The sequence below is a fragment of the Polyodon spathula genome, chromosome 18, assembly GCF_017654505.1.
Source record: "Polyodon spathula isolate WHYD16114869_AA chromosome 18, ASM1765450v1, whole genome shotgun sequence".
Classification (NCBI taxonomy): domain Eukaryota; kingdom Metazoa; phylum Chordata; class Actinopteri; order Acipenseriformes; family Polyodontidae; genus Polyodon; species Polyodon spathula.
This window is the reverse complement of record NC_054551.1, coordinates 25,934,906-26,187,785: the sequence shown is the minus strand read 5'-3', so window position 1 is coordinate 26,187,785 and position 252,880 is coordinate 25,934,906. Positions and strand designations below refer to the sequence as shown.

The 252,880-nt window shown below is 36.0% G+C and overlaps 1 protein-coding gene across 2 annotated transcripts; it reads right to left on the bottom strand.

Moving 5' to 3' along the window:
• Positions 1-30,680: 30,680 nt before the first annotated feature.
• Positions 30,681-201,667, bottom strand: LOC121330800 (dihydropyrimidine dehydrogenase [NADP(+)]-like). Of its 2 annotated transcripts, XM_041277594.1 has the most exons (23): positions 201,430-201,656; positions 184,020-184,130; positions 169,498-169,580; positions 148,767-148,854; positions 147,061-147,222; positions 144,990-145,186; positions 144,164-144,245; positions 142,086-142,173; positions 132,453-132,560; positions 131,288-131,457; positions 128,604-128,814; positions 122,232-122,416; positions 115,956-116,171; positions 95,626-95,790; positions 87,771-87,839; positions 83,723-83,806; positions 79,263-79,383; positions 78,825-78,944; positions 59,668-59,810; positions 48,756-48,935; positions 33,510-33,659; positions 32,943-33,083; positions 30,681-31,223 (listed from the first exon to the last, which is right to left on the bottom strand). In XM_041277594.1, exons 1-23 carry the CDS (start codon positions 201,466-201,468, stop codon positions 31,053-31,055), a joined length of 3,084 nt encoding a protein of 1,027 aa, XP_041133528.1. In that variant the 5' UTR covers positions 201,469-201,656; the 3' UTR covers positions 30,681-31,052. The 2 variants fall into 2 exon arrangements, with proteins under 2 accessions (XP_041133528.1, XP_041133529.1); XM_041277595.1 differs by lacking the exons at positions 30,681-31,223; positions 32,943-33,083; positions 33,510-33,659; ... (6 more) ...; positions 95,626-95,790; positions 122,232-122,416 and having other exon boundaries at positions 116,023-116,171; positions 201,430-201,667.
• Positions 201,668-252,880: the final 51,213 nt, after the last annotated feature.

The window sequence follows — 252,880 nt, the reverse complement described above, 5'->3', positions numbered from 1 at the left end:
TCGACTGCTAAGAAATAAATTATTATTATTATTATTATTATTATTATTATTATTATTATTATTATTATTATTAATATTAATAATAATAATAATAATAATAATAATAATAATAATAATGTAAAAAAAAAAAAAAAAGATTCAAACCCGATTTGGCACTAATCCTGTTATTCCTTGTAAAAAAATTATACGTTCAAATCCACAGGTCCGCTTACGTCTTCCTTAATGTTTATAACTTGTTTGAAAATATGACTTTTATCTGCATATTTTTATTAGTGTCCTTTCAGTGAGAGCTATTCCATTGCTGTTTTCTTGCTTTCAAATCTTTAGCCCTGATTTGATTCATTAAAAGCAAATGTATTATTTTCAAGTTGCACACCTGCTAATACCTTGTCTTTGCATTCATTTGCGGTACCTTGATGTTTGGATCCAGTTACAACATTGCGTTTAGAAGTCACGCTTATGAGAGCAGAAGTTACTAAAGATAATTAAGGTGTTTTTCTTTTTTTCTTTTTTTTTTTTAAGTGATTGATTTAATGAGTACATTATTGGCAGAATTACATAGAGAAATGGCTTTCATCTCTCAGAGGCCTCTGCTGTATGAGATGACATCAACACATGGGTGAAGTAACTGCCAGTAATCTAATCTCCCAGAAGGATGTATTAAGCTTTGAATTGAACGTACTGCTGCCAACCCTGGTCAGTACTTGGCCTGCTCTAAATCATGTTTTTTTCTAATCGTATATGAGCAAGACCTCTAGTGGCGCAGAGGCCTACCTTCACAGTGTGTAACTGCAATGGATTCAATGTATTTAAAAAAAAAAAAAAAAAAATCACCATTAATCAATTGTAAAAGCTCATGTGAATTAAAATGTCAAAATATCACAATTATGTCATTTGTGATGAAATGCTATGAGAGAACAAAGGCTAAATTATAAGTGGTGTACTGCAGGTTCTGGACACGGTTTAAGTGATGTTATCTTCTAGATTCACTCCCTAATAGGTAACAGGTTAGTTTAAGGAAGAAAACAAAAAGAAGTAAATCTCTACCCACCCATTTAATGTTTATTTTGGGCAATGAAAGCACTTAAATGTACAGTAATATGGGTGGATTGTGGTACAGGTATTCTAAGGAAAGAATGGTGCAAACAATGGAAAAAATTTGCCTTTTGCAGAGAAGGAAGACTAACAAAAAAGAAAAGCATTAAGAAATTTTTACAAAAGCCCGGCTGTATGTTTGGTAAGACAACCTAGCAAAAAACAGTAAGTGTAATTTTGAAAGAACAGCAAGTTAGACATTGCACAAAACCAAAAAACGTGGACAAAAATAGCTGAAATGGTTAATGCTCTACATAAATGTAATGATCGTAAAGCACTTGAAACTGTTAAAATGAATTAATTTATATACAAATTACTGATACAAAAATATACGCGTACAGCAATATGACACAAGCATCTACATTATTATTATTATTATTATTATTATTATTATTATTATTATTATTATTATTATTGACACACCCAAAAAGATAAATCTAATAGCATTAGGGCCTACCATACTGGAAACTCCAAAAAGCAAAAAAGATAAATTATTACGTTTACACTTAAAAAGAAGCCAAGCGTCTCAGAGCTCTCTTATAGACCAATAAGGCCAAAACAAAATAAGCTAAAACATTGGTATAAATTATGTATTCTGCATTACAGATCATTTGCACATTAATGGAATGAAACTTTTTTCCTATTTCAATACAGAACATTACCTTGGCCAAAAGTCCAGCTACTTGGAAAATAATGACCTAGATTTGTTGCTGTTCTTCTTTGGTGGTTGGTAAATAAATAAAATCTGAGGCTTGTTTGAAGAAAAGACAATGCCACCATCTTTGTTCTCGAAGCACACATAATAATACAGCCGTGCTTTACCCAAACAAAGAATCAGATTCATTGTAATAAGCAAAATGATCTTGATATATTCCCTAATTATTTGCACCTTCATATTAGATGGTGTACAGTGACTTGAAAGAATAAATTACTTGAGAAAAGACTTGGAAGTAACAATTCTTTATGTAATCACGTCTAACATAGCATATATTTATACAGTACTCTCTACAATGTACTCTTTCAAAAATAGAAAAGATACTGTACTAATTATTCAAAAGCTATTTTAAGCACCATTACATTCCTTTGAAAATAACTCCATTAAAGTTCATATTACCCTAAATATTATTCTGAAAATGTCTGCAGCAGTATTATTATACTACCATTAAATATCAAACAATATACCAATTTAACAAACTATTCAGTATGCATAGTTTACATTATTTAATTGAGTTGCTTAATTTGCATAAGCATTAATGACTGAGCATATTTGCAGCAACCTGTATAAACTGTACCCTTAACTTGCTTTTCTTTTTATGTATGGATACTTGACAAGTTTTCAATGTTTCCTTTTTTAGCAAATGTATTACATTTAACACATCTGGAAATACAATACATGTGTAGGGCTCAATTACAAAATCAAGTTAATAGTCTAAAAATTAGAACCATTTGGAGTGTAAGTCAATAGGTAAAGAAGTATAAAAAAAGATTGGGGGTGGGGAGTCTCCTTGTAGCCATGGAAACACTGAAATGCAGGGATTTTTAATGTAATGCATTGTACATGTTTTAAGAAAACCAGAGCAGCTGAATAATTGCAGTCTGAAAAATTACTGATTTGATTTTCCGAACCACACTAAATCTAAGGCATAATGAAAACAGTACATCATCAGTTACCAGAAATAAAGTAAAAACGCATTCTAAAATACATTGTGCGTGGCTTGATTTGATCATTAAGTTATAGTACTATAATAATATTTTTAATTCCTTCTATCTGGGTAATTAGTCCACAATAAAAAATCTGAATTCCACACACTAAACATTACACCTTAAAAGTCAATTAGCCTACTTTCATAAAAGCTATTTTATAATCTTGCTTCACCTGTGTTCAGGCGAGCACAGCCAAACAAACAGCCAGGCTTTGTCATTACGTTTGTCATAAATAAAAATTTTTAAAAAAGCAATGCGACTTCAGCATTTTATCTTGTGTGCCGAAGCAGGATGAACATTATTCAATTTAACAAAGTTCTCTGCTTTCGGTGAGAGAATTAAGCTTCAAGAAAAACAATAAAGAGAATGTCATATGAAAGAAAATCAGCCACAATGGTTGTGATTTTCCTGTCAGTTTCTTTAAACATGCACCTCCTGGCACTTCCTTTGTAGCCAGGTTGGCTACGTCGAGTATGAGATACAAACCTGACCAGACAGCAGTGTTTAGCTGCTCGGGTGAGCCGTGGAAACACCAGCTTTGTTGCCTTGGGCAGCCATAGTCAGGAATGACAGACAGTGGAAACAGGGCAGAGGTCACTGTCAGGAGGGGATGAATGGTTCATTTTGTAAGTGCATAACCAAGGGACCCTAACCAACGGGCTACATTTGGTCATCCATATCTTACGTATGACAGCAAACCCTATTTGAGTTATTATTGTTTGATACTCTGTTTCACAGGAGACTCCAGTGGAGGTAAAATGTCTAATTGCTACATACCCCTAAATAGCAGAGGGATTGGTACTTTGTTTCCTTAGTTACTTGAAAGGCTATGATATGACCAAGTCAGAGAAGCACAGCATGGAACTGCAATGTGTCTGATCACCTGACTTCACAAAGGCAGCCTGACTCAATGATAGGTCTGAGCCAAGCTCGAGTCATTAGCAACAAAGACAAATGCCAAGCTGAATGTTCATAAGACATTTTATAGCACTTTACATTGATACATTCTCGTTAGAGAGTCACCTTACAAAACATACCATGGCTTTATTCTGACCTTAATAAAGAGAAAAAGAAAAAGATCAGATTTGAAAAAGTCTCATGAGCTAGAGACAATAATTTTTTTGTTTGTTTTAATACTGGTTGCTAAGCAGTCATTTGTCAAAAATGCCAGCAATCAATGTCATTTGTTTTTAACAGATGAGGAGCTATTTAACATTTCAATGCCATGTGTAACAGCTGGGTGTCTGGCACCTATCCAGTATCCATTAACTTTTATTAATTAGAGTCAACATAGATTGTGTTTCTGTGGTTTAAGAAGTGCATGCTGACCATTAGCCAGACGGCAGACAGCCTCACCTTATTAAACCATAGATCAAGTACTGTAAAATGCGCCATTTGTGTAGTAATTTTGTGACCTTATGACTAAGCTAAATATTTATGGAAAAAATGTCATAGAAGACAGGGTGACGAGATTAAAAAGGCAGGGAGCTATTCAGTACCAAGAAATTTGTTAATATTTCAACTGTGTTGCAGTATACAGTCAAACCTGTTTCTATGACCACTCATGGGACCATCTAACAGTCATTTATTATCTTAATAGTAATTTTACATGGGAGATATATAGTAGTGTGCAATGGAGCACACCCCCTATTATTTTTTACAGTTAAACAGACAGGGCAGACACATAGTCTGACCACAACAGTATTATATAAACCTGTATTAATCAAAGTGGTCACAAGACATATGTTATGTATAATCAGTTGGTTTTTAATGAAGGTAACACAACTGGAATCTCTCTACCATTTGCTATCATTGAGATTCCTGCAACCATGGCAACAGCAGTGATCGAGCCTATTGACTGATTCTAAAAAAATATTACCTGTGTTATTTTTCTTTTTTATGGTGCTAGTCAATCAAAACTTTGGTTTCTCAATTCTTTTTTACTGTCAATAAATAAATAATGTAGCAACATTGGATTTCAGTTTAACAGTTGTCATGGTCTAATTAGCATTATTGAATGTTCCATACAATTGCCACAATATTTTATGCTAAATAACCTGTGCAAAGTATTTGTTTTGACTTGTATTTACATGTTATTATAATTCCTGCATACATTCTCTAAATGGATGCATACGTACAGTACAGAGGGAAGATCTTTGGCCTTGAAATCCATATCAGTTTCAGGTCTAGATGCTAAAACCATTTCTGAGGCAAATATTATAGATTTTGGTTTTTAAAATGGTCTTTAAAATGTATATCTTTGTTGCTTACATGTGCAAGTAAACAGTGAAACAAAACATTGTAAGTAAGTAATGTGAAAACTAAATTGAGCACCCATCCAACCCCCATTTTACATGTGCAGTGTTGTTAATATAACTGTATGTGATACTACAGCAACAACAACAACAACAATATTTTCTCTCTGTACATTGTAACGACTGACACTTAAAAGGAGTATTAAACATATCACAGTAAACCAAATTCTTTCATCTCTGTCTTTAAAGATCAATGAAAACACAATTACTGCATCTTTCTTATTGATTCAGCCTCCCACTGCTGCAGGGCTGCTATCAGCAGTGGCTTTAAAGTGTATGAGTTACTTTGACAATGTTAACAGCAAACAGTAAAAAGAATTAACACAGGAGTCATTAGACTGCAAAACATATAAATTGAATTGGGAATACAATAAAAAAAAAAATGTATTTCATTCTAGTATTTTCTAAAAATTCCACCATTCTTCAGTCATCATCACAGGCAATATGCTTTGTATTATATATATATATATATAATATATATAGATTCTATATATATATATATATATATATATATATATATATTATCTTTATTCTTTTAATTGGATCATCACTGCTACATTCATTTTTGGGATTCTAGAAATTAACTTAAACATTTGGCAGTATAAATATGTTCTTGCTGTATGTGGTTCTTTTTCCACAACTGTAGCATTCTGCACATATAAAATGCTGTTAATGTGATTTATACCTTTTAAACCTGCATTTAAAAAACATACAACATGAAAGCTACTTAAGGGACAGCAGACTTAAAAGGTTTTTGTCATATAAAATAGACCAGACTAATGTTATTCCTAAAATAAGTCAGACAGCTGTGGGTTGCTTTTTGTTCAATTTAAATTTGGAGTATAATAGAAGATTCTGTGAAAATTGCTGAGCAAAACTTTCTATTGGTGGAAAAGATTGAAGGTCTATTCTCACCAGGATTTAGATTAAATCACACTTTCAGTAGTTGACACACATAAAAAGAACCTTAGCTTCTACATGCTGAATTTCAAAAATGAAGTCAATCTGCATTGACTAAAGGGTACTGTATAGGGGTCCTATTTTGAAAAAAATGCAAAAATACAATAACATTCATTTGATCAAACTGGCAAAAACAACATAAATTGCAGGTAGGAAATATTATTTAAATCCAGCTGTCTGCTTTCACAAACACATGAAAACACTACAGCATTCAATAGAATGAAATATATACTATTATTTGGATTATTTTGAGACTGCAGGAACTGTATAATAAAGAAAAGCATGTAATGTAGAATAATTAACATAAAAACTTCCTTGTGAAAAAGTGATGAAATTAAGAATGCTACATTTTCAGCATTAACAGAGTAATGTGAAATAATAGTATCTGCTTGAAATAATCGCAGTTGTTTGAAAGCTAGACATTAATTTATTTTCCCTCTGGCTCTGCTGCCCACAGTGTTCTCAAGAGACCTGCATATTTGCTGTGTCTAATTGTGTGTGTTTTACTTCACAAACAGGAAGGGGTTTCATTTTTTATTTGTTTTGGAGAACATGAGATTTAAAAATAAATCTAAACCTATGTATGCCAATGTACTAATATGTACCTTGGGAACTCTAATTAGGAAGAAAGGCTATTCTTAAATAAGTAGAGATTACACTTGACACACACATGGTGCCAATTCACCTATACATCTGAACTCTACTCACAATGGCATGGTTGGTGTTTGTCAGCTCATATTATTATCCATTCATTTTCATCAAGCACATCCATCATAAGATGTGCTATGTAAAATGCAAGACTTTTTTCTGTTTTTGGTGGATAGTCTTCACTGTGACATACTATGCAATGCATTATAATTGAAATATTTAACTGAGTACTTTTGACAAGACTCATTCATTGATCCTACAAGGTCTGGATATTTCAGTATAAAAAAAGTTAGGACCATGCCACATCTCATCCATAGTTTGAAGCTTAGGTTTTACATCCTCCATTCTGCTGTATTGCTGGTAGTCTTTGGAATACTACTGAACTGTTTAAAATCCATAGGGGGAACTCCATAAGCGTTCAGAGAGAACATACGTTATAAAGAACATATGTTATTACACATATTAGGATGGCTGAATAACCAACAGGCCCCAAAGGGGGTTGAAGCTATTCCAATGGATTATCCCATTCCACTTTCATGGATTATTCCATTTAGCCTATAAGAAGATTGTTTCATTAAATACAATTTAAAATCTTTTCTTTCCTTGGATTGTGTTATCTACGGAATGTCATTTGGGACATTGCGATTCGTCCGGTCATTCTGACGTGGGACTTGAATGCAATCTGTTATATTCAGACAATTATTGTTTTGAGAGTCATATTTTATTAGAAAGCTCTTGTTTAGGAAGATACAATGCTGGTGACAGAGTAGCCGTGTAGGTCCGTGCATTTGCTGCTGACAGACAGGCAGGAGATTGAGACAGAGGTTGAAGTTGATACACCCCACTGGCAAATAGGACTCGTTTCAGTATCGACACACTGACCAGCTCACGTGCCACCAGTGGTGTAAGTTAAGCCCCGCAGACCTCGCACTGCAGGGCAGGCCCCGTGTTACAAGGGGCCCAGCCTCCACGTCTGTAACAGGAGGCCTCAGATTGGAAGACATTCTGTCAATCTTAAAATGTTGTGGTGTATATATTTTTTTCCACCCCAGCAATTTTCCTGGTCCTGCGACCAATCAACATCAGGGGGCGGGTCAAAGCTTTGTGCATGTCGTTGCCCAGTAGGATTCATTCTGCAGAACCAATGAGTGTTAACAGGCATTTTGTTCAGTTCACATTTTTCAGTTTAGGTTGTGAGTTACTTAATTATGAGGTATGAAGCGTTCTAGTGCCACAAGAAAGTATTTGAGTGGAGCTCAAAAGCGCCAGAATAAAGAGAGAAAGCAGATACTTAAAAGCAAGTTGCTGAAAATAACAACTCTATTTAGGCTTGCTACCCATGATTCGGAATCAGCATTGTCGTCATCACAGCCAGAGCCAGAGTTACACCTTGACCAACCGTCGTTATCCTGCTCCAGTCAAAACACAGACAACCCTGATGATATGCCTCTAGCGACTAATGATGAGGCAAATACTGCAAATAATGAAACTTTGATTGAAAACAAACAAGACAAAACGGAAGCTGAAATTAGCAATTGTTGTCCAGACAACCAGTTCCCAACTGATAGAGCAAATTATCCGGTAAATATCAATGATGTAAATGTAAAAAAGTTAACTATTAAAAACGGGTCTTGCAAGCCCAAAGAACCATTCCATTGAGATAACAAAACCAGATTTTTTCAAGTGAATATTATTACAAAGTGAATTTAAAACTAGATGGTGCATACTGTGAACCGTGTTGGCTGTTTGGAGATCGCAAACATGCTTCTCAACAACAAGCATGGGCAGTTGGAATAAAAAGTTGGCAGGGCATTTCACAAAAAATTAAAGAACATGAAATGGCACGTTCACATTTAGCAGCCTGTGTTATCTACGACACATGGAGAAATGACGAGACTATCGGCCTGAAATTAGAAGCTGAATATAGAGACCAGGTGACCAAGTTATACAGTCATTGACATTAACCTTACATTGGCTACTTGTAATCTAGCTTTCCGAGGACACAGAGAAAAGTTAGGAGAGAAAAATAGTGGAAACTTTTTGTCAGTCATAGAACTCTTAAAAGTAAATATGACCCAGTTTTAAAACAGTTAATTGAAAAAGACACCAAAGTAAAATATCTTAGCACACAAATACAAAACAAGCTCATTGATTTGCTGTCAAAAAAATACAAAATGAAATAGTTACTGAGATAAAAGAGGCTCAATTTTATTTTGATATTATGGACACAACACAAGATATAAAAAAGGAAGACCAACTTAGTCAAGTTTTTCAATATGTGACAATATCCCATGATATGATGTTAATGAAATTTCAATCTAAGTAAAAATCAATGAGAGCTTTTTGGGTTTCCATAACATTACAGATCAAAATGCTCAGGGGTTTAGGACCGAAATAGTGAAAATGATCAAAGACAAAGGCATGTCAGTTAAAAAATGTAGAGGAGAGGGGTACGATGGAGCGAACACAATGAGTGGAATTTACTCTAGTGTCCAGAAACGAATATGTAAAAAAGAACTCAACAGTGTCTATGTGCACTGTGCTGCTTATAATTTAAATTTGGTACTGAATGACGTTTTTAGTCTAAGCATTAAACGATGACTGGAGTTTCAACAGAGCAACACAGGCTCTGCAAGCAATTGCAAAGCTCTAATCTTTTATGTCTATCTTCCCCTTATATAGGCAGTTGTTCTGAGTGTACGTGACTTTTGTCACATATCAGCTAGTTAATTGTATGCAAACATTTTGTTCAACCCCTGCAGACAGCCAAAAAAGACTTACGGTTTATCTTGTGTCCTGTTTACCAACTTCATCTATTGGTGCCTGATTTGTTAAGTCAGTTGCTATGGGAAGTTGGTCCTTTAGCTCCCCACAAGTCTTGTCTGCTGAAACCAGAAAGCAGATATTACCATTTGATAGTACCTGTGGCAGAGTAAGAACTCTGCCTGTAAATATCATGGTGGTTGGCAGGGATGGAGTTAATTACTGTCCCTGCCAAAAACATCTGTGTGGCTGCTCCTAAATGGAATAATTGTTGCTAATTGGGAGCAGCCACATCTTATAAAAGGAGAGCCAGGCTCCATTTTGAGAGGAAGGTGTTTTTTCTTTCTTTCTATATATATATATATATATATATATATATATATATATATATATATATATATATATATATATATATATATATATATATATATCTGTGTCTGTGTTGTTGCTGTGTTTGTATATTCTGTCTGTGTTCAGTGAAGGCGAATGCCCAGCCTGACATCGTGTTTTGTTAAACCTTTATTTTGGCCGTTGTGCCCTTTTGTTTGTGTTATTTTTGGTTTATTACAATGTGCTTTAGCTCTTAAACTGCAGCTTCCTTGCCTCTGTCCTGCCGCTATCCTGCTGCAGTACCATTTTCTGCAAGGTCAGATTCAGTTCCTGATTTGCATAACCTTCAATCTCTTATCAAAGCCAGGTCAGGAAGGGCTTTCTCATAATGGTTGTATCCCCAATGCTAACAAGGCTAAATGTATGCTAATTTCATCTTTTTCCTTTTGCTTCCTCTTCACTTTTGTATTAGCTGGAATTCAATTTGAGTCTTTTACTACATAGAACTTGGATTCATTCCAAGGTTCTCTGGGCTTTTTGTGTGAGCTATGTAAGCAGCCAACCCACAAATATAGGGCAATTTACTACATATGGAAAGTTTTATGCAGTAATGAAATGCATTATAGCACAGCACCCCTGCACCCCCCTTGTAAACAATACATACATGTTTATTTTATTTTATTTTTTTTGTGGGGAGGTTTGATAGGTTGACCTGAAACTTTCACCCCAAGATCTAGTATTGATCTAGCAGACACAGCAGATGTAATGCTGTCGACAGTAGATTCATTGTGTTTTGTTAAATTTGATGAGTTGGATGTAAATTTGTGTTGTATTTTGTAATCTAAAAAATCCATGTAGAAATGGAAATAGATTTTCACTTACAATGTTGCCTTTTTTAAAAGGCATTACATGTATCCAGAATAAATTATTTTATGGGCTTTCTGTTTATAAGCTTTTTTTTTTTGTTTTTTTTGTTTGCTTGTTACTTTTTTGTTGCCAAATAAAGATCTTGTTTTTAACAGAAGTTTCATACATTTTGACTATTTGGTTTCAATAGCGACTTCAAGGTAAATATAAAAATACATTAACAAAACCAGAGCATGTGAGCGCAGTGGAGCTCACAGCTCTTTCTTTTTGAATCTGCAAAGGAACTTGTTATAAATGTGTTAATTGCATGATGACATTTCTAGACAATGTGCCCCCCCCCCCATAGAGTCAACATAGTGCTTCTTTTGAAGGCCCTTATCTGTGTTACAATTCCAAAGCTGTTTTTTCTGTATCGAGTTCTGTTTAGTTAAGCTGACCAGATGTTTAAGCCCTTAAACTGGCACACTATGGAAATATCGTGAATCACTTCCAACATCCAAGCTACAGGGAAGCTCTAGGGCGTTTTATTGTTAGTTTTCATGATGACATTTCCTGCCTATTCAATTTTTCGGTACCAATCAATGAGCATGAGAAAGCGTCTTATGACAATCTAAATTATATAACTATGCATTTTATGAAAGCTAATTTCTTTGCTAATCTTGGCTGTTTTTTTTTTTTTTTTTTTAAGTCAACAGTATAGGCTGAGACATGGATCGAGGTGTAATAAGATTAAATCGTATTCCTTTTCTGATCAAATGAAATGTTGCCACGTATTTCCTTATGAAATACATACTATTTCATCTTCCTTAATATAAGCGTTAGCCAATGTAAAATGTGCAGAGAAGCTTTCAGATTATCAGGAGACACTTTCTCATTATCATTGATTGGTACTGAAAAACTTCATAGACAAGGCAGGACATGTCATCATGCAATTCGTTTTTAACAGGGTCCTTTCTGTTTTAAGTGATACCTGTCAGCTTAAAACATGTTAAAGGACATGGAAACAAAACTACTTGGAGAAACTTAACGGGATCAACGCCCCTAGTAATTCCAGCCCTGACATTTGCCTCTTTAGCTGAAGGAACATATGTTTTTATCAATGTGTTGTTTTCCTTCAATTAATAGCTGTGATAAACTAAAACTTATAAAATACATTATATAGCTATCACATGCAACAGATAATAGATAACATTAATCTTAAATTGCAGACAAAAATATATTTCTATAATACATTTAACATAGAAATAAAAGGATGTGGTTCTTTTTTGTAATTGTTTTAAACTAGTTGTATCATACAGCACTCGATCAATGTAAATAATGTTTTTAAAGAAATTAAATGGGCACCTGCAGACCTGAAACTATTGTATTTCATAATTGCTAAAGACAACATAAAATGAATACTGGTAGTTACAAAATGTTCTGAAACTTGTAAAATATTTTTTTTACAACATGAATTTTCCAAATGTGAAAATAACTAGGACTGTTTTGTATTGTAACAGCAGGTCCCGAGGCGGGCTAATGAGATGGTCGGGGCCTACGCGCTGACTGCTTGTTAACAACCTGGAGGAGCGCACCCCGCAGGAGAGCTCAGCCTGTACTTTTCCATCCAGCGAGGTTACCCGTGGTCAGACTGGGGCCTCGCCCCCTTTCATCTAGAGTGTTCTGATCCCCTGACTGAGGCACCTGGGCTGGGGGAATTCTATACAGCTGTCATTCTGGAACCTTCCAGCAGGGTGAGGTGTCCATTCTGGATTGGTTGGAACAGGCACCGCCTCCCTCCAGCTCTCCTATAAAAGGAGCTGAGCGCTGGATCCTAGGGTCTGAATGAGAAATGGAGAACAGAACTAGAGAGAGAAAGAGCTAAAGAGACAAAGAGCTAGAGAGAAAGGGCTAAAGAGAAGAGAAAGCTGACTTGTAGATGTGTGAGCTGTAGCTGACAGCATGTTTGTTAAAGTGATTATTAAGGCTAAAACAAATAAAGTTTAGCCTTGAAACCTTGTCTTGCTTCTTTCTTGACACTGCCACACTGGTGTCAGAAGTGGACGCAGGTACCCCGGCACGCAGTATTCGGGCTGTAGCCTGGTTAGCAAGTCCGGGGCGGACTTGAGGCTAACAGGGGAGAGTGTAGTGTGCAGAGGGGAAGGCAGCAGCAGGGCTGGTAGGTGACGTAATAACACACAAAGACATAAGCCCAATATATGGTCGTTGCAAAGGAGCTGGCTCTTTTGTATAGCGGTATCAGCACTGTGCTTCAGGACGGGAGATCTCGGGTTCGCATCTCAGCTTCGTCTGAGAGAAGCTCCTGTCTGCGAGAACCACAGTTCATTACAGTAATATTCACTAACATGCATTTCTTAGATGGTACCTGTGTTGAACTGAAAGGAAATATAGACCTATTTCAATAGAAAATGTTTCCATATATTTGTGTCATATTTTACAGCCCTTCCTATTGTTGTGATGGGCTATTTTGATGCACAAAGGGTTCAAACCATTAAAGCTTCAGTGCAGTGCATTGTAAACATGCACGGTGATGTGACAAGACAGCGTTGATTTCCGCAATTGTTGCTTATAGCTACACATGAAACAATGTTGTTTGCACACAGATATAGATACACTGTATCATGGATGAAGAGAATAATTCCAACACAATACAAATGGTATGTTATTGTTAGACTACCCTAGTCCAACCTCTTTGGGCAGCGAGAGTGACGATTCAGATGAGGATAGCCGCCAGTTCGTTTTAGCAGCAGTCAGTGGATAAAGCCACCCGCAATTCTCTGTGACTGGTTGACTTCAGTGATTCTCCAGATTTGTACAGCACTGTACAGCCGCTTTTTAATTCTACTGGTCGTTCAGCCTTCCCTTTAGTCATAAGAAATGTCATTGTACTGTAATAAGGCTCTGGGGACACCAGGACAAGTGTTCCAAAAGTGTGACTGTCACCTTCTGTATAGTTGCATTTCCTTTCTTGCTGAAATGTCTGTTGCTTAAGAGTAACTCTTAACCTTTAAGAGCTGATTTCTTGTAAGAAATCTTGTCATATTTTACTGGTGTTGAAATTATTTTAATTGATTTTCAAAAGCTGGGACATGCTTCAATTTTCCTTCTTTTTCTTGGTAACAAATCTGCAAAAAAAAGTACCCAATTAAATCCTTAGTTTCCTATTATTTTTATGGTTTATACAAATAAACTTTGATCCATCATGAAACTAATGAAAATCTGGGTGCTAGAGGCTGTTCTATACTCCCTCATTATTTGATAACTGTGGGTAGTAGAGAAAAATAAATAAACAATGTTTGTGAACCAGTTTAATAACTTTAATTAATGTTGTAAATAACTCTCCAAAGTTCTTATAAAGTTTTTAAGCAAATTGTCAAATTTAACGCACTACTACATGTTTATAAACTCTTTTCAGCATGTTATATTTTACTTCAGAGGAAACTAGTTCTGTTATTCATGACCGTCTATATTCAGGCTGCTTACATTAAAAGCCCATATACATTTTTTTTTTTTTTAAACACCAATAAATCACAGCTTAAAATTGCAAACTTGGTGTAACTCATGCAGATGGTTACTGTGTGAAGCAATGTAGATTTTCAAATAAATTGCAGTATATCTAGTTTTAATTTGTCTTATTGTTAATTGAGATTTACATTTTTTTTTTTTTGTGAATATGTTTTTAGGAGGAGATAGCATGTTTCAAATTGACCCGCTGAATATTATCCATTCAAGTTGTGAGTTACTGGGTCTGATCTCACTGCTTAGATTAGGGAATATAAGACTGATGGCAGTAATAATTATGTATTTTCTGTATACTGCACATTTAGCTTCCCTGAAAATATGACACACTGGCATGGTGTAGGCATATTTCAGAAAAAGGCCTTTGTTTTTTTATTTCTTTTTTAACACACATGAACTATATTGTCTTGGATAGCGTCTTTTAATGAACCAGAGTCCTGGAGATGTAACGACGAGTGGAAAAGCTCACTTAAGCCTCAAATATTTCCAATTTCAGCTTATTTTGTCCTCACAATGCTAACAAAATCTGTCAAACTTTTTAGTTTGCACAAGGGAAACTAATGGAATTTATTTATTTTTGTGAACTTCACAACCCGACTGATTTGAAGTGGCTATTTCAAAAGGAACGCCACGGTTCACAACTTGAATACATAATGGATTTTTGAGGAAGTCCTTAAAAGGCTTTTGCTTTCAGTATTAAAGTGTGTTCATTCAGTTAATGTTCACTCCTTTATTTTCTCACTAATGTCAGTTAGAATCTTTGAACCTAAAATCAAGATCTACTGTATGTGCAACAAAAAAGAAAAAAGGAAACTACTTTCACCACCTTTTCCTACCTTGATGTACTGTTTATAACTCCCTTCCTGGCTTGTATGCATGCCCAAACCAAGGCAATTATCACCTGGTTGCTAGAGGGATCGGTAAAAATAAATAGCACTGAAAATATTTTTGCATGTCTCTCCATGCTGTAAATTTGTTGTCACAGGTCATCATAAAACCTCCAAGGTATGTATAACAAAGTCTCTAGTTTTATATATTACTTATACATGTACCTTATACATGTCACAAATGTGTACTCATTTACATAAACTGGAAAGCAATGTGGAGCTAATGTAGTATTAATTAGAAACATCCTTGTGACAACAATAAATTTCATCCTATCCTAATTTCACAAACAGATGCTGCTGGGCAGCTGAGACTCCTGAACAAAATACATACCTTCCAGGTTTTTATTTCAGCCCTATACTAAGTCAGTTAAAAGCAGTGCAGATTTAAAATATTAGTTTTGGCCCTGGTTAAAATGAACACCTGGACAAATTAGTTTTCCCTGAAGACTGGAGGGAGCCACTGCCCCGGACAGCTCTTCTCCTCTCACAACACCTCCCAACACACAGCTCAGTGTGAGTGTACTGTATGGCTTCTGCTCCTCTCAGCAGGCATTTGGCAGTGGTTTGAATAGCACTAGCGCTTTCCATGTCTTTAGGTTCTTTAGCTGTTGGTCATTGGCTATGCAGTGGAATTTATCCATCATCTTGAATATCATTACATAGAACACTGCACTGCTCAAGTGAGCTTGAGTGAGGCTTCCTAACACAATTTGTGAAGGCACCCACTAGAGGGAAGGTATGCCTTGATTTAGTCTTTTCAAATAACGAAGATAGAATAACTAAAACAGAGGTCAGAGAACCACTGACAAACTCAGACCACAACATGGTCTCATTTGAAGTGTTTTTTAAATCCCCAAAAGAAATGACTAAAGCTAAGGTTTACAATTTTAGAAAAGCAAACTATGAAGGTATGAAACAGAGACTAACAGAAGTAGATTGGAGTAAAATAGAGAAAACACCCACAGAAGAAGGATGGTTGTTCTTCAAAAATGTAGTACTAGAGGCGCAAAACAATTATATCCCTAAAGTAGACAAATCTAAATGTAAAACTAAATTGCCAAAATGGTTTAATAGATCAATTAAAAAAAATATTCACCGAAAAAAGGCACTTTACAGAGCATTAAAAAAGGACCAAAAAGAAAGTACGCAGAAAGAGTACACAGAACTGCAAACGCAAGTCAAAAAGGAAGTTAGAAAGGCCAAGAGAGAAATAGAAATAAACATTGCTAAGGGAGCTAAAACCAATTCCAAAATGTTTTTCCAATATTACAACAGCAAGAGAACATTCAAAGAGGAGATTAAATGTTTAAGAGATACAAATGGCAAAATCGTAGATGAAGAAAAAAAAATAGCAAATATGTTAAATGATTACTTTTCACAAGTTTTTACAAAGGAAGATACTGACAACATGCCCCACATGTCATCCAGTTCCTGTCCAGTTTTAAATAACTTTAGCATAACTGAGGCAGAAGTGTTAAAGGGACTAGGAGCTCTTAAAATAAACAAATCCCCTGGGCCGGATGAGATCCTCCCAGTAGTACTCAAAGAAATGAAAGAAGTAATTTACAAACCGCTAACCAAGATCATGCAGCAGTCTCTTGACACAGGGGTGGTACCGACAGACTGGAAAATTGCAAACGTAATACCGATCCACAAAAAGGGAAACAAAACTGAACCAGGTAACTACAGACCAGTAAGCCTGACTTCTATTATATGCAAACTTATGGAAACTATAATAAGATCCAAAATGGAAAATTACCTATATGGTAACAGGGTCCTGGGAGACAGTCAGCATGGTTTTAGGAAAGGGAGATCGTGTCTAACTAACTTGCTTGATTTTTTTGAGGATGCAACATCAATAATGGATAATTGCAAAGCATATGACATGGTTTATTTAGATTTCCAGAAAGCTTTTGACAAAGTCCCGCACAAAAGATTAATTCTCAAACTGAACGCAGTAGGGATTCAAGGAAACACATGTACATGGATTAGGGAGTGGTTAACATGTAGAAAACAGAAAGTACTGATTAGAGGAAAAACCTCAGAATGGAGTGTGGTAACCAGCGGTGTACCACAGGGATCAGTATTAGGTCCTCTGCTATTCCTAATCTACATTAATGATTTAGATTCTGGTATAGTAAGCAAACTTGTTAAATTTGCAGACGACACAAAAGTAGGAGGAGTGGCAAACACTGTTGCAGCAGCAAAGGTCATTCAAAATGATCTAGACAAGATTCAGAACTGGGCAGACACATGGCAAATGACATTTAATAGAGAAAAGTGTAAGGTACTGCACACAGGAAATAAAAATGTACATTATAAATATCATATGGGAGATATTGAAATTGGAGAAGGAATCTATGAAAAAGACCTAGGAGTTTTTGTTGACTCAGAAATGTCTTCATCTAGACAATGTGGGGAAGCTATAAAAAAGGCTAACAAGATGCTCGGATACATTGTGAAAAGTGTTGAATTTAAATCAAGGGAAGTAATGTTAAAACTGTACAATGCACTAGTAAGACCTCATCTTGAATATTGTGTGCAGTTCTGGTCACCTCGCTATAAAAAAGATATTGCTGCTCTAGAAAGAGTGCAAAGAAGAGCAACCATAATTATTCCGGGCTTAAAAGGCATGTCATATGCAGACAGGCTAAAAGAATTGAATTTGTTCAGTCTTGAACAAAGAAGACTACGTGGCGACCTAATTCAAGCATTCAAAATTCTAAAAGGTATTGACAGTGTCGACCCAAGGGACTTTTTCAGCCTGAAAAAAGAAACAAGGACCAGGGGTCACAAATGGAGTTTAGAAAAAGGGGCATTCAGAACAGAAAATAGGAGACACTTTTTTACACAGAGAATTGTGAGGGTCTGGAATCAACTCCCCAGTAATGTTGTTGAAGCTGACACCCTGGGATCCTTCAAGAAGCTGCTTGATGAGATTTTGGGATCAATAAGCTACTAACAACCAAACGAGCAAGATGGGCCGAATGGCCTCCTCTCGTTTGTAAACTTTCTTATGTTCTTATGTACATAGGCTAATAATTGTTCACTGGCATCTAAAAAAAAACAAAAAAACAAAAATAAAATGATTTTTCTGTTATGCATATTTTCAGTGCTTCAATTTTGCAGTAGCCATAGTATAATTCCAGCAGAGATTTAAAAACAGAATGGATTAGTTCACAACACCCCAGACCCAAATGAACACTGGCTCTCTTCAAATGAGGTACTGTTAAACTGAACAACACATCATCTGATGCAATTACCACTATTATGAATTAACTGTTCCAGGCATGTTTACTGTCTTTAGTTTAGCAACAATATATCTTTTCTTCTTTTCTTATGAAAAAGTCTAAGGGCATTAGAGTCTAAGAAGTTCATAAGATAACCCAAACGGTCTACATTACGTAGGCAGTATATACAGTACATATTATATTTAGATGGTCAAGTGCACTAATGTGAATGGAGGGCTCTGATTCGATAAACTTCCTGTTTTTATTTTTGTTGTTGTGTTGCTCAGTCCCTGTAAGCCATACCGGTATCTTTCAGCAACGAGGTTAGTTGCCTTTTAAGGTAATCAGTTCCATTAACATTTACTGGTGCATTTATCAAGGGACCACTTTCAAAACATCTGTTTTATCTTGTGCTCTAAAAGGGAAAGTGGTCCATTTTGCAAGGCCAAAACTGTAAAGTGTTGTGCATGTGAAGCCAGCTGGAGATGCATTATTAATTGATGACTGGAGACATGCTGTGATATAAGTGGCTAAAATGGTTACCTCCAATCTGAGTAAACTGTGACTCAGGTATTTAGTCTGACGTGGCAGTCAAAACTAGGCACTGGTTAAGTGACAAGGCTGCAAGAAAAATACAGCAAGATCTGCGTAAATGAAAACATGCTTTGACATTTACTGTTCTGAGATACAGTGCTGTGAACCTGGTGACATTTTACTAAATGAAGAGGCAAGCTCAGATGCATGGGACCTTTATAGTGTGAATTATGGATCACACTTTACAAAAGGCTTGGGTCTCTACAAGCATTGTTTCCGAATGTGAATTGTATTGAACGGATGAACATTTATCAACAGAAACAAATGAACCTAAAAAAAAGTATATTTGCTGAGGCAGATCATGTATCACTCTGTGGTTCAGTTCACGTGTACAGTGTCACAGAGTAATAATCTTTAAAAGGTCCAAGGAATCTGCTGCAATGATGTATCTACATTTTAGTATTATTTATTTATTTTTTAAATTCAATTTAATGTAGTCATATTCAAGTATTTCCTGGATACTGCTGACTGTTGCAGAGACGTCTTCCACTCTGTAGTAAAAGCTGTCCTGCTTATTAACACATTATCCCATAAATGAGGCACGAGAGCTCAATTTAAACATCAACAAACTACTAAAAGCCATCAGTATGAAAACAGAACAGCTACAAGGTACAGGGTCTATTATAGAGACACAGAAATTCCATCATCTGCTATAAGCAACTTTGTCAAGACAATTAGGACTGTTGTGAAGTTATGAGCAGACAACCAGTAAGAGAGGACAATACAGCGGATGACTGTTTGGAAAGACATCAACGAAAATGTTGCAGCAGATTTAAAAAGATGTTACACAAGACGTGATCAAAGCTTCCCCTCAGAGAATATGAAACAGGTTGAGTGAAGATCATTTTAGCCAACACGATTGCTAAGAAATGTTTAGTCTTTGTAAAAGAACATTGGGATCAACCTCTTTCACTACTGACAATAACTTCTCATATTTCAAACAATTAAACCGGTTGAGATACACACGAGGATACCCAGGGTTTTGAAAGATACTGAACTTGCACTGACATTTAGTGGAGTTCAACATCAGCAAGTGAATTTTGGTGTCTGTCTATTAAAACAGTGTTTTTAGTATGGGTCTGGTAAAATGTGACCCAACAAAGAATATAGTATTTGTAAAGCTATGGACAGAGGTTTTGTATCACCCTATAAAATTAACAAATTTTACTTCATAAAGTCGAAACCAGCTGTTACATTAACATATTGAATTACATACCGCTTCATAGTTTTCCATATACTTAGTGAAAAAAGTGCCATTACAAAATCTGACATGAGATACTGTAATATTATTATGCCTTCCGGTAGACTTTTGCAATATCATTTTGTAGTTCCTTTAGATTACTGATACATGAGGTTAAATAAAAGATCAAAATTATGTTCATATAGATTTAAAAAAAAAAAAAAAAAAAATTAATTTCTAGGTGATACAAAACTTTTGTCCATAGCTGTAATATATATATATATATATATATAATATATATATATATATATATATATATTATATATATAATTTTTATTTTTTATTTTAAATGCTGTTTATCAATTACAGAATAGCCTACATTTTAAACTTCTGGTTTACTTCATTGCACAACCCTTCACTATCACAGAAATACATGTATACTGAATATTTTCTAAATGCTACTTTTCTCCAGAACAGATGTTTAATAAGGATTGGTCAAAGGGTGACCAATCTCAACTTGAAGGTTTCATTTACTCTACTTACAAGGCTGGTTTGTTTTTACAAAGCTAAAAATGTTTTCTACCAATTATCTTTAAATTAATCCACATCTGATTTCACATTCAATGCTGTTTTTTTATTTCAATTCTTTAATATCTGAACAGTATAGCAGTGTTTTAATGAGAAGTGTAGTTCATAATATAAACTATTGAACTTTTGTTTTCTGTAAGATATCAGAACTGAATTCCTCATGCTTGTTCTCATTGTGTTTGTCTCCTTCCTAAGCAGTTAGCAGCATTTGATTCCAGAACATGCTTTCCAGCAGCAATTAGTTGATTGTTTTGGATAGCTAATCTGTGTATTTAAGCAATAACTACAGGGCAAATCAAGTGTACAAGGAGACAATACCATTCATATTTGCAAGGGAGATGTCCTGTAGTTACAGCTTTTACACTGTATGACAAATTCTTTGGTATGCTACACTGTCATTGGGAGCATTTGTGACTTCTCTGTATGTCAAAAGTGAACAGTGATCTGAATACTGGAAGATATACGCATTTTGGAATCCTATTGACCCTCACCACAGTATTTTTGCAGTTTTACAATGCTTTTCCTGTGGTTACACTATGAATTTTCCAACGTTTACCTTGATTTGCCAAGTTTTAAAATATTCTTTACCATATCTGGTTGATTTTTACAATGTTTACATGTGTTTTACCATTCCTTCACTATGCTCTATTAATCTTCACTGGCTGCTGAAAAAAAAGCACCTTATTCCATTCCACTTCTTTCACTTCAAAACTCCACAACCCTAGTCATGTGACTGTTTAGAATGCTCACCCAAAGGTCAGTATTGTCCGGTCAAAAGCAAGTTGTTGTTTTATATTGCTATTGGTAGAATTGAAAAAAAAAGGCTCTTGGGCTCAACCTTTCCATAACTTCAGGAACTGTGTATTCCTTGGATGCATACGCTGCACAGCATGTCAACAGCAATACTGTACACAATATCATATTTGCGCCTCAAGCTAATATTTTGTGCTTGCCCTTTTTGTGTGGCTGTTTTATTTATGGCACAATATACACGTGGTGAAGTGACAGCATTGATATTTCAGCAGCTTGGTATATAGCCAATTGGATTGTAGCGAATTAATTTACATACCTGCAGGACATTGTGCAACCAAAGAAAACAATATGTAGATTGCTTGATTATATGCCATAGAGCTTTATTACTGAATGTGTATTAGGTTTCTTATAGAAACAACATGCACACTAAAATTAATTTGTCACTCTAACCAAGTTAATATTCTATAAAAAAAAATAATACATCTCATAAATATAATACAAATAATATTAAGACTGTTGCTCTGGGGATACAATATATAATTAATACAACAATTACACACAAAGAAAGCAGGGTAAATATAAAGGAACAGTGCAGCATTTGATGTAATAGCCTATTGGTTAGCAAATGTTTCAATAAAAAACTATCATGACATTCTTCAAGCATGATCTTATACAGGGCTTACTAGTTATGGGTGGAGCCTTATTTAATTGTATAGCGAACATTATACTAAAGAATTACGGTAACATTGCAGTAGAAGCAAATGCTGTTTATGTAAACTATGTGCCGGTTTACATAACTGCTAAATAATGACTTAGCTTTCAATACTATACATTTGGGACAACACACCTGGAGGCTTCTAGAAAACAGGCAATAGTTTTCATGTATCTTACTATTGCAGATATCTCAACTTATTCCTATTATTAGCCCCCACTGGGAATGAAATCCCCCGCGAAAGGGATATACAGTAGTGGAGGCAGTCGTATGTAAGTACATGTGTATGTATGTGAGACTTCACAGATATCTGGACCAATTGCCTTGAAACTTGGTATTACTATTTAGCATAATCAGATATTGGTGATGTGGTTGCATACAGTGCCTATAGGAAGTATTCACCCCCCTTGGACGTTTTCAGTTTGTTGTGTTACAGCCTGAAATCTTGATGCATTTAAACAGGATTTTTTTTCCCTTTGATTTACACAGCCTACTCAACACGTTCAATGTGTAAAAAAATGGGGGAGGAGTGTGTGAAAAAACAAATCAATTAAAAATAAAAACCTGCAAAGTCTTCATTAGATAAGTATTCACCTCATTTGCTATGACACTACTAAATAAGATCAGGTGCAACCAATTGCCTTCAGAATTCACAGAAATGGAGTCCATCTATGTGCAATAGAAGTGGTTCACAAGATTTTATGATACACCTGTCTCTATAAGGACCCACAGTTGGGTAGTGCATTCAAAGCAAAGACACTACCATGAAGACTAAGGGGCTTCCAAAACAACTCTGGGATAAAGTTGTGGAAAGGCACAGATCAGGGGAGGGGTATAAAAAGATTTCAAAGGCATTGAATATCCCTTGAAGCACAGCCAAGTCGATCTTTAAGAAGTGGAAGGTATACGGCACCACCCAGAATCTTCTTAGAGCAGGCCGTCCTCCAAACTGAGCAGCCGGGTGAGAAGGGCATTGGTCAGAAAAGCCACCAAGAGGACAATGACAAATCTGAAAGACCTACAGCATTCCATGGCTGAGATGGGAGAAACTGTCCATGTGTCAACAATAGCTGAGGTACTCCACAAATCTGGCCTGTTTGGAAGAGTGGAAAAAAGGAATTCATTTCTGAAAAAAGCCCATGTAACTCCCTGCTTGGAATTTGCAAAAAGGCATGTGGGAGACTCTGAAAAGATTTGGCAAAAGATTCAGTGGTTCAATGAAACAAAAATGTAACTATTTGGCCTAAATGCAAAGCGTTATGTCTGGCGCAAACCCAACACAGCACATCACCCAGGTAACACCATCCCTACTGTGAAGCATGGTGGTGGCAGCATCATGTTATGGGGATGTTTTTCATCGGCAGCGACTGGGAAGCTTGTCAGGGTAGAGGACAAAATGGATGGAGCTAAATACAGGCAAATCCTTTGAGGAAAACCTGCTTCAGTCTGCAAAAGGCCTAAGATTGAGACAGAGATTCATCTTTCAGCAGGACAATGATCCCAAGCACACAGCTAAAGCGACACTGGAGTGGCTTAAAAACAAGAAATTGAATGTCCTAGAGTGGCCCAGTCAAAGCCCAGGCTTGAATCGGATTGAAAATCTGTGGCAAGACTTGAAGATTGCTGTCCACTAATGATCCACATCAAACTTGACAGAGCTTGAACAATTTTGCCAAAAAGAATGGGCGAATATTGCACGATTCAGATGTGCACATCTGGTAGAGACTTACCCCAAAAGACTCATTTTGTAATTGCTGCCAAAGGTGGTTCTACCACGTATTGACTAAAAATTATCTTGCCTCTTCAAAATGTTGAGTAGGTTGTGTAAATCAAAGGGGGGGGGGGGGGGGGGTATCAATTTAATGCAATTACGTTCACGATTTCAGGTTGAAACACAACAAACTGAAAACGACCGGGGAGGAAGGTGGGGGGGGGGGTGGGTAATACTTACTATAGGCACTGCATATTTGGAGAACTGCTTATCCAGTTGTTATGAACCTTGGCATTAACATTTAGAATGTAGTTGAGACTATCACATTTTGGGGATATAGGGGTTTGCCTGTCTGTCACACTTACATTTTTTCATCTACCGAGAGAACTGTTTATCCAATTGCAATGAGACTTGGTATTAACATTATATAGTTCAAGTCAATGATAGTATCAGATTCTGGAGAGATGGACATAAAAACATATTTCTAGACAACAGCTTATCAGATTGCCCTGAAACTGTAATTCTATACTGTTGAACACACTGATAGCTCTAATTTTAAATGTACAGTCGTGATGAGGGATGCATGTTACAGATATACTCAGCTGTACTTGTTTGTAAGGTGCTCTTCAAGTCCGTAATCACAAGTCACACAATTCGGTGTAATTACCAGGAACCAAATCATTTGCAGACTTCCTGGATCAATCTGGATAGTGAGTTCTCGTTATCAGTAGCTGCTGACTGGCTGTGTGAAACACCGAAGCGTTATAATGTGCAATGTGTTCTACTGCCCAATTTGCATGGATATATTTATACAAAGTACATGGTGCCTTCTTTAAGGATGTTTAATAAATGATAGCTGTTGTGTTTTTCCTTCTGTATATGCACTTTGATTGCATTGCTGTCTCTCTCTGCTGGACAGCAACTATTATCTCTTATTAAAATACTTTACCATGGACAAGAAGGTAAGTACACACAATAGTATAATAAATATGAATATAGATATGTGTCTGGAAGATCATCCATGGCTTGTGCATGCATATTACTATATATTAATTTGCATAACATTGCATACCATTGCCTCAATTAAAATTGACAGAAAAAATAGATTAATTAAAGAATCCTGACCCCAGCCATCAGCATGTATATGTATGAACAGTATGTATCTATGTACTGTATGAATTAATGGTAATTATTGTTTACACAATATACTACATATGTTAAATATACATTAGTATAAGCAGTTCCCCATATATAAGTAAACACAGAAGTGTGCCATATGTACATAAATAGGATTCTTTGAATATGTCCAGATTCAGATACTCTCAATAACTTATTAAGAGTCGCAATTAGGTTTTATCAAGTTTACATATATCTACATAGATGTAGAACTCTAAATTGTTACAGAATACTGTGTATGTACAGGTGATTCCACTGTATCGTAATCGATTATAATATCACTGCCGTTCTATTATAAATCACGTGTTAAATATTTACTGCTACCCCTAGTCCTGCAGAGTACTACCAGCCAATGTTCAAACAAGTGAATGAATTTCCCATATGACCAGGGAACAATCTAACCTGTTGTCAACATTAACCCCAGTCACCTTTCTAGAAACAGCATTTTATCATTTTGTAAGGTATACTGCACTTGCACATAGCTACAGTATGACAGCCTAGGTTCCCTATGGACAGTGACTGTAAAAGAGAGATGTGAGAGGTGTTTAAGGGGCCATTATACGCCAGGTTCTGATCCAGCTAGCTATATACAAATTAGTTAATTCAGTTTGCAGTATTGGAAGAGAAACACACTGGATCTATCAGGAATGGACAGATTAAAAGGAGAAGCCAAGGGGTTAATAAACCTTTTTGTAACAGGCTACTTCATTGGAAACCCTGGCTTTCCTATGACTTTTATTAGAGCTGCACGAGAAATCATTACTCATTGGAACACATTGGATTGCTGGTAAATGGCTGAAAGCAAGGTAACAGTTTACAGCATGTATTAAATTACTTGTGATTGCAACAATTAGAGAATCTCAGTAATTAATGTGAGGCTGAGCAGTGTTTCACGATGAAGTGATCTATCCATTTGCTTGCAGTTGCCTGGGACTTGATAGAGCAGTGCCCTCTAAAGGAAGTTACTGAGAGACCTGCTCCAAATGGGTTGTCATTTCCCCAAATATTCAATACAGAGACCACTCAGCTGTACTGGATCTTGCATTTGAAGAAAAGGAAATATGTACAATATTTTGTATACACTTGTTTTTTAATGGGAAATCTGGACTTGGCTATCCCAGAGGACTGGAGGTCACTGCTTTTCATATATAAATCTAATTGGAACAAGCCAGTGCCAAGTCCCATTGACTGAGACAGAAGCCCACACAGCACTATATGAATCTCTCTTAAGATGCAGGAGCTCTGATATTACTGTCAATGTGCAAGGTGCCCTGGCTTTGCTGAGGCCTGCTGAGCTGTGTTACAGACTGCCCAGGATGAGACTGTCAGTCAGGAAGTGTTGTTCACAGCTGGAAACAGACCAAGACCCACACATGTTATCTTAAGAAAGTTGTTTTCTTTCTTTTATTAAATGACCATCATTATCAATCTATCCAGACCGATAGCAAGAAATATCCTTAACTTGTTAAGCAGAAATGCATTGTATTTGGCTTGGTACATTTTTAAAGAATGCCCACGCTCAAGCTATAGAGACCAAAAAAGCACAACGCAACGAAAAATAAAAATAAACTTGACAAATTGACAAATTTTCCAGGGCAGTTTTTCTTCTATCTTTCTTGGTCAGGACCCATAACCTCTATCTCTATAGTACAATACACATACTGTCTTTGAAGACAAGGTAGGGTTGCAACCTAACATAGAATTTCACTTCTGGACTGGGTTCAAATTCAGAATGGGTCTCGTGAAAGTCTGAGGTTTCAATGTAGCCCTCAGTGTACAGTTAATTCAATATACAATTCAGCGCCAGTTTGCTCTAGTGACTGTGAACCCGGGCTGAATAGCCGTGGTTCTGCTAGCATTAAAAAGTTGCATTGGCAGAGTTTTGTGGATTAAACTATTAACCATGCATGCAATATGCCCAACTGTAGCTTTTCCTTCATGCATTCTTCAGCTAAGGGTTGTTTGACAGTTGATATGTAGTAATTTAAAAGTTAAACAGTATAAAAACATCCCTTGTCCAAGCATTAATACCCGCCGTATTGCTTCCTTGGGCAGACAAGTCATGTTATAAATAGTGTAACAAGTTTAAGTCTCCAAGTGTAAGACATCCTTTCATTCATCTATCACTCAGGCCTGGAAGTTGAATTTGTCAGAACACCGTCATTTGTCAGAAGCATCAATCAATCACCAACATAAAATGAAAAAGCCAGTTTGCTGCAAAATTCTTCAGAGGAAATGTACACCATTGAAATGTGCTAATCTCTTTGTCAATTACTGTTTCCCAAATCAAGTGTCGTCTTCTATTAAAAAAAAAAAAGGTGATATTATCATTGACATATTCCAGCAAATGTAGAGATGCGGAGTAGTTTTTGGATTTTATTCTAAAATGCCTGCACTGAAATGGTTACGTTTTTTTTTTTGCTATGGTAACTAAGCAACAGCTGTGATAAAAAGCTGAAGGTCTGCACATAAAATCCACCAAGGTCTGTGCAATTTTACAAGCAGATGTTTTATGTTGCATACAATAAAATGCATCTGCATTTTCAGTGTCTCTCAGTTCATAACTTGTCAGTCCTGATCAAATCTAAAAAAACAAAAAGGTATGTAACATTCTAGATTTAACGCACTGAAACATAATTCAGGTAACTATGAACAGTCAAGAAGTAGAGCAAAAGTTGCTTTTTCCCTGTACATGTCAATTGTTCAGTAGCAATCTATTGCATACTGTATCAAGCCAATAAAATGCATCCATACCATAAGGCAGCACCAGGTGTCTCCAAAAGAAGAGACTGAACAACAAACCAAATTAAGACAGACAAGTGTCATAATGCATGAAGCTTGTTGTTTTAGGGGTTGTCCTTATTGAATGTTTAGCATCTTTTATATTATATTTTTGAAATGATAACACTGTAGCAAATTTGAATGCCCACCATATACTGGAAGCATAGGCTTTAGCAAACACCACTTTTAAAAGTAGTATTTAATTTAAATATTACTTCTGCTGTTCACAGCAGAACATGGTTAATAATTCCTAATAGTTTGGACTGTAGCAAGATGAAGATAATGTGGTAACATGTTGAAGATAACGGGGCAGAGGTGTGTTCTGCAATATGTTAACAGAATTCTAATATGCTGTGATCCATAGTTTCCTTTGAACAAAGGAATGTTGTTGTTGTTTTTTTTTTTTTTTTTTTTTTTTTTTTTTACAAGAATATTACTGACACTGCAATTTCCTTTCTGTTCCACTAACTTTAGCTCTCGAATTACAATGGTCAGGCTCTTTTGAGGCCTAGAACAATAAACAATAAAAAATACAAAATATTTTATTGTTGTTAAAACACCAAACACCCTTACATGACAATTTATATTCCAAGCAAAATTGATGAAAAAAGCAACCTGATTATTTTTTAATTGGGTTTGTGAGTTCTAGGCAATATCCCAAATACAGCGTAATAGATCAATATCCACTCTGACTTTAATGAGAAGAGATAACACCACCACCGCCTTAACATTGTATTTTATGCTTGGTCATCTTTGCTTGAGGTCTTTGCCATTTTAACTGGAAAAAGCAATTTACATAATGTCCTGCTCAGTGTTGGACCTGTGTATGGAATTAATTCAAATGCAATGCAAAACTAAGGTTTATATCAAGTGTCATCCCGTCCCCTGTCCCCCTTATTCTGATACTGTTGGGCTGTATACAAGTGAGTTTCTAAATCTGCACAGCTTCCCAATCACATGAAATGCAGATTACCAACACTAGGCTCCATATTTAAGGACTAACATCCATTTAACAAGTCTAAAACTAGTACTAATCAAGTAAACCATGTTTTTTAATTGCAAAACAAATGAGAAAAATACATTTACTGCAACACTGATTTTGTTACTACAGTATGAACAAACACCAAGACTGAATGACTGCTAGCTATACTGTTTAAAAATGAATAAATAAATAAATAAAACATGAGAAATAAATTGTATTTCTAACAGTGAGGAATGTCTATCATAATACTTTGTCTTTCTAGAAAAACAAACAAACAAAAAAAGTCTGGTTTTGAAATATGCTCGGCCATAACCATAAAGGCACCAAATTATTGCCAAAGTGATTCTCAGACTACCTCCAGTGGTCTTAAAGAGCTGTGTATCTAACATCTACTAATGTTAATTGCATGAACTGATTAATACAATTGCAACTGGAGGAAGCGCTCCACTTTCAAGCTATCCTATAATTTGTGTTTGCCTGTCTAAATAGTTTAATTGAAAATGTTCAATGCATCTGAAAAGCCAATTCGCATAAATTATATCCAGTTTCTTTGCATAACAGTTTACTCTGAAAGATGGATCTAAACTGACAGAAATGGGGAGTGAATTCAGAGCCTTTACTATGTCTATGTTAACATTATGTAAGGAAATGGATTAACTTCATGCATCATAAATTATGATGATGACAGAACTGGCTTGACCATATATTTCTTCTGTGTAAACGACTTTCAGCGAATGATACATTTACATAGGCAGACACCTACTGTGAATGTGAAGCAAGATTTATGTTAAAACTCATTTTAACAGAGATTCCATATAACTTCTAAAGTACAGAAAAAAAAATAAAACATTCTTGATTTATTCTTACAAAATAATGCTATTAATCTAGAAGTTGGTTTGCTTCGTGTTTGGTAGATTTGTAACGCAACAGTTCAAATGATATTGGCATAGACAGCTATGGCCAAAACTTTAAATTTTTTTATCTAGAATTTTAGGATTGAGACATTTAAAAAAAAAACTCTATGATCATAATTTTGATCTTTTATTTATCATGTAATCAAAAACTACAAAATGATATCTCAGAAGTCTACCGGAAGCCATAATAGTGTTATAGTTATTTCAGGTTAGATTTCTGAAGGTCACATTTTTCATTTTCATTAAGTAAATGGAAAACTACAAAGCGATACGCAATTCAATATGTTAACGTAACATTATTCAGCAGGTCTCATTTGACTTTATGAAGCAAAATGAGTTAATGAGTTTGAGAAGGTAATGCAAAAATTTTGGCCATAGCAAATTGGAGATTATCTAGACGATGCAAAACCTGTAAGAATTTTTTTGTTCTTAATCTCTAATTGTAATAAATGTATTAATTTGCCCCTTTGTTTGCAAACCCAAAGTGACATATTTCAAACATACAGATATTGAGGAAATAATGCACAGGGAAACGGTCAGGGCAGATGTCATGAATTGTGTTTTTTGTGATTGTATACAGCAGGTGAAGCGTAAAATCGTGTTAGTAACTTCTAATCACCTCCAAGGTAAAGGCACACTGTTCTGTATCACAAGTTTGCAGGCATACATTATATCTGGTGTATATATGCCACTCATTTAGTAAACCACATACTTTTAAATTAAATTAGGAAATAAAATATATATATATATATATATATATATATATATATATATATATATATATATATATATATATATATATATATATATAAACATCTTAAAAGATTTCTAAACAATGTAAACAACAAAAATGTTGTATGTTGTTTTTTTTTTTGAGCAACTAAAAAAATCACATGTGACATAATACAGGTCTTTTGCAACAAATAAATGCATGGGTGTAGATATAAAATAAATTTACAATTGTATCTTGATAGTAAAGAACTTGCTTTATTAAAATCTTTGATTACAAAAGCTGCATTGCAAGTGTTTTTTTTTGTTTTGTTTTTTTAATGCTGAACAGCACAGAGAAACTGCCAGCACTTCCATTATTTGGAAATGTTATATTGGTTAAGGTACGAGCTTCATCCCTCTTGTTTCAATATCATAGCCTTGCCTTTGTGCTATTGTTTAAAACTACTTGTGCTCACACAATTATTTCTACATAATTGGCTTGGGAATATAAGGCAATTTGTCTGACTAATTATTCATTTTTTATAATAAAGGTAATTTTTCACACAACAATTATAACACTAATCAATGCTGTGCATGTTAGGTCCTTCCTCAATGGGTGAACCTGGGCTTCTTCAGCACAACGGCTCAACAGCAAGAGGCACACCTCTCTTTGGCTCATAAAGCGTTGTCCTGGTAACCATTGTGATGCAGTCGATTATGGGGCACACACTGAGGCACAAGTTGCACCCTGTGCAGCTGTCAGTAACCGTAGGCAGGTGGGTTTCAGGGTCAAACTTAATAGCCTGAAAAAGGAAACAAAGGGCTATTTAATTAGTATTATTATTAGGTGCCAGTCAGAAGCAGTTCTTTGAGCAGTTTTTTTTAATATATATATATATAGGAAATAATAAATCAAAGCTCTCCAGCTGTTCACCACACATGCTGTACTTGTTATAAAGCCACACTTCAGAAATGTGAAAAAAGGTCACAGTGTGACTGACCTATTTGAACCCCCCCCCCCCCATGTCTTACTGGAACACATGTTTTATATAACTACAATAGCTTGTTAGTAACTAAGGGAATTCATATTAAATTATGCATTTTGCTTCCTTACATTTTTTATTGTTTCAGTAACAATGTCTCATTTATATGTGTATGTGTATGCATGTATGTACAGTATGTATGTATGTATGTATGTATACACACACACACAAGAATACAACAAAATCCACTTTATTTAAGAGGCATAATTTATAATTAATTGAAAAAGACATAACAGCAACATTATTATTATTATTTTCAGGTCATGTGTCAGTTATTTTAGAATCCAATCAATGATTCATGTTTCCTATAATTGCAAGCCATTAATAATAGGTAAGCACACTAAAGGATCTTTTCTCCAAAGATTATACCTCACAATGGATAATTCCCTAATTTTTTCAATACGAACACTGTAGGGTAAAACCATTACGCTCTGTCTTATGCAGCATTGGTGGCATTTATAAACCACCAGACTATATTGTGATTTAAAGACCACTATCAAAAATGCCACTGCATCGATTCCTTCTCCAATCAGAACTACACATACAACACTATTGTGGACTATTTATATAATAGGTTTATTGGTCTATAAGGGTATATAGTTTAAATGTTAAAATTAAAAAATAAAAAAATTGAAGAGACGCTGTGTAAGGGGGGTAGTACGCGTTCCTCTCAATGTGCGGTCTCAACAGCACGAGAAAACAGAAATGGGAAAGTGCATTGGCTGCAAGGGCTCTGAACATTTAAAAATAAATAGCTTTCTATAAATTACTGTATATACGGTCTTTTACATCTGCTTTTCTACTCTCCTTAAATGCAATCGATACCTGTTAATCCATTTGTATATCTCAATCACGACTGAGAAACGCGTTAATAGTAAAATTTACTAATGGCAATCTTCTGTTAAACGATTACGCAAAATTAAAAATGTTTGACACTTTACTAACGTTTAAACTCAAAACCATTTACACCCCTATTGGTCTAAACTTTTGTTGTCAATTAACAACAAACTATATCAAGGTATTTGTAGGACTAAAGCCTATAAGAGGTTGGAGATATCAGCATTAGAAAATATTAAGGCAAGTTCATCTGACATGCTATGCCAAACCAGCATTCTGTACAGGGTTTACAATGTCACCGGTACTTACTAGACACTGAGAACAAGAAACGTCTTATTAATGAAACATTTCAGATATCTGAAAATATATGGTATACAATAGATTCACTCAGATGGCATATTTTGTTTTACTAAGACGTAGCTAAACTGGACTCTGGAGTATAGAAAATGCCCAAAACCCAGTTCATTTTTTGTATAATTAACTCACTCTACAGCCGGAGAAGAATGTTGTCGAAACAACTGCAGTCGCTATTCTGAATTGCAAGCCATAATTATTCCCGATGGTAGCCTGGTGCTTTCTGACACAGTGGCGGTTTAAGGAAAACTCAAGGTGGCATTTGGCTAATTACAACTGCCTTCGTACCTGGTAGCCAGAGTCATTACAGGTCATGTAACATTTGCCACAGTTAATGCACATCTCCTCGTCAATCAAGGCCACCACTTGCTCCCTGTTGTCCAGCAGTCCATATGCCCCAATGTGTTTCAGAGCTCTGGCAATCACATCCTAAACAGTAAATAAAATTACTTAAAGGCTAATTTAAAAACACAGAATTTTCATATAAAAATGCTGATGACCTTGATATACATCAACAGTATGCACAAAATGTATCTTTTCATTTCTAAGGGATAACAAAATGACATTTAAATATCTCATACAAGTTTGGAAGTGTGTGGACACTCATGGTCTTATTGCTTTATGTGAGGCCCCAACAAGAGCTCATATAGGATTAAGGGTTGTACTTGGATAATATGTTCCCTACAAATGAACATTAATGCAAGAATAAATGGATCCTCAATATTTTCCCAAAGGTATTTCATGAATTTTCTAGATGTTGAATAAAACATGACAGCAGGCTTCATGTTTCACATCCACAATAATTCATATAGAATATTGTTATGGTTAATAGAGCTTTACATATTTGGCACCTACCTGAACAGTGGGAATGGGCTTTTTTGCCATATATGTTTTTTCTTCATTAGGCTCAATCACAATGGAGTCATTGGTACTCTTTAATTTCAGTTTATACTCGGCTAAAATCTTCTTTCTTTCCTCAAGGTACGGGCCAAAACTGGGCAACTTCTGTAAAAAGAAAACAGATTGAAACGTGAACACCGCTCAGGACTAGATTTATTCTAATTCTAAAAAGGCTGATGTCTTACTTTCACAAGTCACACTCTAACATGATGACTTTTCTTTCATTGTTAATTGCTTTGTTTTTTTCTGCCGCTGTCCTAAGGCTGTAACCTGTGATTTTTGAGAACGTAAAAAGCTGAATTAACATTACAAAAGTGCTTTCTGTTAAAATACCTTATGTCAACTGCCAGCCAGAACAATGGTTAATCTAACAAGATCTTGATGAAAAGCTCAAGGTCTAGTGACCTCTGATAAAAATGAACATTTCAATAATGAGGGTTTAGCAGTAAGCATGTTGTTGGAGTTGCTATTTCACAAATCAGAAAACAGCTTCTAAAGCAGTGTTACTTTTATTGCGTCTGCTACTAACTATAGTGGCTGCTTTTGTTTTTTCTTTTCTTCTGAGAGCCTTGAACTGGAAGCAGGATCGTTGCCATTCTGCATTTTATTAGCAAACCCAATTCCCAGATATTGCTGATGCCACTTTACTGGACATACTGTAGACAGTTCCTTAGAACCCTCTGCTAATCAATCACAGTGCATTACACAGGGCTTAGCATTTGAGGCAAGCCTTCACTCATATAAATTCACGAATAGACATGCACTTTTCTCATTATTAAATACATAGATGACCTGACTTTTTTGTATTGTGTTAGAACCATTATTGTATTAATCAAATGTGCTTAAAAATACAACATGCAAGTGCAAATACTGTATATTAAATTGCTGTATCCCTTACCAATGTCAGTTCCTGTTTAGTATTAAAAGTATGCAAGCTTGGAATACATGGATCATTCTGCTTAAGCAAGCAGTTCCTGTCCAATGTAGTAATCCACGATGTTGGCAAATGAATATATTTGCAAATATATTGGATGATTTTACAGTACAAAGGCTACAATAAATGCAAACCATAAAAACCTAAAAGACAATAAGCCCTGGAAAGCACCTAACAAAACAAAACACTAATATAAATGTCGTTATTTTACATCCACAAATCCTGTTTTAATTTTAATTAAAAACACAAATCTATTACATTTCTAATAACTAATTGTTAAATGCCCACTTGCTCTCGAACAAAACAAATACGCATTGAATTATTTTTTGGTTCACTACAGAATTCACATCCTGACAATCCAACTGTTCATTCTCAGTGCCTGCCTCTGGCTCAGGGCACTTAAAGTGGCTGTAGCGAATACAATCATTTCACAAGTCATATATGCCATTCACCACGTACTGTTGTTCTTAAACGTGCAGTTTTGAAAGAAACATATTTTTACCAAACATGTAATTTTCATTTTAAAATGAGATATCTGGTATTTGCAGAGGTTAAGAAAGTTTGCCCGCTTGCCTTTGGTTGGTTACTGACAGGAGAGATGGTCCTGAAGGGGTAGATACAATTTCCCTCTTCAGGTGAACCAGTCAAGGAAGCGCAAACAGTTTTCTTTGCTAAAACAGGTTTTTATTATTCTGAATGTACATGCATGGTGTAGCCCATTTATGGAATTACTGTTAACTACAATCACTTTATGAAGCTGAAAAGCCTACTGCGTTGAATGCTAATGCTTCTATAACATACAACTGAACATCCCTAGAATACAGATACTCGACTGAAATAAATATGGATTTGGGGGAAGAAGGAACGTTTTTCTTTTTTTTTTTTTATGTACATCAATGTTGGAATTGACTTTAGTCCTATATTTGACCAAAGAAAACAAAATAAATAAATACATTAAAATGTTGTTTTCAGTCAGGAACATCAGCAGTATCTTGATGAGACATGGGCACATCTTTGACAATGGTGGTTAGTTTTTTTCTAATGGTTTACCCTGGGACACATCATTGATGTATTTGTTCCCAGTGGAGGTGCTAAATCCAACCCATCTCAAGATAGCATGCATCTTTCACTAAAACCCCTCTCCGTCTTGAGCCATGCACTGGCAGGCTGAGGCTGATAGCATAATAAATCAAGTTATAGCCTTTAAACAAAAAGTCTTGTGAAAGTATTTAAAAAAAAAAGTAATTTATTATACTTTGCTAGCTCAAAGATAATTGAGTGGTTAGGAATAAGTAAAATATGCAGTGCGAATTATATTATACTATCTTGATTTTATTACAATTATAGTTTTAAATATGACATATTTAACATCGATTTTCTAGCACTGTAATGGAACATCTTAGGAAAATTTTACATCCCAATCAAGAATAATGTTCAGGAGTGAAGACAGCCTTTAGTTATTTAAAAGAATACTTCCCAGTGTTCAATTTTCAGTGTTGAGTGAAACTGATATAACACAAAAACCACCAACCTTGACTGATCTGCCAGTTTGATTAACTTTTTTTAAAAAAACTGTAATGATTTCACAACTGAGGTATTCCACAACAGCCACGTGTGGGTGTTTTTAATTAGCTGGTACATGAATATAAAGGACATACATGTTTTAATAATATAATTGCCAGTAGCTTGCATTTTGTAGTTTTACTGTATAGCTTGGAAAAACTACAGTCCATTTATTGGCTTAGTTGTCTGGTATGTAAACATGATATCAACCCACTTCACAGTAGCGCTCGAAGGTTGGAATGAGGCTTCTCTTTGGAGTAAAGTGCGGTATTTATCTCACATGACTTCCACTATACTTATTTAGTGTATATGTCATCGCATTTCAGCTCCAGCCGCTTGTGATGTGATGTACTGTACAGGCTTGTCCAGTGATTTTAGAAGTAACAGCCCTTTGATAGTATAGCCCTTCACAGGGGAACACAAGCAGTAAGAATCACACTGACGCAGTAGATTAGATGGCTGTAAACCCATGCATGCAAATATATGTAATGTTAACAACAGGTACTTCAATTTAGGAAATTCAAAATGTCCTGTACATGCAAATGTAAACACAACACCTGCACAATAATATATGTGTAGATGTGACTGCCATCATAATGTATGTTATCACATACATCTGAGTAGCTAGGCAATTAACATCTCTACTGTAGATGTGACCTTTCTCTCAGAAAAGTGGTACAATAAAGTGTTCACCATCAGTGCATTATCTTCATGCACAGCTGGAGTCCTGCAAGGTACTGGACAGCAGCGCATTCCCCAATAAAAACAGACTCCAATAAAAGAAAAGATTAATTTCCATAGCATGTGCTTAACTGGAGTAACTGCTTGCAGTGATTTCAAGAGATTACCATATTCACGACAGTTTATAGAGTGAAAGTTTTCTACTCACTCTGTTTCCCTGATCACGAAAAAGGAATTAAAATAAATAAATAAATAAATAAAGAGACTGGCAGGCAGTTTGTCTTCAGTTTGGTGGACAAATGAAAAAAGGACAACCCTCCTGTTTATGCAAATAGGAGTCGGCCAGGTTAACATCATTTACCAGAGATGACGAAGTGCTTTAAATTAAGATATACAGTACAGTGCAGAGAAGAAACCCAGTCTACTACTAGTGCTCTGTTATTGGAGGTGAACTGCATGCCCAAAAACCAGCAATGTATTGGAAAGCTTTACGCAAGTTAGTGCTCAGTTCTCTTTGCATTACAATGATGGAAAGTCACATTTTGCTGAAGTTATTGTCCCATTTATATTATCAGTGAATGCTTTTATTTGTTATATTCCTCTCTGTTCTACAGCAAACAAATTATTTATGAGTATACACAAAGCTCAGCTTGAAATCCTGATTCTGCCAAACATCTTTTAATTCTACCATTAAATACACACAGGTACATACGCCATGTGTTCTGGGCTTTACTAGTCCTGTATAATTTTTCTTAAAAAGCATATAAAATTTTATAGCCTCGCCGTCATGGCAGACAGTACGTGAGGAGAAGCGAAACGTGTCTATTTGCTATGAGCTGGAAAGGAAATGTGAAGTACCCTGAGGGTAATGAGTAAAATCTATCAGATGAGAGCGAGTCGGACATGAGGCATGCTGAGGATGTGCTGTATCAGTCACAGTTGCTGCTTGATTCTTGCCTTTCCACTTCATCTCGCCACTGCAAGCTGATAGCAATCCGGAAGATAGACAATGCATTGTATCGCCTCATAAGCCTAGCTGAGATCTTTCAAGCTAATGCATTACGGGAAGTGTGGCAATACAAATTAAAACTATGCTATGCAACATAAAATACCTCTAGATAGAAGGAGCTCAATGGTCTCTGATTTACAGTACTGGTAAGATAAATAAGGCTTTCTGTGCTTTTGGCAAGAAGGAATGTTTGTTTGTATGAACACAGGAGAGTACCAAGATATAAGCATGTGTTACGTAAATCTAGACTTTATTTTAAAGGTGGCGGACTTTTAAACCCATATAACCCATATTTAAAAAAAACGCACTACTACAGGCAGGCATTTTCCCCTAGTACTAGCATCCCACTTTTATTTTGTTTCCACAGAAATTTACAACCTCCAGTCACTACAAGAAGCAGCAGTATAACTGTATGTCTTAAATAAAAGGTACGAAAAAAATAAGGAGGGAGGAATCTGCTGTCCCAACAGCCAAAACTTTGGGGAATGTAAAGGCAAATGCACAGAAGATTGTACACAGACACCAGTTAATTATATTTCACTATTTGAAAAAATTGCCGGATACCAGTTTATTTTATTTTTTGCAACACTTCTCTTTCTAGTAACGTTTATTGACATCTAAAACACACATTGCCAATTAAAAAAAAATAAAACAAAAGGTCAGGCTATGAGCCAAAAAAGATAAATAAAAATGGTGCAATTTATTCTTTCTAAAGTAATGCAGTGTGCCATAATTAATTACTTATGAAAACCCAGATTTATCTCCATGTTCAGCTGTCATTAATTTAACAGGGAAAGCACATGTTCTAATCTAAATGTTGATTTTTTTTTTTTTTTTTTTTTTATATTTTTCATTACAATACATTACAATGTGCATTAGCCTCAGAGGTGCATAAACATACAATTATAGAACCAAAGATTTGGCCTGTTGAGGGAAAAAAAAAAAGAAAAAAAAAAAAAAGGCCGTCATGTGGCCATGGTGCTGGGGAGACACTCACTTAGCCTCATTAAGCCTAAGCTGCCTTTTGCTTGTCTTATGTTCTGCATGATAGCAGCCTATTTGTTGTATAATAATACATTCCGAGTTCATTTGAAGCTCCCGAAACTGGTGAACTGTGGCCATTTTAATGAAGGTATTGGGTGTTATGCATAATCTACTAAGCACGTGTCCCAAGCAATCAGGGAGCACCACTGCTAGCGAAATGAAATACTGTCCAAATCACAAATATGTCAAGAGCTTTTTTTTTCTCTAAATCTGGGTGCTATAATAAATACCAAAAAAAAATGCATTGAATTACTTCACACCTGCCTGTCAAAAGTACCACTACCACTGTAAAACAGAAGCGATTTAAAATTCATACAACATCCACAGCAAGTACAGTAACATCTGCCATTTCAACAGTCATTTCTTCTGTATACATAAATAACCCCCTGTGATTTTATATATTGCATATTTGGCTCAAAAGATGAGCCTGCCTTTGAAATAATGAAGGTTGATTATTATTGAGAAGACATAATAGTTAATGAACACAGTGGTTTGTGTTCATTTAAATAATATAATCCCTTGTTTACAGTAGAAGCACATGTTGTACACAAAGCAAATACTTTAGTATGTATTGTATATGCAGTAAGTATACAATGTATAATTGTGTTATATAATAATATACCACATACGTAAAAATGTGAGTTAATAAAGACTTAAAATATAAAATACTACCATTTGTATACAGTAAAACAGCCACACTAAAATGGATCTCTTTCTCATGTGATACCCACAACCAAACTTGATCTAGAGGATAATAGGATGCAGAGTATGCTGCCCATATCTCAAATTCACATGACCGCAATGTGGCTGCCATGTTCAATGTGAATGGCATCATTATATTTTATAAAATACAATTGTTATTTGAGTTACAAGAGATTCATATTAAAAAAAAGTATATGAAACTTGTCAGCTTAGTATACCTCTCAGCACAGTGTTGTGTTGGTCTCTCTTGACATTTTAACAGTAGAACCTCCGCGGTTCTAGAATCGCTGCCGGCAGTCAATACGACGGTTACATTTTAAACAACCTCAATATTTAAATGAAAGACAGACCATCGGATACAACTCAAAAGTTTTATTCAAGCACATCATATCAAACATTTGCACAGCCGAAACACTGTATTTAAAAGAACAATTAAACATAAAAGGGTTTACTTTCTAACTTACCACATATAAAGGAGTACTTAAAAAAACCCAAAATAAAAATATAGCTGCAAGCAGCAATGACCGGGTCCAAGCACCAGACCATGCGTCCTATGACCGTACTTCACATGTGGCATAGTAGCCCATAGGCCTCTACTAATCTGTGTAGCATATTTTACCATATGAGCATATATGGATTGCTAGATTTGCTTCATAGTAACCATTACCCTATCTGCACTCTAAAAAGGAGTTATAAGGTAGTTTTGCACTTGACCTAAAGGAGAGGTCAAAGTTCACGGTCATGGCAATTTTTGAATAAAGCATATATGGGTTCAGATGTGTGTTCCATATTAACTATATGTGTGTTAGGTATTATATATATATATCTATATATATATATATATATATATATATATATATATATTCAAGGTAATATATCCAAATATGTGCAAATTGACAATAGCTCAAATTTGATTGGCTTGCAGCAGACATGTTTTTTTATGTAGTGACTTGAATAAACTTGACAGAAAACCTTGGCAAGGCTGTGCATGCAAAGTTTCGCTTAAATCTGCATAACTGTTTCATAGAAAAAGACATTCGAATATTTTTTGACAAACCCAATATGGCCGCCAAAATGTGCTGTATAAGTCTAAATATAGGGCTGAAGGGTAGTATGTGCCCCAAGTTTCACATCTATACCAAGTGGTTTTGGACAAGAAGATTTTTTTAAATTGGCCAAAATTCTATGACCTTCCATTTTGTTCTGACAACTTCCCATAGGCCTCTACCACCCTACCAAGTTTCGTGACTTTTCGTGCAACAGTGTTAATTTGTGCACGAAAAATTGGCTCAAAAAATCCAATATGGCTGCCAAACAATATGACCAACCAACTTCATACTTTCGTTGAAATTAATTCCCCATAGGCCTCTACTACTGTATGAAGTTTCATCAGTCTACCGCAGTCTACCACAGAGAAACACTGCAATATATGTAAATTGACCATATCTGAAATTTGATTGGCTCACGGCGGCCATGTTTTTTTATGTAGCGACTTTCTTTTAACAAACTAGACAACCTTGCCATCGGCATAACCGTTTCAGAGAAGATGATGTTTGAATATTTTTGACAAATTCAATATGGCCACCAAACTACGCTACAGATTTTCTTTCCATGTACAAATCTGAATGTTGTCCATGACAGGAGTATGTGCACCAAGTTTCAGATCTCGGCTGCAACATAGGGTGAACTTGATCACTCAGTATCATTAAGTACAGATTAGCATTGACCTTGCCTTCTAAAGGACTGAGTGCACCCAAACCATGCCAGGAAAATGCGCCCCACAACATTACGGAACCATCAGAACCTTTCATTGTTGGAACCAAGCACTCAGGGCTGTAGAGTTCTTTAGGTTGGCGCCACACATGCACGCATCCATTTGTCAAGAACATCGTGAAGGATGATTCATCTGACCATATCACATTTCTCCACTATCCGGTAGACCATTGCCTGTGCTCTTTGCACCACTGGACTCGTAAACGTGCATTGCCAGATGTGATGAGCGGTTTGTGTACTGCAACCCGACTATGGTATCCAGCTCTGTGGAGTTCTTGGCGGACTGTTTTTGATGAAACTGGCTGTTCGCGCCCCAGGTTGAAATTTGCAGTCAATTGATCTGCAGTTGCTCGTCTGTTGTGCCTTGCACTGAGAAATAATACACGGATATCACAATCTTGGAGCATGTGCTTCCGCCCACAGTTGCCCTTTGCTGATGATGTCTTTTACCGACATCACCGTAGACACCGTTGCTTTTGAAACTTCAGCAAGTTGATCTGTCTTGGTCACTGAAGCTCCTGCCAAATGCGCCCCAACAATCACTCCTCTTTCAAAGTCACTGAGGTCTCCTCTTGCAGCTATGCTAGCCATAATTGAAGGCAACCAGGCCTGTCCAGCATTTTTATACATGACCCTAAGCATGCTGGGATGTTATCTGCTTAATTAATGCATGACCCACAACTGTGTGGAAGCCCTTGCTTTCAATACACTTGGTGTCCCTCATTTAACCAGGTGTTTCCATATTTTTGTCCACTACCTGTAAATAAATGGATTTTTTTTTTTAAAATATAAAATGAACATAAAAAAATAAAATATCTCAATTCCCATAATGTAAACGCGCTTTCAGGGAAACAGACTTAGCACAATCCACACGCTTCTCAACTTTTTCTGTGCATTTACCACATACTGCTATTTCACATTGGGCACAGATATCAGAAGTTTTATTTTTTATTGCATTTAGCTATCTGGCATTGTTTTCTCTTGCGTGTGTCACTGGGTGCAGCATTGAATCCAGGTCGAGCTGCAGCCTGCTGCTTTGCGGTTTTATGATTAAAAATAATTCTGCCAAAGCTCTGTGGCTAGCTTCAAGATGAAATCTCCTCTACTGATATTTCCCCTGGTGCATTCCTTGTACAAAACAAAGCAATTGATGGCTGTCAATTCCAGTACATTGTAAAATACAGCAACTGACCACCAGTGAGAACCAGCTTTCACCGAGTACTGATGTCCCATCTGGTCTAAAATGTCCACTCTGTACTTTTTGTCATTGTAGAAATCCACACAGTCTCGATGGCAATGACGTATGAAGGAAGCTAAGAATAATTACATTCTTTCTCGGCTTGCACTTGTAAACAGTTAGCGTAGCACAGACATTGTGTTTCAAAATTGCACTGGAGTACAGCTGTGGTTGCAAGTTTTGCACTTTTGTTCACCAGGCTTTTTTTTCTTCTTTTTTTCTTTAACTTTTGCCAATCATCATTTTGTATCCGATGCGCCTCTGCTACAATACAGCGTTGAATGTGATGTAGCATTCGCATAACGATCAACAAATGAAATGCACCGAGATTGCTTTTGCGTATGGCATGGGACCTGAGGTTTCAGTCAAAACATTTTGTGCATCCCATCTCCCCATAGCGTCACACCAGGATTTATACATTTCCAAACAGTACCATCCTTCCCACTCTCCTGAATGCCTGTTCATGCTGGCGATGCAGCTGGAGTCGCTGTCCTTGGTACTGTTGCGGGTGAAGTAGTTGGCATGGTTGGCACGCCACCAACTGCTGCAGGAGACAATACAGGCAAAGCAGCTGGCACTGCTGAGGTAAGCTCAGTGGAGGTAGAGATAACAACAGACTTGTATATTAAAAAAATAGAATACTGTATGTTATATTCAAAATCAAAACATGTATTGTAAAAGCCACTCAAAATGACTGCTTTGGCGGGCCTATGTAGGCGGGATTATAACTTCCTTATTTTCACGATCCTGCCTATCAATCGCTGTCAGAGTATTTAATACATGCATTTAGGAAAAGTCACAAACAGACAACTGCATAAATTTAAGACAAGCAGAGTAATTTAGGTTTGAAAATCTTCATACCCACTTGGAGAATGAAGAGCAAACCTTTCCCAGATTAACAGATACATGTCTGTCAAAATGACAGTTCTACTAGACAAAGGCAACTTTCTTTACACTTTTATTTTATTTTTTTAAATCAAAAATATTGCACCCCCCCCCCCCCCCCCCCCAAAAAAAAGCAGAATCAATATTTTCTGTGTAAATGTGGGCTAACGAGTCAGTGTGGTCTATTCAATATGTCCAAACACTTTCATAGTTTTAGATACATTATGTAGGACCTTTTGTGTAACAAGGTTATGGAAATTAAACACGTAACAGTACACGCAAGTCTCTATAGGCTCTAATTTTAAAGATTTAAAGAGATTGATTTTGCTTGTTTATGAGGGATTACCCTACATGTATCTGAACACAGTCTCATTTATATAAATCTTTTTTTTTTTTTTTTTCCCAAATAGAAGAGTATCCGTTAATGTTCAATTTCGTACAGAATGAGCTAAAATGGATCTGGCTTGATTTTATAGGGTACACATTAGCTTTTATAGTTTCAAAAACACTTGCAGTTTTGATAGAGCTGCTCAGTTGTATGGTCTAATTTCCATTTATCCAGAGCCCCCACAGAAAATAGAATGATAGTCCCCTGTATGCGTTTTTAGATCAGACCATCCCCTTAAAAACAAACATACACAGCAGTGCACTACAAATAAACAACAAGAGCACAAGTCAGAGGTATAATTGCATGGCATCACTAGAGTGACATCAAGGAGCTGCTAATGAAAGGTTCCAGAAAGAAGCAGACAAGAGGAACCAATGACTTCAAATTTGAGCTCTCTTAGTGCTTATGGGTGAAGCCAAGCTCACACCCTCAATCCAACAGATTCCAGAATACTGCTGTCTTCTCCAAAACATTGCTTTTAAACCCCTGCCTGTCATCAGGAAGGACAAACATTATTGTAATTGGTATGCTTGTCTAACTGCCATAAATAAATAAATAGAAAAAAAAAAATGTAATGAGGTTTTCACATACTGTGACAAAACAACAGGTGGGTGTTCTTGAATTAAAGCTTCATACAGACATGGCAACTCTCAAAGCGTTATTTTTCAAAACATTAAAATTCAAATGCCTTACTATAAAATGACTGCACATCATACTAAAAAGCACACCTTTTCAATGCTTCAATTAGTTTCATAGCTTAAATACAGTAGGCAGACGGAGGGTATTTGTCGTTTTGGTTGCTTAGCTACCGACTGACCACATTCTGACAGATACTAGAAATCTGTAATAAAAACAATTTACTATACACACATATAGACAAAAAATAAAGAACTTCAGTTATTTAGTATAATTACTGAATTACTGAAAATGACCTCACCTCTCCTAAGGTGTGGGTATTTAGCATTGGTTGCAATAAGGTTTGTACTCAGCCATCTGCATACAGAATTGTAATGTTTCTATTAAAAAAGGATGATAACCAAGGTTTTAAAAAAAATGTTTCACCACTTATTAGCACAAGAAATATTACCCATTTTTCTTCTGTTGCAGACATGTTGGTGTTTTTAATTGTATATTGTACTTACATTTGGTATATGCAGTATTTGAAAGAGAACGCTATAGATTTAAAAAAAGTTACTGTATCTTCATAGTCCTTCATGAGTTCTAACTCACACATAACGGTCTAGCTGCTATCCGATCACGTGGTCTGTAGAAAAGATACCACACAAAGTTTTTAAAAATTAAAAAAAAAAAAAAAATTGTATACCGTTACTAATAAACCCCACGTGAATGGTAAGACTATTCATTTAGCATTGTACTGCACTACTTTAAGGGAAATTAACTGTTCAGCTCAGCCCTGGAGTGTATAAACATATGCCGCCACAAAACAACCCGAAAAAGTTTATAAAAAGGTATGAAAAAAAGGAGTAAAAGGCTGATTTAGTTTATTCTACATGTTGTCAGATCATTTGAAAGGTACCACATATGAACAGCTACAGCATGACTGAAATTGACCTAGTATGAGGTTGAACCCAGTTTGAAATAACTAGCTGCATTCATGTTGCACGTGCATTCATGCATTTAACTGCATATCCATTACATAGGAGCGGGTTCGTTCACAGATCTGAATGTTACATTTAGATGTTCTATTAAATATTGACTGGAACTTGATAACTGTCATTAAAAAAAAAAAAAAAAAGATTGTTTTTGTTAAATATCAACAGAAATATGGTGCATATAAAAACCATTATACTGCCTAGCACCAGTACAAGTAGACGAAGGTCAAGGCGATATTTCAATATTGTTACATGCTTATCCTGCCCCTGGTGTTCTGAGTGAACTACTCAATCATATATTTGCAGTGGCGGGTATGAAAAGGGTACAATACATCTGCAACAAGCTGCTTCAGCAGATAAAGTGTTAACAGAAATGCTTACAGAATATTACAGATAGCCACACTGAAAGCCTTTTAGTACAGTTCTTGTGCCCATGTCCCCACTTCCTGACTCTAATCACCGCTCAGTCAGTCCTAGCATTTCAGCTGAGACAGGCAGGCTTGTACAGATGAAGGCTTCATTAGAGCAACAGTCCTGCCAAGCTTCATATTTGTTCAACAGTGAGCCAAAGAGCTATTTAAGACCTGAATTCCAGTCCAGCCTGCCACCTGGGGCAACCGCTCTCCTTCGTGTTAGGCAAGACCATGAGCTGAAATTAGCAATGAGGAAAGAGAGGCGCTTAATATCACAGTATCAGTGCTTCTTCATTCCCTTACAAACATACACTGCCGTATTTAGACAATATTCCTACAACAGAAGTGTTTTTAAGCAACCAAGCTATTCCAGGTAAGTAGTAGTTTCAGGTAACAGTGTGACATATTGTACTGTACAGTACAGTAATGCTGACCTTCCATGTTGATCTTCACTCTTATGTTACATACTGTATATTATTATACTATTATATACTTATATTATGATATAATATATATTATATTATACTATTATATTATATACATGTCTTGAAACAACAGTGGCCACCTTGTCATCTACTGCCCATCTCTTGGTTAAAAAAACCTCTCTCAAGTGTCTTTCAGATGTCTGTATAGAGAACTCCGGTACTGTATATAGTCTCTATTTTAAATGTGTATATTCTTAAAAGATAACTTTTGAAAAACAACGATCCATTAAATTATTTAATTCAGTAAAATCTATTACATGCCTTGCCGTCATAAACAAATTGAGTTACCTGTATTCAATCAATCTATTAGGAAGGCTGCAGTTTTTGGAAATTGATTATATATTTATAATTAAAATGTTAATCTAATTTACATGGGGGGGAAAAAAGATTTAAGATTTATGTTAAGCGTAGCTGGTCAATTATGTTAATATAATAAAGCTGTCAAATACCATGTCTGTGCATTAGTGATGCAATTCAAGGTATAATAAATTAGGGCTTCAATGAAATGTACATTTTGACCTTTGAAGGTTCGAAACATTACCTAAGGAAGGTACTCACTTACATAATGTATTAGTGATGTCACCATAGCTACTTGTTTATATTTGACTGGAAATCCTATTATTTTTACAGGTAATCCATATAAATGGAATAAAACATTCACATGTAGTTTAAAAATATGTTTTATAGAACAGTAATCATGTTTTTATAATTTAAATTAAAAAAATGTTTATTTTACACAGAATTGATGCTGCTTGCGATCTATACAGTAAGCTTGCATTGCACCAGCACTAACTGCAGCGGACACAGTTTTATTTAACAGTCACCATTCCAAGTAGCTTATCAGTCACATTTTACCACTACTAAAAATATTAATAATACTACTAATAATAATATGAACTTACACTGATGATGATACTAATCGCTTGCACAGTTTGCATTTAACTTTTTTTTTTTTTTGGGTCGTCTGTACATTTAACAAAAAAATCCTAAACAGCAGAGGGGTTTTGAGACATTTCTCTCAGTACAGCCTACGCTATACAACGCTTTGCTGTCGAGATGGCGAATGAAGAAATTTGCTTCTGGAGTGGCTTTTCAAAATTAAAATTATTAGTGTTAGCGTATATTTTGTATGTTTCAAACACATTCTACCATAGCACTCTCTAGGTATTCAGTACATGTTTTACTGAAGCAATACAGCCACTAGAGGTACGAGCCCACTGCTTTGGATACTATTCCCTGCTCCATACATGGCAGCGGCACCATGTAGTGTTGTATGTAATGTATAATGATTTGGTAGTGGATTTTAATAACAACTTTTGGTTCACATAATATTCATTATACAAATAAATAGATTGTATTTTGCATGTGAGTGACATTTCATGTGTGATTTACAGTATTCACACATTGTCAAACAGTTTCTGTTGACAGGAAGGAAAAAAAATAAATACAGAGCCTTTAGATGAAAGCTAAGTGTACTGTTTGCATGTGAGAATGAATGTATGTTGTTTTACTTTTGTTTTATAAACAATTACAGTATATCCAATGAGATTTTTCCTATTTTAAAGTCACTTTAATTTCAAACACATGTCAACCATTTTTAAAACACAAATAAAATCATAACCAGGTATGGCACTTGCTGGCACTTGATCAGTGATGGTTTCCAAATACAATAAAGGGACTGGCTTTGTCATACACTTTCAAGGCCTTTCAATTTCTGTTTAATGTGGTCCAGCAGATCTAACTCTGCAACATGTTAACATACCGTACTGTATATTAATACGAGCCTTAACACACCCCCTTCCAGTTACATGATGCAATTTGGGCAAACATGGTACTGCACAGCATATATATGAACACATACACCATTGCAGGTTTGTTTTAAAGGTAAAAGTAGATTTGTAGTTTTCTAAAAATAGAATCAAATGAAATAAATGAACTGAAAGTAATTTCTCGGAAGCATGACTCGTGCAGCTGTGAAAGATTAAGCAGTGTAATGCTGCCCTGTGTCACAACTGATCTTCCACAGGTTTCACCAAATAGCAAAGGAAATTAGTGGACTAGAAACTCCCAAAGGACACATTCAGAGAAACACACTTCTTATAGCAAACATATTTACAGAATGTTTAGTGGGACAATACAGTATTTGGGTTTATTTCACTTTTTTTTTTTTTTTTTTTTTTTTTTTTTTTTTTTACAATTGTTACAGATATAAATTCATGTCCCCATGACTCTTATGAAACACAGCTATTCGCCATATGTACTTCGTAAATTAACAATTGGGGATGTTGCTAGTACTTAATTTCATTAAACATATGCTTTAATATTTTCTATAAAGCAATTACATTTTGACAGATTGGAAAGGGTAGTTCAGACATTACTTAGAACTAAACACTAAACACATGCTTAAAAATGGCAAAAGGCACATTCTAAATCGAACACAGTGGATACTACTAGTCTGTTTAACCCAAGTTTACCTTTCCCACAAGGTCTCCTATCTTGGGCAAGGGTTTTCCACGCTGGTGGCACGGGGTGGGTGGGCTCTGTCCATCCCAGTCCTGGAGCTGCTCCAGGCTCTGCAGGTAGAGCAGGGCTTTTAGTCCTGTACAGTAATCCTGGATCAGTGTGAAGTCCTGGTTCTGAACAGCGCTGCACACCTGTCAACACAGAAGCAACTTATTTCGATGCAAAAGACATGAAATGAATGTACTCCTGACAGATATTACTGTATGCTGTTCTAAGAGAGGAGTTAGTCATTCAACTTGGATTCCTCTAGTAGTACACACTGTAACCACTACCAGTCCTGATCTAGACAAGGTGAGTGCGGAGTGGTTAAGACACTTCAACTGTGTTGAACAATCAACTCTATTTGCAAGCTTCAGAAGAACAAACTCAACAGCTGCTAACTGACGCATGACTTAACAAATTTAACATACAGAGATTATTGCAGTTGGGAGGCATCACAAGAACATGGCAATAGAGACTAATACAGTCCCAGGCTTTACACAAGATACCACTGTGTCAAGTATTACTGAAATACATATGTTAAATGCAGAATACCAGCCATGACTACTGTCTGGCTTCCTGTTGTGTAGATATCTGAGTTTAGACAGATGCATTGAATAGGAAGTAAGAAGCTGTTGGCATTTCTGTTGCAGACTATTCTTTGTTTGTTTGGATTGCTTCTTTCTGTAGGACCAGCTGTGTAAACAGTTCAGATTGATTCCTCTCCTTACTGTCTGGTTGGTATATGAGTGGGTGCTCAGTATTGTGTTGAAGTTGAGCTACTCATCAGTCTGTGGCAGGCTCTCAGTCACATAGTTTTATAATAATCACTGAGGTTTAGGATGGCAGGGCAGGAGCATTGCAGTGCTGAACTAATTCTGAAAGAATTTGCTTTTCAATTTTTTTGAACTGTCAAACTATGCTGTGTAATGCCTTTACTGGCAATCTCTTTGCTATATTCTTTCATAATGTATTGCAAATTCATACACTGTTGACCATCCAGTTCCTGTTGGTCAACACTTTTAACAGATTAATATGTAAACATTTAATATCAGACCGAAAATCGTTGCTGATATACTGATATATAGTACTGTGTTTCTTGAGCTTGTGGTTTTAATTACACTGTGTAACAATTTTTTTATTTATTTTTTGTTCCTGGGTAGTAAGTGTTATTTCCTAATTGCTTATGCCTCAGAAGTATAGAAAATGGCTATTATTCCCCACAAACTTTGCTTTTGTGACCAGGACAGTGATATTTCAAAATATCACTATTTCCAATGGGAAAACGGGCAAATGTGTGTCTTTTCGTTCACATAAAGTCAGAAAAAAACCAACATATGAATCCAAATTAACATGTATTTATACTAAAGTAATACAAAAATGACTACAAAAGATTTAGAAGTGAGTAGTTTTTCGAGATTTACGATTATACTGTAAATATTCTATACTTCTGAGGCATAAGCAATTAGGAAATAACATTTACTACCCAGGAACAAAAATTGTGTTACATAGTGTTATTGTTTCTAATTACAGTTAGTTGTGAAGCAATGCCACTGTGTTACTAAGGTGTTATTGTTATGTGTCTGATGGTGGTCAGTAACTCATTTCTAGAGTATGTTTTCGGTTAGGTTTCCCTTGTGAAAGACTTTTCGTTAGAAAGTTGAGAGTATGATGTGAACTGGAAGCACCATAAGAAGGCTGATCAGTTAGTAACATTCCATTAATCTCCTTAGTCTAACGTCAAGACTGGAGTCCTGTATTGTAAGACAAAATCAAAACTTTGTGCTGTTTTCTGAATATTTCCTTCAACTAAAATGTAAGTGTCCGTTTGTTTTTTCACTAAGCTTTAGTTCCATTCATATTAATAAAAAATGAACTAGGTAGGACATTTGCTCTTTAGCCTCCAAAAAGGTGTTTATACAATATTGACTAAGAAGACTGGTGCGACATTCAATCTGGAGCCAGTCTTGGGAGATTGTCTGAGGTAAAAATAAATAAATGAAATATCACCAGTTGTGGAAAAGATTATCTACTGAGGTATACCAAGATGTCAAGTAAGAAAGGGGTCTTAGCATGACACAATGGGAACCCCTCCCACCAAACCCATTGTACATATTTATTTCCTTACATGAAAAAAGAAAATCAGCAGGAAAGAACCCTTTAGATTAGTGATCCATGCACAACACTCAGATGTAAACATTACTGTTGGTCAAAATGACAAGAGGGAAGTGTTTTTCACATTCAATTTTAGCTATGAAGACTGATCATTAAAATAAAAGCCCTTCTCCAGAATTGTATACTAAAACAGAGCAGCATATCTGCAAGCGATGTGTGTGTGTGTGTGTGTGTGTGTGTGTGTAAGTGGCAGAACTGTAAAATGTCCTCAAGAGCAATTCTCCATGAAGCTCATTTATATTAGGCAAATTCTATTTCTCCAGAGAAATACAGTATGCATTAATTATGCTTTTTATGCCTCCCACTGAGTAAGAATTTTTTCCAGCAATTATAGGGAACATCTGAAGAAATTCATCCATTCAAGGATACACTATCGGTCAAAAGTTTTAGAACACCCCCATTTTTCCAGTTTTTCTTGAAATTTAAGCAGTTCAAGTCCAGTAAATAACCTGAAATGGTACAAAGGTAAGCGGTAAACTGCCAGAGGTTAAAAAAAAAAAAAAAAAAAAGTTTAGGTTACCAAAAACTGAAAAATAATGTACACTTATACAAAAGTTGTACAAAAAGGCCTTTTTCAGGGAACAAGTAATGGGTTAACAACTTACAGCTGTTCTGCAGCAATGGAAGTAAATTAAGCCTTGAAAGTTGATGCTAACAATTCCTACAGGTGTCCTAACTTTTGTTGATTACTTACAAACCCTCTGTCTGTATAAAAGCAGTGTTGGAACAGACTGTGTTAAAAAGGATGATTCCTCAGTGTGTGACACCAACTGTCAAACATGGAGGAGGAAGCGTGATGGTCTGGGGCTTTTTTGCTGGATCCAGAGTCAGCGACTTGCACAGAGTGAGTGGCACCCTAAACCAAAACGGCTACCACAGCATTTTGCAGCGCATGCAATACCCTCTTGTATACACCTAGTTGGTTAGGGGTTCATCCTACAGCAAGATAATAACCCAAAACATACCTCCAGGCTATGTCAGAACTACCTTAGAAGAAAAGAACAAGACAGTAGGCTTCAAATCATGGAATGGCCAGCACAATCTCCAGACTTAAACCCCATCGAGCTGGTTTGGGATGAACTGGACAGAAGGGTGAAAGCAAAGCAACCTGCAACACGTTTGTGGGAACTTCTGCAACGGTGTTGATAAGAACTTTCCGAACAATATTTGATTTCCATTGTAGAAAGAATGCCACGAGTGTGTTCGGCTGTTATATTTGCAAAGGTAGCTACTTTGATGAGTCAAAAATTTAGATTAAATTTTGTTAAACAAAGTGATTCCATGATTTATTTTTTTTATCTCCAATTGTTTATTTGTTCTATGCTTTAATTTCAGAGTACATTGAGACATGAAACTTTGTAAATTTCAATAAAAACTGGGAAAATGGAGGTGTTCTAAAACTTTTGACTGGTAGTGTATCTATGTGTGTATATATATATATATATATATATATATATATATATATATATATATATATATATATATATATATAATAAATGCTTAAAACCTCGCGATATGGAGAGCAGTGATGGCTGAGCGTGTTTCTGAAGAGGTATGGCTCTTCCCCATGGCTTACTGTGAGGTTTCAAAATCTTCAACTTATAAATTTACTTGTTACCACTTCTAATTGTTATCTTTTGATTTCTCCTAATTGAGTAACACATACCAAGATTTGTGCAGTCTTTTTGGAAATTATGTTTTCATGTTTAATTCCGAAGTGTCAATTTTTTTTAATTTATGTCAGTCTTTCATCATGTATATGGAAAACTACAAAGCGGCATGTAATTTAACATGTTAACGTAACTTTATAATGCAAAATTAGATCATTCTAGGGTGGCCATAGCTGAAGATCAATACTCTGTAGTTAATGCATTACAAACAGAACATTCATTTGCAAATAAACCAGGAAGTTGGACCCACCGTGGTTTGGCTATTGAATTCAACTGATTTCCTGATAGCAGATAATTTCTTACAGAAAATACAAATGAAATGAAACTTCAACAAAATGTTTAGTGGTTGGTAGTCCTCCCAAGGCAAGTTCACATAACACAGCCATCTCTGGTCCTTAAAAATCTCCTGGTCCTGACAGAAGGTGCATTCCGTATTCCATTAAAAATAATAATACATTAGACCAGTTACCATATGTATTTTTTAAATTGAGAATGTTAGCATTTTTTCAGTTTAGACATCATAAAAACTGCTTATGCATTTCTGTGGTACCACTTTGAAGTACAGCAAAATGAAACTTGTATTATTTTGGGGAAGCAAAATGGTGTTCTGCTAAATGCTAGAATTTCATCACTTGAAATAAAAAAAGCTGCCAAGAGACCAGAGAATATAAAAGCATTTGACATCCCAGAAGGAGTTTAAATCAATGCACAGCCACAGTTAAAGAGCAGATGAAAGAGCCTGCTGTCTCAATTTCTTGGAAACCTCTTAGAAATTTTCACTTCGATAGTAGTAAATGCAGCATCTGAGGACATTACATCTTTGATATTCCGAAAACCTGGCAAATGAAAACTAGTAATGGAGTAGCTGCTATGTCTATAGGAGTTAGATGCATGTCTTAATGCACCATCAATTTTCAAGAGCTTTATTAAAAAGGCAGAATGCAAATAAGTAGTACTCCCTCCTCAAGAGATTACTGGTATAGAGCCTTGGTGATCTGTGGGTTATTTTCAATTAAAGAGCACTGCCTGTCCAGGCCTTATTCTCAAACCCCATTTTATCTGAATTGCAGTGATAGAAATAGTTTGCTTAATCTGGTGTACAGAACTATAGTAGTGTAACATTGTTAAACTGTTTAATAGTGTACACGGTTTCTATTTATGTATGTGTTTATTTATTTGTTTTTGTAAAGGTTACCTGGAGTATAGAACAGCACTCCCAGAATGTACAAGCTTTCCTCAACAGATTGTATAAGTCAAGAAGATCTTGTTGTTTCTTTGTATTGATTCCATTCAAGATTGTTCAGATTTGCCCTACCTTTTCACAGAACTTGGAATCACAGCTTCAAAACAGAACTCGTGCTTTTCTGTGATAGATTGATGAATATCTGTAAATCCATCTGGGTCTTTCTTTACCTAGGTATTGTAAAACAATGAAATAAGCCATGTACAGACTAAACCAAAACACAAGATACACAGTATAGATCTGTTTATGTCTTTCCGACCTGGGATTTGTTTGGTTTGAAATTTCCCACCTGATTCCTTTTTGTCCAATCTTCCATTTTACACTGGCACTGGGTCTCCTGTTACTGTACAAAGACGTCTCCATTGCATAGCATCATTTATTATTATTATTATTATTATTATTATTATTATTAATAAAAAGAATGGTAGATTTCATTCTTATTTAGTCCCAAGTAAAATAAAAAACAGTTGCTTTAACAGCATGAAGTAGGCATTGTCAGGTGGTAAAGACTGCTTCCATAGATATTAATATACACATTGCATTTACTAAGTTTTCGATCATGCATATTTAACTAGTATTATATTTATATTCAAATGTAACCCATCAGACAGTGATGCTGTTGGCAAGCTGGGTTAGAATGAAAGTGTTTATAGTTAAATACACTACCAGTCAAAAGTTTTAGAACACCTCATATTTCCAGTTTTTACTGAAATTTACGCAGTTTAATGTCTCAATGTACTCTGAAATTAAAGCACAGAACAAATAAACCATTAGAGATAAAAAAGAAATCATGGAATCGTTTTGTTTAACAAAATTTAATCTAAATTTCTTACTCATCAAAGTAGCCACCTTTTGCAGATATAACAGCTGAACACACTCGTGGCATTCTTTCTACAATGGAAATTAAATATTGTTTGGAAAGTTCTTCCCAACACTGTTGCAGAAGTTCCCACAAATGTGTTGCACTTGTAGGTGGCTTTGCTTTCACCCTTCTGTCCAGTTCATCCCAAACCAGCTCGATGGGGTTTAAGTCTGGAGTCTGTGCTGGCCATTCCATGATTTGAAGTCTACTGTCTTGTTCTTTTCTTCTTAGGTAGTTCTGACATAGCTTGGAGGTATGCTTTGGGTCATTATCTTGCTGTAGGATGAACCCCTGACCAACTAGGCGTATACCAGAGGGTATTGCATGGTGCTGCAAAATGCTGTGGTAGCTGTTTTAGTTCAGGGTGCCACTCACTCTGTGCAAGTCTGTGCAAGTTTCTCTTCACAGTTGAAACTGAGACTTGCTTACTTCGACAAGTGTTAAGCTGTGCTTGAAGCTGTTGTCCTGTGAGCTGCCTATCATGCAAGCTGTTGACTCTCAGAAATTTGTCTTCTGATTCTGTTGTGGTTTTGGGTCTGCCTGACCTCTTCCTGTCACAGTTTCCTCCAGTTTCCAAGTGCCTTTTGATGGTGTAGGAAACTGTACTCACTGACACCTTGGCTTTCTTTGCAATTTCTCTAAAGGAAAGACCTACACTTTTAAGGGTTATAATGGTCTGTCTTTCTTCCTTTGTTAATTGCCTTTGATATGCCATTATGATAGCAATATACTACTTCTTGCAGTACAACACGGCCCAAATAATGCTTAAGAGGGTGTAGTAACACAGTCTGTTCCAACACTGCTTTTATACAGACAGAGGGTTTGAAAGTAATCAACAAACGTTGGGACACCTGCAGGAATTGTTAGCATCAACTTTCAAGGCTTAATTTACTTCCATTGCTGCAGAACAGCTGTAAGTTGTTAACCCATTACCTGTTCCTTGAAAAAGGCCTTTTTGTATAACTCTGAAATGTACATTACTTTTCAGTTTTTGGTAACCTAAACCTTTTTTTTTAAATCTCTGGCAGTTTACCGCTTACCTTTGTAACATTTCAGGTTATTCACTGGACTTGAACTGTGTAAATTTCAATAAAAACTAGAAAAAGAAGGGTGTTCTAAAACTTTTGACCAGTAGTGTATATATTGTATTTATGAGAATGAGATTCAGGGGAGGGGTGTGGGGTTTGCTTCTCCTGTCGAGTACTCTACTATAGCTAATCTAAACGTTATCCTCCACCTCCCCAGCCCATACTTTATTGTATAGGGAAAGTGCATGGCTTCATCATGGACCACCCTGTTGACCTGGCAGTATGTTCCAGCATACATTCCTATATATTTCAGCATCCTTTTACAATATTCATCAATATATCATATAGACATTTTGAAACAAGTGTCTCTGCCTCCTATACTTCACAGATCTGGGGTAACCCTTCACTGCCTCAGCTGTGTTCTCAGAGCGCTCTCATGTCTCTCTGTCCAGGTGACGTCACGGCTATCATTTCCAGCTCACCTTTCTACACAGTCCGTTGTGTCTTCATCACCTGCTACCTGCTAGTAATGAGCACCGCTGTAATTATTGAAAGAGGTAACTGCACAAGTGCTCACATATTAATAATCAGCTCGTAACCTCTCCCTTTGATGGAACCTTTTATAGGTCTGACTTTCCAATGAGAACTCTAAAGACTGTAATGCAGAGTTACATTACAGTCAAGAGGTGGGATTACAATAAACTACGATTAAACTGCCATTATACTGTCAATGGCGTGTACACCATGGGACTGATTCACCTGCTATAGCACTGTCAATAGCACAGCATGGGACTGATTCACCTGCTATAGCACTGTCAATAGCACAGCATGGGACTGATTCACCTGCTATAGCACTGTCAATAGCACAGCATGGGACTGATTCACCTGCTATAGCACTGTCAATAGCACACCATGGGACTGATTCACCTGCAATAGCACTGTCAGTAGCACAGCATGGGGCTTATTCACCTGCAATAGCACTGTCAATAGCACACCATGGGACTGATTCACCTGCTATAGCACTGTCAATAGCACAGCACGGGAATGATTCACCTGCTATAGCACTGTCAATAGCACAGCATGGGACTGATTCACCTGCTATAGCACTGTCAATAGCACAGCATGGGACTGATTCACCTGCTATAGCACTGTCAATAGCACAGCATGGGACTGATTCACCTGCTATAGCACTGTCAATAGCACAGCATGGGACTGATTCACCTGCAATAGCACTGTCAATAGCACAGCATGGGACTGATTCACCTGATATAGCACTGTCAGTAGCACAGCATGGGACTGATTCACCTGCTATAGCACTGTCAATAGCACACCATCGGTCTGATTCACCTGCCATAGCACTGTCAATAGGGTGCACACGATGGGATTGATAGTTACCAGTTCTACATTGAAGTCTCCATAATGTATAATTATGACCACCACTGCGCACATGAGCATACCTGCCTCTCTAACCCACTTTCATTTCCTCCACAGTTTACTCCCGGATCAGAAAAGCAGAGGATTTGAATCCTGCTCAAATCAATCACTTTTGCTAAATGCCATGGTGCAACAGAAAGCTTTTAGTTACAGAGCTCATCTTGCTTCGCTATTATGTAGATGTTTGTTAACTAGAATTTCATTGTTAGGTAATTAGTCTAGCATTATCCCTGTTGCAGTCGGCATTGTCTGTGTTTGATTCCCTGTGTAACTGTGATGCATCTAGAGATTGATCTATCACTTCATTCTTGAATAGATGTTTCAATGAGTGTGAACAGGCTATGCTAGAAGGGATGCTTCATGATAGCTAACACACAGACACCAGCAATGCTATTTATCTTATTTTAATGTGTTTAACCCCTTCACTGATCAAACTTTTGGAACCCTCAGTGCAAGAGGTTTTTCCTGAATTTAGGTGGTGTGTTTCTGCCATGGCAGCTTACACATTTTTTATTAAAAATAAGCATTAGAAAATAGAACATTGCTGGGTCAAATGACCTTTGTGTTTTTCATAGTGTGAACTTTAGGGGCATACTGTGTATGTATGTATGTATGTATGTATATATATATATATATATATATATATATATATATATATATATATATTTATATGGTAAAAACGTTGACATCATACCGTCCTGTAAATTAGTCTTATGTATTAAAATGGTCACTGAAACTTTTTCGGGTGTTGCAATCACAATTTCTTACACAGAAGTGTACTGTTCAAATTCCTAACACTAAAGGATATGAAATTTCTATTCTAAAGATAAGATTTATATAAAAGTCAATGACTTTTTGATTTCCTTAATGCCATTAGTACATGTAAAGCACATTAATGTACAATGTTTCATTCTTCCACAGATAAAACGTGCCTTGAAAAAAAAAAAAAAAAAAACACACACAACATGTCTAATATTTGGCATCAAGCTTTAAAGCGTTTTTGTTTCGTTCCGGCATTACCCCAAAAACAATAAACAAAAACTGTTCTTTAAGGAAATTCTGCCTAATTAGTTTAAAAAAAAATAAAATGCTTGACTAATTATAAAATAATGAATTGGAGATTCCTTTCTCTCCTCCCACTGTCCCGAGTGTCTAAATAATGGAGTTACTACGAGATGCTGATTTACTCTTATTGTTTCATTTACAATGGGAAAGGGAAAGAGTAAGAGTGAGGACACTTTTCTCATCTCTTTGTGTATGAATGACAAACAGTACAGCAATTATTTAAAATGAATTATTTTAACTCCTTTTTTGTGACCAAGTTTAATCCAATGTTGAAGGTATATTATACTGTTTTAAAAAGTGAAAAACTTGCAAGCCACTTGTGGCAGTGTGAAAGCCCTGCCGATGCATGGATATGTGTTGTGTGGGGAATATTAGGTTGGCAGGGAGGGAGTTAAATTTCCCCCTGTCAAAACACGAGCAAATATGGATAAACACGAGCTGACAATTGAATAAATACTTAAATGATCAATTAGGCTCCACCCACAGGTGTATAAAAAAGGTGTTCATGGGTGTTAGGGGAGGATTATAATTCATGTTAGCGATAGAGGTGGAGGTCTGTGTTTCATGTACCGTATTGTGCTGTCTGTTTGTTTATTTTCGTGAGTTTTTGTGAAACCTTTTGTTTTGGCCCTTCTGCCTTTTATTTTGACAAGTGGATTTTTGTAAATGTTTTGTCCATTTTATTTTTGTTTATTTGTTACTTAAAACTGTGCATTAGTACATTTAGACCTGTAGCTTTCTGTGTCTGAGTCTCTCCCTACCAAAACCATCTGGGTTGTGATGCTACCGTGCCACACCACTATATAAAAAACTTAAATCATGTTTCTCTCTGTACTGGGAAAAGTACAGGTCCTGGCAGGGATAACTTTTAAAGCAAATCCAGATTTGTTTAGATGAGATATGCATATTGTGATATTTGAAGGGTACCCCTTAACTGCAATGCTGGATCTCTTCAGAACATTTTTTTTTTTTTTTTACGGCACACAGAATACTAAAGGAGTGAGGTTCAATATTTTCGAGAGACACACACTTCCTTTTTTTTTGGCCCCTCAATGCACTCTACTAAATTTTCCAACCTTTAAGATCTGTCAATCATAAAAGAGGGCACACACCCAGAAAACTGAATTTATGAGCACACATTACATGGTCTAAGTGATGACTTACTCATTCTTCAGTTATCGAAGCAGTGAACTGGGCATGGGAGTAACATTTTCTTTTCTGCGCTATACTTACATTGCCTGAAGCCAAATACAATAAAATGATCATGTAGTACTCATTTTTCAGCCTATGAAGCAGTGGACTGGGCATGGAAGTCACACTGTGTAACACTTCAGAACAGTACATTTGGGAATAACACTATTAATTTCACTCTATATTAATATACTGTTAATAAGGAGAAACAGTTACCTGCAGAACAGAAGCACCAGCATGTAGAAACTGCAGGCCGGACTCAGCCGAATCAATCCCACCAGTAGCTAAAATAGGAAATCCTGGTAAAGCCCTGGCAATGGCAGAGACAGCTCGCAGTGCTATGGGTCTGATGGCATTCCCTACAGAGTGGGGAGAAAAGAAAACAGTAGGTTATGGATGTAACCCTGGTTCCCTGAAAGAGAAGACAACCACCAACAATACTTTTGGGCTATGCCTGCCACAGGTCATGTATTCACTGAGCATTTTATGTTAGAGCTGCCGGTAGGCTCCTGGGGACTCGGGAGTGACATCCCCAGTCTCACCTCCCGAGGAATCAAATAGTCACTCCACAAAGCTCACTTCCTCTTTTGCATTGAACCAGCAAAGGCGACAGATGCCACATCGCAGGTTGGTGAGCTATGTTTACAACCATAACCTAACATTCTCTTTGAATTTGAAGACGACTACCAACAATACTTTAGGGAAAAATATCAAAGTTTTGTGAGGGAGCATGAGCGGAGACAGCAGACGAAGGACATCTTGAGACAGCAAAACCATGGTTAGCAGTGCGAGCATGAACCCTCAAGGACCCTTGTGCCTAATGAAGGCATAGAAGGATCTACCACATAAAGTCAGTAGAACCTGGTGAGGCTCCTGTAATGAGGGCCTGTGGTGTAGCCACTTCTCTGGCAGAGTGAGCGGCCATCCTCCCAGGTGGGCGGTATATGCAGTCGAAACGGTGTCCACAATCCAGTGAGACAGTCGCTGCTTTGAGAGGGACTAACTAGCTCAGTTCACAGAAGAGGAGTTACTGATTCCAGCTATATTTTTTTTTTAAATAAAGCGAGGGATCTCCCGTAAACTCAAGTGACAGCTCTTTCATAGACTGCAACTGGACAGATTAGTACCTTACCTTACAATGGTGAGAAGCAAAAGAGAATGTGAGCTCCATGGAATGACTATTTGTTCCCGCAGGAGGCAGGACCGAGGATGTCACTCCCCAGAGGGGCCTATCGGCAGCCCCATATAAAATGCTGAGTGAATACCTGACCTGTGTTAAGCATATCCCAAAAGTAATGTTAGTGGTCGTTTTTGAATTGAAAGTGAAGCTGGAATTATTTTTTGCGATACAACAGCACTTGTATTACATAAACAGTATTATTAAGTAGTGAAGCAGCCTTTTTGGTATTTTATTATTATTTCTTTTTTTTTTTACATTTTACTACCTGTTCTAGCAAAAGCTAAAAGTCCTGTTTAACTTTTCATGACAGACAGAAGATGGCATATAAACCAACATTAAAATAATTGTTAAATTTTAAAGCAGAAAGAAATGCTGTCTGTTAGATTCTGGCAGCTCTGGCTTGTCGAGTTCTTTCTCCTAATGTTACATCATTTATTTACCTGTGTTTCAATTTCCCTAATGAATTAAGACCTCTTCTCCAATCATGCTGACAGATGGAAGTCTTTATCACATTAGATGTAACATTGTTAAGCAAACAGGTCTCCTTTCATCGATCACAGCAACACGTTGTCGGCACTAATTTTGTTTCCCTACCTCAAAAAGCTTGTTGTGGTCATACGAGGGAGAGAGCTATCTTGCATGCTAAATCATTTTGTTAGCAGTGCAATACTCGGCATATGGATAATAATATACTGGTATTTTCCTTTACACACTGTGTTTTTTTGTTTTTTCCTCAACTCAATTACTGCTTCAGTTCAATCATACATTACTAACCAACTAATGCATTTAAAATAATTTCAAAACATCACAGCATAAACAGCATTATGAGGGAGACATTACACTGAAAGCATACTCCTATCGAACCTACATAACATCAGAATACATTTCAAAATATGCTCACTTTAACTGGACAGTACTTACACTTTTATGATTGAGAAAAAAACATGTTGTCAATATTACAGCGTGACAAGGTGTAGTTTAAGTACCTGTATTTTAAACTCTAACCCTAGATGAAGATTTAGAATGCTCTGTTTTATTACATGATGTGGCTCAGAGGTGGGATGCAGGATATTGAGGATTAGTGCTTTGGATATCAGGAGTTTGAAGTGGGTGTGACTCAAGAGTCTTACCCAGAATGATATGCAGCATCAGTCACTTGTACTCACCTCCACCTAACCAAATACTGCAATGTTTATGTCAACATAAACACTACAAGAAGCCAAAAAGTCATGAACATTGCATTTAAGAAGTCTTGCATATACTGCCAGGACCTAATCTGTAGTCAATGACTTATTTAGTACACATGTACGCTGCAGTGACATCCCGTATTAAAGCCTTACATTGACTTCAAAGGAATATTTCAAAGCTAAATTGCTAAACAACCATCCCGAATCCATCTTTCTTTCTGTAAATTTTTTCCCCTTTCTGCTGCTTTCATGACATAGAAAGAAAAAAAAGCCACATGTCACTTGCTTAACTTACAATTGCTGTATGTTTTTCAGCTATCATGACCGTAGGTGGCCACAAGAAGCCGCATTTCAATACTGACATCCTCAGATAATTAGCAACTTATTTAAATGACCAATTTCAGTGGAAATAATTGTCATGGTATGCCCTGAATAACACACACACATATACATACATACATATATACAGGCAAACCTCGACTTACGACGCACGGCACTTATGACTCTTTTGCATTATTACCCTGCTTCGACTATACGACATAGCCAGACCTGAGCCATGTGTCATGTGCGCATGCTTGGTGTCCGAACCGCAGTACCCGTCGTGGTCGCCCTGACTCAGTCTAGCGTGTTTTCTTTTTTATATGCATGTAACTTTTATTTATTTATTTTAAATTTATTTGCCTTTAACAATGTCTGATAAGAGCAATTGAATCAAAACAAAACCTAAGCTGTGAACTCTGTCACATGGTGAGGGGCTTAACTTCAGGCGATCGTATTTCCTGCTAGGAGTATCACATACACACATTGAATACATCATTGCAAAGCCACTAATCTGTACTTTTAAACAAGCCAGGTAGGTGTCTCAGTAATATGCGTGTAACCACTGGGCTGAGTGTAAAGAGTTAAATAAATATTTGCATGAGTACAATATAACAGGTAATTTTTGTAAAACTATATCATTTGGCTGAAGAGTCAGGAACGTAACCCCAATTTATAACATTGTTCCTATGGGAAAATGTGCTTCAACTTACGATGCTTCGACTTACAACGCGACTTTCAGGAACCAATTGTGTCGTAAGTGCAAGGACTGCTTGTATATGTATATATGTATGTATATATATATGATATATATATATATATATATATATATATATATATATATATATATATATATATATATATATATATATAATATATATATATATATAATGCTGCATAATAAAAGCCTTAAGATAATCCTGACATTTACAAATGTCAGACGCTCACCTTTTGCTCTGATAGCGCAATGACATTACGTTTAAACAATTACCTGATAAAGATGCTGTTTAATAGAATTGAGCAGTAACCACTGCCTTGGGGGGAGGGAGGCCATGTGCACACTTTTGCATGCAGAAACCTGAAACGGCTTCAAGAGGGATGTTATTTACCAACAGAAAATCATGAGCTGTGCTGAATTGTAATAGGGTTATCCAAATACAATTAGCAGGTTTAAATTCATCAAAGCCTATTTGCACCACAGGCAGGCACAACTATAAACCTATAGCAGAGCTCCCGAGGGATGAGCAGTGAATGCTTTCAGTTAGATAACTTTAAACTATCCTTTATGAATAAAGGAACAGGGGTCCAAGAAAATCCATTGGGAATAACAGGATTTTGTTTACACACTTTGATTTACTTTTGTTCTTTTTTTTTTTAAGCACATACTGTATGGCAAGGCACACTTGACAGCAAAATACATTATTTGCATACTGTTTCCAATAACCTAGGTTTTAAAAAAATGATTGTATTGTAAATTGAGTAGATAAAATGTGGCTTTAGCGCTTGAACTATCGGAGTGGTGTTTTTGACCGATCGCCATTTTTCAATGCATTTTTCTCCACTGATTTGGCAGCTAGGCATCTGCGCTTTTTTGACTTTTGATAAATATATGTATTAAACATCTCAAAGCATCAGCAGACCCAGGGTTGCAGAAACTTATGGAGATACATTATACCTAGAACTAACGCAGCTGTCATTTTGACCGTCATAGTAAAAATGGTGGGTTTGGATTGGTGCGCGTGATTGAGCTGCTGCACTTGAAAGCTTCACGTTTATTTTGAATAGAGGAAACTTTTTCAGACAAATGACTTTTTTATCAACAGCTGCAGAAATACTTATTGTCTAGTAAAAATGAATAAAACACAATGTAGGACTGCACAGCAAGTCTTGCAGTACTTTCAAGAGTTATTGGAAGACAAATCTGTACATGAAAAGGTCAAGAGACAGTGATGAAACTTATTGTGATCACAATGAGGTTACTGACAGTGATAGTGAAAGTAATAAGAAATTTGCAGAAATTTTGGGGCAGGGGCAGAGAGACAAACAGCCACAGCTGCATACTCAAGTTAGATTTTTATTAGCACCTAGGAGGCAGCAATTACCTGCCTTAGATAAAAGTCGATCGATAGGCTGTGTATCAACTTGTGGACGCAAAAGGGCTGCACTCTAACAGTAAAACTGCAAACCAAGAAAAAAAATGTACTTTTGCTGAGCAGGCTTCATCTTTCTGTTGCCATCAGGAATGATGCAAAGATCCCAGAGACTGTATAGTTTTATCATTCCACAAAATTTGGAGTTCATATAGTAGACACATAAAAGCTGGGCCATGTGTGATAAGGCAGTGTGTGGCAAGAGCACTGCAACATGTCTGTGTTGATTGCACAAACTCCACAAGGTACTTTTTTTTTTTGTTTTTTACATTCTACATTTTTAACAGTTATACGTTTTCTTCTTTTTAACAGTTGTACGTTCCATCTTTTGAATATTTGAACAATCCACATTTTGAAGAGGTGTAAGTTCCATTCTTTGAAGAGGTGTAAGTTCCATCCTTTGAGCTTTTGAACACTTTTTTAAATGCAGTCCTGATGTGCATGATTATATTATAAACCAAAAATAAAGTTATGGAACAATAGTGTAGCAAACCAGCTATTGCAAGACTGGAGGCTGGAATTACCGTTGAATAGCTAACAGTCGAACTCAGGCACAAAATAAGGAAAGGTAAAAACAAAGATTGTACAAAATAAAACACTGAAACAAATGTGGGCCCTGTAGTTCTCTACCACTACCAATCAAAAATTGTCTTTAAGCTGCTAAAACCACCCCATTTTATAGCCAAGCATTTGCATACATGTGTAACACTTTACACAATGCAACCAATCATAATTCCCCTTCCAACACCACCCCAAGCCTGGTGTCCATCACAAGTACCAAGCAGGCCGCAAAAACAGTGTCACAAACAATCCTGGTGGAAAACAACCAATAATGTCAAACAAAGTTTTTTGTAACCCTGTGGTCTTCGTGTTCATTTGCAGTCGAAATATCATAGGCAAGATGGAGTAAGGTCTGATTATAGCAGTGCAGCAACAGTGTGTTCTTTATAATAAGCAGTATAAGAAATAGCTTGATAAAGAATACAAAGAAATTATGGGAAAATGAAAGCGAGGAAATCAGAATTCCAGGTAAGCACTGTTTGGTATGCTAAAATAAACACAATGTTTTGAATATAATGTAAAACTGTCTGACGTTTTATCTGTGTGTACTGTATTGTGTGGCAAGCTGGCTTAAACAGTTGAACAAAGCACTGCACACAAAACAAAACGGCACGTTGGCCAAAAGAAACAGACAAAGAAGCAAACAAACACTGTAACAAGTCACGGGCCGGTGGTGGCAGGCGCAGTAGGTAGTCTCCCTCTAGGAGTGGAGGCAGGGGTAGCAGACAGTCTCCTTCTATCTATGGAGACTGGTGCGGCTCTCCCTCGGTTACTGGAGACTTGGGCTTCCCTTTCTTGGTCTCTGGATGCTCGGCCTCCCCCGTCTTGGGTGCTGGAGATATGGGCTTACCCCTCTTGGGCGCTGGACACTTGGGACCACTCTGTTGGGCACTGGACACAATGGCACTTCTTTCTCCTCCTCCTCCTGGAGGTGGTAGCAGTTGGCCACAAAGTGCCTACCCCTGCAGATGGGGCACAACTGTGGTGGTGTATAAGCTAGCACTGATTTCCTGACTTGACTGCTAACAGCTAACAGCTGCTCCTCCCCTTCTTCCTTCTCTGGGCTGGTCCCGGGGCCTTCAGACAGAGCCACTCCTCCACGGTCTCCACCTCTCCTGATTGAAGGCCTTCATAAAGTGGGGGTCTTCGGAACAACAAACTCCTTTTAAACAAAACAAAAACTGGCTTGCGTCTTGAAGGTGCCGTTTCCCACTTGTCCGACACCACATGGGGCAAGATAGCTTGTGCAGGGATGTCAGACCCGGAAGAAACACACAGCACTGCGAGTGAAACTAATGCGTTGCTTGCGTGTTTTAATAAATAAACAAATAAAACAGTTGAACAAAACAAAACATTGCGCATAAAACAAAAACGGCACGTTGGTCAAAATAAATAGACAGACAAACATTATAAGTAGTGGGCTGGCGTAGAACCAGCACACGTAGCAATTGTTAATTTGTTGTTTTCTTCTTTTAACTCCTCTCTCTACTCCTGTTCTCCACTCTGAACACCTAACCCTGAGAGTAATCCGTGTATCTATAGATACAGCTATGCAGAGAGTCAATTATGAATTAGTCATTCACTTGAATCCCAGCACGTGAACAAAGGGATGTCACAATTTGTTCACATGCAGACTGTGCCGGGGCCAGACTGAATGATTAGCAATTAAGCCCTGGCACAGCTGTATTTAAGGAGCATGCATTTGTCACTCAGGGTGTTCAGCGTGGAGAGAATGTCGGGAAGTATGAAAATGAAAAAGTAAAAACAATTGCTACAACCTGTTTGTTTATTATTAAATCTGTGCATCAGTGCTTTACTTGCCGATTTGTGCCCATTCTCCTTCTTGGTCTGACAACCCCACAAGCCTTCCTGGTCACACATGTCTAAATGCATATTTGAATACAATGTAACACTGGCAGTGGTCACATCTGTATGTTTTTTTTTTTTTTTTTTTTTTTTTTTTTTTTTTTTTTTTGTATGAATTATACTGCTTGTGTGGGCATGAATTAATTAACGCAATTACAATTCAATTAGTGACTATTTTCTACTTTTGTTCACAGCTTAATTGTTTTAATTTCTTTCCTGGTTATCTAGATCATTAGATATAAATTCAGCTTGGTTTAAGGCTTTCTGTGGCTTCCCTTGTCCCACTGCGGCAGACTTTCACTAAAATCATGCTCCCCAGTTTCTGCCAAGCACTGCCTGGGCGGGGTAGGGGCTAGGGAGTCCATGGCTCACCGCACACCAACGACTCCTGTGGCTGGCCAGGGGTCTGCAGGCTGGTCTGTACACAATTCAGAACTGCGTGGTACTCCTACGCTGAGTGAAAAAAAAAAAAAAAGCTGACGGCACTTGTTTCGGAGGACATGAGTGCTCGTCTTCATCTCTCCCAGTTCGGGGGTTGCAACGGTGAGCCAAGTTGAATAATAATTGGACATTCCAAAATTGGGAGAAAATTAATTTAAATAATTGTTAAAAAAAAAAAAAAAAAAAGACAATACATTTGTGTGTGTTTATTTTTGTAGTTACTAATGACACATTTTAGTGAATTACACTTAATTCTGACCAAAAGACTTTTCACTATTCTTTTCAGTACTAGGTCAGCTACAGTGGGACTGGACATTACACACAATATGTCAGTGTAATTATTCTCAGTAGGAAATAAATTAGAATAAGATGCTAATTAATGAAATCAATCTGAACCTTTTTAGGCCCAGGGTGCAACAAAACGGTCGGATCAGGAACAGGTTTCAATTTAAAGGTGCTGAAATAATGGTTTCATGCCTGTTTATAACACCAACGCAGGAGCTTGAACTCTGTTAATTTAGAAAGCTTGATCTCCTTTGCCAGAGCATGCTTGTCAATATTTAGCTTCCTGGATGTATGTCATGAATCCTTACCTGAACTGACTTCAACTACAGGCTTTAACAAATGCTGTGATTATTTATTTTTAGATGAGATTAAAGCACCAAATGCGTTTTTGAGACTATTTTTCAGTGCCCTGTAAAAATACAATATAAGTTAAACAGAATAAACACACAGGCCCTACAGATTTAAAGGGGAAAAAAACACACTACCAAGCTAATGATCACACTGCTCTTTCTTACAGCGTTTCCATTATTTATTTTTAAACCAAATTGGTTCAAACATTCAAAACACACATACAGAAAGGCTATCTAAGATTAAATAAATAAATAAATAAATAAATAAATAAAAAGAAATGTTCAGTGTGATTTCTTCAAACCTAAATCAATATCACTGTGCTCAGACATATTGCTCATACAGGCCCAGAGGCACCATTATCATCTCTCGTTTAGGCCAGTAATGGAACATCTCTGGCCTCATAATGATCATAACTGTAAATGTGTCTTGGTCTGCCATCCCCTGACAAAACTGATGACAAGGCACCCAAGAACAGACTTAAATAGCTACTCATTATGTTTTATGTATTAATGTATTCCCTTGTAAATACATAAATAAATAAATATACTTACAGAAGAAATGATGACAGAGAAGGCTTACCATCCCAATTATGAAGCAGGGGGATGGAGAAGTTATACACATATGATTGAATATACATTCATACTATTACAGGGGTTTTAGGGATTTCAGCTTGAATCAATTAAGCAGGATTGTAGCTTGAATGAATTTAGTAAAATAATATTTTTTCGTGTTAAGATATTCCAGCATTTTAGTTCATGGTAAGAATCCCACAAGCCCAATTAACAAACAAGCAATCTACCAAACATTATTGCATATAACTACAGACGCCCCAGTTTATTCAACACGATTATTCTTTTTTTTTCTCCGTATATACTGCAGTTCTTTAGTATATCTACAGTATTTATTGGAGAACATTTGTATTAAAAAAAAAAAAATAGTAATGAAAGAAGTTTGGAAAGCAGCAAATAATTAAGGACAAGATTTAGAGCATTTTTGTAGACCTCTGATCAAATGTGTTCAATATGTTTGCTGCCTTTTAAAATCACTTCATTGACCTCCCTGGTTTAGAATGTTCAATTGTGTTCTCTCAACACAGCAACGTCCCACAACCGGTGCCATTACTTTTCACAGTATCAAACCTCTTCAAAAGTATTTTCTTCCAATACTGTTTTGTCATTGTTCATGGACAGAACAAAATACCCTCTGAAAACACTCAAATTTATTAGAATTATTTTACAGAGACTTTCTCTTCTGAGATTCACCTAGATATTTTAAATTCATGGTCCTAGTGATGATCACATCGCTGCTAAACCAACCTACTTCTTCTGCTTTTCTTTTTAGCCCGAAGGCAAAAGTAGACACCCTGTTGCAGTATTGGGCTGAGGTGAGCAGAGGAGTGCAGTTTCAACAACCCAGAGGCTCCTGCTGCTGCTCTGCAGTGAATATCAAGAGAAAAAAAAACATACAGAATTCAGCCCAGCCAGCAGATAAAGCTGCTGAACAAAAACATATTACATTCTAGTCATGCTCTCCTTTCCTAATTTCCCTTTTCACTGTTTTGTCTACCCTCCCGTTCCCTGGAGACTAGTGTGATTGATAGCCTAATCCAATGACTGTATTACAGGCGTCTCATCTTGGACTGCGTCCGCATCATTAGCAGTTAGCCTATGGTTAAATTCACAGCTCACTGCTTGGCACAGCCCCTGAGATTTAAGGGTCTGGCCTTTAGAAAATATTTAACATAAAATTGAAATCTTGACAGTACAGAGAACTCAGTTCTCTGCAAGTCTTTTTAATTAATCTGACTTACTGTACCATGGTAGTTGAACACGGTAAACTGTTACAGGGAGTACTGAAACGTGTAGCAGTAAATTAGACAACCACAAACTCGCACCTAAGACTTACGTATATATCCACACAGTATGTTTTTCTTTTACATGGTGAATGGCTGTTTCCATTTAGTGAATAAAAATGCAAATCTGAGAATGGTTCTGCTTTCAGGATGCTTTGCACTTTACTATGATCTGCAAGTAGGTGTTATCGCTATTAAAGCATTTTTCAGCAGAATACTGTACAATGGTAAAATAGATCAGACAGGCTTATCTTAGGTGTTGAACATGCAGTGTAGAGAGTGATAACAGTATAGAGTCTATGCTGGATGTACATTTCACAAATTTTCGAAACTGGTCTTCCCATTGACTAAATTGACTGAAGACATCAATTAACACTAGAACGACCATGTTTATAGGCATACCTAGAATAACCATGAAGTTTGACCGGCATATTAAAAACATCAAATGAAAAGGGCAAACAATTGAATATAACTTGTAGTTTCATTCAGGAATGTTATATACAGCATCTACACAACCGAAACATTGTAAATAAATTGAAAAGATGTGTTTATATACAGACATATTACATAAAGCGCAACCTCAAAAAATGGAAAAAATGAAATACAAATATTTGAAAATAAATGTGTGTGTGTGTGTATATATATACTACACACACACACACACACACACACACATCCTGCACTTTTCAGAATATGCAGTGCACTTACTGCAGACTGTCTTTGCGCATTTGACACAGCTATCAACAGTAACCCAGGCTTCTGCAATAAATGCTCCACAGCCATATACTAGTGCAATGAAAGCTTCTAATTCCTCCAGGGGCATTGACCAGGATCATCTTGTAGTTGCAGGTGAGCTTCTGCTTCAGTACAGTATTGTATATGATGAAGTGTATGCATGTCAATCAATAGGTGAAAAGCACTCAATGCGCTCTCATCAATGTTGCGTTTTGAATATGCCGTGGGCCCTGGAACTTCCCTCAAAATATTATGTTCACCCATTCTACCTGCAGCTTTAACACCAGGATTTATAGTATTCCAAACAGTGCCATCATTTCCAGCCTCTTGAGTGTCAGGTAGTGCTGGCACTACCACTGGAGTAGCAGCAGGATCAGATGTAGTAGCTGATGCAGTTGAAGTGGCTGGAATCCTTGCAGGAGCTGCCACAGGATTGCGTCTTCTCCTGCGCGCTCTTCGCGCACTCGGTCCTGGCACTTCGCTGGCATCCACCCCACTGTCACTGCAGCTGGAAGATTCATCTTCGCAAACCCAGTCTGCTTCAGAGCCAGATTTGTCATTGTCCATCTCTTCTGAATCAGAATCGTAGTTTGGTAAACTACAGTAATTCCAAACACTGATTTGCTGCCATGCGTGTTCTGCGATCCATTTTCAATGTGTATTGGGGTAACAAAGAATTTTAGAAAAAATAGTGACTTATAAAGATGATAGACTATCAGACAGACAGACAGGCACCGTGAGCTGTCAAGGCTGATTGATGGGCTATCAGGAGGCTCACTGAAACAACAGAAATGTCATAAGACTGCTCACTTGAGGAATGCAGACTGATATAATCAAATTTCAATACATGGCGGCAATTCCAGACTGAGAAACACAAATAATACTGCAACAATTGCTACAATATGTTTTAGATGTAATCAGTCAATTTGACCACTCCTGGTTGGAATAGGTATGACAGTATTTTATCTCCCTAATTTTTGCAGCTACACGATTTTTTCTTTGTCAGGGTAATTCCACCCATCCATTATTAACGGCTTAATCCTTTACAGTGTCGCGGTGAGCCGGAGCCTAACCGGGCTGACACAGGGCGTATGGCAGGACAGCATCCTGGACGGGACACCAGTCCATCACAGGGCCCCATGCACACACAAACACTCACACAGAGGGCAATTTAGAATGACGAATCAACCTGAACAGCATGTCTTTGGACTGTGGGCAGACCCACGCAGACACGGGGAGAACATGCAAACTCCACATAGACAGACCCCTAGGCCAGAATCAAACCCAGGACCCTGGGCAGCAGCGCTAACTACCACGTCACCATGCCGCCCGGTCAGGGTAATTAGTAGATACATTTAGGAAAAGTCAGCTCTGTATCTTCAAACACACACACAGCGCAATTTAAATTGAAATTCTAAAAATGGTCAAAATCACCGCCTTGGTTGTTCTAGTGTTAAACTGCAAACTGTTCTTCACATCTGTTGATGTCTTTTAGCTTCCCTTACTAAATCCATCAATACAGTCAGCGCCGCTTTATCGGGATGCCTTGGAAGAAGGACAAATAACTTGAATTAGCTGCTGTCCCAGTTAAATGAGAGGCAGTTGAGACAACCTTAGTCACACTTTTTTGATTGAATGAAATCATATCACATTATGATTAAATGTTAAATACATCATTTAAAATACGAGTCAATGTTTTTTTTTTTTTTTTTATTCCTAAGCAAAATGAATCCCAACTTTTTTTTGCAACAGCAGCCTGAGAAACCACAGGAGTCTCCAGCTCCTTCAACGTGATTTACGGAATTTACGCAAGTCACAGTATAATCACGTACTCACTGCACTGTGCTACGTAAACTTGTCTTCCTATGAAAATTATTAATTTTAAGCAGCAATCACAATTAACATTAGCCCTATTAGGTGGCACCGACTACACTATTGGATGTAACTGTCTGTAAAGCAAGCAGATAAATAAGAAAGCAATACAGTAACACAATAAATTCCTGTAAGCGTTATTGGTCCCAGTGTACTATCCAAATACTGTTATCAGTAATATTAGACTGGGTTTTTGAAGAAGCAAGTCTATATCTAATACAGACATTGCTCAGTGAGTCATTAGAAGCATGTAGCCTGATCTCACAAAGTGAGTTTATGTTGAAAGGGACATGGCTGTTCTTCAATCCAGCACTTGCTATTTTCAGTGTGTCTGCTTTGCTTGTGTGGAGCAAACATGAGCAGTGCAGATTTGTGCAAGCAGGTAAAAGTCTGGCAGCCTGTCAGATTGCCATTATCTGACTGCTGATCTCTGTGACGGTGATCAGCTGAAAAAAACAGATACAGCAGGCAGGAAAAATAAAATACAGAAGCCTTCTGAAAACTGCAGCAAACAGATAAGCGAACATTTATTCATTTAAAAAAAGTGTATTTCTTTACTAAAAACAGGTCTATGTTATATAACAATTCTACATTCCAAAAGTTAAAAGCACAAGTACTGTAGTGAAAAGCATTTAAAATGCAACTATTACCCAGGTAGTGAACACCAATCAAATGTGTGCTAAACAGCTGTGTATTGTACATGGCAGGAATTCATACAATCATTAATTTCACTTGTGTGTTAGACACTTGTGTGCATTAGTCTATACATATATACAAAATTAAGAATTTGGATTAGAGTTTTTGTTTAATGAAATTGAAGTATACATGTGATCTAGTTCTTGGCCAAACTGCCGTAGATCATGCAATAAGGATAGGTAGAAAATTCATAATTGACTTTCAAAATGCTGCAATTCCAACAATTCGAATGCAGGGTGACGTGTGTGCCGAAATCCCTTTAAAATAACAAACAGTAAACCTTTTTTAGCACATACCTACAGACTATTATGTTCTGTAGCTGTTAGGTTTACAGCTGTACACACACCTGCAACTACAGTACACGACTACTGCAGAGGACAGTAACCTCTGCTATGCCCATCTGTAGAGTGCTCTACCCCTTTAAAAAACCCAGTAATTGATGGCTGGCTCCTTTTCCAGCATGTTCATAACCAGACCACTCTTGGGAATGTCAAAAAACACAGCAGCAACAACTTAAAATGCGAAAAGATGACCAATAACACAACAATCAGCAATCACCAACACAGGACAGGGGAAAGGTGATGTCACAAACAAATGGTATTTGCTTCTTCTGCTGTCAGAGTTCTTTTATAGAAACCGTTTTAGAGTGATAGTGGTTTTAAAAGCGGTGACGGCAGACATGCTAAAGGTTGACCTGAAAAATCTGAAACCGTCCGAGCCCCAGCACTGATATTAATGTGAAGTTGTCTGAAGCTGACCTGTAGAGAAACATAGCATCTATCTATAAAATAGGAAAAAAAAGGGTCGATATTCTATTTGTACATCGCTTATTGTGGAAAATGTATTTGACAACGGTTGCCAAATTCAGGTCAAAGCATCACAAAGAAATCTGATGAACAAATGTCTAGATCATAACCAGATATACCCAAACTGATGGTCAATTTTAGTAATACAACAGGAACACAAATGTTTCAATGATGCATCTACAGTATGTCTCGGTGCTAAAGCTAGTCTAACTCTTTCAATGTCTTTCAGTTCTGTCATTTTACTGACCCGGGTTTTTAAATGGTCGGCTTCAGAAAACACGGGTGTTAATAACTACTGTATAACCCTTGAAAATGTCTTACTACAATGTTTTATATTTATTTGTAGGCAATAAGGAATTCACAGTTCTGTTTTTGTAGCTAGCTGGGGTTCCCGAGTGGTTCATCCACTTAAAGCACTGCCACAGGAAATGCAGGATGAGTCATACAGCTTGGACAGCACCAGTTCACGTCCGGGCTGTGCAAAGAGGCTGAACTTTGCTGGGCTCTGAAGGGGGCATCACATTGGCTCTGATGCTTCCAGGGATGGGGATCGGAAACCGTCAGGGACTTATTCTCTTCATCGCACAACAGCGAATCGTACTGGCCAGACACTGAGCATATTCAGAGTGGATAAAACGCAGGGCTGATCTCTGTCTTCCATGATCGGTAGCCCGCCCACTTCTGCTCTTGATTCTGGCTCTAAAAGCGATTCTGGCTTCAGGATTGCAAGATCAGAGGACGCTCACACGCCCTTGGAAAGTCAAATTGGTGGAAAATAAATAAAACATAACAATTGGTCCCTTACATTTTTATGATGTCTGCAACCACTCAAATATTGTGATTTTTGTTACTTTTTGATTCCTTCTGTGGTAATGTGAGCCACGTTTAGAGGCTTCTCTTCTGTTCTAGTTGCCAGCCAAAGACATATACATCAAGCGTCTGAACCAGCACTTAATATTTAAGTAATTGCACTTAGAACCACTCAGAATTCGAATTATATTTAGCTTGGCAGTTAAAAGGTTGAAGCTTCAACTGCATTCACAATACATTTTAAACCTGTAGAAGGAATTAAAGACCAAAGCATGTCTTTGTTAAGCAAATGAGAAGAGTACTGTTTAAGAGGTGATAGTTTACTGGGTGTGGATGTGCTTTCTTGTTTTAACATTAGAACCAAGGAAGTCATTTTGACTGTTTTTGGAATTTCAATTTAAATTGCTGGGCGTTTGTTTAAGATACAGAGCTGTGCTTTTCTGACTTATCCTAAATATATGTACTAATTACCCTGACAAAGAAAGAATCGTGTACCTGCAAAAATTAGGGAGACAAAATACTGTCATGCCGCCATGTATTGAAGTTTGATTAGATTTTTATGTAGTGACTTGCATTGAACAGACTTGATAGCCAAGGCTATGTTTGCAAATTTTCACTTCAATAGGCATAATGGTTTCAGAGAAGAAGACGTTCGAATATTTTTTGACAAATCCATTATGGCCGCCAAACCATGTGACCAATCAACTTCTCTTGAACAAATCTAAATATAGGGTAGTCTGTGCCCCAAGTTTCACATCTCTACCGTAAGCGATTTTGGAGAAGATGATTTTTTTTTTTTTAAAATTGGCCAAAATTGACCAAAAATCCAATATGGTTGCCAAACCATGTGACCTTTGACATTTGTTTTCGCTCTGACATGACTTCCCATAGGCCTCGATAACCCTACCAAGTTTTGTGACTTGATTTTGTGTTGATTTTACAGACATTTGAAAATTTTTGCGGAATAATAAATAAATAAATAATCCTAACAATGACAATAGGGATCCAGAAACTTCGTAACTTTGTAACACAACTTTTGCTCCTGGGTAGTAAGTGTTATTTCCTAATTGCTTATGCTTCAGAAGTATAGAAAATGGCTATTATTCCCCACAAACTTTGCTTTTGTGACCAGGACAGTGATATTTTGAAATTTACCTATTTCCAATGAGAAAACGGGCGAATGTGTGTCTTTTCGGTCACGTAAAGTCAGAAAAAAACAACATATGAATCCAAATTAACATGTATTTATACTAAAGTAATACAAAAATGACTACAAAAAGATTTAAAAGTGAGTAGTTTTTCGAGATTTACGATTATACTGTAAATCACTTTCACGAATCAGCCCCCAAATGTAGTCTCCCATCATGTTCTCGTTATACTGTCCTTGGTAGCGGCGTTCAAAGTCCAGTATATCCTGGTGGAAGCGCTCGCCTTGCTCCTCCGAGTACGCTCCCATGTTCTCCTTGAATTTATCAAGATGAGCATCAAGGATATAGACTTTGAGGGACATCCTACAGCCCATTGTGCTGTAGTTCTTCACCAGAGTCTCAACCAGCTCCACATAGTTTTCGGCCTTGTGATTGCCCAGGAAGCCCCGAACCACTGCGACAAAGCTGTTCCAAGCTGCTTTCTCCTTACTAGTGAGCTTCTTGGGGAATTCATTGCACTCCAAGATCTTCTTTATCTGTGGTCCGACGAAGACACCGGCTTTGACCTTTGCCTCAGACAGCTTAGGAAAGAAGTCTTGAAGGTACTTGAAGGCTGCCGACTCCTTATCTAGAGCTCTGACAAACTGTTTCATAACGCCCAATTTGATGTCAGGGGTGGCATCAGCACCTTCCGGGGGTCCACCAGTGGCTCCCACTTGACGTTGTTCCTCCCCACACAGAACTTGGTCCGCTGTGGCCAGTCCCGCCTGTGATAGTACGCCTTGGTGTCCCTGCTGTCCCAAAGGCAAAGATAGCAGGGAAACTTGGTAAAACCGCCTTGGAGACCCATCAGAAACGCCACCATTGCAGCCTCTTGATGCCATCTCAGAAAAATGCAGATATGTATCCACTTAGGCAGCTGGAACTAAACTGAACTGGTGGGCTTAAGGCCCCTGTATTTATACTACTATTTATATTACTGGAAAGTTCTAGAAGTTACTCCAAGTTTACTCAGCACTGAATCTATCTGGAATGTTCCAGAAAATAGGTACATTTCAAAATACCACTGTCCTGGTCACAAAAGCAAAGTTTGTGGGGAATAATAGCCATTTTCTATACTTTTGAGGCATAAGCAACTAGGAAATAACACTTACTACCCAGGAACAAAAAAAAAAAAAAAAAAAAAAAACAATTGTTACATGGTGTAATAAGTTCACTTCCAGGACACAGACTTTTATTGTTAGATTAACAGACACTGTTGGAGGAAAGGAGATATCAGACATCTTCAATTATGTCTAGCAACACAAAACTGAAACCAACTTCATACTCAGAAACAGAGCAAATCCCATGGCAATAAACATTTATTCTCAAAGCAGTATTACAAATAAAACATATTCATACCTTAATAACCCTCATACCTTATCTCTTTTTTTATTGAAATGTAGTCAAACAGGCAGCAATAACAGGGTTGAGAAACACAATAATGTATTTTATTACAGCCTGCATTACACTGAAGAGGGTTCATCAGAATGCTGTGAGGGCTGACCTCGTCATACACACCTACAGTAGGGGTTTCAACGGGGAGTAAGCAAACTTTGAAGTGTCATAGGGGTTACGCAGCGCGACTAAAAATGAAAATAAAACAATGATCCTGTATTTATTTTTTTAATGGTATTACATATTATCTCTAAACTACTGTGTTTAAATATTTCATTTTTGTTCAGCAGCTCAAAGTCTGACTAGTTATCATCAACGTGTACGCATGCGTGACTTAGATTGCGTGGATTTCCACTCTGATATGAGGGTGATGAAGCATGTGATTCTGCCTATGAACAGCACTGCCCAGAGCGTTCGGTGCTGTTCATGAACTTTGCAGTTTTCAACTTGTCATATAATTGAATACTAATCAGCGAAGCACAATCTGCATTTTTTAGACGTACAAATCGTCCTATATACACAAATAATCCCAATTATCAAACATTTTAAATGGCACACAATTATGCTGTGATGGGAAGTAAATGGTAACGTGATAAACATTTAAAGTGTTTTTAGACTGTTTAGGGTTAATAACAATTTTGCCTAAACTGTTGCGACATATAATATATACATTATTAAATAAACAGGGAAGGTGTTTTTTGTTAAATTTGATTATTCTACCTTTTATTGCAACTGTGGTACCATTTCGAAGAATGAAAATTGTAAATGGGTACTTGAGCTGAAACCTCCAGACAGAGGGGGTACACTTTTTAAAAAAGGTTGAAAACCACTGACCTATGGCATAAATTTAACAGAGCATTTCAAGTTATGTGGCTTCTACAGGCAGAGACTGCTAAGTGATCATTTGTAACTTTACAGCCTGCCCACATCAAACACTAATTAAGCATGTAATATAATGTTTCTTTCACAGGGAAGATATGTTAAATAAAAAAAAATAATAATAAAAAAAATTCTGACAAACAGACACAACCTGTGCATAATGTTTCATGTCACTGGTTACCTTTCATATATTTCCTCTTCATGATCAGCTCAATATAGGGACTACTGTAGTTCAACATTAAGACTAGTCTGTGTTATTCTGTTTCGATTTCAGGTCCAATCTCAAAAAAAGGACCAAACAAAACATACATTTTGTACACCACACTTTCACTGCCGCCACCCATCAACCAAACAAGCAGTCTATTAAGACCATTTTGGATGCTTTGTGGATTCCACTACAGCCAACAAAACATCCAGTAAATAAAATAACTAACCCTACTGAACGATTTGTACAGGACTGTATATTTGATAAAGCCAAGTAAATCAACATTAAGGACAGTTAAGAACATTCTATGTGATCACATAAACTAAATGTACATGTATGTACTGTCAAGCATTTACTTTATAATCTTTGCAGTATATAAAAAAAAAAAAAAAAAAAAAAGTGAAAAAAGGGTATTTCTAGTGCTTTCACACTCAATCTGCCCCATCTGTCACCACTATTAAAGGCAATGACCAGTGTTGAACTGTGAAGTCAGAAAAGCACTCGAAACATGCTAGTACAGCCTGCTGCAAGGACATCCTGGTGTGTCACACAGCCTCCGAGGGAAGTGTGTGCAGTGAGAAGGGTAACACCTACCAGACACTCCACCATATGTGGTCCGCCTTCCTACGCCAACGGCAGGCCAGGGTGTGCCGTCTGCTCTCAGTCCCATCAGCCCAGAGACAGTGTTGGTTGCTGTAACGCCATCTGCACCACCTGCGAGGCACTTATTAGTGGTTAACTGAGGAAATTTGATTCCATACTCACCCACTTTTTCTATATTAAACAAGGACATGGTTTACAAACCAGGAGTTATTAGATCCCAAATAAACAAATTTCCCACTAATATTTAGCCCTTAACATAACCAAACTAAACTACCCTACAGTAATTCTCCCCAACAAATGGCAAACAGTTACAAAAAGTGCCAACCAATGGAATTATTGCACTAGGTAAACTATTTCAAATATAGAACACCTGTTCATCTTTCTGTCATGAATAACAACGCCCCCCAACGAATGAAACGTGTCTCTTACCTTCTTGGGCAGCCGTTGCAATATCCACTATGTTGGTGACATTAGGGGTCAGCTTGGCAAAGAAAGGAATCTTAACAGCTTGTCGTACCCAGCGACAGATGTTTCGCACCAGCTCTGGATCCTGTTCAAATGGGTCAGTTACAAAACTCAGTGATGAACTAATCTGATAAATCTGCACATTGAGCAAAGCAGCAGAACATAATTCTGCCAATCTGTCACCCCGGCATGGGGCAGGGAAGGCATTCTATTCAGCTCTTTACAGAACCTGCATTTATCACAGTTTACCCATACCTCTGTGGGCTTACAATGCTTATCCATGCTTTTTTACACTTTGCTATGCTTTTACTATGGAAAACTTTTATAACAGTTCTGGCTGACCCACCAACTTTGTAACAAAGCTTGCTCTTTTAATTCCTACAGTGCCCAAACAGGGGTTTTCTTTATGTGTGTATCATTGTACCAATTTTGAGCAACACTGAAACGCTGCTTCATGGTAACATGTTCATTTCACAGTTTAGTCTCATCCCCATTACTACAGTGCATTATCATGACAGTTATCTTTCTCTGTCTCCATTCTTTTCTGAAATATCCAATAACCGTCGGCATATATCCCCTTGAGCAATGGCTTTAGCTGATGCTGTGTAAAGAATTGAGATTTACAATGTATATATCTATATATAGAAAGCAGAGCTTAGAGGTCACTTGGAAAAGAGGGTAAAGGTTACCTGAGCACCAAATCCAATTACAAGTACATAAATGAGAATGGATTCAGAACAACAATGATGTTGTAAACCTCTTTTTTTTTTCCTCCACTTTAAAAAGTCCCCAAGTCTCCAGGATTAACAAGGTTGATATCTGTTTTCAATACTTTTGGAGACAGTAATTGACAAATGATAGTTGAAGGCTGGGTTGCTTTAGAACCGTGTGCTTTAGTACCAACAAATACAGTGATCTTGCAAAAAAAGTGTATTAGATATATGCTCTATTCCTGCATAGGAAAGTGAAAAGTCAGATCACTTTAGTTTTTTCAGAAGATGATATATTCAGGCACATGCACCTAATAGCAAGTACGTCTCCTGCAATTTGCATTGTTTTATCTCAGACTTAAACACAGTAGTAAACAAGACTGAAGTGTCAGATTCAACCTTTACACTTACATTACCTGTCAGAAAAAGAAGAACCAATAAAACTCTCCCCCACAGCTGACTTGTGTTAATGTCATTTCTCTAAAATAATCTGACCAAACATTGAGCTGAGCTAGAATGGGGGTGGGGAGGGGTGTACTTTAGTTTTCTCTACCAGCTTTATAAAAAATAAATGGAAATCTAGACCTGCCAAAGCAATGTTAATTTGTGAGCACATATATACAGATCATTGGAGGATCCCATTCACAAGTTATGCCAGTTATTTAAAAGACACATTTTTGAGGTTATTTATGAAATGTTTCTAGACTGTTATTAAAATTTTGATTACTCCCAAAAAGGCAGCTATCCCTAGATCATCAAGAGTGGATATGACTAACCTATAATATATCCCGTACTGATAAACAGATGGATTACACAGGCACCGAAAAATGCTCTTAAAAACCCAGCGGTGGCTTATTCCAGCAACATATATGTTGATCAAATCAACCCCTAAGTTAATTTTGATGTAATGTATTTACTAACGCACTGGGGGACATTAAATATTACTGTCCATGAAACACCTTCAGCTTCTTAAGAAACACTACTGACTGTATTACAGAGTTTACCCAGTAGCATAAAACTGGTCAGGTTGAAAACAATATATTAAGTGTATATACCAGAGCTTTGTAATATAAATTATCTAAAATGGTATAAATTATTGATATGATACATGACAATGAGAAAATAATTCAGTTGTCAATTTTACCAAAAGAAAACCGTTTCCTGCAGACTGAGATTATTACAGGACTCTAGCTTAGCAGTTAAGTAAATGTATCTTTAATCTCATTGACAAGGTCAGTCTTAAAAATAGGGAATATTAGATCTGTGGTCTGGTTTTTTTGTGCAAGGAAGAGACCTACTTTTAAAATTGTTTTCGTGACTAAATTCCATCAGTAGATTTTAATTCTTAAGAATACTATCAACAAAATACATAACATAAATACCAATAACTTGTACTTTGTCACCAACTCAAATAATCCCCCCATATAAAACAAAACTAATGTTTTCCACAGCTGTTCAGAAAAATTGTCGAATGGTGTGATTAAATGGTATTGCCTCTCTTTAGTTCACACAGAGGTTACCTGCCTGCAGGCATAGAGCTTTCATTAGGTTTATGTCTTACAGGAGAAAATTTAAAGCAAAGAATATAACTCTTGTAATTTATGAGCACTGCAGGAAGAAAATAGCTTTGTCTCCTGTTTAGAAGAAAACAATTTTAAGTCCCTGGACTATAATAAATAGTCAGAATAGCAAGATAGAAAACCATGCCTTATCTTGCCACCTCAAGCTAGATAAAGCCTTTAAGACTCGTTATTACTGCACACGTGTCTCTGGCCTCGACAGTCACAATAATTTCACTCTGTATTTTCATTGTTTACGACATTGTACCAAAGTGGGCTTTGGAAAGTTCTGCCTACATCAGCTTTTCTTTGTCCAGAGAGAATACCATCATGTCAATAGAACAACATGTTATCAATTGCATGGCAATAGTACTGTATCATGACTGTTACTCCTTGCTGTCCTGTTTTTAGAATATTTTAAATGCATTATCTATGCACAAACCACAGTGAAAACATCCATCCATCCACCCATTACCATTAACCGCTTAATCCTTTACAGGGTCGCAGTGAGCCGGAGCCTAACCCGGCAGACGCAGGGCGCAAGGCGGGGCTACATCCTGGACAGGACGCCAGTCCATCAAAGGGCACCACACACACAGGGCAATTTAGAGTGACCAATCAACCTGAACAGTATGTGTTTGGACTGTGGGAGGAAACCAGAGTACCCAGAGAAAACTCACGCGAACATGGGGAGAACATGAAAACTCCACACAGACAGACCCCTAGGCCGGAATCGAACTGGCCCAGGACCCTGTGAGGCACCAGTGCTAACCACCACACCACCGTGCCACCCACTTTGAAAAAAACTGCATTTATGTCCTAATAAGACAACATCTTAATAAACTGCCTTATTTCCAAGTACAGTGTCATAACTCATGGTTAATTAATATGACCCCAAGTAAGGTTTCTGAATGGCTTTATTTATTTATTTATGTATTTATTTATTAATTTAGAAGTTCTGGCTGCATTACTTATTTTTTTCCTCAATAGTCAGTCTTGCAGCTTATACTATGCTAAATAGTATTTAAGTGGCTTTTTTCTTTATACTGTACTACTACAGCTGTTTAGCCCACTGTATTCTAGCCTAAAACATTAAATAATAGTGTGAAACTAACCAATAATAGAACATGGCATCCACAACATTTTAGCAAGTTCATTTATAATGTTTTTTTAGCTTGACTGCAGTGTGCTGTCTGTAATAATAAATATTATAATCATTAAATATACTGTACATATAGATTAGCACCTCCAATTGCTACTGCAAATGGCATCTTAAGAGTACAGGCACACATATATTGTATTACTTTTATTACCTTTTGGAATTTTGAAAATCCTATATATTTCATGTATGCATTCCGAATTCAAGGAAGATTCATAGCCGATTAATAAAAGTGTTAAAAATTAATTCTACTCTTTAAATAATATTACAGAACTACAAATCATGGCTTATCCATTTACAACTTTGGCATTGACCACGGTGGCAATGGCGGTGTTTGGTTTCTTTGACAAAGTTACAGTTTTCAAACTGAATCGTGAAATTAATAACAATAATCTTTATTTTTATATAGCGCCTTTAATAGTGGACCACCATCACCCTAGATACAAGACTAGGGTGTGCGAACTATGTTCATCAGCTGCAGAGTCACTTACAACAACATCTCACCCAAAAAAGATGGCGCACAAGGAGGTTAAGTGACTTACTCAGGGTCACACAGTGAGTGAGCCTGGATTTGAACCAAGGACCTGCTGATTGCAAGCCTGTTTCTTTAACCACTGGACCACACAGCCTCTTAATCAAAAGAAAGATCAATGTCTGACAACATGATTCAGTTAATAAGATTATCTAGTGTTGCAGGGGTTCTAAATGAATGGAAAAAAAATAAATCATCGTGCTTTTCTGTTTGTTAATGCATACTGTATTCATTCACTGCACACATCTTTGGGTTTTGTAATCCCCCCCTCCCCCTTTTTCATTTACCAGTTGCACAAATGCACTTGCAATATCTATTTTAAAGCTTTTCAAAGATTAAATATGTAATAATGCAGAACTGAAACTCTGTGGCTAGTTTATTTATGCCTTGAGGTATAAAACACACCAGTGCTTTAGTGCTGTATTTCTGAAGAGACGTGAGAGAGATTTAAGTTGAGGTCTTACCTGCCCGCAGGCCAAGCCCATGCCTCTCTCTCCCATGCCATGTGGACAGGATAGGTTTAACTCCAGGGCATCCGCTCCAGAAGCCTGTGAAAATATGGAACATGCTAAACTGTAAAATCATTTTAGTTAAAAATGCAGCAGGAATTAGACATTTTTTTTTTTACTAGCTTTGCATAATTCAAGGTAGCATGTTCTACAAATGTTACTTACATGTCTTTGTTAAATAAATACACTTACTGTAAGGAGGAAAAATGGCCATTAAAAAAGGAGAGGTGCCATTTTTCTAGCACACTATTCCTAACGTCAATAACTGTGTGTTAACGTTTACAGAAAAAATTGGACGTATGATTCAGGATTCTTAATTACACAAATATTTAACAGATTTAAGCTGGGACCAAATCATAACTTTGACAAGCCGCTAATCGCACTTAACAAAACTGTATTTAATAGCGTATTCTTTTTATGAGTAGAAGAAATAAGATACTTACAAAAAAAGAAAACACTTTTAATTACAGTTTTGTTAAGTGTGATTAGCAGGTTGTCAAAGTTTTGATTTGGTCCCAGCCTTAGTCACTGACATCGTGCTGAAGTGCCTTCACTTTTTTTGTGGCACAATGTTCTGCCCTGGCAGCTCCAAATATTTGCAGAATGTAAATGCTGCAGCATATTATGTAGCATAGCTGTAGCAATATACTTCAATGGGACACTAGGACAACATTTTGCCTTAACTTCTCATTGCTTACAGTGTATCTACTGCTGTTTATAATGTATACATTGCTGTATCTGCTGCTCTATAAAAAGGTTACTCATTTTAATCTATTAAGACATTTACTGAATTCTACAGTTGTGCTAATCTACGGACACTCCAAGTAACCAATAAAACGGTAAAGTCCTGAGTTTACTTACTTAATGAGAAGCCAAGAACTTAATCTACAATCTACAATTGGGGCAGTGGTGAGAACAGGAAACCATAATGTAATAAAGTGCATGGTGTACATGTACTGTATACAAAGGTAAAAAAATGTATTGATCTTAAACTGAAGTAGAATCTCAAATGTATTTTCAATTAAACAAACTGGGTATTTAAAAACATGCTGTATAAATAAATGACAGAGTGAAGAGTTCAAAGTCTATTGAGCAGGAAATGCGTCTGACAGGCAATTACATTTGCAAAAGCGTTTTTCAAATGCATCAGAAGAGGGATTTAAACAATTATGAAAGCTCTACAAACCTGCCAGAGTGAGTCCAGTGACAGATTTATGATTTTCCTCAAACTGACAACCATTAGAGAGGAAAAGAATAATAAGCATTTTAGCCTTACAAAGAGCAGAGGAGCAAGTGGCATGGTAAAGTAATTTATCACAGTCAGCTTTAGGAATGGGAGAGCTCATGTCAAGCATGGATTCTGCAAAAAATTTCATGGTCAATTAGGTGAATACAGGTATAAAACAGGCACAATGCTAAAAGATCACAAAGCCAATTACCAATAATGTTTAATTTCACCCCTCTTTACTAAGCCCTTTATATTAACAGCATTTTCTTGGATTCTACAAAAGGCCCAGAGACACAAAATTAAGTGCTATCATTATGGATCACAATAAGAAGCTTTGGTATACTTTGCAAGGCAAAACCCATGTGATCGTTATTATTGTCAGCTTAGGTTTGAATAAAGGATGGGGAAGCAAATCCTGGTCTGTGAAGCAAAGTGTTCTGTGGCAGTCAGTGATTTAGTCAGAGCTTCAGCAGCTTCAGCTTGTAAAAAGAAGAGATTTTTCTTATCTTTTCCCCTGGAGCTATGAGTACAAGCTGGGAGTGAGAGGGGCTCCCAGCTTCTGTAACAAGCCAACCAAATTTTTAATCCCATTAATAGACTCATGCATTTTTAGATAGATATGTACATACATTTTAATACATGATAAATGTTGTGAAACTTGTAGAATATGAATTTTAAATGCATGTTTATGCATGTGAAATAAAATAGATACCAGAACCCTGCATTAAATTCATAACAATGTATTACACATAAGATTTATGGGATTTTAATCCCTGACCCATTTTCTGGTATACACTCTTAACAATCTTTTTTTTTTGGTCAATACCAGTTGCCTGGTATTATTCAAACTAGGGTTCTGGAGTTATGCTGTGTTACAGCTTACCAAAAACTGCTCAAAAAAACAGCACAGGAGTCACTGTGTGTGCTTTATGGTATTCGTGTTTGATATTACCGAGCAGAGCACAGAAGTGTAATTACCAACCCTGCCCAGTCAGCACAAGATATTTAAACACCCCTAATGTTCAGTTTCTATTTGTGTTGCTTTGGCAGTGCTTATCCCTTAAAACCTAAATATCAGAAGCTACAATAAAATGAGCATATTCATTTCAAACATGGGAATGATGCAGGAAGAATATGAAGTGTTTTCCAAATCTTAGGATGGTCTTGGCCAACACAGAAGGTTATCAGTGCATGTATTATTAAGAGGTGCCCATTCCGATGTTTAAATTCATTCATCTATTCCAGTGCTTTACCCTCCGTAGATTGGAAGCGAGTCAGACAAATGATTAATGAAAATAGAAAACTGGACCCAGAATAAACCCCCAGGGGGACCCCAAAAGAACAAGCTTTAATTTTGAGCAGATATAACTCAAAACTTGTTAACTGGCTTCTTCCCAGCAAGCAGGAACAAACCAGGAAATCACAGATTCCAGACTCAGGCTGAGCAGGACATTAAATACATTTCAATGTCTTTAATGTTTCATTTGTCACACATTTTATTTAATATCTCACTATTACAATTTCTGATGTTATTGTAGTTTAATGTTTAATTGAGGGGTGCAGGTGGGAGGAGCTACATTTTATATTCTAATTATATTCTAATTGTTAAGCAATTTAACAATTATTATTCGTTACAGCACATAAATCCATCGTGATGTCATCCTCTGAAAATAACATCAGATTTATATGCTATAACAAACAGTAGGCTATTAATTCCCCTTTTGATTGATAGCAATTGGGGTTTATATCCTGTGTGGTAAATGGACCAGACAGAGGTTTAATATTGCTATGAAAAAAAAAAGGTTTAAAAAAACTGGTTATAAAGCCTGAGGAACACAGACAATTGCAGGGCATAGTAAATGACAAATGTCAGACAGTAGACTAAAAAAATAATAACACCAGAACAGCTAAATGTAGGTAATAATTGTTTCTACAAAACGGTCTTTCAACGTTCAGCCAAATTCCTGCTAAGCCACTGATCAATAACACTGCGCACTAATACATCTGATTTATGACTGTCCTGTTTCATACCAAATCTGAGGAAAACACACATCCAGTGCATCCTGTTTCTAGGTTGAAGAGTTTTCAATTTCTTTGGGGCTCTTCTATCAGGCAAGCAATCAGAACAGGACTGGAATGACTGCTTTCAAGGCACTCAGACATGGTGAAGGAACATCTGTAGTCGGCTAGTCTAGAAATCCTTGCTGTTGCCAGTATACCCCTTTCGTTATCTAGGCAGCTATTTAAATATGTAACTTAATTTTACACAGTTCAGAAGTCTTTATATGAAACATTTATTACATACCATAATCAATATCTCTCGCTACTGTCAAATTGCATTATACATGCTGTATACTGTATTTGTCAAGTATCAATTATAAAATTCTAATAATTATATTTTACAAGTACAATATGTTTTTCATATTAAAAATAAAATATTGAAAAATTTTAGACAATTGCAAAAGAACATTTTACAGTGCAATTAACACAGTATTTGGCAATATAGCGTCCCCCAGTCACTCATCCTAGTAAAATTACCTAAATTTGAAGCCCAGAGTGAGCCATGTAAGCGTGGCTTGGAGCTGCAAGCACTTCATTAGCATTTGAACTGTAAATCGATATCACATTTTGTAAGAAAGGCAGTCGATATAATTTTGCAATGGCAAGTTTCATTTAGTTTTAACACCTGCCATCTAACCATGAATATATTATCAATAAGCAATGATGATGAAAAAAATATGTTTAGGCAATTTTTAAAAAGCCACGGATACTAACCTCTGCCATTTTTGAGAGCTCTGTCCAATCGTCCTTGTTATAACTACACATGATACTGGAAATAAGAATCTGGAAGAAAAGAGAGGAAAGGTAAAATTACAGTAACAGTTTGATTTACTGTGCAAGGCCTTAAGGAATTAAACAGAAGAGTCGATTTTGGGATAAAAAACACTTAAAATGTTCCTCTTGTTTCAACATGTTCAAAAATGGATCTGAAAGCTATTCTCTCGTGTTTAAAAAGAGCAGCCTCATCCTTCCTTGCGCAAAGTGATAAAATCAATATTTATAACTTACAGGATCAAGACAAATCCATTGGTGTGCAAGCATTATTAAAACAATAAAAACTTCAAAAGCATGGTATTAGTTAAGAGCCCTTGTGGCAAGGCTAGATTAGATAAGTCTTTATTTTTCTTTACTAGACACACAATTATCTTTCCATAAAAATGGAAATATAGATTCAGCTCCTTATTATTGTTATTTCAAGAATACAGGAATACACACACAACCAGTCCTGTGTTACTGAATATGTTTTTGGTAAAACAATTTATTTGCATAATGAGGCAAGTTTAAATTTCCAGAGAAATATTAACTACAACTCCTAAAAAAACACCCGACTTGTATTAAATACTTTAAATCAGACGCACATATGAAACCCTTACCTACTGTACATGGCTTAGTTCTATACTTTAGAAACACTATAAAACTACAGCAGCAATGTGAAAGTATCATTAACATCTATTGATGAACTTATAAACGCAGTCTGTTAGTGTTAAACCTGATGGGGAAGAATGACTGCATGTGCAACTTAAGAGTATTAAGGAATTTTTTTCAGGTTTTTCTTTTTTGTTTGTTTGTTTTTGAACAAAATTTGGATTTACATACCAAGAATGTGCTTTTTGTATCCATCGTGATTGGGAAAAGCCAGATACGAAAATATATCACTCTAGCTGGAGCGCTGTCAGTGCAACTCGGCTGTTGTGATACAATCTGACTATATTTCACAGCGGTGTTCCTATGTAAATGCCAGTGCTTTATTTGCTGCTGCTGCACAGAAATGAAAATATGCTGCTTATTAGAGACCACCCCAGAACATCAAATCCCATTCAGTGAGAGAGTTAACAATTGTAAATCCTGTCATGTCTCTGAGATGCACAGGAATTATCTTGTTATCAATTTAATAATGGAACATTGAAGTAAGCGATGCCATCCACCAACACCCGTAACACCGCGTCTCTGGGGAAATTCACGACTGTGGAAACTGTCAATCGCAGCAGATATGGACATATTAAAAATTGGGGACAATGCACCTTCTCTCCATAAATCTATTCTTTTGGTGTTGGTGTAACAAGAAGATTCTGCAAGATGATAAATGCAATCAATGCAGCATGGGCTGACAGCCACGACTTATAAGCATCCAAATTTTTTTTATTTTTTTATTATTTTTTTTATGAATAATTTTAACAGGCAGTCTTTGACCTTGATTTTTTATTTTTTATTTTAGTGTGGCATGCATTCAAATCAGCTTGGCTGGGTTTTCTGCAAAGTTGAGAGGATGCTGCAACTCCAGCAAATAACAGGTGTGCTGAATAACAGGGCACTGTGACCCTGAAGTCCACCATGTGTTGATAAAAGTAATAATGGAAATAATCGTTCCTTGCAACAAAACATACTACATGAATGTGTTGTAACCAAGCTGGAACTACAAACGAAAAGCACTGTGTGCTTTTATGTTCACACCAAATACATATATCTAAAATGAAATCAAACTTAGTAGTCTGACATCTGTGCAAGATTTTAAACATAGAATTGAAGATTACGTAACAGAAACATGTTCTTATTTTAAACGTAATGCATTTTTTGTACGTAATGTTATTTAATGACACTTATCAGGGATGAACGGTGTTTGTGTTCTTCATGCAAATTACTGTCTTCTTGCCCAGGTCTCTCTTGAAAATATCTGTTTATATCAAGTAGCTTCCTATATTGTAACTATATTGCTGTATTTACAAAGGAAACAAGTATAACAGCAAGGTGGCAAGGGATAGTCTGTAGCTGGTTCTTCTGCGTTTACGTGCTGCTGCGCAAGCAGCTGGTCGTGCAATGGAAGACACGTTACCAAACAACCGATTGAGCAGGGAGACTTGGTCGGGAGCTTGGTGGATCGAAAGTCCTTGATTGGCTGAAGGGTGGATCCTGAAGAGGGCGTGACCATTCATAAGAAAAGGCTACGCTACAGAAAGGGACGCGTGCTACGCTGGAAGATGTGTGTTGTGAGACAGGTCAGTGAAGGCATTGCCCAAAGAAGCAACCCACCTGCAGGCAGCCAGCGAACCCTCAAGAGAGTGAAACTACAAACCAGGAAGTGTTTGTCAACCCTGACATTCTGTGCTACGAAGCAGTTGCTATGTGAGTAACAGGACTATTTATTGTTCAAGATTAGGGTGGGTTCAGGGGATTTTGGAAATCCTGCCAAAGTATAGCGAGGGCATAGTGTACAGACTCTGCAGCGGGTCCTTCCCTGCAGTGGAGGTAGCGCTAGCCGTATTGACGGCACCTTTAATTTATTTATTAGCAGTGTTTTCATTGCGTTTTTTTTTTTTTTTTTACCTGCTTCACCGACACTAGGTTACCATTGTTGCTATCCTAGTGGTGGCACTGTGTAACTGCAATCACTAATTCATGAACTGCTATTGTGTTTGAATAAAACCTGAGGTATGTCAAAAGCAATGCTATGTGTCCTGATTTTTAATCCAGTGTTCACCCACACACGTAACACTCCCCCCTGTTACAAGCAACAAGCAGCAATGAGTACTCACAACCACTAACAGACAAAATGTACCAATTCCAATGAACAATTTAACTAATCTCAGACAAGTGCTTTCCTAGATATAGCTTTCAATACTCAATGTCACAATACTTTATCTTCTAACTACTCCTTAGCCTCATTTTGAATTCATAGTTTGTATCCCTGGCATACAAAATTTGATTAGATTACTTCAGTTTTAGATAGATTAAAGGGCTCAGTCTTCACTTGATAGAAGCTTAGTAGACAAATGATAAGTAATGCAAAACCTACAGTCGTAAGCAGGGGTGAAATTCTCAACAAACAAGTGCATGTACTCACATGCACAGCTGGTGTAAACATTACAAAAATGGAGACATTTTGTGTGCCAAAGAATAAATACTTTTAAAATGTATACATATCGATACACGATAGATTTATGAATACAAAATAAGCCTTAAATTAACTGCTCAATTATAACTAAGGATACAATTTTGGCACAGTGATTTTTAGTACATTTCACTGGCAAGTTGCTAAAAAAAAAAAAAAAAAAAAAAACAAGAATTCATGGAAGTGTCACGGAAAGGCCACCAAATAATGTAGGTTTAGCTACATCAGCATACGCAAGAGCTTTTAAAGAGTGCATAAAAACCAATAATACAAAGACTATTGCTTTTGACTGCTGGCAAGTTTAAATTTACAAAATTTAGTTTAAGGTCCTTTCACATCAAAGTAACTTTTTTTTTGTTTGTTATAGAATACTGTACGATGCAGGCTTTCACACCGCATAGCGAAATTTCTGTGCATGTCCGGTGTAAATACGGGCTCCGAGCTTTACCAAAGGACCAGGCTTAAGGTAGTTACTTATTCCCGATTCGAGGCTGAAGTTAGCTACTTATTTGCACAGTTACGTGTTGAATATTAGCAAACATTTGTATAAAGATAAAAAAGAAAACTAGTGAAAAAAAAAAACCAAAATCATAAATTAACATTCAGAGAGCATCTATTCATAAATCAATGTTTCAAAGATCTAAGTAATTTTAATTGTGTATCAAATTTTTACTGATATTGATCCTAGCGCAGAAAAAATGCATAAATAAAATAACAGGTTAGTCAAAAGTCCAATTATAGTATGATGCAGTAAGACCAAACAACCTCTGATATGAGCCTGACAAGTCCACATTAGTGTATACTGACCTTAATGTAATGCATATATATATATATATATATATATATATATATATATATATATATATATATATATATATATATATATATAATATATATATATATATATATATATATATATACACACACTCTGTGTGTGTGTGTGTGTTACACTGAGTCAGGATTCAGCATTTACAAATTATCAAAGAATGAAATTAAAGGTCAACTCAGTAAACTGAGCAAATTATTTTGGTGAAACAGAAAATATCTAACAAGCAAAGAACAAAACAGAAAAGACACAGCTTCAGTAAAGAGATATAATCAAATCTGTGCTTTGAGCAAATGCACAGTCCGCAAACAGATTTTGAAGACTCTGCTCAAACTGTGATTTTACATTTGTCTTTGCGGTCTCTTTACGGTTTTGTTCTTTGCTTGTTTCATATTTTCCATTTCACAATTTGACCAAAATAATTCATAATAAAAGCACTAATTTTCATGCTAAATAGCACTTAATAGTACTGTACATGCCACAGTGCGCCATACTCTATTCGAGAGACAATTGCTTAACCTTCAACATCACACCCAGCTTGAGGTGGCAAAGCCCTCACAATGTGTAATATGCAGGAAAAGAAGGTTGCGTGTGTATATTTTACGGCATAGCCTGTGAATGCTTACTTGTGCACTCTGCAATTTACTTTATGTTAAAGAGAAATGCTCAAGCTTTAAAATGATTCCCCCTTAGAATGTGAGCTAATACTCAATACATAACTGTAGCGTCAGACTGGGTCATTCTGTGTCTGAAATTAACAGAAATGGAATATCCAGAATGGGGTCCTAAGCCATTTTATGTGTCCACTTGGTTTCCTTTCACAAACTTTAACACTGATAAAGCTTTTAAAAAGCTGTAAACTAAATATTGGACAAGTGGTTTATCTTCACCATCGCTGAATGAGTCCTTTGGCACTGGCAGTGTCTTGACGAGGGTACAAACCAGACGGTTTTGAGTGCTTGGACACCTCGGACAAAAAACAGTCCATCTCATAAATACAGTTGACAGGGGGCGAAGTTAGCACTCCTGACATGAAACCCAAGACTGAACTTTGACAATCAGGAGTAGTGCTGAGGAGAAGTAGTTCAGAGGAACGAAATGGAAGCTGAACTGTAGACTGGTGAAATCATGTTCTGAGAAGGCTGAAATCAGCTTTGAAGAGCCCTAGCTCTTTGACCTACGAGAGACTGTAACAGTAAATGGGGATCTGAAACTGGGTCTTGGTTTCCACGCTGCTGCATGAAACGAACGGAAGCATAGCCAGCAGCTGGGCCTAAGGTCATATACTAGCCATACAGAAGAATTGCAACAACAACACTTCTACAGTCCTTCTGTAAAGCTCGCAGCCCCCTCATCTGTTGAGTGTCAGTTTTGTGTTCCAACTAAAGTTAGCTGTGATTGGCTGAACGTGTCGGCAGCAGCAAGACCAAGCCTCGATTTCCTTGATGGAAGTGGGCGAGACTGATGGGAGTGGTTGACACTTTGTGCTTGCACAGTTCAAATAAAGCTTATTTAAATAAACTGTGGAGCAAAAGTACACGCTCAAATAAAAGATCTTGCACACCCTTGCAAAAACTAAATTTCAACTTAAGGGAAGCTGTTTTTTTGTACACAGCTCAAATAAAAATTCCACAACTAGGGCAAATTGAATTTAAATTTAAGGTGTGCTGTTTGTTGTCCTTGAGTAAACTTAATTTCAATTAAAGTTATGCTCTCTTGTTGTTAATAGATTAGTTTTTTATTAATAGTTTAGTTTGCATTATATTATTTACTTTGTGTTACTTTCACCACACATATGCATGTATCACTCAGGCATATACTGTAATATAACACTTAAGTCAAGCATTAAGAATTCACAAGTCTGAATCCACCCCCCCAGTGAATCACATAGAGGATGCCAAAAAAAAAAGACATATGAAATGATATAACTATTACTAGCTCCAGACATTAAAATTGTATATGGCTATGCACTGAGTTATATACAAAATACTACTATACTACCAACAGGTACAGAACTATTGGAAGGAAAAGAATAGTACAATGTAAAATTGCAAAATAGATACTTGATTAGGCTCTAGAAACACTGTGAAAATGAATTGCTGGGTAAATCAGTCATTGTAATATTAAACAGTACCACTACCATAAGACTGTCTAGTAAAGAATTAAAATCTATACAGTATTCGGTTTACAATTGGATTTTGAATGGTTTTAAACATGGTAGCAACAATTAACAACACACCTTAATTCTGTGAATGCTGTACTTCTAAATACCACCCCCCCCCCCCCCCAACCTCATTTACTGACGCAAAGAAAAACAGGACAATAATTACAACACAGTGCCTGAGAACACACTGATAACAAGAATATGGAAAAAGTAAGTATCCTCAGATAAATGGCCCAGGAGACCCAGGGGACATAGTGTGGAACTCGTCTGAGGCAAAGAATTAGATCTAAAAAGCATGTTCCCTGTAGAGACAGCATGTAACAGAGAACAATGTGCTTAGGGTTGCTATACAAATCCTCCAGAAAAACATCTAAAGAGGTTAACAAAGAAAGGATTCTTGTATTATACTTGGTAAATAAACTTATTTTCGTACACGGCAGTAAGTAAACCACTTGTTTCATTTCATGTTCGCAAGGAATTGTGAGCTGTGCTTTGATGCAAAAGAAATTGAACAAAAGCGATGGTAAAAACACATTTTTGTATTAAAACTAAAAAGCTGAAGTACTGATGGGTATAACGTGTACGTTTTGCTGCATGACAGACTGGTTTAGAAATAAGAATTTTCTCATTTAGATTTTTTTTTTTTTTTGTGGAACCAAAACATCAAAATGTACAGTCTGCAGTGTACTATGACATAATATTGTCTGGCACAGAAATTTGAAACAAACTGCAAAAGGGAAATGAGAGTTGTCCTTTTTGTATATGTTCACTCTGTCTTACCCTGTGTGATGTATTTGTATTCTGTCTGACGTTATGGATATTAGAAGAATGTTCACATTTTTGTGCTTGAATAAAACAGGAATTTAAAAGAACTTGAGTGGTCTTTTCAGCATCTGACAGTCAGGTCTGTGTGTTTCAATTAACTTTAGACCTAATGAGCATGGCTCTTTTGCTAGCAGTGGGTAGTTCCGTACTGAGTATTAATATAAGCTTCTGTGCATACTTGATGTCACTTTGATCAAAACGTTATTTAAAAGGAGCATTAAGTCCTTTGTGAAATACTAATAATTCTACATGTTTGCAAAGGAAATGATTGCTTCTTTTGACACCTGGAATCACTCCAATTCAGATCTTGTGACCATTTTGTTTTAAAGGAAGTGATTAGGAGACTATTAAAAAGTGGATGATCACGGTTAGGAGTCGTTGGTCTTGCCATGATTTCAAAAGAACAGAAGTACTCAATCTTATAAAATCATTTCTAAACTTTAAAACCAACTTTTGCAAAAATGTTACCACTGTTGTTAAGCACTGACTAAGACAACAAAATGACTTTGTAGCTTTTTAACATGTCTGCTGTAAAATATGATTAATTACTTTTTGTCCTATGTGGAGACTTTAGACTTTATTCTGGTAATGAAAAACATGTGTGTGCCTAAAGTGAAGCACAAGGTGGGGATTACTGTACATTGCAGTACTACATCTTTGAAATATTTGAATTACGAAGTATATCAGATTGGTTTTCGGTGAGATGTATTTAAAGAAAAGTCCTTTAAAAAGTCCAGGCCCCACTGCCATATGTCTACTATTAAAGAATTATAGAGAGTTTAGAATTCATTATAGCAGCACTTCTGAGCACCAATACTTGTACTGACCTCTACCCACCGAAAAAACCAAAAAAGAAAACAATCCTTACATTATCTGGGAAGTCTCTCTTCAGTTCAATCACACTTTGACACCAGTACGCTGCAGTCTTCTCACTAATGAGCTCAATATTCAGAAAAGAGCTTTGCGCAGGGCCGAAGATTGGGCCTGAAGTAGTTCCACGTACAATCCTTGGAGAAACGTTGGTGACGATATCCTGTTATATAAAGACAGAAGTGCACATGTCAGAGTTCATTTTAACATCATACTTTATAGCAGGTTACATTTTATTTCATTACTACGGTAAATGTAGAATTTCCAGATAAAACGGTTACACAGACATTAGTCATCCGATGTTATGGAATTGTAAGGGGCCCTACCCTCACTAGTGTGAACCAACATAAAAAGTGCTGGGAAATATTATCTTCAGAGATGTCTTTTGATGTATAAAATGCACCTACTGCTTACTTGTGTGAAGACATACGACAGAGGCAGAATTTGACCATGATGTTACAGTGAAGCTGGCACAATTACTTTAGGTAATGCACTGCACAAATGATGGGTCACTGGTTTTGGCAAAGTTAGAAAGCAAGGGCAGCCTGGAATAGGAAGGTAATTCTGAAATTCTGCAGGGGATCAATTTCCTGCTGTTTGTTGTGCCATCTGCTGCTTGGCTGTATTTGATCTGACACCATCATAAACACTTTCAAATGCAACTTTAATGTTAGTCTGGATGCACATAAACCCAATCGGGCCTGCAGAAAAAAGACATGTCTTGAAAATGTTTGGATTTGTATGCATCCTCTTTACAACATAAAATAAAAAGGGAAATATACTTTTTGAACCACGACAGAATAAGTATATTTTATTGTAATACATCTATGAAAATACAACATAAAACACAATAAAAAAGTAAAAAAAAGGTTTAATTATATATACACTACCAGTCAAAAGTTTTAGAACACCCCCATTTTTCCAGTTTTTATTGAAATTTAAGCAGTTCAAGTCCAGTGAATATGAAATGGTACAAAGGTAAGCGGTAAACTGCCAGAGGTTAAAAACAAATTTAGGTTACCAAAAACTAAAAGGCCTTTTTCAGGAAACAAGTAATGGGTTAACAACTTACAGCTGTTCTGCAGCAATGGAAGTAAATTAAGCCTTGAAAGTTGATGCTAACAATTCCTACAGGTGTCCCAACTTTTGTTGATTACTCTCAAACCCTCTGTCTGCATAAAAGCAGTGTTGGAACAGACTGTGTTACTACACCCTCTTAAGCATTATTTGGACAGTATTGTACTGCAAGAATTGTATATTACTATCATAATGGCAAGAAAAAAGCAATTAATAAAGGAAGACAGACAGACCATTATAACCCTTAAAAGTGTAGGTCTTTCCTTTAGAGAAATTGCAAAGACAAGGTGTCAGTGTGTACAGTTTCCTACACCATCAAAAGGCACTTGGAAACTGGAGGAAACTGACAGGAAGAGGTCTGGCAGACCCAAAGCCACAACAGAATCAGAAGACAAGTTTCTGAGAGTCAACAGCTTGTGTGATAGGCGGCTCACAGGTCAACAGCTTCAAGCACAGCTTAACAGTGGTCGAAGTAAGCAAGTCTCAGTTTCAACTGTGAAGACAAGAATTTGAGCTGCAGGTTTGACAGGTCGAGTGGCAGTAAGAAAGCCATTGCTAAGATGGCAAAATAAGAAAAAGAGGCTTGCCTGGGCCATGAAGCACCGCCAGTTGACTACTGAAGACTGGGTCTTATGGACCGATGAATCAAAATTTGAAATCTTCGGTTCATCACGCAGGGTTTTTGTATGCCGTTGAGTAGGCGAAAGTATGGTTCCTCGGTGTGTGACACCAACTGTCCAACATGGAGAAGGAAGCGTGATGGTCTGGGGCTCTTTTGCTGGATCCAGAGTCGGCAACTTGCACAGAGTGAGTGGCATCCTGAACCAAAACGGCTACCACAGCATTTTTCAGCGCCATGCAATACCCTCTGGTACACGCCTAGTTGGTCAGGAGTTCATCCTATAGCAAGATAATGACCCAAAACATACCTCTAGGCTATGTCAGAACTAACTTAGAAGAAAAGAACAAGACGGTAGGCTTCAAATCATGGAATGGCCAGCACAGTCTCCAGACTTAAACCCCATCGAGCTGATTTGGGATGAACTGGACAGAAGGGTGAAAGCAAAGCAACCTACAAGTGCAACACATTTGTGGGAACTTCTGCAACAGTGTTGGGAAGAACTTTCCAAACAATATTTGATTTCCATTGTAGAAAGAATGCCACGAGTGTGTTCGGCTGTTATATTTGCAAAAGGTGGCTACTTTGAGTAAAAAATTTAGATTAAATTTTGTTAAACAAAACAATTCCATGATTTCTTTTTTTATCTCCAATTGTTTATTTGTTCTATTTTCATTTCAGAGTACACTGAAACATTAAACTGTAAATTTCAATAAAAACTGGAAAAATGGAGGTGTTCTAAAAGTTTTGACCAGTAGTGTGTCTGTGTATATATATACATGTATATATATATATATATATATATATATATATATATATATATATATATATATATATATATATATTATATATATATATATATATATATATATATATATATATATATATATATATATATATATATATATATATATATATATACTACAAGTGTACAAAACATTAGGAACACCTTCCTAATATTGAGTTGCACCCCCTTTTGCCCTCAGAACAGTCTCAATTCGTCGGGGCATGGACTCTACAAGGTGTCGAAATCGTTTCACAGGGATGCTGGCCCATGTTGACTCCAACGCTTCCCACGTTGGCTGGTAGTGGATCTCTACTCCGAATAGCTCGTTCCACCTCATCCCACAGATGCTCAATTGGATTGAAATCTGGTGACTGGGCAGACCACTACAGTAAGCTAAATTCACTGTCATGTTCGTGGAACCATTCCTGGACAATCCTAGCCTTGTGGCATGGGGCAGTATCCTGCTGAAAAACTCCATTTGTAGATGTATACACTGCTGCCATGAAGGGATGCACCTGATTGGCAATTATGTTCAGATATCCTCTGGCACTTAAACGTTGCTCCACTTTTCTCAAGGGGCCCAATGTGTGCCATGAAAACACACCCACACCATCGCACCACCACCAGCCTGCAATGTTGACACGCGGCATGATGGATGCATATACTCATGTGATTTTCTCCATACCCTAGTCCTCCCATCAGCGTGAAACAGCAGGAACCGGGATTCATCAAAATCAAAAGAGCGGGTGTTCATAATGTTTTGTACACTCAGTGTGTGTGTGTGTGTGTGTGTATATATATATATATATATATATATATATATATATATATATATATATATATATATATGATATATATATATCATACCACTGAGTGTGGGTGGGGCGCGTATGCTGCGGATTCGGGATATATCGCGGCAAAACAAATAAGAACAAAGCATTGATGTCGTACTGTTATAATATACACACATGCAGGACAGCGTGTTCATCTTCGCCACTCCCGAGTCAGTACGCAGGTGGTAGCGGTGAGCCGTGCCAAAAAATAAAAAAAATTATAAAATTGACTATTCTAAATTGGGAGAAAATGTTATTTTAAAAAAAAAAAATGCCAGCAAAAAAAAATAATAATGATAATACCTGCATGATCAATGGTGAGGCTATACCAACACTTTTAGAAACCTTTATTATGATATATCTATGCTCCATTAGTAAAGTAATGCATGTTTTAATTAAGAACTACCCCATACAAACCAATTAAGATAATAGGCATACTGACTCGATTTCATAACATTTGGCCATTTTCAAACAGGATACACAGGGAACCTTAATTAGCACTAATTAGTCATAATCTCCATATGTTTGATACGGTTTACCATTACCACAATATAAGATTATTTATCCATTAAATCTGCCAAATGCTGCCGTTCTTGTGAAAAAGGAGTTTTCACATTGTATGTACCTCCCTGCAATATCACATATGTTTAATTGTCACATCTGCTATATTCTAAGTAGGTGCAAAAATTCTTCATGATGGTTCATCTAATGATTATAACACCTCTAAAAAATATCTTAAAACTAATTTTAGATGTATTACTTGTACAATAATCTAACAGAAACGTTCAATTATTTTGACAAACATTGAGGGGGTATGGTTGAAATGTTTGACAAATAATTATTAGGTTATAACTAAAAACACTACCATTTAATTTCTTATACTCGTTACATATAGAATAGGAATATATAATAATGGTGATATATAAAACACAAGTTGGTATAGCACCACAGGAGGGCAGAGTTGCTTCTGGCCTCTGTCCTCAACGTATACGAGTCAGATTGCATTCAGCACTACTGCATGTGTTTTATGATTATTTATGTGAAAACTACACTATTAAATCAGTATTGTGATGTACAGTTAGGTTGATCTATACAATGGTGACGTACTTCACAGGTTGTTCAGTTTTAGAGGTACTGAGTTAACTTATTTGAGCCTCACAATATGAGCATATGTTTTAGAATACATCTTTATTACTTTCAATATTTTCAACAAGACCCTTCTTGCAGTTAGAAACATGGCACTTACATAAGTAAAGAAAAAGCATTACACACATCACAAACAAAACTATTAAAAGCAACTGCAAAGCTAGCAAAGCTGTATGTGGCAAGCTCTTTGGCGATAATATATTTGACCTGCTTAGATTTTGCCCACAGGTACTGTACATGCAGTCAGGATTCTTGTATTAAGAGTGAAATTAATTCCCATTATAAATCAATGCACATACCCATCACACACGATTTCCGACAGTGTCACTAGTTTGCTTACACATAGCCCACCTCTTCAGTGTTAAAATTTATTTGATTATCCTTCACAGCCTGCTTTTTTTTTTTTTAAACAACATGAGCAATTCAGTAGTGTGCAGTATTTGCAGAGCTAAGCAAGTTTCACAGCACGAAAAATTCAGTCGACAAAAAACTGAACAAGAACAGTGATTCCAGCTACAGTAATGTAAAACAGTTAATCATTAAACAGTTTTAGATAATATATATATATATATATATATATATATATATATATATATATATATATATATATATATATATAAGGGGACACTAGACTGTAATGAAAACACACTTCAAAAAGTAGTGACCTCATGACAAGCATTATCAAGACTTTCATACAAGTGCACTGTGACATTAGCCTTTTATCAAGCACTTTCATCTAGTTGAGCAGGGGGGAGGAGCAAGGGTTTGAGGCCAAAATGAAATAAACAAATATCCGTCACACTCTTTGAACAGTCACTTAAGATTACAGCCTTGACATAACATGGTATATACTCCAAAAGGTGCTTATAGTTAGATGTCTTGAGGGATGTAAATCCATTCAGAAATTTATATTTTAAAGTCAATTACTGTTTGCAGCCACAGCTTACTAACATGGCTGTCCTAGCTTCTGTACATCAAAAGAGGTATCTTCATACCTCTTTTGAGGCTTTTCTGAAATTCTGGCAGACTGTTTGCAATTGTGCTGCTCTCACAAATATCAGTGGCCAGGTAGTGTAGTTGCACCACATTCCTTTCAACCTCAATACTGGAAGCTTAAATACAGTACTGTAGATCCACCTGTCCCTGACTGACTGTGACACCACAGCAGAAAAGAGAAGCGCAAACAAAACAAATAGGCTTTACTAAGGTGCTGGCACTGGATGACACTTGTCATGCGAGAGACTACAGCTTTTCCTGCCCTGACACTTCAGAAGATATTGATGTCAAGCCAAATGAAAAAATGTGTGGTATTTTTTAAAATGAAAAAAGCTTGAAAATTGATTCAGGAATAGTTTAATTTTTTGGTAACACTTTAGTTTGGGAATCTGTTGTAAGTGGCTATAAACAACAATAAAACACAAAAGTGTATAATAACTGTATTGCAAAAACAAAACAACCCCATACAATTGATGAGACAGATATACACACAGGCATAGACAGACAAACAGATCAGACTATATCCGTTATAAGCAATTATAAACAATAGCACAAAAAACAATGACAAAAGTGTGTAATAATACTCTAATAATAATGCTTATTATTTCTATTTATATTCTATAATTGTTAATAGCATAATTAATAACATGTTTATAGATTGTTTACAATCACGTATCAGATCCCTAGTGTGTTACCATTTTTGTTTGGTTCTGCAAAAAAAAAAAAAAAAAAAAAAAAAAAATGCCTGCACTTTAAAAGTGCATACTTTAAAGTTAGTAATTTAAACCAACTTTGTGGCCTTGCTAGCAACAAACGTACCTATTCATGCACAACATAATTGTTTACAGAATTATCAACAGAATGCTTTTATGCACTGTTTCTTTACTTTCCAAGGTACTGTACATCATTCAGAATGGAGACATGGAACATACTACTGAATAGCGAATAGAAACAGAGCCCTTTTTAATAAACTCAAGGTACCCTCACGTAAGATTGGGAAGGAGAATTGAAACGGGCTTCCCAAGGGCTATGGGGCAAATCTGCGAGTCTGTATTTAATGAAGTTGTGACCTGGAAACATTTAGCTCTTGGCATTATTTATTATCTGGGCATTTCTGCAAAAGAGTTTTAATATTAAACAACTGGAAACCATGAAATTGCCTGAAGGGATAGGAATGGCACATTTAAAAAAAATAATAATAAAAAAAAAAAAAAATCAGGTGCCGCACTCTGTAGCACAAGATAAGAGTTTATTGTACCTCATGTAACAAATAAATTGTATTCAGTGAGATCTGTCTTGCAAGACATGCACCACATCAAAAACAAAGATAAATACATTTGTGCGCATTTACAAACATTTTCATGGAAAGCAGGGGACATATTAACATGTTTTTAAAGCAGATGAAACATGCTTTCTTATACAGCGGTTGTGCTACAGTAGTAACCATTTCAATTCCTTTTCAACAAATTTCCTATAAAAGGACTTCAAGCTGTTAGGAAATAACACTATCCTTTTGCCCAATAACATGCTGTAACCTGTCAAAAACAATTCTGCTCTACCTATTCCCACTCATGTGGGGATATTCAGTTACTTGCTGACGTAAAATAAATGCTTTAAACCAACAGGGCTTTTCATCAAGTCTACACAGACTTTAACCTTTTATACTACACACAACATTCATGAAAAAGCAGGTGGAATAGCAAACCAATGCTCGGTAACAAACGACTTAGTGAACACTGCTGTACTGTAAATGCAATATAGGCCTATACAGTGTAGTGAATCAGAATTCCCTGTAACAAGCTTCTTATTGTCAGAAAACACAAACAAAAAACATTTTAATCTGCAATTACAATTAGTCTGAAGCGTCTTGTCATTATCGCACTGGTAGAACTGGACGGACTACATGTTTCAATAACTATGTGAAATATGATTAAGCCCTTCAGAGATCTGCCTGCTCAGTGGTACTGTTTTGCCTCATCTCTTTCTGGTACCTTGAACAACTCTTTTACTAGGTGCTATCATGCTGTGCTGACTACATAACCACTTGCACACAGAGTAGCAGCCAATGTGTGGTACAGCATGGGGGATTGACTCAAAAAGCAGCTCTCATCACACCATGATGAGTGAGTTGGAACAAAATCTGGGGGCATTTATTTTTTTTGCAGATTATTCCACAGATGATGAGCCTGTGTTTACAGAGGGCAAGTAAGCAAGTAAAGGCATGCACACAGTTTTTTTTTATTTATTTTTGTTTGTGTTTTTTGGCAACTGCAAACATAGAATCTTAAAGAATACTACAAAGCCCCGCTGAGGCATCCCCTATGAATGGAAAACAATATTGGGATTAGGTTCTACTGAATAAACCATGACTGGCGATTATTAATTAGTATTTTATATTGTCTTTGTCCAACAGAGCATTTGTGTGTCCTCCCAATGGAATCATTACCAAAAACAAAATCAACTTTAAAACAGGCCAAAGACTTCACCAGTGTTTTACCATTAAGAAGTTTGTCAACTTGCTATTCGTTTTTAAAAGTTTCACTTATGGGTGGCAACCTGCAAATGGTGCCTATTTGACATACATTTTAGAAATAAAATATACACACACCACTGTACCGTACTGACAGGCGTGCAGGCTGACATTTTTTCAATGAAAACAATGCTTCAATCATATGGTACAAGATACAGTGATGGGTCTGTCCAAGTACTGTAGTTATGCTATCAAGTACTTCTGTTATATATCACTAAACGCGAACACGAATCACAGAGCATTGGCTGGTATGCTGTCACAATAATGAAGAAGAAAGAATGCTGGTTGCCCAGAAGAAACAACATCTCTGAACTCTAAAATGATAGTGAATTAAGGTCCAGACATTAGTCACTTTATATAGCCATGGTACAAAAATCAAAGCATCGCTGTTTCAGAACCTCACCATGGTCTGACTAGCCAACCAATTTCTTACAAACAGGAACTTTAAAAAAAAAGGCAGCATTGCAGTTCTGGAGACCATCCATCTCAGTCTCTAAAGTGCAGTACTAACACTTGGTAGCCAATCACTGAATCCTGTATTCTACAGTACATGTCACTTTGAGAAAACAGAAGTGAAAAAAAAAAAAAATACTGATATCACAAAAAGACCCTGCAAAAAGTATCTTCTAAACCCTGCATAAAAGGTTTAAATGAAAACCTTCACCAAGTTTTAACACACACGAGGACCAACGCCATCTCGACCTGGGGGACTGGATCAAACTTGTCTCTGTCCCTATGCCACCACTGTCAATATTATAATTGTTTTGCATAAAAATAAGCCCCTGCAACAAAATGCTAAGAGTTATTCTGGAAATGACAGGTGTGTCTTCTGTATAATTTTGACAGTGTGTGGTTGCATGTAGAATCCGATATCTATTCAGAGGTAACTATATTGGACAGGGCATTAAACATTTTATATTTGCAATGCAATTATGACAAAAGTAAATAAAAATACATCAACATATTTGTGGTGTATGTTTGCATTAAATATACACTAAGTTGTAGCCTAAAATTAAATATTCTAGATGTACTGCATTAATAGAGCAGTGTTACATGTTTCACTAAGAAATCCAATATTCAAAAAACAGATGTGATTAGTAACCATGGAAACCACCAAAGACTGTGCTACAGTACAACAACCCCATTCACAAATACAGAACAAGCCAATTCACAAATCATATAAAAAGGTGCAGCCGGGTGATTTTGGTTATTTGCATCAATAATTTAGCAAAATGTTTATTTATTATAGAGTAGCATTGACACATAATATAATTCATGTTTAAATGGAGAAAAAAATAGAAATCAAATTTTAATCAATGAATCAATCAAGACAGGTTAAAAATGAATACTGAATAAATATAAATGGACTGTAATATCGGTATATTACATATGTTTACTGGTCTTCTGTTTTGAGTGTAGTTACCTTTCTTACACCAATAAAGCAGTCTGCAGTTTTGAAGGGATCATGTCTGCCATGTTGAAACACTTATACAAAAATGAAAAGAATAAGGTCAGATACCAATACACAGGGTCTTGATTTTAGTTCAGTTGTATATTAAAAAGGGAGTGTGAGCACCAAAACACTACATTTACAAACTTCTGTCTTCTCCCATATTAAGCAAAATAACGCTCAGGATAGGTTGAGCTGTATACAACAGCCTGTGTCTATGTGATAAACCTCATTGATTTTAGTTTAGATTTCTTACAAAGATAACATCAACCCTCTTAATCCTCTCTCTATAGCTGTCACCAATAAAGCCAAGCAACCTTGAATTCCACAATCACATCTAACCAACAAATCTACGCACTGGAATTTAGCCTTGATAAACCATTTGACAACTCTATTGTACAGGGAAAGTGTTCTGAAACACATTCTCGAATTTCAATGGACCAGCCGATTTCAGCCAAGGTCTTAAGGAATTGTACACCTACCAAACAAAACAGTTAACTGTTAATAGAATTTTCTTTTTCCTCTCCCGTTACTCAGCTGTGGACAACACACCTTGACAAGCTCTCACAACTTGATATGCTCCTCAAGAAGTTCCAGAATGCTCTCCTTGCTAAAACACTGAGCTGTATGTTACGATATAGTTTGAAGCAGTGATCAGAATCTCTTTTTTTTTTTTTTTTTTTTTTTTTTTAAGAACAGAAATAGGGCCACGTAACCAGTGAAGATAATTATAAACTCCTTCATGCAACACAGTTCGTTTAGGTAATTGGGTGTTTAAGATAATCAAGGTTGATTTTAATTTGGGTAATTGAAGTATGTTACATATAGGCTTCCTACTATTTGATTTTAATTTTTTTGCCAAATCCATGTTTATGTTTTAAAGAATTTAAGGGGTTTTTTCAATATTTGTAATTCAAGCAGAGAATGGGTGAAATCAACCCAGAAAAAAAAAAAAAGTCTCAAATAAACCACAGAAAAAAAAAAAAACAGCACAAACATTTATTACACAGACTTTCATAGCATACATTTACTAGTAAAATATGCATAGGACAAAAGAGATAGTTGAACAGAACTAACTTGCACTTATTATTCGGAGTCTGAGCTCCAACCCCTCCCCCTCCTGCTTCAGCACAGCTGGGCTCAGACACTATGTTTCCACCACACCTCCCTCAGCTAGTAGCATTGAGTGTATTATATTATTTGTTGTATTATTACTTAAAATGAATTGTTTGTGTTGAAAAACATGCCATTTTGTTATTATTGTTTACAGTCTGGATGGGATTTAAATTCCCCCTCCAGATAAAATCGTGAGAATGCGTGGTCAACAGTGAATGATTATTGACAAACTGGCTGTTGACCGCGCATATGAAAAACCTTGTGCCGAATGTGTGTTAATCCCTCTGCCACAATATAAAAACCTGCAGCTTTGGCCGAATTGGGTGGGTTTTACAGAGGAGGGAAGAGACAAGTAAGAACAACAACTAAAAGTAAACAATTGCTAACTGTGCTGGCTTTATCACTAGAACCGCCATGGCAGTCATTTTGACGGCTTATTACAATACATGCTTTTATTGTTAATATAACCTACAATACACTACTTTTTATATGTATACAAGCCAGTTTACAGCAGTATGTATTTGAATAGAATATTGCTCTTGAAGTCTAGATAAGTGTTATCCAAACATCTATTGTAATCCTATCAATTCCTTGGAGCTTGTACAATGTTGTATGCATACTTAACACCTGTTTACACAATATTTTCTTTTGAAATGTTTATTTTATTATAGTTTCATTTTCTGAAGTCAAGCTTTATATGTGCCAATTTTGAAAACAAAGCTTTCTATGTTTGTTTATTTAAATATGGTGTTTCTGCTATTCAAATGTCAGATATGGTGTTCATGAATACATCTTTTGAGTTGTACCTGAAAGTCTGTCTTTCATTTTCATATCGAAACTGTTTAAAATGTACCCGTCAAAATGACTGCTGCTGGCGTTTCTAGGTAGAAGCATAAACCCGGCAGTTTTAGTGTTAAACCACTTGTTTGATTTCGTGTTCACTTCGTTTTGTTCACTTTTTTTTTTGGTTTGGTTTGACCAACAAGCCGTTTTATTTTGTAAAGTGTTTTGTTTTTGTTGAAATATTTTATGATTATTTGATGATTATGTATTTATTTTATAATTATCATCAGGTGTTGGTTTTCAATCATGCTAATTTTCAAAAATTAACAACGAATGTTAATGTCCAAATACCTGTCACAGTACAAAATTTGTTTTTGCATGTATGCATGTTATGTGGTCATTTGTTCTTTTATTAAAAAGCTGAATTTCAATTTTAATTGATATCTTTCAATAGAACAATTTGAAATTATAGAAATCATTTTTTGTTGTTTTTCTTTTTTCTTTTTTTTTTTAAAACAGCACAAATACTTTTGCCTGCAACTGTATATACTCCTGACCAGATTCATGTACAGGACAACAGTGCTGCAACAGTAAACTTAATGTGCATCAGTCTCGCCGCCACCATCTGCTGTCTTATTTAAAATTTAAAAGCTCAAGCTAATGCCACGTCCAAAAGAGAGTTAATATATTACTGTCAAGTAAAGGATATTAACCTCATGTGATAAATGAAGAAGGATATTGTATGTCAGTTTGGTCATTAGTCCTCTGCTCTGCTTTCCTAATCTACAACATAATAAAGAAAAACTACTTTCCCAACAGCTGACAATCTGTGGGCTGCAACAAACCGTTAGAGACTGCATGTGAAAACTACTTGTGTTTTATTTTATTTCATATCAGTTATTGCTGCTGATAATCTCCTCCCACAAGCCCAGACTGTAAGAATCCTTTTGAAAAACAGTTTCAATAATACATATAAAAAATAAAAATAAAAAATCAATAATTTTAAAGTCACAAGTTGAAAATGTTAACTGCTTCTCAACACTCATTTTTCAAAATAAAAATGCAAATGTCACTTAAGGGAAAAACTGTTGCCTGAAGACATGGTTGATGTCAAGCATGGGTTGGCTGGTGAACCAGCCCTAATCCTCCAGTTACTCAACTGTGACAAGAGACCTTCACAAGCTCTCGACAACCTACAGTAGTATACTCTTCAAGAAGACGCAGAAGACCCCCTTTGAAACAGTCCGGATGCATGGCACAATATTTGTACGTAGTGCTGGGAATCACATAAACACAACAAGAAACCAAAGGAATTTATCCCTTTGCACATGTCTTAATACCAGTTTCAGGGGAAGGGCAAGGATGTTAGCCTTAGAATACAAGCCTTGATAGGGCAAGTTCTATCTGACAGCAATGGGTTTATTAAATTTTGGGTTACAGTATTACAATACCCAGTACAGTATACCTAGGTAGAAGGTTGGTGTGCATTAACCTTTATAAATAGCTGCTACAAAACTGAAAAAGGATTAGAAGTATGTGTATTGCCTGTATATTCTAGCTTAGTCATGAGTATTACGGAATATTATTAATATTGCTATCAATTATTAATATATTATTACAGAAACGGAAAAATGATTACAAGGCTGGTGACTGAATCCTTAGAGAACTGTATACTGTAATAATAAACAGAGATTGCTACCAAAGATCTGTAATTTTGCTGCTTTCATAGACCTGCAGTTGACTGTTTCTAAATAATCCACCCTGCCTTCCACAGTATATGCAAACAATAATACAGTATTGCCATTCATTTACAAGATAGCAACCATTCTCAGCCAAATGAACAGAGGGGCTCTGATCAAGCTACCGTAGGAAACACCACAAATTCCACACCACAATGCATCTGCCCTCTCAGTCATGCAAGGCAGTAACTGCTGGTTTGATTTCCGTATGAATGGGCATTTTTAAAATACTATAAACATGTAACTGGAGGTAATGAGGCTGGACTATTTCACTTTTTATCTGGCACTACTAAATTGCTTGTTAAATGAAAGTTTCTGGATGTGTACAGCACATTGTCTCCTCACAAAAAAAAATAAAAAAACACACACAACAAAAGTAAATATCTGTTAATAATGGCGTTATCAAACTGAATAATGGCTAAAGCATACTCATATCTTTTTTTTTGTTTGTTTTTTTTTTTTTTTTTAATACAGAGTTGTGGCAGGGCAAAAGCCTTGGTGCTGTAAATAGTGTGGGTGTGGGAATGGAAGGTTGGCAGGGATAGGGTTAAATTTGTCCCTATCAGCAATCACATGTGGCCACATGTATAAAAGTAAGCAGAACTCCTTTGTTTGGGATTGGTGTTTAGGGGAGTGTTTGCGTAAATGACTGTGTGTAACTATGTCGTGTTTGAAGTAGTGAAGGCGAATGCCCAGCCTATGTCTTACTGATTTGTTTGAACCTTTTATTTTGGCCCCTGTGCCTTGTTTAGTTGTTTTTTTTGTTGGTTTTAATAAACATGCGCAACAGCACTTTAACTGCAGCCTCTTGTCTCTTTTCTGCCGACACCATCTTGGGCCAAAGCGCTGTCCTGCCACAAAAGTCAACTGCATTTGCATTTTTTAATTACCAATACAGTATATAAACAACAAGAATGTAATTTTGACAGGGGTATACATTGATAAGAACAACTACAGGTGAAACATGCAACTACAGTGTAAAATCTACTATTGCATTTGCAATAGTTTAGGTCAGAAGAGTAATGGAAGCAAAGCATTTTCAGATGCTGATTCTGTCCTGCCAACAAAACCTCCCTCACACGACAAGCACTTTGTTTGCACGGCATCCTGATCTTGTCACACGCGCTGCCACTGTGCTTCCCAGAGTCATGTTCTCTGCCAGTCGCAGCCAGTTTGCCAATTATACAAGCTGCTTCCCAGGCACCCGACAAAGATTCCACAAGACTGCTGTGCAAGCTTACCCTAATTAACCATCAGCTTAATTAGACAATTTACTGTGTAATTAGCAGGCAATTAGTCAACACCTTTCAGATCTCACTGACTGCTTTGACAGGCTTGCTTGCTCTACACATTCCAACACAAGCACCATGTGGTTTTTATTTAAAAAATCACCACGTGACACACAGCACCCGAACTCAGACACAAGAAAGTGTTAACAATAACAGGGTGAATGTCTTCTGTCCCATTTAAATTGTATATTTAATTTTTTTGTCAGCCATTTTGTTCTGTAGCGGTTTTGTGCATATTTTCATCACTTAGGTAACTAGTGTCACCAACAATGGCATGAACAACTGAGCGCAGAATTTGCAATCTAATTAAGAGGAAATACATATAGTATATCTAGTGTTCCGCGTTTCCGGTTTACCAAAAAAATTACAGGATTTATTTTTTTTTTTTTACTGGACTTCGGTTTTATACCCGATTTTTGTCTATTATTCAATGTTATCCCACTACTATTTTCTAGGAAATGCACAACATTTTGATTAAAATGCGGTTTTATTTTGATTTCTACTCTTCAGCCTAGGTGGATACAGAAGTCGTTTAGATGTCAGAGGATCAAATAACATTCAAACGTGATTCTCTGTCACTTCACAAACACATTAATATCACCTGATTATGTTGGCCAATCAAAGTCAGATTATTGTGGCAATGGCTGGGCGTAGTAACTACTAGCTTGATCAAAAACTAAATTGAAATACTTACACGAAAATATAATATTTTTAGTGGATAAGGAATGGAGAGAAAACGTAAATCCGTTTATGAATATTCAAAAGAAAACAAATGTTTCGAAGTATGCAAAAAGCAAACATAGCAGAAGTGGGATGCACACAGCGCTGCAATTACTGCAGCACTGAGGTACATGTTTGCACTGACAATAAAAGTACATACTGAAAAAAATAAGTGACACGTTAAACTAAAAGAAGAAAGTGAACTGAGAGACAAGCAATCCATTTATGCTGCTTTTACATAAGCTTTAATAAAAAGAGAGCACAGAATGACTGTTAATGAGTTTGTCAGAGCGCTGTGCTTTGCTGGACAGCCACTGTTTATTGCAGAGTTATATTGGAGACTTTGTGCAAAAGTACTGTCTGTAGTAAAACACTGCCTAATGCCAACAATCTTAACTGTAAATATTTGACAGAAAATGGTCATGCTTTAGTTGTCAATTTTCTTTTATGATTTGAAGGTGAATAAACCTGGTTTGTTTTGTGCTGATGTCATGTTCATACCTTCGTTAGATACTACTTCCGTCAACACAGCGATTGCCCAAACATTCGCAAAGTACCAGCTAACTTGGACTTGCACAGATTCTGCTTCATCATACATGCCAGGGACATTAAACCTAATCAGAAAACAGAACTGCTTCTCATCATATTCCACATGTAAAGTGTTTTGTTTTTCTGAGATTTTTTGCCCCGATTTTTACCGATGTTTCAATTAAAAACTATTTTTTACCGATTTTATCCCTATTTTAATATATATAAAATAAAATTCCCGGATTATTATTATTTTTTTTAAAAAAAGATAAAAACCAAAAACGCAGAACACTAAATATATCATGTGTCTGTCTCAAGTGCACGATACACTGTGCTGTAGAACACATTGCAGGTGTCGTTCCAATGCACACAACAAATCACTATGGAGTTTCATCAAAACCAGACACTCCTGGCTTCCAAATAATGTCTTTTTACAACCTCTTGTAAAAAACATACCAATATAATGTTAACATTATGTAGTCCAAGATTAGAACTAATTGTTTGAGTCTAGATTAGGAAATGCAGGGATTTTAAATGGACTAATCCAAGGGTCAGTCCTGTAATTTACACAAAGTGGAGTGTTAGTGAATCAAGTTTGAAAATAATCCTGTAACTCCCAACTCTCAATGTCATAAAGAAACAAAACAAATTTGTCTCCAGGGACCCCACAATCAGCTGTTCAGTTATCCACTACAGCACAAGACCATCATAAGTATGACTTGGGGTTGGTATGTGTGTGTGTGTGTGTGTGTGGGGGGGGGGGGGGGGGTCTAACAGTTTCATCACAATTCAGTGAATATTTCCATAGTACGTTGAATGACACATTTACAAATGTAAAATTGAATTACATTCAGGACAACCAGTTCCACAAATTCAGCCTTCACTTTCCAAAAATATTACATATAATCTATATATTTTCAATTCATATCAAGTTCCATCACAAATGGACAACTGTTTATTTAGATATACCTAAAAATGTACAACAAGTGACAAGAAACTGCACCATATTAGTTTAGGTGGAATATGGACTGACCTAACCATATTTACAGGTCATTTTTGGTGCAGTAATAAGATTACAGCATTCAGGAAATCATTTCCTGACAGATACTATTGTTTGCAATAGATGACTTATATGTCCCCAGCATTTGAGGGGATTGGAGAATTTAAACATTGGCTAAGGATCCAGGGATTTGTGAATTGTGATATTTTGAACAGCGACACCTGATGCCTATGATCAGTCACTGTTTTTTGTTGTTTCCCCAAACATGTTTATTTACAATATTCATATTTCCCTTTTTAACAATTCCCATATTCAAAATAACCCCAACTCATAGTGCCTTACTCAAGATGAAATTAAAACTAATTGAACAAGCAGGCAAACTCAATTTAAAACAAAAAAAGTGATCAACTATTGTGAAAAGCAGTGCAGTTATGCAACATTTTCACGGTCATACAAACCCCATAAACTATCTGTTCCTGGAAAGGTATTCTTGTTATTAAGTGTCTGTGAATCCATCAGCGTTTTCTGAAATGCAAAGGCATCCTCTATTGCAAGATGTGTATTATAATGCATGCAGTAACTTAGTTGGTAACAATTTAGCTAAACATTTTAAGATTTCCTTTTTGATAAAACAAACAAAAAAAATGTTTACCAATAAGTTTTGTTATGACAAGTTGTAAGTTTCCTCTGAAAAACAGACACTAGTAAAGCAAAAATCTTACAGACTGTAATTCTTAACAGACGCTTTGGCTAGTATTAAAGGGATAAAGGGTGTTTACCCATCTGTTAGGCTTTAGTTTTGCTCATTTATTAGCATTTTAATGCGCACACATTTTGAGCCTCACTAGTAGATAACACCCTCATTGGTTGATAATGTAATGGTTTTGCTACACTGAGGACCCTGGTATAATGATTTAATGAGATGCATGACAAAAATTGAATAACTACTGGAAAAATTCACATGAAACAATCTTCAAATTAACTTTTTACATTGGTGCGGATAAAGTGCTTTGTCTCATTAACAATTCAAGACATATTTTTTTTTTTTTTATTTTTACTTTAATGTCGTAAACCAAAGGTCTTTAAAAGGCAGTGACATGGCACAGTGACTAATCTCCAATGTATCTGTCAATTTGCTAATTGGGCCCCTGTGGCCTGATCTATCAAAGATTTCCTGATTTTCCTGGTTCAATCTGCTGTACAAAAATAGATCTTTAAGGTTTCTAATTAACCAGGGCCAGTCTACATTTATCAACTGTCCAATATCTTGTTTGTTGTGAACAAAAGAGCAAACAGGAACGAATGGGGTTTCAGGCAGTTTTTCGATTCTGAATTTTGAATGGGCTCATAACTTCATACATACACAATTTTTTTTCAAGTACTTAAGTTTTTATTTACATTTCACCCAGTCAAAAATAATGATGTCCACCCCAATGACATTACAACATTAAATACATTTCCCTACTACCTTTAGAGAAAATGTGTTTTCTTTTTTTTAACCAATACATGGTTTTCTACTACTTTATTATCATAAAGATCATCTTTAACAAATGTATACATATGCATTGACTTTCTTTCTTTCTAACTGAACCCAAAGAAATCCTCAATGCACTTTACCATAGCTCTGTACTGCTTTCATATGAATGCGACTGTGACTATGAGTAGGATATTAAAAGCAGTCCCTCATGTTTAAGTATAATGGTAGCAGAATTCAGCCTGTTCATTCATATTTGACATTAAGAGCTTATTTATCTATCTCCCTAAAGAAAGCCTCATACAGTCTACCATACAGAGCACATACTAAAGAATAATAGGATTTCTGTTTACCAAGATATTAGCTGGTATTTCACTGCAAGCTGACAGTATCACTCCAAGAGTATATTAGACCCCAATCTGGCATCTACAAATGTCAAGAGTAAAGAAACCATGCAGGCTAGAAACACACATGTACAAAATTCTTATAAAAAAATAATTTTAAAAAAAGAGACAAAGTTCACAAACATATTTGAGCTCAAATCAGTGCAATATTCAGCTGTCAGTCTAACAGATCAGTCTGGGAGCAACGGTGCCTGTAGGATGGGATAATACAATTTCAAGCAGATGTTCAGGCTGGTTTCTAATTCTTATTGAACTCCCCTGGTGAGCATTTAATTTATCCACCGTGTGCATGCAAGCCAAATTGCATCAAAACTGTACTCCAAAACATTTATATTTCATATGATAGTTTACTCTTTTTTTTTTTTTTTAAAGCAACCTTTTGTCATATGCTGAATGTCTAAATTTGTCGACTTGCAAATACTCTGAGCATTTTTGCATAATACAGAAAGCAGATAAATATATAATACAAATCCTTGCAACTTTTTCATGTAATGCAATTTAAAGTAATTTACTATTATTATCCTCATCATCTTTAAAATTATTTAACAACAAAAGCTGACCTTTGGAATTCAGAATGTGTAACTTTGTAGGTGAGATGGCATTCAAACCTGTCAGACCAAACTGTATATAATGTATGAGCTTTTACAACACCATTTCATTTCATACAGTTCTTTAACAATCAGCATTTTGCTTGAAGGTTGGTGACTAGAGGTCAAGTTAAATTGTTCTGAAAGTCAATTAACTGTTATGCAAGAACTGCATAGAAACCTTTATAGTCACTTTAGAGATTGCTGTCACTATTCTGAACAAAAGGGGAGCTTTTTCATACAATTTCCATTTCTAGCTTTACTAATGAAAGAATGCCAGCAAGCACAGAACAAACTCATGCTGCCAATTACTTTTCACATCACCTGAATTTCAACTTAAATTAAAACAAAAAAATTGTAATAGGAACTAATAAACAATTCATGACTTTTTCAGAGAACAAATGTTAAGTTACCAGTAGGCTGATATGCTCCTGTCTATTAACAGTTGATTGAATCCTCCAAGTAATTTGTGTTTCTTGAAATAGTTATTTATTAAAACAGTTTTTTCAAAAAGTAAAGAAAATGAAGCAAGGTTTTAAACTCCAGTCGTGCCCAATGAATAATAGAGTGAAATCTCTCTGAAATTGCTTACTGTCTGGTTTTCACCAAATGGAAAGGCGATCATTGTTGTTTGTGGTTAAGGAGCAGGCCTGCTGATATTGGACTTGTTTATAGTATCTGTTACATCCAATTTTATGGTAGATACAGTAAGCATTAAAGTTTCAAACAGTTGTTGGCAATACATTTTAGCTGACCCACATAATATATCAAGTTTGTTTCTGTTCTTAGATTTAAAATATATAAAGGCAAACTTGAACCAAAATGTTTTTGTACAATTCATTCAATATTGAACAAATAATAAATACATTGTGAAACACTAGGGGTGTCCTACTCTTGTTAATATAAATGCTGGAAGACAGACATGATATGGTAGGTTTCTGAAACCTGTGCAACTCTAACCCTAACCTTACCAATACTGCTTTAACTGCATGCACATTCTCCCAATCACAATGACTGTTACAATGTCATATTCATTTTATAAAATACAATTTTTTCTTTCTTAGGAAAAAAAATTAATTAATCAACAAAGTAATTATATTGCATATTAAAATGTTAAAATACTAATATTGCTGCTTCTTGCCACTACTAATAAGTCAGCTACTGCTACCATGAACTCTTTTCGTGTTCTCTTTGTCACCCCACAGCAGCTCAGACATGTTACTTATTGGCACTGTAGCATGTATACCTACCTTGTTGAGAGAAAACGTCTTTGTGAGAGCAAAGCCCCAGCCCTCCTCAAAAGCCCGTCGTATCATGGCAGTGCTGGTTGTTGGAGGAGCGCTGGCTAGGCCAAAGGGATTTGGAAACTTGAGTCCTGCCATCTCTACGCTGATGTCCACCAGGTCAATCGGAGAGTAAAACACTGGTAGCTGTGGTTCGGGTGCAACAGCAAAGCCATGCAGAGACTGAGAAAAATCAAACGGACAGAAAACGATGTTGCAGTTCGTTACTGTGTTTAAAAACTGATTTCAAATTAATATAAAACTTATATTAAGGTAAACTACTGCACACAAATGAATGTATTTACAGTCTGCTTCATACAAGAACCTTATTATGAATGTTTATTATAACTTTTGCTTTACTTTGTATAGTAATGTGCTTATAAATATACTATCTAGTCTGCTTTAAAGTCGTACATAAAATGTTGTGGCAAGATCTGTTATAACACACAAGTTATTGTATACAACACCAATCCTTTGGGTACCATAATTTGAAAACACTGTGACATGTAAGTCCAATATTGTACTGCTAGGGTGTTTTTCTTAATAATGACAGTAATTTACAGACATGAACATATTTCTGATTTATTCTACACACATTCCAGTTTAGAAACAAACACATATGTGGAGAAAGAAATATGGCTAAGGAAATGTGGTATGAAAAAAAGATATACTGATGGTTACATTATTTTATCATCAACTCAATTACACCAGTAAATTATCTTGTCTGTTTTAGCAGGATCAGCAGAAATCAGGCATTAGTGATGTCAAAGCGTTCCACTGTGCCTGCCTGTGTCCAGGCTGTCTACACACTAGAAAGCCGCAGATGAACTGAACTTCAGGTTGGATTGTGGCTCAAAATATGTTATTGCTAGTGTTATTTTAAATTGGCGCTAACACACTAACTATTAATCACAGTTTTTGTATCACCCAACCTATACTGATACTTTATAAATCACATGTTTTTTATGTGTTTAATACAGAACACAAGGAAGCAGTTCCCTTTTTAAAAGACAACATTCAGATGGCACGTTCTAGAACAGAGATTTCCTGTCATTATTCATTATATTAAAAAATGCACACACTATTGGTAGTTTTTAAAAAGGTATTGTTTCAACAGACTTGCAAGAGAAAACTAAAGCACCAAGGGGTGTTTGTACACGAAGGACGCAATATAACACTGTACAGTATTGTAAATTAATATCAGACATGAAGAACAAACAGTTACATCTCAAAGTGCTTTTTATTCAATTGAAACGATAAATGTTGGCACTGTCTGAGAACAACATCATACACAACAGCAACATTACAGGCTTTTATAACTACTGATAACATTTCATTACCATATAACATATATAAAAATACAATAAACATGAATAACTTATAGCTGCATAAAATGTCATTTAAAAAAGCCCACAATTCACTTGACATATTACCTATTTAACTCTTATTAAGGCTGCCACACTTGGACCGCTATGGTCCTTTATTAGTGATACACATCTTCATCTTTACAGTAAACAGGAGCCCGAACGTTCAGTTGAAAACAGAAACAGACAATTGTTTTAACCATGCCTAAAACTCAATTTAAACCGCATTGAATATTTCAATAATTGGGTTTAGAGGCTTTCAATATTTCAATGCATGTTTTATCAAAATGAAAAAAAAAATACAAAAGGCACTCCATGCAAGTCATACATCAATACTCCCTTTTAATTAGCAAAACTGTCTATTAAACGCTAGAATTGTGTCTTTAATGATATAACAGCTTAACGACTTTGGTTCTCAAGCAAATACACAAATTGTGTTATAAAGCAGCTCATAGGCCTTTTTGAGTGCAGTGTTTTCTCATTTTTACCACTGTTGTCAAAGGCAGGTGTAGTGTCTTCAAGTCAGCATTTGGGAGCCATATTTTAACCCCTTCAGTGCTAGGGGGTGTATAGCATACGCCCTAAAAATATCCTCATAAAAAGTGCTAGGGGGCATACAGCGAACATTGTGAGCATCCGATCATTTCATTGTTTTTTAAATGTTGTTTTTACAGAGTGTGTAAAAGGGTTTAAACTCTCGAAATATGTGAATGGTGTATCGGTCACATCACTGAAAAAAAGCATGACTGCATGTAAACTGTCTTGTATACGATTTCTCCGTGTAAAGGTTGGTTTATACTTCTCTTACAGACAAAAGCCATACGTCAGCTGCAGACACTTCTACAGGTGTGCCAGAAGGACTGAAGCACCCTCGAGTTCGCAGACTTTTTGACGCAGCAAAGTGGACGTAGCTATCGGTCATACTTTTAGCCCCTCTGCGTTGCTGCCGGTGTCGACTTATGACTAGGGTTGCCAACAGGCTCCACAATCCCAAAACACTTTGAGAAAGGCTTTTAAAATTGCCTGTCTTATGAAATGCTGTACTTATGAGCAGCAAACAAGTAAAACTGATCAGCTGTTCTCCATACTGCCTGTGATCAGACGTACTGAACAGTTGGGCAACATTACTGATTTGATGGGAAAAGTAATTGCATACAGAAAATAAATAGCGATGTTAACTAATTGGTGACTTAAATACATAAAAAGAACAACAATAATACAAATACAAATATATTGCATTCATTATTATTGTTATTATTATACAAGAGGTTGCTATGCATGGTAGCCTATGTTAGCACAAATATAAATTTCAGCAAATGTTCATTTACGCTTTAATTTCACAGTTTAGAGGCAAGTCCTGTAATCCTGTTCTGTTGTTCATGTTTATTGGGTTCCTCAAAAACTTGCTCTATCACGCTTCACTGGCTTGCGACCATTCGACAAATGTTGGATTTTTTCCATCACCATCCAATTCTGTGTCTTTTGCGGTCGCAGACACACAAGAAAAGGCTGTAAGACTTTTCAAAAAAGACGCAGCTCGCGGCAGTGCGGATTCTGTCATTCCAGTTCCAGTCGGAAGTATAAACCAGCCTTTATTTAATTTCGGATGCGGAAGTCAAACAAGCAAACAAAAAGGTCTGTAATATAATTTTTACAGTGCTTTGATGGATACAACATCGGGGGGGGGGAGGGGGGGGAGGTCTATGGACCTATTTTTACTTTCAATAGTTATTCTCAGACCTGATCGATCGCTATTGATTACTGAATGCTGTCTCTGTTGTACCATGGCATATGCAGTAGTAATTCAGTGCTTAGTGTTCGACCAATCGCTCTCCGACATTTTAGGATATTTGTGGGAGGGTCTAGTCTCTCAAAACCTGAAAGGTGGATTGATCACATCAATCAAAACGGTGAATGACTGATACCTAAACTGGCCTATAGGATTTCTTTGTGTTGTTCAGTCTGGAATCCAGGAAGTCAAATAAACAAACTGAAGAGTTTTATATTTCAGATTTAAGTAAATAATGATGGCTACAACATTTAGCAGAATCACAGGAGATATTGTTGTAAAATTTTATTTTATTTTCAACAGTTATTTTCAGAACTAATCAATTGTTACTGATTGCTGTATACTGTCCCAGGCTATGCGGCACCATCCATAATAATAATAATATTATAAAATATGTCGGTGCCCTAAAGGCCACGAGTGAGTATCGCTTACAAAATATTAGGACATGTGTAAGGGGATTTAGGCTTTCGAAATTATATTTTGAATTTATTTTTTGTCTACATTAAAAAAATATGTATACTTTGCATATTGACCAGATGATGTTCTATTTTAAATGTCTGTTATTATTATTATTATTATTATTATTATTATTATTATTAATAAATGTTGACGCATCCATGACAGAAACTCTATTTTTAAGATTTTTTTTTTTTTCTCCATAGATAGTTAACATATTAGCAATGCAAGACACATGCAGGTTTTTCCAATTACCATGTTAGGAAATTACTTTTTTTAGGGCTTTAAATTGGCACAGAAATTGTAATTTTTCATTTCCCCCCCCCCCCATTTAATGTGCAATATCTCAATAAGTTGAGTAGATATGCCCAAGTAAATAACATCACTAAAAAATTCAGATTGTGCTGAAAATAACAATGTATAGGTTCTATGTTTCCTTTAGATATCTGTGAGAAATTTGACTTTTAAAGAATTCAGTCCCAAATTCAAGAAAATCCTCCAGCACTGGGGGTGGAAAAACCCTTAGCAGTGAAGTGGTTAAAGGTAGAGCAAAAGCTAATTTCCAGTGAGCCATAAAACAATTGCAATGTTAGAAAACCAGCAACAATCACTCCAGTTTTATACCATTACAATTGTTGTACTTTTTATTTTCATTCCATCAGCAGCAGCAGAGTACCATACATACATGTTATACATTTGTGTTATTAGTGGTAATACACTAATTACAGTGCTCCCCCTTTATAACGTTGTAGTCGGGAGCCATAGTAAAGAGACTGTGCTGTTTGTGTTCCACCTTATAATGAGAATATTAGTGTTAGTTTAATGGCATTATGGGGCAAATGGGAGCCCTGACCGTATGCCTTATAACCTGCTTAAAGGATAAAGGGCCGTCTTATAAAGGGGTAGCACTGTATATACATACATAAATAAATAAATAAAAAAACAGACCACATTATACGTCTCATGCATAATGCTTTTTGTGTTGCATGTTATGACTGCACAGGAGTAAAGGGTTTCTTCTAAACATATTGGGAAAAAAAATGAAGATGAACACATGCTTATTGGAAAGTACAAGTAACCTGGAAAGAATCGAAAAATTAATTTGTAAACAATACAGCAAATTGGTTGATTAATTTCCTCTTCCATAGGCCATTACTGTAAAAGCAATTCAATCTGCAGCCTTTCTCTCTGTACAACTAGTAATTGAATCTACAAACAAACTTAGCTTTACTATCTGCTGGCCTTACAACAATTAACCTGCAAATGAACTCATCCAGTCTCAGAAGCACTGTGCTTTATGACACTGGGGTTTGCTCTGAAAACTTTGGGGAAAATGTTTAAAAACCAGTGTTTTTCCACACATTATTATGTTTGTTGTTTTATTATTTTGCACATCTATAACAGAAACTGGCACTGACATCTTGCAACTCATAAAACTATTGATAGCTGATGTAAATACAGACTGTATATGTACTTGTACTGATGGCTTTAACTGAAAAATTAAAACCTCAAGTAACTTTTTAGCATTGCAAGAGAAAGTGTTTGTGAACCGTTAAAGCCCCCAACAATTCTAAATATTCAAACACAGAACACCTACTGTGCCTGCTTCTACTTACTGTCAGCAGTAAAGTAAAATGTTTAAAGAATAGTCAAAAGAAAACAAAAAACCAGGCATACAGTGCTTATATCTGTGGATAAAAGGACCATTCCCCTGGTACCAGTTATTGTCTGGTTATGACATTTATAGATTCCCTCAGTCCCTACCATCATAAGCTAGATCTGTAACTGTGCGATAACATCTTCACTTTCACACTGTGTTTAATGCACTGCTTGTAAATTACAATTTTAAATAGGTAAAGCAAACGATGGGTTTTGTAGAACATATTCATCCCAGGAAAAGCAATGCGCACCAAAATATGCATTGCATGGAAATGAAATGAGATGAAGCTTTGAAAATGCCTAGCATTCAACCGCAGTGTTATACAGATATGACTCAATGTTTGAAATCTTCCTAAACATACATTATCCCATTGCTTTTCAGTTCCTCGCCAGAATTTGAAATTGTATTCATCCTGTGTAGTGTCAAGAAAACAGTTTTACTGTAGCCATGTTCTTTGATGTACCTAGCCCCACAATATTTGTTGGTATTATATTCATAACAGTGACTTTGATATGTATGTATACCCCTACAGTATCTCGGGTCAACAACAGAATTAAATAAGCAACTCAGCGTAAACTCTATTATGAGTTGAACCCATGTTGTGTTATATATTCTCTTGGTAATATTGCCATTTTACCAGCATTAGTTACTATTTTTGAGTTCTCAGCATGTTCTGCAATTTTTTTATTGTATTTAAATACAATGCCACCTACAGCATCAGTTTATTTTAAAAAGCAGATACTGTATTCTCCATTTCAATACTGTGGCCTCATTTATTTATTTATTTGTTTATTAATTTTAAAAATCACAAAAAAAACATTATTAGTTCAAACCAAATCATTGTTATTCATAATGATTTTTCATAATGATACTGCTTTTCAGAAATAACTATTGTGTCCTTGGTCTTGCCAAGTGTGCCACATTGAAAATAACTGCAGTAAAATCCCTTGGTTAAACAGGGATTGTAGGAGTACCTGTATGTATTTGTGAATGTGCCAGGAGGCCTGCTTTCCATCGTTCACTGACTCAACAGTAGTATTAGCCAACCCTGCAATGTCTCCACCAGCAAATACCCACGGCTCGCTGGTCTGCATAGTCTCTGGATCCAGCTCAGGGAGACCCCATCTGTTAAACTTAATGGGAGTCATGGCCTCTTTCACTGTTAGAAAGAACAAAATCAGAGAAGAGAACTGACAGACCAAAAATCATACACAGAAATATAAAAAGACTGAGATGAGAGATTAGAGATGACAAATGACAGGGGTTTGCCCCTGCAAAAACTGTGTTCAGCGTTACACCTTTTAGTGCTTTTCATACACCTGTCCTAAAGCCAGATACTTTGTTAGACTGTCCTGCATTACAGATTCATCTCCTAGACATACCACTTTTCAGCATGGATGATGGCCTGTATCTATCAAAGAAGACCTTGTTATACACAGAAGCAGTTTGTAAAAGATGTATTGCGTACTATTATTACTATTACTGTGTGTATGTGTGTGTGTGTGTATATATATATATATATATATATATATATATATATATATATATATATATATATATACATATATAGACACACACACACACACACACACACACACACACATACACACAGAAACCAAGTAACCATTTTACAAAAACTGTAAGTAAAACATAAAATGCAATGAGACAAAAAGTAAAATTGTGCACTTTAAATTAAAACATAAACTTAGGTTAAATAAAAACAAATATAACCTTATCAGACTAGAGTGTTGAATGTGGTACATATACTGCAAATGACTGGGGGTCAAAACCAATGGGACTATAACAAGGACAGAGGTCTTCTGTGTCTTTTGCAAAGAATTGTACGGGACCTTTATTTTAATACAGATAGCCTCCAAAGCTACCTACAGAACAATGAACTAGTACTACAATAAGCAATAAACATAACAGAATTTGTGCATCCACATACATTTTTTTTTTTAACGCTAGAATATTCCTTTGTGAATTTTGTGTGAATAAGAGCTTCCCCTCACAGCCCCATAAGCAAGCCCACTTTAGTCAAGACCTGAGCATCCTTTTGCTATTCTTCCATGGGCCTCTCTTTAAATTTGGCAATTGCACATGATATGTGAAATCACCTGAGATTCCACTGGGCAGTGTAAGACAGCTCACCTTCCCCATAAAGCTGCTGCAAGAAACCTGGGGCAACTATCAGAGAACCCATGGCTCTGTCTTAAAATCCTAAAAGACCCAAGCAGTGGGTTGTCAGGATAAGGGATGACTGCAATATCTTGGTGATGGCTGGAAGATGTTTACTGCCCTGAGCTTTAGGACTGCTTTCAGATCCAGAGACTGCATGATTATCTTCTGCATTATTCTATTTAACAAAAACCCATTCATGTAGAGGAGCTGTTTGTTTCTTTTCTACTGTGAAAAGGCTACGGAGTGTGACAAGGCTTTAGCACTTGAGAGAGATTATTCTTAAATAAAATTGCTTCTAAAAGAACCCACTGACAGTCTCCAGGGAGAACTATACTGGCAGATGCAGATTGCAAAGGTCCATTAAACAGAAGAAGCCATGCTGTCTTATATGGTACAATGAGGAATGCATCAGTAGCAAGTACTGAATAAAAAATAAATAAAAAATACCATAAATATAGCATATGAAAAAACATTGTACTTAATATTGTAATAAAACAGCATTAAAGATAAAGCTAATTTTATTAATATGTCCTTATATACATATATATATTTGACCAGTGAGCGGCTACATTTATTACTTCCGTAGGCTGCCTTCCACAGCATTCACTCGAAACTCTCAGGAGAAAAGCCTCTCTGTGCAGCATGTGCTTTTAAGAATTAGCTTCAAAATGAGTAATATTCAAAAATAAATCTAATAAAGCATTATTATTCTTTGACAATAACAAATGTAGGCTAGAAAAGGTGTGCTCAATGCTATTGCAAACCAACAAGGAATGGTTAACCATCTATATTAAATTCCTTTGACATGATATATAATGACACTACAGGTCTGCTTTGTACGAAAATGCCGCTGTACCATCTTTACCGTGCCTTTGACTTCTTGTTCTGAATATCTTTGCTTTTTTTTATTTATCTATTTATTTAATTTATTTATTTACCGTTTACTTCAATTTGGCGCCACCCTCTAATTAAAGACGCCCTCGTTATGACGCCACAGTCATATATCAACTTTATAATAGGCCGCCCTCGAATAAGCGCCACTATCAATAAAGAAACATTAAGGTATTTTTTTTTCCCCCTACTAAAAAGAACACACAAAGTAAACAAATAAATGCGCAACACTGACTATGTACATGCAAGGCCCCCGGAGAGACGGGAGCCTCAATCTAGCAAGTAAATTACAAACTAATGTACACACACATAGTAAGCACATTTTATTTTATGGTAGTATAGTTCTGAAAGAAAATCCAAGATAAACTACGTACAGAACAACAGTCCTTCTGAAGTCTATATAGGTGGTTTTGTTGTTTTGTTTTTAGTTCAATTGTTATTCTCATACTCAATCCTGTACAAATAAAAACAATGTGCTTACTATCTATGTGAAAATTTAGTTTCGGTTTCTCGTGCAGAGAAATTAAAAACAAGCAAGTTACAGTGAGAAAAAAAAAATAATAAAAAATAATCAGTATTGTAGTTTTTACAGAAATCAAGCTGATATTTTTGGTGCAGAAAAACAACTATGGACTTAACTACCACACCAGCTGGACAATGCTGGTGTGGTACTGCAAACTGTCCATGTGACCACTGTAAGTAATAAAGGACAAATAATACTCCTACTACGTATTTAAAAAACCCTTATAAAACAGAAGCTTTGGTTGTCACCTTTTTAAGATCACTCCCTCCTTTTACAGTAAACATACTACTGTATTTTCACATTGCGTAAATGTCTGTGGGTCACCCCAGCCAACAAGGTTAACAATAGTTCAGCAATTAAAGAGAGAGAAAAATGGTTCTTCATCTCTGTTGTTACATACTGTACTGTACACCAAAGGCAATATTAACCTGAGTGGCAGGCACTGCCCGACAGGCAACTGACCTTGTCTTTGATAAGCTTTCGACTCAACTATCTAGAACCTGAGGCTTCAGAGGGGATTACTGCTGAAATACATAGATTTTCAAAACATAATTAATTCATTCATTCATTAATTCAAACAAAAAAAAGAAATACCAGTTTCTGAAATGCTTGGACACTGCTGTTGGAATTACCTTTACTATTGCAAATCATCTGCCAGCTTGTTCTTGCCTAAGAGCTTATCATTCTGTCACTCTAGTGGGCCAGCCTCCTAGTCTGATTGCTGAAAAGATTTTCTAGCTATCTCAGCTGTTCTTGCCATATACACAGCTAAGCTTCTTCACGGGACATGACAAGATACTAAAGTGGATAAGTACTGTAATGCATATCTGTACCAGAAAATATAGGTTTGGAAAAATACTTCTATCAGCAAAACATTACAGTTTTTTTTTTTCTTGCTAAAAAGAAATTGCTATTGAAAAATCAATGATGAGTCAAGAACTACACAAAATGTACACAAAAGGGTGACTGATCTTTAAAAGCTCGGCAGAAAATTCACCTAAATACATTTAATCCAGTCCATTTCTGTCTTTTTTTTACATTTACTGATTAAAACCAACCTGGCTTAGCTTCCCAGTTCTTTGTAAGTCATCCAGTGGTACAGCTACAGACAAAGCCATTGTGTAGCAGAAACAAAGATGTTTTGAGGTCTCAAAGAATCTCTGGACCTTCATCTGAAACATTTACTAAGTTTTGAATTCAGATGTGTCCATGAAGCCCAATAAGATCTTTCCAACCTTAAAGTTTTTTTGGAACACAATTGCATCATGTGACTGCGGCAAACCATAATGTTTAGTTTGGGGATACTGAATTCAGTGTAGAATAAATAAGACAACATCTGTTATTAAAATAGGGATTTAATTAATCCAGCGATTCAAAATTAACCAAGGGAATTTCCAATGACCTTTGCAGTACCCAACAAACAATTATCTGTCCTATAATGCACCTAGGCCTCATTAGAATATTTCAACAAGACTGTCTCCTGACTAACTTCATCAGCTTTCTGAACATCAATTTAAGTAATAAAACGACAACATATTTATGTTTTTTTTTTTTTTTTGTTGGGGGGGGGTCTATGTACATACTATTTAAAATTATGCAAAATATCACAAAGGGAAAAGGTTGCCTAAGAGAGCCTTGGTTGCTCAAATGTGTATTTGGCTGCCATAACTAATTACGTATGCATATACAACATGTTCAATTTGCACTTGTTTAAATAGCAGACATTCTCATTAGCTGCAGTATATCTGTAATGCTTCAGTAAACAGTTTAATGGTTTGGTAGGTAACCAATTCGAAGAAAAAAAATCCAGTGTCTCCAGCTTAAGCAGCTCATTATTGTGTGTGTGTGTGTGTGTTTTAAATATCTAAATATATGTACATACACAGGACAGTTTATTTTACAGTAAATTTACATTCATTAGTTTACTCAAAAGACCTTAATAGAACAGTTTATCTAAATAATATCTTATGCTCAGTTGGTTTAATTTCAGATTAAATACCCCACAAAAGTTTCCACAGACAAAAACGGGCCTCAGAACCAACTATTTAACTATATTTATGTATATATGAGGATTTTACTCATTGCAAGTGCTTAGAAAACAAAAATTATTTCCAGTTTTACCATTACTAGTTAAAAACACTAATGTGCAAGTGGCAACCATGTTGTTTAAAATGCTTAGCTATTCCATCACAACCTGAAAACAATAGGAGAATGTTTATTAAAAATAAAGCTGAAACTAGAGCTGTGCATTACCTACCAGTTTTTGGAATCAAGACATAAAATTGTAATATACTGTAGATTACTGTTTATACTCAATTCAAATCAATGTGGATATAATAGATGTTAACGTTTTCACTGGTTCAAATTTAAAATCTCAACAATAGATTATTTATGGATTGCAGAGATGTTATGATCGCACAAAGCTTACTATTAGACCACTTGATTTTTTTCCTTCAGTGTTGTCTAAAGCAGGGCCATCGACAACTGTAAAGAAACAGTGCACTATGAGTGGGTTGTTTGAACGTTATGCAAACAACAATGCGAGACTGTCACTTCAGATTGTGTTCGAATGTGTGTACAAGCAGACATGCCACTGCAGAAAGTTGATCAACCTGTACTTAGACTTTTTCAGCAAGCACATTAAGGGCGGCAGTGCCAGATCAACTGTATTCCCATTACTTGCCACCTCTTTTTGAAGAGGAAAAACAGCGCCTTCTGAGATCTGGAAGGAAAATTAATTGGTGTGATCGAGGAAAAAATGACTGACTTTCATAAAATTGACTAGTTGCTGAAGCCAGATCTTCACACCATCACACACGTCACACCACTGTTTCATAAGCCTTGATTTCTTGTATGACGGAATTCAGCATTCCACTTTATTGAGTATTAGCCTTTGTAACAGATAGTGCGAGCTGTATGGCAAAAGATTGGAAAGATGTACTTAGCAACCTGTGGTCAAATTGTGTACATTTTTGTTGCTATGCACACGTCGTTGCTCTAGCAGGAAATCTATGGCGAGATAACTTCAAGCAAGTGGACCACTTTGTCACTTTGATGAAGTCACTTTTAGTGAAAGCTCCACCTCGATGTGCACGGTTAGTGTGCTACTTGAGTGAACAGTGTTGGATTTGCCCACACTTCCACCCAAGCAAGTTGTGACCAGGTGAAACACATGGTTCAAAGTGTAAAGTACCATGCACAGTGCTCTCAGTTCTACCTTGGGTTTAGGAGCAAGAGAGAATGAAAAACTGGGATACGTCTGTTATGCAGGAGCTACAAGCCTGTCAGCAGTAGAAGATGTGCATTCTGACCTGAAATACATTGCAGAGAACTGCGAGCACCTGGTGACTGTTCTTGACCTGTTACAGTCCCGAAAACAGCAAACACACCAAGTGTACAACATTGTGCTGGATTTAATTTCATGGCTGGAGCATCTTGCATCATCAACAGACAATAGAAATGGATCTGCAGCCGTGATTCTTTTCAGTGCTCACGTCAATGTAAAAAAATGTGGCTAGAATGATGCATTTTTACTTCAATAGCAACCACAATGTTGACGACTAAAGTAAGGATGAACTATAAATACCCTTTTCACTTTTTGTGAGTGTTTCTGTTTGTACATAAAATATGGCTCTTTTTTTTTTTCAAAAGACAACAGTGTATGTGAATTTGTGTTTTATTGTCCTTATTATTTGAAATGTTATACTGTACTGTGCTTTAACCTGCTTTTCATGGTTGCAGTAAATCTTACCTACTGGGTCACTTAACACTGATCCAAAGGCACTAATGATGAAATCTGCCTTCAAGCGAACAATCTGATCCTCGTCCTCAATCCAGTCTCCATGTTCATCTTGTTCTGTTCGACAGAACTCCATACTGGCTATGCGGCCAGCCTTCGAAATAACTTTCCTGGGAGACAGGAAAGGCAGGAACTCACATTTCTCTTCTTTGGCAAGTTCCATCTAGAATAAATAAAGAAATTAATATGTGAAGTAAAATACATTTGAATAAATAACCATTACATTAATATAAAGCCTACTATACCGCACAGAAACATTAAAGTAGCAATTTTTGAGTGGTTTTGTAGAAGCAGCAATGTATAATACTATAATTCTGTATAAAACAGAGCTTTTTCTGGATTGGGTTGTAATGTTACTCATAAAAGTGTTTGGCCTGTACTGGATCTTAGGAACAAGGCCATATTTATTTAATAGCTTTGCAATCTGAATTCTGTACTATAGGCTAAATGAGATAATCAAAGAAGCCACTCTGTCTCTATCCCATCCCACAATGGCAAAAGATTCCCATTAGAAAAAGGCTGCTGGCGCTGTTTTCCAACATTTAACAAGGAACAAGGGAGTCACAGATATATAGTATATATATATATATATATATATATATATATATATATATATATATATATATATATATATATATATATATATATATATATATATGATAACCATGTAATCTACTGTATGTTTGTGACAGCTAAGAATGCATAGCAATGCCATCTGATTTAACAATAACGACATAAGGATTTCTACCTTTTTTATACTGCTCTTGGGTGATTTGGCTCACTGCTCATGTATCCAGAAACCTCACAGACAGTCGAAGCTATCTTAATTATTTTTTTTCAGACCTACTGAGTTTACTAACTCCTTTTGGGAGTCTAAAAGCCAAGCTTCCCCAGTAACCTGATAAACAAATGCCAGCTTTAGTGAGCAGCATCTGCTAAACTGAGAAAGCTATTGTTATCAAAAGAAAAATAACAAAATCAGTGGTTATAACCATCTGTCCCTATTTATACAAATGGTACAGCTATGGCCAAAAGTTTTGCATCACCTAGAATTAAATAATTCTAAAAAAAAAAAAAAAAAAAAAAACTAAATAATAAATAAATGAACATAACTTAGATATTTTATTTAACATCATGTAATCAAAGAGACTACAAAATTATATTGCAAAAGTCTACCACAGGCCATAATTGTAGTACAGTATTTTATATTGGATTTCAAAACGTCACAATGTGTCAGTTGTTCGTTAAGTATTAGAAAACTACAAAGCGGTATGCAATTTAATATGTTAACGTAACAATATTCAACAGGTTTCATTCAACTTGAAGAAAAATTTGTTAATTCTACAGTGCCTACATGTTCTCAATCGTTACTGTTACTGCACAGTCATCATTATCCCTGTGGTTTTCATAGTAGCCAACGAACTTAACAGTTGCCAATATACGGTATTATAAAATGGCTTAAATACATTAAACACTGTGATTGGCTGAACAAGATCACATGACCATGCAGCAATTATTGTCTTATGCACAGCTAGTGGCGAATAACCTCTGAAGATCAAAGAGCATTGGGTCAACAGCTTATTATACATAGAGAAACACCATTAGTTTAACTTCATTTTTTGTTAAGGAGAACTTTTGTTGTTCACTTCTAAAATCCAATTTTTAAAATGCGGGCAAAAAAAAGTTAAATAAAAAAAAATTGAGATGTATCTTAAAAGGGTATGCTAACAACAGTTACAAAATAAATTTTTTGCCTACAAAAGTAATAGGAATTTTATCTTTGGTGCACCATTTCTACTGTGGATTATCTTTTGGTTCTACTTGAAACGCTGCTGCTTCCTGATACCTATCACTACATATGTTGCATTTCAAACTTCCTCCAATGATCCAGCTGCAGTCAAACCATGTGATCTACAGCAAAGGTACTCCAATGCAGCACACATATTTAACGTAAAGAAAAAAAAAACACGTTGATCAAAAAGCAACTGAATAAACGAAAAAATACTCAGCACAATGCACATTTTTTAATGAAACTGACTTTAAAGGATTTGTTACCACTCCTTTCAGTCTCCCAAAACACTTTCCTTACTTATTAGAATGACTATTAAATGTTTAAATGAATTGCCTTTTAAATAACATGGAACACCCAGTCGAAGATTTGTTGATTATTAATGCATGGTTACATTTGCTACTTCATGACAAAATAGTAGCTCCCTCACTCAAGGGCCTTATGTCACTAAAACCGCAGCTTTTAAACAAAAGAGTGTAAAACTGCCATCTGTTTAAGCTGCAAATTAACACAGTGGGTTTCTTTCTTCGATAGGTTGTAATTATGTAGTTTCAATGAGGGTGTCCAAGAAACAAAGGGTTCTGGTTGTATTCAAATATAAAACCGTTGTTGTTTTAGCTCTGGACAGACTCGAATACTGAACACTTTTTGTTTAGGATCACGGTTTTCAACCACCTGAGGGAGATAAAGATCAAATAGGGTAATTTGCAATAACTGTGGAGAGGGAGTTTAAGTAATACACAGGCATGACGTTTTGGCAGACATCTTAATAAACTGACTATTGCAGTATTAGCTCAGCAGACCCAATATTAATGAACTTTCTTGTTGGAGCCTGTTGACTTTGTACCTCTTCTGGGACAGCTCTAATGTTTGTGAATCCTTTCCTGAAGATCACAAAGACACGGCGGGCTCCACAGCGCAGGGCAGAGGTGGCGCAGTCGAAAGCGGTGTCGCCAGCACCCAGGACTAGAACTGTGCCGTGCACCACTGGCAGCTTGGAGCGGCAACCACACATCCCTGAATGATAAAGGGGGGGAAATAAAAATCTGTCTAGGGAATCATTTCTGCTCAACAGCTCAAAAGACAGTAGTACTTAAAGCAGTGTAAAATTGCATCCTGGAGTCTGCAGACACAGCATGTCACTATCAAATTATTCTGCTTCATTGAGAGACAGTTTTATTCCATTCCCTCCCCCAATGTCCTCATAGAAGTAATTTCATACCCAGTACCTTCAGCAGAGCAACTCTTACTTTATCATCTATATGGATGACTACAGAGTATATTGAATACAGCTCATTTCAGTATCCGATATCACTTTTCACCAAATCACTTACAATTCCCACAGTAAATGTTCCTAGTGAATCAGAATATTGTTCTCACGTCAAACTCAAATAAGGGATTTCTGTCACGCTATGTATACATTCAAAGCATCAAAATATACATTTTAAGGTCCAGGACAGTTAATACCTAATAGACCCACTGGTTTAATTAATGCTACATGCAGTATTTTAAAACAGCCTTAGTGCTAGCATTTAATTTTTCTTGTGGTCTCTGCAGGTTCTGAATAAAGAATGCTGCAATGTAACTCTACTTTTAATGTGTATGATAACATCTTTAAGAAGCGACACTAGCAAATAGAACCCATTGCAACATCTAGGCCTTGCTAATGACTACATGTACTTCAATATTCAGTCTTTTCCCTGTAGAAAGTACACTGAACAGGGCCTTTGCCTTTCATGTGCCTGTTGGATTGATGAAGGCTTGGTGCACAGGAGAAACGCAAACCAGAAAACGGGTAGAAAACATATATTTTTAAATTTGTATTTGTTTGATTTAAACAGAGCACCATGTCCCTGTAGGATTAATCTTCAAGCAACAGTAATATGCTAAACCTTTTATAAGGTATAACCTTTTCCTTTTAAAATGTTTTTTTTTTTTATAGTTTTCTTGTATCGTACAAGAGTCATAATTGCAATGTAAATTCTCTTATTTCAGTGCTGTCAAGACTGTACCTGCTTTACTGGCCCTGGAAACCAGTGGTAAAAAGTCCTTTGAGGTATAAAATCCTTGTTCTGTAGTCAACCCTTCAAAGATTTTGTGTCTGTTTGGCTCTGGCAAGCCTGTTAAAACATAATGACAGAGGATCTTTTGATTATTATTATGTCATTTGGTTTTTCAGTTCTGATATTTTTATTTAAATATTTATGATAATTGCTACTGCCACAGAGGTTTATAAATGAGGGGTTTTAACTGATTAACCCTTTAAGGACTCGGACCACGTTAATATGATCATACTGAAATGGGTTTCTAGGACTGCAATCCTGTAAACACAGTAAAAAAACAAAACAAAAAAAAAACAACACTTTGTTTTGATGACTTACAGGGTCACTATACTTTGCAGTACAGACTTGAAACATATATCACTGGATAGGTGAGGGACTGATGTTCCCTTCCTGATAAGGACATTTAGTGTATAAAGGGCTGAGAAAGTTTTGGCAGCACAGCCTGCTTCAGGAGAAACTCGTAAGAAAGGTAAGAAAGACATGAAAAAACGCTGTAAATTCAATATATTTGACAGCTATATTAGAAACATTATATATATATATATATATATATATATATATATATATATATATATATATATATATATATATATATATATATATATATAATACACACAACTATTATTTGATTTATAAACATTTCTTTTGCGAAAATACATCAAGAGGAAGGTGTCCATTATTGTTTATGAAGACCCTGAGAATAAACACATATTATGTCACTGCAAATCACTCAGGTGAAACACTGTCTTGTAATTTGCCCAAACATCAATACTTTTCAACAAAACTTTCAGGAGGTATTGCGAGGTGCCTCAGTTCATAGAATAGCACAACTTTATACATGCATCCCTAAGCAGAATACATCATAAAACATACTTTACATTAAAAAAGCAAAATATTTGTATGGTTTCTGAAGTACTTTATAATGTTCCCCAGAGTATTCTGAAGAAAGGACATCATTTCCAAGATGCTATTGTAAAAAGATAGATTTTTATAGGAAGAGTCAAATACAGCTAAAAAAAAAACAAAAACAAAAAAAAACACCTAGTACCGGGGGAGCATCCCACTGAAAAATGCTTGGTTAATGATTCATCGATTAATCACACCTGTCGGCTTTCACCGATTAATCTTGTCTACTCGAGTGCGGTATCAAAAAACAGTACGTGAAAGACCTTGGCATAAGGACAACTGGAAGGCATACCCAATATTCCACATTAACTCAAAATGAATAAATAAAAAAATGCAACTTGCTACATTTGCTTTCCTTTCACGGCAGTGCGCAAAAAAAAAAAACTCAGTAAGTTACCTTTGTTAGTTTGAAACTTTAAAGCTTACGGTATTCTAATAACAGCAATTAAAAACTAAGTTAATAACTGAAATGGCTCACTTTGATGCGAGTCAAGTTTAAAACCCCAAATATAAATACATTTCTGTCATCAACATTTTTATTGACATTATTATTATTATTGTTAGTATTGTATGATAACAATAAACTGAAAAAAGGATGCATTTATTTGAACATAGAAAACAAAAGTTTAGAAAAACCTTAAATGTATGTATACTTGAGCATTAACTATGTGATGATTAAAGGAAAAGAAAAACACACACAAAAGAAAACCTTGTGGTACCTAAATTAACTTCTGGGTTTCTGGTTTAGATAAGTACTATGGAATATCATCTTGAATCTATTACCCATGCAAGGTTTCATCAAATGTATTTCACATACATTTGAAAAAGAAATATAAGCAATGACACTTGGTAAGGAAGCCTGGTGTTAAAATGTTCTACAGGAAAAAAAAAACAACAAGCTGAGACATGAAGATGTGGATAATGATGATGATTTTATTTATTTTTTTATTTTTTTATCAACTTGTTCTTTTCAAACCAAGTCCTGTTCAAGCCAGTTTGCCAAGTTTCAGTTACAACATAACGAGAGCAGAGCTGCAGACAAGCATCAAATGATTACTTTACATGAAGGGCATATTGTCAACTATTAATTGACATTAAAAAGTAATTTTTCAAGCTGGTCGTGGGACAAAAAAAGAAAAAGGCCTTACTAACACTCATCCTGTGCATGAGTTTGCAAAAGATGAAGCCTTTACTTGCTAACAGTATGTAAAACAGGAGAATAAAGCACATCTACAAAGCCAAAGCAACATGAAAACACTTTATCCTGAACATGTATGTGTGTGTGTCCTGATTCAAGTATTTTACCGTGATTTGGTTCACATGGGTGAATTAACAGTCTAATATTTTTCATATTGAGAACATAAAATATTCTAAAAAGTAAATAAATAAAGAAATACATGCTACAGTGTAAACAACTTATATTTATTGTCTTGCTAGCTGGCAAGTTAGTGAAGCGCTATTCCATATAAATCATTAGTTACTAAAATCTTTGCCAGCAAGACCCAGTTTTAACATACATTGATTCTGAGTCTGTGGGTGGCAAATCCATAGTTCAGTAGCAGCTTTAATTTGGGAAATACTATTAAAATCATGAATCCACCTCACACCAGAAACAGACCGCTTTTATTTACTACACTGGGTAGATTGTACAGGGTGATAACTTTAAAACAGTATACTTTTGTATTCATTAGTTTAAAACAAAAAGATACCAGCATGGCTGAAAACAAAGTAAAAAATAAATGAATACAATGCAGTATTCAGTCACTCATCTGTCTGCTGGACACGTCTCAGGCGAAAAACTCATCATTAATGCATTTTGTCCAGCAGGTCTATTGAGTGAGAGTGCCAATTAAAGCTTTTTTTTTCTCCCCATGTCTGTTGTTTGATCTTTGATAAAGCAACCTATCGCATATCCATTCATTGTTTCTAGCTGGTGCGCTTTACCTGCTTGCACAAGGAGCAGCAGCTCTCTCCCAGGTGTTTAGGGACTGTGTCCCTGCTGACCAGTGGCCAGGCACACAGCCAGGGTCCCTTAGAAAGGAAAAAGCTACACCACTCCTCCAAAACCCAGCGTAACCTCCACAATCAATATTATTTGTAACTTGTAAGTGCACAGCTGAGCGGAACACATGCCATGCCCTATCCTCGTTAACCACATTGAGCTCTGATTGTACAACCTAGTCCCTTGTGTGTGCTGTGATCAATTTTAATTTCCTGACCAGAAATAAAATAACGCACCCATCCCCCCTCCGTGCTCTCTCCAACCCCCTTTCCTAAATTCATCTCTGAAGGATGTTATAGATTTATATGTCTGCTGGAGAAATTGAATAAATTCAAACCGAGGCTCAAGGAAAGAATACATCTAAAACTATCATTCCTTCCCATTACAACCACTGTAGTTTGGGCCACTACCATTGACAGCGCTAAATACAAAGGTGGTTGCATTGAATTCTAGAATATAAATTTAATTTGTTAAAATATTTGTAAAAGTAATGGCTATTCACACCCTGTAGCAGTGTTTCTGTTGCAATGGATTTATAAACTCTACATTATAAAAATATAGTAGCTTCCATAACTTTTTTTTATTTTTTATTTTTTTTAAATCAATAGACTTGTACATGTTACATGGAGTCCCTGTAGCGTTTACTCCTAATACAAGGTGAGATTTTTGGTTTACCTACTTCAACTGTTAATGATGAAGGGACATTACCTTTGCATGAGTTGAGCTGAATATTATCATGTGCAGGCGTTTTGTCCTATAGTTCCCAAATATACTGCTTTGCATATTAGTTACATTATGAGTCACCTGCCTATTGCAGCTTACGAGTGCACAGAATACAACTCATTTTGACAAGTATGCTGATAATACAGTGTAGGTACCACTCTAAACATGTCAAAAATTACACAACCATTACAGTCAACATACCCGAGGGGGAAAATAAAGTGCAGTACTATAGGAACTCAATATGGTAAAGTTGATGTCGTGAAATGTTTGTTTGTGAGGTGTTGTGACATACAATCGACATACATACGATTGGCACTATATACACGATAGTATATCACTGTATTCCAGGAATGGTGGCATACATTAGTGACAGATATAGGCTGGAACCCAGCCTTTAAACTGGCTAATGTAACAACCAAGAAAGACACTCGTTATTTGGGGGATTATATATATATATATTATATATATATATATATATATATATATATATATATATATATATATATATATATAAAAAGCAGGTTCTCCCAAGGAAATGGCGGTTATCAATCACAACCTCATTACCAGTGTGTCATCTGGGTTTAAGCTAAATGTATTCTGGCTCTGTGCCATACTAAATGTTCAATGAAACATCCTTAAGGCTGTCTACAAGATCAGCTAAAGTCACACTTGCTATACATCAAAGATGAACATAAGTGTTATCATAGCTTAATAAATAGTGCCATTTGAGCACTGTAATTCCCTCCTCTGGGTTATCTGCCCTGCATTATACTGCCCTGTTTAAAAAGTAAATAATATTGTAATCTAATTATTTTATGGGTGACAGCACATACAGTATAAATATGGCTGGTGTTGGTGACTGCAAGCATTTTATTAAAACTGCCCCTAACAGTTTCTAATAAATCATGCCTTTTGTTTTTACAAGATCCAGACTAGTAAATTGTGTGCTTGTTTTGTAAAATGTATTCAAAATGTGACTTTATATTCAATTTAGTTTTTTGACAGAAAATTTTATTTTATTTATTTATTTTATTTTCCTTGTCCCAATATTATACTATTATTACAATACTATTATTATTATTATTTATTTTTGAGTTCCCAACCCACGACCCCCCGGTCAAGAGTCCAGAGCCCTAACCACTACTCTACACTGCTGCTTATACTTTTTGTACATCCTTCACCTGGCTGAATACTTGGGCTGATCTTGCCTGAGAAATGTACTGCTTGGCATTCAAGTCATGTGACAACGTAACCCTTCAACTCTGCCGATTCCACCTACTCAACATATACAGCCATCTCCCAGGCTTTCCTGGAATGGCAATGTTTGTGGAGAACCACCACTGGCATAGGACAATTCCGGTCAAACACGGGGCACAGAAAATAGAGTGAGCCTGTAATCTCTGATAATTCCCTTTCTATCAGATAGCATTGCCTAATTAAATCATCCAAGAACGTGGTGCATTGGAGTGTGTATTTAAATGTAATTCAATTGCTTAATGTCTAGATTTGGATCATCTAGACTTTTTTTTTTCTTCCCAGTGCAGCTCGTTCCATTCAGTGATTTGGTCAAAATTACATCTTGAGTGTTTTGAATGTAAGACCTGAAGTTGGGTTAAATAGTTCTACACAACCCATCAAGGAATTATTAGGATTATATATAAAGATTAGAAAAGAAATACAAATGAAATGTAGTCATATTTACATAACCCCCTTCAAACATCATAGTAGAATTATACATTTGATCTACTACTACATAATACAAAAGTACCCCTAAAAAATAAATGGAGAACACATCCTAGGGGCGTTCCCCAGTGCTGTTTTCCTGGGGGGGTATAGTTTGATCTGTTAAATGGTACAATGTATAATATTGCTTAAGTGGGAACTGTGGGGACACTACACAACATTTTGGCATTTCTACCTTGATGCTAGACTTAACATTTATTTCATTATTTTTTAAACATTCGGGTTACATTTGAAGACTCATTACACATAGTATTATTTTAAGACCTATTTAAAGATATTGGGACTGTCTTTTATCCTATAATATATATTATATATATATATAGATACATATATCTATAATATATTGATTCATATATATATATATATTAAAGAACGAATTTCATTGTAAAATTAAAAAAAAGCTTATGAATTTTAAATAAATTAAATAAATAAATAAATAAATAATCTGCTTTCTATGATGTCCGCTATGTAGAAGCATGTTCAGGTTTGCAGTGTTTCTACACTAACTTACAGCACATTAACTTTGCCCTCAACTGTCTCAGCTGATAGATGCCAGAATCTCTCGCTGTTGATTTTATAAACCGGAGCAGTCATTTGTATTCAGCGTCATATTGGAAAAACTCATGACAAAGTGTAGTTTAACTAAAACACCCTGCTTCTGACACCTCATTTATAAGTAATTTGCTTTCATTTTTCACATGTTGCATATCATTTATTTTGTTCAGATGCAGATACTTAAAATTGCTGAGATACAGAGCAGGCAATACCTTTGAAATAATAAATCATCCGTTACAGATGTTTTCACTCTCTGCTAGGCTGCTGCTGCTCGTTAATCAAACATTATCAGTATCTATCAGTATGCAATGTGAAGGAACAATGGTACTTCATTTAGTTTTGACTTTCATTCACTACTTCACTAGTCCACGACCCCTTTGAACCTAGTGAAGGTTGAAAGAACGTATGTAAAAATACTACAAGAAAATTTTAAAACATGTAATGGCTTAAACAAAATTAAACACACTTTCATCTATAACCAGGGATTTTCAATGTCATTTACCACTCCCCCCCACCCAAAAAAAAACACCTTCTAGAAAAATTATGTAGATGCATTACAGTACTATTTAAAACAAATGTACATTTCTGCAAACTAATTGATCAATCAATTAACTACTACTTGTCACTCGAATGATTTTATCTTAGTATTAAAAATACTATCCACATTTTGGATCACACCTTTTCTATTGATCCTGAGCTTTGTTTTGATCAAAACGATATTTGTTATTCTTCAACCTTTGGGCCAGAAAAAAAAAAAAAGAAGCTAATATTTACAATTTCATGTGTCATACATGACTGTTCTTAAATTCTAAGCTTTTTTTAATAAAATGTCTCCATTATGCAGACATTTTCTGCACATATTGTTATTCTCCCAGTTCCTCGTTTCAGTGTGCTACTGCAGGTTAGTGTGAACTTCCTTAATGCGTGTTCTAAAACAACCCATAACCCATGTGCTCGGATACAAATCCTTCTAAACAATGTTAAAAGTCTTACAGCCAAACTAAAACTCAACATCAGTGTCTTCATGAAAGTTACACTTGTGTATTCAAAAAAATGAAACTAATATTTGTTCCTCCTTAAAAGGCTGGTTTTTTTTTTGGGGGGGGGGGGGGCAGCGGGGGGTGCTGGTGCTGAACTAAAATACATACTTACAGTATCTCTTTTTACTGTTGAGCAGACTAGCGCGGAGTGCAGCATGGGGAGGTTGTGCTGAAGTAAGATATATACATACTTTTTTTATCAGGTTTTTTTTTACTGTTTCCCCCTGTGTAGAGCAAGCAAGCGATTGATCGAGAGGGCAGAGGAGTGTCAGACGCTGACTAGAGGGGGGCACCAATTGGCTGATGAATAATAAAGCACTTTCATTTCATTCGTCGTGTTATTTCTGTTTTGAATTGTTATTGGCGCAGCTAAGGAAAGTGGGCATTATTTTAACAGTAGGTTGTAATTACAGGTATATTAATTTGAATTATTATTAAATGTAATCCATGTGCGACTTATGCAAAAAAAAAAAAAAAAAAAAAAAAAAAAAAAAACGCTTCATGTGAAGACATTTTTAAATACCTGATAGAAACCTACAGTATATTGCTTATTCACTATGCTAATGGTTGCTTAGGACTTGCACTCACTTGTGTAATACTTTATCTGCGAGCTTAAGAGGGACAAATGTAGAAAGATTCAGATGTAAATTGACATGAGGCTGTTGCAGCTATTAAGATACAAAATGCATTTGCTCGACCCTTTAAATAGATTCCAGTCTTTTGCTAGAGAACCTCTCATTACTAATGTCTCATTACAATAACATTGTATTCTTTACAGGTATCAGTATCTTTTCAATAACATACCGATTGTGGAGGAATATAGCTAGATCTTCACGGATCATCATTTATGAAGTGCTTTAAAAGATTCAAACATGAAGGCTTATGTGTTTACTTGCTAAACCCCAGGCTTTCTTATCAAAAATTTCTGTAAGACACTGCAGTCAAATATAATGTGAAATACGAATAGGTGCAAGGGAAAAGCCTCACCTGCCAAACAGTTTCAACACAAAATCTATACATAAGGTAAAAGGTCATCCATACCTTTAAAAACTGTATAATCATATTCTGAGGTAAAATCATTAAGACATTAGTTGAATTAGTGTACTGAATTAGTTTCTAGTGTACACACACTATGATTTGCTTCTGCTTTTATCTCCATGTATGCCTTGAAATACATTCTCTCCAAACAGATTTCTAGAATCCTAAAGACAGTAACACTACAATCTACAATTTAATTAAAAATGACTACAGTACAATAAATAGCAAAACTTCAAGGTTATTGATGGATACGGACAGTTGGAACCTTGTCACATATTCAAAATCACTCTGCTGTCTCACAGAATTTAAAGTAACGGTAGCCATACCATGTACAGTTACAGATGTACAGTAACTATGAAACTGAGTGACCACTTAGCAGCAAAAAAATCCCAAAAGTAGTAAGTAGGCATGCCGATTTGGATGAAGAACAACTAAAATTAACTGGATGACAGAAAAATAGAAAATACAAAAAAATAAAAATAAAAAGCCACTATCATCATACTCGCTCACCCTGACTTCGTCACTTAACCCTTTGCTGTCCTATGTTGGGCCTTTCCAGTCCGATGTCGGACCCTGTCCGACATCATCAAAAAGACGTAAAGCACAGGTCTCTAGTCATTTTTTCTCTGGAAAAAGCCGAGCAAACCTTTCAATGGCCGAAGATATCCACATATTCGACGTATAACGCCCCACGGTGTCCGTACATTCAACGTATATGAACACCCTATTGGGCCTTATTGCATTTTTATATATATACAGGATAACTTCACTATAACAAACTCTTCTTATAAAGAACACCCGTTTTTAACGATTCCAACAGCAAGAAACATTTTTTTTTTAATACTTCAATCAAAAATCTTCATAAAAACTGCAACCAGCGTGATGAGCAATCTATGTTATTTTTTTCAAGACAAAGGACATGTAATTACAGTATTCAGAATGTAAGTATACATTCTTTCCTTTTCATTTCTTTACTGTTTTCTTTTAAACATACCACTGGGTGGAATTAATATTGGTGTAATCACTATGTGGAAACGGGTTTGTTTTGTTTGCTGTTCGATCAAATGATTGTTCACAGACGGGCGCTCGACTGAGACTTGCTGCCTGCCTGTCTTGTACATGTCCTCTGCGCATTACCATCGTTGGTAGTGTCACATGACTCATATGTTTACTTTCTGTTTTGTGCTTAACAAATTCTGCGCGTCTGTGCCGGAGTTTCAACTCCAACTCCTCGGTCTTGCAATGCTGTTACCCACACGTGACATGAGAACCTTGTCACAATACCGTTTAAATGTTGATCAATGGGAAGGAATCATTATAAAAGTACTATATATTGATGTTCAATTAAAATTTGCCATTTGTCATTATTCTGATACAGAAAAAAGTCAAACCCTATTATAGTGAACACCCTGACATAACAAACATTTCTCCAGGTCGCAGGGGGGTTTGTTACAGTGAAGTTAGCCTGTATATATATATATACACACACACACACACACACACACACTCATGCAAGCTTAATCTACATGAATGTTCAAATTAAGTGGTTCTAATATTCTAGGATAAATCACAAACCTATTCCAATAAAAACTGCTTTATATCCATCTTCTCTTAAAGAATGAAGTGCCATCCCATCACTCCCAAGGCCCTTCTCACATTCCACCTATGAAAAAAGCAGCAAAAAAAGATTTAACTGAATGATAGCATGTACACTGAACAAAAATATAAACGCAACATGTAAATTGTTGGTCTTATGTTTCATGAGCTGAAATAAAAGATCCCAGAAATTTTCCATACGCATAAAAAGCTTGTTTCTCTCAAATGTTGTGCACAAATTTGTTTACATCCCTGTTAGTGAGCATTTCTCCTTTGCCAAGATAATCCATCCACCTGACAGGTGTGGCTTATCAAAAAGCTGATTAAACAGCATGATCATTACACAGGTGCACCTTGTGCTGGGGACAATAAAAGGACACTCTAAAATGTGCAGTTTTGACACACAACACAATGCCACAGATGTCTCAAGTTTTGAGGGAGCGTGCAATTGGCATGCTGACTGCAGGAATGTCCACCAGAGCTGTTGCCAGAGAATTGAATGTTCATTTCTCTACCATCAGCCGCCTCCAAAATCATTTCAGAGAATTTGGCAGTACGTCCAACCGGCCTCACAACCACAGACCACGTGTAACCACACCAGCCCAGGACCTCCACATCCGGCTTCTTCAGCTGATGAAACTGTGGGTTTGCACAACTGAAGAATTTCTACACAAACTGTCAAAAACCGTCTCAGGGAAGCTCATCTGAGTGCTTGTCGTCCTCAGCAGGGTTTTGACCTGACTGCAGTTCGGCGTCATAACTGACTTCAGTGGGCAAATGCTCACCTTCAATGGCCACTGGCACGCTGGAGAAGTGTGCGCTTCACGGATGAATCCCAGTTTCAACTGTACTGGGCAGATGGCAGACAGTGTGTATTGCGTCGTGTGGGCGAGCGGTTTGCTGATGTCAATGTAGTGCCCCCATGGTTATGGTATGGGCAGGCATAAGCTACGGACAACGAACACAATTGAATTTTATCAATGGCAATTTGAATGCACAGAGATATGGTGACGAGATCCTGAGGCCCATTGTCGTGTCATTCATCCTCCGCCATGTTTCAGCATGATAATGCACGGCCCCATGTCACAAGGATCTGTACACAATTCCTGGAAGCTGAAAATGTCCCAGTTCTTCCATGGCCTGCATACTCATCATGCAGGGGCTGTGTCACCCATGTCACCCACTGAGCATGTTTGGGATGCTCTTGATCGATGTGTACAACAGCGTGTTCCATTTCCCGCTAGTATCCAGCAACTTCGCACAGCCAGTGAAGAGGAGTGGGACAACATTCCACAGGCCACAATCAACAGCCTGATTAACTCTATGCGAAGGAGATGTGTCACACTGCATGAGGCAAATGGTGGTCACACCAGATACTGACTGGTTTTCTAATCATTTTAGGGTATCTGTGACCAACAAATGCATATCTGTATTCCCAGTCATGGGAAATCCATAGATTAAGGCCAAATGAATTTATTTCAATTGACTGATTTCCTTATATTAACTGTAACTCAGTCAAATCTTTGTTGCATGTTGCGTTTATATTTTTGTTCAATGTAAAACATAAGCATTGTAAAGAATCCTACTCAATTAAATGTCTAGCATTTTCCTCTTTGTGCTCATAGAAACTTTAGAATCTCAATAGTGACAAAGCTAATTAATTGATGTTTTCATGCCAGCCATCAGTAATTATAATAATTATAATGTGTGAATTTCTCAAGACTGATTGACCTGCATATCACATATTCTTGGCTAAAAATAAATCAGACCCTTACACTGAACTCCCAAAGCAACTTCAGGAATGTGTTTCTTCAAGACAATTAATCACATGCAAGTGTGCCAGATGAGAACTATTGATTGCCTTTTCTCAGACTAGTGGCATTCAGACAACAGGCAGACAAATGCCCAAAGCGAGAGAAAGCATAATTCTTGCCTCAGCCTACAGCCGCTTTTAATTGTTCTTTATTAATGCGGTTGACATTTTGCTGTTAATCTTTAATAAGCCCTCATTCATTCTTGGTTCTCCCATGAAACAGGCAGGTAATGGTTTTCAATACCTTTACGCCCAGGTCCTTCATCAGTTTAATTTCAAAGTCTACCACACTGTAGGGCAATCGGAACTGAGGGATTTCAGATGTGCTACAAAATAAGAACAAGCACTAGTTGAAATTTTATTAAACAGTCCATTATAATCATAAAGAAAGCCCTATAAACAATATTGCTTTACCACCAAAAATGACTTGATATTCCTGGCAGTGCTGTACACAAAACTGCCAACTTCCACTGCCCTTCCTCCACTACATGTTAAACATGTTGGTCCTGTCACATTTTGATTAATGCAACACTATTCTAGGGATATTTTGACCTTCTGGAACTATTCATACTTATTGATCTGCAAAAAGGACTTGCAAACTGCCCTTCAGTAGCACAAGTTAGACTATATGGGGACCTGTAATGGTCGCTGGACATGTCAAATATTGGCAAGCATAAAGATAGCCATACACTTAATAAACTGAAGGGTGTGATCACTAATAATGTTCATCTCATCACCTTGTGCAATACTTGACATGACATCTTGCACACGGAACACATAGGTCACAAAGAACTATAACTCATGGAATAGATTTTGCAATAAATTATACCATCCAATGAATACATTTTACCTGTACACATTACATGACATTGACCATAATGTACTTGCTCAAAATATTGTATTACAAATTATAGAAATGCTAAAATACACACACATGCTGTAAAATACACACACGTTTAAACAGAAGTCATTTCAAACCATTCAGAATTAAAGAATAGCATACTGTATGGGCATGTAAAATACACTAAATTATTCCCTTATATTTAAGGTATGTCAGCCAAGTGACCTACCTCAGCCCTCCCACAAATTTCTGCTTCTCAAATATAGTGATGTTGTCATAGCCCAGACGCGCCAAAAAGGAAGCACAGCTGACACTGGCAGGACCGCAGCCAATCAGGGCAATCTTTGAGTGAAAGCTTTCAGGCATTTCCTCTGGAGGAGGAAGTTGGGGATTCCTCATCTGAGGAATCTGCATTGCACTGAACACCTAGAAAAGTGAACAAAGAAATTGAATCAAATCTGTTGTACCGTAACAACTACTAGACTGTACCTAATTGACTTGGAGGCTTTGGTTGATTATTCTGATGCAAATACATTTTGCTTGAACAACTAGCTTTCTGTTAGGAAAATTAGACTTTCCAGCTTTGGAGCTCAACTGGCATGTAAAGCCTTTAAACATGTAGTCTTTGACGCTGCATTGCAGACCAATCTCAAGATTATAGTTGTTATGCACAGTGAGAGGTGACCTACTGTTTAAAGTAAATAACCCTCGTTAAGGGGTCTTATTCTGTGCAATTTGAAACAGAGAATCCATTGTAGAGGCTCGTAAATTATATAGCATGGACCATAAAAACTATACATTATACAGGAACAAAAGCAATTACTGTGGCAAAAATGACTGACAAAAGTATAACGTACATACAAATGCACATACTGGAACAAAACAATTATAATGTATATTTCAATTATATAATACAGAATCACATTTTAAGTCAAAAATTGAAATAGACAAATTAGTATTGCATTGTAAACAGATATAGTAAGAATTTAATTATTTTTTATGCATGACAACCTTACATTACAGGTAGCTTTAATAAGGCTATTCACGGATTTCATGGGTTAAGAAGCTCTGTGAATATACAAAGGCCAAACCCAAAACATATAATAAGTCAGGAAGGCAATGGTTGTCAACATGGAGACCAGTGTCTTGTCATTGTGCCTCCTGCACGCATGCCCCCCTTGGGAGGAAAATAAGTTTAAATTGTGAAATAAAACATAAAAAAAGGTTTTCCTACAGGTCTTGGAAGAAGCAGTTTGAGATCGTGTTGTTTCCTGAAAAAAGAAAGCAAAGAACCTAAAGTCTCTTTTTCACTCCTAATGTATTCCACTGTAACCAAAAATAGAGAGAAGGTCAAAAGGCAGAGGTCTCTGATATTTGGATTTAATTAACATTTTGTAAGGGAGGAAATCACAACGAAGTAGAGACAAGACCTGATTAGTACAAAAAAAAAAACAGTGCCATGATAGGGAAAATCATTATTCAGACTCTCATTACAAAAAGAAACTAAGCAGTAGATGATCAAACAAATACAGCATGTACAGTTCAAAAACAAGTAGCTCAGTACAAACCTGTCATTACTGATAACACAATTGTCATGTGAGATACAAATTACAACTGTGAAAGACTTTAATGCAGTACTGTTATTAAATCATTTTGTATAGTTATCACACATCTTGTTTAAAATAGTGCCTATCACTCCCTCTCAGCAATGAAAACAGATTTTTTAGTTTATGTTTTTTGGTTGTTTTTTTTTTTTTTTTACTGAAAGGAAATCATGCCATAAGAACAATTTATAATGAGAGAAATGATTGTGGATCTCAAATATGATGGTGCTTAGAATACAGAAACCAACACCCCTAACCATGTGCAGTATTTTTGTTATTCAAAGTCTGTTTGACTTTGTTATTTTAATGTACTAATTGGAGGTAGATTTTAATATCACAACCGTTTGAAGTAAACAGATAAAACCCTAACAGGGGAATTGAATATTAAACACTTAGCACACAGGAATGTCTTGAGATCTATACATGTCAAGCTTATGTTTCTCAAACCCAAACTCTGAAAGTGGTCAGTACTGACCATAAGTTGCAAATGATCACAATAAATAGTATTAGTTTTCAACCCCATCACTTTAAACACTGTATCAGTTAAAATGAGTCTCGATTTGAATGAGTTCAATAAGATGCAAAACAAAAACAGTTTGCAGAGAAATAAGTTTTTTATCTTTTGTATCTTGTATATCTTATACAAGCAATGTCTTTATGTAACTGTGTAGCAGGTGTTGCTAATCATGTACATACCTCTGTAGCAAATTGCTGCAGTCCACCAATGTTAATTGGTCCCTCCTCCGACGCATATAAATTGCAGCCACCCACACAGAGGTCTGAGGTTGGACACACCATTCCGCAAGTCAGTCCAAGGGGGTTGTCAGACAGAATGATTCTGGCAGCTCCATAGTAGTTCTACAATAAAGCAAATCAAGGAACGTGAACATCTAAAATGTGTCTGGGGTCCAATCTATAGATAATCCATAAGCTTCATATGATGCATATAGTAAGATCTTCCATTAAGCATTTTATAATAAACAAATAAAGTGGTTCTCAATAAATCAATCTCATTGTGCAGCAAAAACAGCTAACTATGTAAAACAGAATAAAACAAGTTTAAAAATGATCTTGTAAAAGTACAAACAAATCAGAAAGACAATATGTACTGTGTTCCAGCTGTCTCAAACAGACATTATACAGTTCATCCTGCAGATCATTGCTCCTCCACATTAATTATACAGCAAAACTAGACTAGCAGAATTCAATATGTAAATCACATAAGAAAAAAGACTGTCATCCAGCCAACAAGCCACATGTAAGATAGTTACTGTGTATATATATATATATATATATATATATATATATATATATATATATATATATATATATATATATATATAATAATATATAAAGATATCAAATTGTACTCCTTAATATCAGCGAATTAAGATGATGATGCAAAATTCTACTAACGTAGCATTTCGACAACACGGCAGCAACGATTTCTGCAGCAGGTGGTTCTTGTTAAATAATAAAATATATTTAAGTAGTATATTTAAGTTTTTTTTTTTTAAATTTATTTTTTATTAACATTTCTGCAAACTTGCTTGTGGCTAAGACTGTTCGAGTAAATGAATGGTCTTTCTAATAAAATAAAAGCTAAACAAATTCTCCAGGGAATAATATAAAATCATCTTCATTTATTTAGTTGCATTTGCTGTGTATTGTAGTAATAAATCTGTATGGGTGCACAGTGTGCTGGTCAGATCAGACTCGGTTGGGTAAAGGGGTTCTCTAAACCATAATATCTCTGCAGTGTATTATCCTAAAACTATCAGTAAAGTTCCTAAAAATTAAAAACTTAAAAAATGTCTTTCAGAAAAGGCCTTCATCATCTGTAAACTGTTTAAAGGGTTTACTGAAAACTCTTTTCTTTTTTTACTTTTTTTTTTATAGTTTGGAGTGTAATTTTGAAACACTGAGACTAACTGTCAAACAACCTTTGTATTCAATTATAAATCATTTAATCTCCTTAAACAGATTCAAACCCTAATTTACCAGCATAAGTTGATGCAAGATAGACACTATTTTGCAATGTATTATGAACATGAAAAATGCTGTACTCCAAAGCAGGTCAGTGAAACAACAGCTTTCTATTGTCAGGATCCCACCCAATGAGTGCTTTCGTATCACACATGAAGTACAGTATCTGATAACATTCTATATAGTTTACTATAGTGTTTTATCTAGGATAATAAAACAAGAGAGTGGTGGTAAACTGTATAAGGGACACCATTCCAACTTATAATTGCATGACACCTTATACAGGAACACATTTACCTACCAGTACTTGGCATGTACAGCAGACCAGAAACATAAACCCTTCTAGTAACCAAGTAATGGAAAGAGAATACCTGGTACCCAGTATGAATCAATGTCGGTAATATAATGGATGTTACCTTATTTGCAATGCTTGTGATGAATGCCTTAATGTCCAAATTAGTCGGACAGCTTTTCTGACACGGAGCATCTGCACACTTTAGGCACCTAAAAGGAAAATGATTTGTGAGCACATATTTACACACCCACACTTTGAGCTTAGTGTACTTTCTGTAGGATTTGTGGCAGTATACACCACCTTCACAATCCCTATGGCGCTCTTTTTGTCCAATATTCTGGGAATGTTGCAAAAGCAGATTACTTTATTGGATCGCATACAATTCTACAAATGCTGTATTAATTAATTAAGGAAGAATATAACTAGATATAAAGGTGGGAAAGTCATGTTGTAAAAAACAAAATTATCTGTTGAAGATACTAAAATCCTTTACCCTTAGTCTGACCTGCAAAACTCCAGTTGGAACTGCAGGTGCCAGTTGACTTTTTTTTTTTTTACCCAGAAGCAGTCTCTAATGTCTCTGCATCGGAGAAGAGTAAAAACATTATGAATGATGATGACTAGATAATATCTAGAAGCTACCATATTGGCACACAATGACATCCCCATTCTAAATAATAACTATGATAATACAGCCCAACCTAATTAAATATTCATATAAACCCAAAACGGATGTGTAATATTTTGTTGCTCCCTTGTACGTCTTATGACAAGCAGACAAGAGGCGAGCTTGTTATAAGCCTTCACAAATTAATTCACCTTTATTATTGAACTGGTTCACAAATAAACAGCTGTTGAAATGTCAGATGCTAATGAGGCAGGGTGATGCAATAGTAAATTGTAGCAATCTTTTTAGTGCTGCAAGTAGCCTCGCTACAGACAGGCTCCTATAATAATCCCATCTTGCAATTCTCTAAGCACTCTGCAGACTAAAGTGCACCAGGCTGCCATTAATCCCACTTATCACCCTGACAGCTGGGTAATTACACTACTGCTGTAGCCAGGTAGTCCTACTAAAATATCAAGCGCTGTGCAGGAATGCACACCACCAAGATGTTTTATTAAAACCTGGGTGGTTGATCATCAAGTGACATTAGTGTTGACCTATGTTTTTTTATTTGACAATAAATTATATTTTGACCATGCTATAATATATATTACAGAGTGCACTTACCAAATAAGAGAAGTGCTACATTAGAAAGAACAAAGCATATGTCAAAAATACAATGTTTAGAAAATATAAGCCCATGTTATTACCTCAGTTGGTTGGGTGATTAATACTATGAGAAAAATCCAAGTACTTAAGACAGACACAGGCAACCAGTTATTCCAAAAAAGTGTAAAGTATGCATTTGATTTGCAACCTGAAGTTTGAGCAGCCTGCTGGTGGCTAAAGAATGATTTCCAATCCAACGAAAAGGGTTATGTAGAGTGAGGCTCCAGGCCAACTTTTTGCCTGTGGAGCCAATGGGTCATAGGCCAACAAAATTGGTGGGTACCACTTTAGGAGCACGAAAGTGATACTAAAAACAGTAACTTTTTTTTATTATTTTTATTTAGAGTGACCAATTATTATTTTCTCCTCAATTTGAAAGTCCAATTATGTCTTTTTTTTTCCTCAGCGCAGCGGATCCCCACACAGCACAGACGTTCTGAGGGTGTGCGAGCATCCTCTGATCTCACAAGTCTAAAGACAGAATCGCTTTTACGCCAAGCAATTGACAGCAGAGATGGGCGGGCTACTGATCCCGGAAAACAAAGATCAGCCCTGCTTTTATCCACTCTGAATGTGCTCAGTGTCTGGCCAGTAGGGGGGGTACACCATTGTGCATCCCTTTACCAAGGAGCGTCAGAGCAAATGTGACGCCCCCTTTGGAGTCCCCAGCAAAGTGCGGCCTTTTTGTACAGCCTGTACACAAACCAGCGCTGCCCAAGCTGTTGGACTTTAAATGGATATGGCACTTGGGACCCCCCCCTAACTTAACGTTTGTTGCCTCATTCTGTTGAATGATTAAATCTATGCAGCTGATGACTCAATTCATTTTATTTTATATATTTTGTAAGCACATTGTCATATATTTTTTATATTTCCAAATCATTCTTTCAGAAGACGACGACTGTGGTTCTAAAAAATGTCACAACCCTGCTAGAATTATTATTCATATCAAATAGAACATAGAAACAAATCAATGTAAAACAAATATTTATATAATTACTTTTGTATAAAAATTTGCAAAACAGATTCCAACTGTTGAAAAGGGTGTACACAGAAGTTACATATTGAAATGAATTACCACAAAAGCTCTTCATGATGGCTGTTGCTTTTTCTTGCAAATTTCCAGTTTTGGTTCATTTTTGTAAAGTGGGCTATTATATTATGGGGGCCTCTGGTGGTTGCACAAGTAATTGCAATAATTTCTCACAAATTCAATTAACCTTATTCAGAAACATCTACCAGATATAAATGAACTCCTGTCCAATATGAATCATTATCATGGTTTTGGTTCATGGTCAATTGTGCTTTGAGAAAGATGAAGACAGAGGCTATTGCAGTGTTTGCTCCAGGACCTACAGACTGAGGGTCAATGTGGCCCCCCTCTCAATTTTAGGGGGACATTTTCTTCAGTGAGGGGCTTATTATGTTTGATTCAGAACCAGCCACCATTTCTTATTTTTGTTTGTCTTAAATATGCCAACAGAGTTTATTGAACTTTTGTTTCTGAAGAACAAAAATTAAAACTGTAAAGCTGTAGATACAACCAAAATCTCTCTACAATACTCGCTTTTGGGGAAAATATTGGGAAATGTGTCACAGTGATGCTGTTGTATCACTGAGTAGAGGATAGTCATTGTACCAAATAACATTAGAACAGGGGTTTTCAATCTTTTTAAGCTGTCCCTTTCCCAAAAATGTAGTCAACCGCATACCCCCATCTGATAGTCGTAATAAAATGAAAGCAGAAAAAAAAGAAAGTTTGTACAAAAACATAATACAACAAAAAACACACAAGCCTTGGAGTGTGTCATGGATACAATTAACAGTTACAGTACTATAACAGAATGCACACACATATACACACACACACATATATTCTGTTATAATACTATTATTTTACTTCTGCATAAAAATAGTCCCTCAAAACAGGTTTCTAGTTGTTGGAAACATCAACATTATTTTATTGTAATTACTAATTCATTAAAATCAAAAAAGCCTCTGTTCTAGCCTCAGAAATGACACAGGACTATTCCTTGAAAGCAAATGGCAATCATGTATTTTGTTGACAATAAAATTACAGAAAAGGCGGCAAAGAAAAGTTCGTTATCCACCCATCTCTACAGCTGGCGTCATTCCGAAAACATATTGGCATTTTTTAATTCTTGGTGACTAAAATGTACAGTATTGATGCAATTTAAAAAATAATAATAAATGCTTACCTAGTATCAGTGTGATGGATGTCCATGCTTGTTACCACACAAATTGCTGATGATGGCAGGGAAATTTAAGAGAGCTTCAGTCGCAAGACATTTTTGGCGTTTTTAGTCTCTGACAGTATTCCGTCTTGATCGCCCTTTGCTATCACTGTATTAGTATTGATCCAACACTCCACATTTATTCATTGGATTGAAAAGCTAAAAACTCTTACTCTCACACCAGACATAACAGCTTGTCAAATTAGACCGCATGGCCATACATTCTGTATTTTGAAATGAACCAATAGTACTTAAGTTACAATAAATTTTAATCGGGTCATTGAAAAAAAAAAAATCGATTTGCAGGCTTGAATGCACAGAGGAAATAAAATGGGTTTAAGACTTTAAGAATTTTTTATTTTATGTATTTTTTTTTCATATTTTTTATAAATATGGAAAATTTTATCCCAAAGACAGACTGCAGTAACCACCCAACTGTTTATATGACATTTAAACAACAGGGCTTATTTAAAACTGACATATTTTAATATGTAAATTAGTCATGTGGGCACTGAACACTCCGTCATAGCACATCAGTCTGGTGTTAGTGATTGAACATTGATTACATGACAAAAGGTTGCAATAGATTGGCAAGTGGTACTAAATAAGATGCGTTGTCCACCATTTTTCTTGAATTCCCCCAGGGGTATGCGTATCCCAGTTTGAAAACCGCTGCATTAGAAGAAACCACATTACCAACAGATACAGTTTAATAGTAGTAGTATTTAAATGCCACAGTCCTGATTGGTAAATTCTTACCTTTCAGCTGCCCCTTTATTTTCACAATTTCCATATCAAAAATGGCATTTTTTTTTTGGACATTTTTCTTTCTTCACCCCCAAGTAAATATTCTGGACTGTTTTCAACACAATTTTTGCTTTATTTTTGCAAGATGTTGTTGATAGGATAAACGCGTAAATCTGCTTCAGGTACTGTATTTAATTTTTTTCCAGGTTAAACAATGGCCCGTGTTACACAGAACACTAAAAATAAAAAGTAAAATATACAATATGTATTTCGTTGGTTTTGTGGATTTTCTATATTTTGACATATTTTAATGCTGCATATAATTTGGTTTTGAAAACGTTACTTATACCAAAACTGTGACTGCACGTGAACTGTATTACACAATAATTTCCTTTAATCCGATTCCAGTGGTGTTTTCTCAATGCAAGATGTATTGTAGGCATATATACAGGGCTGTATAAAATTACATACACTGTGTGTGTGTGTGTGTGTGTATATATATATATATATATATATATATATATATATATATATATATATATATATATATATATAATGTTATTTTTTTTGTCATGTCATTATAGGCCTATTGGCGAAATGGCCTTTAGCTTTTTTTATTATAGAAAACACAAATTTCACATAGTTTACAATTTTACCATATGCTACTTTTTTAAAAAAAAAATTTTTTAATCAATGCACTTTGTCTATAAACTGTATTGTAGTACGCAGAAGTACACATTTCTCCCATTCACTTGCTAGGTCACTCCATATCTCCAAAAATCAGATATTTTGTCTCGCAAATAGATGAATTTCAAAGTCTTTTTAAGCACAAATATAATATCAAAAGTCACTGCCGAAGATGATTACTTATTCTTCCAAAAGGAATGATCAGGTGTAACAGGGATACAAGGTTATATTTGCGCCGGGCCAACAAGCCTGATATCGTCGTCCAGGCTTTACTGTGAAACTGACTGTAACCAGGGAGGGTGTGTGCGCATTCTACTGGACTGGAGAATAATGGCACGGGAGTTTAATTATGAAAACACAAGTGTAAACAAACAAGTATACAAAGATTAGCCTGTCGTCAGACATGTCATGTTAGTACAAAATGCATTAATTTACTGCGTATTGGTATTGCGTCTGGTCTGGGATGGGGGGCACACGGGCGTGTTAAGAGAAATGCAGCGGACATTTTTTATTTCAGGGGGGCACTGGCACAATGGCGCGGCCTAGCGCGAACACTGCTATCGTGAGCTACTTGCGATTCACGGACATACTTCAAAACGCAATAGGAACCAAATTCATATCTAACTATTTAATTCTGTTCCTATGGTGAGAATGTTGAAAACAACTGATTCAGCTTGGTACTGTGACCCTGACCTGGAGGTCAAAAGTTTCACATAATCCTTGACAGTCTACCTGTGTGACAAAGCACTCCCTAACTTACTTGGTTTGGGTTATAGTGCTAAAGAAAAGGAAAACATCATTTTAGTATTCTGCGCCTCGCTTTGCGGACTATAGATAAATAGAGAGATCTCTATGCAAATACAATAACACAACATTTTGTTACACTCTTCAACGTGCCTATGAAGGACAATCTAGTAATTGTTTTAATGTCTAAACATAATCACTGTTCTGAATTCGGGATGCCAAAAGGTAAATAATAAAAAAGAACAAATAATCTCTTTACAAATCTTCCAACTGCAAATACTGTAGATGCCCTAGTCAACAGAACCAATTTTAGCCTTTCTAATGGTAAAAATTTCATTGTCTTCAGAATGCTTTTTTTCTCAAGGTAACATTATAGAGAGAATAGATGATACAGCCTCATTTTAGGCCTCCATTTATCTCAGACCAGCAGCGCAAGGGCTTAGCAAATATCAACAGAAAAAATGCAGACACAAAAGCAATCTTATTTGTTCAAGAACTGCTCTAGGTCACAGCAATTCATGCTGACGTGCAGAGCACTGCTTACAAAATAACTTTGCTATTTGCTGCAAATTCTATTCAACACCTTTTTTTCCCAAATGAATCAATGTTAATCAAACCCCCGGGAACGGCACACAATAAAAGTATTTAGAATTCACTGTATGGAGATAGCTAATCTAATAATTAATTGTTTCTATTATTACTGCTACACCAATTTTGCTAGCAATAAAGATGTCTAATTCAATATAAATACAGCCCTTTGTATTTACAATTAAGATTCAAGTTTTGCCTTTACTATACTATTGCATTGTTCAATAGACAGTGCCCTACTATTGTGATGTATATCCTCAATACCTTTTATTAGGACCACCAAAGGTTACTAATTATCTAAAACACTGAGTAAAGTTAGTTTTTCAGAAGGTTTCAGTTTCTATTTTAGCCTTCAAAAATAACTTCCAAATAAATACTAAATGTTTTGCAGGACTTTATGCCCTTGTTTAAACATATGTAAACAATAAACAGCAAGATAGGGGTACACAAAGTTGGGCTTTCCAGTTATGGTCTTTGTTCCAAACCTGCTCTAAATTTTCTAATTGAACCAATTAAACCTCTATCCACACCCTAAAGTAGATAACTATTCCATTTTACCATTGCATCTGGAGTGGAAGAGACCTCCAGGACCGTGAGACAAATAGCGAGCGGCGAACCACACGTACCCTCTGAGTCTTCACGGGTCGGATGTGCCAGTGGAGAAGGGGTATGTGTCTGTTGGTTTTCATTCCAACTCAGCTCTTAATTACTTAACTAGACCCTTAATTGAGCTGATCATTTGCTTAATTAGACCTTTTTAATTGTTGTCAGCTCTTTAATAGTTGCAGATTTCAAGTTAGCTGTAACATTTTATAAGTAACTTGAACTCTGCAACTGAAATTAAGGGTCTAGTTAAGTAATTGAGAGCACAATTGGAAAGCCAGCAGACACAGTGACTCCCCAGGACCAGGGTTGGGAACCACTGACTTAAAAGGTAAATAAATAAATAAATACATGCATGCATACATACATACATACATACATATTAAAATAAAAAAAGAATGACGTTTTATTTTAGTGTTCAGATCATTGTTTATAGATAAGCTTACTGGTTAATGCCTATCCTTAAAGCTATATAATCCCTTTATGTTTTAGTGTTCATATCATTTGCAATGCCAAGTCTAATACAGAGTAAAGGCATAATTTAAAGTACATCTTTATCTAATAGAACTGGGAGTGATAAGGCTAGTCCTGCTGCATTCCTGCGTACCATTTATCACCAATATTGAGATGTATGTTCCTTTCTGATCCTTTATAAGAAATGTGAGCTGTTGAAATTCTTTATTAAAAAAACAACCCTAAAATAATTTTAAAACTCATAACTCTAATGACAAAGAAATATCAAGTATGAAACGTTTCAATAAAATGCATATTTTAGGTCATCATCATGCAGGTCATCAACATGCAGTCTTTTTTTCAGTTACTTAAAAATCATGACATGCTAACCAAAATGTTAAATTGCAGAAGCTGATAAACATTGCCTAAAGTAAAACTGCTGGATTTACAACAGTTCTCAGGGATACTGACCAAGGAAAAGTTATTCCTGATAAACATTTACCATTTGCACAATATATCATTGTATGTTAACAGATATACAGCACAAAACTACAGTTTTGTTTTCCAGTTTCCATGCATTTTCTGTAATGTGATTTTTATACTGTTTAAAATTATTGCATAATTAAACAAAGAAAGGCATTTTATTTTTTTAAAGGTTAAACAAGCTTTGCCTATAAGTACTGCCTGGACGGGGTGGGGGTTAGAGCGGCTGGGGAGTTCTTGACTCACCGCACACCAGCGACCCCTGTGGCTGGCCGGGCTCCTGCAGGCCGGAGGACGCGAGTGTGAGTGCTCATCTCTCCAGAGTTAGTTTGGGGGTTGCAGCGGTGAGCCAGGTTGAATAATAATTGGACATTACAAAATTGGGAAAAAAAAAAAAAAAAAAAAAAAAAACCAACAACTTGCCTGCGAAAAAAACTAGCATCTGCAAGAGAACTTATATTCTGTGCAGTACCCAGTTCCACTCACAATCCCCTGGTGTTTGAATGACAGGCTTTCAGAGGTCTTTTCAACACATTCACTAAGTATCTGGTCTGCTACTCAAGCACATCACCCACCACTTTTTACGACACTGACATCTTCAAAGTCAGCTTCAAACACTAAGTTTCTACACAAAATGAATAAAGCATTAATCTGTATCGATGCCAAACGGGGGATTTCACATCATGGCACCAAATATATTGTGTAATCTCAAGTTTTTTGTTTTTTTTTATTATTTTCAGGAGGGGGTTCTAAAAGCACTATTATGTTTTTATGATTTTATAACATTACAGGCGGAATGTGTCAACAATATGTCATGAGTCTGTTATTGGATAGTCTCCACCCCAATGTATAGCTACTGTGATTGGTTTAAAAGATGTGTGTCCTACTGCAGATGTATCCTTATAACGTACTTACAACTTATATATCCCAGCTCAGAACATGATTTCTTCACTATATCTTTAATCATTAACTAGGAGTACTGTATTATTGATTTCAAGCTGCAAAAAAATTTAAGTTCCTGAAGTCAGAGAACCCATAGAATAGCCTGTGACTCTGACCCAATATTCCTTCCTGCATAACTACAAGTAACCAAGGACAACCCACATCCCCTAGGAGTATCATTAGATTCAACAGGAGATTTTCCTGCATTCGAAGTATACTCCAGGGACAGGTCATTTCCATATGAATCAATCTGAAAATAAATCAAGCAAAATGAGTGTCTGCCACTCACAAAGAAACAAACCATCTCTGCCATTTCAAGTAAATACAATGTATTTTGTTATTATATAACATTTACAGCAGCACAGAAATGCTAAATACTATTGAAAAACATGCAAAATTAAACACATTATTAAAAAATAATTATTTACATAAAATATCTAGGTTTCTAGGGTACAAATTTAAGAAAGAATTGAAAAAGAAAAGAAATAACCACCTTTATCATGGGGGGGGGGGGGGGGGGGGGGTTTATACAAGTGTCCTTGCTGTTCACCAATACTGATAAATCACTAAACCAAATGCATATTCAACACAAACGAAAAAACAAAGACAACTGTTAAAAACTGTAGAGGACAGCTGAGAGCAACAATTGATGTCAGAACTGGACCCAGGAATTGTAATCTAATATGTATTAAGCATAAAAGGGTTTTGCTACACTTTAATGCTTTTTGCTACACTACAGATATATACACTCAGAAACTCCAGTGTGCTAGCTACAGTACGTTTTATTGGTGTTACCCTTGATAAAATGGTGGGTACTAATTTGGTTTACAATGTTGATTTGTTGATAATCTTGGTAAAGTGAAAATAGAGACACGTCTTGAAATATACAGTAAGACAGCATCAGTATTTCAACACCTACAACATTAATCATGCTCAAAAGCTTAATGTTACTTCATACAGTATATGATAAACATAGTTAGGATAAAATTATCTACATGAAATTCAGTACTGTATCAATAAGACACAAATAAAAAACAGATCCACTTAATAGAGATTGCTTGATACAAATGTGTAAGTTAAAGGCAATTGTGGCTAACATAATTGATCCATGTAATATATATATTGATCTGCTAACTGAGCAATGGAACATTTGTCCTTGGAATTGGATATATTTTTTCAGTTTAATTCACTGGAACAAAGAGTGGATTTTTAGTAATGATTTAAGAATTCCGCTTTAGCTATGGCAAAATCAAGACTTTCTCCATAAACAAAGTCAAAAGAGGCTTTATGTGCCACGCAAGCAACAATAAATCAAAAGTATAACAGGCAGTAAAAGGTAACACATTTGTTTACTGTCTCTCACACTTTCTCAAATTCAAAGAAGTATTCACAGGCACGGAAAAGTAAAAGGTGCCTAGATTACACTGTGTAAGAAAAAAAAAAAAAATTGTTTTGTTCCTGGGTAGTAAGTGTTATTTCCTAATTGCTTATGCCTCAAAAGTACAGAACATGGCTATTATTCCCCACAAAACTTTGCTTTTGTGACCAGGACAGCGATATTTCAAAATATCACTATTTCCAATGGGAAAATGGGCAAATGTGTGTCTTTTCGTTCACATAAAGTCAGAAAAAAACAACATATGAATCCAAATTAACATGTGTTTATATTTAAGTAATACAAAGATGACTACAAAAGATTTAGAAGTGAGTAGTTTTTCGAGATTTACAATTATACTGTAAATACAGTATAATTGTAAATCTTGAAAACACTTCTAAATCTTTTGTAGTCATCTTTTACTAAATTGTGTTACATAGTGTTATAATTTCTGCTTAAAATCAGTTTCAAGTGAAAACTAAATCTGTGCTTTAAAGTCTCCAGTTTAAAACCACAAACACTAGATGCCATTTAATTCAGCAATACTCCCATTTGCGTTTTATTATGAAAATCACTAAATACAACAGTAATAAAGCTGATTTTTCTGCTGTTTACAACAGTGTTTCACCAATGTAGCCACCAGAGGGATTGTGTTTAGCCACAGCACCTCACCAGTAACCCCTTAAATCAACCTTTCGATTGCAATGATAATGAGAAAACCTGCACACCTTTCTTTCTGGCCATTAATTTTTTTAACAATGTTATACCTCCAAAGAATGAAGTTGCATTTAATAATTGAGAAAGGTTGTCTATGTAGTTGCATTATTCTTTTGTAAATTTGCACAATGACTGAAAGTGATTGTGTTGGATAACAATTTGCAAACAATGCCAAGGAGATTAGGAATTCAAAAGTTATAATATTAATTACAATACATTAAATAATAATCAAGACATGCACAGACTTTTTTTTATTCAATTAAGCTATATTCTTTGATATTTTAGTTAATAATTCTTGTTTTTTCTTGAGATTATGTTGTATTCCTGTATTGTCATGATATTTTTTGATCTGTATTGTCTCCCACATTTCCCTCTTCCTAAGAGGTGGGGAAAAGAAAAGAAAAAATAATTTAAAAAAATTGTTCACAAAAAAGACAGAGAATTTAGTTGCACCATGTTTCCAAAACAAAAATCCTTGTCATCTTTATAAAATATACGGGAAGCAGCTACAGTGGATTCATACACACAGCTGTTCCTACAGTAGATATTAAGCAGACATCGCCCTTTTTACACTTCCTCGTAATCCAAGTTGTTCCTTACTAATTTTGTAAAATGAACAGTTTATTCTACATTGGCAGTACATGCATGCCAGGGATACCAAGTTTTCAGTTAGGGTCTGCAGGCAGTAAAATGTGCAACAGTCCCATTCACTTGTTTGAATTTTTTCTTCTGATAATTTTTGGAAGATAAATATTTCCTTATTTAGTTGGCTGTCTACCATACTCACATTTCTGAGAACCTTTCGACAGATAATTCAATACTACTATATAACACGTTTGCATCTGATTTAAAGGTGTCACAGACAAGCTGTGAAATGTATGATTTTTGTTTTACAGAATTAAATGCTTTACCACCACCTGACACAAATGTGAATTACAGTATGCAGAAATTATCACAGGATATGGTCTGTTATTTGAGAAGTTATTAAAAGGCAAACTGTAATGTTATCAAAACATTTGACAGCATTTTGCTAAAAATAAATAAATAAATATAAAACCCTTACTGCATTTAAAATAAACTCCAGTTCTCATCTCCCCCCACCCCAATTATATGGTAAATGCTTACCTTATGCAAGATTCCCTGGTTTATAAACATGTCACTGGGGCCTATTAAGAAATCCAAAATGCTAATCCTTTATTTAACATACAATAAACAGTGTTGAACCACTGACATATAACTGACTACTAAAGCATTAAAGCATCAAAGCTAGTGCATTAAGCATTAAACATTTATGAGAGATATTTATTGGTATGTAAAACATTTTTTTACATAATCTTTGCATATTAAACTTAATTTACAGCCAATAACCGTTAGTCAGATAAGCTGAAATGCATAGGACATAGGAGTCAGAAATAGTATTGTTGGGGCCAATTATAAACTTAGGAAAAGTTGGTCAGAGTTTAAACATTATTAAAAAAAATAAGTGCCGTAATGACAAAATTAAAAACTTTTTTTTTTTTTTTTTTTAGTTTAGTCTTTTCCAATGATTTTTACTAGGGATGCACCAAATCCAAGTTTTTTGGATTCGGCCGAAAATCCGAATCTACAAAAACTGTCAAGAAAACTAAACGAAACAGTTGAATGAAAAAACGCTTGGCAGCTATTATCAAGTGACGTGCACAATCTATAGTTTTGAGCAATTTAGTTAATAGTATTTTTATTAATAAATGGAAATATCCCTGAATTGGGTTTTCATTTTTCACACTGCAGATCCACAGTGAAGCCATCAGACCTACAGTGCCGTAAGACAACACAGATCTGAATGGCTCCACTGCAGACCGGCAGGTACACTATCAGCTACAAGGGTCGCTGGTGCGCGGTGAACCGTGGACTGCCCTGCCGACCTAAGCCCTCCTTACCCAGGCAGCGCTCGGCCAATTGTGCACCGTCCCCTGGGAACCCCCGGTCACCAATGACATATCAGCAATGACATAGTCTGGATTCGAACTTGCAATCTCCATCTCCAGGCTAGAGGGCGCATCCTGCACTCCACGAGTGCCTTTACTGGATGCGCCTCCTGGGAGACCCTTAAAACATACTTTTAAAGTGTTCCAAGAGAAAAAAAAAAAAATTCTCTACCATTTTCCAACTACCCCAAACATCTAATCGAAATACATCTAAACATTCTATGCAGTACCAGTCTCCCACTGCTAGCAGTTTACACTATTCAGACTACTTATATAGTGTACTATGAATCCGTTAACACATGCCGATAGCACACCCTTAGGTACATTTAGGCTCAAGCATGAGCCTGACTAGGCTCAAGCATGAAAGAGTAACCCTAATATGGCTTTAACGGCTATGCTGTGGAAGTCTTATCGTTTTTCTTGTGAGTGGCAAGAAATGGGAAATAAATGGGGGGTACTGTATTTGCGAGGTGTATATGCATATTTGTGAGCTTTTTACAGGAAATACTATATACATAGTTTGACCTAATATGTTCAGTAAAAATTTAATTTCATAAAATGTTGTAATACATTACTATACTTGCATGCATTTTTAATGCCTGGTCATATCCAGTTAGCAGTCAAACTACTGCGTTATCAACCCAATTACACAAAAGAATACCTTCTTTCTACTTCAATGCTTCTTTTGGAGAAGCTTCTGTTTCAGTATGCTCCCTTTCAAGTCTTCAGAATTAAGAAAGCTAAAATGTACCTTTCATGCTCAAGCATTAAGAGACACCACAGCAAACAGAGATAAGGAATTTTCTGCAGCTGAGAAAAGAAAAGGTCATCCAAAGACTTGTCAAGGTCTTTGGTTTTAAATTCAATAGAAAGGCATATTGATATTCAACGTGGCACAGGGTCCTTTAAAACGGCTGTATTTCTATCATTCATCTTGAAGAAATACTCGGAGCAGTGGTAGCAGTAGCAGTTTACAACTGAAAAAGACAACTGCTTGTAGATGCAATTGTGATTCGTAAGCTTTCATCTGAGCATGGCAGCCATCAATCACTCTTGGCCAATGCTGTTGGCTTTTTTCTATCCTTTAAGTGGTCTTCTCAATAGGTGGAGATCAGGAAGTGTGAATACGCAACACCTGTTTGTAGCAAGTAGGACATGCATCGGCATTCATTAGTGTACCGCAGCTTCTAACAGGACCAGACTGATGACCTTTCCTTTGAGGCCGGCGCTATCTGACTGCACTGCAGCTTGCCCCACTTTGCTCCGGTCAGCATTCCTGTTAATAATTGATTAAAGATTTATTTCCATACCATTCATTTTCCAGACGTTTGTGAACGACAAATGGCATTATAATGCAAATGGGTTTTCACTTGATATTGAATAACAAGCAAAACACCTCCATACTTCTATACTAAGAACACTATTTTGGCACAGGTTATAACATGTAGTTTAGTCTTATTTTGGTTTCTAGTCCCCAACATTATATTACAATTAATGTCACACTGTAGTCTTCCATCCAATTCACAGGTTGTGTCTTGGGCAACTTTGGAAGAATAGAAAACTCCCAATTCTAAAACAGCAGAGCAGCAAAAAGGATGTAAATACTGTAAGACACTCATTACATAATGCAGAAATGTGAGCCATTCCACGCAGAGTTTAAATACTGTACACCTGAGCTTGTTAACTACAGTATTCACAATAGCTAATTAAAAAGTGGCTAATTTACAATATGTCATTTCATTTATTTTACTTTCTTTTAGCTATGGAAAGGTCATTATTAACCGTATTGCCTTACGTATGTATGTACGTACAGTGCCTATAGAAAGTCTACACCCCCTTGAACTTTTTTCACATTTTGTTGTGTCAGTGCCTCAGAGTTTCATGCATTTAAATGAGGATTTTTTTTCCACTTATCTACAGACCATACTCCACACAGTTAAGGGGAAAAAAAGTTTTTATTGAGAAAAAAGTTTAAATTACAAAACTGAAAGATTATAATTGGTTAAGTCTCCACCCCAATGAGTTAATAAGTGGTTGAAGCACCTTTGTCAGCAATTACAGCTATGAGTCTGTTGGGATAGGCAATATTTGACCATTCTTCTCTACAAAACTGTACAAGCTTTGTCAAGTTCCTTGGGGAGCGTTGATGGACAGCAATCTTCAAGTCATGCCACAAATTTTTGATTGGATTTAGGTCGGGGCTCTGACTGGGCCACTCAAGGACATTTACCTTTTTGTTCCTTAGCCACTCCAGTGTAGCTTTGGCTGTGTGCTTTGGGTCATTGTCATGCTGAAAGGTGAACTTCCATCCCAATTTCAGCTTTCTTGCAGAGGGCAGCAGGGTTTCCTCAAGGACTTCTCTGTACTTTGCTCCATTCATTTTCCCTTCTATCTTGACAAATGCCACAGTCCCTGCCGATGAGAAATATCCCCATTACATGATGCTGCCACCACCATGTTTCACAGTAGGGATGGTGTTCTTTGGGTGATGTGCTGTGTTGGATTTGCACCAAACATAACACTTTAGGCCAAAAGTTCCATTTTAGTTTCATCAGACCACAAAACTTTGTCACATGGCTACAGAATCTACTGGAGTGTTTTTTTGCATACTTCAAAACGGGTTTCAAGGTGGGCTTTCTTGAGTAATGGCTTCCTTCTTGCCACCCTACCATACAGGCAAGATTTGTGGAGTGCTTGGGATATTGTTGTCATATGCACACTTTGACCAGTCTTGGCCATAAAAGCCTGTAGTTCTTGCAAATTTGCCATTGGCCTCTTGGTAGCCTCTCTGATCAGTCTCCTTCTTGCTCGGTCATCCAGTTTGGAGGGACGGACTGATCTAGGCAGGGTCTTGGTGGTGCCATACACCTTCCACTTCTTAATAATGGTCTTGACCACGCTCCAAGGGATATTCAAAACCTTTGATATTTTTTTATACCCATCCCCTGATCTGTGCCTTTCAACAACTCATGTTTGAGTCTTTGCTTTGAAATGCACTACCCAGCAGAGGGAACCTACAGGAACTGCTGAATTTATCCTGAAATCATGTGAATCACTATAATGTAACACAGGTGGAGGCCACTTAACTTGATGTTTGATTTTGAAGGTGATTGGTTGCACCTGAGATAATTTAGGATTGCTATTACAATGGAGGCGGACACTTATCCAACCAAGCTATTTCAGTTTTTTTTTTTTTTTTTTTTTTTTTTTTTTTAATTTTCTACAAAGATTTTTCTCTCTTGAAAGTTGTGGAGTAGGAAGTGTAGATAAATGGAAAAAAAAATATTTTAATGCATTTTAATTCCAGACTATAAGACAACAGAAGGTGAACATTTTGAAAGGGGGTGTAGAGCTTCTATAGGCACTGTATATATGTATGTATGTACGTATATATAGTGCTCACACGTTATAACGCTATAGTGGGGAGCCATATTTACAAGACCATGCTATTTGTGTTTTCCCTTACAACAAGTATAAAAGGGCTGCTGTAACGGCATTATGGAGCAAATGGGAGCCACAACACCTACCGTGTTATAACCTATTCCGCATTGTAGCAGGTCGTGTTACAACAGATGAGCGCTGAATCTATTGCAATATGTACTTAATACAATACATATACACAGACTCATCCAGTGATCGAGCAGGCCGAGGTTCCTCAATCGAAGAAAAGCCTCCAGGGAAAAACTTGACTGGTCTAGGGGCAAGGTAACCTTACTTTAAACAGAAATGGATTAGCACTAACCATGAACTACAGTAACTAATGTTACCTTAGGTAAAACAGTCCCAGATTAGCGTTCAACGGGGTCTGTGAAAATCCCCCATATATGTACAAATTGAGCTCAACAGACCAAATCCAACACAAAAATGGCATGCTGATGCATTCCCCCTGAAAGGCCAAACTTGAATTAAAATAAAACATAAAAAGATTTAAACACTTCTCAAACAGTGTTAATTGTCCTCGTGAATCATCCTCACTCACATCATTTCAGACTAATTTATACATGGCTTTTAAAGATCAAAACCTAGGCTTTACACATCATACATCTTTCAGCCTGAAGTAAACCGCAAGATAAGACTTGTTTGAACACAGTCCATTCATTTCTGCTTAATTTTATCCTATAACTTACCACACAGCTATCTTGAAAACAGCTTAGGACAAAAAATCTATAGATTTTAAACCTGAGTGATGTGTTAAAAGCAAATTTGACTCAGTCTATTGATTTCTATTGAATTTGATCACCTTGCTTTCCAGGTGCCTCTACACGCCCTCACTTTTCAAGTCTTTGCTGTCTACAGATGACAATTACTGTGCAACAGCAGATATCGCTCAGCATAGAACATGGTTGGAGTATTTTTACTCTATGATTATTGCTAGAAAACATCTCATAAAATATGAAAACAGGCGGTTAAGAAACCGCTTTAAGTTAATTATTCACTGAAAAAACCATTTAACAGATGAAATGTAAAGACAAGGGTGTGTATTTTTGTTTTTGTGTGAGAGGGTATGGATTTTACATTATAATGTTGGATGTAGGCAATGAAAATAAAAACAGAGTAGACAGCAACATTATTTGGACACTCATGCATGATGGAAAGCAATTAATTATGATTCAAATTACCAATGCAAAACGCTGTAAAAGAAAAGTTAGGGTAAATATTGCAGGCTTTTAAAGTTATATATTGCTTATTTTTGTAATTATTTAATATTACAGCTTGTGAATGGATATTGTTGGTAGTGTCTGTAGAAATATTACTAGTTGTACACAGTAGCTGAAATACAAATGCATTTACTGTACTTTGAAACTTTTTTCTTACTTAATGATTTCCCCACTGATGAAGTAAGCAATAGTGGTAGGGTATAAGCACTGTGACCATGCGGTAATAATTGTCTTACCGCACGGCTATGACATCATAGACCAACTTACTTACCTGATCTATTATTACTACAGCTTAATAGTAACAATTATCTAAACAGTGCTTCTGGAGATAAAAATGTCAACATACACCTGAAACAGCTTTTAAATCACTCAATCTGTTTTTTTTTTCATCTGTCACTAAGAATTACAGAAAAATTGGCAAATATACTGTGGTATTTATTTAGTTAGAGAACAGAATAAAGAAAACTCAGAGGCCAGCAGTAGCAGTAACACTATTCAAAAGCCACCTGAGAAATCACCACGCAAGTCTCACTCAGTAAAAGATATACGCAGCTGCGGAATTTACTTATTAAACTAAATATCGCCTTATAAAGCTGACTAGCGAGTATGCAGTGTTTAAACTCGACACAACAGATACATCTCATTACTACCCTCCGATTTCAGAAACATATTTAAAACACAAATAAAATCTCTCCTGCTCTCTGCTGACACAACCGTTGGGTTCGACACAGAATTCTGTTGTGCTCACCGTGGACTGGAAGAATGACTGCGCAAACTGACACGGAAGTAATTTAGTCCTAGTGCTGGTTTACAACCTAGGACAATTATGCTGGCTATCGGCCATCGTGTGAAAACAGCAATATAAAAATGGATTACATAGACTTTTATAGCATAGATTTACAAGTAAAAATAATATGCACAGACCAAACATTAGATAGCTGAACAAAACTAACTTCCACTTATTATCTAGTCTGAGCTCCACACCTCTCCTGCTTCAGCACAGCTGGAGTCATTGAAGGCAAGGTAGATGGGCCCGCTTCGTCCTGACGCGGAGACTTTAGCCGTCGTTCAGGCTATTGTGCATAATGCTCATTAAAGTGTTTTCCTCTTGGGCCCCATTTTTAAATCAAACTAGTAACTGTCACCGTATATACCTATAACAAAAGCTACCTACACCTTAAACCGCTAATTTCAAAGTAGGCGCTTTGAATGACAGCTGCTGTAGCTGGCAAAGGAAAGTCAACAGTAGGTGCGGGTTTGATGATTGACAGTTATTTAAACCAATAAGAGCATTTCAGTCCTGCTTCAGTCAATGAGATCTGTCAAAACAGGATGAAATGACTGACAGCGACCCCTAGCCATTCACAGCGGAATGGAGACGGGACAGACAGCAAGTTTTAAAACTACACAAACCTGAAAGGACTTGTAAATTATACTTTTGGTAAGAAAAAAAAATAGCAACGTTTATCGTACCCAAATTTATTTCAGTCGAACTCACATTTACCCAATTAAAAATTGAAAAGTAGCAAGCCTTTATATACTGTATCGTGCAAAAATATTTAGACATTTACCAGGGGAGACACTCAGGTACCCCGTCTTTACATTGAGTGTTGACTATATGGATGTAGTCTGGTGAGAAAGTATTTCTGCCTGTCTTCGCATGAGTGAAACAACCGTTCAGCAGCTTTGCACAGTCAGCTTATGGTGCAACCTGACGTATCAGAAGTCAGAGACCTTCAGCAATAGACCACTTCTGTGTCTCAGTGTCAGGGTGGGAATTTGTACCTGGGGCTTGGGGTGCGTTTCAAAACTGATCCCATGTCGAGATATCACTCCAAGGAACGCGGTGAGTTCTCAGTACTAACCAGACAGTGATGGCATTGATTGCATCTAGAAATGTGTTGCAACTAGTAATAAATAAATAAATAAATAAATAAATAAACAGGCACATACACATTTTATATAATGGTATTGCTTTTCTGTATTAATTACTTATCCATGGTATTACTGAGAAATATATTATATATATATATATATATATATATATATATATATATATATATATATATATATATATATATATATATATATATATATATATACATATATACACACACACACACACACACACACACAGTCTTCTTCTCCTTTCTCAAATGCACAAACACGCTGCATTGAAAGAATCCATTCCCAACATAGGCCTGTTGCTATGGAGCTGATGCCACTGCCTTGTGACTTGTTAGTGCATTGCTGCCACACGTGAACACCTTGTTGGCTAAAATAAAAAACACTTTGTGTTATTGTGCAATATGTGTGTATATGATAACAGTACGACATTAGTGCTTTGTTTTTAATTGTTTTGTATATTTTTGTTTGTGATGCGCAGTACTAAATAAAACAAACAGTAATTCTAAGTGACTACGTATATTGCAGCTAAGGCATGCTCAGTTACAGTAAAAATGGGGAGCCAACTCCAGAACCGTGATATATCTGAATCTGCAGTAAGGTGAGGGGCAGATTTGTTCTAGATTGTCCCTCTTTGACACACACTTTTTATATGTATATACAACTAAGCTGGCTCTCATTAACAAATCAAAGGCTTCTTCATTGGTACTGTTTTGCTTTTAAGGTTAAAGGTTTGGCACCTCCTTATCTGAATGTTCTGGTGGAGAGCATTAACATTGGCTATAGTTTACGCTCTCAGGATTCTGTTAGGTTTGTCAGTCCCAAAGGTGCGCACACATCTGGGAGAACTATCTTTCACCTCTCAGCTCCCAAAAATGTGGAACACTTACAGTATTAAGATGGAATTTGACAATCTTATCTTTTCTGGCTATAGAGATTGTATTTGGGAATAGCAGGACCCTTATTGTAAGTGAGGCCTGGTGTCTCAATGGGTGAATCTTCTGTATAAATAAATAAAATTAAAAAATAAAATTGTCATTTCAGCAAGAGAATGTGTATGTAGTTTATGTCCAAACAATAGTTCCATTGCCTTTTAACACTAAACAGTAAAAGTAGAGGTTTGACATCGTTATAAATGAATAAACACAATAACTACAAATAAGGAAAGCCTGTTCCAATCACAGGCTATATCTAAGTATTCTAATACCTTCCAGGGATCCACACAAGCATTTTAAGCAACAAATTAAGCATTTAAATGTTTTACTGTGCAGCTTAACATTGCCAATGCTTCAGAACCAAAGTAAAGCCCAAAGGGAAGACTCTCCACTGGCAAATTAATACCGCTGAAGGAGAGCCGAATGGTGGCAATAAACTCATTTGTTCCCCCAATAATGAAGAATGACTTTTTTCTTTACCACATCTGTGTCTGTTGCCATGGTGACCCTGTCTTACCTCATTGCTTCTCGAAGTGCTCCACGCTCGCTCAGGGTCGTGTGTTTGATGTCATCAAAATTGTTCTCCAGCTTCTCGCAGCTCTGCCGTAAACAAAAGGTACAGACGTTTGTCTCTGAAGCATTTCAGTGATCAGGAAAATTATTCAGCTATACTTGTACAAAGAGCAGCGACATAGCTAACAGATCTTATCATCATGCAAATTACTCATTGTGCTTTCTTTGCATATGATTAATCACAATTGACATTATGAACTTATGAAAACAAAAGTCACTTTTATGTTCATCATGCTGTTGTCATGGCAATCCTCCTATCAATGTCTCAGATATTGAGAGAAGGGTCCGGTATGCATCTTAAGAGATAAACAACATCCAACAGTGTTTGAAACCTCTTATTATAGAAGCCTTCTAATCCAATCTTTATACAAATAGCCCATTTGCAATAACATCTCAAAACTGCATGCATGAAGTAAACTGAGAACAGATTACTGTATTCTCAGTTTATTAATTTAAGAAAGTTGTAAGGATTATTCAAAATCAGATGCAAATGTAAAATTAAAAATAATTCAAATTGTCATTTACCAAGGGATTGGGGGGGGCACGACATATTAAAACCAGAAAAATAAAAAAAACTGAATTTTAACAATGTAGAGCAGGGGTCTACTATCCTGGTCCTGGAGGGCCGGTGTCACTGGTTTTTGTTGCAACTGTACCCTAAATTAATTGATTCATTAGACCAATTAAGCTTGTAATAAGCAAATAATTGACCCAATTAAGTAATGCAGGGTACAAAAACAAGGAGGGACACCACCACCCCAGGATTGCAGCCTACACCTTTAAATAGAGGCTCTGAAACCTTTTTCTGTGTCGCAAATCTTTCAGCTAAATCTACTCACCCCACAGCAGCATCACGACATAAAATATCTAAAAGCTTCATACATAAACTATGTCAAACTAATACATACTGGGAGGCAAGTGGTGTTATCCATATAGATAATGATTGTCTCCCTAAAGCGCTTTTCCTACCGCGGATTAGAACACCAGCCTTGTTGTGTTAATACACAAGAACGCTAATTCAGTTGTATGCAGTGTTAGGAGAGATACAGCTGGTCTCATTTTATTTATAACAGAAAACAGAAATTTTTATTGACACCTATTTTACAAGATTACAGCCATTGCATTCTAAATTCAATTCTGTGAATTATCTTCACAAAAAAGTTATTTAGTGCAACCGAAGGTTTAGTTTTGCATTACTAAAGTGATATGAGCACTGACAATTACTGTACCATTTTGGATTATATGATACTTTGGGTCTGATTTTCCAACCTTTGTAAATTACTAATTAGTAAGGGTTAGTAACCTAAGTTGAAAGTTCTGTGTTGTCTTTATGTTGCAATTTTCTATTGACAGTAGTGGCAATTTACTGTTGAGCAACGGTCTGATACTCCAAAGCAACAACTGCCCCAAAATGAATATTAATATATGGACATGGAAACACTTACTAGAAATTGTGGAGTAGTTGCCAAGGATTATGGGATAGATGTCTCCACAAAGTTTCAACATAAATTATAATCCTAGTGTAAAATGGACAACGTTTCACCAAAAAGTAAAAGCAAAAATTCTGAGGGAACGCAGAGATGTGCAGAGAGAGAAGACAACTCCTAACCCTCTTCCCCCGCCCAACAAAGTTGAACAAACAATAATACAAAAGGGAGGAAAACCAAAAATGAAAACTACACGAATACACAAGTCCATTTACTTTTAGATATTAGAAAACACCAATGTGGGTTATTTGGTGAAGTAAAAGAAAAGGCTGCATATTCAAAAAAATCTGGGAATACCTAATGCAAATTATAAAATTCCAGCAGAACAGTGACGAGGAACCGTGGATCAAATAAAGCGCAAATATAATGACCCGAAACGTTACATGAAAGAAAAAGCTGCAAGAATTCTACTCCAAAAATGGAACTGGAAGGGGAGCACCAGTTAAGGAAGAATTAAATGAGATTGAGAAAAAAAGTGTCTGTTTCTGGTGTTGGATTCCCAGACTCCCTTAAGCTGCAGCAAAGTAAAGCAAAACAAACTGTTATGAAAATATTTCACATTGCTTGCAATGACAGACTTGCTCTTATTTGAGTAATCAACAGTAATATTTACTGCATGACGTCTTGTACAGACTTCATAGTTTTCAACGTTTGTTTAAAACAACACTTGCCATTGAACGTGCCCATTGAAATATATATATATTAAAAATAAATTGTTTAATAAAACATGGTTTCAAATTAGACTCTCTTTTCACTTCTAGAACAGGTTCATTGTGATGAGAAAGAGAATTGATACAAGGACAAGAATGACCATGTAATTGTGCCCAATGAAGAACACTCACTCACAAAACTGACACAAGATATACACACACTTGAAGAAGATAAAGCGCTGTGGGCTGAGGACTCTGGATCATGAAAATGATCATCTACCGTCAACCTCCAAACAGGAAAAAAACCCAAAAGACGACAATATGCAACTGCAGAACTACAGGAAGAACCAGCCACAAAGAAGTCTGCATATACTGATGAAGTTTTACATGAACAAAATAACAAGACTTTTACAATGTTTTCAGAGTGTTTTCTTACACCTTTCAAAGACATAGTAAACACATTAAAATAAATCAAACAAGCAATGGTGGCCAAAACTTCACAAACTAGTTTGTAAGGAAAGCCAAACTGAGCCACTGCCATGCACTGAAAAAGACGAGGGAAAAAAAAAGGAAGGCTCAGAAAATGTAAGAGAACAAAAAAAAAAAAATCAGCAGAGAGTAAAATATTTAAAAAGGTGGAAGTAATGAAATAAAAATATATAAATAAATGACAAATGCACATGGCTTGTTTGTGTGTTTTATTTGTGCACAGTGCTTTTTATGCAAACATTTTCAATTAATCTCTGCCTGATTTGTGTGGCTTGCATGGCTGGCTGATCTCTGTAAACCTCATTATCTGGGTCCTCCAAAGCAGGTATTTGTCTTCTGTTCCTTCTCAGAATCTTTGGTACATTTCTATTTACTGCTATAGTGTGCACACACCTAAATTATTTTGCAACATTTTTTCTGGTGCATATTATAGGCTTTTGTTCAACCAAAGCAGTTCTTAAGCATATCAAAAGGTATGTTCTATTTTGATTGGTGTTTTTTTTTTTTGCGTGAGTTGTCATGTTTCCTCAGCTCTTCTTGTGGGACAGGTCGCTGGAGTCAGAAGCCACTTCTTTAAAGGATAGCCGCCGTCACTTGCCACAGATGACAACTCGTTGCAGAATGTTTTTACACATACAGAATTTAAAATGCTTATGAATGCACTTACCAAGTAGACAGCAACCTTTGATTTCTTCACTCTCAAACAATCTCCAAATTTCACTCTATTGCAAAATGAAGGAATCGTGTCACAATCCAGGTAAATTAGCAAATACATTTGTGATTCGGTAATGGGCATCACAGATAAACTGGACATTCAGACTCTGCAGGAGGTCGCACCACTGCATGTGTACAGTCAACTAGTCCAATTACCTGAGGCATAACTGCATCTTGAAAAAACTCCAGTTTATGTTGCTTAGCCACTAATTGGGGAGGGGGGGGGGGACTAATATATGCAGGAGCTCTTTTAATTAGGGCTTCAGTTACATTGTTAATTATTCTGCATACTGAAGACTGGGATACTCCCCATCTTGCAGCATTGGACATCTGTTCTAGTCCATAGCCATAAAAATGTAAGGCCAAAGTCACTTAATGGTTTACTTATCAAATCTATAGTGCCTTACAAAAACGTCCATCCCATCCAGGAAAGTGACCCTGGGACTAAATATTCATTCAGCAGGGTATGGTCTAGTCATTTGTTCTCATCGCCGCTGCAACAAAAGCAACAGGGCCATGTTGCCTTTCTCCCATCAAAAATGCCAGTTTCAGCAAGTTTATATGTGTAAATTTACACCATTAAACTTCAAAAAGGTATATACATACACATTATGTGGAAATTGGCCTTAACAACAATTGAAAAATCACTTAGTAAAGTACATTTACTTAAAATATATATAATATATATTTCATATATAATATATATCTATATATATATATATATCTATATATTTCAAGTTATCAAGTAAGTTTACTTGCCTTGCTAAATTGGAAAAAAAAGTAAATTTACTCAGAAATGCCCTTAATCATAAGTAAACAGCTTTACTAACATAATCGGGCCCTTAAAGTGGTGGGCAAGATATTTCTAAGATGATTTGTTTTTAAAGAAGGTTGTTTAGCTTTAAGTGTGGTTTCATTGTCCTTTTAAATTAATTGTAGCAAACAAAAACAGTTCCTTAAATGTTCTCTGCCATGCACAGCATTTCATTATACAGGTCTCCTAGGTGCAGTTTTAAAAGCAAAATGTTTTAGCAAACATGTATTGTCATTTTGGTTAAAGAAATATCTATTTGCAAGCCAAGCTTTTAGGCATTCCAAGGTAATTTCTCCCAGAGGGTGATATTGTCCTCACCCCTTCAATGGATTTTTCCCCCTGTCAGAAAACAAATAGCTGCTTCAGCTTTTGACTGACATGCTTTCAGCGAGAAAACACTGCTGGGATGAAATGACCAAGAAAGTAATGCTCCTTATATATAGGGCTCCTTCGCTATAAGGCTCTCGATTATAACGTGCATCGGATATAACGCTCCCACAGCATGTCCCCCAATTCCCTATACTAGAGATTCATGCAATATTTATACAGTAAATACAGTACCAATGTTAAAACTGTAAACAACTTCTCAGTCTAAATTCTGTTTCTGTCTCCCCTTTTTTATACAGTACCTGAACTGAAGAAAAGCTGTGCTGGCAAGTTATACAGACATCTTATTCAGCATTCACTTTGAAACTAAATAAATATTAGGCCTATATGTGGTTATCTTTCCTAACGTAGTTACTTTTTGTGCTGCGAGACGAGCTGCAGCTTTATCCGGGAGACGAGATGCTTTAGCCCCCCAGGCTATTTATAGTTTAAAAACTGCTAATTAAAATGATCAAGAGCAACCTGCTGTTTCAGAAAAAGTTTTAACACCACCAAACAAAAAAAAGTGTCTTTGTTTCAATTCCCAATTGCCTTGTATAGATAAAGATCCTCCACTATTAAAAAAAAAATATCTCAAATAAACCGCAGAAAATGTTTATTACACAGACTTATAGCACACATTTACCAGTAAAAATAAGCATAGAACAAAACAGACAGGTGAACAGAACTAACTTGCCCTTACTCGGAGCCTGAGCTTCCTCCCTCTCCTCCCCAGCTTCAGCACAGCTGGATCCAGATACCATGTTTCCACAACACCTTCCTCAACGAGTAGCATTGAGCAGAATCGCTTCAAAACACAGAGCACGCATTACATCATGATGGAAACCAACACTGGATTCTTGTTTTTTCCTGCATTTTCACCAAGCAAGCTTCCATTGTACTTTAAGACCATTTCTGGAGAGCTATCCTTCATATTTATATCACCTTGTGTGTTTGCCTTTGTGGTGTCTTCTGCTTTGCACAGTTACATACCACTTTACATACCAGGATATTTTCATCTCCTGACCCACATTTCTTTACAGTTTTCACTTCACAGTCAGGGTATTCTGCACAATGTTTTCCTCTTGCACCACCTTTTTTAAATCTAACAAGTAACTGTCACCGTATATATAGCAAAAGCTTACCTAGACCTTACCCGCTAATTTCAAAGTTGGCGCATTGAATGACAGACACTGTAGCTGGCAAATGAAAGTGCAGTCAGTGCCGGTCTGATGACTGATAGGCATGTAAATGAATGAGAGCATTCTAGTGCTGCTTCAGGCAATGAGCTCTGTCAGAACAGGGTGAAGTGACAGTGACAGTGAAACCACAGTACCAACAGACCACTGAGTTGACTGACAGCAACGCCTAGCCATTCAGAGCGGAACGGAGACGGGACAGACAGTAAGTATAAAAACTGCACAAACTAGATGATTTCTAAATAATTAATTTTGGTAAGAAAATAAATAGCAAGTGATTTCCATCAAACTATATATTAGGAAGCTGTGTGGTCCAGTGGTTAAAGAAAAGGGCTTGTAACCAGGAGGTCCCTGGTTCAAATCCTGGCTTACTCACTCATGAGCAAGTCACTTAACCTCCTTGTGTTCTGTCTTTCAAATGAGATGTTGTTGTAAGTGACTCTGCAACTGATGCATTGTTCACACACCATAGTCTCTGTAAGTTGCCTTGGATAAAGATATCTACAAAATAATATTTTAAAATACATATTTGCTATAACAGCCATTTAGTTTAAGGTCTATTTGGGGGATTGCAATACTAAACACCATACTGGAATTAGAACTGCTTATCAGATTTATGTATTTCATTCAAAATAAGTGGGATACTTTAACGCTGTGACACAGCATGCTTTGCTTTATATCTGCGATAAAGGTTTTAACACATTTCCGTAGACCAAGCTTAACAACATTAGAGATGTCAAAACATTTAACAAAATTTAATACTTTACACACTTAAGTGACTTATGATAATCTGTTTAAATGAGACACCGTGAAGAAATGAGAGTGCCTTGTAAGGAGCTAGTCATATACACACTGTTCAATAGTAAATCCAGAGAGCCAAGCAGGCATACAAATGCATTGTACATGCTATTGTAGACAACACCGCATAAAAATGAGGTTGGATTTCATTAATAATAATTAAAGCAATAATTTTTTCCTCGTTTTCAGATGGGGGATGAGGTTTGATATCAAATTCTTTTTTTACAGTCAGCAGTGATGTTCTGCATCTGTAGTGATGCTGGCACACTTAAAAAAAATTAAATAACAAAAAAAAACAAACAAACAAACAAAAGAAATCCAAGAAGCTACTGCTAATTTGAAAATCCATTTACTCAGAAGGATAAACCTGTGTCCCCCCGGGGCATAGAAATGCAAATGTGGTGAACACTTCTCTGGCCCTTGACCTGGTGAAATGAATAAGTAGGGATTGATCAGTGGTTTCTAAACATATTGCACTAGCATGAAGAGTGCTGGACTGAAAGAACATTGCACTGTAGGGATATTTTTGAATAAAAAACAAACAGTGAAAACAAATACACCGTTTTCAGTTAAAAAAAAAAAAAACGCTAAAAATTCAAAATGTTGCAAAAATGGCTCAGCTCCTAATAAAAAGGAGGCCCTACAGCAGGTACCTACACAGACTTAAAAAATCCCCTAAAGTAATCCCTATTTTTAGTTTCACTAAAACAGCAACCTTGGTTAAACACATGCTGGTCAAAGATTTTGCTCACAGTTTTAACCTCTGGTACTTAACAATTTTAGTATTTTAAAATACAGTCGCCACCGTTTTGAATGGTAACCGATGGACAGTATAAACTCCCACACAGTAACCTGTCATTCATAATGTCCCCCAATCACCAGTACAGTAAACAAAACAAACACGCAAGTATGAGGTTAAAAATCTTTATTAAGACATGCATTACACTAATTTAAAAAAAAAAAGTATTAAAACCTATTAATGTGATAAAAAGTATGTGCAAAAAAGTAATGCAAGTGCAGAAATGTTACATTACTGCAAATTGTTTCCAGCGAAGAACTCTGCGATACGTATCTGGGCAGTCTTTTATTGCAAGTATGGATGGCAAACTGTCAGCCTTTTCTAAAAAAATCCCAATTCGGTTCCATATTTGGATGCTGCTCCACAGCATGCCGCAGTGTTAAAAGCACAGCATGCACATACGTAGCCAGCGTAGTTATCCAGGCAGTTCTGTTTGCACGCTAAAACCACAGGCAGGTGATGAACTCCTCTAAAACAATGTGGGGTTTTCATTTTGCCAATCACTAGCGGATCACATTTTTCACTGCCATCCATAGTACAGCAAAGCAGCCATGCTTGCTTGCTGTTGAAGTCAATGCTGCCTTTTTTATTGAAATTTATGTAAATAACAAGGCAACGATTGGTGGATTATTAAGAGCAATTACTACAGTGTAAGCAATGTGTTTGTATGGCACATAAGTTCCAAAGAGCCGAGTTTGCCAAAAATATGCAGCGTTCTTAACACAGTATAAACAATGCATTTCTTTAAATCAATGGGAATGGCAATTGGCAAAGGCTATTTACCTGATTTAAACGGCTGCCCGCAATAACCCTGGACTGTGTAAGTGGTGGATACTGTACTTTTTTTTTTTTTTTTTTTTTTTTTGTTAACAATTTGTTATTCTTGTGTCATTTGTTACATAAACCGTAAAAACATATGCTGTACTTTTAATAACCATTTAATTGACTAACTATTTATTGCTGATAACTGAACTAGTTCAATACATGTAATGGTTGGTAAGGGGGGGAATGGGTGAAAGTGCCAACTCGGCACCGTTCGAAAATGTAAGAGAGTGGCTGACATTGCGCCAATTGTCCAGAGCTAATAGGTAAGTATTTTACTTTCTGTTATCAGGGCTAATTCATGAACACTAGTACTAGTGAATTTCTCTGTATAATTTACCTGTACGTAATAAGAAAACCTGATTACTGTAATTTGAATTTGTTAGGTCATGCCTGGTAATTTTCTCTCTCAGGGTCTCAATAGCTATTAAGAAAATATTAGGTCTTGTTTTCTTACACAGTTTGCTCGAATGTAGAGAGGATGGTTGTTCTCCGCTATACAGAGCACCATGCTCTGGCTCAACAGCCTCGATGTGCGCCAGCGTCTTCCTTATATAGCGAGATGCTCCATTGAGACATGCCTGCAGTTAGGAATTCACGGCCCGATAATCCACCCCAGTAATCAAACACAGCAAGCAGTGTGTCTCAGATGGAGCGTCTGGCTCGCTTCACTTATACAATAATAAACTAAAAGGTAAAAAAAAAAAAAAAATACAAAACACACTATATCCACACGTGCACATCTAATTAACATGAATCCACATGTTTCTATGGTAGAGAGACCAACAATGTTAGTACATTTAATAACTTTGGTAATTTTGATTAACCAAAAAAAAAAAAAAAAAAAAAAGTATCCCAGATACTTTCAAACCTGGTAACAGTTCTGTTAGTTTATTAAAGAAAAAGAAAATTGAGACTTTACTAAAAATTGCGCCTGATGCATGATAAGCGTGCAGGCATTAGAGCTCCCAATACATTAAAACAAGAATGATTATTAAGAGGAAAGAGAGAAATTCAATCTTGTAATTTATGCTCACAATCAGACATGGGGTCTAGCAACTGCAGTGCTATTCTCTTCAAGCTTCCAGGTTTTATAAACCTCTCCACAGAGTTCCGGCTAATTTCCAAATGCCCTGCGAAGCCAAGCACTTGGATTGCATGAAAAATAACAGAATTTATTGCCAAGGGTATAATTGTAAACCCTTAAATTGCTTGTTGTGTATATCTTTATGTCACAGTAACTTCTGCTCCTGCAGCTGGCATATTAGTTATAATACTGTGGGATCTGAATGCAATCTAAAAATGAATTAAATTGGCTTACATGCAGCAGACAGATTATTAAAAATAGGCCAACAGTCAACACCTGAAATTAAGCAATATATTTTAAATAATTTTCTTATTTGTTTATATTTTTAAATAGACAATTTCAATTTTCTTTCCATTTTTAAAGCGAGATTGAGGGCCAGGGCCTGCTTTAGGCTGTGCTGGGCCCTCGGGGGTGATGATTAAGTGGTCTACAGGCTTTGGTCAAGGAATCTATGAAAAAGACCTAGGAGTTTATGTTGACTCAGAAATGTCTTCATCCAGACAATGTGGGGAAGCTATAAAAAAAAAAAAAAGGCCTACAAGATGCTTGGATATGGTGTGAAAAGTGTTGAATTTAAATCAAGGGAAGTGATGTTAAGAACTGTACAATGCATTAATGAGATCTCATCTAGAATATTGTGTTCAGTTCTGGTCATCTCGCTACAAAAAGGATATTGCTGCTCTAGAAAGAATGCAAAGAAGAGCGACCAGGATTATTACGGGTTTAAAAGGCATGTCATAAGCAGACAGGCTAAAAGAAATGAATCTATTCAGTCTTGAACAAAGAAGACTACGCAGCGACTAACAAGCAAACGAGCAAGATGGGCCAAATGGCCTCCTCTCGTTAGTAAACTTTATGTTCTTTACAATGTCAGTGTTTTAACAGTCGAGTCCCAAGGCCTCTACACACTGCAATGCGAATGTGTCGTACGACACCACACCACGACAACAAAAATATATATTTTTGATATGAGCCATTCACACTGCCTTCAATATGACGACCGACGAAGTGACACAAACAATGCGAAGAAAATAAGAATGGTGTTTATTTTTGCGATTGTCACGCAGCAGCTAGGGAACTAACCAACGAGGAAGAGCTTCCCGTCTTCAGTAAACAATGGCAGAAGAAAAAATCATTCTTGCAGTATTAAAATAACCGGAGCTATACAATAAAGGACAAAAAAATTAAAGACACAGCAATAAGAAGAACAGCTGGCAGTCCATTTCCTGGGAACTGGATATAGCTGGTGTGTATGACTCGTTTACCTTTACCGAAATAAGTATTCTGAAGAGCTATATATATTCTACAGTTTTATTAGCTGCAGAACAGGACTTTATCTCAAGACAAATCGCAGTGCATCCGGTGTGTGGAGACCTTCACTGTGAGAACGATTGCTGCTTGTCGGGTTGCTGCAAGGTCTGTTGCTAGGAGATGGTTGTTAGTATTAGTAAGTTTAATTTGTGCAACACTTACAGCAGTGAAATTGGGAAGAGAAGGTTTGAGTTAGCGATAGCAACACTGATACATTTGTGACAAGAGTAGGTGGAAAGAGTGTAGGAGAGTCAAACACACCAGCTGCTTCAAAATGTGGTGAGGGCAGTGGAATAAATAAGCAGAAAATTAGCAACAGACTGACTGATGGAAATCTTTCTGCTGAGCTACGATGTGCTTGCACCAGCCTTGCTTACGCCTGACTTCAAAAAAGCTGGTGGAAACTATAATCTCACAAAAGTCACAAAAATAATTAAATGAATTATTAATTATATTTGTTATTCAATTGAAATGATAAAATTGTTTATATTTAAGTCAGTGAATGTATTTTTGATTATTTATTTATGTATTTTAATTGGTGGTTCCTGGAATTTGGATGCATTGGACTGATGGCTCTCAGGGCTGTTGAGGGCCACATATGCGGCTCTTCCATTAATTTCAATTGCCCACCCCATCAAAGACTGATTTGGGATTGCATTGCTATGGATGCCTAAAATGTGTCTTATTAAACATTTAATACCTTTCTGAATTCCAAAATCTTGGATGTATGCATGATTATTTGAAAAAAAACAAGTATCAGTTATAAGGTAGATCTTTAAATAACAATGTAAATAACCTTTCTAAAATAAATTGGTCCATTGTAGCTATAGTTGCCTTCTAATGGGGAAAATGAGAACAACTGAAATGTCACCAGCTCAATTAAAAAGGTTTTAATAACTGAGAGACTGAATAATACAGTCAGCCCTCTTTAAACCGCCAGGTAAGGGCCATGGGCAAAAAAGGATAATAAGCGAGGGTGGTGTTACAGTGAGGGTCAACCAAAAACAAATTACACAACCTTCTATGTTTGCAATAAATTCAAACATTTTTTAGTTAAACAATTACAGTATCTCCAGGCCATTTTAATAAAACATTAATCTTTTTTTTTTTAACACTATAGTACTAGTTCTTAACACAGTCAGTATACTAGTGACATTTTATCATCTTTTTCCCACCTGTATGAAACATACATGTTTACATTTGAGGAACAGTTTATACTTTAAAAAAAAAAAAAAACAGTATTCCGCTGATTATAAATCTGATGCTTTAGTTTAAATCAGCCTTCATTTGTGCAAAACTTGCACGTAAACAAACCAACCTCTTACCGTACTTTTTTTTTTTTTTTTTTTTTTTTTTTTTAAAACATTTACTGCGGTTTATAAAAGTCACTTATTTTAGACTGCATCAAGCCTTTTTCAGGTTAAACAAATCGACCCGTTCCATCTAAGTAAGCCATTTGTTTTTATCTATTAGAATGTCTCCAATTGCCATTTGATTCGTATATCCCTCACTTAGGCGAGAAAACATTTATGATGTATTACTTTCTTATTTTCAGATGCACACATGCAGATTTGTTTCTTTTGCTCTGGTGTTAAATGTAGGGTCGAATCACCATTTTGGAATTTGTATTTTGAAGTTGGCGGTTGGCGATATTATGGGTACAAATAGCACTATTTATATATTGGTGATATATAAAGGGGGAGGTATAATTGTCAGCATTGAAATGCAACTTGAATTGTCACATATTGCTTCAAATTAATTGACTGAAACCTTTGAACATGTTCAGATGTAGAACCCTGCCATTCTCATGTCTGGTACCTGCCGGTCATTCTTTGGGCTGCCACTAAATCTGATTTTCCAACACTTTTAGCTTTTTGTGTATTGTAGTTGCCAACTACACATCAGCATCAAAACTCATGTAATGGCAGTAGGTTAGGTTTGTTCTTTCAGGACAAAACACTGAAGGATACAACATTTTTAAATGTCGTGTTTCCACCACAAAACTGCCTCAGGCAATAATGATTTCCTTTCTACTCCCCTGAATCAAAGTAATAATGGGTCAGGCAGCCATACTTCCTTACAATTCAAACTCTCCTGTTTGGAATCAATGAACATTTGCCTTCTTATAAATGAAGTTCACGACCTCTGTAACATCCAAGCTGTTCCACAGAACAATTATGTCAATGCTGCTGAGCCCAACACAACCTATAATAAGGATTACTGAAATGCTCATTAATGTTTTAAGTAGAGAATGTATCTATTATATGTGATCAATACACTGTAGGGCTGTAATAGATATCAAAAGACAGATATCAGCATGTTTACATTAGGAAGATCACAAGTTATCAAGACTCGGAGAATACAGCAGATACAAATACACCCACTCTTTAGGGTTTACTGGTAAAAATGCAGTCTCATAAATAAACAGTGCGCATTTTCTTATAGATTACATTAAAGGGAAGCTTCTCATCCTTCAAATGCTTTAAAATGGGCTGGTGGTTTGATAACAGAGTCATCAGACACATGACAGTCTCACTCCTGTTTGTAAGCATTTCAATGGAAAAGGCATGAAAAGGCTCCATAGAGGCTGTAGAAGAATTGATTTTTGATGTTACAGACAGATTTGTAAAACTGAACCACTGCTTTTTCTTTTACTGTACTGAAGGGATCAAGCTCACCCTGTTCCATTCTCATATGTAGGACACGTTTCAGTGCTACTCCACTGCTGCCATGTTCTATACTTCCTAGAGTTACCTTAGACTTTGAACATTTTCCTCTTCACCCCCTTGTTAAAATATTTATTTGAAAGCAGAAACAATATAATATCTGCATGGCAAAGTTACATTTCTGTATTTAAAAAGTTTGTTCACATTAGTCTTTGGGGTGAAAAGCCATTTTTTGTAAGCAACGTACACGTGATGCTGAAACTTGTGTCTCAGTGCATGTTTCAGTAAGGATTTGCAAATTACAACCAACAATGTTAAGGTTCATTATACAGCAACTGGACTTATTAGCATACATTACATGTCAAACGCACACTGCCAAAATATTTTAACAAAACTATCCAGACTATGGCAACTATTCAGTGCTTTGATTGTTTTTATAACATATGCTACAGTACCTGTCAAAAGGTTCTTAAAACTTGTAATGTTTAGTTTGTATACCATAGTACATAAATCAGCAGCAATTACTGAATCATATTATTAAAACACACCTGATTATTATAAACATATATATATATATATAATATATATATATATATATAATAGATATATATTATAATATTATTATATATATATATATATATTATATATATATTGCTAGCATTTTTAAAAAATCATTATAAAGAGTATTAATGGATCCAGGATAGTACCTACCTCCAGAAACGAATGGGGGGAAAACTGTCCGAAAATGTGGCAACAAGTAAATACTGTATGTTAGTGACATTAACAGGAAGCAGTAGTAACTTTTTATCTATAGTGTTACATTTTCAACAGAAGGAAAGATAAGGATTCTAGAGCTTCGAGAAGTTTAGAACAATTGGGTTTATTACATTGGTTTGCATTCCTTTACCCCCGGGTGTTCTAAGATGGTCCTTCAACTACTGGTCTTTGTTCCAGCCCTGTTCTAAATTGTTTAATTGAACCAATTACACCTCCATTCAGAATTTGAAGTAGTTAATCATCTTATTTGACCTGTTAACCTGGAGTACAATGGCCCTCCAGGACCATGTTTGAACACCCCTGCGATATTAATCACAACTGTAATGTAAAAAGGCTTGAGAAAAAGAGCTCTGTTGTAGCTATGTGAATAAGGAAGCAATAAATGAAAATGCTGATTCAAATTTTCCATGCTTTTTTAATTTTTTTTTTTTTGCAAGTGCAGTGATTAGAACCAAGACTAAAAATGTGAAGTACTGTAAGGACTTACTGAGCAGTTCCTGTCAGAGTTTCTCTTCCAGTGTTTCTTCTCCTTTTTAGTTGTTGCTGTTGAGCGCAGGGAGGCATGATTCTTTACACGAGGATTCAAAGCCAGAATACTCTGGGGGGGGGGGGAGAAATTTGACAAACTTCAGAAATGGATGGGATACAATTAAACACAAGTGTTTGAGTAGACAGTGGGTTACAGTATGGTTATCATTGAACCTGGCTGGTTTCATTCTTTGCAATGAAATCCAGGTTTACAATAGCATGAGCACCAGTTATGATATTTCACAAACTCTTGTCTTCTCAACATCCAGTACACACTGCATAACTAGTTAACACGTGTTGCACTGGAGTGCAATCTACAAGTCATGACTGACACATTTTTGACAAATAAGAATGTTTAAAATGGCATGCTGTTCGGAATATTTAGAATATCTGTTACTGTAGGTTTTTGCAAGTTACTGAACTTCATAAAAGAAGTCCATCAATGATTCTATCGACAGCGGCACCTGCCTGGATAAAAACATCAAGGTATGTTTAACAGAGCGGGATTCTACCTTACAAAAGTTAAAAGAGAATGCTAAATCTGTCCAGGTGGTTGTCTTGACTTTTCTGGCAAACAGTTTTGACATTTACTGACTGGCAGCAAGCCATGTTGTTGGGCGCCTCTACATATTCTTTTATCCCTTAATCATAGTGAAGAATCTAACAGTCCACCAATATTAGCATGTGTCAGGTTAAAACCACACTGTTAATGCTTTGCCTTTTTTCTCAAATTTTATGCTAGATTTAATTTTGTTTAAATGGTTGTCCAGCAAGCAAGAATATTTTTAAAACTTAGCATGGGACATTTAGATATATCTTTGATTGGTTTATTAAACCATAAATTATGATGATTAATTAACATGACTGATCAAAAACCTAAGGTCTGAGACCTGAAAGTAGTCATGGTAATACTGATCGTCGAACATCTTACAAGGAGATAAGAAGCTTAATTCAATGAATAATTTACATTTAAAGCATACCTGAATTAGATTTTTTACTAAGTACTGTATAAGTAAATATTGGAACAGGCAGAAATTATTTTTCTATTCAAAAGGAATTGGGGGGGGGGGGGGGGGGGGGGGGGGGGGGGGGGGTAGGGATAAGCAAAATCACAGTGCAGTAGAGTTTAGATAAAGCCTAATATACTTTTATATACTGTGAAATTCGTGGAAATTCTCTTTAAAATTCACAGCAGTGTCACGAGTAAAGTATTGTATTTTGTGGAATGTGCACATAACTATTTTATAAATTATGTTTACAGATTTTTTATTTTTTTTTTAACATCAAATATAGGAGATAAATGCACTGACATTATCAAAATCAACGTCAAAGTTATTCAAGAACTTTACAATTAGCTTGTGAGACGGTGTTGTACTTAATAGCCTGGAGGTAAAGTATCTGCAAGGACAGCTTTTTGTTCTAATACATCAGATGCATGTTCACCATTTAGGTCTTGCAAAACAAATACAATGTGTAACCCACACTGGTCTTGGGCATCAGTTGACTCTTCAGTGACCACTGACAAGCAACCAGACTGTTTTACAAATTCCATAATCTTCTGCTGGTGATACTCGGCAACTTTAGGTAAGAATTCATGTCTCAGCTGGGCTGATAAAGGAATCACGCCACCATTTGCTACACTGAAAAATGTACGTAAGTTTTGGTTGGCCAATTTTTCAAGAGGGATACTGCGCAAACAAACGTCTCCGTCAGGTCAAAATGTAATGTGTTTCGTGCTTAGCGGTTTTCAGTGGACTTTTGGAACATGGAAGTCACCGTTTTTTGTTTCTTTGCAAGTAAAGCAGTCGAAGTACTGCTCTGGATATCTGGCTCTCTCTTTCGGTGAATACTTGAATCTAAATGCCTGTCAGCAGTCAACAGTGATCTACAGTAATGTTGCAGGACATACAGAAGAGCTTACCTCCATCGCTGTGTAAAACTCCTGCTGGATGCTGTTTTACATGATCTGCCCTGATCTTTACCCTTTTTAGGAGACATCCATTTTCTTGTTTGTGTGTAGTATTTTAAATTTCTAGACTGCATATAGTCACATGGCAATCACTGCACTGCACTATGTGCATGGCGAATAGTACACGCAGGCACACAACAGAGCGGTACAATTTCGTTAATGTGATTTTGTTTTGTATGAAATACAAATAATTATGAAATCATTTATTTTTATTTCTTAAGAATATTGTAAAACTTGTGTTATTGGGCTAAGTTCATGACTTCCGCACAGCCCGTGAAATCGCAATTTACACAGGGCCTTAATGATAACTAGAATACATGTAACCTTCTATCACTATAACACATCTTGTATATTTATAGATGGCAAGTGCCCAACATTAAATTAACAACTCATGAAACGATTAAATGCAACAATTTTCTCTGCCAGCACAATTGCATCATGCCAGCCAGTTCCCTACTGTTTAGAGATACTTGTCAAAAGCCAGCATGCAAGCTGTACAGCTAACAGGGTTTTCTGTCCTCTGGGCATGCACGCAAATTTATATTATATTATATATATATATATATATATATATATATATATATATCATATATATATATATATATATATATATATATATATATATATATATGACACACACACACACACACACACACACTGCCTTGCAAAAATATTCGGACTCTTCCTATGGTATCCCATTTTGTGAAATTACAAAATGATGCTGTGACAACGACGGCTGTAGTGGGGACGTCAGACCAGAAGAAACACACAGTAATGCGAGATGAAATGACAAGTGGATGTGCTGCTCTGCGGTTTATTATTATAAAATAAAACAGTACAAAAGACAGAACACGGCACTTGACGCCAAAATAAACAGTCAAACAAAACGGACTAACACTTAAACAAACAGTGCACTAACACACAAACACAGCAAGTCAAAACAACGGTTATATATTTACGTTTAGTTAGCGTTTTAAATTCTCTCCTCTCCACACCCGTTCTCCACTCACCGAACACACAAAACCGAGTGACTAAAAACATGTTGCTTTTATGTAGCTGTACCGAGACTTGATTGCTAATCAACCATTCAATTGGAGTCTCTGTACAACTGCAATTAATAAAAGTTCAATTCCGTGTGCTCACATGTCATTACATTTTACCTGCACATGAAGTGCTGTGCAATCCTCGTGCCTAAATATAAATATACATTTTAAACACTTGTGTTACACAGACCCATTTATATCCCGTGTACCAATGACTATACACCAACATTAACAAACTACACATAACATACAACACAAATAAAGAGCCCATGGGTGGGGCACTTTGCCACAGATGCATACACATTTTTTTAAACTTAATATTTTATTCAAAACTTTAATGCTCAAAATGAAGACGTCTAAAGGTAAGTTACAGTAAATGTCAGAAAAAACTAAAGAGAAAAACTGAAGTATGTTGATTTCATAAGTAGCCAGTTTTAAGTCTTTAGCAGACAAAGAGTTTTTCCTCTAGTATTTGCCTGTATTTTGCTTCATCCATTTTTCCTTCAATCCTAACATGCTTTCTAGTCCCTGCTGAAGTGAAGTATCCCCATAGAATGATGCTGCCACCGCCATGCTTGACTGTAGCGATAGTGTTGACTAGGAGATGTGCTGTGTTGGGTCTGCGCCAAACGTAAAGCTTGGCATTTAGACCAAAAAGTTCCAATTTGGTTTCGTCTGACCACAACACCTTTTACCACATTTTTGCAGGATCACTCAGGTGCTTGTTGCAAACTCCATGCAGGCTTTGAGATGGCTTATTTTTAGTAATGGGTTCCTTCTTGCCACCCTGCCATACAGGCTACTTTTGAGAAGTGTTCTGGATATTGCTGACTGATGCACATTTTCTCCCATCTCAGCCATTGAACTATGTAGCTCTTTCAAAGTTGTCGTTGGCCTCACAGTGGCATCTCTCACCAGTTCCCCCCTTGCCCGGCTGCTCAGTTTGGAGGGACGGCCTGATCTAGACAGTGTCTAGGTGGTAAAATGCACCTTCCATTTTTTGATGATTAGGTAGACTGTGCTCACAGGGATATTCAGAGACTTCAATATTTTTTTTGTACACTTCTCCTGATCTGTGCTTTTCAATGACTTTATCCCTGACTTGCTTTGAAAGCTACTTGGTCTTCATGGTTGAGTCTTTGCTTGCAATTCACTACCTGGCCAAGGAACCTCACAGAGACAGGTGTTTTTATTCTGAAATGAGAACCACTAATACTGCACACAGACAGAGGCATATATATAATATATATATATATATATATATATATATATATAATATTTTCTATTTATATTACCTTCCTCTATTATTTACTTTTGCAACGAGCACCTCGATCATATATATATATCACTATATATATATATATATATATATAATATATATATATATCTCAGTAAAGTTTCACACAACTTGGGCTGACATCAAGGTTTCACCAAAGATTGTCCAGTGTAAAACAAGCAGTTTTGTTATATTCCTACAGATTGCATGGTCCATATATACATGTTTTGCGTTTGTAACACAAATATGGAGCTTTATTTCATTTTAGGGACATATGCTACAAAAAATATTCTCGCTTCGAAAAGAACGCCTAATTTGAAGAAATCGTAAATAATATATCAATTTATCATTGCAAGATCAATAAGGCTGCAAAGTACAGGAAAATAAGATCCTCTTATATATATACCTGGACTTTACTTAACTGCTTCCGTATTATGTCACACATACCTATGAGTCGTATTTCAGGACGCTGTGATACAATACTTCGCATATGGCCAGATCGACGTTGCTCACAGGCTCATCGGGGTGCGCAGACACTCAGAATCGACTGTACCACAGCAGATAGTTGCGGCACTGCAGATCACTCTCTGCCCTTCCTCTACCGAACACCTCTGCAGTTAGCAGTTCAAGTCGAGTAGCCATTTGTTGCTAACATGATATCAAATTAGCAAAGTCTTCAAATTCTTCAGAGAGATTTTTAATCATTCCAATTCAAATTGTCCTGTATCTGCACAGATATAAGAAAGAAAACTTCCTCTCCTATAAGAAATAGCTTCTACAAATTCAGGGTTTTAAATCCAGCATTTCAAAAAGACTGAGAAAACAGTGTAATTTACTTTTGTTTTAGCACTAATACACGTGTTTCACATGTGAATCATGTATAAGAGGCCTACACAGAAAGGGAAAGCTCCACCTAGAGATGGCCATAATAACTCTCCGGGCAAAAAATAAAAACCTTCATGGGTTTTAAGATCACAGCATCAATGAAGATGACTGAGAAAACAGTGTAATTTACTTTTGTTTTAGCACTAATACACGTGTTTCACATGTGAATCATGTATAAGAGGCCTACACAAAAGGGAAAGCTCCACCTAGAGATGGCCATAATAACTCTCCGGGCAAAAAATAAAAACCTGATGGGTGTCCAGAGCACCATCAATGAAGATGAGTATTGTTTCAAGGAATACACAATGCGATTTCTGTCAACCATTGACCAAACAGTCAAGAAGAATGGCCTTCGAATGAAACAAATCTGATTCTCTTTGAGTGGAATAGTGAAAGTAAGTTCAAATAGATAGACAGTATGCCATTGCCATGCAAACTACTTATTATAACTGTATCACACTGCATAGAAATATTATGGATCAGCTTTTCAAATTGATATTCTGCACTCAACCCTTTTCATACTTATTGGTGGTGGTTATAGCCTGTCTTGTATAAATGGAAAATGAAGGGCCAAAACTGATTTTCACTTAAAAGTTTAGCAGTAGCTGTTGTTATGTTAATTCATATGTGTTTCTGTTTTTACAAATATTAGCATTTTATTTTGCATGAGGGGCAGCATTCCCTCTAAGGCTAAAATGCGTGCATTTTTCGCAGTAACTGGCAAAAATCTTCGCACTCAGAAATCATCTCAAGTGTTTTGAAACTGGTAAAAATGTAAATCAGCACATTAGGCGAAAATACACATTAAAGTGTATCATAATTGAAGACATATCACATCCATTTTTTTGCGAGTTTATTCATCATGTGACTTCACTCCATGTCACTGCTTAAACTCAACATGGCGGCTGCACCAACAAAGAAATAAGACAGTTTCAGGAAGACACAGCTAAAAGAAATATGACTATCTATATGAGGATGGTGTAATAGTACTCTTACAGTTTTGCTGTAATTCGCGTGATCATGTACGAGTCAATACCACTAAATATCATAGTGCCAGTCGTAAACACATAGAAAATAAGAAAGCAAATAAGACGGCAACAACAGCAAGCACTGCATTTTATGCTAAAAAAACTAAGGCCTAAGGTACTGTGCTCAAGGCTGCACTTTCCCGAAGTAAGCAAGCTAAAATTAACTGCATATTTATTACTGTTTAGTTTATTTCTTTCCATGCTACCTACGTTTCACGCATTGTTTCCCAACCTTGTTCCTGGGGGCACACCATGTCTGCTGGTTTTTGTTCCAAAACAGCGCTCAATTGCTTAATTGAACTCTTCACTGAACTAATAAAGTGATTAACTGGGAATGTTCCTGTCATTTTCAAGCTCTTCATTTGTTGACACAGTTCAATTAAACAACTGAGCTCTGCGTTGGAACGAAAACCAGCAGACACAGTGTGCCGCCAAGAACAGGGCTGGGAAACACTGCTTTAACAAAGCTATAATTAGCAATTTTAAACCATGGCCATTTCTTAACAGAATTAGATTTTCTGATGACGAAGAAATGAGCTAAAAGCTATTTTTCTAGCTAAACAATCCTTAAAGGAAACTGATCACTTTACTGTGTAAAGGATGTAGTCACTACACTACACACCGTTGGTTTCATAAATACATTCTGTCTGGAGAAACGCCTCTTTTTAAATCTTGCAAATAACACTGCAGAATTTGGACAGAAACAATTGAGAGGATTAATTATGTGTTTACATTAAAAGGGGCGCTATTTACATAGCAGTGAATCGGTTTTAGAGTAACGAGCCAGTCAATGTCTTCATCAGTGTTTGTTATTTTATCCTGGTTACATTATAATGCCAATAAAACGCTAAACTTAATTTGTGGAATACTTACTCTCACATAACATTGCTGGACTGTTACCAAATGGTTTGATATTTTTTACTGTTATTGTAAATGCCAGAAAAAACCTAAACAGTTCTTTTCAAAACACCTTTATTTGTAGAGTGAACTACTGTGTTAGTGGAAGACTGTAAATATGATTCTCACAGCTATGCTGGACATTTGGTTTTCTGAACTTTTGAAAAAAGTTATTGCTATTGCCAGCAACAAGCCAAGTGATGTCTATAAACATTATGACAAGTTTGAAGTGTCTTCAGGTGCTTTACTTATTCCAGAGTCTGATTGAAAAAAAAAAAATAATAATTATTAATATGTTGATAAAAAGTGGGAACAACTGGAATTGGCCATTTTTGAAAAACGGAACTTGGTATTCCCAAGAATGGACCAATTAGTAGCCCTACAGATGGTACTGAGGTATTGATAAATGTGCCCTCATGAGGAAGCAATTACACAGAATGTGTTTTTTTTTTTTTTTCTGAAAAACACACATACATTGCATGAGCCACAGCAAAGCCTGCAAATTACAACCTTATACTGCTCAGTTCACAAGAGTGGGAAGGACATCTTCAAGGAGGTGGGAATCACGTGTGCCTGCAGATGAAAATACCAGTTGGTGAGGCTAAATAAAACTAGAAGATCACAAAAGGGTAAAACTAGGGAAGTGTTTAGTACGTAGTCACCAAGCAAAACCACCAATCAGTAACACAACATAAATGTGGGACACTGAAGCTAGAGATAATATAAGTGTGACAGTTCCTGCTATTAGTAGGGAAGAGAAACTACAGCATGGCTTCAGTTCCATCTTTACAATGGGCAAAACCTCAGGGGAGGGCTGCACAAACTTCGCATCGAAGGATTTGGTCAAGAGCCGAAGATTAATCACCACAATAAATGTCCCGCTGAATTTCTCTTAACGCACCCGTATGCCCCCCTTCCCAGACCAGACGCAATACCAATACACAGTAAATTAATGCATTTTGTATTAACATGGCATGTCTGACGACAGGCTGATCTTTTTCACCTGTTTGTTTACACTTGCGTTTTCATAATTAAACTCCCGTGCAATTATTCTCCAGTCCAGTAGAATGCGCACACACCCTCCCTGGTTACAGTCAGTTTCACAGTAAAGCCTGGACGACAACATCAGGCTTGTTAACAACATGGCCCCACACAAACATATCCCTGTTACACCCGACCATTTCTTCTGGAAGAATAATCAGCTTCGGCAGTGACTGTTGAAATGTAGGCTATTATATTTGTGCTTATAAAATACAGTGAAATTCATCCCCTGAAAACATATCTATTTGCTAGACAAAATATGTGTGTGCCTGCGGTGGAGTGTCCTGCCCCTTTATGTTTATTAGTGTTTTACATTGTATGTAGTGTGTTAATATTGGTGTTTATGTAGAAAATACACAGGATATAAATATGGGTTACGAGCACAAGTGTTTAAAATGTATATTTGTATTTAGGCACGAGGATTGCACGGCACTTCACTTGCAGGTAAAATGTAATATGTGAGCACAGGAAATTACACTTAATTCACGTGCAGTTGTACTGAGACTCCAATTGAATGATTGATTAGCAATCAAGTCTCAGTACAGCTGCATAAAAGCAACATGTTTTCACTCACTCAGGGTTGTGTGTTCGGTGAGTGGAGAATGGGTGGGGAGCAGGAGAAAAAAAAAAGAGAAAACTAAATAATTAATTTAACTCACCGTGTTTGTCTGTTCGTCCACTGTTTGTTTACTTTTTGCCGTTTTATTCTTCTATTTTATTTGGTGTCAAGTGCCGTGTGCTGTTTTGTTTAAATCTTTTGTTTATTATTATTTAATAAAACAATGAGCGTCCCTGTGCCTCAGTTTCACCCGCTACTTCCCGAGTCTGTGTTTCTGGTCTGATGTCACCACTGCAAGCCATCCTGTTCACACTGATGTTTGGAGATATGGAGTGGCCTAGCAAGTGAATGGAAGAAATGTGTACTTCTGCGTACTACAGTAAAGTTTACAGACAAAGTGCAGTATATTTGTGAAACAAATACTGCTTCATTGATTAAAAAAAATAAAAGTAGCCTATGGTAACATTATAAAGTATGTGAACTTTTCTATGACAAAAAATGCTAAAATTCAGGACCAAAATAATTCAGTAGGCCCTATGTGTTAAGCACCAACTGTCTCTTGGTCATTTCACCAGTAGGCCTGTAATGGCATGGTAAAAATATATATAAAGTGTATGTGATTTTATACAGCTCGTATATATGCCTATAATACACCTTGCATTGAGAAAAAAAAGGAAATTATTGTGTAATACAGTTCACATGCAGTCACGGTTTTGGTAAGTAGCATTTTCAAAGCCAAATTATGTGCAGCATTAAAGTAAAAATACAGCAAATCCACAAAACCAACGAAATACATATTGTATATTTTACTTTTTATTTTTATTGTTCTGTGTAAGTGTTCTAATAGGAGAATAACAGAGGTAAAAGACTGTTTGTGCAGATTTTTTTATTTATTTATGTTTAAAAAGGTGCAGTTACAAAGTAGAATTCCATTCTCAAAATGCCAGTTCCATTCACAATGTCTAATTCCGCGATTCCATCCATGATTCCGCGATCGTGGCCAATCAGTAGCCCTACAATAGCCATGAATCACTCTTTTTCCCTGAATTTAACAGGTTAAAACATTTGCAATTCATGTGACTATTCTACAAATTATTGGAAAGAATAACACCGAATGCAATTCATATTAGGGTAATGCAACAGCTATATGCCTTTCATTTTCTATAAAAAAAAAAATAACCATAACATATTTTTAAAGTGCACACATTTTCCTGCATTTTTAAATTTAATGCAGTAGCAATTTCATTACTGTAAAATAAAGACTTGCTGGCCATACAGCATTAATTTATTTAAATAATAAAAAGTACCCAAGGACAAATTTATCATGATTTCCTCAGCAAAGCCTCGTTTACAGTCCAGTATTGACCTTCTCTTCTCAAGTGGAAAATGTACAAGAGAAACAATGCCATGCTGCTGCTCAGCTAAAGGAAACTCTAATAATGTTTGACAGAATATAATGTACTGTTGTTATAAAATGTTTAAGCAGAAATAGAAAAAAAATGGATATTAGTATTAAACCTGTAGCCATCCACCTGCTGAAAATGGGTCGTACACACGAGTGCCCATTTATTCAAAAACCAATGATTTCACATGGTATTATGGATGGGATCTATTATTAATATCATTATTAATATGGAACAAGTGTAGATGTGCTGTATAATACCAGAGAGGACACTGTAATTTTAGGAATAACAGCATTATAAAAAAAAATAAAAAATAAAAAATGGCTGGCAGTTAATCATTTTTTGCATTGTTTTCTCTCACTATTGCTCTCTCTAGTTCGAAATAACTACAGAATGGGTAAAAGTACAAACACCAACAAATATAATGTCACATGCACTGTATTCTGCTCTCTCTCTCTCCTCTCTCTCTCTCTCTATATATATATATTACAATTACTATATACCTTAACTGGGATTAAAAAGGTGTGCTATGTATATATTGAAAGATCTTAATATCATGCTAACCTGTTTTACCAAATGATACAAACACATTTTGTACACAATAAGCATTTGTTGGAGTTTAATTTTTCAATATTAATTTACTGTATATGTTTCATCTTTTTTTTTTTTTCTTTAGGAACACACAGACATTTACACGGCTATTAGCAAAACAGGAGGGCACGTCTTTTTCTTTCTGATCGATAGTTGCACAACACTGGCCAATAAATTACCTTGACCTTCCTTATCTCTTGAAATACAAGCACGCTGGGGACTCTGTATGCACCACGAACATTGTGTAATACTTAACTCCTTCCTTCACCCAACAACATCTTCACTAAACTGCCTGACGGTAATGAAGCTCACAGTTAAGCATGAGTCGGCTATTCTCTGTTATGAGATTAGTCTTCTGCTTTAATCAATAAAGGAATTTCCACATATTGATCCACCTTTAGTGAAATAAAGCATGGGCTATAATAAATACAGAATCAGAATATCATTTAGTTTCCAACATAATTAGATACAGTACACAGGTACAGATCACTAAAAGCTACTGGATTCCCCAGAGAAGACATCTATTTGTCCGAAGTACTTGAAAAGGATAAAAAAAAAAATTTAAAAATCAGTGCAACATAAAACAATATAGGCCTATATTCTTTAATATTCTGTATCTGAATTACTTTAAATTATATCAGTGACAAGATAAAAAAATTGGGTAGTGTCCTGGATTTGGTCATTTAAATTCAAGAACTATGATTAATAGCTGCTTTCACAGACCCTGATTATCGCTAATTGTGGACTCTCTTAGCTAAATTGACATTTAGTTGTCCAGAATTAGTGCTGATCAGGGACTGTAAAACCAGCCAGTAGCAGTTTACTCATTTGTGACATACTTTATGAATGTGTCATATATTTTTTGATGACAACACTATGTACATTATCAAATCAGGAATTGAATTCAAAAGTACATCAAACATAATATTATCTCATGAGCAAAAGTGCCACGTCCTCCAAAAAAGGCTTCAGTCTGCATGCCAAAAACTGCGGGGTGGTGGTGTTATTGCTTGGTTCTGGGCAGAAATCTTGATTGTCAAAAATGCCTGTAATTAAATGAAAATAAATGAAAGGCGGCAGATGACCATGTGCCTTGAATGACCTCCAAGAATAGAAGAGTCCGGAACTGCTGCAGCATAATCCACTGTTAAATGATATATTCATGGGGATGCTGATCAAACAGGGGTCAGGGAATGCAAAGTACTGTTAAAACAGGGCTGGTACAATCTGAATGTGAACCTGCATTTATAACAAGCAAATCTCCAAGAGAATCAGGATGTGTGAAGTTAATTGCACAGTAATCTCTGCTTCACCCAAGTTGTGCCTGGCACTTGATGCTTCAATTTCAAGGCCTTGGTTGTGTGCGTGTGCATGTGCGTGTGCGTTTTAAATAGAAAAACAAAACACTATGGATTTCACATGTAGTTGACCCTAAATAGGATCAGAATAACAACATTTATTCAGAAATGTGCTGATAACATCTGCTTGTTCCTGTACTGTACTTCTATAACATTACTGGTATTAATAACAGTAACCTTAATTCCAGAACATCATTTGAATACGTTTAAGCAACTATGGACAACATATGTCACAGTATCATTACATAAGTATTTCCAGTCTCAATCTTAGACAGCGAGGTTCAACAACAACACCCGACCAAGGTTTCTGACTGCCAATGTCACCATTGCAACTTTAAAATATTTTCAACAACTGTATTTTTTTATGTTAGTCCCCCCCCCCAACTCATTACGCTCATGCATAATAGATAAATACACCGACATCTTAACGTGCAGTGCATATGCGAGAAACGAGAACTAGTTGATGGTGGTTCTATTGCACTGCAGCTTATAAACAATTCAGACAATAAACTGGCAGAAAGTGCACCTTCACAGCAAAAAAAGCAAGTGCTTCAAGAATTTCCCTGGTTACGTTAAAACATGTATTGTGAGTTTTGCACTAAAGCAGGTTCAGTTTTTGCAGGAAATCTGATTTTATTTCTGGAACTAACCACTTTAAGAAAGAGTCTGTGAAGAAGCATGGTAAAAAGCAGAAAACACAGAAGTGCTAGGGACTACTTTATTGCAAAGAGTTATGCCAACCCATACAACAATAGCCAGATGAATGGTTCGTGCTGCTGAAGTAAATGAAGAAAAAACGTTTAGGGAATAAAACATTAAATTCAATGCTGCTTACTGATTCTGTGTATGAAACGTGTATATCAGGGATACGCAACCTGTGTCCCATCGTCTGAGTGCAGCCCAAGTGTATTTATTCCATTTCACTTATGAATATATCTTAAATATTTTTTGTATTGTTGTTGACTTGTTTTTTCTCATTTTTCACGTAAAAAGCAGTACACTGTTTTCATTCGTACAGCGGAGTACAATTACTTCTCATCAGCTTAAGTCTACAACTAATTTCATGAGTCCTCCTCTCCTTTCTCAAATACACAAACCCGCTGCATTGAAAGAACCCATTCCCATCAGCAGTGCCTACAAAGGTACCACGAAATGTTCCTGTCAGAAGAACTGAGGAAGTCAGCAACTCAGGTCACTTAAAAAAAAAAAAAGTAACAAAAACGCTTATTCACTGCCAAACATTAACTACTTTAGATGTGTAATGGCTGCAGTATAGGATACTGACCTTAGGTTTAGGGTTTCGGTGTTGAGAAAGGATTATTCATTGTTTTATTAACAGTAACAGTAACATGACAACCAATCAGAGTGCAGTATCCTTACAAGCACATTTGGTGGTACCTTTGTTAGGACAGCTTCCCAACATAGGAGTAGGGCTTGTTGCTAGGAAGGTGATGTCACTGTCCTGTGTCTTTTGCAACATTGCTGCTACAATTGAAGAACTCGCCGGCTTAATATTGTTTTTCTGCTGACAGTCCTGTGCAATGTGATGTTTAGCTGTGATACGTTTTGATAAATCAACGTTCTTTCTTGAGCAATGGCAACACTTTCCCCCTCCGCTGATCTATCGACAGCTGTTAGGTTTTTTGATGCTATGGGCTAGAAGAATTGGAGGTAAATCTATCCACATATTCACTGTTTGGCGACAGCAGTTTTAAAAATATATATTTTCCAAATGTTTTCTTTAGTACTGTTTTTAATACTGATGTGTTGTAGAAAATGTGTAAACCGGGCAGCTGAGTTTGCTTTATGTGTTTCATTCGGTTTGACACTGATTCCATGATTTCTTACATTGCAGGCATATCTTGGTAAATATTGTGCTTCAAGGCCAGGGATCCTAGCTTTCCACAATACAAAAAGAAACAAATTCTCTGATCAAAAAAACAATAAAAATCTGTGTTATTCCGCAATTTAAATAAATTATTATAGGCTAAAATTATAAGATACACAAACACTACTATTGAATAACAGTTAGCACAGGAACTATTTATTGGTACACTTAAATTCTAAGGAAGTTACCAGCTCAATCAATAATATAAACACACTATTTATTTATTTTTAGAGTAAAACAGGTTTAAAAGACATTCCATCGCAAAAGGACACTCAGTACTGTATCTACAGCCAAGCCCCACCCCTTGTTATGTCCGTGTTATCTCTGTAGTGGATAGGGCTATGAAATACGCCCTTTTTTTCCCCGTTTTTTTTCTTGATGATGTCGGACAGGGTCCAACACTGGAAGGGAAAGGGAAAATTGTAATGTCGGATCTGGTCCGACATAGGGCTGCAATTAATACTAAACAGTATCCTTCCTTCCTACAGTACTTCTCAGTGCCTTGCCATGCTTATTAAAGTTTACTGCATTTCATGATGCTTTTCCAGTGCAACACCACGGTAAACGTTTCCGATGTCTTTTTTCCCCTAATCTCCATTTTCTCTTTCTCTACAGATAATTCTCTCTCTAATCACTGTTGCTGCTCAGTGGGTAATTTACTCTATCTGTGTAAAATAGTTTTGTGTGAGTTTCTGGAAAACTCCTACAATCATGTCTTATAATTTTTAGATGCAGCTGCTTGCGTAACACATTTCACATTGGCACTCCTACCTGGGTCCAGACCCGGGTTCTGGCTACCCAGGTCACAATCTGCATAGTGTAGAACCATGTACCTGGGTCGTACCCGGGTTAACCCGGGATCCAGCAACCCACCTCAGCATGTGGGTCAACACACTTTGACCCAGGTTAAGCGAGACAAAATGCATGACGGCGGACGAAATAACCAACAGCCATGCCTCCATGAAGGTTTCACTTCCACAAGGAATGTTTTTGTTTATTCTGTTTAGCCATATTTTTGTTGCTTGAGACACACCATGAGCCAGATTGCAGCAGGGATATAGAAACATTTGCTATAATCAACATTTGGGCCGATGGTTCAATCCAGAGACGCTTGGATGGAAGCGTCTGTAACAAGCTGCTTCCAGGGCACTGATACGTGCATTGTGCACTAACGTCTGTAGCCGACCGCATGACACCAGGTCCTGACCCAGGTAGAGCATGCCAGTGTGAAAGGGGCTTAAGGCTTTAACTGTTTTATCTGAACTGTTGCAATGTTTAAAATATATAATAACTTAACAGCCATGGTGATGAATAATCAGCTACTCAGAAGTATTTTCCAATGTCTTCATATAGGTTATGCAGCAGATATGGCATACTGTAGAACATAAACATCAGCTCTTCCAGGCAGGTTAGGCAGTAAACTGTAGTGTGTTTGTAGATCTAGATTGCACAGGACGGTGGGTTGCATGAGATCAGGTGAAACAAGGTCTCTGGGGTACAGAAACAGCAGTACTGTAAATTACACAACAAGGCCCTTACCCACTGAGCAGGTCATGTAATAGTGCTGCTCAAGAGCAATTCTGCCCTATTGTGATGGGAATGAGAATGACTCCTTTCAGCTGACTGATTAAAAGAGCAATCTAACCAAACTTTGCGAAAAGTCAAATTATCAGTCCATCTATTCAAGTGTTACTCAGTGGCAGGTGACTCAAGCTGGAAGTTATGGTGCTGGTGGAGCCAATTTCTTCTCCACACAACTGTTTAACAGAGATACAAATCAGAAATGTGTTTTAGACACATCCTCAAATCTGGAATGAGAGTCTGTTTGGTTGAAACATTTAAATAACAAATTAATATGTTCATTTAATAAGTGGATTTCAGAATCCACTTTGATCAAAAGGATGTCCATTAGAGATCTGGAAGTTCACTTGCAGGAATCGTATTTTTTGTCTCTATACGCAAGCTTTTCTGATGAAAACCTACCGTACTTCAAATCAACCCCCCCACCCTACAATTCAGAGAACTTTGAGTCATTTTAACTTTTTAGTGAGAGTTTATTTAGCCACACCAAAGATTAATTAAATTCATATTTTACACTGGAATCATGTTGCCAATCACGCTGTTAATTTACTTTTGATACATGGAGATGCAGAAGCATGTGGGTCATTCAAAGTTTGCCATCTAGTTCTAATGTATACATTATGTATGTTAGCAAACCCTTAATGAACTATGTTCTCCTTAGTTTGTTAAAAAGGGCTTGCATTTACTGTACACCTCAATTAAGAATCAAACATGTGACTATCATACAGTACTCATTCAATACTACAGAGACCTTTGTTCAGGACATACTAATTTGATTAGTCTTTTGGTATTTGACAGAATTTTAAACATTTGACCCAATGTAATTTGTCAAACAAAAAACATGGAATCATAATTATGGAGAGTTGGGGTCAAAGAGGTAAAATGGGTCATTTTTGTCAAAGTTACAACAATTAACAACAGCTGAGACCAACAATTTCTACGACATGGGTTAAAAACTTAAGGTCGAACTTAAGGCCTCATCTGTTTAGCACCTTGAATTATGTTGCATCATTGCACTACCATAATTGATTTGTATTGCGATAAATGCTCCATCTATTAATACACAAAACATACAGCCTAGAAGCTGTTGGTGCAAAGTACAGCATGCAGATTGCGTAATGCATTATGCGTTACATAAATAACATGGGCAGGGATACTGGCTATCTGTCTGAAGGGAATAAACATTCATTTCCCAAAACTGGGATAAAAAAAAATAAAAAAAAGGAAGGATTAACGTCCCGGTCTCATGAATCCTAAACCACTCGCCGCATACGAGATATGGAAATGCAATAGTATATCTTATCAAGCACAACCTTTATTCGCTAAAATTCAAACCATTTTGCTCTTTGTATTGTGAAGTACAGTAAGTAGTTGCAGTAATCCTAAGCAGGCTACTCAATTCCAAAATAATGACCTGTTTCATAATATGCTCATGTAATCAGATCCGTACTTGTTTATGCATAAATGTAAACGGTGTGTTTAATGCACGAAGAATATGTGGAATATACATTTACAATTGCATCAATTTGGAACATAACATACGCTTAGCTTTACTGTATTTAGACGTGCTAACATATACAAACATGCATATTTAATAGTCAAAAATGACATCCTAACACTGACAGAGCAGATGTTTTCACACCAGTGTATAGCTTTACATGTCATTTATTCCATAACAGCAAGTAGTAAAGCAAACTATTAACTAAGTTTATTAACGAGTTTGTAAAGTTACTTGCAGAAAGTTTAAACTCCAAAAATCACATATGAACAAAATGTCCACAATTTTACATTCATACAATATAAAAAGTTATTTGATTGTAATAGTGGTTGATAAACAGATTATCTTGTACCTCAATGTCCGGTAAATCCTTGCTCAGCATTCTAGCCATGTTCTCTTTTTTCAAGGTAAATTGGGCTGTTATAAAATAAAGTGAAGAACTACAAATGCGTTACACTAATGCACGGCCCAGCAGAACAGTTTGAAGTCCTGAGTCTTTATCAAGTCCGGAGCAGCAACACCTTATGGGAAGACGAATCCATTTATTCTCCCCGGAGTACCGCAGTGACGATACAATAACTTTCAAATGATCCAGCCGTTGATTTTTAAAGCTGGAGCAATGAACATTATATATATATACTTTTTTTTTTTTTTTTTTTTTTAATGGATATACATGGTAATCAAAGATTTGACTATTCCCATTTCCTTGTTCTAACTTTTCAGCAACACCTGCGTTGTAGTCAGTGGTAGATCCCAGAAACTGTAGCTTTCACATTGATATTTACAAAGAAACTTTTCAAAGGTTAGTGGAGGGGGTGTCATGTGTTTAATGTAAACGGACTGTATATTCTCATTGTTCCGTTTATAATATCACTAAAATTAATCTGACTAATACACTAATATGAAGCTGGATTTATTTAGCCCCAATGTAAAGTTTGCATCACTGTGTAGTAATGCAAAAATAAAAAATATCGAAATGCTAAAACAGTATAAACAGCAACCGTTGTAGCTACGTATAATTCCATGAAAGAGATTCCAATTACTTATCAATTTTACTTTTAATTAGGTAAACGACAGCATGTATTATTATCAAAATAAAACATATCTAATGTTCCTCATTAGAACAACAACATAATCAGTTTTAGCCATGGTCACAGAAATTAGCCTAATACAATCCCCAGAGAAGTAATCTATTCAGACTGAAGACAATTTCTCATTGTCACTGAAATAACTGCGTGAACTGCAAAATTTAAAAAAATTAAGAAAAAAAAAAAAACGAAAAACAGTACCTCTCATATTGCAATGAACACATTTGAGTATGTTAGTTTTCGTTTTCGTTACACCTAAACTATTACAAAACGCAGTGTGGACAGCCTAAGCGGTGGAGGGAGTACTACTAGTGTCATCTCTGCTGAAGTGAAGAGATCGACCTGCGCCTTACCGAACCATTCCCAAATGCGCTGCACCATCTGAGGGTGGAGTCGCCGGTCTGACAGAAGCGGGCCGCTCCTGGAGAGGAGGTCTGCTGCCCAGTTCACCGCTCCGAGAATGTGCATCGCCTGTAGGGACAGCAGGTTCCTCTGAGCTCATATCAATATCTTGAAAGCTATGCAATGCAACCCCGGGGACTGTAGGCCTCCCTGGTGGTTGGCATACGCCACCAATGTTGTGCTGTCCGTCCGGATCAGAACATGTGTACCGCTCAGCACTGGGAGGAAATGGTGGAGAGCAAGAAATACCACTTGCAACTCCAGCATGTTTATATGCAGAGAAGTCCAACGGTCCGACCAGGATCCCTGTACTCCTCTGCCTTCCCAGACCGCTCTCCAACCCAGGTTGGAAGCATCTGTCGTCACCATTTGGCGGTTCAGTACTACTCCCATTTGCACACCTTTGTGCAGGTGAGAGAGAACCCTCCACCAGCGTAGGTCTGCTGAGCACGGTTAAGACACAGTCAACCGACGCTGTCTGTCACGCTTAGCATTGAGGTGAAACACATTGAGCCATGTTTGTAGCGGGCAAATGCAAAACAGACCCAACTGAATGGCTGAGATAGCTGTGGCCATCAGATCCAGTAGTTTTTGGCACAATATGAGGGTGACCTGCAATCCCTGTCGAAACAGGGAGAGGCAACCCTTGATAGCTGCAACTCTGTCGTCCGACAGGTATGCGTGCATCGTAGTGGAGTCCAGCAGGGCCCCATGTACGTGATGCACTCCGCTGGTGTAAGTCGACTCTTTATGGTGAGGCCCAGCCTGACCAGATGCTCTGTCACAACCTTCGTGTGGGCCAGTGCTCACTCTCGTGACTGGGAACAGATCAACCAGTCATAGAGATTTATTACTCTGATCCCCTACAGCCACAGGGGAGCCAGGATAGGGTCCACACACTTTGAAAACATACGCAGAGCTAGGGAGAGGCCGAATGGCAGCTCGGCAAATTCGTACGTGCTTTCTTGAAAGGCAAAGAGCAGATACTTTCTGTGCTCTGGAGGAATGGGAACATGAAAGTATGCGTCCCGTAAGTCCATTGTGGTGAACAAGTCGCCCCGCCGGACGGATTGGAGGATGTGATGGTGTGTCAGCATTCAGAACCGCCTTTCTTTTAAGAACCCATTTAGGAGCCTCAGGTCGAAGATGGGGCGAAAGCTGTCGTCTTTCTTGGATACCAGAAAGTACCTTGAGTAGTACCCCTCTCCATGGGAGTTGGGGTCTAAAAGACGAATGGCTCGCCTGCATAGCAAGGCAGCCACTTCTTTCTGAATTACCGTGGCTTGTAGAGGGTCTGTCACGAAAGTGTTTGTGACACCTTGAAAGGGAGGAGGTCTCAAGGAAACTGAAGCGCATAGCCGTTTTGGCAAGCACCTACGAATCTGTGGTGCAAGCGCGCCATTACTGCAGCTATTGTGGCCATGCTACCTATTACAGTTGCAACTGCAGAAAGATGTTTCAGTGTTAAAAAACTCCACAGTGTATGGACTTTCATTGAAATGGCAAATGAATGTAATGCTTTTTATTTATATAACCATATCCACACTCGCACGCACGCATGCGCACACACACACACACACACACACACACACACACACACACACAATATTGCTATACAAATACTTGAATATTGCTATAAAAATATATATATATATATATATATATATATATATATATATATATATATTATATATATTGTTTACTGCCCCCCAGGCCCCCCAGTAGCGGTGAAATTTGTATTCCTGTGCATGCTCTGTTTATACTGCAGTGTTAAAATGCTGAAATTATTTTGTGTCAGTAATTGACTTGCTAGGTTTTTTTTTTTTATCCTTTCATTAAATTTCTTAACATTTAGCACACTTTCTCAATTACAGCATTGGCCTACTGGCAATCTGCTTCCATCAATCATGCATCCAAATGGCAGCTGGAAAGTATGAAATTCCAAGTAGTTAAACAGATGCATTTTGTTTTTCTTGTTATGGTTTGTTTTGGGATGTTTTTATTGGTTAGTAAAACCCAAGTTGTTAATTATATCAATACATGTTCAATTTATCATACATTGATGATCAATTTGAATTCCCTTACAAACAATATTTTAATTATTATGCAATAGGTTTTTTTTTTTTTTTTTGTTTGTTTACTTCCTGACAGATGTTTTTATATGTTAACCATATCAGAAAGTCAGATACTATTTCAGATGGGTAGCTTTTGACGTTTTGGGTAAGGTTATCCTATATTTTGCTAAAGCCACACCATAAATGTACAATAGCAGGCTTTACTCTTGCACACTCCCACAGGACCTGACTACGCAATAACGGAACAGATTTTCCTAAAAATCTCTGCTGCCATCAATAATCAACCACTGCCTTTCAAACCACCCCTTGTGAAAGGATCCCTATTGGCTGAGTGCAGTTTCTTGCCCACAGAGGACACAGTGTTGTCCTGACTTAAAATTTCTCAAAACCCAAATGCTATTTGTGAACTTGCAGCATTACATTAACTCAACTCATACATAAAAACTAAAAACCTTAAACTAAAACAAACCACATATTTATTATATTTATTATTATTTATTATAAACAAATCTGGTAAATACATATAAAACAGCACAAATCACCTGTGCACTGCAGTCTGCTTCTTTGTACATACCCCTATTTTCATCAGTCTCATCAGGTAATCGCTCAGATTGAGGATTTATATGAAGAAAGAAAGTGAATTTATGTTTAAATACTCATAGTTGACTTATTCTAGTGTCTATCTTTGTCTTTTGATCAGAAAGAACACACACACGCACACACACATACATACATGCATACATACATTGCAGCTCACAAGCAATTTTTTTTTAAACAACTAATCTGTTTACATAAGTTTCAGTACATTTGAGTGATACTACAATCAAGATGCAACAAACACTGTGTTATTAGGGTTTTTGCTAACCCTTGCTATTGCAAATTGTTTTGAAAATTGGTGCTAAACTGTTTGGAAAGAGCCTACTGGTGATAAATTATCACCCTAATCAAGCCCCCCTGCCTAGCTCTTCGATTAGTTTTTAGTGTTTTGTGGATGAGTGTGACTGGGTCATGTGAGTAATCCAGACACAATGAGAAATTATCATCACTTATGGTTGCTAAGGAATTTTAAAAAACTGACAGGCATTATATGAGGTACCCTTGTGCTTGAATCTAACACCATAGTGCCAAATTTGCACCCCTGCTTTGCCGCGAGACAGAAGTCAAATTATTGCTTTTTAAATGTAGCCTACTGAAGTCCTGAAATCTCAGTGTCTGGATTTCACTTAAGATTTTTTTTTTTTTTTTTTAGCCTTCTCATAAAACCAGCATTTACATCATAAGGAATCCTGGATAAAACCTATGGCAGTGAAATGAGGACTGATCCAGACTTAACAGATAACAGACTTATGAGATATCCCCTTTGTAAATCTTGAATATCTGAATAAAACTTTAACATATAAATGCCATAACGTGTAAATGCCATAATGTGGGTTAACATTTGCATGTGACTTGCCTGCATACTATCATTGTGTAAGGGATGTGAAAATGTATATGATTATCTGTGCATGCCTTGTAAAACTTCCTAAGTTGAATATTGCCTTGGGGCGTTAAGTATACTATATAGTAGGACCTACAATTGATTCTTCTACTCTTGGTAGAACCTTTTGATGGTAGAACAACTAACACGCTTATCTGCACTTCTGTCTCTTCCTTTGGGAAATCTATTGACTGTCTGCCTACCCACAAGTCAGATGCTGTCTCTATTGAGTCATAATGTATGAAGTCCAGTAATTGGTCCAGTCACAAAATGTGTTTTTGTATTTGTTTTTTTTTTGTGTGTGTGTGTGTGTGTGTGTGTGTGTGTTTTGTGCGTTTTTCAATTTGTATTTGTGTTTTGCACTTCAGGGGCACCCTGTATAATATACTGTTAAAGAAGTGCAAGAGCAAAAGTGTATTGAATTTGAAAATCGTAATAGCATTTATAAAATAAAGATTCCAGCCCAGCTGTGTTAGTTAATCCAGGGATTAACAACATGCATTTGCTAAATTCTTGTAGACCAATCAAAGGATTAAAAAAATTAGCACAATATCATAAAAAATGCAATAACCCTATTTTGAAGGCAGTACATGAACAGAATGAATGTAATGCATTTTATGTAAATGCAAAGCAATACGTTGTACCAGTAACAGGACAGTGGCTGCACACATAACTCTTTTATTACTGATTCCACTGTGACAGACGTTAACTAAAGTCAGATATAATTGTGTTAGTCTGGTATATGTTCACATCATCATGCCAGTGACACAACAATAATATTCCAAAATACCAATGATATTGCATAAATCATATGAGGTAACACATACTTTATAACGTAAAATACATATATTGCAAATTAAATACATGATGAATATTGTATGACACAGAGGATATATACAAATAAATGTATAAAGAAAATCAAGTAGCATATTACGGTTTAATTGTTATAAACAGGACATTGTTTATTCATGCAATGCGGAGTATAAAAACACATATGTCAAAAAGCATGCATTTATTTCGAAAGGGTTGATGCTTGCAAGAGCTTTCCTGTGTGCCGCAGTTATCTTGAGCAGTCTCAGAGCTGCTCTTCAGCCACACAAGCAGATAGGCATCATGGATGAGGGAATGCCTGTGATTTGGTGGGAGAATTCATTAATACAAAGTGCCTATAAGATAAAAAAAATGGTAAGGAAGCATATCAACAAAATGGCATTTCATGTCTGAATAAAATCACTAGATTAACCTTTTGCATTTGGCATTACTTTTATTAGAAATAAATTCCATTCAAATGCAGGATATTTAGAGATACTGATCCCATAGAATTTTTTAAACAGCCCAGTTTTAAGACACTTTTTTCTGTGGCTGTAATAACTCCTTCATAAATTGTAAAATGTCACATGTACTGCTTAGTATTGAGATGGCCTTTCTCTCTTTAGTGCCTGAAGATGCCTGGACATGGGGATTACTGTATGAGGGCCCATTGCTCCTTGGTGCAAGTTTTGCAAGATCCCTTTCTTTAAGGTTCAGCAGACTATCCTTCAAATTCATGCTGACTGTATGGTATAGTAAATTACCCTTTCTGCTCATGTATAGGAAGGTAACCCTTATAATTTATACTTTATACTTTGGATCTTTAGCATAGTGATAATCATGGTAAGCTGCCACATTATTGTACAAATTTACTGAAGAGTTTGGTGGGTTTAAATAATTGAGGAAGGGACCTGTATAGATTTTCAGGAAAGGATGGGTTGTGATAATATCCTGAAATTCTGGAAGAAATTCCAAACAATCTCCAACAACAGGAATTCAGATTGCAATGTTCAGTATTGCACACCATGCAGTGCATAGGTTATGTTCAGTATTTGTATTATTTCAGTGTTAACATGACTGCCAAGTTCATGATTACATAGGGTACACCAGAGCCACACTGCTGTTTACAAGATGATCATGACTTTGCAGTTCAACACTGATAACATGTACAGTCTCTGCAGAGTCAAGGTTATATGGTGGTTCTTGACTGATTAATTTATATTTACTAGCCTCTTCACCTAACAGACACAGGTTTTAAAGGGTTTTGGAAACTCAATTTCGCTGATGATGGGAAGGCACACATGCACCAGAGGATCTAAGGTCACATAAAGTGAATATATATATATATATATATATATATATATATATATATATATATATATATATATATATATATATATATATATATATATATATATCTCTCAAAGCCCACCATTTCCCTTATACAATTAGCAGTGATGATACGGTAAAAGGTAGGTCTACATTATTATGGACTTCAGGTAACGATACTCGTCCAAGGTAGTCGTCTAAAATTACAAATAATTTTTCCACGAAGGAGTCCTACCTAACGACGACCTAGTCGAAACAACAAAATGGTCGTCTCAGCAAATTTTAATACATATTTTTATAGTATTTGTTATTGTTATTATGTCTAGTATTCCATGTACTGTCACAAAGACGGCCGGAGTGGGAGACGTCAGACCAGAAACAGGAACCCAGAAATAAACAGAGAGAGAGGTGGAGTTTGGTGGAGTTGAGCGAATGGTTTCGCTCAGCATTTAATGAATGAACAGACAGTAAATAAAAAGTTTGTAACAAAATAAAAACACAGGACACGGCACTCATCACCAAAATAGACAGACAAACAAAACTGACTAACACTTAAACAAACAGTGGACTAACAGACAAACAAGGTGAGTGAAAACAACGGTTATATATATTACTTTGTTTCGTTTTCTCATTCTTAATTCTCTCCTCTCCACACCCATTCTCCACTCACCGAACACACAACCCCGAGTGAGTGAAAACATGCAGCTTTTATGCAGCTGCACTGAGACTCTATTGCTAATCAATCATTCAATTGGAGTCGCGTTACAACTGCGTGTGAATTAATGAAGTGAAATTCCCCGTGCTCACATATTATTACGTTTTACTTGCACGTGAAGTGCTGTGCAATCCTCGTGCCTAAATACAAATATACATTTTAAACACTCGTGTTACACAGACCCGTTTATATCCCGTGAACCAATGACTATTCACCAACATTAACACACAACACAAAATACACACAGGGGCGGGCACTTTGCCACAAGCACTTATAAAAAAATAATTTTTACTATTCAAAACCACAAGGTGCATCTATATTACTGTTCAGCCGTAAATGTTTGCATTGAGACCAGATAAACTCAACACTGAGAACCTGGTAAAAGTTAGTGCCCAAAGCACAGACATTTAAACCACACTAACCAGGCGTCCATTAACCTATATCTATTGAAAGAGAGGTACAGTGAGAAAGGATGACATGACAATGTAAAAGAAGAATTGATTTACTATAATAATGCATTAATAATGATTAATGCATTAATAAAACACAGATTACTGAATGTGCAGATCATTTTCACTCATTATTTTTTTTAAATAGATATTCTAAATATTCTTAATGTTTAAGTTACATTACAATGCATACTTTATGATATCATTAAAGTAATTTATCCTGGAATGTGATATTATGTGAGGCTACAAACAGAATTTATAGCTGCCATCATTAAATGTTTCTCCTCACTTTTATTTAAAAATGTTTCTGCCGTGAAATTAAAAAGTAATAAGACCCCGCGTGAGAATATGACAAATTAAAAAACTATTTAGTTCTCATTTATAAAAAAAAAAATTGCCTGTTTTCATAATGAGTAAGCAGGTTTGGAAAACGTATCAAAATATGCATTGTGTGCATCAGAGTAGTTCAGTGTGAGACAAAACATATTTTGACAGGAATAAAAAGGTATATCATTCATAAGGGAGATCTCCATGGTGACATTTTACGCCAAATAACTCCATGATTAATGGGCATGCTGCATGATATAGAAACAACCTAGAAATGAGTAGAAGATTTTGATTTTGGATAAGACCTTTATACAAATGCATGTTGCCTGAGTACAGCCATAAGTCTTTTTTTAAAATGGTGGAAATAAATAATAATAATAATAATAATAATAAATAATAATAATAATAATAATAACAATAACAACAACTGTGTGTGCTGGTATTTGGTTTATTATTATTGAATGTTGAAAAATCCTATCTGAAAGCAAAATACAAAGTAATCCTAAGGAAGTGAAGTGTTTAGTTTATTCCATATCACTGAATGCTTTAAGAAAATCCCAAATTTGTAGTGACATGGGTCTATCAATCAGTCTTTATTTTATATAACGCCTTTCATACTGGACACATCATCACAAAGTGCTTTACAAGATGCAATAAATACAAAACAATCCATAATACTTCAACTAGAGAAAAGCATAAAACATGATATACAGTGGAAAGTACATAATACATGACAGTAGCATAATACATGAAATAGTACACTAAATACTAAGACCAATGTTCACTCTAGGGTCTGTTAGAATTGACAGCGGGTGTAAGCGTGCAGGAAACATACACCAGCTTACAAATGCCATAAAAAATGTACAACATTTTTCAATGTTTGGCTTTAATAGTTCAAAATAATAGAATATCAGTATATAAAAAAAAAGAAGTAGGGAGGGTGCTATTTTTTGCCTGCTGTTGTTTAATTATATTTCATCAGTTTCATACTTTTCTATTAAACCCACAGTAAAAATGGTTCATTTGTACTCCACACAAACACCTCAGCAAGCAGAAATTTTCAGAGATAAGATTTTTCAACAGACAGATATGCCTTGTGAATGTAATTTTTTTTTTTTTTTAATTGATACACTCTTATTTTCCCTCTTGTCCTCAGGGCAGTTATTCATGAGCTTTGCTTTGTTTTCTATCTCTCTCTCTCAGTTACACACTTGAATCTGGGTTTCAGAGTGCAACAGCAAACACTTTAAAGCACATTACTTTTTAGCAGTTCCTTGAATACTATTCAAAAATGAATAATATAAGTCATAGATCTAAACACACAATGCTCTTTCAAAAAACATTACAAGTATCATAGGTCTTAAAAACATCTTCACATGCATAAGACGATCAATCCGATATATATATATATATAATATATATATATATATATATATATATATATATATATACACATATATACATACACACACACACACACACACACACACACACTTCATGACAGGACTTTGGCTGGGTGTGACAAAGTGCCCGCCCCTGTGTGTAGTTTCTATTATATGTTGCGTGTGGTGTGTTAAATGTTGGTGTATAGGCATTGATACACGGGATATAAACGGCTCTGTGTTTTACGTGTGTTTAAAAATGTACAATTAGGCACAGGATTGTACATCACTTCACGTGCATTTAAAGTATTTAATATGTGAGCATGAGGTTGCACATAATTAATTCACGTGCTGGGATTCCAGTGAATAATTAATTGGTAATTAAATCCCAGCACAACAGTATATATAGATGCACGTTTTACTCACTCGGGGTTGTTGGGTGTTCGGTGAGTAGGGAAGGGGAGAGAGAGGAGGAGAAACCAAATTGGAGTTTAATCTCAATTGCTATTACGTGCTGGTGGGACCAGCATGATACTTGTTTATTTAAACTCATCGTGTTTGTTAGTGTGTCTATCTGCTCACCGTTTGTTAAGTGTTAGTCCATTTTTGTTTGACTGTTTATTTTGACGTAAAGTGCCGTGTCCTGTCTTCTGTTTGTTTAAACCTTTTATTTTCAATAAACCAGCACAAACAAGCGTCTTCATCATTTCACCTCTTCTGTCCTGTCTTTGTGTATTCATTTCCTGGTCCTGACGTCACCACTCGGCCGTCTTTGTGACACTGGGCCACTCAAGAACATTAATTCTCTTCTTGTTCAACCACTCCACTGTGGCTTTAGCTTTGTGCTTTGGGTCATTGTCCTGCTGAAATGTAAATTTCCTCCCCAGTTTCAGAATCCTGTTTGAATCAAACAGGTTTTCCTCAAGGATTTGCCTATACTTTGCACCATCCATTCTCCCCTCTATCCTGTCAAGCTTCCCAGTCTGGTGAATACTTATGCAACTGAGTTTAATCTGTTTTTCTCTGTAAATCTTACTTATTTATATTCTATATGCATTTTTTTACTTTATCAGTGTTTGTTTGTGTAGATTCTACATGTAAAGTCTAATTTGAAAGCGTCGTGAAATATGCTCAGGTGTTAACAAAATGTGAAAACTTTGCAGGAGGTTGAACACTTCTGCAAACCACTGGAGGGGGGGGGGGGGAGTTTCCTATATCTAAACTCTAAACTGCATCCTACTTGTTTAGGTATTAAAGAAATAGCAAGTTACAGTGTACAGTGTTTTGGTACAACGTAAATTGTTGGGCAGCTACCATGAGAGCGAGAGAGAGAGAGAGAGAGAGAGAGAGAGAGAGAGAGAGAGAGAGAGAGAGAGAGAGAGAGATTCAGTGAGTTACAGGAAAGTATTTCCATCTAGGGTTTATGTGACATGTGAATTACTTTCCTTTAACTCACTGAAGCCGATCTATTATTTTTTATAATACATGGATATTATCTGTGATTAAAAAAAAGGCAATAAACAAGTGTTAAGGTTAAAATTACAAGTGAATTTAATGAATAATAATAATGGAAATTTATTAAAAGTGCCTTTAAAAAACGAGAATGGTGGGTGTTTTCCGTTGATTTAGAACAAAACATTTTGTTTGAAAGTAGTCTGGGTGCACAGGAGTCAAATATGGGTGAAAGGTTAAGTTTAATATGCCATTTTTGACATCACTACTGCAGTATTATGGCTTTTTTTTTTTTAGAATGGCTCAGAATGCAAATATAGCCTTCATCCATATATATATATATATATATATATATATATATATATATATATATATATATATATATATATATATATATATATATATAATATATATATATATATAACTCGTTCATTTACTTGTTACTTTTATATACTAGGACATTGTGTTGTGTACGTGTTTGTTTGTACGTGTGAAAATGACATGTGGGGTCACCCGAACTAAGTATTGTTACATCCGACCACGTTTCAATCACATTAATAAAGACGACGAGTTAGACACTTGTTAAGACAAAAGAATAAACCAGTTTCCTCAGGTCAATTTTATTTTATATATTTATATATTTATGTATTTATTTATTCTGTTATTCCCAATCAATATTGCTGCACAGAACTATTTTTTATACTATGTTTCTAAACTTTCATAGCAAGAAGAAAAGTGTTCTGTAAGGTCAAACAAGAACTCACAAACACATACTTATATAAATACAATGATATCCATGATTACTCGTTTTGAAACAGTTCTGCAATTTCAGTGAATTTTTAAGTTACTTATTCTATCAAAGCCCTGTTGTTTGTGGCTCATTATATAATCTCTCTGTTGCTAACCAATAATTATATAAGTAAATTATTTTCTTTCATCAGCTACAGTACATTGAAACATGAATTAGATGACATCTTAAGATTGGTGACTGCTTATTCAAGATGTCTCTTATTCACTTGTATTAAAAAGGAAAGAAAATCTGTTCTGTGTTTTTCATGCTGGTAAGAGCAGTTGACCAGTTAGTACTGTATTTGAATGTAGAACCACAAGCTACTGGAATAACAGCCCTGCACTATAAAATATGTATACCTTTACAATTCAAATTCAGGCAAGCAGCAATGGCTTGTTCTACCACAATACTGGCCTTCTGGAAATGAATAGATTAATTGAAGTAATGACAGAATCCCTGCCAGTAATAATGATCCCCCACTATTCACTCTATCTAGTGCTTTGCTGTACACTAGTTTCCTATTTTGAAAGATCTAGCATCAAATTTATTTATTTATTTATTTATTTAGAAATCCTTGCATTCATTGAAATTGCTGCTTTACACATCTAAGGAATACTTTTTTTCCATACCTGATGCTTGACCAAAACTGCATGTTGTTGTTGTTGTTGTTGTTGTTGTTGTTGTTGTTGTTGTTGTTGTTGTTTTGGTGTTACTTATTTGTTTTACATAAATATACAGATATTCAATTAATGTTTCTTATCCACATGATGCTCTTATAGCACAATAGCTTATATGCCGTCATTCCAGGCTGTGCAATATAACAATTAAAACAGGTGCAGATAGGCACAATAAATACAGAATTTGTTTTAATTGCTAGTGGTACAAATAAAGATACAACGTAAAAGAATAATGTTAATGATTTACTACACCATGTATTTCAATATGCAAATTTAAAAAAAATACAATATTTAAAAGATTAAAATCTTTGATCTCTGACCCGCTCTGCTTCTGATCACTGCTCTCTGGATTCAAGGAAACTACGAGACTGCACCTGCAGCCTTCAGCTCAGTATTTATCCATCGAGGTCAGGAGCCCTGACGCTAAACACAAGGTAACATACTTTGAATCCTGACTGCTTCCCAGGATAGGTAACAATACTCTTAGATAATCAATTCAGGTATTGTGTGATTAGTGTCAGTATGTACTAATATTTCTTTGGTAAATTGTTGTTTAAAACCATAGTTCTCACTGTAATGCTTTTAATGTAGTATTAACTGTTTTGTGTGATTTTCAAACTTATTTTGTTGCATGCATAATAAATCTTTCTAAGAAGAAATTCCCAGTATTGAGTCATTCACTCATGTTGAACAGTCTGGAATGTGGTCTATTTTTGGCTTGTTGTAATGTGTAAATCCACCATCGTTTTCAGAGAGGGAAATTGAAGACAGGATACGGTTATTGTTTTAAGAATATTAACTGACTACAATAGTCCCTAACAAAACAGAATGTAATTATTGCCATATTTAAGATATATATATATATATATATATATATATATATATATATATATATATATATATATATATATATATATATACGGGGGAAGGCAGCAGCCGGGCTGGTAGGTGACGTAATCACACACAGACAACACTGTATGTCTGCCGAGAAGACATGTTGCTATAGCCGCGATACGAAATCACGTTCACGTTCTCCCTCTGTCCAAGTACGGGAGACAGACAACACACCTAACGGATAGCGGCACACACTTGCTATAACGATGAATATATATATTATATACATATATATATATATATATATATATATATATATATATATGTATATATGTATATAATATATAACAAACAATGGCAATAAATACATTTTGTTTTGGTTTCTTTTATATGTTAAGGTGCTTTATTAAAGAAGGGAAGCACGGAAACAAATCATAGCAAAGTTATCTAATTAAACACAAACTGAAATCTTTTCTTATCCGTAACTAATTATGTAGTGCAGACACCACTGAAATACGCCGAAATTAATTTACTTGCGTAGCCTACTTTATGTTCTGTACTTTGTTTTTTCCTTTGCACAACTAAAATGTACATAGACTCAAACAAAAGTTGTTTGCAATATTCTTAAATTAACATGCTTTTGCGATATTAATTTATTTGTGCTCATAGAATTATGTTTTCGTTTATGAGTTCTAACTAATGCATTTGTACTATAGGCTAGGTTTGGAGAACCACATGTGTTTAAATATATATTTCTCTCTCGAGTGGCGCATCCATAGGTGACCAGATGTTTAAGAGTTTAAACTGTTACAGTATGGAAATATTGTGAATAACTTCCAACATCCAAGCTTGGGAAGCTCTAGGGTTTTTATTTTTGCTTTTGCAAAGTTTTATCTAATATCACATTAAAGTCATGGTGATATTCAGAGTGGAATCTTTTACTTTCAAAAACTTTTTGTGAATACATTCTTGTCTTTGTAATTTAATTTCTACACAGCAAGTACAGTTATTACATTACACAGGAGCAATTCAATAATATAAAATTCATAGATTCTGTTTCATTGCTGATTACTGCTGCAAATCTTGTCCCTTTTTTCCCTGCCTCAGAAACTACATCTTCTCTCTTTGATTTTCACTTTCCATCTTGCTCTATCTCTATGCTATCCTCCAGTGTCTAATCTGCAAACCAGGCTGCCTGTCCTATATGAAAACATTACATATCTCAATATTTCAATGTATTAAATGGCCACTTCATAGAAAATATTGCATTTCTTACTTTTTAATATGCCATGGTATTTGTTCTGTATAATTATATATTTTTTTTCTATTGCAGTTTTTGCTTGGATCATTAGTGTGCTGTGATTAATAGAGATTTTATTTCAGACACTTTCTGCTATTAAACTATTATTATTAAAGGTGGTGAAATGTATTAAATCTCTGTCAGCCCAAAACCTGTTAAAGAGTACATTTGGAAATAAAACTGTTTGGAGAAACTTAACTGGATCAACCCCCCCCCAGCCCCCATAATAATTTTGCTGAAGGAACATATGTTTTTATGAATGTGTTGTTTTTCTTCGATTACATTAATAGCTGTGATAAAGCTAAATGATTATAAAATACATTATAACCATCACATGCAACATATAACATTAATCTTAAATATGAATACTCTTTTTTTTTTACTTTTTGGGATAAAATATTCTTCTTCTATGATACATTTAACACAGAAATAAAAGTAAGGGGTCACCAAATTAAAAAGAAATGTATCCTGTCTCTAAGGCAACTATTTCTTTAAAGAAGAAAGGCCAATGAAGTTAACCAAGATCTCTACATTGGTGTGAGAAGTGGATGCAGATACCCACTGTTTGGACTGTAACCTGGTGAGCATGTCCGGGGTGGACTTGAGGCTGGCAGGAGAGAGTGCAGTGTGCACTGGGGAAGGCAGGAGCAGGGCTGGTAGGTGACGTAATCATACACAAAGACATAAGCCCAATATACAGTCCTTGCAAGAGCCGGCTCTTTTGTACAAGGGTATCGGCGCTATGCTTTTAGTGCGAGAGGTCCCAGGTTCACCCCCGCTCTCCGTCTGTGTGGATTGCCTCACCCTGTATGATGCGCCTGCCTGCATTAACCAGCATCGCTACAATACGTTTCTTAGATGATACCTGTGGTGAACTGAAAGTGAAAATAGACTGATTTCAATAGAAAATGTTTACAAATACTTGTGTCATATTTTACACCTCTATTGTTGTGCTTGGCTATTTTGATGCACAAAGGGTTCAGACCATGACAAGCTTCAGTGCACTGCGTTGTAAACGTGCAATGATGTCACATGACTGCTTGATTTCCACAATAGCTACACATGAAACAAAGCCATTTGCACACAGATATAGATATACAATGGATAATTTCAACAAAATGCAAATGGTATGTTATTGTTAGACTACCCTAGTCAAACCTTTTTGTGCAGTGAGAGTGATGATTCAGATGAGGTTAGCTGCCAGTTTGTTTTAGCAGCAGTCAGTAGATAAAGCCACCCACAATTCTCTCTGATTGGTTGCAAACATGAACGTTGACTGTTCAGTGATTATCCAGATTTGCAAAGCGCTGTATAGCCGCTTTTCAATGCTGCTGGTCGTTCAGCCTTCCCTATAGTCACAACAAATATCATTGTACTGTAATAAGTTAAATATGGTAGTAGCTCAGCAGCCTAGTCTGGGAAAAAACAATGATGGTCTGGGGAAAAAAAAACGGGACAAAATGAGCATCCCAAGAAAGGTTCTGGGGACACTGGGACCAGTGTTCCAAAAGTAGGACTATCCCATCTAAAATGGGACGTCTGGTCAACTTAAACATTTGGTAAAGAGTGCAGGATGAGCCTGAAGCTTGGAGATAGCCGATTCAAATCTAAGCTGGCACTGGTCTCAGTGAATTTATTTTGTTAGTTATTTCTTTCTATGTTTTGTTTTTTAATGTTTTTTGGCCCTGTGAAGTGTTAAATAATATTTCCTGATTTTGTTTTCCATTCACTAACTAACACATATGTATGGTCCTTGAAATTTGTTTTCCTTTTCTTTTTGGCCTGTGCCATAGATGCATCATGGTCGGAGTCTGAGTCTACAGAAGCCATAGCTCAATCCTATTATATTTACCTAGTACTCTTTTCTGTTCACAATACCACTCATTTACCTTTGCCAGAAGGAAGTTCTAAATCTTGACCTTTTGCATAATGAGATGCAAATTCCGATCTCTCCTTGTGACAGTGACAGAATGATTCTTGGTGATAAATCTCTCTCCAGACCTGTGAGGGCGCTGTGTAAAGGGAACAAAGTGCCTTGCTGGATGGTCAGACAATTCATTGCCAGGGTTAGAAGGAAGTCGGTTATCTAGAATAGGGGTGGAGCTACGATACACTAAATCATCGACCCGGGAGGGAAACGACGTGGCAGCTGCGGATTGGAGGTATGATTGCACTAGTTAACCAAGGGTCATGATTGATGGTACAAAAGTGGGCGTAGTGAAATGATCTGTTCCTTGTTATGGTTAATGAAAGATGTGTGTTATTATCATGAGTGTTTTGTTTGTTTTGTCGTTATTAAATACTGTTTGTTGTTATTTAGATGGCTAACATAATCCAGAGCTGTCACCAGAGGCCAGCACAAACCTGGACTACACTTCGGGACTGGATTAAAACAGTGCAATACACGCCTCTGTCTCTCTGTTCATTGATCACTGCTGCATTCCTGCACCTGCACACTGTTAACCACTTTGCCACACTCCTGTATAATGAGCAATAATTTATGATGTTTGTAAACTTGTAGTGATATTACGGTAGTTGTTCACAAAAAAGAGCTGTTTAGTAAATCGCAAAAATTCTACGAAGCAAGGAGGCTACAAATTCGCAGTATTTACGAACATGCAAGTAATATTAGTACATAGAGCCCATCGAATACAACCTTTAAATGCAGACAGGTTTGTGCTTTCCAGGCCCTTGCTTTTCTTCTTTACTTTCTAATGTCTGCCGCTCTAGTTTATTGGCTATAATTGAAATTGACATTCTAATATTGATATTTGGATAGGTTATGTTTTATTAAGTTACCTTTTTATGCACTCTCCCATGATTAAAAAATAAAAATCTGTGGCACAGTCTGAAATAGAAAAAACAAAGTGTAATCTTTCCAAGTATAGTCCTTCATTTCCAATGTGTTTGACACTTTGAATGTTAAATATTGAACAAGATCATTCAAGGGCTTCTCCTGGAGCAAATCAAAAAGGTCAGTTAGGACTTTTATTGTGTCTCTTTAAATGTTTTATTTATAGTAAAGAAATACCATTATAGCCACTCCACTGGGATCACAGGGAAGCATTGCAAATATATACTGCATCTTATTAACATGTAAAGAGCATCTTAAACCTATTTGTGGACATAGAAACATTCATTGTACATTTATGTGTTTATAATTCACTTCAGGCAATTTATAATTCAAATTATTTTTTTTTATGAAATAATTGCAACCGGTCCCATCTTGTCTTCATCTTTCTTAAAGAGCACAAGATACGGTTAGTACACAATCTATTATTTCATATCATGCATGCTTGAAAAACATGTGTTGGTATAATATTGTTTTGTGGAAAGCATTTTCTTGGTAGATTGTGTTGTATTGAATAATTTTTGTCACTGTAATATAACAACTAAAATATAGCCTGTAATTCTCCCTTAATGTACAATATACAATACTTCATAGTGTTTAATCCTGTCTCTAATTTAACGCAACTTGTTCATATAACTACACATTAAAAAAAAAAAAAAGCTCCAAAACGCTTCTTTTGTGTTACTCGGTTTGTGTTACTTTAACATGGAGCTTTCTCTCTTCAAAAATGAGTTAATAAAAGGAGTTGACAGTTTGAAATAATGTTGCTAGTGCATTTCCTAGAACATAGAACGCAGAACATTTCCTTCCAGAACAAATCAGTGCAGTAAAGAATTCCATTCTGTTTGAATGCTGCCTCTTCATGTTAAATCCTTGACAGTGTTCCTAATTTTTTGTTCAATTACGCCCCACCCCCATCACCCCGTCACCCCAATGGGGTAGAAAATGGAAGGAAAAAAACACAAAATGAAAGAAGGAAAAAATGCTGTACAAGGAGGCTGACTGCAATAAGTGGAGAAGCATTTTAAACAAGCACATTGCAAATTGGTGGTTAAGGCAAAAAAAAAAAATCACTTGCCTATTTTATTGATTCTAACACAGACGCAAATGAAACCAACACGTGTTTTATTTCTTGCTACAAGAAAGACCAAATGCTGCTGCTTGCACTATTATTGTCTTAGGTCTTTATTCAATTCAGTGCTGAACAAGTGGATTTGAACATCCAAAGTGCATACATTATTGACTGTAGATGCATTTCTAGAATGGAAGATACCTGACAATCATTTCCAGGTAGTTCAAAATAAAGAAAATATATACATTTTATATACGAGTTCTTCTGAAAAAAGAATAATGGTGTTTTGCATTGCACACTCCAGGGAAATACGTGTATAAATGAAGGGATTTAGTTTACAGAACTCAAATTTATAAGCACATAATCTAGGCAGTTGTCATTGTGCTAAAATAACATACCACCATGTCTCCCTCTGATCTTCCCACCCCTGCTGGAAGAGGTGCAATGGGATTTCTGCAGACTCCCCTTTCAACACTGCCCGCCTGGGTTGCATTTCAGGAGGCAAAGACACAGAACGTCCCTTTTCAACAACAAGCAACAATAAGCAGTGTGCAGTTTGTATCTGCATTTAAACAATGCTATTTCATTTCTTTTTGGTAACATTTGATTCTAATATTCTATTATTTTCAAAATGTTGTAATTTCATTTAACCGAAATCCCTTTAAAAATAGCTTGTTTCTTTAAAGTTGACATTTTAGGGTATAGTAATGGTCAAAAGGGGCACAATATTTGGTTTCAGTATTTATTAATAAATCCACAAAAAAATGTGTTGCTAAAGGCTATGATAATTATTAACAAGGAATAAGAGTTTCTTGCAGTAACATATTGAGAACATTACTAAAGCTGCACATCGTATTATGAAGTAATTCTGGCGTTTATGTAGAATAATATTATGTTATAATAATAACATTTATCAATGCGTTATTGATTGTGGACCCTTTGTAGTGCTCTACATACAGGCAAGTCATTGTTTTAAAACATTACCCTGCTCTGCATTAGTAGTAATAGTAACCATATATTTTGCTAATGTTGATTTCATACAATCAACATTTTTACACTAGTTAGAAATTCAACAAACCTGCGCAAGATCAAGCAAGACACCATTCTTTCTTGATAAAATAAATGACATTTCTTTATGGCCTATCCATATGGAGCCAAAACTTATTATGTACTGTATCTAAACCTAAAAGATGACTGTGAGAGGCCTCTTAGCTCTCTGAATAATTTGTTGTAATTATCTTGTTTCTGGGTTATTTAAATTACAACTAAGAGTTTGATACAAATGCATTAGTGTATACAGCTTAGTAACTATTTAATTGACTGTAGTGTAGAGTTGACTTGTAAGCTGTGTTTTTTCAAACAAGTAAATCCAGGCCTGCTACATGCATATATTTCACACCAATCCTCTAATTTGTAATGGGTATTTCCACATTTAAATACTGGAAGGTTGTGAGGCTCAACATAAGATTTCATCAATGAGTTTCCTGTCTTCAGACCACATTCTAATCTAAATTCTAATGTACAAAATATAACTCTCAGTCCAGCTCTACAGAAGAGACCTTTCATGTCTAGTAACTGCTTCAATTAACAATGGAATTGGGAGCTCTGTTATAAACATACAAGCCAGCACTACTTATATATTGATCTGGTATAACAGAACAAGGCCTTATATGCATTTAATTTAATTGATTTTAAAGTTGCTGTAATAACTTATTAGGTCCTTCATGGGTTAGGGGCATCCTATCTCCAAGAACTACCAAACATATATTCCTAGTCGCTCTTTGAGATCAGAAAATGCAGAACTTTTACTTGTTCTAAAAAGTCATATTAAAACAGCTGGGGCCACAGTATTTTGCTGTTGTGCTACTCAGTTGTGGAACATGATTATTATTAGGCAGGTTGAATCATTGGATTCTTTTAAATCTAAATTGAAAGCATACTTTTTTAATGTGCTTTTAAATAACTGTTTGGATATGAAGTGTATTGTACACATGAGCTATTTTGTGTTCTTTTTATCTTTGTACAGCGCTCTGGGTGGTGAATAAAAATTGTATTTGTATTTTATATTGTACTCTGGAAAGGGATTGCTGATCCAGTGTATCAGCGCAAATAACTCTGCATTCAAGGGAAGATTTACTAAATGTGCTTGATTTCTTCCAAACATGGCATTCACGGTTGTTGTTTTTATATATAAATGGTATGTATAACAGATATGAGCATTTTAACAGCATCATGGAAGATATCTGATTTCTGCACTGAATTTCACAACAGTTTGGTAATGGTCTAGGCCAACTGACACCCAGTTTCTAACCCAAAATAGTCAAATTGATGGTGATGATTAACCAGAAATAAACTTTTAGTAGTAGAAACCAAGGGTTAACACCTGAACCCCAGGGTCCCCAGTGATTTACATTTCCTGATCAAACGATCAAAGCTAAGTAAGGGCACATAGTATCAGAAGTTCAAACAGCAGCTTTGCTCAAGCCTTGTGGCAAAATGATAATGGTGTGCATATTATCTTCTCCATGACTTTATAAACAACTTGGCATTCAGTTGGAATATGGACAGAGCCCTTGCCTTGTTAAATGCTGCAAGTAAAATTATCCAATAATTTATTTTTCTTTTAGTAAAATTTGTTTTCTTGGAATATTTGTTTTTTGCATATCTTATTTTTAATCTTAAAGTTATTTACAATCCTGCTTTACTTGTTTGCATTTAAATTCATATTATTAATAGGATATCAATAAGTAGATTTTTTAAATTGCCCTTCCTATTCTTCATTTACTTTCCCTACTCTCAGAATAAATAAATCTATTAGCACAGTGGAAAAGCATCCAAGGTAAAAGTTTACTATAATTGGTTATAGACAATTGCCTCTAATTAAATACATTGCCTGCAGAAAATGACCGATTTGCTACACTGAGAAAAAGGTTCAGTATGTGAATAGGGGTTAAGATAGTAAAGAATAGGAAAATATGTTAGAAAGGGAGAAAGATTATTATAGATATGAAACTGGTGCATATGACTATCTCTCATAGACTACAAATGAATCTCATCTTTTCAGAAGCACCCCATTATGTCCAGAAAATACAAAGTAGCACAATGTCATTTTCGATTAAAATGTTTGAAGGTGTTTGAGCTATTCATTTTTGTTTTTTGTGAAAACAACCTTGTGATTCAACTAGATTTTACAGGTTCATCATGAATTAAAACAGATTTATATGAAATAACTAAATTAATAATCACTTTCCTAACACTGCTAAAACCCATTATATATATACTGGGTTCTATAGTAATGATCTAAACAGGGGTGGATTTAAATATTGACAACTTTAAATGTATGGTAATTGAAGGGTGGTGGTATTCAAGTCTGTTTAAAACATTAAAGATAATATGGATGGACTGGACTATTTATATATATATAGCTCTATAATATGACCTATATATATATATATATATATATATATATATATATATATATATATATATATATATATATATATATATATATATATATATAAGTATGATAATGATTTTTCCTCTCTATTAATTTCTTGAGTCCCAGGGACATAGCAATAGTGTCTATTTTTCCCTTTTTTTTTGTTACATGCAACAGCAAACGGAAAGCTTCTTGACTAATTCAGTAGCATTTCTATCGATTCATTGATCTTATTTGTGGAAGATGTTATGCTGCTGGAGAAAGTAGAGAGCAACCAGGGGATCATAAAAAAGGTAAATGCCTCTGGGCAAGTATCACATGACTGAAGTAAAAACATTAGGCTAAAAATCCCAACGGTTTTATTAAAAGAGTTTCTTTTCTTACTTTTCATCGTTCGTTACACAGTAACATACACATTAAAACACATAAAAATAGGCATCAAAAGACTTTTAAAATTATTTTGCTGCAAAGAAGGAATATACCAATAAAGAACTGTGTGCACAGAACAGTAATGCGCTGTAAAATACTTATTTGCCAGTACGCTAATGCTTTACGGTTACACCCATTAGTTCACACCAAAACAATTATACTGTTAATCCACCTATTCTACACAGCAGGAAATTTCACAATTACTCTGTAAAACAGACATGTACAATAAAGCAGACAGAATACAGCCTTTCTAAGAAACATCATGGGAAAATATGTTACTACACTATCTTGTGTTTTGCTATAGCTGAGGAATGGGAGCCAAAGGGAACAGAAATAAAGGATTCCTGTGAATAAAAACAATACTGCCCAGATGTTTAAAGTAATCATTACTACCACTGTTTCATCTTGCCACAATACAAGGTTAATATAACTGGAATGATACAATACACAATGCTTTATAAATATTTTCTTAAACATACCTTTTGTACATTTTCACAACTAAATAAATACTATAATATCAATACCAAACTAAAACTAAAATTTGGAACCAATATTGACATTAAAGTTTTGCTCAGTGGTTATCAAATATAATACAGCGTGGTGCACTTAAATAATTCAAAATTGAGAACTAATCTAGTGTGGTTATGTTGCAGGATATATACAGTAAATATCTTGTAGTGCTCTCAAAACAAGATCTGTGCTAGTGTGTGGGTTATAATCTTTTGACATACTTCTCAGATCAATACAGCATTTGTTTGTTGGAATAGTATGACAGCTGTTGATATAAAGGCCTGTAGCCTTATTAGACTGTGTTGTCCATCTTTATAATTACAATCTGTTTTAGGGGAGAGAGAGAGAGAGAGAGAGAGAGAGAGAGAGAGAGAGAGAGAGAGAGAGAGAGAGAGAGAGAGAGAGAGAGAGAGAGAGCTCTATATAAATACTGCTTGTTAAAATATTGTATACCACTGGTTCAGCTAATGGTTCAAATAATGGTGCAATACACTACAATATAGTATGTAAATAAGTCATGTGATTTTTGTTTTTTTTAATTGCAATCAAGTATGTGTAACTACACACATGTACCTCTACGGTAAAATCCTTGTTTAAATAATGGAGAAAGTACATTAAAATGAATAAAGCACTGAATTACAGGTTATGGACACTACTTCTACTGTATGTACCATAATGTGTGTTGTTTTATTCTTTTAATGTTCAAAGTGTAGTTTGCCATTTATATTGTTTTAGGTACAGCATTATATTTTGCAGCATTTATGTAATCCATCATACTGTATAATCCAGCTCAATTTTCCGGTCCCAAGTGATTCCGGATTAGACAGGTTTTAATGTCCAGCACAGAAAGAGTAACCTGTAAACTAGTTGACCAATCCATTATTCATACCTGCCTGCCTGTCATCATGCATTTGGCTTTATCCAAGGCATGACCTGATTGTAATAAACACAAGTCATAGTCCTTGAGTGCTAGCTTTGTCAAGTTCTGCTGCATTGTGTGGTAGTTTTGTGGTCATATTAGCTGCTGATTTATGAACTAAGCCAGATTCAGGTCAACGTTAGACTTGTTTTCAATGCCTGTGAAAAGTAAGTATTTGTGTACTTTGTGGCTGGCTGTAATTCTGGTAAAATGCAAATCCACTTTGATCTGAAATTTGTCAATACCCTACACGTGTTATAAATGGATTATATGGTGCTCTGTTGCATGTGTTTGTAAAAGACAATTTCCCAATTCACATATTTTAGGCTGTTTACATACATACATGCACACATACATGCATGCATGCATGCATACTTACACACATATATTTCATGACCTATAATTTCCCACAATGCAGGCCACAGATTATTATTGAAGATGTTCTGTTGTCTAAACCAAACAGAATCTCTCGGAATCAGTCCAGTTCAGCACCCCTCAGCATGGCAGCTCATTAAAATATATTTAGAAGGAATGTTGTTATTTATCCAAAGCTTTCAAATGTAAAGCAATCAAGGCTCAAGCTGTGAGAGCAGAGGGGTATTTCTCACTTTATTTTTTTAAGTAAGGGTTACAAAGTGGTCGATTGTAGTAGGAATTCAGGACTTTTCCCTGTGTCTAATGTCACAATGTATTGATTTGTATAGTAGTTACCTGTAAAGAATGAACATATAAATCTATTCACAAAGCCTTAACTCAAAAAGTATTTCAAATCTGTGTCGATATGCATGAAACTGTCTGTTATTGACCATCAGCAATCGCAATGAACTTTATACACCTGAATTCAGGGTTTAATGCTTTGTGAATTTGGTCCTGTGCATAATTTCACAAACTCACAACTGTTTTAAATGTAATAGCTACATTGCATTATGCAAATGAGCCAAGTGGTTTGTTTTATGTTGTTATAAGTTTTATTTATTCATTCATTCATGTTCATTATTTGAAAATGTCTCTTTCAACACATTAGTATGTGTTCCTATCACTACTTATCCCTACATTTAAAATATATAATCCTTAATACATAAACATGATGACTATTGGTAAATAATTGTAATTTTATGGTTTAAACTAATGATTTGAATTTTGCTTGTACATCAATAAAAACACTCCAAATGTTATAGTTATTTATGAAATTCACCACTGGCAAGACCAGGGATGAAGAGCATATGCAGCAACATTGTCTATACTATTCAGAGAAGACACGCCTACTAGAAATTAGAATTAGAAATTAGAAAGTATCAGACTGGGTACAAATACATACACATGAAACAAAATAGTATCTCAACTGAAATATGTCAGAGCCTCTTAAATTATTATTCATATATACATTTTCGTTGCATTTTTTAATTTGTTAAGGGTCAAAAGTTTAAATGCTGTTCATTATTCAATACTAGTAAAACTATCTTAAATCCTATTAATAATCCCACTTGAGGGAGAGAGTTGTATACACTTGATACAGTTGACCTTTATGTGTAGGTAGCACAGTACCATACAGTGTAATCAATGTACAAAATGCATTGATTGTTTTGAGGTCTATATAAAAAAAAGGCTCTATGCTAGATGATGTGATGCTTACATATGTTGAAAAAGTGCTCCTGTATAATGCACACTTTGCTTTTAAAATAAACTATTTCCTTTATAATAATACCATAAATATAGATTGTGTATATCACAAAAGTAAAATAAATTACTAAAAATTATGTATATCACTAAATTTAAAAAAAATTAAAAATTGGAATGCATCTTTTTTTAATACTGTATTTTACTGTATTGACTCCCAGGTATGGATTCAAATGCAAAACATCACCTGAAAAGCTCCTCTAGTGATAGGAGGAATAAACATGTTTATTATTATTATTATTATTATTATTATTATTATTATTATTATTATTATTATTATTATTATTATTAATAATAATAATAATAATAATAATAATAATAATAATAATAATAATAATAATAATAATAATAATAATATTAATAAATAATATTAATAATAAAATCATTGGCGTCAAGAGAACCGAATTTCCTTAACTGGATTGTGTTACCAATACAATTGTTTTTAAATACTCTACAATATAACATACACAAATTATATATGTATCTGTTATCCATTGACATTAATGATACAAAGGAAATTCATTCTCTTTAAATAAGGTAACTGCCTTCATAAACTAATATACTGTATGAGAAACAAATCTGGAACTGACTGAATCTGTCAATCCAGAAGGTGGATTTCGCAAAAACAGCATGTCTATAAAAGCCTTCATATTGAAAGTTATAGTGTCATTATCTTTATTTAAATGGCATAGGCCATAAAAGCTCTTTTACTCAGTTGTGTTTTAGATAGCTAAAAGCATTGTTTTATGAATCTGACATTTCAGATGCGTTTAACTATGTCTACATTGTGGACTAGAAATAACATTATTAGATGCTGAATTCTGTTTTTTTTTTTTGTAAAAATATCAAGATCAAAATGAACAAATATTTAATTGCACTTTGTACTGTACTAGTCACATTCAGAGAGGTTTAGGAAATAGTGAAATTGAAAGTATTTTATACACAGAAAAGGGTCTAGCACACCTACATGAGCTTATTGTGTAATTTCAGATAATTGTGCTGTTTAATCTAATCATTGCACCAAGCATGGTGGACATTTTGTTTCATCGCCCTTGTGATGCAGCAACCATCCAAAGAAGGGACTGTAGACAATACATTAATTTCACAACCAATTTGCACAGAAATACTGAGAGATAATGTGCACATATGGTATATGAGGTTATAGAATGCATTTAAAAAAATCCACGCAGTATGGCAGCCATTATTGTTTCCTTCCTTTTCAATATCTCAATATAAAATAGTATAAGGTACTTACATTTGAAATACAGGAGAAAAACACAAAAATGAAATTGTGTTGAATGATAAAACATGTTTAATTATTTAAAAACAAAAAACTGGTCAAGAGATCAACACAAAATACAAAACTGTCATGGTGGGGGAGAAATTCAGTGATGTTGTTATAAAAAATCCACAACAGGGCTTAAAAAATAGGAAAAAATATATAGAAATACATAAATAAATAAATAAATAAATAAATAAATAAATAAGTTGAAAAATATGTAACAGAAATAAAGTAATAATAAAAAAAAATGATATTTATAACAATCTACATGCACATGACTAATAATAATAATAATAATAGTAATAATAATAATATAGCTTAAATCTTATTCTGTCTGGTTACTTAATAAATGGACCTCAATATCATTGTTAGTATATGGGTAATTGCCCACAGTATAAAGAAACCAGGCAGGCCAGCCCTTTAGGATTGAACATATTTAAGCTCCTTGAAGACGTTGAAGAAAGTACTCTCCTCGACTACGCGTATTCTTAAGCAATAACAACGTAATCCGTATTATCCACCCAAGAATACCCGTCACCGAAGAGAGCCTTAAAGAAGGAAGCAATATGCATCTAAAGATAACGCAAGATCCACAATCATTTGCCAACAGGGAAGTTTTGAAAAGATTGATTGAAGATGCCTTTTATCGCAAAGGAAAGGCCCCATCAATGGTTTTTCTGCAAACAGAAATTAACACAATGCATTTTGAAGTAAAGTAAGGCTTTTAACAGGAATCCACTTTTTTTTTTTTGTTCACACACAACATTGAGAGCCAATACTGTATTCTAAATTAACAGGCAATTAAATCAAGTTTACAAAACAGGGGAAGAAGCCCATGGGAAATGAGCTAACCTGAAGCATCTGCATTCTAAGGGTTCCCTTTCGCAGTGGTCTGTTGAATGTCCATCCATCTGATTTCTGTCTCCAGTCCTCAGTTGCAGTGGCTCTCCAGTTACATTGGCAGCTATCCAAGAGTACTGAGCAATCCTGGAAAAGGGGCAAAATGGTTAGGGTGAAAATTACGGCCTTTCAAGCTTGCTGTAAAATGACTATTGTCTACCACTGTAACAAGCTATATTGGCACAGAAAAAGTAATTCTGCAGTATACAGTACATATAGTAGATGGCCATGAACAGCACTAGATTAAATGGATTCTGTTGTTAAAATAATGTTTAAAATGACATTTATCACCTATTAAATATGAAAATAATTTATTATAAAGAAATGCTTAAAAATCAAATGGCCTTTTTTACATTTCCATGCCAATGTGTGTGTGTGTGTGTGTGTGTGTGTGTGTGTGTGTGTGTGTGTGTGTGTATATATATATATATATATATATATATATATATATATATATATATATAATATATATATATATATAGATATATATATATATATATATAATATATATATATATATATATATATATATATATATATATATATATATATATATATATATATATATATATATATATATATATATTCAATACTATATATAAAAAGCTTTTTCAAGTAGTATAAAATATCGAATATTCAAATTGCAGGCATTGCATTTAAAGGTTATATTTCAGAACATATGATATATTTAGCTTTGTAATGCATTTATAGCCTTTTCAAACCACTGCATAACATGTAGTATTGGCACAATTCAAGTTGAGTAACTTGTGTGAGTAAAAAAATATCATTTTCAGGCCAGTTTTACAGTTATTTTCTATGTAGCCTTAAAGTATAAAATATAATTTAACATTAAAGAAATATCTCAAAGTGCACTGATGTAAGTGGAAACAGAGTCTTTATAAAATCAAAAAAAAAAAAAAAATGAAATAATAATAATAATAAATAACTAAAGCCAAAGCAGATTCCCCAAACATGAACACATTGTACGCAGACAAGGGTGCAATGGAAATGTTGCAAAGGGTTTAAATTCTCTTTCCTTTGGATGGCGTTTCAATAAACAGTAGCTAAAGGAAATCAATATCTCTCTTTTTCATGACACCCGAGGTCTTTCCTTATTCACTACCATCTAAGAAGTAGTAAACGAAGCTTAAAAATGATGGACTTTGTATATCATGCATAGTTTCTTAATAAATACTTTAAAAAATCTCTCTTCTATCAGTACATATAGATAATGTTGCAGCTGAAAGCTGTCATTTATGAACAATGTACCACAGCTATATTCTGATCAAGGTATACCGTTAATGTAAAAGTATTCACTTTCTCCAAATGGCCTTAAATATTAAAATATACACTGCTTAAAAGAATGTAGACATTTAGTAAACAAAATAAATAAATACCAGAAGAAAATGTATATATAAGAAATATACAATAAAAGAAATACTAAAAAAAAAGGTATACAAAAAAAGGATGCCAGTACAGTATATAGATAGTATAGGATTACAGCTAAAACATATGATAGATATGAAATGATCATCTGTACTCAAAACAGCATACCTGCAACAAGGGAAACAAGGGAAACCATACGAAATACAACCTATATCCACACTAACAAAACTGCAGCCAATTCAAAACAACATTTTTGAAGATTTTGAAAAACCAAGCTTACCAAAGTCCCAATGTGCTCACCGTGCAGGGTAGACAGCTCATTCCTGAGAGGCGCGCTCCAGCACAGCAGCTGCACTGAAGCACTGAGTACAACAAAAGCTCTAGTGCATCACAGCAAACCAGACTGAACTACTTACTATAACATCGTTTCCTGTGAGACCACTGCCACTGAGTGCATAGACAAACCCCCTCCAGGCTATGGTATCTCCTCAAAAATGGCTGTCAACAATACTAATAATCAAGACAAACTAAGTCTTATTTTAGGTGTTATTTTTTTCTCTTGTACAGAAATAGTCTATGCTTTGTTTGAAATAATACCTTTTAATTCCTGTATTCCATTCTGGTAAAAGTTGCATCAGATGTATTATTCATACATTTCATTTCGTACTGTATTCCTGATAGGTTGCAGTTGGTGCCTGCTATGTAGCACCGTGAACTGAATGAACATGAAATCAGCTTTTCTTCTTTTTTAGTGTTCCATTTTTTTGTCTTGAATATCTGTGAACGAATCTGTGTCTTCCCTGTTCTCAGTCGTGTCACCACACCCACCCCACCCCACCCCACCCCACCCCACCCCCCCCCCTCCAAAAAAAAAATCAATCCATTGCTTTTTATGAACTGTAACAACATAGAACTTTAAAAACCTGTGATTACCATTTACTTGCAGGAATAGATTGCAAATATTAAAACAGTATTGCAGTCAACACAAGCCAAGAAATCCTAAGTGAGGGAACATGACAATGATATGATTATAAAAACCAACGTCACACATCTGCTGCCCAGTAGTCAGAAACATACATCTGTATTTGTATTAATAATATTACTGGCAAAAGAACTAAAAAAATAAAAACATTTTCACAAATCCACCTATATTGAAGCAGCTTACCCTTTCAATCCAGGTTTAAAGGCAACCTCCCACAGAGCACAAAGCCAGGGTGTCGTCTGATGTTTGACTGTGATATGCCTTGGATTATAAGGTTACCTTGCCTCAGTCCTCAGTTGATTTATATGGGTTTGTGCTAATAAACCCAAGAAAAGGATAACGGTGCAGTCTGCAGGCGTTGGCTGCGTGCTCTGAGCAAAAGACTGACTGCAGCTTCAATAGAGTCCTGGACACTATAGCAGTCAGCTTCTGAATCTGCAGGTAAAAACAACCACACAGGTTTTCAACAAAAGGATGAAAATGTTCTAATCTTAGCGGTTGTTGCTTGCCACTGCAAATAAACTTAGAAAATAGTGAGGGAGAGGAAGAGAGAGAGAGAGAGAGAGAGAGAGAGAGAGAGAGAGAGAGAGAGAGAGAGAGAGAGAGAGAGAGAGAGAGAGAATCAGCTACAAGGCTAGCTGTGCACAGGACTGTCTTTCTTTTACCCAGAGAAGGAGAAAGAATAATTAGATTTGAGCAGCACACAGTTACAAAAAGCAGTGAGTCGTTGATTCCAAGCAGGCTAATGGTGGATTAATTGTGGAAGATCTGATGTGCATGCTTCACAGTCTCGCATTCATGACTTCCCAAAGGGAAAATGCCAAATACCTTATGGGACCTTTGTTAATATACAATCAAAAGCTGCTATCATGAAAATGGCAATGTGTTTGTAGCCTCTGTCCCTGATCACCAACATATGTTGACTGAAACTGTTTAGTTGGTTGTAAAAACAAAAACATTTTAAAAAATGCAATTTTCTCTTAGAGTCATAAAGATCCCCATTATCTCTCTTTATGGAAAAAAAGTAACATTTGACATGCTGTCTTCAGTTACTGTGCAGTGTGGTGAAATATAATTTTAGAATCAAGTGTTCTGCATGAGATACAAAAGTAAGAAATATTCCTCTTTGAAACATTCCTTTCCCAGCATTCGAGAGACACCAGAGAATTTGCTCTGAGAGCCCAAAAGCAACTCATTTCATTCAGACTGACGCAAGGTCGTTTTAATGCCAAGAACCCTTTTAACTTCCCGCAACGGGCATGACTTTTGAAGCTGACATTTTCAATTACAAAGACCTAAAATGATTTTTTAGGAAAAAAAAAATGTAATCTTTGTACTGCTCTGAATGATTGTTGTCTTATGATCAGAGACAATCACTCATGAAGACACATCAAAACAACAAGAAGTACATCTTTAAAAAAAAAAAAAAAAAAAAAAAAAACTTTAGCATGTTGTATATATCGCTTCACTTTACATGATATACACATTTTCTGAAGAAAAAAACTAAAATCTTTTGATAGCAATTTAAAAAAACAAACAAAACATAAATCAAAATTAAGTAATCTGAATTTAATCTGAAAATCTGCAACTATTCTGTGTTGTGAACATTGACTTCACTCTGAAAAGACGCTGTTCATTGTAGCAGTGCTGAAATCCATCAATATTGCATATAACAGAGCAAGAATAGTGTATAACCATTATAACTGTTTTATTTTATTTAAATAAATCTATAAATAAAATAACTGGCTAAACTCATATTAAATAAAAGCCAGCTCTGCAAACAACATTCAGTACTTTATTTGTATTTTGCATAGCAATATTCTGATCAGTCGCAAGGCCATGATTCAAATGGGATAATCTGTCAGACTACATAGTTATTGGTCAACTATATGCATGTATTATTTATTAAAGCATCCCAAAGCTGTACCAATTGTTTTTAATACATGAATAGATACAGTTCAAAGCAGGGGATTATTTATACTTTCCAATAGATACATGTTTCAGTTTAGATTTATTTTTTACATTTCTTTAAAATACATCTCAAGAGAGATATCAATCTGTAAAGCTAAAATGCTGTTTAAATATGTATATCTCATGGTAAATTAGAAAAAGAAACCCTTCCCTTGTCAATTATTGACTGTCAATATACAATAAAGAGGACAAAGGGATAGTTCTTGCTTGTGCAGCCTTATCTCTATTATGTAGCTATGTACTGCCCCCTACAGGTAGTGATTTATTTATTTATTTAAAATCTGCATGGTCTATTGTTTTACATGTTAGGTGAAATTTGCCTCAGTTCAACATAGCTGCCACTAATGACCATTCAGCAACATGACTGGCACACCTTTACATTCTTCATCCTGTATTTCATGTAGCTGTAATGAGCTCGGATTAACATAGCTAATACAGTACAGTGGTTTTCCATTGTAGCATCATTGACCTGATGCTAACATACTTATCATAATGATGCACAATAGCCTTTTCTGAACAGTTACATTACTGCATTGGATATATCTGATGTGAACAGAAAGTGCAAAGGACTAACCTGCATGTCAGCGGTTCAGAGATCTTGATGAAAGCAGCCACTTCAATGACTAAAGTAATGGGTCATTTTTGATATAGTATTGTATTTCTGTTTAGATTTTTTTGGCTTAGCAGTTGTTTTGTTGGACATCATTTGAGCACAGAAATACCTTGTTCAAGAAAACATTTCTCTAACATGCCTACACTATATTGGGTTAAATCTAATTTCTTTACACACTCTGTTTGCTTGCTCTGAACGTAATAATTGAAATCGACTTTTCAGAACACAGTCTGTGATGCATTAATTGGTCTTCATTGAGGATGATGGCTGTACATTTGTGTTGAGTGGTGTAACCCTAGATATTCCGGGCAGGTTGGCATCATTGCAGTAATCTGTCACTGAAGTTATGAAGAAACTGGGAGATTTTTCAATCACTAATAATGCTAAATATTGAATAATTGTTCTGGATCTCTTCAATTAGTCTGAAGATGCTAGGGACATCCAACAAGATCATTCAGGTTTAGAAAACATGAAAAAAAAGCAACCGCCTGTATTTCAAACTTTAATTCTCTCCTTGGCAAATATCTAAATCAAAGACTGATCTGTAAGTGATAGAGCAGCATAGCATCATTTAAAGTGGTATGAACTGATTATTATATTATCAAGAGGCAAAGCAATTTCCGACAGAAACAACAGTAAATCTATAAATAAGCTGCCCTGTGTAATAAGAAGGCTTTATGCCCATGTTATTTTAATGATTGAAATGTATTTACTGAGGTCAAATTATAAGAAACAATTTTAAGATTAATTTTAACATTCCATCTGATGCCTTTGTGACAAAACCATTGGCTAAATCCTGATGTTGTACCTTTGAATAAATTATTGCCTTAAAAGTTATTGAGAAGTGTCCTTGCTGTAATGCCAATACAGTACATTCTTTCCTCAACACCTTGTGTAACTCCTCTTCAGATGCCGTGGAATATAGTGCCCTTTAAAAACTCATTTTTTAAACTCATGATTTGTAATTGTTCACAGGTTGCATGAGCTGTCTGCTGTTCAATGATAAATCATAGATGAGCTAATGTAATCACTGGGATTGCTTTATTTTTTTATTCATTTGTATTATTGTAGAATTCAGACATGAATCAAAAGCAACGTCACACACAGAAACCATAGGTGTTACTACTTACAGCATTTGCCACAAGAACACAGCATGACACTTGATTGTGGGTACAGAATAAGCAGTGAATATTAAATCCATGTTACAGCTATTACAAGTCAATATTAACTCCAGTTGAACTGCTTTTGTGTGTCCTAGATTTACTGGTGTTATTACTGCTATTAATTATTAACAACAATCCATGTACATACACAGATATGCAGTATACAGATTAATATTAAAACAAACAACCTAATTGTTAATACATAACATACTGGAATAAATGATCTTTAAATGCTTGGTTTCTGTAGAAGATTGTACATTTTTTAACTGTTAACTGCTAACACTGTGCGCACAAGAATTGATTATTGAGTTAGTCTTGCTGCAAGTTGTTTGGCTGCACTGCTGTAATTAGACAGAACGCTGGGGCCCCCTTCTGGTCAGGCAGGAAGTAGCACACAAACGAAATGCAGCCACACACAGGGCTTCTGACAATCTCATATCCACATCATGGCCTAGCAGGATGGAAAGAGTGATTATTAGGATTATTACATTAGAATACATTCTGTTATACAGTATTAAACAAACATGACTCTCTGACGTTCATTTGAAGTGTCATTGGTGTTAATTACAGCGCGTTACTTTGCGTGCATGCTGTATTCGAACAGTGCATAAAGCCGAGGAGTCAACTTGTTTTGAGCATTCCACAATTACAATCACTCAACAACCATGATACTATTCAAAATATTTCAGGAATATCCTATTTCATTTCTCACTTCAGCATATGTAATTCGAAAAAGCTCAGAATTGACCCTCTTGCAGTAATCAAATATTTTCCGTAATATAAAAAAAAAAAAAAAATAAAATACAATGCCAATGTTGCAAAACTAGTGGAGAAAAACTGGGAATTAACTCTGAAGCTCTTACAAGTGGTTTATTTTTACTAGTTAAACAGGGTTTTACTTTCCCAAAAAATTGGCAAGAATTGTACCAAACAGTTAAACAATCTCATAAACAGAGATTGATATGGCTGCAATAATCTAACTGCTCCTTCCTGCGACCTAAGTTTTCCTAGCAACTTTATACCATTTCTAATATCTTAGCTGACAGAAATTACCTTAAAAATAGGACCAAAATAATTGCACTTAATAAGGTATTTACTGAATTAATGGTTTGGGGAGTCTACTGTTATAGATGGTACTATCCTCAATTACCTTACAGTAAAAAATAACTAAATAAAATAAAATCCAGTTCAAATTTGAGCTGATGATGTTTGTACACATTGTGGGTACCTTTTAAATCAACTACATTATTTTAGTACATTTTCACATAACAAATAACGTAAGTATATAATGAGTGCTGCTAGAATCCACAGGTCTGTGTGTTTTTGTTAATGATAAGCTGAATTGGCTTTGGTGTAAAGGCACCTATATCAAACCCCTGATGGTTTTCCCTTGCAGCTTTCAACATGGACAAACACAGACACTGTCAGTTAAGTATGATAATTCCTTGGGAAAAGGATAATTGATTTTAATTTGAAAAAAAAAAAAAAGTTTTTCTGAGAATTTTTGTTAGCGCTCTGAACCAACTGTAGTACAGAATGGCTCTCTATGACAGTACTTTTAATAAAAGCTATCATGTTAGAAATTAGTTACTTAAAGTCTTATGGTTGGATTCCTATACTCAATTAACATTAAGAATTTCAGAATTAGTACTAAATCACAGTCACTGAAACCAGAAGCAAATTTAAAACAGAAAATCCTCAACTATTTTAAACGTTTAAAACAATCATCTAATAAACTCAGCTCTAATGCTTTCTTTGCCTAACAAAAAACACATTTCTAGTGTGCAGTCTACAACAAAATGTTGTTCAATGTTTTTTTTATTATTATTTTTAATTAGAATTTGGTAAAAAAAAAAAAAATAATTACAAAATGAAGAATTGAATAAAACGCTGCTTACACTTACCACTGAGCTCATGGTGTAGAACTTCTTCACATCTGAATGGTATTGATTTCTTTGTGAAAAATGCTAGAACAGTTATGTTATTGTTGTACTTTTGAGCAGACTAATCACAAGTTAGTAGGAAGTGCAGAGAGTATTGCCCCTTGTTTGGCAATACTAACCCAAATTACTACATTTAAATCTGTTGATTTACAAATCCCATTGTTAAAATAAAAAAAGGAATTTAAAAATGCCATAAATATATGCATATAATCAGATCATGAACAACAAAATATGAGCATACATACTGTTGCATTCTATAAATATGAAAAGAGATGTTCTACTGAACATTACACATTCAGGGGTATATAGCAACATACCTTAGGGTTATGATATGTCTAAAAACACATCTTTTAAAATACACTGCTGGGGTGCAGTTATCTATCAGTTATGCAGCATGTTTTATCAACATACTTATCAGGTCTCATATATGCATTCATCTGTCAATACTGACAAAAGAGAATTATTACAGCCTACTTAATATTAATAGTGCATAAGCTTTGACCAAACAGGATTTTTCCATATTATTTGTGACTGCTGTCGATAACTTGAACTCGATTGACCTCTGAAAGCTGTGCCACCTTGAGAAGCTTTGACATTTACACATGTGAGTGGCACTTTCAATAAATCAAGGTGTAGATGAACACAGCCACAAGCAATGCAAAAGTATCACAATTATCATTTGAAAACAATGAAACATTAGTAAAATGTACTCCAGCAGATCATTTGCATCATTGGAATCACATCCAACAGCTTGTCTCTATTACAAAGCTTTCAACATTTTTTTTTTATCCAAAGCTAAACATTTTACGCTATTGTACTTAGAATGCTAATGTTTAAATATCAAACCGCTTTTGCTGAAACTTTAATATTACTTTAAAGTATATTTTAAATAACTGTTTTAATTCTTCGAAACTCAAACTTATGAATACATTATTTTCTTCATTGTGTAATGGTTACTGTTGCTCATGATTTTATAGCAGTATATATGGACATATTTACCATATTGAAATTCATAAATGTTTGATGCATTTCTTACCTCTTCTGTTCTTCAAATCCAAATCACTTTCAAATCCACCCCTGAACTCTGTATAATAGAAACATATTGGATTAAAAAACCTGAAACATACAGGAATAATAATAAGGAATGTTGTTTTTTTTCTATAGTCTTACCACCCATGGTGTTGAGGATAATTACAGACACAAGAGCCACAGTTAATACCAACTTCATACTGACTCTGATGTCCTGAAGAGTGGTAACTCTTAGGGCTGGAGCTCTATTTATCATCCTCAGAGCAAAGACGTAGCAAACACGTTATTGGCATTACAAATTGGGCTATATCAGAGTTTAGGGAATCAATCGTTATGAAAAACAAGAAGCAGCACAATTATAGATTAGGATTTCAGCTCACCTGATTTAAAGTGTCATTTCTGCTACTACTTTTTCTCTCCAAGTTGAGTGTGATGCTTGGTTATTATAACTGCAAGCACCACAAGCAGCCACCATTGCAGTTCTTATTCTAAATTCCAAACAATACATTGCTTATTCTATACATGTAGAAATCAAATCAAATTTTGGCTGTACAATATTGTTCAAGAATAGCCTAGAAAAAATATGATTAGTGACACTTTGAGCCAAGACTATTGTATTTAACTAAAGGCTGTAAAGGCAACATATTATAATCCGTTTATAGCAGATTAAAATACAAATCCCTGTTTCACTAATTATGGTCCATCTACACCATCCTACCATTATTTAAAAAAAAGAAGAAAAAACATTTAAATATCACTATCACAGAATATACACTGTACTTCTCATTAATTTCCTGATATTGAACAGTGTTTCTTAGAGACTTACAGCTATGGCTAAAGGGGTTGCATAATAGTATATAATAAAATCAACGAAAGTCGAATGAAACCTGCTGAATAATCTTAACAATAATTTGCAACCACTTTGTAGTTTTCCATATACTCAATGAAAAACTAACAACAATTGAAAAATGTGACATCTTGAAATCTAACATGAAATACCATACTACTATTATGGCTTTTGGTAGACTTTTTTTCTTTGATCACATGATGTTAAATAAAATATCTAAATTATGTTCATATAGTTTTTTTTCTCAATCCTAAAATTCAAGGTGAGGAAAACTTTTGGCTGTGGCTGTAGCTCAAATACAATTTAATGAGCACAATTCCACTGAACCGTCACATTACCTTTCAAAACACTATTATTTCCAATGAGACTGGTTTGGCAATCAATGCAGGATGGATATGAACAGGGTCTGCTGAATCAAAGCAGTTAGTGTAAAATCACCGATAAGTAAAAAGCTATCTGGGACTTGAATGGAAGTTATTGACTGGGATGCTACTGGCTGCTTGTTGAACAGTTTCAGGTCACAATGCATCTGTGTTTGTCCAATCAGGAACTGTCAGTCCGATAATTGTGCACACCCATTTTTAAACCATAGTGGCACAATGCTAATATCAAGACATATTTATTCAATTTTTAGGTATTACATGTTACAAGATGTCAGGTTTAATCAGTCTGAAAAGCTATTATGCTCTTGTTTTATTTTATCTGCAACTTTAAAGCACAATTTATGGAGTGGATGTATTTAAATACAAAAATTTGAAATAATAAATAATAATCATAATTTTAAAGCAGGAATATCTTCAGTGATTTGTTAAATAATAAAAGGCTTGAAATAAAAAGTGATGCTGACATTTTTTTATCCAGCAGCTTCCAAGCTTCATAGCCAGGCTACTGTATTTACCTGAAGTAAAAGGCTGGCCAGCAGAGATCAAATGTCATTTACTAATAATAGAAGATTATGCACAGCACTGTACCTTTTAGAATATCCAATTATTTTTAGGCTCAACTCATTGCTACCACCCCCGCGCTGACTCGGGAGCAGCGAAGACGAACACATGCTGTCCTCTGAAGCATGTGCCATCAGCTGACCACTTCGTTTCACACTGCAGACTCACCATGCATCCACCTCAGAGCTACAGTGTTGGAGGACAATGCAGCTCTGGGCAGCTTACAGGCAGGCCTGCAGGCACCCGGCCAGACTACAGGGGTTGCTGGTGTGTGGTGAGCTGAGGACACCCTGGCCAACGTAAGCCCCTCCGGGCGGCGCTCGGCCAATTGTGTGTCGCCTCCTGGGAGCTTCCATCCATGGTGAGTAGTGGAATAGCCTGGATTTGAACTGGCGACATCCAGGCTACAGGGCGCACCCTCCACTCCACGCCACTCGGGAGCCCACACTGTACCTTTTAAAGTAATGACCTAATAACTGAAAATCAGTGCAATATTTGTTAGTAATATATTTAATTTAAAAGGAAGCTACTTTCCATTAGAATCATCAATGCATTTTTCCTAAATGATGGTAACTCGTCATTAATATTGTACGGTGCACATCATGATGATATAATGCTCTTTACAGTAACTCGTTTGTGACTCATTCTGGTGGCAGACACATCACACCTCTGGGATTTCACTGCCTTGATCATCGTTACCGGTGTGGGTCTGGCACACTACCCTTATTGTCCTTTGCAGCTTTCCTTTTCTCATAAAAAATATTTCATCTGACCATGAACAACAACATCAGCCAGCTATTAAAAATATTTAAAAAAAAAGAACATGATGTTATGAATGCAAAGAAAAACTGCTGCAGTTACATCAGTGAAAGTAACACCCAATGGGCCATTTTTTTTGACAGAAACACAATGTTAATGTTATAAATTATATATATATAATATATATATATATATATATATATATTATATATATATATATATATATATATATATATATATATATATATATATATATATATATATGGATTAAGGTCACATGCTGCTAATCAATTGCACACATTCACACGTTTTAAATAAACACAACACAATGCATTTTAAATCATAATACACCCCACAATAATACATTTAACAGCAGGGCTTTGCACTGCCCCACTAATGACGTACAGGTCTATTCCCTGTCCTGCTACACACTGCCTTGCATTTTAACTCGGAGTTCCAAACATGAAATATTTCATTACAAACTGATATTTCGGGTTGTAATGGATCAAATGGCACTATTACAACCAAATATATACAATATTTTGGTATCCAGTACAGTATATGAGAATGGTTTCATATACTGTGCACTATGTAGGACCTTGACACCTCAGGGGTTCCAGAGAAATCACAAAGGGTAGAATGTCCAGGAACTCTCTTTTGGAAGGTTTTAGCACCAGCATATAGAGCCAGGCAGTGTCTTGATGATAGATCCTTTATCCTCGAAGCTTGCTAATATAAAAAAAAAAAAAAAAAAAAAAAAAAAAGATCATCCTCATCTGTTCAAACTCTCTGTAGCCTGAAGAATTTACATTTTTATTGTTGAGGTTTAAGAAGATCAACATAACATATTCTGTGTTCACAGGATACCTTTATTTATGCGTATTGTACTTCGCTTTAACACTGTGTCAACAGCAAAAAGTGAATTGGTGCTTATGTTCTGAGCCAGATTGCTCTTGTGATTGATTTCTTTGTTTTATCAGTTATAATTAAACATTTAAACCATCAAGCTTCCTATTGTTATGTTTATTTTCTACTAAATCCAAGTCTTATAGCTAAGAGGTCTGTATTAGTGGCACTACAAACAGTGTGATAATGAGTAAACAGGATAAAGACCACTTTTAACATATTAAGAATGACTTCAGCATTGTATATGGAAGCTTATTGATGAAAAGGATGGCTGAGTTGGCTACTGACCCAGATATTTTTCTCTGTCACATTTAGAGGAAATCAGAACTAAGCTTTTTTAACTCAGGGGATCAATATGAACATTTTACAATATGTTTCATATTGCAAACAAAAGAGGAAACTATCAGGATCAGGTAGTAAGATTTTTTATAGCAGTATAGCTATTTTTTATATCCCCCTAGGGATATATATACCTTGAGGATTGGTTATCCAATTGGGATGAATATCGGTACATTATACACATCCTTCACCAGGATGTGAAGGATGTGTGCAAGCTTCCTAGGCTTTAGCACACAATGACCCACATGCAATTAATAAAAAGAAACCGTTTTTCAATCATTCAGTGAATCCCCCAATCCCCATCTTTTCTCAGTTACCCAGTGGTTAACCTCTCATCCAAATGGCCAGGTGATAGACCCTCAAACCAAGTGAGTTTGAGGGCAAACGTTTAATTGTATGCTAATAATCTAAAGTCATCAAATAAATACCATTCATTGTACATTCTGTCATTAGACCTGAACTACTGAGAACATGTTAATATACATGTGTGTTGATCACAGACACAGGGGAAAAGCACTTGTGGTCAATATCATTTCTGATTTAAATCCTTTGTGGGAGACATGTATGTTTCTACATACATTCTCTGGGCATGCAAGTTCATAGGCGTCTAGTTTTCTCTGCTGTACATCAGAAGTCCCAGACTTGTCTTTTTCTTTTGACAAACTCAAAAGAGCATAAACTTTGTGATATTTAGGGAATACCTAAGTTGGACGTCCATAACATGATTACGGTATTTTTTAAACTTTTTAGTTTGCTATTAGTTTTTCTCAATTTTACACCGTCATTAATAGGCTACAGTGTTAACCTTTTTGCTCCCTGGGCATGATCGAACTACAGAGAGAATGAGCTATGCATTTCAATGCTACTATATATCAAATGTTCATACAAAAGGTCATAGTGCACCTAGATGTGCTTTTGGTGGTGTGTCACTTTGACAAAGAGTGCTTCGGGGGTAATCATGTGGTCATGAAGATGTATTAAAGATATCCTACTTAAAAATCTGTTCCATTATTTGTCTTGCTTGTTAAGTTGCCAGTATTAATTTAGGCAAGCATTAAGGTGAGTTAAATAAAACCTTGTCAGAATTGTTTTAAACATTACCACCAATTGATGTTCTTAAAGCCTTCAAAGCACTTTCATTATACATGCAACCTACAGTTTTTATTTCAGACATACAAGACTTACTTATTTACACTAACAGGAACCAGCAGACTTTTCCCCCTCGAGAAAGCCACCATGAGCAAACCGTTCACTAAATAAATGTATTCCGTAGTGTAATTGTAATCAATAATTTTGTTTGGCTTTATTTGATTTTCTTTTTGGTCTCTGCACACTGTCATTTCTCTTAGCCAAACACAATCTTTTTAGACATTGTACCATGTGGTAAAGGCTTACAATAAGAAAGAAAATAGGTTTAACACAGATGTCTGCTCTTTAATACTGACATTAAAGAATGATGCTAAATGTACAGTTTTTAGCCTAGCAATATTGTATGGCTAGCTAGAGGTAAGGAGCAAACTGGTATGGGTATGACATTTCAAGAACCACTTTAGCCTCCAGTGTAGCTCCAGGAATCATTGCTGTGATGTTTATGGTTAATTAAAGATGCATCATTTTCCCCACCCTTATCTTTACTTCTGTTTTTATCTCCAACCCCCATATACAAATTGTTAAAAATATTTGTTTTGAAGAAAAAAAACAAAATATGTAGCACACTAAATCCAAGTATTTTTTTTTTTTTTTTTTAAGTGTGCGCCCTGGTTATAAGAAAGGAAACAATTTATTGAAAAAAAAAAAAAAAAAAACATTAAAAATAAAAAAAAAATGTATGTGTTATGGATACACTGCATTCATTTCAAGTTATGTAACTTTCAAAGAGCGTGATTTACAGGTTACAAGGTAATAGGTGAACCACTACTTGTATAATGGTTTTTATAAAAACTGAAATCACCCCAGTGGCTTAAATAGTAAAAGCAGTTTGATTTGGAATGCAGGGTCAGTCATGCCACCATGGTTTGAATCCCGCTCATGCCAAGTTGTCGATCATTGCAGGGGACCTTCAGGCAATGCTACACTGGCCTTTGTGCTCATTAGAGAGGAAAATTGGAAAGAACTGGTTTATCTCATCAAGCTCCAGCGACCAACTGTGTATCTGTACTTCTGTTTTTGGGTCTTCAGAGGACAGTTGTCAGAGGGTTCAAGAGACCTGTGAGCACAGAGCAGTTCCACACTGATAATATTACAGGGCAATCTGATGTTTCAGGGCTGAGGGTGAATTACGCATTTAAGAACCATATACCGTTATCTGTCTTTATCTTTCTCTCAGTGTGAGGCTTAATGGCCCTGATTATTTTGTAAATTACATTTGGCCAGGATATTACTGTTACATGAGCTGTCTGAAACAATGCCATTTCCCTTGGTTACACACAGTACATTATCCTGCAATGTCCATCTGCACAGATCTTTTTTTTTAAAATGATTCTGTTGAAATCTTATGGCTCTATGAATGCTATTTGTATTTGTGATGTCAATTTTTTCAAATATAGTGGGTACAGATATTCAAAAGAGGTAAAAGTTTCACAAGGGCATTTGCTGGGATTTTTTCCCCTCAATTCTGCCTTGAGATAAAAGTTATGTCCAGAAGTGAGTTTAAAACATGAGGTGTGACTTGCATCTGTTTTGTGAATAATTATGCAAGTCCACTGCAAAATGAAAAAAAAAAAGTTTTCTGCAAAGCACCATGTTGGAATGTGGAGACAGATTTGACCTCACTTACCTATGTGCAAACAAGCTACAATACTATTTAAAGAGTGATTGAGTGTGTGACTGTAGTTAGTCAAGATAGCATTTTAAAATGTGTATTTTTGTTATTTTCGTTAATGCAGACTAAACAACAGCAACAAGAAAAAAAAAAGAGAAAAAAACAATTACATTTCTGTTAATTCAGTTAAATGTATTCATTTCCAAAGTGTTGCGATATTAGCAATTTTCTGCAACTCTTAAATTTCACCGACTTGGAAATATGTGCAAATTCAAGTAGCTTACTGTACTCAGTAAATCCTGTCTCCATGGCAACGTTTGGGCAGTTAAATTAGCTGCATGTGTGAATGCAAGAAATTTAAAGTTAAAAAAAATAAATTGAAAATATATTTTGTGTACCTTTTTGCATGGTCTGTGTAGGATACTGTGTCTCTCCTACTGGTAATATTCCAAAATAGTGCCTGTGTTAAAATGAACACAAAATGTGTTATCCTTAATCACACTCAGTAATGTGTAAAATGCACCAAAGCTGGGAGAGAGTTCAAAAGAGTCAGAGCCAGGAAGCTAAACAAGTGTTCTCCAAGTGTGGTGCACTTTTGCTTGGGGATAACAAGCAGGCCAGAGTCAAGCAGATTGTTATCTGTGAGATGTTTCATAAGCTGACTATAAAGAAGCCATCTCCTTGAGTGCAAATGTCTTGCCCCTCTTTGCATTCCTGTGCCCGTTCCGCATCATTATGGCTGTTGTCTTCCTTGATGTCCGGGACACTGCATTTCTTTGAAATGTTGAATAGCACCAAAGATCTTCTATATACACAAGATAGTCAACTCCACTGATTTAACGTTGGAACTTCAGTCACTGCCGAAGCGGTGCATCGTGGGAATCCAAAGAGTTTAGGTGGCGTATCTCTATAATGTAAAGTCTGTTTTTCCTATTCAAAGCTTTCTTTTTTGAAAACAGTTGCATTTTTTTAAAAAGATTCACCTGGATTTGTTCAGAGACACGACTCCTTAACACATACGTGTTATTATTTCTAATGTCGATGTTTTCACTTGGTCTGACAAGGGCTCTTTATCACCGAAGTGCTGTCACACTTAAACTTAGGGAACATTTAAGGGGAAAACTAAGGGTGAGATTTCACTTAAGGTGTTTTATGTAACCAGGCACTGGCCCTTAAACTGCATTACCAAAATAATCTTTCTTTCTTTCTTTCTTTCTTTTTCTTTCTTTCTTTCTTTCTTTCTTTCTTTCTTTCTTTCTTTCTTTCCTGTCACCAAGACAAACACTGATTATTTAATATAATCATTTACTATTTAAACCCAAAAAGGTTGTTACTGACAGTTTGAATAACAAAAGGTCAGATAAAGGCTATCCCTTGTTAATTACATGGATTTTGTGAATGTCAGAACTATAAAGATCAGACATTCTTAATCTCTTGTTAATTTCAACCTATTTGTAAATCTAATTGTAATAACCCGAGATCCAAGATGCAAGAGTATAACTTTAATCACAGTGTCTTTATTAGAACAATCTCTGTTGAAACCTACACATTAGTGTTTTCTAAGGACTTCCTCGACCCCACGGTATCCTAGGAGGAGGGTAAGTATGTAGGGCGCTACTGACCTCTAGTGGCATAACTTGAACTGCATTATATACATAAACATTCACATTACTACATTCTCCCCCCCTTAAGATTTCAGCTTCTCTAAAATTTGGAAACAGTTTAAACACAGTTATAAACAAAATGTAACGCTAATACACTAGATGTCTCTGAACTATTGCTGTAACAACAACTACACAAAATAGTCCATCCTTAACTTAACACAGAGACATCTTGAATATTGTGTTCAGTTCTGGTCACCTCGCTATAAAAAAGATATTGCTGCTCTAGAAAGAGTGCAAAGAAGGAGCGAGGAGAATTATCGGTTGGGGCTTAAAAGGCACTGTCATATGCAGACAGGCTAAAAAGGGATTGAATCTGTTTCAGTCTTGAACAAAGAAGACTACGAGGCGACCTAATTCAAGCATTCAAAATTCTAAAAGGTATTGACAGTGTCGACCCAAGGGACTTTTTTTTGTTTATGTATGAAAAAAGAAACAAGGACCAGGGGTCACAAATGGAGTTTAGAAAAAGGGGCATTCAGAACAGAAAATAGGAGACACTTTTTTACACAGAGAATTGTGAGGGTCTGGAATCAACTCCCCAGTAATGTTTTTGAAGCTGACACCCTGGGATCCTTCAAGAAGCTGCTTGATGAGATTTTGGGATCAATAAGCTACTAACAACCAAACGAGCAAGATGGGCCGAATGGCCTCCTCTCGTTTGTAAACTTTCTTATGTTCTTATGTTCTTAACTGTACATAAACATTTAATTTCAAACTTTTTTTAAAAAAATTTTACAAGTCAAAGTCCTTCAGGTAACCAGGCTTTTTGACAGTTCTTTGGGAATGACGCACAGCTTGTGGCATGCTTTGATTGTCCCTGCCCACCTTTGGGGAACTCCCAGTTTGTTCCTCTGGTTTCAAAGCAAGCTGCTCTGAGACAGTGTCCGCATTGTTTGGAACAAGTTCCTCTGGCATGGTTACTCTAGCTGGTGGTTGTAGAACCTCTGCAGGTGTGTCCTGCACAATATCCTCTGACCCAATGGTGTTGTCCTGTTGTCTAGACAGGATCTGATCTATGTGTCTGCGTACTATCCTGCCATCTCCCAGTATTACCTTGAAAGATACAGGACCAGTCACTGTTGGAATGACTCCTGGTATCCACTTGGGACCGTAACTGAAGTTTCTTGTCATCACAGAGTCTCCGTCTCCAAAACTCCTCCCCTTTGTGTGCTTGTCGTGGTGTTCCTTTTGTTTATTCTGCTTAAGTTCCACTTTTCTCTTTAAATCGGGATGCACTAAATCATGCGTAGACCGAAGTTTCCTCCCTAGTAACATCTGTGCTGGGGAGAGTCCTGTGGTAGTTTGAGGTGTTAACCTATAGCTGAATAGTACCCTTGACACTTTAGTTGACATACTTCCTTCTCCCGCTTTCTTCGTCATCGTCTTGAATATTTGAACGGCTCGTTCTGCTAGACCGTTGGAAGACGCATGAAACGGGGCTGATGTAACATGGACAATGCCATTTTTGTTCATGAATTCCTTGAACTCTGAGCTGACAAAACAGGTGCCGTTATCAGAAACTACCATTTCTGGTAATCCCTGATTGCTAAAACTTTTTCGCAAACAGTCAATTGTAACAGCTGATGTTGCTGAAGTTACCGTGTAAACATCCATTCATTTGGAATGAGCATCTATGAGTATCAAAGGCATCTGCCCCATAAATGGTCCTGCATAATCTATGTGTAATCGCTTCCAGGGTCTGTCTGGCCACTCCCAGGGATGTAGCGGGGCTGTGGCTGGTGCTTTCCGGTGTTCCTGACACTTGCTACATGCCTTTACCCGTGTCTCTATCTCCTCATCTAGTTTGGGCCACCAGAAATAACTTCTGGCCAGAGCCTTCATGCGCGAAACCCCTGGATGGCACTGATGCAGCTGTTCCAACACAGCCTGTCGTCCTCGCTGTGGGATGATGACACGTGCCCCCCACAAGACACAACCATCTTGCACACTCAATTCTGTCTTCCTAGCAGAATAAGGTGTAAAATCTGTTCCTTCCCCCTGCTGTGGCCACCCCCTTAAAACGTACTCTCTCACCCTAGACAGTATGGAATCTTTACCTGTCCACACTCTCACCTCCTCTGCGGTCACCATCGCTATGTCTTCCATCATCAGCACCCTGTCTTCCAGACCTGTGGATTGGGAAGTGTCCGGCAGTGGCACACGACTCAAGGCGTCTGCGTTGCCGTGGTCCTTACCCGCCTTGTAGACTATCACGTACTCATACGCCCGCAGTGTCACAGCCCACCTCTGGATCCTCGGTGACACCATCTGTGGAACAGCCTTCATTTCGTTGAAGAGTGAAAGAAGCAGTTTATGATCTGTGCATATGGTGAACTTTCTACCATAGAGATACTTGTGAAACCGTTACACCCCGAAAATCACAGCCAGTCCCTCTTTATCAAGCTGAGAGTAGTTTCGTTCAGCTGATGTAAGTGTTCTTGACATAAAACCTATGGGTCTGTCCCACCCATCCGGCATGAGGTGTGAAAGTACTGCGCCTATCCCGTAGGGGGAGGCGTCACAGGACAGAATCAGCTCTTTCTCACTGTCGTAATGCACAAGTATATCTGTGGATTGCATGAGCTTTTTAGATTTCTCAAAAGCAGCCTCCTGTTCTTTTTCCATTGCCATTTTGTGTCTTTTTTCAACAAATTGTGCAGTGGAGCCAACAGTGTTGACAGGTTAGGTAAAAACCTGTTATAATAGTTCAACAGTCCTAAGTAAGCCTTAAGCTCTGTTATGTTGGTAGGTGCAGGTGCATTTTGGATAGCTTGTACCTTGTTCTTAAGTGGGTGTAGTCCTGTGGCATCCACTTTGTGACCCAGAAACTCAGCCTCACTTCCCAGAAAGGTACACTTCCTTCTCTTTAGCCGTAGGCCTGCCTCCTCCACTCTCTGAAGTACCTCGCTTAGCATCTGCAGGTGCTCCTGATCATTCTTGCCCGTCACCATGATGTCGTCCAGGTAAATGGCTACATGGGGAATTCCCTGCAGCAAACCCTCCAGCTGGATGAAACCCCAAATGGAAGACAGTTTACAGTAAATAACCCTTTGTGTTTGTTTATAGTTACATACTTTTTTGATTCCTCATCCAATATTACCTGTTGATAGGCATGACTCATGTCCAATTTGTTGAATTTTGCCCCTCCTGAGAGCTTTGCAAAAAGATCTTCAATTCTGGGAATGGGATACTGTTCCAGTTTGGATACCCAATTTACAGTAAGTTTGTAATCTCCGCAAATCCTCACAGAGTTATCAGGCTTTAGCACTGGGACTATGGGAGCTGCCCACTCAGAGAATTTCACTGGTTCAATTATTTTGTCTCTCAAGAGGCGGTCCAGCTCAGCCTCCACCTTCGGATTCATAGCATAAGGCACAGGTCTTGGCTTAAAGAACCTTGGTGTTGCCTCTTTGTCAACATATATTTTAGCCGGTGGGCCTCGCAATGTCCCCAATTCCCCAATGTCCTTTGAATACATTCTCATGTTTCTTCAACACATCCTGGAGTGTTGTTTTGTCTCTACCTATCTGGTTTACAGTGCCCCAGTTTAATTCCAACTCCTTAATCCAACCGCGGCCCAGTAGGTTTGGTCCTTTGCCAGACACTACTACTACTGGCAGCTGTTTAACAGTCTCTCTGTACTGTACAGTTAAGTTTGCAGTACCCAATGTTTTCACTCTTTCGCCTGTATAGGTTCTGAGATGCAGGGAACATGTCTTTAGCTCAGGTACTTTTGCCCCATTCCTTAGTTTGGAGTACTCTGTTTCATTCATAATTGTAACACTGGACCCCGTGTCAACCTCAAATTGCACATCCGACTTGTTCACTTTTAACTGTAATGTGATAGGCGCTACCTTGGGAATGCTTGTCTCTGTTACGTTATTCATAATGAACACGTCTTCACCGTCACTTGCATCTGTTTCAGGATTTTCGCTAATGTGATGAGCCCCATGTTTTTTTTTCCACTTTTCCCTGCTTTTGTTTTCCTCCCCCTCTAGGTTTGGTTTTCTCCACAGGTGAGTTCGCCCTGCACGCTTTCCTGATGTGCCCCTTTTTTCCGCATCTGTGACACATTTCCTTAAGAAAACGACAGTCATTCGCCATGTGCTCACCACCGCATCTATAACATGCCCTCATAGTTCCGCCAGTTCGTGGTTCCCTCCATGTTTTTAGCTTTTGCACTGTAGCCTGGCTAGCATGTTTCCAGTTAGCACCATTGCTTCCTTTGCTTTGCCATTGTAAATCCTGAACGTCTTTGTTCGCTGTCTCCAATGCCTGAGCAAGTTTCAGTGCTTTTTCAAATGTTAACTCGGTTTCTGCTAACAGCCTGCGCTGAATACGATCATCGTCTATACCACAGACTAGCCTGTCCCGTAACATTTCCTTTAGCCTATCTCCATAGTTGCAATGTTGAGCCAGTTCTCGTAGCACTGCCACATATTCAGTCACACTCTCATTTGCCTGTTTGTTTCTCGAGTTAAATTTAAAGCGTTGAACTATTTCGCTGGGCTTTGGGTTGTAGTGCGTTTTCAACAGTTCAACTAAATCGTCAAACGATTTGTCCCCTGGCTTATCTGGGCTTAACAAATTTCTCATCAGACTATATGTTTGGCTTCCCACCGAACTTAAGAGAATCGCCCTTTTTTATTGCCGTTGTCAATCTCATTTGCTTCAAAAAAATGCGACAGCACTTCGCAATATTCCTCCCATGTCTGTAGTTGACTATCAAACGGCGCGGTTGTTCCTACCGTGGCAGCCATGTTCCGTTGTCTGTGAGCGCTCTCGCTAACGTTAGCAGGTTGGGCCGAAGCTATGCAGCTACACTTGTCTCTTCTCCTTCGTTGTCTCCGTTTTCAACGACCAAAGACAAGTCGCCCGATTTCCTCGTCGCCATATGTAATAACCCGAGATCCAAGATGCAAGAGTATAACTTTAATCACAGTGTCTTTATTAGAACAATCTCTGTTGAAACCTACACATTAGTGTTTTCTAAAGACTTCCTCGACCCCACGGTATCCTAGGTAGAGGGTAAGTATGTAGGGCGCTACTGACCTCTAGTGGCATAAGTTGAACTGCATTATATACATAAACATTCACATTACTACAATAATAAACACATGCCAAGATAGTATGTACATACGGTTAGCTATTTCAATTCAGGAACTTTTTATAACAAAGGAAGCAGTTTTATATCTACATATTTAATGTGTATTCATCACAAACTTAATATTTTATTCAAAACTTGAATGCTCAAACTGAAGACTTCTAAGGGTAAGATAAGTAACAGTAAATGTCAGCAAAACTAAAGAGAAAAAACGGAAATAATGTAGAACCCCCCCCCCCCCCACACACACACAATTATCATTACCACCACAACAGAAATACTTACACCATAACCATTTAAGCGTACTGTACTTCAGTCTCCATAGGTCAATAAAACTGGTGTGCAAATTTGTACTGGGTCTGGCTACCATTTGCCTAACTCTGCAATTAAGCATTATCTTGACTACAGTGAGTTGTTTTGCAGGTAATTTCTGTTATTGTACAGGTCCGCAGTACAACTTCTTTGTCTGTACAGCACATCAGCTGTGCAGGTGGCAATGGGATTGTAGTTGATTGCCACAGTGTGATTATATTATTATATTTAAGCAAAAATGTTGTTCAATATGCAATATATTTGATATGGTTTTATTATTATTATTATTTATTATTATTATTATATTATTATTATTATTATTATTATTATGATGTCTTTCAATCTTTTTCAAAGTAAACTAGTGCTGGTTTCAAACAGTATTGTGTTTATGGATATGTAACATCTCCCTTATCCCTGGTAACCTCATATTGATCATCAGCTTCTGATACCATTGCTCTTTTTTATGACCTATACTATACATTAACTTAGGCTTACAAAAGCATATTAACATGATGAAACAGTGACAACACTGTTTTGTAAGACAGCCCATATTAATGAATTTTGTTGTAGCTGCTCCACTGTATTGAGGTGCACATTTTGTATTGTATAATATTATCATTGAGCAAAATATACAGTATATATGTTACTGTGCAAAAGTCTTAGACATGTTGCATTTTTCTACTCTGATGCATTACGAGCATCAATAATTTACTCAACGCCTCCGCTAGTGTTTTCTACTATTATAATAACCTTGACTTGCATAAAGAAGGAAAAACAGTTCTGCTCATCCTTGTTAGACAGCTTTTTAGGTCTTCTAGTCGATGGTTTACAGATGATGTTTCTCTGTACTTGCTGCTTATGCTTCAGATACCACACCTTGAAAATTGAGTGATGC

Excerpts from the sequence above, each read along its gene's own strand:
- LOC121330800 (XM_041277594.1), bottom strand. The coding sequence starts at position 201,468 with ATGGCTAGAATGCTGAGCAAGGATTTACCGGACATTGAG. Across the intron at positions 128,815-131,287 it reads TTAGAGCTGTCCCAGAAGAG|ATGGAACTTGCCAAAGAAGA; the intron begins GTACAAAGTCAA and ends TATTTATTCTAG. Across the intron at positions 48,936-59,667 it reads CTGGTGCTTCTGTTCTGCAG|GTGTGCAGCGCTGTTCAGAA; the intron begins GTAACTGTTTCT and ends CTGTGTTGACAG.